This window comes from Mus musculus, chromosome 11 (genome assembly GCF_000001635.26).
Source record: "Mus musculus strain C57BL/6J chromosome 11, GRCm38.p6 C57BL/6J".
NCBI classification, from domain to species: Eukaryota; Metazoa; Chordata; class Mammalia; order Rodentia; family Muridae; genus Mus; species Mus musculus.
In genome coordinates, this window is record NC_000077.6 from 121,144,881 (window position 1) to 121,388,673 (window position 243,793).

Below are 243,793 nucleotides of genomic sequence, written 5' to 3' on the forward strand. Positions count from 1 at the left end.
CCGGGTAACTGCCAAGATCGCAACTCCACATAGCAGCTTTACTTATAAAAATCCCAGAGAGCAATGAGATACTCTTTATAAGGTGAGTGGTTAAAGGGATATATTCTTTTAATGGAGTATTACTGAACTCTGAAGTGAAACTTGCTTCCTGCTGTCCCAGAGCACCCAGGAAACCAAGCTTCATGATCCTAAGGAAGGAAACCATGGTAGTTTCTGGATGCTTGAGGCCAGACGTGACCTTCTGGACAGGGCAAAATGGTTGCAGAAGTCGAGTCCAGGGTCTGGGGAGAGCAGGGCCCTGAGGGCAGCCCCGAGGGCCTGTAGAAAGAGTGAAACTGGCCCTGTGATGACAGAGGAACGTTGCTACACCAGTATATCCAACCTGGTGGGATGTGCAGAGTGGACTGCGATGCTGCTCACTGATTTTAACAAATATATCTGTATGCTCCAAGGCTGAATTGGAGGGTGGAATACCTTCTATTTTCTGCTTGGTTTTTCTCTGAGTCCCAAACTCCTTTAAGGATAAACTCTTCAAAGAATTATTTTGGGTTTTGTTTTTTGTTGTTGTTTGTTTTTGTAAGATTTGCCTCTGCCTCCCAATTGCTGGGATTAAAGGCATGTGCCACTGCCTGGCTAAGATTTATTTATTTATTTTAAGAGTACTCTGTTGCTCTCTTCAGAGACACCAGAATAGGGCATCGGATCCCATTACAGATGGTTGTGAGCTATCAGGTGATTGCTGCGAATGAACTCGACCTTTGGAAGTGCAGTCAGTGCTCTTAACCCCTGAACCATCTCTCCAGCCCCTACAAAGAATTTCTTTAAAGAGTCTGTTTAAGAACAAAAAGACCCATAGACAGGCAACTGTGCTTAGGCTGCAGTTGAGAACTGAGCGAGCAGTTTCCCAAGTGTTAAAGAACTTTTTACTAAAGAGACAGGGAAGAAGGAATCGACTTTTCCAAACAAGATGTGCCGCGGGCCCAACTCTGAGCCCGGGCCTTCGAGTCCCTCGAAGGCACAGGGATGGGGACATCGGGCACCGCTAGAGCACACAGGAAGCACACAGGGCACTCAGGTGGCGCAAGGGAGCAGCGCATGCGCGCTGTAGGGGGCGCCAGGCCGCATGTGCGCCTTCAGAGCCAGAGTGACTCAGGGCCAGAGTGACTCAGCACCTTCGCTTCCTGCTGCTTTGGGACCTCATGGGAGATATGTAAATGAGCTGGAGCATCGCGGGACTTGGCCCTTTATAAGGCCGCGTTCGTCCTCCCTGGTGTTCAGTGCTTAGCGAGGAGAGCCTGGCTCTGGAGTCCATTAGCTGGCACCTGGGCGCTCAGTCAGGGAGGTAAGGATGGAAAGGGACTGGGCCGGGGGCTGAGCCGGGCTGGGTGCGGTGGGCCTGGGTCGGGTGGGAGCACGGTGGGCAGAGAGGAGATCCTCCTGGCGTAGGCTTCCCGGCCTCTTTGGTTGGTAGCCGGGCGCAAGTGTGAGGTCGGGGCCTTGAGCCCTGAGGACACCTCTGATGTCACCCCAGCCTGTCCAGAGTGAACAGGGAACCCCGGGGGCCAGAGCCCCAACACCCTCTCCTCAGGGGAGCCCTGCAGCGGGCCCAGCAGGGTGAGCCAAACCTCATTTTCTCTGTCTTTCTAGCTCCCCATATATTGGAGCAAGTGTGAAGCTGAAGAAGTTTCTGGAAGCTCAAGCCTGTCTACTTCTTCAGAGAGGTATTCATTGAATTCTCACCCAGTTCTGGTACCACTGCCCCGTGTCCTGGAGCCCCAAAGCCCCTAGACCTACTGTGCCCTGTTTTCTCCCGTTTCTCTCATTCTCGCCTTTCCCACTTATTTCTAGCCTCTGTGGTTCTGTTGACCTGACCTCCTCAGTCCATCGAGCAAGTCTGAATCTGTGTGTCCGCTTAGCTGCAGACAGACTTCTTGACCATGTGTCCCCCAGTCAGCGTTCGCCATGGGGCCAGGGGCATGTCCTGCCTCTATGAGGCATGGCTGTACCATCTTGTCCATGGGGAACAGACGAAGATCTGCTTTGCTTGCTTCAAGGCAGCTTTCCTATTGAATAAACTCTACCTGGAGATGGGAGACTGGCAAGAGGAGGAAGAGGAAGAGGAAGAGGAAGATGCTGATCTCCTGGAATACTTGTCAGAGTCAGAGTCAGAGTCTGAGCAGGAGCCAGGGCCTGAGCAGGATGCATGGCGGGGATTGGGGTCCCTTTATGTGCCACAGAGTGTCTCTGAAGGGTCTGGGGTCCTGCTGCCAACCCCTGTGTGGACACAGGGCATACTATTCTCCATTTTTGTGCCCACTGAGCTCTTTCCTCAGGAAGCTGTACCCCTGGATCTGGGTCCTGAGGATGCTGAGTGGACCCAGGCCCTTCCCTGGAGACTTGATGGGCTTTTTCCCTGCTCGCACCAGCTCATCCCTCCTCTGACTTGGTGGGATATTTTTGATGTGATGCCATCTCCTGGGCAACCTGTGTTGTTGGAGTTGAGATGCCACTGGCCCTTGGACCAGACAGTAGCACAATCCTGGTTGCAAGACCAGAAGTTTGTCCTCCTGTTGGATAGCGTCCAATCTAGGTGCCACCTGCTGTCAATGCGTGTCCGCTGGGTCGTAAGGACTCAGGTCCAGCACTGGCAGGTGTTGCTGGACCCTGGTGAGATGTGGGTGGCCCATTTTCGGAAAGAAGTTGGGCAGCACGGCCTGTACCATCAGAGCCTGAATCCCTGGAGGCTGAGCATCCTGACAGCTTCAGAATTAGGGATGGAGTTATTGCCTGCCACCTGCTACCTGTGGAATAAAGGCTTCTGGGTAGGTTCCTTCTTGCCCTGGCACATTAACATGCCAGAGACCTGGAGCTGGGAGCCAGGAGAGAGGCTGTTTATCACAGATGCTACTATTTGTGGTACTGACTACCACCTTGCTCAGTCTTTCCTTGATTCCCACCCCACCCCCCACCCCCTCCTGACCCTTACTCCCTGATGCACATTCCTGAGACACTAAAGCTCAGACATTCCCCAGGGCCCTGGGGACTGTGAAGAGCAAGAGGTTGCCTGTTCTGAGCAGCTCAGGGGAACAGTTGGTCCAGGACTTGAGGGGGCATCTTGAACATCCTGTGAGCTTATGAACCTCAGAGGGAAGTCTGGCATGTTCGTGTCAGTGTTCAGTGTTTGGTAGGTGAGGCCTAGCTGTATGTTTAGCTGTATGGAGTGTTGTGTGGTGGGTGTTATGGGGGCTCCGGTCACAGATCTACGTATGTATGGACTCTGAGGCACTAGTTGACCTTACTGTCATAGGGGTCATATGCTTACTGTCTTAGGGTCAAGATACCTGATTTTAGGGTTCACTGTTTTTGTTGTTTTACTTTGTTCGTTACTCGTGCTCCTTTTGAGGGCTTTTGTTGAATAAAGTTGGTGTTTTAAATTTTATTGTTTTATGTGTATGGTTTTGCCTCTACAGTACCGGCTTCACACCTGATACTTGCAGCAGCCAGTAGAGGGCATCAGACCTCCTGAAGCCAAAGTTACTGACAGTTTTGAACCACCATATGGGTGCTGGAAATTGAGTGTGGCTCCTCTAGGAGAGTAACCAGTGCTTTTAGCTGCAGAGCCATCTTTGTAGCCTCAGTTTTCAGTGTTTATTGGAGGCCTTGTGCAGTTTTCCTGAGTGGGTCTTGGTGGAGTAACCTCCCCAACTTCTGGGCTCGGGCTTGTGGGATGGTATCCCACAGAGCTGGGAACATGGTACAGTGGGTTTTGCCCTTTCCTGAGTCCTGTGGGGAGTTTGTAGTATGTCCTGTGACAGTCTACATAACCAGCAAGTGCTCAAGGGTTTAAAATGAGAAAGAGCCCTGTGTAGAAGTTGTATGTCGTCATCTAGTTGACGTAAGTATGTGCCCTAGAAGTTGGAAGGGATCTGTGGACCAATCCATGTGTCAGATCTACTACTATGAGCCAGAGTCACACCTCAGCACTTGCATAACCTGCACAGATGGTAGGAAACAAAGGCCCATGTGTCTCGTCAGTGGACACTGAGTGGCCCATCTAGAAATATCTCTGCCGTTCTGTGGGTGTCCCTGGCTGGGATCACCTTCCGGTGATTTAAGTTGTTCAGTTGATAAAGACCCACGGGTCCCAATCCTGGGGTCATCTTGCTGGTCAGTTAACCATATGATAGGATCTGATTATAGGTTTTTTTAGTTTTTTGTTTTGATACAAGATCTTACTATGTAATCCAGGCTAGCCTCCTGCATCACACTACTGAACACAGGGATTTCAGGTATTTGTCATACCCTCACCTCACTTACTTAACTTTGAGTGTCATTTTTTTTTCATATGTCTTCCAGAGGTGTCTTAGTCACTTAGGGTTCTGATGCTCATTCCTGGAGCGATGGCACCACAGTGCTGTTTAAAGAACACAGGAAAGAGGCAGCCTTGGTGGTGTGTCTCCTTCAGGGGCCTGGAGCCTGTGCTTCAATGGATAACCTAATCCTCCTAACAAAGTGGGCTTGTCCCTTCTGCCGTCCCTCCTTTCCCTCCTTCCTGGTTAAGCAGTCAATCCCAGCAAGCATTTTGATGTTGTTTTGTTTAATTATTTTTTAAAGATTTATTTATTTTTATGTATATGAGTACACTGTAGCTGTACAGATGGTTGTGAGCCTTCATGTGGTTGTTAGGAATTAAATTTTTAGGACCTTTGCTGGCTCTGGTTGGCCCCGCTCGCTCAGTCCCTGCTCGCTCTGGCCCAAAGATTTATTTATTATTATACATAAGTACACTATAGTTGTCTTCAGACGAAACAGAAGGGGGCGTCAGGTCTCATTACCGATGGTTGTGAGCTACCATGTGGTTGCTGGGAATTGAACTCCGGACCATCGGAAGAGCAGTCAGTGCTCTTACCTGCTGAGCCATCTAGCCAGCCCTTGTTTTATTATTTAACTTTACTTTTATTACTGTTTGTGTTTGAGAGTGTGGGTGGTGCACACATGCCATTGTGTACAGGTGGAGGTCAGAGGACAACTCTCTTCTGGGCACTCCAGTCATGAGCAAGGGACTTTATCTATCAAGACATCTCATTGGTTCTTAAACGATTTTTTTATACAGGCTTTTTTTTTTTTTTTTTTTTTTTTTTTGAGGGGAGGTTGAGACAAGGTTTCTCTGGTAACAGCCTTGGCTGTCCTGGAACTCACTCTGTAGACCACACTGGCCTCGAACTCACAGAAATCTGCCTGCCTCTGCCTCCCCAGTGCTGGGATTAAAGGTGTGAGACACCAGGGCCTGGCTTGCTTGTTTTCCTGATGGACTTGGCGTCTCCTCTGTCTATATGTGTGCACAAAGCCCAGAACAAGGTATCAGGTGTCCTCTTGCACTCCCTGCCTGTCCCCTAGGCAGGGTCTCTAGTACCTGGATCATGTGTTTTTTCTCAACTAGGCTGGAAGCCAAGACCCAGGCATCTGCCTGTATCCACCTATCTCCCTCAGAGCTGAGGTTGCTGGCATGAATTAGACATGTGCTTTGTTGTATGGGTGCTAGGATCCAAACCAGTGCTGATGGTTGCCCAGTAAGCTGAACCATCTCTCCAGCCTTCAGGCTTTTAATGAGTTAATTACATTTAGTTATTGTGAGGGTTCGTGGAGGGATGGGTGTGGGTATGCCATGCCACAGCCTGAAGCTGAGGTGACACTCGAACAATAATGGCACTTAACATGGAGGGCTGTTCTGTCTTTACACCATGTGAGTCTTTGAGATTGACTTCAGACCATCAGTCTTGGGAGCAAATCTTTACCCACTGAGTCATCTCATCTCACTGGCTCTTCCAGACTTCTCTTTTAGATAATCTCACCGTAGTGTGATATTCTGGGGCTGGGGGGCCGGGGTGTCAGAGGCCATCCAGAAGGTCACCAATTCTGTTCAGTGAGCTTGTAATGGCTCCTCAGTTCTTCTCATCTAAAAATAGAGAGAAAAACAAATCTGACCCAGAGTAAACTACAGAAGAATTATGCACAGGTCTGTTGATGCTCTCAGCAGCATTGCTCACAATAGTCAAAATTAGAAGCTAGATGCCCAACAAGCCGTGGGCAGATAAATTGTGGGGCTCCATGCACAGGAATATTAGTGACAAAAAGGCAGTAGGGCTCGTTCTTACAGCATGGTCAGACCCCCCCCCCATCATCATGTAAGTGAAAGGGGACTGTCAACAGCACATGCTATAGGGCTGTGTTTATGTAAGACATTCAGAGCAGACCAGTCCTTCGGGACAGCAGGTGGAGAGGTGACTGGGGGCTGGGAGGGATGGCTGAGTGGGTAAAGGCATTTTCTAGAGTGACAGGAATGTTCCGGAATCAGGTGTAGTGGGGGTTGGCTGTGCACACTGCGGACTCATTAAGTGACACATTGAATTTTTCATATCAAATCATTTTGTTGTATTAATGTCACCTCAACTTAATTGAATATTGCAGTTCTAGGATGCTGGCCAGGTAAGGAATCACCACCCTTTCCCCAGAGCACCTGTGTGGGACTCCAGACCAGCCGCACATCTAAGAGCAGCCATACATCTACTGCCTGTGGAAATGCTGGCCTCTGTGCTTCCACAGTCCTAGGACTCCTGCAGGCAAAGCCCTGCCACTCTCAGCTTGCCAGGCTCGTAAGGTCTGTTGTTCCAAACATTAAAAAATTATTTGTGGTTGACTTGAAATTCAAATCTAATTGAGCTCTATATTTTATCAGACAATGCTGCCTGGCTATGCATCCATGGGGGACTGGTGGAGCCAAACAGAAAGCAGGAAGTATAGACAGGTATTGGGGCACCAGAACAGTCTGTCCTTACCAGAGTTTCAGGAGTCAGAGCCAGGGCCCTGGTGGCCCTGGTAGCTTTGGCTGGGCCACCTGTCTTCCACAGGCCAATTAAACAAGTGATAATGAAAAGCAGAAAAAGAGTTTGTAACTTTAATTTTTTTCAAATGCCATTTTTTAATGATGGTTCTTAAATGATTTAACCTTCCTTGTAACCCACCACCCACCAGAGGTAGTGAAAAGGGAAGGATAGGGGATGGGGGAAGTGGGCCTGCTTAGAAAGGTTTTTTTGAAGCAACTCCCGTCTGTGTTGTCTGGAAATTGACGGTTCAGTTCACAGGTCAGCAGGTAGTGGCAGCTCGATCCACTCACAAACACCACACTGATACACCAGCACTCCAGGTTGGTAGTGTCTGGTTAGCAACAATGGTGACATGACCTAGCAGAGACAGGCAGGCCTCAGCCTCAGCTCGAGTCAGCAGGAGGGATCAATGGGGACACCAGGAGAAGTTCTCAGCTGTGCCTCTCTCAGGGAAGTGAAGATCATCGAAGACTCAAGACCCACAAGTGTTGCACTGCTAGCTCTACCAACAAGCCAAGCTCTGTCTCCATCACTCCATGGAGTCCTATTTATACCCTCCAAACACGCCTTGCCTCAGCACAGGTCTTGCCTCAATATGTGTCTTGTCTCAGCACATGCATCCAATCAGCCCCAGTCCTTGGAAGAGGCAAGAAACTGCAGCACATCCAGAAGGTTTTTGGTGTGTTTCTTTCTATGGTGTCCCGACAAATGCAGCTCAACTATGCAATGTAAGGAGGACCAATACATGCATGTCATTAGCAAAGAATCTTTCATCACGTGTCCTTTCACATGCTTGCTTGTCATAGCCTTTCACACCTGTGTCCACTTTCACAAAATGGTTCCTCCCCAGCAAAACACCACCCAACTGACTTTCCAAAGAACCCTTAAGTTTCCACTTCAAGAGTTATTTAATGTGGTCATATTAGATAAAGGATGATTCACATGTTAAACTCATAAGAACAGACACTATATTTGATCTTAACCAAGAGGCCCAAAAGTAATTCAATGTAATCACATTAGGAAAAATTAAAAACAAAAAAAAGAAAACAGTGATCCTCAAGTTCATCGACCAGGTTCTAACACAACGGTTGGGTTTAAATAGAAGGCAGGATGATGCATAGCTAGCTTGTCCAACCCATTATCACTCTCTCAGCTCAGATCCCTCTGTCTGCAAGGTGATCTGTCGAGTTGTCAGAGCTGTGTGGAATCTCTTTGTGGGGCACATGTTCCCCTCTGGCTGGCAGCCTTTCCTTCCCAGGAGCTTGAGATTCCTGGGGAAATACCACTTGTCTGAGTTCCATTGTTTCTACAGTAAGGTAGTCAAATAGAGAGTTACAAGTATCTCTATAATCCTAATCTCTATTCCTGCCAGGATGCAGACATCCCATTCCAGAAACATCTACTGAGAGTCTGCCATGTATGTCTAACCCAGAGCCTGACTGTGATGGACATGTGTTCCTGGGAATGGGGCAGAGGAGCCCTGGAAACCTGCTAAGGTGTACAGGGGAGGGAGGGTTCAGAGCTGGTCAGAATGACAGGTGACCTCCTATCTGTCAGCCGAGAGAAAAGAAAAGGTAGAAAATGGTAAGTGCATTATGGTGTCATTTGTGACAAAATTTAAACACATTACTGATTTCATATGGAAAAGCCACAGGTAGTATAAGACCAAAAACAAAAAAGCCAACAAAACTTGGGAGACAGAGTTGTTCCACTTAAGCATCAATCTGAAATAACTGAGAAACACCGTCACCTTGTGATCCAGATGGAGAAGGTGCCTTTTGCTCACTCCGTGAATGAACAGCAATGGTGATAGTTATGATCATACTGATGACGGTGGCAGTGATAGAGACCATGTCAATAACGGTGGTGACGGTGGTGCCGAAGACAAAGATGGTGACACATGGTGGTCATCGATGGCAATAATTGTAAGGACAGTGAAGAGAGCCCCTGAGAGGGAACCTGGAGAGACAAGGGTCCCGCCTGAGACTCTGGCTGTCATGGAGGCTCCTCAGTCAGTTTCATTGTGAAGGCACTACCACTGCTGTTAGATATGGATGAGCCTGGCCTACTTGTCAACACTCAGCAGGAAAGAGGGAATGGCCATGCTGACAGAAGAGAGGTTTTGAAGTTAGACAGTCACAGAATCAGGGGTTTTCCCTGGAGCATTTTAAGGACATGTAGCTTTGGTATACTTCTGGCACAAAGTGTACCCCACCTTGGCAACCTTTGCAGTACCCAGAAAGCCTCCCCACCCCACCCACACTGCCATGGCTCTATGTGCAGCCTGTCACCTAGGATGTCAGGTGTTTGTAGATCTTGAACTGGGACCTTTTTCCAAAGGTCACTCAGCCTTGTGGGACCAGAAGACTGAAACAAACGTTGGGGCTCTTATCATCTCTCTCTACAGCAGGAGGTCCCTGGGGCTGATTCTCAGGGAACCTAGGGTGTTAGATATTTCTTTTTGTTCCTGTGTTTCAGCTTTCAATGGCTTGCTCTTTTTCATTCAGGAAAGTGTCTGCATTTGGCCCCCCTGCCAGCCTCAGAGTGTCCATCACTTGTGATTACTGAAATGTCTGAGGCTGCCCACTAATCACTCATCCTGATCCCCAGCTGCAGGCGGTTGCAGGTTTTAATTGATTTCATTGTGGCTATCACATCTCCAGCTGTGTCTGGGTGGGGGGCGGGTCTGCCTAGAATGAAGCCTAGGCTGTCCCGCTCTCAGCCTCCCTTACCTCTCCCAACATTTTCCATAACAAATCACTGCTCTTGTGGACTAGAATGATGAAGAAAGGGCCCCATGATTTTTGAGCATCTGATGGTACACTTATACACCGTTGCTCCTCTTTAATATGTAAAAAAAAAAAAAGCACCCATATATGGGCTGGGTGTGCACCCGAGAAGAGACTCCCCCAAACTGGCTCCTAGCCTCAGATCCTCATTTTTTTGAAGAGTGCGGTAATGCAATTGGAAATTAGTTCTTTCAGAATGAAATTATCATTCTCAAATGTAATGAAGCTACTATAGGCAGAACAAAGCTTTAAAAATCACGTTTAGTGGAAATGCAGGGCTGTGTGACCAGAGTGTATGATTTAATGGTCCATGAAGCGACCTCCAGACAGGTAGTGTGCTTCTTCCCAGAGCACCACAGATGTGGGAAGCGTTGCCTTTAGACAGCCCAGCTCTCTATGAGCATCTGGGCTCCTGTGGACTCTCATGTCCCCTTTACTAGGCCAAGTCTGAGGCTATCTGTGCAGCTAAGAGAAGGGTTCTCAGGTGGCCTCTCATTTCTAGCTCTGAAGTTTCCCTTTGACCCCTTCCTGGGCTCTGACCCCTGCTGACCTCCCTTGGGATGACTCAGCAGCTCCACTGTCCAGGGTTTGCTCAGCATCTACAGTAGATCGGCATCTGCCCTTTAGAAAATGGCCCTGCTGGATCAAGAGATGAGGGCTGAGCTGGGACTTAGCTCAGTGGTGGAGTGTCTGAGGAGCTGTACTAGAAGGGGGGATGACATCACAAGACAGGGGCTCATAGCTGCTGCTAGAAGCACAGAGAACCAGGGAACAGCTGTAACTATCTTGGTCATCCATATACCTGGCCTGTGGCCCTTTGGGCTCAGTAACATGGACAGCTTTTGCTAGGTAGGTCATTGGCTTCTAGAGGCCTCTTTCTGTAGTCTGGGCTCTCGTCAGGTTAGAGCATTGGCAGAACTGAATGAAGCTCTGGTTCTACTGGAAGGAGAGTACAGATGAGAAGGCCCACCAGCCCTGTTATTTAGGACCTTCCTAACTGTCAGGGGTTCCTCTCCACCTATGACACAGACAGGGGTGAAAGTGGGGCCCAGTAGCCCAATACCCAGAAGAATGCCTACCAGAAGGCCTTGTACTTCTCCTGGCTGAGAATACTGAGCCTGAGATGGGAACCAGGATTTTAAGGGTTAAAAATCAGACTGCTTTGAAGGCAAGGTGGCACAGAGAGGAATACAACCCAAGCAGAGGTGAAGTAGCAAGTCTGAGCAGAGGGGATGGGTGGCTGGTCTCCTCCACCCTCTGAAGTGGACCCCCACAGGGTAATCTCTCTGGACTCATTTCTCTGCATTGTTTTTTTGGGACGGTCTGGTTCTCTGTCTCAGAGGCACGAGGGATCCGTTTTCATTCAGCATATGACCAACATGGACCGGTCCTTCTGAGGGCTACCCATTCAACATATCAGCTGGGATTAGCCACTTCACAGGGTGCCTTTATTGGGGTCTCTGCCACAGATAGGGGCAGAGTGAAGAGAGGTTTCCTATATCCCAAGTTTGCCTTTATGATATCTCCTAGAGGGCTGAGCCACCTGAGAAGGTGAAAGCAGTCATATCATTTGATGTCAGCAACGATAAGACATCAGGGCTGCTACTCAAACCCAGACTCCTGTTAACTTCCAGAATCATGGCTCATGGTCCCAGGGTTCTTTCCCTCTTCACACTACCTGGGCCACCAGCACAGGCCTCGTTGCTCACCTTTACAGTAAGTCATAAATAAATCTTTAAGCCTCAGTCTGACCCTGGTGGTTACAAGAGGTATGGAGGGGATGGAACCCCCAGCATAAACAGAGTCCTTCCCGCTCCCAAGCCTGGCAAACCCCTCTGTGACCGCTACCTCGGCCGGGATCTGGCGCCTATCTCAGCCGAGGAGACCTCGCCAGGGCCCGCGTGGCCGGTTATTAATACCCAGACCGGCGCATTCCCAGCTGGCAGTGGGACAGGTGGTGGCGGCAGCGCAGGAGCGGGCGCGGCGTGGGACTCTAGGGAGGCCGGCGATCCGCGACCACACCGTGTGCCCAGAGCCCAAATAGGCTCAGAACCTTGCTCCGCGCTGCCCTGGTTGGGGGAGCGCTCGGGGACGTTCCTGCAACACAGCTTTCCATACGCGACATTAGCCAACCTGTGCACGGTGATGGCCATTGGGTCTCGAGTATCTGAGTGACAGGACGCGGCGCGTCTCTTAAGCCCCGGGCTGGAAGGCAGCCAATGACTTCGTGACATAGGTGAGCGCACGTTCACGGGCTGCAAAACCTGGGACGCATGGCCCAGGGCGTGCGGAGCGTCCGGGGACCCCGAACCCAGCTCGCACCTCTTGATCTCGGAGGGTGCGGCCCTGAGGGCTTCGGGAGTGCCGGGAGCGCACGCCGCCTGGCCTGTGAGCGCGGTTTGGCCGGCTTCGCAGCAGCGCCTGGCACTGGAAACTTTCATCTTCTCTGAACTGGTGTCTTCTGCGTCCTTTCGCCTTCCTAGTGAGGCTGGAGGACCTCAGTGTCTCTGGAGCTGACCTGTGAGGTGAGACAGCAGCGGGGCGAGGGCTTCGGAGCAGATGAAGCTAGGAGCTGCAAGTGCAGGGACCTGAGGATGCTTCCTCACCTTAGACCTGCCGGGATTCTTCAGCTTTGACTAAAGGGAAAGATGACTTCTAGAGGTATCATTCATTCCTAGGCCTGGATGTTGGAGAGGCCTGTACAAAGAGGTCTTCTTTACTCCTTCTTAGAAAGTCTACCCTTTAGGGCTTCCTTTTTCTTGTGAGGCTAACCTAATCCAGTCAGCAGGAGTCGTAAGTATACGAACCTTAGAGGGGTTTTTTGTTTGTTTGTTTGGTTGGTTGGTTGGTTGGTTGGTTGGTTGGTTTGGTAGAGACAGGGTTTCTCTGTGTAGCAGCCCTGACTGTCCTGGAACTTGAGATGTAGACTAGGCCGGCCTCAAACCCAGAGATCTGCTTGCCTCTGCCTCCTGATTGCTGCCATTAAAGATGTCTGCCACCACAGCCTGGCTGAAGCTTAGAGTTTGGGGGATTGGGTGGTAGGGGGTGAGGGAGTTGTTATTGTTTTGTTTTACATGTTCACCTGTGTGACCCTGCCTAGGGCAGGGAATGGACATAACCTGCTCCAAGAGCTTTCCAGTGTTCCACATGGAGAGAATACACTCACACCATACACGTATACACATGAACACACACATATACACCACACAGTGCACACACCACCTACACACACACACACCACACACACATGAACACACACACACCACAGTGCACACACCCCACACACACTCACACTGTGTGCCTATAATATCAATGCATCTACTGTTGAGTTATGGGAGAGAGGATGGGAAGGAACTAGAATTGTCAGTTACTGCTGTTGAGTATGTGAAATGCTACAGCAGCTTTGGAAAAGCTTGGCATTGCAATGAAACAAAACAGACGTGTGTGGTTCCACCAGTGATCCCACTCACACCCCCAAGGAATGGCAGCTTTACGTTTAATGAGTTTGAAGCGACCAGAACGACCACAGATAGCAGCAGCAGAAGCAGGGATACAGTAGTAGGGAGAATGGAGGAAGAGACTGCTGCAGGCTGGGTTTGAAGGACAGAAGCAGGCAGAAGTTCAAGTGTGGCTCCCTCTGAGATGAGTTCACAAACTGATAAGGTCGCCGTTACAGGAGACCAAAGCAGTGGTGTGTGCGTGCGCGTGTGTGTGTGCGTGCGCGTGTATGCGTGCGTGTGCATGTGTGTACTTGTTACAGTTTCTTTATGGTTTTGATTCGAATTTCTCTGATGGCAAAAAGCTGTGTAACATGGTTTCACTAGTTTCTGGCCTCTGGGGTGTTTTCTTTTAGACATACCTGTTTAGTTTGCCTTTCTCTCCTGCAAATAGCTAATCACTCTTTTCTTTATTGATTTACAGTTCTTATGTGTATATCACTCCCTAGTCCATTAACCTGATGTATCTTTTCTCATAATTTCTCATCTCACTTTTATTTATTTAGTGAAGTTCTTGTTTTTGAAGTTTGGGATTTTGTGGTTTTGTTTTTGTTTTAAAAACTAGCTGGGTGTGATGGTCCATGCCTTTAATCCCATCATTTGGGAGGCAGAGGCAGGCAGATCTCTGTGAGTTCAAGGCCAGACTGGTCTATAAAGCAAATCCAGGACAGCCAGGACTATTACACAGAGAAACCCTATTTAAAAAAAAAAAACCCTTATTTTTATTTATGTGTATGAGTGTTTTTATATGAATGTATGTATTCCATATGTGTGCCTGGTGCCCAAGGTGTTCAGAGGAGAGTATCAATTCCCTGGAGCTGGAATTACAGTTGGCTTTTAGCTGCTATGTGGATGCTAGGAATTGAACCCAGTTCCCCTGCAAGAGCAGCAAGTGATCTCTCCAACGCTAAGAAGGTTTTTGTTGTTGTTTTTTTTTTGTTTGTTTGTTTTGTTTTGTTTTTTTTAGTAATCTTTACCTGGAGCTAGAGAGATCGCTCAGTGATTAAGAGCACCTGCTGCTATTGCAGAAGACCTGGGTGTGGTTTCCCGCAACCACATGGTAGCTTTCAACCATCTGTAACTCCAACTACGAGATATCTGATATTCTCTTCTGGACCCAGAGGGTACCAGGCATGTATGTGGTGTATATACATTTGTGAGGTCAAGACACTCATACATATTAAATAAATCACACACACACAGAGAGAGAGAGAGAGAGAGAGAGAGAGAGAGAGAGAGAGAGAGAGAGAGAGAACCTATACTTTCTCAAAAAAAAAAAAAAAAAAAAAAGCCAGGCATGGTGCACACTTAAGCAGAATCTTTTGGTCTACATAGAGAGTTCCCAGCCAGCTAGGGCTACATAGTGAGACTTTGTGGGTTTGGTTTTTGGTTTTTGGTTTTTTTAGTCATTTGAGGGTAAGAGGACTGGTAAGGTGGCTCAGTGGGTGAGAACACCTGCCTCCAGGACAGATGGCATGAGTTAGAGCCTGGAGACCTGCATGGGAAAGAAGGAAAGAACCAATATCCAAAGCTTGCCCTCTGACCTCCACATGATCACTGTGGCATGCACACATGTACACAATCACTCACACATGCACACCACACAACAATAACCATCTTCCTGGCATGGCACATACTGTTTTCTTCTACCTGCTTTTGATCGACTGCCCTCCACCACTGAGTACGGAATGTGAGGCAGGGGTGCAGGCCCATTTCCTTAAAAAAAAAAAAGGAAATCCAAAGGCCTTTCTTTTACCTATTTTTCTATCTGAACCTTTAAGCCCAGTCTAGCTGTTGCTTTTGTGATTGGAAGAAATCATTTTTTTAAGCATGTGCGTAACATAAAATGGGAAATGGGGCTCTATCTGAGGTTGTGAAGCCAGAACTTAGCGTCCTTAACTTTGCCTACTCTGACCTACACCTCACTGTGGTCAACTTTTTAGAAGAAGCTTTTGGGTGTGACTTGCAGTTCTGCTGGAGGAGTGTCCTGGGGACAGCGGGTCCTAATGGCTCTAGGGTCCTCCTGGGTAGTTGACACAAAAGGGATTCTTTGGAGGGTTCCAACAGGAGACAGGACTTGGTGAGCCTTTGTCTCTCTGCAGAGGGACAGTGACTCTGTCCTTCACAGAGGCTGTTAGGGCATGGAAGTAGGTTGCAGCTTTGAATCTCTGACACTAATCTTCTCCCACAGGACAAGTTCCCCACGGGTTCTCCTCACCGAGCAGTGGTCCTTCCACCAGAAGCCCAGGGTGAGGACAGAGATGGCGCTGAGCCTGGAGTCTACAAGCTTCCCCATGCTGGCCGTGTCCAGAAGCACTGCGTCTGAGCTTCCTGGTGGCTTTAATGTGTCCCACAACAGTTCCTGGACTGGCCCAACAGATCCCAGCTCCCTGCAAGACCTTGTGGCCACCGGTGTCATCGGGGCAGTGCTCTCAACCATGGGTGTGGTGGGCGTGGTGGGCAATGTGTACACTCTGGTGGTCATGTGCCGATTTCTGCGTGCCTCGGCCTCCATGTACGTCTATGTGGTCAACCTGGCCCTGGCTGACCTGCTGTATCTGCTGAGCATTCCCTTCATCGTAGCCACCTACGTCACTAAGGACTGGCACTTCGGGGACGTGGGCTGCCGAGTTCTCTTTAGCCTGGACTTCCTGACAATGCATGCCAGCATCTTCACCCTGACCATAATGAGCAGTGAACGCTATGCAGCAGTACTGAGGCCCCTGGACACCGTCCAGCGCTCCAAGGGTTACCGTAAGCTGTTGGCGCTGGGCACCTGGTTGCTGGCACTGCTGCTGACCTTACCCATGATGCTTGCCATCCGGCTGGTCCGTAGGGGCTCTAAGAGCCTCTGCCTGCCAGCCTGGGGCCCTCGTGCCCACCGTACCTACCTGACGCTGCTCTTTGGGACCAGCATTGTGGGGCCTGGCCTGGTCATTGGGCTGCTCTATATCCGTCTGGCCAGGGCCTATTGGCTATCCCAGCAAGCTTCCTTCAAGCAGACACGGCGGCTGCCCAACCCCAGGGTTCTCTACCTCATCCTTGGTATCGTCCTTCTCTTCTGGGCATGCTTTCTGCCCTTCTGGCTATGGCAGCTGCTGGCCCAGTACCACCAGGCCATGCCACTGACACCCGAGACTGCACGCATCATCAACTACCTGACTGCCTGCCTCACTTACGGCAACAGCTGCATCAATCCCTTCCTCTACACTCTGCTCACCAAGAACTACCGTGAGTACCTGCGTGGCCGCCAGCGGTCACTGGGTAGCAGTTGCCGTGGCCCAGGGAGTGCTGGCAGCTTCCTGTCCAGCCGTGTCCACCTCCAGCAGGACTCGGGCCGCTCACTGTCCTCCAACAGCCAACAGGCCACAGAGACCCTCGTGCTGTCTCCAGTTCCCCCTAATGGGGCCTTTGTGTGAGAGTGCTTTGTGTGACCCTGCGGGTAGGAAAGGACCCAAAGGCAGGCCACTCAGGAACCCATTCCCAGAATCCCCTACTCAAACCTAACTCACTTGTCTGTCTTCTTGTGGAAAGTCCCCTCTTCTCTGTTGTTCTCATCAGCTCTATCAGAGCCTTTCCTATGATGCCAATACATTCCTGCTTCAAACCAGTCTCTGAGGGGCTTCAGAAGCTGTGGCCCAGACCCTCTTCTGAAGACCCTGGTGTGCTGAGTCATGTAAGGCCTAATTACCCAGAGCAGCTAGTACCAGGCTGTAACCTGACCTTTGATGTAAGCCCTTCCAGCCTGAGGACCCTCCCCCATTGGTTGGTAAGGGGCCTGCAGGCATCTCTACCCTCTCTCTCCCCATCCATTCCACGGTAGCTTCTTGCTCCCATATGCACATGGAACAATAAACCCTGTTCTCTGAAGTGTGTCCTGCCTCAGTGTTGGGGGTGGAAGTTGGGGTGGGATGGGGGTCCTGGACTCAGGGATCCCCCAACATGAGGCACCTGAGTGCTTGGTGAGGTTTCCAAGCCTTTGCCTTCATGGAAGCCCTCCCCTGTGCTTAGGGTGGGAAGGAGGGCAGGTAGCTGAGAGATCTGAGAGGCTGGGATGGGGTGGGGTGACTGGGAGACGCCGCCCAGCTAGCACTGAAGCTCAAGTACAGGAAGGAGACCCCACAGGCTGCAGTTCTCATAGGAGGCAGCACAACCCGCATGTGGCTCGTGTTGACAGCAGTGAGGTCTGGGCTTCATTGCTCCTGGATAGACTGCTTCCTTCCTAAGTACCACCCTCTGGACACCTTTTGCCTGGCTCAGCATTTCTCCTACATGGGCAGAAGACAGCTGCGCACCCTTTTCAGGGTGACCATCAGAGGCTGGGACAGCACCTTGGTCTCTTGGTAGTACTCTTGTCGAATGTCAGGTATACTGTGGTGACAGGACACGGAGGGCAGGTCTCTGCAGTGATAAAGTGTTTCAGAAGTAGATTCTGGGGTCTGACCACAGTGCTTTGTGAGTTTTTGTCTTGCTATTTAAAAATGAGGGAAGGGGCTGGAGAGATGGCTCAGCAGTTAAGAGCACTGGCTGCTCTTCCAGAGGTCCTGAGTTCAATTCCCAGCAACCACATGGTGGCTCACAACCATCTGTAATGGGATCTGATGCCCTTTTCTGGTGTGTCTGACAGCTACATTGTGCTCATATACATATAATAAATAATTCTTAAAAAATATTAAGAGTAAAAAATGAGGGATATACATGGGATACAAACACACACACACACACACACACACACACACACACACACACACACACATTTGAAAGGGCTCAGCCTGTGATCCCAGGAGTTCGGGAGGCTTGAGGTCAGCCCTTTCTATCTATCAAAGACTTTGTCTCTAAATTAAATTTAAAAAAAAAGTTTTTGATACAGGGTCTCACTATGAAGCCTTGGCTGACCTCAAACTCACTATATAGACAAGGCTGGCCTTGAACCCATAGAGATCTACCTACTTCTATATTCAGAGTGCTGGGATTAAAGGCATGTGCTATAATGCCCAACTCTAAATAAACAAAAATGTAAAGAGCTGAGAATACAGCTCAGTGTCAGAGCACTTGCTTAGCATGGATGTGAGAGCCCTAGGTTTTACCACTAGCTCTGCAAAACAAAACAAGACAAAACAAAACCAGCAAGAGACAAGTAAATTCACTGGAGGGGTATGTGGGTAGTGGTGCGGAATATCCTTTTTTTTTTTTTTTTTTGGCCTCAAATACTGTGTGATCTTTATTCCATAACAATCTTAGACTCCAACACAAATTTCATCTTTACATAGGATGGTAATGTACAAAGTAAAATAATTTTTGTAAACTCGGATTAAAACACTGATTTTTCTAACCCCAGCCCAGCCCCACTTGAATGAAGGAGACAGGTTTGAGGGCTGGGCAATCGAGGAGAGAAGCCCTCCACTGTCCTTGCTGGCTCCCCAACAGGATCCCACAGTCAACTGGTATACTAAGGCTTTCCAAGGGAAACTCCCATTGCCCGGGAACAGAAAACTACCAACAACGAAGAACAGGTGGGACACTGTCCTTTCTGGCTGTGTTCACAGGGTACCAAATACAATTGATAGTTTAAGTCTAAAGACCTTTCAAGTTCAACAGGTCCTGAGTGTTCCTATCACACAGTAGACCCACATAGCCAGGGATGGGATTCAGGACAGCAAGAGCACTCTACAGGGCAAGTTGCCCTGTATGTATACACGTGTGTAGACGGGGGGAGGAGCGGGGGGTCGGGGAGGCACATATTCCAAGTTACTGTGGGAATATAGGCCACCATTTGGTCCAAGATAGCAAAATCTTCCCAGAAAGATAATGCCAACAGCTTTCCCAAGTGTCCTGTGAGAATCCTGGGCAAGAAGCCTCCCCTTGCCCCAATTCCAGCCAAGCCAAGTTCATTGGGAAAATGTCAGGCACAGGCCAAAGGGCAGCTCAAAATAGTACGTTTGGCAAAGGGAGCTATCTTGAAGCTAGACACATAGAGGACTTGGAATGGCCTAAGAACTCAGCAGCAGCAGCAGCATCTTGGGGGTCACTGGATGTTCTAGGGAGTCTGAGACCCAAAAGCCATATCAGATATAGGGCAGCAAGCAACCCTTGAATATGGAAACTCTGGAACCTGGGAACGGGCATAGCACCACCTCAGGGTCCTCCCAGAAGTGCATAAAGAAAAAAGGACAGGAGTTGGGCATGGTGGCGCAGGCCTTTAATCCCAGCACTTGGGAGGCAGAGGCAGGTGGATTTCTGAGTTTGAGGCCAGCCTGGTCTACAGAGTGAGTTCCAGGACAGCCAGGGCTATACAGAGAAACCCTGTCCTGAAAACAAAGTAAAAACAAAAAACAAAAAAACACTAAAATGGGGCCTTTTATGTCAGGCAGTTTTCTGGTGGGATGTTAGATTTGTGATCAAAAAAAGGGCCAGGGCCAGTTTTTAGGGAAGAAAAACAACAAAACAAAACAAACCCCAACCAAACAAAAAAACCCAGCCTACTTTGGTTTGTTCCTGGAAAGGTTTGGATGATATGGTCTATTCTTGCCTCAATAGCTGCTGTCATTATAGGAAGCTAAAGATGAGGCTGGCCGTGATGGCAACGGAACTTGGAGAGCCACTGTAGGCAGTTCACAAGTAGCCATTCCTTGCCCACTTCCCAGATCCTGACCCGGCTTGGCAGTGGGACCTAAAGTGCCTGCATGTCCCTCCCCAGCAACCTTGAAAGGTGTTTTTCTTATGTGACAAGGAGAGAAGACCAAAGAGCTTGAGGAAGTGTCCACTGGGCCACTTGTACTTTTAGTACTCTATGGGGACAATAGAGACTGAAGGAGAATTCAGGGGGCTATGTGCCAGGTAAAGCTGGTCACAGCTTCCGTCTGATCAAGCCAACCAGGGTGGCCCCACATGGGAGGTCACAATGTTCATCCTCAGAGTGAATTAGCTTTCCTGGTCTAAAGTCACTGCCAGGTCTGGAGTCTCAGAAAAAGATGGAAGGGACGAAGAGAGGAAACACATTGTGATCAGGCTTTGCAAACAGAGCAGCACCACATGTATGCATAGAGGAGGGTTATTGTCACCCTCTAGGAGATGCCACCCACCCAGAGGACCCCAGAGGACCAGGGAGGCTGGGCAGGACAGCAAGTCTTTGCACAGAGAGGCCCAGGCAGCAGGCCAGGCAGGCAGCCTTCCTGAAGGTGAGACGAGGTGTATGCTGCTGGACACGACTAATCCACCCCAGGAGATAGGCCCAGGGCTCTGAGCAATTCCATTACTTGGTGGAGTCCTGTCCCTTTCACAGAAGAAAATGGACTTAAGCTATAGCTTGCCGGGAAGGAATCTGGACTGAAGATCGTTTTATTAAGAGTCCGTGCCCAGCGATTAGGCAGGACCTGTTTCAGAGTCTTCACTGTCAGAGGAGCTAGATTCACGGGTGCTCCTCCCACTCCGAGGATGAGAAACCCTTCATCTTGGAAGAACCAGCAATCATATCAACTTTTTCAGTTTGAGGTTTCCTTTTCTTCCACAAACATGAGATGATACATCCCTCCAACTCTCGTAGCATAGATGGCTTCTGGGTCTCAAAGCCAAGCTCAGTCTCATCGGGGTTGGAGGTTTTAAGTGATGGTTCCCTCAACTGAATTATGTGCACGGCACAGCCTAGCTTCCCACCAGGAAGTTCGTTGATATCTAGACTTAGCTGCCGCTTCTCCTCATGAGACACGGGTTTACGCTTGTCCTCTTTTTCTGATTCCTATGTGGGAGGCGGCTTGTTGTTCGTGGGCACTGGTTCCTTCTTGCTCACATTCTGTTGCTGCTATTCTTTTTCTTTGTCTTTTGGGGAGGTAGTTCCTTGGTTTTGCTTTTTTTTCCCCCCTCCACTTCTTTCTTTTTGTGCTTTGGTTTGTTCTGCTGGGGGTGTGGAATATCCTAACCCAGGCTGGAGCCTCCTATCCCTGTGTTTTCCTCCTTTGCCCCCAGCCCCACTATCTCTGACACTGGGCTTCATCTTTAGAAAGCTCCCTCCTTCTTGTCAAAGCCCAATCCTGGTCTTGTCTCTAAGAACTCAGAGCTGGGCCTCTCATTAGGGGTCCAGGTTGGTACCACCCTTACTTAACATTCACGTTGTGGCTTCAGCCCTGGGAAGGAGTGGCCCTCATTCCAGACCCCCATTTCTCTGGGAAGCTTCTTTATTCTCCACAGCTCAGGTGATCCCGAGAAGGGAGTTCATGCAACATTATATACCCATGTAGGAGATTTGACCCAGAGTCAGCACACAACTCAAGGGGAGGGGTTACCATCCCCAGAGAGGTCCACATCCTCCACCCTTCGAGACTTTCCTAGACTACCGAATGGGGTGGTCATGAACTGGAAAAGCTTGAGAGACATGGAGTATAGCTTCATCTCCAGAGCCAACATCAGGGAGGTAACCTAGTGAGGCCCTCACCCAGAGAGACCTCATATCCCAGATGTCCCTACCAGCCTGGTAGGGGCAAGGTCCTAAAGCCACAACTTCTGATTCTAGGTGTGTATGGTTTCTATGAAGTACCACTGTCCTGGAAGAACCTGGGTGAATAGGCAGCAGCTCTGTAGCTCTGTGACAGTCACTGTCTTAGTCTTTGGCACCTGCTAATCTGTCCTCTTGGGACCAGCACTGACAGAAGAGGTTGGTGTCAGAACAATGATATATGCATATGTACATGTGCACACACACATACACACACCCCAAACATGCCACACGTAACAAATGCAGTAAGTACATACCACACGCATGTATTCCACCAAACATTCTACACCACACCACAATAAGTGCATAAAATATTTACCTCACACATTCACCCCCAATAAACATGCCATATCAAACATAATATCCATCAGCCACAACACATGCATGTGTACACAAACCACAGATGACACAGCACATGCATGTATGCACAAACCACAGACACAGCATGTAAGTACTCAAGACATACAACATATGGAAACACAGTAGACACACACAGCACACTCTGCCATAATCCAGAGATGCTGCCTATGACAAGCTGACAATGGAGGTGACATGTCAGCTTTCAACACGGGTGATCCCAAGCCTGGATTCCAAGTCCCTATCTCTTTGGGAATCAAGAGAGGTGAGGCTAGTGGGGTTGGTCAAAGCCACCACCACAGAGTCCCTTGGCTCTCTCCTCCTTTGTCACACAGCTACGGTTTCTGGCCTGTCCATGACCTGCCCGCCCTCAAGTCTAGCTGGGAGCTGGAACTGACCTCCACTGAGACCTTCCTGTCATCTCCAGCACAAACTGAAAGCTCTGCTCGAAAACTCCAGTAGGGCATGCAGGACTTTACTCACTGTCAGCTTGTCCATCACTGACCCGGGCCTGCTCACCCACAAGGTTTGCAGGCCAATGCCCTCCTGGAGCCATGATTGTCAGCTAACATCATAATCTTCCCTCTTCCGTCCTCAGGGAACTTTCCACTGCCTGCCCCATTTTAAATGAGGAAAGGATACATGTTCAGAGAAAGTGCAGGCAGGAAGACTTGGACAGAAGTCCTGCTGATTGGTGCCCAGGGCTCTCTAGGACATGGGCCTTCCCAGAAAAGCCTTCAAGCTATGATAGCAGAAAAGACAGGAAAGGTGGTCTGCTAAGGGCTCAAGCCTGGGCAAGGACAAGGCCATCATGTCTGGAACTTGGAATCCATGCAGGGAATGTTATGATGGCGAGAGCCCAGTGCTCCTCTGGCCAGCCAGAAGGGGAGGGGAGGATCAATGATCTCCGGGAGAGGAAGGGGTCAGGAGAAGTGGGAGGGAAACAGAGAGGTGGAGCAGCCATGCTCCTAGGGCTGGATCTGGCATCAGTAAGCTGATGGTCTCTCCATCAGAGTGTAGGTGTGGCCTCCCAGGCAAGGGTAGCCAGTGGCTGGGGAGGGGTGACTGTTGACCTGTGTGACTGATGAGCCCACAGAGGCTGAGGGACACAGGGTGATAGATCAAGTTCTTTAGCTTTTAAATGCCATCCACCCAACATTTAAAGTGTAGTCGAGAAGAAAACAAGCTGAAATGTCTGTGTGGTGCAAACTGTGCATTGTGTCGAGATGAGAGTTAGACTAAGGTGAAGCTGGCCTTTGTGTATTACCCTGGCCTCTGAGCTGTTTCAGGACGAACTGGCTTTTTGGGACACCTAAGTTCCAGGACAGTGTTCCAGGCTCATGTACCCTTGCAATATCAGGTCCTGTCACCCTGGCTTCACCTGGAGTTTGGAAAGCTCCCTACTCTGGGTTTCTACCCATCCTCCTGCCCTGGGCTCTGGCTTTGTCATACATCCAACCTGGGCAGGAGTGGCTGGGCAGTTCAGCCTGACTGTGGATGCCTGTGTTGGAGGCCATGGGATTTGGGTGGAGAGCCAGAAGCGCCTGCTTCTGATCCAGACAGTGTGGGCCATACCCAGGGGAGTGGAGGCTGAAAGGCCTTGGTGCCAATTTCCTCCAAGGTGCTAACCATCCCAACACAGTAGCCTTCCAGTGGGGCAGCCTGGCCCCAAAGACTCTGGAGACAAGAGATTTGCCTTCTTAGGTAGACGGGACACCCACCAGGCAGATGACTGTGTCCCTCAAGCACAGTAAAGCTCAGGTGGCATTTTAAACACTCAAGTCAAATATAAAATCATAAAAGAATAAAGGAGAAGGGTTAAGTGTTCATATTTCTAAAATGAGGAAAAGGAGGACTGACCCAGCAGGCAGGGGTGGTGCACACCTTTAGTCCTGGCACTTGGGAGGCAGGGGCAGCTGAATTTCTGAAAATTTGAGGCCAGCCTGGTCTACATACCAAGTTCTAGGCAGGCAGGGCTACATAGTGAGACCCTGTCTAATTAAAAAAAGAAAAAGGCAGGGGGGTGGGGGATCCTGACCCAGAACTCAGAGCTCTCCTGGAAGAGGCAAAACTCTGGTTATTATATAAGCCATTTAGAATTTGATGCAGGAAAAAAAAAATACTGCAAGCTCAAATACAGATTCTGTAGTAACAAAACAAAACAACCCCAACACAAAAACAAACAAACAAAAATTGACATGTCTTTTTTGTTTTTGTTTTTGTTTTTCGAGACAGGATTTCTCTGTATAGCCCTGGCAGTCCTGGAACTCACTTTGTAGACCAGGCTGGCCTCAAACTCAGAAATCCGCCTGCCTCTGCCTCCCGAGTGCTGGGATTAAAGACATGAGCCACCATGCCTGGCAAATTGACATTTCTTATTAAGAGCCCTTTGGTTGGTAGAAACTTTACCTAAAAGGCATGAGGGACTGTGTTCCAGCACCACAAACAAATAGGTAGGTAGATAGATATATAACGGATATGATCAAGATACATCGTTTACATGTGAACATGTCAAAGAAGAAGTGAAAGAATCTACTTTAAAATTCTAATAAATAAATAAATTGAACCACACAAATGTTTATAGCTCTTGCCTGAGCAATCAGGGTTTTATCCTGAAATCCAAATATCAGGCTTGGATAGGGATTCATGTGGGAAGCAGCATCGTTATGAAATGTCCCACATCAGTTAACTAGGTTGTGGCATGGCGTCTTCAAAGAAGAGCAACGTTCCGTGGGGTCAGAAAGGGATGAACCTCAGGTACTGTGGTCATGGGCAGAAAGCAGAGCATAAAGTTGTATAGCAAAAAGAAAACAACAGAACAAAACAAAACAAAACAAAACACCTCTACAGTAACACATTGATCAACAGCTACCTCATGGTGGGAAGACTTTAGGGTTTTAGGGTGTTTGTTTGTTTGTTTTTTGTTGTTGCTTTTTTTTTGGTGGTTTGGCTTTCTTGTTGTTGTTGGGCTTTTTGTTTGTTTGTTTAATTTTTCAAGACAGGTTTCACTGTTTTAGCCCCGGCTGTCCTAGAACTTGCTCTGTAGACCAGGCTCTTGAACTCAGAGATCTGCTTGCCTCTGCCTTCAGGGTTGTGAAGTTCAAAGCATCCATCACCACTGCCCAGCTAGTTGGGTTTTGGTGGTGGTGATAGTGGTGGGGTTTTTTGTTTTGTTTTGTTTTTAAGATTTATTTATTATATTTAAGTACACTGTAGCTGTCTTCAGACGCACTGGAAGAGTGCATCAGATCTCACTATAGATGGCTGTGAGCCACCCGGTGGTTGCTGGGAATTGAACTCAGGACCTCTGGAAGTGCAGTCAGTGCTCTTAACTGCTGAGCCATCTCTCCTGTCCCTTGTTTTGTTTTTTATCTTATACTTTTTGAAATTTTTCCCAGAGGATGTATACGACTTTAAATTTGGGAATATTATTTAGGCATTCCAGTGCCATAGACTGCCACTATCGCCCCAAGCTTAGATGGTTTAGAGCATTTCCAGAATGACAAGAATCCCATGCCTTCCCAGGTCCCCTAGATAAATACCCCTCTAGACTGGGCCATCGCCAGCCATTGCCAACCATGCCATGGAGAGGGAAATGGAGCCTAGGAGCTGGTGAGGACCAGAGTAAGCTGCCCACCCACCAGGAGGCCCCTCTGTTTGGAGGCCCTGCTTTGCCTAAGCTTTTCCTTTCTCCAGTGTCCACCCATTATTAGGTCTGTCAGCCCTGCTTCCAGCCCTGTGCACTGGGTCCTGGGCTCCTTTGCTTCGTGAATCTTCATGGTCACTGGCTGTACTCTATGATGTGTACACAGAGTGAGGGGCTGTGGGTAAGGAAAATAGTGGTTCCTACACACCAAGCAGCTTTTGAAACCTGTCTACCCCAACCAGAAGATTTCAGCAAGAGGCTTTTCTGTTCACAATAAGCAGCTGGTTCGGGCTGGAGAGATGGCTTAGCGGTTAAGAGCACTGATTGCTCTTCCAAAGGTCCTGAGTTCAATTCCCACCAACCACATGGTGTCTCACATCCATCTGCAACATGATCTGACATCCTCTTCTGATGTGTCTGAAGACAACTACAACGTACTCATATACATAAAATAAATAAATACATCTTTACAAAAATAAGCAGCTGGTTCTAGCCTGTTCATGCTCATATTGCCTACAAGACAGGACCTAGACATGTCCTATGTGTGTCCCCAGCTACTTTGCCCCAAAGGTCCAGCCATGCCCAGTCTCCTAGAGACAACGTCCCTGCTGCTCTCATCAGGTTTTGCCAGGCAAGGGTTCTCAACCTTCCTAGTGCCCCAACCCTTTAGTAAAGTTCCTCGTGTTGTGGTGACCCCCAACCATAAAATTATGTCATTGCTGCTTCATAACTGTAAGTTTGCTAGTTATGAGTCAAAATGTAAATATGTGATATGTAGGGTACCTGATATATGACTCCTAAGTGGTCTTGACCCATAGGTTGAGAACCGCTGTTCTAGAACTTCACAGTGGGATCTCTTGCCTGTGGCCCTGTGTGTCTGCATCCTTTTGGTTTTCAGACAGGTGCATACTGCACAGTGGCCATAGCTCCCTCTCTGTGGCTTTAAGTAATCTGCTAATGGATGAACCGGAACCTACAGGTCAACGTGTGGATTTATACAGTGCAGGAATCAACAAGATTGCCAGGAGCATCGTGATATTTGAAACCCACAGTGGGGCCGCCACAGAGCCAGTGCTTGTCTAGAGTACATGCCAGGTTCTGTTCCAGTGGCTGAGCCATGAGCACTCACATAGAGGCTGGGGTTTTCCTGTTCTCAGCCTTCACCACTGATCCAAGGTGTTTCGGGTATGTTTGAGAACAAATTCACTCTCAGAAAATGCTGGTGGGTGTTTCACTGGAAGACGATGACTAAATTGGGGTTGCATTTTGTAAAAAGCCCAGTTAAATGTTGAGGATCAGAAGACTTGCCAGATGTAGGACAAGAACCTCATGGCAAGACCTCAGTAAGCCCTGCAGCCAGATAGCCTGGCTAGACTGAGTGGCCATGGGCCTCAGGAGAGGGCCACGGGGATAACACATATCTGTCCATATCTGAACCCTTACTCAGCTGTCTCGGTCCAGATCAAAACCAGTGGTGATAGTATCTTGACAAGCTGTCAGGCCCACAAGCATAACGGGGGGTGGGGGGCTGGCATGATCCCATTCCCCAGCCACAAGTCTGATCTGTCTTCAGATCATGTTAATGACACATCTCCAGGCTAGATGTTTTTACAGCTCCAAGTTGGAGAAGGTAGGAGGTGCTCAGGGGCACCTACCTTCATGGGGTACATCAGTAAAGGTGTCTGTGATGATATCACGGTTCAGATCTCTCCTACACCTGTGTATGTCATTCATCAATGGAGAATTCCATGCACCAAGGTTTCCTGCATTCATAACCTTTCCAGGAATGAAGTCCTTCGGTAAGTGTCACCTACAAGCAATAGCCTCTGCTTTCCTCCTGTGGATACTATCTCAACTAAAGGAACCGCAGGAGCCCCACCTGGACTATGGGGATGTTACTAGCAGTGCTGAAACACGAGACAGTCCTGACCTGCAAGGACTTGAGCCAATGATTATCAGGGTTTGTGAAGGCCAACATACTTCCTGCCCAGATCCTGCACCCAGCTGGGGCTGGGGTCAGGGGGCGGTGATCTTGCTGAGCCACCAGAGGTGCCAGCAGGGCGAGGGTAGCTAGGTTCTCAATTACCCTTGGGAAGGTCCTCAGGAACTAGCCTCAGCCCATCCTGGCATCTCCCCTCACCACATGCATGTTTTTCCATTAGAATTCCAGACAGATGACGGATGAATGAAAGCCAGGCCGCTGGAGCCAATGGCAGGCACCACCAGTTTCAGCCATTTCTAGGCCAGTGAGAATGTTGTGCCAAGTCCCTCAGGACTGATCTGACTTCCAAGGATCCCTGTCCCTGTCCCCTAACCTGCCAAGGGCAGGTACACAGGCTGACAGTGGCCTAGGGCTTAGCAATGTATGCTGCAACTCTGTCTTGCTGGAAGCACAGATGTTGAGGCTGAGTGGGCCAGTGGTAGAGAAGGACAGGAAAGCTGCACTGGGCACTCGGTAGCCGGGGACCTTTCTGCCCAGCCTCCCCTACCTCCATGATTTCTGTCCAGCCCACGAGTCACCTTCTGGGGATGTCCCTTCCTCTCCTACCCAGCTTTTTTCTCCTGCAGTGCTCTCAGACGACACAGACTGGCTGGCCATTTGTGTCTTTCAGGTATTACACTGACCTCTCTAGCTGTCCTGAGGTTAGGCCATTTTTCTATCATGTCCTCTTAGCTAAGGGACTAGGTGCTTGAGGGGCAATGAAGCTCTGCAGGAGAGGATATATGGTCAGATGCTAAGCACCGATGCTTGATGCTTTCTCACAGGGTTCCAGCAGAGACACTGCCCAGAAGCTGTGATGGTGGGGCTTCCATCTGCCCAGGTGGCCATGAGCCGAGAACATAGCTACTCTGGCTGGCCAACAGGGACACACTGGTCCTTTCCCAGCTTCTGGCAACTCGCAGCATAATTGAAAGTCCAGATCCTGTGTCTCACTCCATAAATATGCATCAGTGTGAGATTCAAAGGCACCACAGCTGTCCAAGGTGCGTTCTGTGCATTGGTGCTCAGTGGTGGCTAGTGTGTGCCAAGAACTCTTATAGGGCTGGGACCCTGAACGGGGATGTGTGGGAACGAAAGCAGGCAGGGGAAGGAGGGGGGAGGGAGATGTTGGGCATTGGGCTATGCACAGACAGGGATGGGTCTGGGGCCTGATGGATGAATCAACATTCACATAGAGCCTGAAATACAGGCACAGATCAGGTCTTCCAAGAGGGGCCCAGAAGCATGGGGGACAGGCCCACCCTGTGTCTACCTTCATTGAGTGACAGAGATAGAGAGGGCTCATTGGTCTGGACCTACGCATTGACAAGACCCCCCACTTTGACTTCTTCAGTCTCCCCTGTAGGTAAAAAGATACTTTGCCACAGAGAGTGAAAGGCTAGGGCAGGCCTGAGCTGAGGACCTGAGCACACTGGGGAAGACAGGAGTTTGAGGCAAGATGTATGAGGTTCAAGAAACTACACAGGTGCACGGAGATCCTAGGATACCCGTCTCCTTATGTCTCTTGGGCCCTTTAAAGAGTCTATCAGCCAGAATTCTCTGTTCTTTTGTTTTGTTTTTTGAGACAGGGTTTCTCTGTATAGCCCTGGCTGTCCTAGAACTCACTTTGTAGACCAGGCTGGCCTCAAACTCAGAAATCTGCCTGCCTCTGCCTCCTGGGTGCTGGGATTCAAGGCGTGAGCTACCACGCCCGGCTTAGAACTCTCTGTTCTTATCAAAAGTCATAGAAGGGGGCACTGGAGTGGCTGTGACCTCTCAACATGGCACAGCTAGAGCTCTGTGAGCTCCTGCCAGCCTTCTCAAGAATAAGGATACAGCCCTGAGTACCTCTTGTTCTGCCTAGTCTAGGCCTCAAGAAGGGATAGCAAACTAGAAAGCCAGATGGGGCTGAGTCAGAGCTGATGTCCTCTGTGAGGCTGTAGACTCTTCCCTGCATGCAGAGAGCCACAGTGCATTGTATAGAAGGGCTACTGAGAGCCTCGGAGAGAACAAAAGGTGCTCCTTAACTCTTAATGGCCCAGACCCACTCAAAGCACAGATTGCTCTGATTAAGACCCATAGAAAGCCAGGCATGGCAGTGCACGCCTTGAATCCCAGCACTCGGGAGGCAGAAGCAGGCCGACATCTCTCAATTAGAGGTCAGTCTGGTTTACATACCCAGTTCCACACCAGTCAGAGCCACACAGTGAGACTGTGAGACAAGAGAGAGACACAGAGAGAGAGAGAGAGACAGAGACACAGAGAGAGATCCACGGAGAGAGCTAAAGAAGGCCTGGTACAAAGCAGCTCACAGGGATGAAAACAGACATCCAAGAAACGATGAAACCCTGCTATTTACAGTGTCAGGTGTCCCAGGAGAGACTGCTGGGCTGGGGCTGGATTGCAATTTATTGGAGAGCCTCTGGGGAAGTATATCTAGGTCTTCCTTCTGCTTGCTTGCTGCTTTGAACTTTGGGTGGATGTTCCCCCAGGTTATCTTGAAAGTACCGTGTCAACTGAGCCAGTGAAACACAAATAAACCTTGGCTGCTGCTTTGCTCGCCTCCTGCCTCAGAGTCAAGAGCACCGAAGAGGTGGGACATTCATGGAGTGGAGGCTTGACAGAGCTCCCAGAGATTAAAGCTGCACGGAAGCTGGATGTGTAGGGTGTGTGAGGGGACATTTCTCAGATCTCTCCAGGCTTCCTCTCCAAGTACTGGGTGTGCAAAGTCATGGGTGGGACTCACAGGGCACGTGTGAGGGTCTGGGGTTAGGGTTGTGTGACTAGAGCTTTCCTGGGTACTCAGCCCATACCTGAGCTTGCAAGGTGGCCATCACCCCTGACTCACTGCCTCCCAGACCCAGCTTTCTTTCCAGAAGCCTTTCAGTCCTTTGCAAGGAAGCACCCATGCAACTGCTGTCTTAGGTTTCATCTCCATTTCAGTGACAAGCAAAATGTCTTCATTTCTGTCCACATTAGCTAGACCCCCTGGGACAGGCCACAGTTCCAGAGTCTGTGGCTCTGGGTAAAGATCAGCTGAGGCTGATAGTGCTGTCTAGGAATCATGTAGGATGGCCAGCTCTTGCCACATCTACAGAAGTGCCAACTCTTACTGACTCTCTCCAGGCATGACAACAGGTTGATGCTGGCCCAGAAGCAGGGAATGAATGTCCTCCCTGGCTCCGTGTGATATGTCTTTGGCAGTGTCTCCATGACAACCACAGAGCTAAAAGAAAAGGGTTATGGGGCCTCCTTGGCATTGTTTAGAAGGGGCTCACACAGACTTGGCTGTGGAGTCTGAGGAAGGAAACTACACTTGGATTGCGCTTGCTCTGAAGGAAACTGTCAGGTAGTATAACGTAGGCTAGACCCATGTCTGATGTGTCACCTCATAATGGCTGTTCAGGTGATGCTTGCTAAAAACCCTGTGGCTAGTCTCCCCAACTACTGGGACCTGCAGGATTACCCTTGTTCTAGTCCTGCCCTCTGCCTATTACTGACACCCGACCCCAGCTTTGATCCGGCTGAGGAAGAGTGTTACTGGCCATGTGACCTTTCCAGAAACGTCTGGAGCTTCATTAAGACCCATGGCCTATTCCTGTTCAAGTATTGCTTTTCATACAGTGTCTGACTGGCTTGGGACACGATGGCCAGATCTCCTCACCAGGTAAGTACTGCCTAGTATTCCAAAGGCCACAGAGGATATCAGGGTTATGACTATGGAGGAAGTAGCAGACATGGCATGCCTCTCTTAACTACAACCAGAATTGCAAGAGCCAGAGACACAAGATGGCAACCGCAGTGAAGCCTGACCACTACCCTGACTGGACAGGCCCAGGAAGCAGCAGCCCTGCAAGGTCAGCCTTATCCATCAGCCAGCAGAGCTTGGTTGTCCTTCCCAACCCCACCCCTGCCCTGTGTGTTACTATTGGATGACCAATAGGGGGCAGCAGAGGGCTCAGCGCTCACAGCAGTTTTGTCCCTGGTAAAACCTGCTAGAGCAGTCTGCATGTGGAGATGTGGTACCTGCCTTGAGATGGGCACCAGAGCAAGCACTACGGTGCAGACCAGGCTCCTCTATCTGCAGCTCTCCTCACACGCCACAGCCACTCCCAGGATCACGGAGCTCCCGGGGTGTTTGTTTAAATCAGGCTCCAGGGCAGCAATGGCCAGAGCTGCCTGAGCGGCCTTGGTCCACCACTGAGGGCGTATAGGCTGTGGGGGTAATTTCAACATCAAGGCCATCTGCCTCAGAGGTGCATGGCCCTGTACCATGCTGCCTGGGCAGAAAGGGGGTGATCCCACAATCCTTCCCAGGCTGTAAGGCAAGATGGCTGGATGAGTCTGGTTTGGGGGGTGGGGGTAGCATTTTTGGGATTCCATTTTTGTGTGTGCATGGGCGGGGAGGAGGGGGGGTCAGCCTGGGGATCTGGCTTCAGGGAGCAACTGTTGTCCATGCTTGACCTGGCAGAAACTGGGCTGCCCCAGCTGGGGCTGCCCCTGAGGCCCAGGCCTCCCTATGGCACTTTTGTCCCAGTTTCTCTTCCTGTTGCTGATGGGAAGAAGACAGTACCAGGATGAGAAGCACACAAGCATACTGTGCCTCACTGGGCAGGGAATCCCAAAGGCTGGGCACAGGGACGGGCGTGGATCCCATACTTCTGGGATATTGCTGGGGACAGGCAGGGCCAAGCACAGCGAGACTGAACCAGGCTGGTTCTCAAGTGCAGAATGTCAGTCTCCTCCTAAAATGCGCAGAATTACCCTTCACCCATGAAACTTCTCAGGTTCTCAGAGACACCAACTACTGGTGTCTTTTCCAGAATGCCCCATTTCTGTTCCTATATCCCCTCCTTTCTGTGTAGTCTGTTTTAGAATGGACCATCTTCAGTGGGCTACGTGGGCTGGGGCAAGAAGTCTAGCTCCACAAACAGATGGGTGTTTCTTCCCTACAAGGGGATGCCTCCTGAGGAACGAGGCCTGCCAGCCACAATGAGCAGTGCCCGGAGCACACACCCAGAGCACACACAACTTGGAGCTATCAACGAGCAGCGCCCAGATCACACACTTGGGTTAGCTGTTACTCGGGTAACAGGCTCCTTCCTTGATTTACTCTCAGACAAAAGGATTAAAACATCAGCAGGTTGAGACTCGGGATAATTCATAAGGCACATTGAGCAGCAGCAATGGCCTGAAGTGGGAGAGATGAACACACCCTCCACCCGGCCTAGGAGTGCCTTCTCTGACAGGACATGGTACTCAGGACCTGACCTAGCTGGTCACGTGAGTACTGGGTCCTCGATGCCGTGGTCCGGGTTGCAGGTGAAAGCGATGGTGATGGCGTAGCGGGTGCCCCAGAGGACTTTCTCCACTCGGTGCAGGTTCTCAGAGCCTGAGGTAAAGAATGAGACTCGACCTGGAGAGAGAGAAGAGAGGTGATCTCTAGGTCACACTGGCAGGAGGGACACAGCAATAAACACAGCAGTGCTGGACAAGGTGGAGAAACCCTGATGAGGATCGAGAGAACCAAACCAGCAGCTCTGGGTGCGTAACGGGGGATACAGGGTACTCCTAATCTTCCTGCCTACGGGGGAGACTCTGTGGTGGGGAGGACAGAGGCTTGCTGATGGCCTTCTAGATCTGACAGGTGGGAAATAAAAAAAATAATCACAGGGGCCGGAGAAATGGTTCAGCAGTTCAGAGCGCTGGCTGCCCTTCCAGAGTCTCCTGGGTAAGATTGACAGCATCCATGTGGCAGCTCACGGATGGCTCTAACTCCAGCCCTACGGAATCTGACACCCTTTCTGACTTCCGTAGGCATGGTTTACAGACATACATGCTGACAAAACATCCATACGTGGGAAACAGAAATAAAAATTTAAAAGTAAAAGAGTCAATCATGGATGGATGATAACAATGTCCTAGCAATCCAAAGAAGGATGTCAAATTAGATGTGATGTGAAGACAGAGACAGCCCCTCCCTGCAGCTTCAGGGACGCTCCTGGTGAGATGCCCTGGACTGCCCCTCCCTGCAGCTTCAGGGACGCTCCTGGTGAGATGCCCTGGTCTGCGGAGTCCAAGAGAATGTGTACTTGTTTGAACATCTAACTGGCCTGTATGTATGTTTACTGTTTAAGTGCTTACTGCTCAGTGCTGCTGCTCAGCTTCATGAACTTCCTAGGAACACTGGAAGGGTCTAACTAACTAACTAGCTAACATGTAGCTAACTAACTAACATGCAGCTAACTAACTAAGCTAACTAACTAACATCTACCTAACTAGCATGCCACTGGGCTCACATGCCCTATGGCGGTACTGTTCCCCTTCTGGCCACCACATTTCTTCCTCCTGGGACTTGCCTCTAACCCTTCAAACAAAGAGAAAAATCCATCTGACCTGTGCCATATCCTGCTGAAAGGCTTACACAGCCCAGAGAAAGCAGAGCAGAGAAACCAAGTGTGAAGAGCCTTGGGCCCTTCCTTCCGCAGTACCCAGGAAGTACTGTGTATGAAGGACCAGGCTTTCCAGGGTAAGTAGAGGCACCACTTTCTGAGTTAATGTGTTTCTAAGGGCATTTAGTCTCTCTTTGTCAATTAACCGTGAGATGTAGAAACAAACAGCCTAACCCAGTGCACAGTAGGGCCCATGGAGAGGGCATCTGAGACCCTTAGCCCCAGTACACAGTAGGGCCCCATAGAGGGGGCATCTGTGACCCTTAGGCCCAGTGCACAGTAGGCCCATAGAGGGGGCATCTGAGACCCTTAGCCCTAGTGCACAGTAGGGCCCATGGACGGGGCATCTGAGACCCTAAGCCCCCTTGGCTGTCTGCCCTCCCTGCTCCTCCTTAATGACAGACACACTTCTGTGTGGCAATGTTCAGTGAGAGTGGAGTCCTCACAGGTCCTGACGTGCCTGCACATCTTACACACAGCCGAAGGATGGAGGACAACGGTGGATCTTGAGCTCGGCATGATAGGGACCCATATGCTAACTATCAGGTTCAGATGAGAGTCACATCGGGATTTAAAAAAAAGACTGGACGAATCAATGATCAAACTTTGCCCTCATGGAATACAAATTTTTGGCTTTATATTCCAAACCATAGAAAACTCCAAGGCAAAAAAAAAATTATAAATTAATATTTCTACACACCACAATCAAGTTGATAAAACAAGATTGCTGAAAACCTTGAAAACAGCGGGATAGAACAACATATACAAGACAGAGCAGCTGGATCTGAGATAAAAAAGTGATAATTTGCTCAGGTGTCCCACACCCTTAGCCCTTTAACTTGGGCAGCAAAGACAGGTAGATCTCTGTGTTCTAGGCCAGCCAGGGCTACATCATGAGACCTTGACTTTAAAAAGAGAAAAATGAAAAGGACATTTTACCCCATTTCTTCCCAGCCTCTCTGTCTCTTCCATGCTTCTTGTGATGCCGAGATACATGAGCACAACAGGCACGTAGGAGCTGGCTTTGCAAGAAGCTCCCACTCCTCACCTGGACCCGTGGGTAACTAAAGGCAGATGGACGTCGGGCAGCTCTGCCTCCATGTTGTGTCAGACTCTTGCTTGACTGTGTGGGCAGGTCAAGCACCGAGGGCTACCATTGCTACCCGACCACCCCATGGCTACCCTCACTACCCGATCACCCCATGCCCTTAGGCTAACAGCACAGAAGCCTGCAGTTGCCTCTTATTGCTCGAGTCTTGCAGGACTCCATCCCCCAGATGAGGACCCTCATCCCTATAGGTGAGAGTGCAATCTGTGGGTTAAAACAATTTCCTACCACTCTGGAGAACCAGCCTGGGGAATATGATTAACCAAACTTCACCTTGTCCAAGATGGCTTAATTATGCACACCTCTTACCTTCTGAGCAAGAAAGCTCATGTGAGTGCCTCAAAGAAGAACTTGAGGTCAATAATCTCATTATTTACTGGGGTTAAAACCCTCCTCCCTGCTTTAAAAAACCAAATCCCAGACATTTCACTGGGATGTGGCTCAGGTGGTGGAATGCCTGCCTAGCACTCAGGATGCCCTGGTTTGGTTTTGTCCACTCAATTAACGGGGCCTGGTGGTGCACAGCTGTAATCCTAACACTGGAAAAGGAAACAGAAACAGGAGAGTCAGTTCAAAGTCACCCTTGGCCACAGAGTGAGTGCAAGGCCAGCCTGAGGGGTTCTGAGATGTTTGAGAATCTATTTCAAAAAGAGGGTAGGATGGCTCAGCAGTTAAGAACGCTTCCGCTCCTGCAGAGGACCTGGGTACAATTTGCAGCACCCACACGGCAGGTCACAATCGTTTGTGCCTCCAGCGAATCTGGTGCCCTTTTCTGACATCTGTGGACACTGCATTCATACAGGGCACACACAACAGGAAGGCTAACACATAAAATAAAAAGAAATCGATTTTTTAAAAACATTGTAAGCACTGTGTCTAGTGGCTCATGTCTATAATCCTACAACTTTGTGAATGAGGTGAAAGGATCACAGGTCCACGGCCAGCTTCAGCAATACAGTGTGACCTGTCTCAAAATAAATAAAAAATAATAAACTTTAAAAGGAAAGGAGGGAGGGCAAGCACACAGGAAAACCCCTATCAACTCAGAATTTATTTTCTAGTGAAAATAAAATAAAATAATGAGGGGCAGCTGACAGTATGGCGCTCATTTGTAAATCTCGGCAGTCAAGAGGCTGAGGCATAGGATCTCAAGTTCCGATCCAGCCTAGGCTACAGAGTAAAACCCTGTCGCAAGCAGAACAGAACGATTAATAAACAGCAATACCCAGAGCTGTGTGTGGCTCAGGTACAGTGCCTGACTTGGATCCTTGAGAACCTGGGCTCATCCCCAGCACCACTGAGGGGCATAAAAGGTAGAGTGAGGACACTGTTAGAAACATCACCACAGCCTCCTTGCCACAGGTTGAAGGGACGGGCTGTCAGCCGGAACCCTGCACAGAGAGTAGCAGTAAGCACTGGAGACACAAAAGCTATGGAAGCTCTTGTAAATGCAAGTGTGAGGTGCCAAGTGTGGGGTGCTAGTGTGGGGTGCAAGTGTGAGGTGGAAATGTGAGGTGCATGTGTGAAGTAGAAATGTGAGGTGCAAGTGTAGGGTGCAAGTGTGAGGTGCAAGTGTGGGGTGCAAGTGTGAGGTGCAAGTGTGGGGTGCAAGTGTGAGGTGCAAGTGTGGGGTGCAAGTGTGAGGTGCAAGTGTGGGGTGCTAGTGTGGGGTGCAAGTGTGAGGTGCAAGTGTGGGGTGCAAGTGTGAGGTGCAAGTGTGGGGTGCAAGTGTGAGGTGCAAGTGTGGGGTGCAAGTGTGGGGTGCAAGTGTGAGGTGCAAGTGTGAGGTGGAAATGTGAGGTGTAAGCATGAGGTGCAAGTGTGAGGTGCAAGTGTGGGGTGCAAGTGTGGGGTGCAAGTGTGAGGTGCAAGTGTGAGGTGGAAATGTGAGGTGCATGTGTGAAGCAGAAATGTGAGGTGCAAGTGTGAGGTGCATGTGTGAAGTAGAAATGTGAGGTGCAATGTGAGGTGCAAGTGTGGGGTGCAACTGTGAGGTGCAAGTGTGAGGAGGAAATGTGAGGTGCAAGTGGGCAAGCCAAACACCTTGGTATTTTGCTTTAATTACTCCACAGTTTCAATGCAACTCAAAACAAAATTTCTGCAGAAATTAACAAGTAGAGCCTAAAATTCATTTGGAAATGAAGCAAAAAATAATTTGGCAACAAAAACAACGTTTAAAGTGAGGAACAAGGACTGCCACCACCTGTCTTCCAGATCATGGGGCTATAGTGGTGGAGACACTGCAGCAGAGAAGCACCCAGAGCCTGAAGCGGATGGACAGGGTCTACAGATCTGTGACAAGAGCTTCCAGGGTCACTTCGTGGGTAAAATGGCCTCTTCCAGAAATGATGGAGAAACATCTGGAAACCCATGCACGAGTGAGCACTGCCCTAACCTCACATCACACATCAATATTAGTTCAACATGGATCAGAAGCATGAATACAAAAGCCATAAAGTCTACATAAATAAACACAAGGAAAGCCCTTACAATCTTAGGTGGCAAATATTTCTTAGGCATTATCTTAAAGTATGAACACTAAAAGAAAAAGATCATCAAGCTGCCGGGCAGTGGTGGTGCACGCCTTTTATCCCAGCACTTGGGAGGCAGAGGCAGGCAGATTTCTGAATTCGAGGCCAGCCTGGTCTACAGAGTGAGTTCCAGGACAGCACAGTTCTCAGTCTACACAGAGAAACCCTGTCTCTAAAAAAACAAAAAACAAAAACAAAAACAAAAAATCAGCAAGCTGGACTTCTTAAGAGCTTCAGCTTCAATTTCCTTCAAGAGGAAATAAAAGCAGGTATGGCAGAGCACACCTGTCAAACCAGCTCTTGGTAGGTGCTTGGCAGAGGATCAGGAGTTCAAGGCCAGCCTCATGAGACTATCTTAAAACAAACAAACACAGAGAGATGGGTGGGAGGAAGAGGAGGACAGAGACAAGGAAGGATAGTGTAAGCCAGGGAGACAAAAAAGGTATTGAGCAGGAGCCCACGGCAATCTGGAAAGACCCTGCATACCACTATGATACCCCTAGGAGCCTGGCTCTGCCAGTCACCTGCAGTGACACTGGGCAACTGAATAACAAAGCTGGCCTCTGGGTGTCATGAACAGCAGGTTGACTTAGGCCAACCCAGAATCAAGTACAAAAGATGTAGAGTAAGTGTTCTCCAAATGTAGTATCGCTTAGAGTAAAGGCCACCTCACCCATAGCAGGGGTGCGTGCGTGTGTGTGTGTGTGTGTGTGTGTGTGTGTGTGTGTGTGTGTATGTGAACACCCTTAAATGGGCCTGTATCCCATACCCTAGGCAACCCACTACCTGTGTCTTACCAGCTCTGGGCTCCACTGTCTTGTTGGACCCTTCTTCCATGAACACAAAGCGCCCTCCACCGAAGTCCTCTAAGTAATCCGATAGGTAAAGCAGCGAAGTGTAGTCAAAAGAGCCGTAGGTCACCTGTGGGGTGGAGCATGAGGGAGCAGGTTAGACTTCTCAATTCTTAAGGGAATACGGCTCTTTTTTTAAAAAACTATATTATTACTTATGAGTATGTGTTTGTGTCCATATAAGCCATGTGTGTTACAGTGTCCAAGGAGGCCAGAAGAAGGTATAGGATCCCTTGGAACTTGCTTTATAGGTTGTTGTGAACCAGTCAATGTGGATCGCCTCTATAATATCAGCAAGTGCCCTTAACCTTTGAACCATCCCCAGAAATGAGGCTTTGGACCCAGCTCTGCTCCATGTAGCATGGACAAAACTACATGGAAGGTGGTGAATAGAAGCTGGTACAAACTGGCTCCCACCTTTGGCCATATAGCAATGTGAACAGTGTACTATCTCTAGAGAAGAGCATGCCGATTGTGGCCACCTGCAGAACCATCCCAAACTTTCTGTGAATTAAGATGGAGAGACGAGCAGGACATGGTGGCGCACGCCTTTAATCCCAGCACTAGGGAGGCAGAGACAGGCAGATTTCTGAGTTCAAGGCCAGCCTGGTCTACAGAGTGAGTTCCAGGACAGCCAGGGCTATACAGAGAAACTCTGTCTCGAAAAAAAACAAAAAAACAAAAAACAAAAACAAAAAGATGGAGAGACGGCTCAGGGGTTAAGAGCACGGACTGCTCTTCCGAAGGTCCTGAGTTAAAATCCCAACAGCCATATGGTAGGTCACAACCATCCGTAATGAGATCTGACGCCCTCTTCTGGTGCACCTGAAGACAGCTACAGTGTACTTAGACATAATAATAAATCTTTTAAAAATATTATATACACAGTATGATGTCTACTTTCAACCGTGTTTCCAGGCACTGTCGGCAGCACTGAGCACACACACCCTGCTGGACAACGGTCCCTACCTTTGCTGGCCACTGTGTCTTCCCTGACTGGACGATTGTCACAGTGACCTTTACTCCCACCCTGGTTCCTGGCACCCACGATTCTATGTTCTCTTTGGGGATGTGGCATCTCTGGGACCCTCATGGAGGCTCAGACAGTTGTCAGTGTGTGATGAACATGCTTCACTGGGTGCAGTGAAGAACTTGCTCCACTGGGTGCAGTGGTGAGCGTGCTCCACTGGGTGCAGGGGTGAGCGTGCTCCACTGGGTGCAGGGGTGAGCGTGCTCCACTGGGTGCAGGGGTGAGCGTGCTCCACTGGGTGCAGTGATGTGTGTGCTCCACTGGGTGCAGTGGTGAGTGTGCTCCACTGGGTGCAGGGGTGAGTGTGCTCCCCTGGGTGCAGGAGTGAGCGTGCTCCACTGGGTGCAGGGGTGAGTGTGCTCCACTGGGTGCAGTGATGTGTGTGCTCCACTGGGTGCAGGAGTGAGCGTGCTCCACTGGGTGCAGGGGTGAGCGTGCTCCACTGGGTGCAGGGGTGAGCGTGCTCCACTGGGTGCAGTGATGTGTGTGCTCCACTGGGTGCAGTGGTGAGCGTGCTCCACTGGGTGCAGGGGTGAGAGTGCTCCACTGAGTGCAGGGGTGATCATGCTCCCCTGGGCGCAGTGGTGAGCGTGCTCCCCTGGGTGCAGGAGTGAGCGTGCTACACTGGGTGCAGGGGTGAGTGTGCTCCACTGGGTGCAGGGGTGAGTGTGCTCCACTGGGTGCAGGGGTGAGAGTGCTACACTGGGTGCAGTGATGTGTGTGCTCCACTGGGTGCAGGGGTGATCATGCTCCCCTGGGCGCAGTGGTGAGCGTGCTCCCCTGGGTGCAGGAGTGAGCGTGCTACACTGGGTGCAGGGGTGAGTGTGCTCCACTGGGTGCAGTGATGTGCGTGCTCCACTGGGTGCAGGGGTGAGTGTGCTCCACTGGGTGTAGGGGCGAACTCCCTTGTGCTCATCCATGCTTCAGAACCTCCCATTCCCGGAGCACCCACAGCACAGAAGCTCACTCTGGGTTCCATGATACGGGTCTTGATGAGAAAGTAGCTGTGGAGGAGCACCGGGGCAGAGGGAAGCCTGCTCCCTCACTCTTTGGTTCATGTATGCTGAGTTTATGTTTCCTGAGGCCTTGGAGCCTTCTCCATAGAAGAAGGAACACTAACCCCAGAATATGGAGGTTTGTACCCAGGATCCCCACAGAGCCAGTGCTGAGGGCACAGGATGCTTCCCTTCGGTCTCATACAGTCCCACTGCAGCCCTGGAGCTCCTGGGCTGGCTCCGTACAACTGGTCTCTTCCTCTCATTCCTACTGCTCCTGCATACATCTCTACAAGAGCTCCCCACACCAGTTCTTACTTGGGCTTTGTTCTGGCGAGCCTAAACAAAGACAGGTCTCAAGAGAACAAGCAATTGAATATAGGAAAAACTTCAGCAAAGAATCTCTTAGGTTGTGTGGAAGCCTTGCCTGTCCAATAAAAAAAATGCTGTTGGCCTATTAGCTTAGGCAGGAAATAGGAGGTGGGAATTCTGGCAGGGGGAGAGGATTCTGGGATAGAGTCAGATGTGGGAGGGTGTTGATTCACCCCAACTCTGGAAGATGGGTGTATGAAACTGAGGAGAGATATTCAACCATGCGGCGGGACTTAGAATAGAATAAATGGGGTAAATGAGTTATGAACTAGGGGAAATGAGCCAGAGCTTTTGGCCTAGGCAACTATTCATAATAATTCATAATATTATTCATAATAATCCAGTTTCAGAGCTGGGGAACAAAGAGGCTAGGCAGGAAAGTCCATGGTTACAAGCAGAAACAATACTCAATAATGTATCAGAAAATACGTTTTACAGCAAAGAGGTATGAGTGTGGAAAAACCTATCACAGCGACTTGTAACACAGAATAGAGATATGTCTAACAAGAAGCACAGAATAAGCTGGGCGAGGTGATGCGTGCCTGTAATCACAGCTCGTAGAAAGCAGATGCAAAGAGATCAAGAGTTCAATGCCATCCTCGGAGACACTGCCTCAAAGAAACAAACAAAACAATGCAAACAAAACCACACACACACACACACACACACACACACACACACACACACAGAGAGAGAGAGAGAGAGAGAGAGAGAGAGAGAGAGAGATGGGCTGGAGACATGGCTCAGCGGTTAAGAGCACTGACTGCTCTTCCAGAGGTCCTGAGTTCAAATCCCAGCAACCACATGGTGGCTCACAACCATCTGTAATAAGATCTGACTCTCTTCTGGTGCATCTGAAGACAGCTACAGTGTACTTATATACATAAAATAAATAAATCTTTAAAAAGAAAACAAACCACACACACACATTGGTGTCTAGGGAGAGGGTCTGGGTAGCAATAGGGGCTATGCCAGTGTGAGAATCTGAATCTGAGTCCCTAGCAATCACATAAAATGTTGGACGTGACTGACGTATCTGAAAATGTAGAACTGTTAGGAATAGGAACAAGAGGACTTCTCAGGCTTGCTGGCTGCCAGTCTTGCTCCAGGGTGAGTGAGAGACCTTTCTTAAAGGAACAAGTAGAGAGCCATAGAACAGGGCAGCCAACATCCTCCTTTGCCCTTCACACATGAGTGTACACTATACACACACACATAGAGCACACACATAGAGCACACACATATTCACACCGGGTGTGAAAGTATATGCTATCCTGAAAAGTCCCACAACAAATGCTCTATTCTGACTTTTAGGGGCAATCGTTAGAATACACCTGCAAGGCCCACAAGATGCATTGACACAGCACTGGCAAAAAGGCAGGGCCTAGAAATCAGACAAAATTAGTTTGTTATGTGATTTGTTACCTACATAATTCACAGAACCAGAACCATCAAGACTGTTGGTTGTTGATGCAGTTGTAGCAAGCTGAGATGGGAGCTGACAAGATGGTTTGGTGGGTGAAGGCACTTGCTAGCAAGCCTGATACTGGAACCCACATGATACAAAGTGAGACCTGATTCCTTCAAGCTGTTGTCTGACCACCACACATACACCATGAGACACACACACACACACACACACACACACACACACACACACACACATGCCCCAAATAAATACAATGTAATCAGAAACAGAAAAAAAACCAGGAGGTGGATGGCTCAGTAGTTAAGAACACTACCTGATCTTCTGGAGAACCTGGGTTCAATTCCCAGCATCTATATGGTGGCTCACAGCTATTTTAAGCTCCAGTGCACCATCTTCTGGCCCTTGTGGGCACACATGTGCTGCATGGACATATATGTAGGCAAAACACCCATCCACGTGTCATAAAGTAAACATATTAGAACAGAAGAGAGAACTTAGAAACTCACATATGAATTTATGTGTAACTGGTAAATTGTGTGATTGACACCCCAGATTAGTGGGGAAACCCCAGGTGACTTTTAAAATGGTCTCTGGGCAATTGACTTTCACATGGGAAAGTGACAGATCTCTGCTATCATCAGACACCACAACATTCATTTCTCCTAGTTACAAATGTGTGGACAGCTGGAATGTAAAAAGAAAAAAATTAGTAATATTAAAATTTATAATCCCAGCACATAGGAGAAGGATCATTATAAGTTCAAGGACAGGCTGGGCTACACAGTATAGCCCAGACTAAAGAGTAAGTGTCTGAGAAACAGAAAGGAAGGGAAGAAAGGAGGGGGTGGGGGAGGGTGGTTTATAGGAGAATAGTGGGTGTGGTTGGTTGGGTTTTTGTTTTGTTTTATTTTGTTTTGTTTTGTGATTCTATTTTGGTTTGGGTTATGTTGGTTTTTGGTTTTTTGAGACAGGGTTTTTCTGCATAGCTCTGGCTATCCTGGAATTCACTTTGTAAACCAGGGTGGCCTCGAACTCATAGACGTTCATCTGCCTCTGCCTCTTGAGTGCTGGGACTAAAGGCATATGCCACTAGGAGCATGTTTTTTAAAACTTTCTTAGGCCAGTAGAATTTCTAATCTAGATTTCAGAGCAATCCCTTGTTCGTCGGTACATACATCTATACCCAAGAGACCAGTCCCTACATAGAAGATCATATCATATGCCCATGTGCTCCAAGGAGAGTGGACACAAAGGTCTGGTGTGTGAGTGAAACATGGCACAGTCATAAGTAGAATAGCCTCTACTGTTAACTAGAACATATTAAAAGCTGTGTATTAACCTAAGGTGACTGCGGCCAGTGAGAAGGGTGCTGGAAGGCCTACTAGGTAGAAGATGCTCTAGGGCCAGTAAGATGCCCCAGTGGGTAGAGGTGCTTATGTGCAAGCCTAGTGTTTGAGCTCAATTCCCTGAGCCCATGGAAAGGTGGAAGATGAGAATCAGTTTTACAGAGTTGTCTTCTGACCGCCACACATATGCCCATACCATATATACACACAAACGTGTGCGTGCACACACACATGCACACACACACACATGCAGTCACAGTAATGATACTAAATATTTTAAAAACATCATGTAAAGGATATTCAGTATCCAACTCTCTAGTTTCCTTTAGAAACAATGAAAAGGATAAGATGATGCAACAGTAAAGTTTGAGTTCAGTCCCTGAAACTTGTACAGAGACAGAAGGAAAGACCCAACTCTACAGAGTTATCTTCTGAACGCTGCACATTCACCACGGCACACACATTCCAGTAATAGTAAATTAAATTAGTTTTTTTTAAAAAGAGCACTACAGATGTAGACCTACTAATGGCAGGGTTCTATGGACGAAACCACTTACTTCAAGATCAAATTTTGCTTAATAAGATCAGTTGTTTAACAGGAAAAGAAACAACTTCAAAAAATGTGATTTTCTACAAATAACAAAACATAGTATTTTATGCCTTTGTTTTTGCATAAAAGTAGTTGGAGGGACTGGAGAGATGGCTCAGTGGTTTACAGCACTGATTGCTCTTCCAGAGGACCTGAGTTCAAATCCCAGCAACCACATGGTGGCTCACAACCATCTGTAATGGGATCTGATGCCCTCTGGTGTGTCTAAAGACAGTGACAGTGTTCTCACATAAAACAAACAAACAAACAAATAAGCATTAAAAAAAAAAAGTAGTTGGAGATCCCAGGAGGTGGTGGTGCACACCTTTGATCCCAGCACCTGGTAGGTGGATCTCTGAGTTCAAGGTTAGTCTGTTCTACAAAACAGGTTCTAGGACAGCCAGGGCTACATAGAGAAACCTTGTCTTGAAAAACCAGAGGGGGGGGGAAGTAGTTGGAGAAAAGACCCTAAAATCTGGCTGTTGTGTTGATTTGGACAAGTGAGGGATTTCTGGGAAAGGGGGTTTCTGTCTTCTTACTTCTGAACCTTGTAGGGTACATTACTATGCAACCAACCAAACATAAAATGAAGCACACTGGCTAGAAGTCATATGGCACGGAGCCCTGCAGGACACTGTGGCAGTCACCCAAATTTCCACCTAGTTCTGTTTCACTGAAGCAATTTATTTTTCCGAGACAGGGTTTCACTATGTAGCTCTGGCTGTCCTGGAACTGACTATGTAGATCAGGCTGGCCAAAGCAAACATCTAATCAGCAAAGACAAGTCTCATATGCTGTTTCGGTTCTCTGATAGACAGGTAGAATTTAGTCATGGACCACAGGGATCCTGGGAGTAATCACCGTTTGCCAGGCAGAGACAGAAACTTCACAGCTCGACAGAAACTGAAGGAAGACAGGCATGCTGGTACTAGCTTCTGATGCTAGCACCATTGTATATATGAGTGTGTGTGGGTACCGACCATGGGAGACTGCAGGTGCCCTTGGAGGCTGGAAGAGCAATTCAGTGTCAGTCTCAGCTGTTCAGAAACTTTAAGGCTAGCCTGGACTACACAAAGACCCAATCTCAAAACAAACAGACAGACAGAATTCTTCAATCTGAAAACCACACTGGATTGGATCCAGGACAGGAGAAGGCTTAGAGGAATTGAGTAGACCTGAGGGACAAAGAACTAGCAAGTGGAGCCTTGGGAACATACCTAAAGCTCTATATTCTGTCACTGAGTCCCAGGAAAAGAAGCGAACACGGATATAAAGAAATGATAGCCCCAAACTCTCCAAACACAGTAACCAAGCTCACACTCCACCACTGAGCAGTAAACAAGCACCAGGAAAATAACTTGGAAACTTTCAGAAAGCATTTAAAGCTTCACATAGAGGGGTTTGAGAGATGGCTCAGTGGTTAGGATGCTTGCTGCTCTTGTAGAAAACCTGAGTTTGGTTTCCAGCAGTATCCACATTGGGCAGCTTGCAACTACAGGTAATATAGCCCCAGGAGATGGGAAGTCCTCTTCCAGGCTCCAAGGGCACCTTCAATCTTTCATGTGTTTATACCTACACACACACACACACACACACACACACACACACACACACACAAACACACACACACAATTAAGAATAACACTTTAAAAAACTGGCCAGGTGGTGGTGGCACACACCTTTAGTCCCAGAACTCTGGAGTCCAAGTCAGTAGGATCTCTGAGTTTGAAGCTAGCCTGGTCTATAGAGCAAGTTCCAGGAAAGCCATGGCTACACAGAGAAACCCTGTTTCAAAAATACAAAACAAAACATAAACAAATAAAGACCTGCACATAGAGGATGGAGAGGTGACTCAGCAGTTAAGAGTACTGACTACTCTTCCAGAGGACCCAAATACGGTTCCCAGAACCCACATGGCAGCTAAGAACCATCTGTAACCACACTTCCAAGGAATCTGATATCTTCTTCTGACCTTCACTGGCACCAGACACACATGTGGTACATATTCACACATATAAGCAAAACACTCATATACACTTTAAAAAACTGAAAACAAAAACCAAACACTTGTACATAGAGAGGCATCACTGAGAGGCTGGGACGTAGCTCAGTGGAGTGGTGTGTTCCTAGTGTGCGTTAGAGACTGGGTTCCATCCCAGACACCGAAAGAGAAAAAAGAAAAAGAAAAAGGAACATTGGCCAAGCATGGTGATGCATGTCTGTCATACAAGCACTTGGAAGGCAGAGGCAGACAGATCTTTGTGAGTTCAAGGCTAGCCTGATCTACATAGTCAGTTTTAGGATGGATAGCCAGGGCTACATAGAGATCCTGTCTTAGAAATAAAACAAAACAAAACCACAACAACACCATCATACAGAGAGAAAGGCTGTTGCCGAGGCATGACTACAGGGGCTTGGGAATGGCTCAGCAGGTAAAGGTGTTTGCTAACAAGTCTAAAGACCTGAATTCAAGTCCTGGGACCCACATGGTGGAAGGCAAAACCAGACTCCAGCAGGTTGTCCTCCTGCTTCCACACAGGCACCATGGAATGTGCATGCACATACATATACACACTAAAAGATATTATTTAAAAAGCTTCATGAAAGACGAATTCTCCCTGTATTGTAGAGAAATATTTTTTAAAGATTTGTTTTATTTTTATTTGTGGGTACGTGCGTGCAAAAGCAGTGCTTCCGCAGAGCATTCTTACTGCGTGACACTAAGCAACTGACTTGACTTCTCTGAGCCTTAGTTCCCTCTGAAAGAACAGAGTGATACACCAGGGCTTGGTGACACACACCTTTAATCCCAGCATTTGAGAGGCAGAGACAGGTGGATCTCTCTGAGTTTGAGACTAACCTGGTCTTCATAGTGAGTTAGTTCTAGGTCAGCCAAGGCTACACAGTGAGACCTTGTCCCAAAAAAAGGAGAAAAAAAGATTGTACATGTTTTTCTTAGACTGGTTATGGTTAGTTCAGGACCTGGAGGAGCAAAGCAAGACACTGTGGGTGGGAAAGCTGGAACTCTCAAGGGAGGGTGTCACAGGTAGAGAAGGTGTGATGGTTTGCATATGCTTGACCCAGTGAGTGGTGCTACTAGAAGGTATGGCCCTGTTGGAGTAGGTGTGGCCTTGTCGGAATAGGTGTACCACTGTGGGTGTGGGTTTTAAAACCCTCATTCTAGTTGTCTGGAAATCAGTATTCTGCTAGCAGCCTTCGGATGAAGATGTGGAACTCTTAGCTCTCAGCTCTGCCTGCATCGTGCCTGCCTGGATGCTGCCATGCTCCCCCCTTGATGACAATGGACTGAACCTCTGAACCTGTAAGCCAGCCCCAAATAAATGTTGTCCTTATAAGAGTTGCCTTGGTCATAGTGTCTGTTCACAGCTGTAAAACCCTCAGTTCATATTTCTTGAAATAAGAAGCAGGAGGTTTAAGCTCCTACAAGAAGCACACCAGGTGTGGCAGGCATTTCTGCTGAGCACCTACTTGTAGGATGCTCGGAACATACTGCAGATAGCAGGTGCAATAGGGAGTTTCCAGTGCCCTGTATTGCAGGCAGAAGAGTGCATGCCTGCCACATGCAGAGCTGTTGCCAAGGGATGTCAGAGAGAACACTCACAGATCAACATTTATTTGATAAAGGTGACTAGTGAGGTGTGCCACAAAGACAGTGAGTGCTGTGTGATGTGTACGAAATTTCAATCAAATTAGAACTCTTTCCAGCCTGATGAATCATTCAATTAGCAAGTCTGGGGTAAGAGATAAGAGTAATGAGACTCCCAGGCCCAGCTGCAAACATTGAGCCACCGCCACCTCCTGTGCCATCCCCACTGCCTGCATCCTGAGTTTAAAGACAGAATCAAGTGATTGATCAGCCCTGTTGGCACTGTGGGAACAGCACAAAGCCAATTCCTCCTGAGCAAGTCCAAACCCTGCTGCTCCTGTGCCTCCACCAACCACCACCACAGTCGTTTCCTAACAAGGATGGACTGTCCGGAGGGAGCAACAAGTCCTCTAAGGTAAGCAAGCCAGTGACGCCTGGAAGAATGTTCTTGAAACGCAACAGGACACCATGCAAGACTCCTCTGTTTGTGGGTGTCTCTGCTGGTTGACCTCATGAACTGAGTGCTCCCCAATCCGGCATCCATCCTAGGCTAATACCAAAGTAACCCGAACCCTGCACGCAGGCCAACAGGGCATGACTTCAATAGTTTCTGCAGTGAAACTCAAGCCAAAGAAAGCAAACATCAAGAAATTCTGACAGGGCAAACAGTACCAGGAAATCAGGTGAGGATACAGGATCCGTGCCCTGTCCTGATGCTTAAAAACTTCAGCCCACCCTTCCATACTGCAAAGGAGCCTCCTACTCACACAGCTGCCAGTTACCAGGCTCGAAGGAAAAGGTGTGGGCAGACTATGGCACAGAAGGGGCGACATGCTACTTTCTCATAGTATCTTGGCAGCAGCTACCTGGCATCATGTTTGGCAAACTGGGAGGTGGGTAAGATCCCCCACCTGCTGTCCACAGTACAGGGGGAAGGGACCTTCACAGAGAAGGATCATGTTGGTGACTGGGTATAACTGGTCTAAGGAGCTGAGAAATCTCAGCAGGGATGAACTGACCAAGGCAAGATAACTATTTAGAAAACAGAGCCGACATGAGAGGCCAAAGGGCTCCTCACTTTCTTTGCCCTGATTTCCATTTCTCAGTAGCTGACACCCCAGGAATTTCATATTACTAATCAGGACACCTGCAAAATAACTGTACCCACTTTCCAAGAAACACAGATTGTGACTGTTAAAATGGCTAATAACACATGCCTTTGTGGTACCTGCCTACATGTGACTTACACACAAATAAGGTGTCATTTTAATAGAGTTGTTTGTCTTTTGTTGTTCTGAGACAGTATCGTGTAGCCCAGACTGGACCCAAACTCTAAATAGCTGAAGGTGATCTTGAACTCCTAGTCCTCTGCTTCTAACTCCCAAGCGCTGGGGTTACAAGTGTGAGACATCTTGCCTAGTCTGTGTGATGCTGGGGACTGAATCCAGGACCTCACACATTTTAGGCAAGTACTCTTGTCAACTCTATCTATGGGAAGACCACATGCCTAGCATAAATGTTTTATCTCTAATAGTATTTCCTTCTCCAGCAGCAAGACTGTACCTAAAATGGACTCTTCAAGAACAAAAATCTGCAACTAAGAGAAAGTATGCCAGCAGAACCTCTCCCTAATGTCTAACCCTAGCTGCAGACTGAGTGGCTCCAAAGCTCCCAAGTCACATTCACGATGAGTGCTGAGGCTCTGCCTTGTGCTCCTCTCCTAATAGCCAGACCAGCTCTCCTCTGGTGCAGCTTGTCTTCAATAAACTTTCTAACTCTACTTCCAACGCATCCTAACTTCCCTTCTGTGGAAGAGGTCAAGGACAGGAGTGGACCCTCGTGGCTATCCTGCTGCTGGTAACAAGGTCTTAGGGAGCAGATAAAGAAAAAACTAAAAACAAAAAACTGTGAGAGTGGACATCCTGTGGGGACACAGAGACCTGGGCTGGGGAAGCAATGAAAGGGACCCTCTGCTTACACAGTCCAATCAGAAAGGTTGCACATGAATTTGGGAACAAATATGACAAAGGATACCACCAGGCTAATGCTGCTCCAGCAGCCACCACACCTTCTGTTCCAGCCCTCAACACCGTGACACAAATCTATCTCCTCAATTGTATCACCTAGCTGAGAGTGCACCCAAGGACCTCAGGAAGAAGAGCTCCAAAATAGCGAACGGAAATGGAGAGCAGGTGCCTGGAGTTCCCGTCACAGACAGGAGAAAGAACCCACTCACCAGACGCTTACCTTGTCCACGTGTGCGTGCCAGTACTCATCATGAGCTGTCCGGGCTTCTGTGCTATTTATTCGCGAGAAAAATGTGGGCTTCGTCAGGTACAGCAAGGATGCACTGATGCCGAAAGCTTCCGCGATGGTGAGCTGGACCTTCTGCCGAATGTCCCTGCGGAGGACGCCACGGGTCAGTCTGGCGTTCTCATAAGTTTTAATTATTTCAGATGTTTTATAGAACATCCTTTTTCAATTTTCCTCCTAGTTACCAATCTCCACTTCACTCAAACCTAACAGAACATAGCAGACCTTTGGATAAAAATCAGTATTTAGGGTTTTCCATCTCTATCTCTTGTATACCATCTGCAAGTGGCAACATCTGTAAGGAACATTCCTGGGGCTAGCAATGGTCTTCACGCTGTCACCCAGAAACACAAGTTTCACGTTTCCTCTGGGCTGGCTCCTAGGTCACAGTTGTTCAGGTTCTATCTGTGAAAGGAAGGCACTCTCTCTGCTCTGTGTAGTAACAGGAGGTTTGTGTGTCCATGATGTCAAGAAAAATGTCCAGCTCAAAAGGTAGGGGTGTGTGTGTGTGTGTGTGTGTGTGTGTATCTTATAAATTTACAAATTGTAGAACTTCAAATGCCAAACTATCACATCACAGAACAGTTTCTTTCTCTCTCTCTCTTCTTTCCTTCTTTCTCTCTTTCTTTTTTTTAAAGAATTATTTGTTTGTTTTATGTCTGAGTACACTGTCACTGTCTTCAGACACAACAGAAGAGGGCATCAGATCTCATTACAGATGGTTGTGAGCCACCATGTGGTTGCTGGGATTTGAACTCAGGACCTCCGGAAGAGCAGTCAGTGCTAATAACCTCTGAGCCATATCTCCAGCCCCTAGAACAGTTTCTATTTAATCCAGTGTGTGCACACTAGGAATAAACATCAAGAACAAAATAACCTAGTGAGGTTTAGGAGTACAAGCGGTCAGCTGGAGACAGTCATGGGCTGGGTCTAAGTCTTAAGAATATCACAGTAGAGCTGTATGTCAGGAGGCAGTCTTGAAAGTGGCTGCAAAGCTCCTGACAGCTCCATGTCACCTACAACAGTGGACTTAAAGAACCCCACCTGTAGTGTGCTTTCAGTGACAACTCATGGCTGCCACTGCCAGACACACAGTCGAGCCCTTCACCTGCTCTCTGGACGAGAGGCTCAGCTTTGTTTAGCAGCTCTTTCCCTGGGAACATAATGAAGGTGAAATGTCAGCTACGGGTTCAGGCAACGTGACTGATCATCGTGATGGTGGGCATGGGGTGCAGAGGGCAGCAGGAACTCAGTGCTTTGATGGTGTTCAGTGTCTTGGCTGACACAACACAATTTAGTAAGTGATAAAAACCACATAAAATTCAACACGCACACGCTCACACCTGGTTACAGGTAAAGCCTGGAATTCTGAACAAGATCAGAGTGGTTGCTGGGATTTGAACTCAGGACCTCCAGAAGAGCAGTCAGTGCTTTTAACCTCTGAGCCATCTCTCCAGCCCTACACCCACAGGTCTTGACTGACACAGGAGTTATTGCCCTGGCCTGATGTATCAGGACATCATAGAACTGACCTCAGTTCCCTTTATGTATCTGGCCACACCCATCTCTTCTTACTCTCCATCTTCCTTACCTATATAACTGAAAGTCCTCCTCAGAGAAGATATTTTGTATTTTATCTCCAAAGTATCTGTGAAATAATAAATAACATTAGCAGATGTTACTAATCTTTTCCTTGCTTTTTTGTTTGTTTGTTTTTAAACAGGGTCTCACTCTAGCTCAGGCTGATCTTCAACTTAGAGCTCAGACCACAGGTATAAACTACCACACCCAGCCTCCTTGTTTCCTTTAATCAGTCTTTCCTCAAGCTAACCAACAGGTCTCCAAAAGTAGATCTATCATATCATCTGAGAGTTATTCCATTTCTATAATAATAACTATGTTACAGAGGAGGAAAAAGGGACAGAAAGTAAGGAGGGAAAGGAAGGAAGATGGAGGGAGGGAAGGAGGGAGGAAGGGAGAGAGGGAGGAAAAGAGGAAGAAAAGAAAGAGAGAGGGAGAAAGAGGAGAAAGGGAAGAAAAGAGGGAGAGAGACAGGGAGAGAGAGAAGGAAGGGAGGGAGGGAGAGAGGGAGGAAAGGAGGGAGAAAGGAAAAGAAGGAGGTGGGGGAGGGAGCCAAATCAGCAGTTGACAGAATGAGGCAAGGAGGCTGAGAACTCTCTCAGGCCTCTCTCTAGCCCTAGAGGAACCTCACAGCTCTCTGAAGCAAGCCCATGCATCTGCTGGATGCCCACCTGCACCCTACTCTCCTTCCTCCAGCCTCTCACCTATACAGGTTCACAAAGTGTTTCCCAACAGACAAGGCTCCAGAGTGCAGGTCCAGGATAGATGCCTGAAAAAGATGAATGTGCATAAAACATGGTCACTTTAGTAGCCAAAGTTGAACCCTAGTTGCCACAATCCATTGTATAAATGCTCTACCTCTGACTTTTGTTTTGTTTTGTTTTGTTTTTTGTTTTTTCAAGACAGGGTTTCTCTGTGTAGCCCTGGCTGTCCTGGAACTCACTCTGTAGACCAGGCTGGCCTCGAACTCAGAAATCCACCTGCCTCTGCCTCCCAAGTGCTGGGATTAAAGGCGTGCTTCACTACCACTCTGCTACCTCTGACTTCTTAAGACCCTGCCTTGCGCAGTGTCTGCCTGGACAAATGTGGTTCTCTCTGCTGTCCAAAGAGAAAACCAAACGCTTTGGCCTAACATTTTGAGAAACAGTCTCCAGACACATCTGAGGATGATTATGGTGAGTCACAGCCCACTCTATTGACTCAGTTTCTTTTCCTCCACTAGGTCTGTAAAGGTAAGACCCAGGTGTGCAGTGTGCAGTGTGACAAGTTCCTGCCTAAGTGCACACTTCTGCACACACACTAATTGCCACCCTTTCTGTCTTCTGTTCTCTGCTCCCATCTGCCATCCTGAGCATCTGAGGCTCCACTTTCTGTGAGAAGCTGCCTGTGTTCTACTGAGGTGGACAGACAGACAGACAGGCCCTGTGATGGGCTTCTTTCTCTGGCATAACTCATGTTGTTTCTCGCAGATAAGCACTGAGGCTATTCCCTGCATGGATGTGTCTGTCAGAGCTACTGGCCTCTCCCTGCAATAGCCCTGGGTTCTTCTGTGCATACTGGCCACAGGTGCATGTTCATGGGCTCCCGCTTAAACATTTCATATAGAACTACACACCAGTAACCTTTAAGAAACTGCCGAATGTTTTCTGACCTTAACTGTCCAACTCTGAGTCTTTCCCTGTGTCTCAGGAAGAAAGCAGGCACCAACAGGGATCATTTTACCCCATGTATGGCCAGCAGTAACAGATATCAGGCCCCTTTTCTTATTTCTACAACCACTTAGCTAAGGCATAGATACAACATAGGCCTAACGTCTACTGAACTTAAAGGTATGAAGTCTATTACACGGGGACTCTCAAGGTCGTGCTGGATAAGGAGGAGGAGACAAACCATTTACTGACAGTCCTTTAGCAAATAGCTCCCCAAACTCAAATGGACAGCATAAAAGGAATTCCATTTTCAGGACTCTAAAGAGAGAGTTATAGATGAGGTTGCACAATCACTGAAATAGTTTGAAATTATAACAAAGTCTGAAAGCCAACCTTCTGCAGACTTGATCTGGGCCCAGCACAAACCACAGTGCAAAGCAGTTGCCAAAATATGCAGGGAGAGGAAACCCATCCTCAGACGTTCCCTCACACCAAGCAGAGACCAAGGTCCCAGTGACCACTGCCCAAGTGTCTGTTTACAGAGGAGGGGCTAGCCCAGCCTGTCCCACGGTTGTGCAGAATGAGGGTTTCCAGCTGCAGACTTCATTCTCCCCCCTTGGAGGCCAGAAGTCCAGAACCAAGGAAGTCCAAGGAGCACCACCTGCATCTCCTTGGTTTCTGGCCTAAGCTCTAGGGCATGGTCCTTTCTTGTCCTCCAGTATCTGCACCCCAGGCTTTCTCTGGTTTGTGGCCATAGAACCCACTTTTCATCTCTGTCTACACACAGGCTTTCTCGTCTCTTCGGGCTTCCCTCTGGCTCTCTCTTACATAGACACCTGTCCTTGGATTTGAAGTCCCTGATAAGGACTCTCCCTCAATTACAACTACAAAGATCCCACTTCCAAATTATATCACAAGTTCCAGGTGGACCCACCATCCTACGCCTTGGATGATCTACCCTTGTGCGAAGGATGACAGACCCCTGCTGGCTGCTGCAGTGGGATCCACTTAAACATCTTAAGGGGCTTTGCCTCTTCCAGAAGTCACCTGGCCACCAGGCTCCTGAGTCCTTTGTCAGCTCCCTCCCTCTCTCCTCTTTTCACTCCTTCCCCATCCTTCCTATCTATAGCCAGTATTGTCTGAGGTGCCAGTGAAACCTGAAGCTCGGCAGCCTGAAGAGATGGCCATGTGTGACTTTATACATTCTCTTCCCAAAGAGGGATCTATTTTGTGCCTACTAGACAGAAGGAATATCAGCCACTCTCTGAGAAACACCATGGACATACCAGCCCTTGCCTCTGGTGGGTAGTAGAGGGGACCCTGTGCATCCTTCCCTTCCAAAGAGAGCAAACTTCAAATGTATAAAGAAAATGGAACCACGCCAACTCACCCCTCCATCCGATCCACCTAGGGAGAGCCCTTTCTCTGCTATTCTGTGGGGGGTAAAAAAACAACTTTAAATCAAGTTTTAGTTAACAGCATTCTCCATAAAGCATCTAGGCAAATCACCCACCAGTATAATAGTACCTTATCTATAGGCCCTGCTTGTTCAACATTTATGAAGTAAACAAACAGGGAAACTTGAAACTGAAACCCTCAAAGCTGAGGACACGTCAGCCTCCTCTCACTCCTAACACATGGCCTACTTGGAAACCACTGGCCTGATCCCAAACTATAGCAAAGGAACCTCTTAGTTTGTCTGTGGTCTGGCGGCTCCCCAATCGATGGGGATGTTGGTAATTACAGTTCAGACTGTCAAAGAGCCATCCCATCCCAGAGAGGACCACCAAGGAACACTAACCCCTCAGGAAAGCATTAATAATCCTCAGGTATCGTAGATGTATAGGATCAGGGTGGGGGGTAGGATGCAGAGGACAGGCTTCCTGCTGGGCACTTTAGCAGGAATAGCATGAGGAGAGAGAAGAATGGGGCTCATGGGCCAAATGAGGAGCCACATACTGAGTCTGAATGGCTGGCTGGTCAGAAAATGAAATCTTTCCTTTTTATTTGTTTGTTTGAAGACAGGGTTTCTCTGTATAGTCCTGGCTGTCCTGGAAATCACTTTGTAGATCAGGCTGGCTTCAGAAATCCGCCTGCCTCTGCCTCACGAGTACTGGGATTAAAGGCGTGCACCACCACACCCTGAGAAATCTTTCCTTTTTAAGATCTTGTTTTTTTAAATCCACACACAGAAAACTTCAGTATCAGCTGCTTCTGAGCTGGTATTTATGAGCCACAGAGATACTGATTGTCAGGTAGGGCCGGAGGAGCCCTTGTCTCCACAGCAGGGGAAGCTTCCTGGAGGAGGCTGGGCCTCTAGACTGCTCCATCATCAGAAACATTGCTAAGGCCACAGCATTTCCTCAGAGGAAGCAGGAAGGAGGACGCCTGCCCTCTGACCCCCCAAACCCCTGAGGATGGTTCACAGAACTGTGGGGGTTCTCTAGACTCTGTTGTTGCCCTGGCTCACCCCCCCATTCACTGCTCAACCCAACTCCTGGATGCCCTAGACAAAGTGCAGAGGTGCATGGGTACCTGCGAATCTGCTCCGCCTCCTCCCTGGTGATGACGATGTCAGTGACACCTCTGCCACACTTCCTGGGGGTACAGCCTGGAGGGTGACAGCCAAGGAGAAATGCTGACTTCTGCCCGAGGATCATGGCCAAGCTGACAAAGTCTTCTACCATGACCAGGGAGGGCCAGTTTGGTTAAAACACCTAGTTAAAAGCCAACTTCAGATAAAAAGTAACTTTTCACTGCGATTTCGCCCTATGCAGAACCTCAGCTCACATCTCCTTCCTGCCAGGTGTCCTGGGCTTCCCACATAGGCTGATCCTGTCACTGCCCCCAAGGCCCGGGGAAACAAGGAAGTCCCCAGACCTTACATTGACATTTTGGTCTTGCTCTGACTTGTTCGTTAGAAACATGGTTTCTCTACGTAGTTCAGGCTGCCTCAAATTTAGGAACTTCCTGCCTTAGCCTCCTGAGTTATAGGCCTGGGCTAACATACTAACTGGCAATGTCCTTAGCCTGCTTGCTTGCTAGAGTCCCTTTAGAAAGTTCTGACACAGCCCAAGCTGAGCCTGTCATTCTGGTCACCATCCGTCTCCAGGACCGTAGTACCTGCCTGCCATACTCATTTCTGCATCTCCTTCACCGTGGAGTCATGCAGACAGACACCCAGAGGGCAGAAGTTGGAAGCAGCTCTGACGGGAGAGTTGAGTGTGATGATGTTTAGGGTTGTTGGAGAGATGCCAGGTTGGAGTCGAGCATCTGCAGCAAGCTCGGCAAACAACCGGTCCCTGTATTCTGGCAGCTCCCCTTGCCCTGAGTGAGCTGTGTGCTCTTACATGAGACGGGACTGTAAACTCTGGGGACCTTACTACAAGATATGCTGGCTGGTAAACTGCCATTTACAATTTGTGTGTGTGTGTGTGTGTGTGTGTGTGTGTGTGTTGTAAATTAGAATATTCCAAGTAGACTCCCAGGACAGAGCATCCAACACAACAGAAACATGTTTATTTTATCGACTGCAGAAGGAGAAGAGGATGTGCCCTTTGTCCTTGGCCACCTGGTCCACAAAGTTCTTCCTCTGCAGGTTCACATGTGGCTGAAGGGCTGACTTCTTGTGCATCACAACAGCGCCCCTTTGTGGAAGAACATGGAACCTTTTCTCCATTCACATCCAAAACATTACTTTGAATGTAAAAAAATAAACCACCCTTATAGAGCTAGGCCCAGATTCTACATTTGAGGAACAGAATGCATCTGTGTGATATCGAATGTTCAGGAAAACAGCAGCCCAAGGAGGCCAACACCCCACCCCACCAATCCAGTCCAAAGGTGTGTGCTCTCTAGGCTGTCCTCACCTGGCCCTGAGACCCTGACATTGCAGCTTCCCTCTATTCCCCTGGGCCCAACCTCAGAACTCTGGCTTATAACTAGCGTGTAGAGGTCGGAGAACTACAGACAGCAGTTGGTTCTCTCCTACTGTGTAGGTTCAGGATACTGAACTCAGGTCATCCAGTTTGTGTTACGTGTTTTAACAGCTAAGCCATCTGGCTGACCCTTTCTTGGCTCCCTAATTCTGTTACCTCTCTGCAGGCAGCCTCTGGGCACAGAAGCCTGATAAGGTGCTGCCTGCATCTGAGTGGCACTGGAAGCCAACTCTGAAACATCTTTATTTTCCAACCAAGCGTGAGCTTGCCTATCTGGGAAGGGAAGGCTTGTCTCTGCCCACATATATTGTTTTAACTGTAGCAAAAGTCAATGCTGAGTTTCATTTCTGTCACGTCCTGTGTGTCTGGGTATAACTATATGCACATAACCGCAGGTGCCTGCAGGAGAAGTTGGATCTCCTGAAGGTGAAGTTACAGGCAGCTGTGAGCTGCCAGTCAAGGGTGTTAGGAACTGATATCTGGTCTTCTGGAAATTCAACAAATGTTCTTGAATGCTGAGCCATGTCTCCAGCCCCTACCAGCCACTCTAATTTACTGAGAAGCCGGTGGCACATACCTTCAAACCTTCGGTGACCATCGTAGTCCTCAGAGCAGGGAACCTCAATGAACCTGCCTTCTAGGACCTCACCACGACGGGCCACAACCTCAGCAACATCATCATCGATCCCCACACTACTCCAGAGCAGACATGTGACCAGAGCAAGGCCGACCCCAAAGGCCACAATCCTTAGCCATGTCCTCTGTGCCTCCCGAGGCAGCCGGTCCTTCTTGGTACTAAAGAAAGAGACGATAACCAGCCACTGGATGCAGCCATCATACTAAGCATGCCAATCAAACTCACAAGATGTTCACACTGGATGCCACCAGGCTTGGGCTGTGTCTACACTGATCTCTGATCAAGATGGATGCATCCCATCAATCCTGAGATATGGGAAGTACTTGTAAGCTAATTATGAGGCAGCTGGTGGGAAGTAGGGCATCTACTTCCATCCACAACTCAAGCTTATCAGGATGCCCACCATCACCACCCCTCAGAAGAGCTTCCCAGGCAGTATATGGACCTGTCTTCTCTGACCAGACAGGGCTGAATATGTGCTTCAATGGGCAAAAAAATTGTGGGCTGACCATAGGTAATTTCTGTCCAGCCCACAGAGCACCTATTTGGAGGATTGTCAGGGCATGTGAGTCTCTGATCACTCATGCATCCATATATGACTGCCCCATCCCAAGCCTGTGTTTCTACACGAACACATGTGTACGTAAACCAGCGTACATGAAGCATATCTACTTAACTCAAATCATAAACCTGGAGCCAGAAAGAGCACAGAAGAATGTCAGAAATGATATGTGTAAGTTTCCTCTACGACCCAGGTCTGTGTGGTCCGGTCCCTGATGAAGCTGTGTCTGTGTCTCTACACTTCTGTGTGTATAACTAGAGTGGCTGAGCTCTGCTGTCCAGGAAAGGTCTCAAAATACATGCAGAATTGTCAGAGTTAGGTCCCTGTCCCTAAGGACTCCGTTTCTTAGTTACCATTTCAGGTGTGGGTTTGACAGAGGCTCACAAGGCCAGTTTTGGATAGGTGAGGTGTGAAAGGCTGGGATGAGGTAACCAGCAGAGATGTGAGGAGACAGACCATGTAGTGGGTGGGGAGTCCTAAAGGCTCAAAAAGGGTCCCTAGCGAGAGAAACCTGTTCACGTGACTGAATGCAGCTCGACTCCAAGAAGAGGTTTCCTGTGGGCAGGGCCTCTGTGCAGAGCTTGGAGGTGGGCAGCCACGTGGACATTTTCACTATAGAAAGGATGCCGCAGGATACACTAACCAAGTCACGCCCCAACACATCAATCACGCCCACACTACCACGCCCTCTCTCTAAATTAAGCCTGCTCAAGTCTCAGTAGGGCTGGTCCCACCTGTCACCTCTAGCCAGGGACCAACCCAGACACGAGTCAGACCCCGCCTTGTCATGAGCACGTCCCACCCCTGTTAGGTCCCACCCCTGGGATGGCCACGCCTCACTCTGCCAAGGACACAGCAATCAAGACCACGCTCTGCCTCCCTCCGACCCCGCCCTCGGAGTGGCCACGCCCACACACACCAGTCAGGCTCCGCCCGCTGTGGCGCGCGGCCTCCCGGTCCCTAAGGATCCCGCTACCTGGTCGCGCGCCGGCGCTCTGCAGCACTACTTCCCTCGGGAATTCTGGGTGGTCCCCTCCGCTGAGGCGCCATCGGGCCCAGCCGTCGCAGAGCCAGCTACGACACGAGAGCCACCAAACTCGGGGCAATAGCTGCGACAGCGAAAGCGAGGCGGGAACGGGGTCGGGACGCGGGAGCGACGCGCTCGGTCTTCGTCCGGCTCACGGCCAGACGAGAGCAATCGGAGGCCGAGCGGTGGCGGGGGTGGGGTGGGGTGGGGGGAGGCGGAGCCTTCTCGGCCCTTGGCACTGCAACCCTGAGGCACCTGCGGAATTCTGTCTTCTCCTGTAGCTGGGCTGCGGCGGCGACGCGGGTGAGTCAAGCCCACAGCCACCGATTGTGCTGGGCCCGGATGACCTGTCTCCTACGGCCGCCGCCCTCTCCTTTCCCCGGCCCCGAGAGCTGCATTGAGAAGCCTGTCAGGGACTTTGAACTGCCTGAGAGTGGCAGGTCGGGCAGGGTTGGGGATTGAGGGCGAGCGTAGGGGGGGTGTGGTTCCTAAGGCTAGGACTTTTGAGTCCTTGCACAGGACGAGCAGGTGAAATCATGCAACTGGATGCACAACTCTGTAATTCTTTTTAATAATCGCTTGTGATTTTACAGAAGGTAGGAAAACTGTTTCTAATATCTTGACTGCTTCAGTGTCCTCCAGAAATGAACTGTAATGGAAACTATAGTCAGTTCTGATATATGTAGAGTTTATTCCCTTTTCAGGTTATTGTTGTTGTTATTTGCAGTAGCCAGGGTGGATCGCAGGGTTCCTGGCATAATGAGCAGCCGGTGCTGTATCACGGAGCTAGTCACCATCTCTCCAAATTACCACTGCCTTAATTGTTTTTCAGTACGAGGAATTGAACCTAAGGCCTTCTGCATGCTAGACAAGTGTTGTACCACTAAGCAATCCAGTCCTTATTTTACTTATTAGTCTGGAGACAGGGTCTTATTAAGTTGCAAAGTCTAGCCTTGACCTTCCTTTATAGCCCAGGCAAGTCTTAAACTTTAATCCTCCTTCCTCAGGAGGGGGTGGGGTGGTGTACTGGCTAGCTTTGTGTCAACTTGACACAGCTGGAGTTATCACAGAGAAAGGAGCTTCAGTTGAGGAAATGCCTCCATGAGATCCAACTGTAAGGCATTTTCTCAATTAGTGATCAAGGGGGAAAGGCCCCTTGTGGGTGGGACCATCTCAGGGCTGGTAGTCTTAGTTCTATAAGAGAGCAGGCTGAGCAAGCCAGGTGAGGCAAGCCAATGAAGAACATCCCTCCATGGCCTCTGCATCAGCTCCTGCTTCCTGACCTGCTTGAGTTCCAGTCCTGACTTCCTTTGGTGATGAACAGCAGTATGGAAGTGTAAGCCGAATAAACCCTTTCCTCCCCAACTTGCTTCTTGGTCATGATGTTTGTGCAGGAATAGAAACCCTGACTAAGACAAATTGGTACCAGGAGTGGGGTATTCCTGTGACAACCTGACCATGTTCTGGGGAGGACTGTGGAAGGACTTTGGAACTTTGGGCTTGAAGATCCATTCGTTGTTAAGAGCTCTGTCAGATGTTGTGTAGGAGCTTGGAAGATAATGTTGAGAACAGTGCAGAAGATGGAGGTTTGGTTTGTGAAATTTCAGAGGGAAAATTAAAGACTCTTTTCAGGGCCATTGCTGTTTTGATTGTGAAGATTCTGTAGTTCTGGTTAGCTGGGGCTGAAGAATCAGCTGTGATTAACAAGATACCAGAACTACTAAAGCAAAAACTTTGCATTACTGGGACTATTGATGCTGGTTAGCTGGAGCTAAGAAATTAGCGGTGATTAAGAAGAGACCAGCATCATTGAGGTGACATCTTCTGGGAGGTGTTTTCTGAGAGCACAGTGGCTGTGTTCCAGATATAGCCAAAGTTGTACCTTGTGCTGTGGCTGGACTTGGTAATGTGTAAGAGTCACCCAGGTGGTACTGGTTTTGAAGGCATGAAGGAGTTGAGCAGAACAGCTGAGGATTGGCACTGTGAGAGGCCATGGAAGGCCATTGGTGAAAGTGCAGCCTCAGTTGCAATTGATGGCCCAGGACTGAAGGGGTCATGCAGTGTTTTGGAGATGCCAGTACCATGAGATGACCACCAAGAGCAGCAGCAGCAGTGGAGTACAGGCATCTGGAGCCTAGAGGATGACACATGTGCTACAAAGGGCCTGGCTGGAGAAGTGACCCAAGCCCTTGGAGGAGCCCAGAAGATCGTGAGTTGGATCCCAGACATTGGACGGTTAGAGATTGACTTTTGCTTTTGATTGTGACTGTGCCCTGATATTTTCCCTCTTGAAGGAAGAAACTGTTTTAGTGGAGCCCACAGTTAAGAGACTTTTAATTGTAAAAAGACTTTGGATTTTAAAAGAGATGGATATTTTAAAGAGATTGAAATTTTAAGCATATGTAAAGACTGTGGGACTTTTAAAGTTATTTAGAATGGGGATGAATAAGATTGTAAGGGTTGAGGCTTACTAGTGATGTGTTTGTGTGTCAAGTTGACAAGGGGTCAATTGTACTGGCTAGCTTTGTGTCAACTTGACACAGCTGGAGTTATCACAGAGAAAGGAGCTTCAGTTGAGGAAATGCCTCCATGAGATCCAACTGTAAGGCATTTTCTCAATTAGTGATCAAGGGGGAAAGGCCCCTTGTGGGTGGGACCATCTCAGGGCTGGTAGTCTTAGTTCTATAAGAGAGCAGGCTGAGCAAGCCAGGTGAGGCAAGCCAATGAAGAACATCCCTCCATGGCCTCTGCATCAGCTCCTGCTTCCTGACCTGCTTGAGTTCCAGTCCTGACTTCCTTTGGTGATGAACAGCAGTATGGAAGTGTAAGCCGAATAAACCCTTTCCTCCCCAACTTGCTTCTTGGTCATGATGTTTGTGCAGGAATAGAAACCCTGACTAAGACAGGTGGGAAAGGTGTTACAGGTGTATGCCACTGCCATGCTTGCTATAAATCATCATAATCTCACAAGGAAATACAGATCATTAAATGGTTAATAAATGCCTATCTCAGGGCAGTTTATAAATATTGTATTCAAATGTGGAAATAAAGGAGAGGGCTGTGTCTGCTCCTCTTTATAACTTAAGTTCTCTCCACCAGGAAGAAGTCCCAGACAGAGACTCTGTTATAGGAGTTTACAAAAAAATACCAACATGTCATCACCCACGCCATTTAAGATGAGATTAGTTCATTTGGACCTTAAAGGAGCGCCGCCAAAGGTTTCATATCTCTCTGAGGTAAGGACTCCCTTCACCTCGAATGAGCTTTCACTCTGTGGAAGCGAGCACTGGAGAGACAGCCTCGAGGCCTTCTGGGTCCTGGTGGTGACAGAGCATGGGGTTTTCATCCTCCCAGTTCCCCTCAGAATCAGACAGGACCGTGTAAATGGCCAGTAAAACTCAGAATCTACCTGTCTTTTTTTCTTTTCTTTCTTTTCTTTCTTTCTTTTTTTTTTTTTTTCAAGAATCTGCCTGTCTTGACCCTGCCAGTGCCAGGGTTATAGGCACACACCACCATCCCTGGCTTTTATATGACTGTTAGGGATCCAAACTCCAGGAAAAGAGGAGACTTTAGACCTAAAGTTGAGAAAACACATAAACAAGGACACCCTGAGACAACAGGAGCAGAGCGATACAATCACAAATTAATGAACCAGAAGCTAGAAGAGGCAGGAAGGACTCTCCTGTGAGACCTTGTGAGAAAGCATGCCCTGCCAACTCCTCAGCTGGAACTCCTGGCCTCCGGGACAATGAATGAAATCCCGTTATTTGAAGCCATGTCATTTGTAGTCATTTCTAACAATAGACCTAGAATCCCAATACATTCTTCAACATGAACACAGTATACTCATCTGTAATCCCAGTACTTGGGATGTAGAGGCAGGCCGTTCAGAAGATCAAGGCCAGCATCAATCCCACAGCAAGTTCAAAACCATCCTGAACTACAATTCATGAGACCTTGTCTCAAAATGAGAGGTGATAGTAGGATGCTGGAAAGATAGCTCAGTAGTAAAAGTGTTTGCCACCAGGCCTAATGACCTGAGTTCAAGTTCTAGGGACTTGTCTTATGGTGGGCAAGAAGCAGCTCCTGTAGATTGTCCTCTGACCTCCACGTGTGTTTAGGACACACATTTATACACACAATTAATTAATTAATGAAAAAAAAGTAAGATTTAGGTGTCAGGTATCACCATAGATTCTAAAACCGGAATAAGTATAGTCATATCTCAATACCCTAAAGCCCGTGTGGGGTGAGCAGCCTTAGCAGAAGGTGATAAAGCAAAGAGAAGGGAAACTGTAGCAATGCTGTGACCAAAGGAAGTAGAAAATACTCCCAAATAGATTTTACCCACATCCAGAATTGGGAGGAGTTTTCAACTGGCTTGAATTTGATAATGAGTGTATAAAATGAGGTTAAAAACAAAAGTATGGGGGTTCTGGAGGACCATAAGACTCAAAGAAACCAGAGACCTATCATAAGGACAAAATATTGGAGGAAAGTAAAGAGAATGTTCAGATAACCAGGAGGAAGGAGGCAGAGACCAACGGTGGCCTCAGCAAGGACCATCCTGGGATGGAGTACCTAATGTCCATGACAACAGCAGAAGACGAGCCTGGTCAGAGGCCTGTCTCCATCCCAGCCATGTGTGCCTGTTCTTTACAATGAGCAGGACTGCTAGGTATAAGGTTTAGTAGAGTAGTGAGTGCCTGCCTAACATTTGGAAGCCGTAAGTTCAATCTGTAGTACCTCAGTGAATAATAAGTAGGTTGTGGTTAAACTCTGAGTGAGCATAGAAGGACACTGCAAAAAAAGATAGTGTCTTTTTTAAAAATTTTTTAAAATTTATTTATTATATGTAAGTACACTGTAGCTGTCCTCAGATACTCCATAAAAGGGCATCACATTTCATTATGGATGGTTGTGAGCCACCATGTGGTTGCTGGGATTTGAACTCAGGACCTTCGGAAGAGCAGTCGGTGCTCTTAACCACTGAGCCATCTCGCCAACCCGATAGTGTCTTAATAGCACAGAAACAAGCATGTCACGGGACCATGAAACAGAATAAACTGAGATAATCAGATGAGATAAATGATGAAAGCTGGGAAAGAGGTTTAAAATCAGGCAGAAGACACTGAACTGGGAGGATTAGACAAAAGGATGCAAAATTGGTGCCTGCAGAACTCAAGCCTAAAGACAGAAGTTTAATTCCCAGACCCAGCATAGTGGAAGAAGAGACTTTAATCCCACAAGTGTCCTCTTCCTCCATACCCTACACGCAAACACACACACCAAAGCATCTGATTTAAGTCATCTTAAAGAAGCAGAATCATTTCTGATATATAGTGGTCGAGTTGGCAGTATAACAGTAGTATCAATAAGTATGTCAAGGCCAAGTAGTGGGGCCAAGTCTAGGGTCAGTGACCCAAAAGGAGTACTAAATCTTTGGTGCAGGTCCTTAAAATGCAGTACAAATGCCAGGTGTTCATGGCATATTGCTTTAATTCCAGCACTCAGGAGACAGAAGTAGGTGGAGAGAGCCCTATTTTGACATATGCACACACCTCCTGCCAAAAAGGGTCAGGGAGGAGGAAGTAGGGAAGAAAAAAGGAAAGCTATCAGTAATTCTAATGAAATTCTGCCTGCTGTAACTCAGGGCTGTACAACCTTGGGAAGAATCTGAATCGGCCTCTCAAATCCTGGGGTTACATCAAGTCCTGGAATTACAGGATTTAAGAGGCTGGTACAGGAGAAGGCAAGTGGGTTCCACTGGAGTGCAGTGTCAAACCCTGTCTCAAAAGAACAGTACACAGCTGGGAAGCAGAGGCAGGCAGGTCTCTGAGTTCCAGGCCAGCCAGGTCTACAGAGTGAGACCCTGCCTCAGAATCAGCACAAGATACTGCTTTAAAAATCTGCTCAACAGCCGGGCAAAGGTGGTTAGTGGAGAAAGGTACCGCCAGCCTGATGATGTGAGTTTGTTCCCTGGATCCTACATAAAGGAAGAAGAGAACCACTTCACAATTCTCTGATGTTCATATAGGCACCCCCCCCACACACACACACACACAATAAATGTTGAAAAATTTTATTTTTTATCTGCTGGAGGGGCCGGGGAGATGGCTTTTACCTGTAATTTCAGCACTTGTGAAGTAGACCTCTGGCCTCTTCACACATGAAAATACATTAACACATACATGCAAACAAACAAACAAATCTACTTAAGATGTATAAATCGGACCCAAGCCACAGCTTTTTGAAATAGGAAAATTTGAGAATGGGGAGTGTTAAGGAGTTACTAATTGGTTTGGTTGGATTAGGTCTTTTAAGTTCAAACAGTTTGAAATATAAATCGAAGCATTTGCAAGTGGAAGGTCTGGGATTTGCTTTAAAGTATTCCAGAAAAAAAAAAAAGAAAAGTAAAAGTTAGCTTGTGATGTGATTTAAACAGCTTAACAGTGGAAACCTATGCTAGCATCCAAACTATGGGAGGCAGAGGACTCAACGGCTGTGAGGTCCCAGCCTCTCAGACAGCCCAGCCACAGCAAGAGCTGCCCAGGAGGGCACGCAGGTGTCAGGAGGCCATAGGGAGCTCAGGGAAGCCAGAGGCAGGACCCCGGGGAGTAGATGCCACCACCATTGCGTTGATCTCTGAGTAGTTGACTGAGATTACGTCTCTCCATGGTCAGGCTGCCTCTCATTTGGACTCGCTTAATATCCATTTTGTGAATCGTCCGCAGCTGATTTTCGGTCACCACCTGATTTCCTTGATTCAGCAGGCTTCACTTTGCTGCACTTTAGGAAAGAAAGCAGGTTGTACATCACAGAGAACGTTTGGAGCCTTATTTGGAGGTTGATAGTTGTATTAGCTGTAGATAGAGGCCCCTTCATTGGTGCCTACCTTCTGCTTTTGTTTTTTAATCCCTGGCTTTGATCTCAGACCAATAGATAAATCAATCCCAATTATTCTGTATAATAGGCATGAACAGGTCCTAAAAGTCCTTGAAGACAGGGAAATTCCTACACTTAACATAAAGGAAAGAAAGTGGTGAGAATGGGAGGAAGGCACTCCAAGACTTTGAGCCCTACCCCGGCATGCCTGCACACACACGCACACCACCTGCTACCTCTGCACACATACCCCCACCTGCCTTTTCTTCCTAGGAGCTGAACTCATCTCTTCAGAGCTGTTTCTGGTGTCCCTGATGCTATAGCACATGGGTTCTTGTGTGTTAGACCCCTCTGGCCTGGCTCCAACATAACTCTCCCAGCTGGCCCAAGTCCTCCCTCCTCAGCTGAGCCACCAGCGTTGTTTATTGCTATTCGATGGCACATGCCACTCCTGTGCAAGCATCAAGTTCACATTCTAGATTTAAAGTTTGCAGGAGAGAAATATGAATATCAGCCTCAGTCCCTCTCCAAAGCCTAGAAAGGAGAAGGCGCACACTTCCTCCGATTCTTGAGGTGTTCAGATTGCCCCTTTTCCAACACCCTCTGTCTCTATCCAGGTTTTTCCCTTGTTCCATGCACTTGGTGCAAATGGCCTCCTCATTGAGTACGAAGACATGTTTCCCTATGAGGGCCACCTGAGGCTGCTGAGGGCCAAGCATGCATACAGGTATCAAAGCTAGCTGAGGGTGCCAAGTAGGGGGTGGGGGAGGGGAGAAAGGCATGGGCATTACTGTGGATGGGATAATTGGAAACTAACATTTTACAGTCCTTTTTGTCTTCCTAAGTGCATGTACATATATATATATATATATATATATACACATTTGTGTGTGTGTGTGTATAAAATTTGGTTATAAAATTAAGACATGTAGCCACGTGTAGTGGATCACACCTATGATCCCAGCATTTGGGAGGCTTTTAACAACAGGATGATTATTGAAAGTCAAAGGCCATCTTGGGCTGCAGATTGAAATCCTGTCTCAAAAACAGACCTGGGTTTGGTTCCCAGTACTCACATAGTGGCTCCCAACCACCTGCAATTCCAGGTCCAGGACAGCCAGTGCCCTCGGCTGACCTCCGCAGGTTCCTGCATACACATGGTACACATACATACACATGGTACACATACATACACATGGTACACATACATATACGTGGTACACACACATACACGTGGTACACATACATACACATGGCACACATACAGATGGTACACACACATACACATGGCACACACACACATATGTAGAACATATTTTTATTTTTATTTTTAAAATTTTTTTATTTTTTTGGCTTTTTTGAGACAGGGTTTCTCTGTATAGCCCTGGCTGTCCTGGAACTCATTCTGTAGACCAGGCTGGCCTTGAACTCAGAAATCCGCCTGCCTCTGCCTCTCAAGTGCTAGGATTAAAGGTGTGCGCCACCACCGCCCGGCAGAACATATTTTAAAATAAAACATGTACATTAAAGGTAATCAGGAAACATTTAAAAGAGAAAATAAATATCTATTCTGACCCTACAAGGAAGAGTAAGTAGTCATGGGGCAGCTGGGACTGGGTTGCATTTTTTATTTTTGGCGTGGGGGTCCTTGTGGGGGGGGTGTGTGTGTGAATTCACATGTGTGTGGATGTGCATGTGTATGTGTGGGTGTGCATGTTATGAGTACATGTAGAAGCCTGCAGTTGACATCCAAGTCTTTATCACTCTCTACTTTAACTGAAGCAGCATCTTTGGTTGAATCCAGAACACAGCATTTTGGCTACCCTAGCAAGCCAGCTTCCTCTGGTATCCCCCGTCTGTGCCTTCTGAGCACTGGAAATAGAGCTAGGCTACCAGGCCCGCCCAGCATTTACCTGGGATCTGGGAATCTGAACTCTAGCTCTCTTGCTTATGCAACAGGTATTTCAACCACTGAATGATCTCCCCAGCTCCTCATAGTTTGATTTTAACCTTGGAATGCATAAGCAAGTGGGAAGATACTAAGCCTCTCATAGAAATCAAGATTAAGGGGGCTGGAGAGATGACTCAGCGGTTAAGAGCACTGACTGCTCTTGCAGAGGTCCTGAGTTCAATTCCCAGCAACCGCATGGTGGCTCACAACCATCCGTAATGAGATTTGATGCCTTCTTCTGGTGTGTCTGAAGACAGCTACAGTGTACTCATAAAAATAAATAAATCTTTTTTAAAAAAGAGAAATCGAGATTAAAACAACTATGCAGTGTCGTTTTAGCTGCTGAATCAATGAAGCTGGGGATATAGCTCAGTGGTAGAGTGCTTACCTAGCATACACAGGCAGGTCAGGGGAGTGTAGATACGGTCCTTGCTGGTTCTTTAGTTAGGCATGGTGGTAACTGCCTATAATACCAGCACATGGATGGCTCAGGCAGGAGCATGATCACCATGCTAGAAGGAGGCTTGGCTCTGGGCATTCCAGCTCTCCATCGCGCCTGCGCATGCACCAGGCTGACACAAGCCTCTGTGTACTCTTATTACCCCAGCCCGTCCGAGGTTACAGAGATCCTGCGCCTGGCCAGACTCAGTGAGCTGGAAGTTATCCCCTTGGTGCAGACATTCGGACACATGGAGGTGAGTGGGAGGGGTGACAGTTACTGGTATGAATGTGAGGTTCAGAGACTGGGCCTGGGCTCCAGTGCGGGGCAACAGGGCCTGACGGGTAGGCAGCAGCTCAGTGCTGCCTGAACTCCTGTTCTCTGCAGCATCAATCTGTAAGCAGCCAGAGAGCACTGGTCAAAGCAGCTTCATTGGGAAGGAAGGAAACCTTCCATTTTTTGTTTACCAGTATCCAAAATTATTTCTCATATGTAAGACAGACAACCAAGAGGCAAACATGGTATTGATTTAATGGCTTGTAGGATGCAGCTTCATTCACTCCTCCAAAATAAAATGTAAAGGAAAAAAACCAAAGGACTGGAGTGGCTATAGATATTAAGAGCACTGGCTGTTCTTCCAGAAAGCCCAAAATTGATTCCCAGCACCTACAAGGCAGCTCAGAAGAGCTAGTTCTACAGGATCAAATGCCCCCATTCTGGCCTCGGTGGGCACTAGATTCATGTGGTGCACAGACCCCCTAACCCTGACAAGCTGAGCACCCATATAAGTAAAAAGACGAAGCTGGAGATCAGGCTCTGGGAAACAACTCACTTGACATGTGCAAAACCCCGAGTTAGAGTACCAAGCAGCTAAACTTGGAGTGCTCGCCAAGGACACGCAAGGGACTGGGATCCTTAAGAACCTGCTTCCGTCTCTGTTCTTAGTTTGTGCTAAAGCATGCAGCATTTGCACATCTCCGTGAAGTGGCTCTCTTCCCCAACACCCTGAACCCTCACGAGGCTGAGTCCCTGGCCTTGGTACAAGCTATGATCGATCAAATTCTGGAGCTACACAGGGATGTCCGGTGGCTCCACATTGGCTGTGACGAGGTGAGTGACAAGGTGAGGGAAGAGGGCTGCCGAGGAACCAGCTAGAGGGCTCAGAGCCCAGCTAAGGCAGAGGCAGAAGCTCTTAGGCTTGGCTCAGCTGCAGACATCTGGAAGTCAGCAGTAGTCTGTGCAGGCCACCTAGCTGGCCCTTGGGCACACTGAGTGAAGCAGCTAAACTTGGAGTGCTCGCCAAGGACACGCAAGGGACTGGGATCCTTAAGAACCTGCTTCCGTCTCTGTTCTTAGTTTGTGCTAAAGCATGCAGCATTTGCACATCTCCGTGAAGTGGCTCTCTTCCCCAACACCCTGAACCCTCACGAGGCTGAGTCCCTGGCCTTGGTACAAGCTATGATCGATCAAATTCTGGAGCTACACAGGGATGTCCGGTGGCTCCACATTGGCTGTGACGAGGTGAGTGACAAGGTCTGAGGCTGCTTTTCTTCACAATTGCGTACCACATCATGGCTTCTTTCTTTTCTTTTTATATTTATTTATTTACTTACTTAGTTTATGTGTATGGGTATTTTGCCTGCATGTGTGCCTGTGTACATTTGTTGTGGGATGACAACACCCTCAGGGGTCAGAAGAGGGGGTCATGATCATGTGGGACTGCAGTTACAGGTGGTTGTGAGCTACCTAGTAAGTGCTGAGAATCAAACCTGCATCCTCTGGAAGAACTTCTAGTGCTCTTAGCCACGGAGCAATCTCTCCAGCCCTGTTTGTTTTCTTTTGATTTGGTTTGATTTAACTTAATTTAAAATTTTTTGCTCAGAAAACCACCCAAAAAAATAAAATAAAATTTGAGCTACATTGCCATTACAACCCCCAGGCTGGTTTGAACTCTTGGTCCTTCTGTCTCATCCTGCCAAACACTAGAATTATAGGCCTGTGTCACCATGGATTCTTTTATAAAGGAAATAGTCCACATACTAAAGAACAAAGGCAGAGATTGCCGAGGAGCTGGGCCTATTTAGGGAGACGCCATCTCTGGAGAGGAGCATTGAGTGGCAGAGGGCAGTCCTGCAGAGCCCAAGTAAGGTATCCTGTATACCTGATGATCCTACAGAACAGAGCCAGCCCTAGCCATGAGCAAATGCACGCCCTTTCAGACAGTTGTAGCCAAAGATGTGCAATTTGAGGTGTTGACAGGAAAAAAGTGCTGTTATACTTGGATCTTGAAGCACTATTGGGAGAAGTGTTCCTCTGGGGCATCTGTGGCATCATTCCCTCTTACCAAGCCCACCCAATGGCTAGCCTCTACTTCTCTGCTTCTCTGGCTTGATTCCAGATATGTGGGCAGGGCTGGGCTAGGCTACGAGACAAAGGCTGCTTCTGCCTGGGTTTGTAGACATTCCACCTTGAGGTTTCCAGTTTTAAAAGTAAATCAGAGTTCGATATGGTGGCTGACCCCTGTAATCGTAGCACTTGGAGGATTGTGGAGAGAAGCGTCACAAACCTGAGACCAGCTAGGCTACTACATAGTGAGTTCTAGGTCATCTTGGGCCCTGGTATCTCAAACTAAGGAAATCCGAAAGTAAGATGTGATTATACATACCTGTATCCCAGCAGACTTTATAGCATAGGGAATTACAATCCTGCCGAGGCTACATGAAATCCTGTCTCAAAGCAGGGGAGTGGGGGGGGGGGGTGGCTGCTGGAGTGATGGCTCAGCAGTTATGAGCATTGACTGCTCTTCCAGAGGACCTGGGTTCAATTCCCAGCACCCACTCCTCAGTCAGTTAACAAGGTCGTCTGCCTCTTAGTCATCTCAGCAAAGCTGCTTTGAACCCAAAGAAGCCCTAAGTGAATCCAGTCTAAGAAAGGCAGTATTCCCATGGAAAACAAGGAAGCTAAGTTCCTTTCTACTCTCCTCTGTACTTGCAGCCACCCCAAGATTCAGGACAAGTGTGAACCCTGTAGTCCTAAGGATGGCACCAGATACAATCCCATCCTGTTTCTTCCTCCTAGGTCTACTACTTGGGTGAGGGGGAAACCTCAAAACAGTGGCTACAGCAGGAACAGAACAGCCATGCGAAATTGTGCCTGAGCCACATGCAGGCAGTAGCCAGCCATGTGCTGACCCAGCACCCTGGCGTAACACCCTTGGTGTGGGATGACATGCTACGGGACATCCCTCAGGAACAGCTAAAAGGTTGGCAGGGCCTGTGTGGATGGGGGTTATATGTGGCTGCCTAAGACCTCAAGTTTCAGAGGCCTTGGAAGTGAGGTCTTAATGTATGCTCTAGTGAAAGTGCTGGGTTCTGTCCCCTTTAAATCACTGTACAGCCTTGCAGGAGTGTGAACAGAAATTGGCGTGGCTACTGACAGGCCCAGAGGGGCCATTGGCATGTCCAGCGCTTCTGATAGCTTTAGTCCTATGTGTACTCTGTGGCCAGCCTTGAAGATGCCACACTGGCCCAAAGCCTGGAGATGAAAGCTGAGAGTACCTTCCACAGCCTGGGAGATTGGCACTTAGATGCATTGCCTAGCTCCACTAAACCCTGAGGTCCAGTGCAGATATCCAGGGCCAGCTGTACCTATGTTCTGTGAGGCCAGTATATGTTTTACATTAATGAGTTAGAGATGTACTCCAGTGCCCCAAGGCAGCAAGGCAGGCAGCTTGGAGAAGAGTTTAGGAATCCCTCCTCACAAAAGCAGGCAGCTACAAACATCATTTGTAGCTCTGATGTTTCTGGCCCAAAACACAGAAACACAGCTGCAAGCTGTACTTAAAACCCACTAGACCTGATGAGATGGTTCATGTTTAACTTTAACATTAAAGGAATGTGCCAGGGAAGAGCATGATGGCACATGGTATAATCTCAGTACTTAAGAGGCTGAGATAGGCCGGGCGTGGTGGCGCACGCCTTTAATCCCAGCACTCGGGAGGCAGAGGCAGGCGGATTTCTGAGTTCGAGGCCAGCCTGGTCTACAAAGTGAGCTCCAGGACAGCCAGGGCTATACAGAGAAACCCTGTCTCGAAAAACCAAAAAACCCAAAAAAAAAAAAAAAAAAAAAAAAAAGAGGCTGAGATAGGAGGATTGGAGTTCAGGTCCAGCCTGGGTGACAAACTGAGACTCCTATATCAAAACAAATACGTCTGAGAAGCAGGAGTGTGACCTGAGTGGGCTTTACCACACTCACAGCCTTGCTCTGTTGGCAGCATCTGGGGTGCCTCAACTGGTGGAGCCTGTCCTCTGGGACTATGGAGCTGACCTGGATGTCCATGGCAAAGGTCAGTACGGGTTGCTCACAATACATTCCTCATGGTACACGTACCTGCATGACTGTTTCCCAGTCTCCCATAACCCTGTAACCTGAACTATTTAGCCTGGAAATATGGGCACCACATTAGCCTAGCTTTTCCAGCATGGAACAGAAAGGTTATGCAAAGCCCCCTGTCCTGGCATGGAATCCCCTGCTGGCTCCAGATCATCCCAGGTCCTTTCCAGCTCTTCCTGAAGTGTTTATTCGTGATGAATGATAAACCACGGGCATTGTGGGAATGGTTGGTGTCTCCTCTCTGCTAGATGAGGCGTGGCTCTCAGCTGCTCTGGTTAGGCTGTGTATGCAGGAACTCTCTGTGAGAGATGCTCATCTGCTTGCTTTCTTGCCTAGTTTTCCTCATAGGAAAGTACCAGGAGTGTGGCTTCCAGAGGCTGTGGGCTGCCAGTGCCTTCAAGGGGGCCACAGGAGCTAGTCAGGCTCTGCCCCCTGTTGAGCACCACATCAGAAACCATGAGCTGTGGCTGCAGGTGGCAGGCAGTGGACCAAAGGATGCTCTACAAGGAATCATCCTGACGGGCTGGCAGAGGTAAGCTCTCAGGGGCTGGGGTAGGAAGTGAGGAAGAGTTCCTGTCATCCAACATGGCAGCTCATCTTCCCAAATCATGTTCTCCATGCCTCTGTGTTTGCCTCATTAACTCTGCTGAGGAGACAATTGAGTGGTCGAGCCACAAGCACGCAGCCTCTGGAGTCTGCATGTTCCATGTGTGATACTGTGTGCTACACATATGTCTCATGTGTAGCAGGACGTGAAGATTAGTCCCAGTTCTTTTAGGATGTCATATGCTTTGAAAAATAGGATGAACCCAGTCTGTGGTTCTAGCCAAGTACACTAGGAAAAGCTGGAAAGATGTCCCCCTGGGGCCTTCACAGGCTCTAAAATGTGACTGCAGAGCAGGGTGCTCAGCCAACTGAGGCTGGCTAGTGTGGTTATAGGAGTTGCTCGTGCTTTCAGTGGTTGGCCTCAGAGATGATTCTAGGTGGCTCATTGAAGACTTACCAAGCATTTGCCATTCTGGTAGAGTATATTGAGGTGTGAGTTAAACCAAGACTCTCACAGAGAGTGAAACCCTTTCTATGCATTGGATCGTGACTAGTGACTCACAGAGGTAAAAGAAAACTAATGACCAGTGATGCTGGCCCATCTGTCAGCCTCCATGTACCTCAGGTGAGGAGCATCTCTCTAGCCCCTTATGACTGAAGAAACAGGCCAGGCCAGGTAGAGGCTCTCTGCCCAGACCTGGAGATCTGATGCCCACTCTAACCTGGAGCCTTGTGGAAAAGCATGAGATGGATAGATGGGATACAGGCCACAGAAGAAGCCTTTCGAGGCGGACTGTACAGGAAAAGGCTCTACAGGAGCTCCATACCAAGCATCCACTGTGGAGAGCCCAGATGCTCAGAGCTCATTTCCCCTGTACAGGCTCCTCCCCAGGGCATTATTGCCAACCTAATGCAAAATCCCCATGACTTGAAACCCACTTTGGAAATCCTGATACACCAGTTTGCCCACAGTGGTTCCTAGTCTAGGAACCCCTCAAAACATAAGAGAGGGTACCCCAAATCAGGCGTCCTCATCAGGCTGAAGCGGTTATGGGCTGTAGAGCTGAATAGTCTTCTCCTGGACATAGGTACGACCACTTCTCTGTGCTGTGTGAGCTGCTTCCGGTGGGGATCCCATCCCTGGCTGCCTGCCTACAGTCACTTGTACATGGTATGTCCCAGCCGACAGCTCTCGCCGGCCCTCATGTTTCTAGTCTGCCCACTTGCTTAAATACCAGCTGGTCCAGGATTGCCTGTACCCAGATCCCCAGCCTGAGCCTCAGGTAGTTTGGGAAGTTAGAAAGGACATGCCCCACAGATTCAGAGAACGTATATAAGAAGTTCACGCTTAGCTGGCAGTTGTGGCGCACACCTTTAATCCCAGTACTCGGGAGGCAGAGGCAGGTAGGAGGATTTCTGAGTTAAAGGCCAGCCTGGCCTACAGAGTGAGTTCCAGGACAGCCAGGGCTACACAGAGAAACCCTGCCTCAAAAAACCAAAAAAGAAAAAAAAAAAAAAAAGAGAGAGAGAGAGAGAGAGAGAAAAGAAAGAAAAAAAGAAAGAAACTAATTCATGCTTTAGGTGCAGATGCAGATTCTCTTTGCTGCTTAAGTGTTCCGAAGACTCTCCAGGACTGGGTGCCCCCACTGCTGCAGGAGCCTTTATCCCAGAGCTCCTACACCCAGATGACCTGAGGAAACAACTGGTTGCAGAAAGCAGGCATGGGCACTGCTCAGAGTGATAGCCCATGCAGCCTCACTCAAAGGACGTCCACATGTAAAGAAGGGTCCCCAAAGCAGTTAGCAGCTGTGGCCTGCAGGAGAGATGTGGAAGTGGTCTTACTTTATTTAGCTTTCTTCCCCCTGGAAGAAAAGTGTAAAGTGTAAAGTGTCTAGAGTGTGTAGAAAAACAAGGGAACAATAAGCACAGCCAGCCCTCAGCACTGAAGAGGCACTGATGTTAGTGGTTGGCTTTAGCTCTTTTTGAAGAGTGATTATGCTGGAACCCAGACCCCTCAGTGCAGAGCCAGGAACCCTCTGTCAGTGGCTTCCTGAGACAGCCTTTTGTGCTGACTGGGAGGTGTGTGTGTCCTGTCTCACATCCTGTTTCAGGTGCTCTAGACTACTCCGCCTCTGAGCCTGGACACTTGTACATGGACTGTGTGGTGAGGCCAGGGGCTCCTGCAGATTGTGCTGCTACAACCTTTCACATGTTCACTGGAAAGCAGCCACCTGGCCTGGCTGGGGCTCCCCAAGATGCTGTGCCTTTTGCCCATAGCACTCAAAGGTCAGGGGTTCTCTCTGAGCACTTCTGCCTGTGGACGGTTTCAGGAGGCTTTGCTGAGGATGTTAGGCTGAGAGCGGAACGCTTCCTTGGGGTTTCAAGCCTGGAGATAGCGGATACTGTAAGGTAATCCCACGGTCCCTGACATCCCTTCCCCCCCCCCCCCCGAGACCACTGTTCTCAGTGTGACTCTCTGGCAGTGAGGGAGCTGGCTCCTTCCCTGGCAGTGACATCCATGCCCTCGTCACACAAATTAGTCTCCACCTGCGCAGCTCTGTGGACACACTTCTGGAAAGGAACAGGTAAGTGGCTCCCACGTCTCCTGGCACTATTCTTCACAAAGGCTTTTCTAGAAAGACTTCTAAAAATTACCACCAGATTCTTAAGCCAGCCACCCCACCCCCCATGCCCCCAGTTATCTCCAAACCACACTGGCTCCACTGACACTGTCTGGATTTGCTCCAGGTATGTCACTGGCTGGTTCAGCCCCTACCATCGTAGACGGAAGCTTGTTCACCCAGTTATGATCCAGCACATACAGCCGGAGGCACTCAGGTAGCCACCATCATATCTTCCCAGGTGTTCAGCCCCTGGAACACCTTGTCCCCTTTACGGACACACACAGTAGCAATGACCATGGCTATCAGTGTTAAGGCAAGACAGGCTCTCCAGGTCCTGCAGCTATAGATCTTGGATGCACTGATAGGCTACTGCTTAGTAACACGTCCCCTAATATTAGCAAGAATCTAAGTGGTTCCTGGCCTAAGACAGTATCAACCACATGCCCAAGCTGACCTCATCTTTGGAATCAGGCCACCTGGGGTCCATGCTGGCCCTGTCATTTCCTGGTACAATCTGGTAACATGCCCTGTGGCTGGAGTCCCAGGCTGCCTGCACTGTCCTCTCTTAGTTCAAGACTCTAAGCAGGTAATAAGAGTACAATTGTACTGAGTGTAACATGCTGCCAATAGTGTGTCCCGTTCATGGTTGTGAGAAAAACTGCCAGGCAGTAGTGTGCTTTTGATTGTTGAAATGTGACCATTTATTTTTTTGTCCCAATGTTACACGGAGGCATGGAATAATACCAGCTCCAGGGACTGAGGATATGGGTGTAGCTATGTAACCTTGAGTCTCAGCAGGCACACTCAAGTCAAATCATGGCTGCTGTCTCCCCCAGCCTTCTAAGTAGGTGGAACAACCTCGTGCAGCAGTTGGAGGTGGCCCTGCAGCCGGTCTTCTACCCGGACACCATAGAGGAGTGGCTGGAGGAGAATGTGCTCCCGAGTCTGCAGCGACTGCAGGATCTGCTGCAGGACCTGGGTGAGGCGGCTGCCCGACAGCCACCACCCACCAGCCCAGGCTGGGACACAGGGCAGAACCCCTGAGAGGCTGGGGCCCTGTATATCAGCCTGGACACCACCAAGATTTCTGTTTCACTGGCCCAGCCATGTGGAGCCTGTGCTCTTCCTGCTGAGCTCCGGACACCTGTGCAGACAGGCTCTCCAACTGTATGAACAGTAACTTTGGGCAAAGCAGAAAACAGAAAGGCACATTTGCAAGTTGCATGTAGAGCTTTATTACTTCTGAAATAAAAAGACCAGTAGAAGTGGAAGTCCCACCAGCAGAAACTCTAATCAGCTTTTTACCACCATAGAGAATTGAATGCTGTCACCCAGGAGTGAGTCTATGACAGCACCTAAGACACCTTCCTCTCTTGTCTAAAGTACCTTAAGAGCCTATAGGCAACAAGCCAAAACCCAACAAGCTATACTTCACGTTTCATCTGGGGAGAGAAATCTCTAACTTATCCACTTAAAAAGCTCACTTTGGCATGTTTAAGGGACCATATTCCCCAAGTCAGAACTAGTGGCAGTCACTTCAGAAGACCTGTTCATAGTTCTTGCCTAACTACCATGCTCGGCTTAGGTACAGTGGCCTCAAGGCCTTTGTCTATGTAACTTCAATTCCCCAGTTCTGCCTGATGAGGTATGCGTATGAGGCTTCGAGGAGCTGTGTTAGGCCAGAGAGCCACAGCTTCCAGGCCTAGAGGCCAGGCTGGGAACTTAGTAAACAATGTACTTTTGAGCAACTTGAGTCCACCCAGAAGGAGACTAGAAGAGCAGAAAAGGACCATTAGTGGTTGGTACCAACTTTTCTTAGAAGAGGCCATGGCCCAGGCTGGCCTTGAACGTTCTTCCCGCTGCAGTTCTCAACACTGGGATTTATTGGGCTGTGTCTCCACATGCCTGTTTTCTTCAGGTCTTTTCAAGGCTCGAAAGGCTAAGACTGTTTCTGTAAGGGATCCCCCAGGTCTTAAAGGCTGCAGGATGCCAGGAGAGGTGATCTTTCCTCTGCTAGCACCTTCTTTCCAGGCTGGGTTGGGAGAGCCTTCCATTCCTGACAGCTGGGCTCCAACACTGCTGGGCTCTCAGACACATGGTCTAAGAAGGAACTGGGTAGTCAGCAGCACTCGGATTCCTCTGAGAGTTCTGTGGTCAGGTGTCCAGCATCCAGAGTTGCCTTCAGGGAAGCCCCTGACCACTGAGAGTGTCCATCTTGAGGGATGGTCAGAGGGAACAGACATCACTGTGCATAGGAGTGTGTCTGCCCACGTGCATATAGGTGTCTCACTCACTAGGAATGGAGTCTTGCTTACAGTAGCCTGGAGTGGCAAGGTGTCTCCAAGGCAGGCACTAGGCCTATGCTGAAGAGAGCTTGGCATTTTCTGCTTCAGATTGCCCTTGGGTGAGCTTATCCAGACCAGGCTGTGCTGCCCAACCCAGAGCTGCAGTGTAACTCTGGAGAAGGCACTCATTTCTGAGACCTTGCCCCCCCTAGATGTAGCATCCACACCCTGCATCCTGATAGATGCAACCTTTCTGGGTTGTGGCAGAGGTCTAGCCCAAGGTTCTGCAAAGTGTAGAAGCATAAACAAGCAAAAGGCAGGTGGCCCATAGTAGAACTGCCCAAGGAGCCACAGGCAGGTGCCCAAGATCTGCCTGTACCCTTACAATTGTCAAGTCGGTTGGAGATGCATCAGAAGTGGATGGCATTTACCTGCAGCCAGTCCACACTGTCAACTCTGGCCACCAGGGCCATCAGGTTCACTGTCGCTGCTCTGTGACCGTTCTGAGGGGCTCTCCAGGCGGTGCAGCTCCAAGAAGCTAGTGATGAGTTTGGCAATGGCTTCCACATCACTAGACCATCATCAAGAAAGCAGGTCACCTTGGCAAAGGGTACAGTTCCACACCACACCACAAAAGACCCACACTGTCTCACCCCCTATGATACACCTACAACACCCCCAGGGGTCCCAAATAGGCCCAGTATCTCTGACCTTGGTCCTATTCTCACCAGACTCCCTAACCCTGTTCTGATGCCTCCCCCCATAGAAGCTATGGCAAAGCTGCTCCTAAGCACAGCCCCATACCCTGTCTACAACATCTAACTTCTCTGCTGCCCTGGAAAACACTAAGGGACAGATATCCCAGTCTTGCTCCATACCACTCTTACCTGCGTCGGCCCATGACTGCACTCTGAGTGAGAGGGTGGGAGAAGCCTGTTGCAAACCGGAGCACCACCATGTAGCCCTTCCCAAAGTAACGGACCTTTTCCTCCTCCACATTCACATCCTGGATGTCTTTCAACAGAACCACCACTGGGGACAGAAGGGTTTGCTGATGAGCAGTCCACCCTATGCTCTCACCCTATGCTGTGCGCAGGACAACCCGCTGAATAGTAGGAGGAGCATTGGTGACAAAAGCATTGGCTCGTCCACATTCAGGACGATGGACCCAGAATAACTTGTGGATAAGGATGCTCAGGAGAGCCCGACAGCTGCAGTTCCAGGCAGATGCTGGCTTTCCTGAGCAGTCCTACAACAGGGATGGATCCCTAAGCCCAAGCTGCCATCTTCATGATATCCTCTTTGCCTGATTTTACCTAAGGCTGGAAAACCTGTCTGGCTCCAGTGGGATAGCTCTGCCAGTTAGTTCTGTGTACAGAAAAACCATTGCTTAACTAATGCATGGCTGATACTGCATTCCCAAGAGCCACTGGGAAACCTATCTCATCTCACTGTCACAGTGACATGAGGGATGGCCATGGGGCTTGGAGCCTGTGGGGACTGGCTCTCAGATGAGCCAGGCTTCCAACAAGCTGCCTAAGGGGAAGTTCAACTCACACCCCACAAACCAGCTCTGGTCTTCATCTATGCCACTTTCAGCTATACACTGCCAGCACTCCACATAAGCTAGAGACCTGAACGCCTCGTAGCTTAACTCTTCATGTTAAAAGCCTACTAAGAGGCCTGTGCATGCACACACAGTTTACTTCCATGTTTGTAATGCACAATAGCTGGGCTGGATACATAAGGAAGAGACCTATGAGAACCTGATACCTCACAACAAGGCTACCTTCCAAACCCAGAGGTCCAAGGGTTGCAGGGTTCCTCTGACCATCTCACTGCAGGACTAGCAAAGCTGACAACCAGGTACAGGATAATCGACAAAGGCCAAGTGGTTCCTGAAGACTAGGATGGCTCCTTGCTAGTCTACCTGGCACAGTAACCTCTTGTCACCCTCACCCAACTAGGAGCTGCCAAGGAGTTTCCATTCTTCCTGACAGGCTAAGTCCTTAAGTATGCAAAATATCTGCCTGGATCTATCCCTGCAAGCCAGGATATGTCTGAGGACCCTCATTCCTTGAGCAGTTGGACTTGAACCCAAGCCATCCAGGCCTCACCAAGCTGTAGGTCCCCACGTCTTACCTTGATCGTGGCCCGCTCTGAGAAGAGTCAGCAGCTTCTTGTAGAGGCTGAATGTTTTTAAGATGACCTTCCCAGTGTTCTTGTTGAAAATGGCCTCCTGCAAACCAATATATGCTAAGCACACAGAACTCCAGGGAGAGGACGGAGCTTATGCTGAGGTATTAGCCCCACCCACACTGGTACAAATACGCAATTTGCCCAGGTGGAAATCCAAAGTCTCCAGGACTCTTCCAGAGGTACCTTCTGTGCCTAACCTCTTGTACTCCTTGTGAGTAAGGGACACATGAGAGAAAGCAGATAGAATGGGTGCTCTTCTCTCTTCCTGAGAGCAAGACCAGCCTGGGGAATCTTGCCCAGCAGGTATGAGGCCCCAGGTTCAACCCTAAGTACTGGGTAAATAAAAGAACAAAAGGACAGGATGGTAATGAGGCCATTAAGCAAAAAGCAGAAGCCCAGGCCAGGCAGCTTCAAGAATTCTGAGAAGTCCAAGACTAAGGGAAGGGGGCATCCCCAAAAGGTACCACCTGACTTTCCCCAGGCTCAGATTCCTGTCTGCCATTGTTAGGTGTACAGTGAGGACCTGGGTGGTCAGAGGAAGCCCCAAACCCCTGAACTTCAAAATGTTCTCACAGGTCCCTGCCCTGTGGAACCAGCCCAGCCAAGGGACATACAGACTTGTTGTAACAACCCGGGGGGGGGGGGGGCGCTACTGTGCGCCAAGTGGGGTGTTTTATGCCCATCAGAAGGTTGAGGCAATTGGCTTTCTTTTGAGTTTGAGGCAAGCCTGCAACATAACAAAACACACTACATAGAACCTTAGTGAAAACTGTTGTGAGTAGCTTTTCTAGAAAAGTCCAGAGATGTTTACAAGCAAAATCAAGGGAAGGGCTGAGTCCAGGTAACTGAATGCCTCTGAGCTGGGGCAGGTGCTTCTGAACGGGAAGGGTCCTACTGTTCCATCTTACCTCCCAGTCTTCCAAGTTCTGTACAGCCACAAATAGGCAGCCTGTGACATAGAAGAGCTTCCAGCCCAGACTATCTGCAAGCAGACAGTATATCAGCTCATTAGCTCAGGAGCCAAGGTGATGTCCATAGGTGGTCCTTCCCAGCCCAACCTTTCTTTTGGCTCAGATTAGAGGCTTAGGTAATGTGCTTCTGTCACCGGAGCTACTTAAGCCCCAAACTCTGCCTAATTCCACCTAGAGGATGGGTAGATCGATACAGCCTTGCCATGGAGATGGGACACATCCTCCCTGCAAGGTGACAGGCAAATGCTAAAGAGCTTTACAAGAGGACTTTGTAACACAGTAAGAGATTTAAGATACAAGACATGGCCTGGGATCATCTCCCACACAAGGCCACCCCAAAGCCACACACACCAAGACTGCTTTTTGTTCATTTCCAAGTGCAAGGAAGCTGAAGGGGAGAACATACTTTACCTCCACTGTAATAGGCAGCAGCCAGGCCAGTGGATAATATTCCTGTAGAGAGAGGGAGAGAGTACCTTGTTAACTAGCCAAGGGAAGACCCATTTCTTCACAGTGCTATAGCTGTCTCATGGTAGCACAGCTTGTTCAGGGGCAACAGGTAGAGGCTACCTAGTACAGAGTTGGTGAGCCAGCTAAGATGTTTGTTTCAAAACGGAGGAGAAGGGGACTGGAAAAGAGGGCTTACTGATTAAGAGTATATACTACTTTTGCAGAGGACCCAGTTCAGTACTCAGCACCAGCACCCATGTCAGGCCATCGCAACCTCATGCAACTTCAGCTCCAAGAGAGCTAATGCTCTTCTGGATTCCACAGGCACCTATACGTACCTGCATAGAACCCCCATATAGATACACACATAGTTTAAAAATAAAATTAAATAAAAAGCAAGATATCCCATCATGGCATTCACCAGACTTGTCTGCAAACAAATGACAAACGCACAAATGACCCTGAGGTAGGTATTGCTTACATGGGATGAGGGATGAAGACTACTTACAGAATTATAACAACACCCGAGCATAACATGCAGAAAAGCATGTGTATATCATAAGGACAGACTGCAGAGATGCTGCTGAAGCCACAGCTAGTGCCTCACCTCAGACTGTACAGCCCAGCCAACACAAGTGCACCTGTCCCTGAGATACAAGAGCCTTCTGACAGGCAGCGATGGAGGAAGAGGCTAAGTGCGCTTATGAAGAGGTCTGAGCCAGGGAAGAGGAAAGATGGGAACCCATGATCACCTGTCACACAGAAGGAAAACTATAGTGACCTCATAAAAAGCAGATAGGCTGGGAGGGCATCTCAGTGTTAAAGAAGTGTGCCCAGCTTGCAAGGCAGGGAGGGTATCTCAGTGTTAGAGTGTGCCTAGCATGCAAGGGGGTCGGTCCTGCATGCCATCTGAAAGAAAAGGCACCCTGAGGGTTAATGAAACATGCTTTATCAAGGCCTTGTATTGAGAACCTCTAATAGAACACAAAGAAGCTGTTTACGTCGCTTTTTAGATTGGGGGTGGGGTGGGGGGTGGGAAGCCTTACCGACCAGCAGGGACCAAGACCGGATGCCTGGAGCCCTCTTCAGATGGAGGCGGGTGCTGGTGCGTGTCTCCACCTGCATATACATTCTTGGAACCTGGGCTCTACTGCACAGCCGACCAGGCTTGGAAAAACACAACTGAAGCCTGCAACCAGTGCACATAGGCAGCACCTCATTAGTCCAGTCAGGAGGCCAGGGGAAGGTCCACAGCAGACCCCGAACACCTTTCTCTTATGAGCCCACTTAACTCACAATTATGTATGGGCATCGGGGCTACACAGCTCACAAATTTGGTGTTGGTCTGAACTCACTTCCAAGCCCCCAGTCTTGTGAACCCTTTTCTTGACTGAACTCTTATCTTTAAGTTGTTCCATTAGTAAGCCCCCTCCCCCTCCCCCGCCCCGACACACACACACACAACTCAGGCTTCCGGCACCTTACCCGAATCTTCCAGAAACAACTCTTCCCACCAAGAACGGGAAGTGAAAGTACCATCGTGTATGAGTCTCTACATTCATAAGCTGTCAGATCCCTGTTATTGACGCCAGACTACCTAACAATGGCCCAAATGCGCCGAATTAATGGGACACTGCGGCAGGACGTCTGGAGATTAACACCCAAGGCCCCAGTTCTGAGTGGCTCCTTGGATTCCCAGGGGCAATCAAGCTTCATACCCTACATCCTCAAGAATCCTAGTTAGGCACATAACTTGCCTCCCTCTGGCTTCAGTTACCAACAAGCTCCACTAGCGGCCCGTTACGCTGGCTCCTCCTCCGGAGTGCACACGCCCGGCTTCCTCAATTTGCCTTGCGCCTGGTCCAGATCCGCAAGCGATGACCCGCACAGGGCTCGGCGGGTCGGAACCCGAAAAGTTGTAGGACACGCACCTATGCGGACAACGAGGGACTTGTAGGAGAATGAGTGGGAGAGAACAGCCCCTCGAACTTCCGGACTTCTGTTCCGCAGACTTCCGGGATAAGAGCTGGGTGGGAACCTCCCAGGGGTGGAGACTGAGTGATTACGCAGTCGGGGGTTGTGCCTTTGTGCTTCACACTCCTGGGGACAGGGACAGGTAGGGCACCTGAATTTAGCCCCTTGGCCAACCAAGAAAGATGTCACTCAAGGAGGTTTCCTAGTTAAGCAGGATATGGGCGTGGTTTAGAAGCCTGGGGAGTGAGTGGATCTGGATTGGGTTTTTTTGTTTGTTTGTTTTTGGGGGGTTTTTTGGGTTTTCCAGACAAGGTTTCTCTGTGTAGCTCTGGCTGGCCTGGAACTCAGAGGGATCTTCATGCTTCTGCCTCCCGAATGCTGGGATTAAAGGTGTGTGCCACCGCCTCCTGGCTAGATCTGTAATTTTCAGGAAATGATAAGAGGTCATATTCACCAGATGCCTAAGGTATAGCAAACATGATCTGACTACCCGAGGTCAATCTAACAAAAGATGCACAATAAATGAAAGTGGGGACATGGCCACTCCTAGGTATTGTTGACGAGTTTCTTATTGTAAATGTGAGGGAAAGCACATATGGAAGCGTCTGGTTGAACATGTCCAGCAGAATAGAGCCATGAGAGGAAAGAGAGAGGGGCAGAGTAAGAGATGAAGAGAGGCGAGATGGAGACAAAAGACCAAGAGGGCAGACAGCACGTAGTCACGATGTCAGATGTCAGCACGTAGTCACGATGTCTGGGTTTTATAGGCAAAGAGAAGTTGGAGGGAAGGGAAGGGAAGGGGAGGGGAGTTGAGGGGAGGGAAGGGAAGGGAAGGCAGGGGCTTGGGCAGGGTTAGAGAGGTCTAGGGTAGTGGGCAAGAGCTGAGGAGTCAGGACTCTGTAACAGGTACTTGCTGAGAGCATGGCCATCATCTACTTTGATGGTCAATAGGCACCTCAGTTAGCCATTTGTCCCCGGTTTCTTTCAGACCTAACACACAATAACTAGTGACGTAAAACCTGGATCACATGTTCCTATTTTGTAGTTTGCCTCCAACATACCTACGATGATCTGTGGGTGCTAGGACGGCATGCTGGAGCAGAGATTTCCATTACTTTACCGTTCTCTTTAGATCTACTTGTTATGGGATTCCTAATTTTATAATGACTTTATAAAAGTACACAGCATGACCCTTGAAGTTTTGTCAATTTATAGTTACAGTATATACTGAGAAAACTGGATGAGGCAGTCTCTCTCTAATATTTACTTATTTATTTTATGTATAGGAATACACTGTAGCTGTCTTCAGACACACCAGAAGAGGGCATCAGATCCCATTGCAAATGGTTGTGAGCCACCATGTGGTTGCTGGGAATTGAACCTCAGGACCTCTGGGAAAGTAGCTAGTACTCTTTACTATTGAGCCAACTCTCGATCCCTGTTTTTTGTTGTTTTTGCTTGTCTGTATGATGTGCGTGTGTGAGTGTGTGCATGTATTTCTGGTTGGCCTGGAACTCTGGGATCTGGCCCAATCTGTCTTGCGAGTGCTAGAATTAAAAGCACACGCTGCTATACTCAGTTTAAAGCTGGATTTATTCTCTTTTTTTTTCTTTTTTTCTCTTTCTCTTTATCTCTCCCTCTCCTTTTTTTTTTTTTTTTTTTCAAAACCTGGCTGTCCTGGAACTCACTCTGTAGACCAGGCTAGCTTCAAATACACAGAGATCTACCTGCCTCTGTCTCTTGAGTGCTGGGAACTGCCCAGTTTAAGAAGAGGCTTTTATTTATAGACTGGCACCAGGTCTACACCCAGGACTCGGAATTCCTGAATGCAGTCCCCAGTCACCTCAGTCAGGGGTTTATAAAGGCAAAAACCACAAGTTACATTCTGTGCTAGTACAAGCAGAAGGTCCTCTTATGCAAAACAAGCTTTATTTACCGAAGCAGAAACAGAAATTTAAAAAGTAACCTTTAACAGCCCTTAACATTTGGAAGTCTAATTTTGCTTTGCAGTTCTCAAAAAGCCCAGAGATTTTAAACTGTAAACATAACATTAGCGTTAGCCATGAACATAATGTTAGCCATGACTGTGCTGTGTGCCGAGATTACAGCTTGAATGGTACCTCCATCGTGAGTCAGTTGTGCTAAGGCCTGGGGCCCTGTTACACTAGAACTCACTATGTAGACCAGGCAGGCCTCCAACTCAGAGTCCTCCTGCCTCTGCCTCTTAGGTGCTGGGATTAAAGGTGTGTGTCACTATATCTAGCTGCTTTTAGTTAATTTTTAAAAAACACTTAACTTTGGAGATCACACAGTCTAGCAATAATTTATTTCCCCTAATAGGTTTGTTGTAGGTGACACCTCTGCCTGTACCTGTAGGCCAAAAGATCCAAGCCGACTTCTGGGTTTGAAAACTCTATCAAACCCCACCAATTCCTGAGCATGAAAACCACTAATCCCTAAACTAGAAATCCCACCAATCCCTGGGCTTGAACTGAAACCTCACCAATCCCCACCCTGGAAATCTCCACCCTGGAAAGCTCTGGCACAGCCACATCGACTGGAAACAGTGACAGTCACAAAGCCAGCACAGCTGCTTGACACAGTTCCTGCTGAGCTGAGCTGAGCTGAATGCTGTGATCACTGCCATTCTGTCACCTTTGAGGCTTGGTCTCTGTGTGCTGCATCCTTGGGGACTTTCTGCATTATGATTCACTTTGTGTCTTTTCCTGAGAAAAATTATATTCCAGTCTCTCTTAGGAAAATTCTAAAATTAACCTTATCTGGCTGTATGCGTAAGCCTTCCTTATGCTCTGGAGACCATTAAAACACAGATAAACACATAATTAGATAAGACCATTACTGCAGGAAACTTCTTGGTGTATCACCCCCTGAGCTAACTCAAACAGTGTAATTGGTGCAGGGTAAACCGAGACAACTGACAAACTCTGACTGGCCAGGAGAATAGGTTACATTCAAGGCCTCCCTTTACAGTATGCTTAGAGCTTTCTGAAAATGAAGTTTAAAGATAGGGGGTTGTACAGGATACACCCTTGGAGGAATAGAACTAACTCAGTAAGTAACATAGGTTGACTAAAATAAATTTTTCCTACTTTATAGCATAGGTGATGAAGTAATAAAAGAAGTTAGGTATTAGTATTTGTTATTAATAAAAAGACCAGTTCAGATATTTTGTTTGTCTGGAGTGCTTTAAAACTGCAAACATTGCCAGCCAAAAAGCAGGCTGTCATGTAATAAATGTGTTTGCTTTGGAGGAGACATTCTTTAGGTTCTTTAAATTGGAGTTATAGGGCTGATGATAAAAATAAAATCTGTTCTATTTGTATTTTCTGATTGTGACTGAACTTGTAACTCTGGACATAAAGTGAAAAATCAAATATAATCGATACTTCCTGAATAATCATTGTTTTGTGAAATTGTCTTTTGTTCTGTGAAACCTGTAAAATAAAGAAGCACCTGATTACCAGTCAGTCACAGGGGCAAGACTGCCTGGCCACCTCCGCACTCACTCACCTTATCTCCTCCATGGCTGGACTGCCCTGTAGAAAAACTGCCTGGGCAGGCTCCTGGCAAAACTCCTCCCCGAAGAAGCCCTATATAAGCCTGTCTCCTGCTCAACTCCAATCTACTTCTCATCCAAGCATAGGCAACCACTCTCTTTGTTCTGTCACAGCAAATCTCTTGATGAGGTTTGTTGTGTCGGGTTACTTTGTGGTAGTCCTTGGCTCCCTACTGCTAGAATGATCTCCTTTCAGAGCTGTAACACTTCCACTGTAACGACAGTTTAACAACATTGGTGGTTTCCCTCAGAGCTGTGCAACTATTGGGGAAAGCTTTCCCCCTCAGCATACAGCTGCACTGCTCTCATTGAGAAAGCCTTTCCTCTCGGAGATGTAACCCAGTACCTATGTAGTAAGCTAAAATCATTGAGCTAAGCGATAGAGCATTTGCCTGAGACTAAGCAAACCCCGTTGCTTTGAGTGTAGCTGAGAGTCTAGAAGGCAGATTGAAAGCAAGCTCTATTGGTTCAGTGTAGGTAGTTTGTTTTTCCAACACCTATGCTTAATGAAACTGAACAATTTCTGTACCTCTCAGAAACTGGTGTTGGTTATGCAAAACTTGTTTATAATTATCCACTTGCAGAGCTATAATGGCAACACAGGGCAATATAAACATCTTAAAATTTATTATATATTCATTGGCATTTGCCTGCATGCATTCTGTGTGAAGCTGTCAGAATTGCTGCAACTGGAGTACAGTTTTGAGCTGCCATGTGAGGGCTTGGAATTGAACCCATGTCCTCTGGAAGAACAGCCAGTGCTCTAAACTGCTGAGCCATCTCCCCAGCCCCCAATATAAATATTTTATCAGGAAAGTACATATAAGCAACAAAAGCTGAAAGTCTCTCTCAGACAGAAGGAAGATCAGCTGCTAAGAAAACTCTCAGACCAGACCAGCTGCCTGGAAGAGGGTTAGACCAACTGGGACACTTAGAAAAGAGACACTCTCCAACCTCTTGAGCTACCTGTAAGCTGTGGCATGTGCTCCAGGGTCCCAGATTTGTGAGCTGTCACCCAAGCTGTGGTTGGCTTTTGTGATGCACTTTGAATCACTTTGACTCTCATAACCCCTCACCCATATTCCTGCAAATAACCCAGTAGAACTCATTGTTTCCCCAGGTTAGATTCTGGTGGGATCCATACTGTGGTCTGTCATGGGCTCCCTCTTTGGGATGAGGATCATGTGTATGTTGTGACATAATGACAAATCAGGAAGTTCTGTCACACAACCCTGAAAAAATAATAAATAAGAAGTACATGCCTGAAGAGTTCAGTATGACCTAAGAAAACATCTTGCAGGCTGTGTATGTGGCTCAATATAGAATACATATTTGATCTATTTTGATTTACTTGTTTATTTTTTAGATAGGGCCTCACTTTAGTTCTGGGTTGTCCGGAACTCGCTGTGTGAACCAGGCAAGCCTTAACCTCGTGGGGATCCGCCTGTCTCCAAAGCGCTTGGATAAAAGAAGTGCAAAACCATAGCTGGCCTTTGATTTTATTTTGTGTGTGTAAATGTTTTTCCTGTGTGTAGTATGTGTACCACATGTATGTCTGGTGCTCACAGAGGTCAAAAGAGTGCGTCGCTGCCAGCCAGTCATGGTGCACGCCTTTAATCCCAGCACCTGGGAGGCAGAGTCAGGTGGATCCCAGATTTCAAGGCCAGGCTGGTCTACAGAGTGAGTTCCAGGACAGCCAGGTTACACACAGAAACCCTGTCTCAAAACCAAACCAAACCAAAACAAAACAAATCCCCCAAAACCAAAAGAACAACAAAAACCAAGCAGGGTGTCACATACCCTGGAGACAGGAGTTAATGGAAATGTTGGGAACCAATACACAGAATCAGGAATCAACCCAGGTCCTCCGCAATGGCAAATGCTCTAAACTGCTAAGCCATTCCTCCAGCCTCAAGAGACTCCATCTTAATAAAACTCCACAAGTTGGGTGTGGACGTTAATGTTTGGTTACTGCTTCTAAGCATTAAGGTGTGGGTCATAGTGTCTGACTGGCTTCCAGCAGGATAACCAAATCAGATATAATATGTCATTGAACATTTGTAGACTCTTAAGTGTAAGAGTAATCTTTACACAGCTCTCCGCAGTAGTGAAGGGTACTTGATATCAAGTTATTTCTACCAGAATTTTGAGAATAAAAACAGTTTTAGCTATATAAGCGTGCAGAACAAAAAGAATGTGTTGACAGTTCATATGAGTGTAGCTCAAAGAATGTAGAAACAAAAGAAACTCCCCAACTAGACAACTAGACAGTCTTATGATTCCTGTCTTCCCTTCTCTAGTCTTGCCTAACCTTGCAGTTAGTAATCAAGAGGATCAGCAAAATGGCTGAGCTCCTAGAGTTGGTTCTGAGTTTGATCCTTGGAACCAGGATGGTAGGAGAGAACCAACATCTGTATGTGTGCAAGTATATACACAAATGCACACACATACACATATACATATATATTTTTTCCATGTACATGGGAAAATTGCATGAAACAGGAGAGAGGAAGAGAACCAGAAGATAGCTGTGAGACAGAACAGGTTTTGGTTCTGGTGATAGGACCTGGAGCTCCTCGGGCGACTGCCCGTACTCCCGACATCACTGAGAATAATTTTAGTGAACTGAAAGTAAGGTAAACTCACAATGATGTTAACATTTTTATTTCTTTATGTTGTGTGTGCGCACATCCATAGTAGCAAGTGGAGGAGAGGACACCTTGCAGGGGTTTACCTTGCTTTACCTACTAAACCGTTTCACTGGGCCCTAAATTCATATTTCTTTTTGTTTTATGAGCGTTTTGGCAGCATGTGAGCAAATGCACTGTGTGTCTGTTGCCTCCGGTGGCCAGAAGAGGCGCTAGATCCCTCGAGTTGGAGCCCGGGAAGTTTCTAGCCAGTCAGTCACAGGTGCTAAGAACCAACTTTGATCCTCTGAAAGAAAGGCAGTGCTCTTAGCCATCATCTCCCTAGCCCCCTTATATTTCTAATGATATGTTTAAACTCAGCTTTTAGAAGGCACTGAAAAACAAACTCCATTTAACAAGCTAATTCAGAGAATTTAGGGCTGGGGATGTGACAGCCAGCTGTAACTTGGGGGCACTGTTACTGCTGGTCCAGAAACAGGCTGCTCTCAGTTATTAGAGACACTTCCCTCGGTAAACCATTATCCTATAATCTCATTCTATTATTGACATTCCAGGTCAAAGGTCAGTGGCCTTTAAGGGATGCCTGGTACTATAGTAAGTTTCTTTAGCTGTCCCAGGGGAGTTATATGTACATTATTACACAGGACGATTCTCTTGCCCAGCTGTGGATTCCATAGATAAGGTACATCTTTTGTATATTATGTAACTTGCCCTATTCTGTAGGTGGTGTGCAGCTATGATATCTACTTTATAAAGCTTTCCTTTAGCCTTCTTCCAGCATGCTGTTTGGCTCTAAAGCCGCTGTCCTTCAGGTAGGAGTAAGAATGCACTTATTTAATTTAAATTTGAATTGAGTCTGTCTTTGGTCTTTCCCAGGGGATTGGAACACAACAAAAGAATAATGCATTTAATCTGCCTTGGAGACAGGTCTCACTGTGTAGCAGTATAGGGCAGTGTTGGCTTTAATTTTATCATTTTCCTGCCTCAGCCTCCTGAGTGTTGGGTAATTGCCAATAGGCCTGCTCATCCTACCTGTCATTTTGTTTGTAGACAGGTACATGTGTAGTACTGGCCGTCCTGGAACTCAGAGATCTGCCTTGCTCTGTCTCCTGGGTTCTGGGACTAAAGGCATGCGCTAACTCGCCAAGATTCAAGGTCAGCCTACTTTGAATCTACACGCCAGACTCAGCAGCATTGCCCATAAAGCAAAGCAAGCCTGCTGCGCATGTGCACTTGTGCCGCACCGGCCTACGTGAGGCTTCGCTGGCTGGTCATGGCGGCGGTAGAGGGCGGCGCCGGCTCCGCCCTCCAGGAGACGCAGTAGAGCAGAACTTACGACGCTAACTTGATTGAGCGGGCCAGGCCGCGGCCACTGAGCAAGGCGCTCTGAGGTCGCCGCGATTCGGCCTCGTCCGCTCGGTCAGCGCACTCTTCCTGCCTCATACGCCCGCCTTTGCCAACTTTCCCCATTAGTCCTTAACCAGGCAAAAACTGACAGGAGGATATGTCCCGGCCGGGCAACTACTAGTCGAGGGACAAGCTCCACCCCCGTTCTCTGATTGGCTCCTGGGAGGGACCTGCCACTTCCTCACACTCTCATTGGCTTAAGCGGCGGAGGCGGGGTGAGCGTGCCATACCATCCTTGCACTCTTTTCATTGGCTCAGGGGTGTGGCTCATCTTGCTTAGGCTCTCTCATTGGTCTACTACAGTCCTTGGGGCGGGGCCTCCGTGCAAGAAGACAACAAAGGGTCGCAGGTCGCTAGCGGGCGGCAGGCGGCGGTGTTCCAGTCTTCCTTACTCCTCACAGCTTAGGCGCGTCGGCCTCCTGCCAGTCCCACTCCAGATGAAGTGTGAGCACTGCACACGAAAGGTGGGTGCGTCGTCCGGCGGGGCTAGGGGCGAAAGCCAAGGCTGGAATCGGTGGTGAGGGTCGGGCTCAGCCGGGTGCACCTTGCTCTGTTATGTCGGCCTCTGACAGCCATCACCTGTCTGCAGAGGACTGGGCGGCGAGCTGGCTGTTGTCCACTGCAGGCGAGTGCACCGCCGGGACTGTCCGTGGAAGCTACTGTTCTGGGGCCGGGGATTGATCTCAGTCCCGGCACCCTGTTGTGGAAGTGAACGATTAATAAAGTAATTAGAAATGATGCTTTGAGCGGCTCTTCTACTTAAACAACAACAAACTTCAATACAACGAAGTGGAGAAGGAATAAAGGGCAGGCAGGCCCTCCTGTCCTGCTCCACTAGGTGGCTGAAGTGACTGACAGCTGCCTCACTTGCCTTCACACGTGATGCATGTGCAGGAATCTCGTTTGGTTTTTTGTTTTTTTACAGGAATTGTATCATATCCAAATACTCCATACGTTGTTTTTTTTTTTTTTCAGAGAATCGCCTGTAATCTTGTGTAATAGCCACATCTAAATGTTCTTATATATATTACCGTTAGATCACTTCCTGTTCTTCATTACTACTACAAACAATACAAATGGAGGGTGTGAGTGTTTATGTGTACCCTTCTATAAGTATGGATGATTTTATTTTGTAGAAAGGGTTTCTTAGAAGTAAGATCGACTGCTCAGGATATGTTTTGGTTTTTGGCATCACACTAAATTATTCTTGACTGAGCTCGGTGGTACACACCAATGATCCCAGTGCTTGAGAGACTGAGGCAGGAGCTCAAAGTTAGACAGTGCAATTTATCAAGACCCTATCTCATTAAAAAAAAATATGGTAGCACACATCTTAATCTGAGCACTCAGGAGGCAGAGGCAGACTTTCTGTGAATTTGAGGTCAGCCTGGTCTACATGGTGAGTTCCAGGACAGCCAGGACTATGTAGAAAGACTTGATCTAAAAAGGAAAAAAATAGATAAATAAAAATAGAGAAAAGAAAAATAATTTTCCTTTCTAACATCCCCCATCCTTTTTTTTTTTTTTAAAGGAATGTAGTAAAAAATCAAAAACTGATGACCAGGAGAATGTGTCCAGTGATGGGGCCCAGCCAAGCGATGGGGCCAGCCCAGCCAAGGAGAGTGAAGAGGCAAGTAGATGCTTCGGGTTTGTGTCAGCCTAACGTGAGCGTGAGTGGATCGGGTTTGTGTCAGCCTAACGTGAGTGTGAGTGGAGTGGCTACTGTTGTTTCTTCTGTCCAGTCTTATACTACCTTGCACTTCACTGCTCTAAGAAAGACTGAAGTAAAAGTGGGAAGAGCCATGTATAGGACAGTCTTGAGTCTTCTCAAACATACCAGGCCAGGAACTGCTTGAGAAATAGGAATATTGTGGTACAGTGTTGAAACCTTATTCTATAAAATGGAAGGAACTCACATTCTGTAATGCATGCAGACTTGAGGGTCAAGTTCCATGATTCTTTAAGCTTGCTGTTTAAGTTAACTAAGCTGCTTGTTTAGTTCAGTTCTTGTTTCAGCTAGTTGTGATGCTTGTTTGTACATACTGTATCACATTGTATCACATATTGTATCACATTTGGAGCTGAGCTTCATACCTGTCTCACTTCATGCTCTGAAGAGGCTACTGCATGTGTCATGCCACACTATGGATTCACAGAGAAGGTTACAGTCACAGTTGTCTTAGAAAATATTAGGACTAGTCAGGAATGCTGGTACACCTTTGGAGGTCCAGCTCAAGGTCAACCTAGGCTGTATAATGAGACCTTATCTCAACACAAAAACTGAGGGAGGGCTAAGGATTAGTCAACTGATAGAGAGCTTAGCTAGCTAGCCTGAAATTCTGAGCTCAATCATTTCAAACAAACAAATTGATTTTAGAGCTTACTAGATAGCTCAGCCGGTAAAGACACTTGCCACCGAGTCTCAGGATGTCAGTTTGATCCCCAGAACCCATATATGACATCTGGAGACTTATGAACACAGGTGACAGGAAAAGACCAGTTTTTACAAGTCGTCTTTCTACCTTTACACCAACATATTGCACACACACACATAACATCAAACAAGAAAGCAATCAGTCAATGTAATATAAAACTTTTTTATGTAAGTGTAGAATTAATGACATTGGGGAAGTAGGTGGCAGGAATTTTTTTCCTTCGACCTAGTACTTCTGATGTACTGTTTAATCTGATGGGCATAGTTCTGGCCCTCCTGTGTGTCCAGTGCTGTCCTTTGTGAAGCAGGCCTCTGGGGAGCAGCAGTGCACCAAGAGGCAATGGTCCCTGGAGTCCTGGATCAGTTTGGGCCAATGCTTTAGACACCAGACCTGTACCCTAATGCCTACCCTGTCATATAAAATCCCATTGACATATTAGGGCATACCTTAGAAGGGGAGGCCTGCCTAGACTGCACAGTAAAGTTCCATCTCCAAAAATAAAACAACCCTTTTGAGGCCCTATTTCTTATCAGTGTTGTGAGGCGTTGAGTTTCTTCCATCCCAGGGTTCTGGTAAGGATGAGATAAGTTTGAACACAGTCTAACCAACATCTTGGCAGTTTAGTGTGGGCATAATTTTTAAAAGGCTAAGGGATGCTGGGTAAAAGTTGGTAGACTGGGCCCTGAAGGTAAGAATTGAAGGTAGGATGGACCATCGGATAGATGTCTGCACTACATAAATGCCTGGTGCCCGCTGAGATCAGAAGAGGATGTTTGATCTCCTGGAATTGGAGTTATAGATGGTTGTTAACCACTGTATGGATGCTGGGTATCTAACCTGGGTTCTCTATACTGCTGAGCTATCTCCAGCTCCTATTTATCTATTTTACTTTTTTTAAAAAAAGATTTATTTATTTATTTATTATATGTAAGTACACTGTAGCTGTCCTCAGATACTCCAGAAGAGGGCATCAGATTTCGTTACGGATGGTTGTGAGCCACCATGTGGTTGCTGGGATTTGAACTTGGGACCTTTGGAAGAGCATTCGGCGCTCTTAACCACTGAGCCATCTCTCCAGCCCCCTATTTTACTTTTTGAGATGGTCACACTTGCTATGTAGACCCTGCTGGCCTTGAGTTCAATGATCGCTTCAGAAGTCCTGAGATAAAGGCTTGTGTCATTAAGCCTAGTATCTTTTTTTTTTTTTTTTTTAAATCTGTGTATATGTGGCCTCCCCCATCCCCTCAGATGTATGCTTTAGGATAGGTTACACAAGCGCCATATAGAAGCCAGGGAGCAGGAGGAGAATGGATGGAAGTCACTTAGAAGACAGCATCAGCTTCCAGTGCCTAGCTAGACAGCCCAAGGCATAGCGAGATGCTGGGCTGACCTGGGGACCCTGGTAACAGGAACTGGAAAGCTGCTTTGGAAGTGGTAAGGACTATATCAAAAGAAGAAGGCCTCCGTAGAGTCTAGCAGTTTACAAGAACAAGGAAGGAAGGTGAGGGGGTGGCTAGGAAACTAACCTGGACCCCAAATGTTGTTTATTTGTTTGTTTACTTATTTTGGAGACAGGATCTCACTATGTAGTTCTGCTTGGCCTAGAACTTACTATGTAGACTAGGCTGGTCTTAAACTCAAGAGATCCACTTGCTTCTGTCTCTGGAGTGGTGGGAGTAAAGGCATGTGTCATGGTGCTTAGCTGAGAACATTATTTTAAAGTCTCTCACACACACACACACACACACATACACACACACACACACACACACACACACATATACTAGAAACGAAAACAAGCATATTGACACACACCTGTAATCCCATCACTCAGAGTTCTAAGATGAAACTGTTGTAAGTTCAAGGCCCTTCTGTGCTACATAGTGAATGCCAGATCAGGTCTACAGGGCAAGATCCTATCTAAAAAATATCAACAAACTATGAAAAAAAAAAAACTGCATAGACTCCTCCCTAGAGCTTCTGTAATTGACTGAAATGACTCTTGCTTACTTTAGCATCTTCCCATGTTAATTTACCAACACTAACTGGACACTTACTGTTTTTAATATGTTTCATTTTTTACTAATACCTGATTTGAACTTGAGCCTTGCACTTGCTAGGAGAGCTATGACACTCACCTAATCTCTAGCACCTAAGCACCTTCTAGGCTCTCAGAGATGCTAGGGAGCATAAGAAACATGAGGTGCTAACCCCTGTTAGGTCATTAAGGGGGACAAGCAAGTTTACACTGTGTGGTAATGGGATCTGAAAATAATTTTCAGGATGCCAGCTCTGATGGGGCCAGTAGATGGGTGAGAGCTCATTCGGAATATTTTCTGGCAGGACTCAGAATAGTCAGAGCCCATATGACTGAATGTGAGCCCCGAGGGGCAGGATAGGGCAAGGAAGAGCAGGCAAAAGCTGTGCTGTGAGCCCCGCTCTGAGAGTGCTGTCAGGGGCTTCAGGCAATGGAATGGGAGTGGGGGTTCAGAATGGGGTTAAAGGGACCAGGGTCCTAGTGTCCTAGCATCCAGGTGTTCAGTCCCCGTTTTAACTGTGTGGGTGGGGCAGTGATGAGTAAGAACAGTTCAGAGTTGGGCTCTGAGGCCTGAGTCTGTGTTACTCACAGGTGCAAGCCTCAAGTCAGTCCCGACTGTATGGAAAGTCTGCTCCTTGGTGTGGAGCTGGAGGAGCTAGGCAGGGGAGCCAGGAGCTGCCTCATGGGCACTGGAGAGGGAGGGTGAAAGAAGAGGAGGAGGAGATGGCCATCAGGCCACTTTGCAACGGGCACAGAGTATCATCTTCCCACATGACAGTGCTGGGCTAGTTCACCCTTGACTGAATCTGCATGGCTCCTTGGAGCCTGCAGCGGCCTTGGCCATGACATGTGCCTCACCTCCCTGAGTTGCTCGGAACCGAAATCATTGCCCAGTAGCTCCTGACACCTCAGCCATGACTTTGTCTCCATGTTGAATGTCAATTATTTTCTTTATTGTGCTTATGCAGTTACCATCCCTAAAGAAGCAATGCTACCAGCCGGGCAGTACCTTTAATCCCAGCACTCGGCAGGCAAAGGCAGATGGATCTCTGGGAGTTCGGGGCCAACCAGGTCTTGAAATCCTGTTACAGAAGACCGAAAAAAGAAAAGAAACAATGCTAACACCATTTTCTTTCACAGAAGGGAGAGTTCCATAAATTGGCTGATGCAAAAATATTTCTGAGTGACTGCCTGGCATGTGACAGCTGTGTGACTGTGGAGGAAGGTGTCCAGCTTTCTCAGCAGAGTGCCAAGGACTTCCTTCATGTCCTGAATCTTAATAAGGTATGGTGTCAGCTGGGACTGATGGGGCAGGCCTGTAATTCCAGCTACTGGGAAACTAGGGCAGGAGGCATGCAAGCTCACATTTTGCCTAGGCTACAAAGCGAGTTCAAGACCACCTTGGGCAACTACAACAGTAGAACATCTGTCTAGTATGGAGGGATGAATGGATGGATGGATGGGTGGGTGGGTGGGTGATAGAGTCCTAGTATTATTGTGATGAAACACAATACCAGTGTTTATGACCAGTTTATGATCAAAAGCAAATTGGGCAGGAAAGGATTTACTTGGCTTACATGTCCACCCACATATTAGTGTATCACTGAAGGGGAAGTCAGGTTAGGAACTGAAACAGGGTAGGAACCTGGAGGCAGGAGCGGTGCAGGGACCATGGGGGAGTGCTGCCACTGGCTAGTTCATCATGGCTTGTACAGCCTGCTTTCTTACAGAACCCAGGATCACCAGCATGGGGAGGACACGATCCACAATAGGCATCTTATGGAAACATGTTCTGAATTGACGTTCCCTCCTTTCAGACAACTCTAGCTTGTGTCAAATTGACATAAAACTATCCATCATGTATATATATGCATATGTACTAATCATGTATGTGTGTGTGTATGTATGTATATACGAACATAAATGAGTAGATAAATACATACAGGGTTCTTGACAACGGTGTGCCTGAGGATCTGGCCCCATCAATGTGTGTCATTGCTCCTTGATTCTTTGTATCTGCAACTTCTTGATGTGATAGGGTTTACTGATGTTTTGTGAAACACTACATTTTATTGTTACCTTCTACGATGTTGATTTTTGTAGGTGTATTAGAATTCTGTTGGTTAACATGTCTATTTTGTACGTGGTATTTTATTTTATTTTATTTTATTTTATTTTATTTTATTTTATTTTATTTTATTTTATTTTATTTTGTTTTTTCCAGACAAGATTTCTTTGTGTAGCCCTGGCTATCCTGGAACTCACTCTGTGCGGATCAGGCTGGCCTTGAACTCAAGAGATCTGCCTGCCTCTGCCTCCTGAGTGCTGGGATTAAAGGCGTGCGCCACCACCATCTGGCAGTATGTGGCATTTTATAAATTTAGTATTTGACTGGTTTGTCAAAGAATCTTAGTTTTATAAAACTAAAAAAAATCTATTTTGTACCATTACCTTTGTGTGTTGTGTGACATTGTCTGTGTATCTGAGGCTGGTTTCAATCCTTCTGTTCTCCTTTCTCAGCCTGTATAGTGCTAGGATTATAGGCAGATGCAGCATGCTGGGAGCTTTGTACCTCTTGTGTTTGGATTATATTGGCTAGAACTTTTAAAAGGGTACAGAGTAACAACAGTGGTAATTGGTGCTGGCTAGGACCTAAAAGCTTATAAATGACTTCTAAATTGGATCTTGTTGGAAATTTAGCTTTCCCTGTCACCCTGCAATTCACCTGCAGATAATGAGCCCCACCTTGGAGCCTCACAGACTCCAACACTAGAGCCAACACTGGAAGCCTAGGCATGGAGGAGATTGGTGCTAATTCTCCTGACTTCAGTCTCTGGGGTGATAAGAGGCAACAATCACTGCCACACCAAAATCCTATGCTTTGTGTGTGTGTGTGTTCAAGCCTAGTTTCTCTTCTCTTTGTAGCCCTGGCTGTCCCGGAAACCTACATATTTTTCTTGTCTGTCTGTCTGTCTCTCTCTTAAAATGCAATTTAAATTTTTTATGTTTTGCTGAGCTATGGTGAAGCATGCCTTTAATCCCAGCACTGCAGGTGCACTTCTGAGTCTGAGCCCAGCCTACTCTATAGAACGAGTTCCAGTGCAGCCAGGGCTACACAGAGAAACCCTAACACCAAAAAACAAAACCAACCAACCAAACAAACAAACAAAAAAACCTAAAAAACTATTTGCTATTTTCTATTAAACATGTGACATTATTATCTCTTCCTCTAGAGATGTGATACCTCAAAGCACAGAGTTCTGGTTGTGTCTGTGTGTCCTCAGTCTCTACCTTATTTTGCTGCTAAATTCAACCTCAGTGTCACTGATGCATCTAGAAGGCTGTGTGGCTTCCTCAAAAGTCTTGGTGAGTAAATCACCTCTTTATAATAGCACCGATGGATACTTTCAGCTCATGAAGGGCCCTTTTCATTTTTCAAGTTCAACTTTCAAGGACACAGGAGCATAGTAAGATCTTGTCTTAATATAAAATGAAAGATAGAGCACAGAGAAGTCAGATGTGATCTGTGTCCATGCTTGGTCTAAGGGAAGAATCCGTGTGCTCCTTCCCTGCAGGGGTGCACTATGTATTCGACACCACAATCGCTGCAGATTTCAGCATTCTGGAGAGTCAGAAGGAGTTTGTACGCCGGTATCACCAACACAGTGAGGAACAGCGTGAACTGCCCATGTTGACCTCTGCCTGTCCTGGTGAGCACAATGCTGGTACTATTTCACCAGAACTGTAGAAATAATCATGGGCCTAGCTTTGGCTGGAGGATGGCAGGCCCATCTCACCCAGCTTTGTAGAGCAGGACACCTTATGAATAGGAGCAGTATAGAGGAGGTATGTTGGCTCACCGTGGGGTGACATGTGACAGTCTCAGGAATTCATGGTACCTAGTGCTAGACGGCAGGAGAAAACTGTGGGAACTGACTTCATTCTCTCTCTCCCTCTCTTTCTTTCTCTCTCTCTAGGTTGGGTCAGATATGCTGAGCGGGTGCTGGGTCGCCCCATCATCCCATATCTCTGTACCGCCAAGTCCCCCCAGCAGGTCATGGGCTCCTTGGTGAAGGATTACTTTGCCAGGCAGCAGGTAAGCCAGTGTCTCCCGAGAGTAGCAGCAGAGGGGAGACTCAAGGTGAGCAAGGCCTGAGGGGAAACAGAGCACACTGTGGATAGGGAGGCCCTGGACCCCACCCATGGAGACACTGCCTGGTTGCTTCTGTTCTGGCTGCCTTAGGAAGCTAAGCTTCATCTTTAGCCTGGATATTTGTTCCAGGTCACAGATAGCATCCCTATCCTGCCTTTTTGGTTGGGTTTGTTTTGGTTTTTTTGAGACAGGGACATTCTATATAATTCTGGTGTCCTAGAACTCACTATGTAGATTGCTTGGCCCCAGACTCACAGATATCTGTCAGCCACTGCTGATATAAAAAAAAAAAAAGAAATGTGCTACTACACCCAGAACCCCCCCCACCCTTTTTTTTTTCATAATTTTACATCTTATTTTATGGATATGGATGTTTTGCCTGTCTGTCTGTCTGTCTATCTGTCTATGCACTATTTGCATGCCTGGTGCCTACAGAGGCCAGCAGACACCATCAAATTCCCTGACATTGGCGTTATATCTGTTTGTGAGCTGCTACATGGGTGCTTGGAATTGGACCCAGATCCTCTGGAAGAGCAGCCAGTTTTCTTAAGCGCTGAGCCATCTCTGCAGCCCCTGGTCCCATGGTCTTCACACTGCCTGTGGTAGATAAAGAGATCCTTTGTAACTGGGCCTCAGCCCATCCTCCTCTTCAGTTCCAAAGCATCAGGCATCCAAACATAGATTGCACCCTGCCTTTCTTCTTTCATGTGAATAACTGTTTGGGCCGCACAGTAACCAGAAACTATATCACGGGGAAGGACTTTCCAAACACTGCAGCAGCCCAAAGGCCACATCCACCTGACACAGAAAACATTTCTTCATTCATAAAGTCATCACAGTTGGCAAATTACCACTCCTACCATGCCTGTACCATATGTGTATTAAGTTGGAGGGACAGAAAATAGGCTATGGAGTGAGTGGTCTACATCCTTGGCCTCTTATACTTGCTGCGAGAGTTCTAGTGAGATTCTTAGTCTCCTCAGGCTGCCAGCCTGGTGCTGTCCAAGTGGAGCCCAAGTTACACATCCTCTTGCAGCTCCTACTAGGGACAGCTGGGCCTAGAGCTCTGGCCTCTGGCTTAAACCCCTAGAGGGTTAGGATCAAAATGTCTCCTCTTGAGCGCTACCCCTGCCCTGAGTAGGGCTTTTCTCCTCAGGCCTCCATGTAAAGTCACTGGGCAACTGCTGGCTCCGGGTTTGTCTCAGCAGAGGGGTGGTCTGGATGTTGTCACTTGAACAGTTTCCGAAAGTCTTCAGGTAGAGCAGGTGCAGCACAAACTGTTCTTGCCTGTGCAGAGCTCATGAGACAGCACCATCCATGGGTCAGGGTGGGAGCAGCAGCTGGGACTACCCATGCTCTGTTGCGGCCATCACTGCCTCCCTGATCTCTGAGCTGAGTGCTCTCCTCCACAGAATCTGTCTCCAGAGAAAATCTTCCATGTTGTCGTGGCTCCTTGCTATGATAAGAAGCTGGAAGCTCTTCGAGAGGGACTTTCCACTACTTTAAATGGTGCTCGGGGCACTGACTGTGTGCTGACATCAGGTGAGAGGGGTCCGGCTGCTCTGACAGGCCAGTGTGGCACTGAGAGCCAAGGGTTCTTGGGGTCTCAGTGGCCTAAAGTGAAGAAGAAGGTTCTTCAGAGTCTTTCTCCAGATGAGTCAGGTCTCTGGGAGAGCCACATGGACAGAGTGCCACCAACACTCTTTCCTGTAGAAGGCAAAAGTGCCTGTGCACACAGATAAGCATAGAGAAGCCAGGAAGGTTAAACAGGTTAAAGACATGTTTAGCCTGTCTTCTTCATGGGATGCTAGAATGGATGTAGTTTTTATATCAATAAGAACCCATCTTAGGGGCTGGTGAGATGGCTCAGTGGGTAAGAGCACCCGACTGCTCTTCCGAAGGTCCAAAGTTCAAATCCCAGCAACCACATGGTGGCTCACAACCACCCGTAATGAGATCTGATACCCTCTTCTGGTGTATCTGAAGACAACTACAGTGTACTTACATATAATAAATAAATAAATCTTAAAAAAAAAAAAAATTTAAAAAAAAAAAAAAAAAAAGAACCCATCTTAGGGAGGAAGCCATATGTACTTTGTAAAGAGCTTCATTGTGAACATGTCTTAAGCTGTATTTTACACACAGGGCTGAATTAATTGCAAACAACCTTTTTTTCTGAAATCGTGCTGTGCTTTGCACACACACACACAAAAAAAAAGAACTGGTGGTCAGACTCTCAAGTCTTGGCCCAGGCCTGATACCTAAACTTGGGCTGAATCAAGTTTCATTTCCCTGCCTGCTGTTCCCACATGTGAGAACACCAATATACTATTGGACACAAAGAGTGTTTTGGGTTTTTTTGTTTGTTTGTTTGTTTTTTTCGATTTTTGAAACAGGGTTTCTCTGTATAGCCCTGGCTGTCCTGGAACTCACTCTGTAGACCAGGCTGGCCTCGAACTCAGAAATCCACCTGCCTCTGCATCCCAAGTGCTGGGATTAAAGGCGTGCGCCACCACGCCTGGCACAAAGAATGTTTTTTACACTGAATAAAATGAAAAATTCAAATGTACTCTAATACTGCATTAAGTGGCCCTGTTGGTAACGCTTCTCAGATGCTATGCTTTAGAGCAGCAGTCCTCAACCTGTGGGTCATGTGTGACCCCCATAGGGGTCAAATATCAGATTTTTACCTTACGATTCACAAAAGTAGCAAAATTATGGTTATGAAGTAGCAAGGAAAGTAATGTTATGGCGGGAGGTCACCGCACCACGAGGAACTGTGTTAAAGGGTCCCAGCATCAGGAAGGGTGAGAACCGCACTGACTCAGAGACTGCGGGGGTTTTGATTGGGAATGGGAATTACTCACTAGTGTCCCGGAAGCTTTCAGACAGGGGCTTGTTAGCATCCAGGCTCAGCTACTGGAATTAGATTCTGAGAACTGATTCTTAGAGGTGTTGAGACCAGTTCACATGGCCTGGTTATCTGTCAGGATGACCTTGAAGGTCAGGAACTCTTCCTTCGCTTTGACACTTGGAAAGATCCTTCCCCCAGGTGGTAGAGTGTTGCAGGGATGGCAAGTTGTTTAAAGGTGCTGCTCTGTACCTGCTGAGCAGGGGCCCAGTGTCTCCCTACTCACATGGGTGGAATGAAAGCCTTCGAGGGGACCGTCTTAGAACCACATTGAGGATGTAAGCTGTGCTGTGTGTTCTCGGTGTCTCAGGGTACCTGGTGTCTCACTGTTCTCCAGGGAACTCTGGCAGAGGCTTTTCTGGGGAGCCCTTATGTAGGAAGAAGGTAGGGTAGCAAGTGCTTCTGGTTAAGAGCAGCGGCTGATGCAGCACAGTGCCCGTGTGTCACAACAGAGCGCCGCAGTGTGGACCACTTCAAGGCCACGGGAAGCAAGTGCAGAATGGCCTCACTTCAGGGGTCCATCTTTGTAGTGTTTTTCTGATGTTAGCATTACTTTCTCCTGCTACGTGGAATGGATTATACAGCAAGGTGGGGTCCTAGGCTCCCAGAGCAGGATCTCAGGGGGAGATAAAGCTTGACCCCCGCGACCTTGGCCACCTCGCTTCCTGTCAGTGACTAAGCCTCATGCCTCATTTTTTTTCCAGGTGAAATTGCTCAGATAATGGAGCAAAGTGACCTCTCTGTGAAAGACATTGCTGTGGATACTTTGTAAGTGGCATCTTTGTAAGTTGGGAGGGACCTTGGTGAGCCTTGCAGGCCCCAGGGCTGCCCTGATTAGATCGTGTGAGTACTGAGAAGGTTCCTGCAGCCCTACCAACCTGGCCTTTGAAATGGATTCAGGTTGAATCCTGGACTATTCTCTCATACTGCCAGGGGCTGGGGGGCTTCCTCGAGTGATGGCCGTACTGTATCCTTCAGGGAGGGAGGCAAGCATAGAAGTTATGTGGAGCAGAGCTCCACACCTAACTTGGTGGCTCCCTCTGGTCTCTCTGCATCAAGAAGACAGCTGCTGAGTTTCTTTTTCCCATGATGACTCCAATTCCCAGCCAGGACTTGGCTCTTGCTACATCCTGGATCCCATTTAAAGTATATTGCAGCTGGGCGGTGGTGGCACACGCCTTTAATCCCAGCACTTGGGAGGCAGAGGCAGGTTGATTTCTGAGTTTGAGGACAGCCTGGTCTACAAAGTGAGTTCCAGGACAGCCAGGGCTACACAGAGAAACCCTGTCTCGGAAAAAAAAAACAAAAACCAACCAAACAAACAAAAAGTATATTGCAAAGATCAAGTGCCTAGCTGATGGCCTGGGTGCTACATTTATGGGAGGTGAGACAGAGTCTATAGACTTACAGCAGCTGGAATACCTGCTGCCAGAGACTACCTGACGACCCAGGGTGACCAAGGGTCCTCACTGTGACAACCTGGACATAGTCAAGCACATACTTATGTCATTCACCACAATGCCACCCTGCCCTGAGTGCGTATGTTGCTGCGCAAAGAAACAAGGGAGCCAACCCAGTGAAGTAGCTCCATTTGCAATCTAGGGCTGGATGCAAAAGGACATTTCATGTTGTTCATTAGAACTCGTTAAGAATGTGATTTTCAGGGCGGGAGAGATGACTCAGTGGTTAAGATTGCTTACTGCTCTTTCAGAGGACCCAGATTTGGTTCTCAGCTCCCACATGGCTCCCCAGGTTTAAAAGTAACTTAGTCCTTTAAATGACTCCCTGGATTTTGTCCCTGTAAAAACTGGGTTAGCACTTGCTGCCTCTTCATCAACACAGTGGAGATTTTGTCCTCTCTGTTTGAGGTTTGGAGACATGAAGGAGGTGGCAGTCCAGCGTCATGATGGAGTGAGTTCAGATGGGCATCTGGCTCACGTTTTCAGACACGCAGCCAAGGAGCTGTTTGGCGAGCACGTGGAGGAGATCACCTACCGTGCACTCAGGTTTGAGCCAGCACCAGGAGTGTGCTGACAGATCAGGCAGGGGCAGGGTGTGAGGTCTGTGGCATACATGCAGTATGGGCGCTGTGCCTGGGGTCTATGGGATATTTAGCTGCTCTACCTGTGGCTGTTCCATGGGAAGACCAGTGCTGGTTACAGTAGACGGGCCTTTTGTGTGTTTCCATTGACATCTTGGTGACATTCAAAACTTAGATTTAAAAACTGGCAGATACGGTAAACCTAGCCTGGGCTACATAGTGAGACTGTACCTCAGACTAACAGAAGTGATCTTTAGGTCACTGGCCATTCAAATCAGCTTTATTGATTTATAGGAACAAAGACTTCCATGAGGTTACCCTTGAGAAGAACGGGGAGGTCCTACTGCGCTTTGCTGCAGCGTACGGCTTTCGCAACATTCAGAACATGATCCAGAAGCTCAAGAAGGGCAAACTCCCATACCACTTTGTGGAGGTGCTCGCGTGTCCCAGAGGTAAGGGGTTCACAGGGCCCCCGACAGCCTGTCCAACAGGAATTGTGAAGGCAGGATGTTCCCCCACGCCATGGCATGCCATCCTCAGCCATGAAGGTTCCCTTCCCTCAACTGTAGTGTGAGAAGTAGATAGTTGTATCCTTAGACCTTCCCTTGTGGGTGTCACATGAAAACCTCACCTGATTACCAGATGGGAAGCAGCTCCTGAGGTCACTCACATGGAGTCAGTACACAGGGAAGGGAACAGTGAGGTGGCAGCAGGAAAAGGCAGGTGTCACTTGCTGTCTAAGAGTTCCCCAGGCTGCAGAGGAAAATTGAACCATGCAGGTGTAAAGTCCCAGGCGGGTAAGGAAAGTTCCCACTGGGATGGGGAGACATGAGAGCAGGCCAGAGCGATGACAGGACCGAGTGCCTGGATCTCTTGCTCATACATTAGGGGTAAGTACTAGAGAATGAGGGAGCCATCTGAAGTAGTGTGTCTATGACCCTGGGTGTGAAGGAGCTGTCTCCAGATCAGGAATGTCTAGGGGTCAGTACTGGAGAATGAGGGAGCCTTCTGAAGTAGTGTGTCTATGACCCTGGGTATGAAGGAGCTGTCTCCAGATCGGGAATGTCTAGGTCATCCTGGGCTTGCGGTTCTCAAGTAGGACACAAGAATTCTCAGAAAGGCCCAGAGGGAGCCAGGCAGTTCCTAACAGTAGTCAGAAATGAAGAGCGGACCCATGAAGAGTCTCAGAGGAGAGCCTAGGTTTCCAGTCCATGTCCTCAGGGATCTCTGAGAGGAGGGACAAGGTTAGTAGCCAGCATTCAGAAGAGGGGATGAAAGCAGAGGCTGCCTGCTTTTCCTGAGTAGTAGATGCTGTGTTGGAGCTTGTGCTACAGTAGGCAAAGACAGGACAGAGCCTCTTGGAGGGCTCCTCTTGCTTTCTGGGAAAGATTGGAGAGGCCTGGAGAGGCGAGGAAGTGGGTTCATGCCCACTGAGAAGGTGCACATCAGAAGCCCAGCTCCCAGGTGGCTTGGGCCAGTGGAGGGTGAAGTTGAACCAGGTTGGAATTTGTTCCTGCTGCCACTGCTTTTTGTTTTTTGTCTGTTTTGTTTTGTTTTTTCCTGGTGCTGGAGTATGTGGTAGGTAGGTGCTCTCCCACTGAGCTCTAAGTTCCCAGCCTATCTCCTTGTTCTTTTAAATGAAAGTCTTGGTGCTAGGATTGGAAACTAGCACCTAGAACACACTAGATACACACTCTACCACCGAGCTGCTCCCACCCTATGCGCTTAGTGGCATTTTTGTCACATCAAGGTGTCATCTGCAGGTTTAAGAATGGGTTGTACTGACAGAAGGTGACACATACTCAGACCATATGACTGGGAAGTGTGGGCTTATGGAGAGCTCATATTACCCCACTCAGCCCTAATCCAGCCTTGTTGGGCCTGCACACAGACAACAGAGTGTGCAAGCAGTTGTGCTCATAGCCTGCTGGTTTGGGTAATTTTCAGAAGAAGCCAGGAATCCAGATAGCAGCCTTTGCTGTCTACTTCTTAAGGCTTTTAGGTAAGACCAGTTTACGGGTAATGTATGTGGTAAGAACACCCAGGGCTCTTCTCCTGGGCAGGCTCCATGACAATACTGTGAGCCCCAGTACAATCTTAAGCCATTTAGTACTGCCTGCTTCATGCTTTTCCTGCTTCCAGCTATGTGCCCTGAGGTAAAGCTCCCATGACAGGCCAAGAGGGAAGAAGAGGTCCACTTGTGTGTATCTTTCAGGTTGCTTAAATGGCAGAGGCCAAGCACAGACAGAGGACGGCCACACAGATCGTGCACTGCTGCAGCAAATGGAAGGGATCTACTCCGGCATCCCTGTGCGGCCCCCAGAGAGCAGTACACATGTGCAGGAGTTGTACCAGGAGTGGCTGGAGGGTACTGAATCTCCCAAAGTCCAGGAGGTGCTGCACACCAGCTACCAGAGCTTGGAGCCCTGCACAGACGGCCTGGATATCAAGTGGTGACAAAGCCTGAAGGGCAGGAGGGGACAGCTCTGAGTGGAGAGTGGTGGGTGCTTCAAGGAACAACAGGTCCCTACAGCTTTGCCAGCGCTTCAGGACACAGTTTTCATGTGGTGCTATCTTTGTAGTGTGTGAGGGAGTGGAATGTTTGCACATGGGAGAGGTATTTTCCCTCTCTGCGTAGCCTTTCATCCCAAGATTGTGAGAAAGATCCCAAAGAGGCCAGGGACAGATCCCTGATTTGCAGGTTTAAAAAAAAAAATCAAGATGTGTTTTTAGAGAACCAAGACCCAGGGGTTGTGATCCACGAGCCTAAGATTATTGCTGCAGAAATGGAGGCATCAGGAAGGCCAGGCTGCTGTACAGTGGATAACTATGGCCTTCAGAGAGGCCCAGTCTTCTGGCCCAATTTGGCTCTTTCATTTGTATACATTTTTTTAAAAATAATTTTGAATTCTAGGGCCAGCAAGATGGCTTATTGGTACCACCATTAGTTTGATCCATGGAGCCCACATGGTGGAAGGAGAGACCAACGCCTACAAGCTATCCTCTGACTTTCACACAGGCACATGGCATGCATATGTACCACCGAGACCACACCCCGAAAATAACCGTAAAGAAAATTACACTAGTTTTAAGTCATAGTAACAGTGAGCCATATTTTTTATAGTCCTTGAAGGCCGGCAGTCATTACAGCCCTGGGCCACTGGTGTGCCTGAGTCATTCTTTTACTTGACCTGCCATCAGCGTTGAGCTGGACTCACCTCAGAAGAAAGGCTGCTGAGAATGGCATGCATCACACCCTGCATTTGATGCAATGTATATTTAAAAATAAACAAGTAGAGAATTAAGAGGGTGGCCCACCTAGGCTTTGGGGTTCTAAGGGTGGTGCAGCTCATAGTTACTGCTGTGGGGCCGGAAGACAGAGCTGAGGCTCCGTGGACCCTGGAATGGGTGAACCAGCTTTGTAATGTCCAGCCTCCTCTAAACTCCTCCCCAGTGCCTTTTCATACAAATAGGCCTGGAGCACCTCCTCTCCTCCACAAAGCCCACTGGTCTGGGATAGCATCCCTTCAGCCCTCACTATGCTAATGCGAGCATGCCTTAGGGGAAACAGTATGTCCACACACAGAAATAGCTGCCCGATGGTGAAATTCACAAAATCATGTGACACATACTAGATAGAGTCCACCCAGGAGATAAAGGGGTTTGATGAAGCCCCTGAATTTTGCTCAGTGTGTGACTGCCTTGACCCTTAGTACTGTCAGCTCTATCACAGTCCCACATGCCTCATGTCTTGGTCTTCCTGTGAGTCTGTCTAGGAGTGTAACTGGATATGTTATTGTAAACCAGTGGTTCTCAACTTGTGGGCTGTGTCCCCACAAAGGGGTCACATATCAGATATTTACATTATAATTCATAACAGTAGCAATACTACAGTTATGAAGTAGCAACAGAATAATTTTATAATTGTTGGGGGGGTCACCAGAACAGAAGAAACTATTAAAGGGTCACAGCATAGGAAGGTTGAGAACCACTACTATAAATTATGATTTTTTTTTTTTTTTTGCTTTCAGTCTATATGCCTTGGGTATCCATCCCCAAAGTAACTGGTTATGGAATAAACAATGCAATGGGGTCTTGAGTGTGGCATTGAAGGAGTCAGCTGTTCTCCTGTCCTGGACTACACCCCGCAGTCCGCCTCCCTCACCAGGCCCCAGCCTGGGTGATGATACCTTTTTCCCAGTCCCTCTCTAATAGGTCAGGAGAAGGTTCAGAACACGGGGAGTCAGCGTGGGAAGGGACTGACTTCCTGCAAACTTCATGGCACCACCCATGATAGCAACATAGGCTAGGGGCTAAGATGTGAGATCTATGACCTTCTGTTTCACTGATGCTAGGCCGTGGCCCTGTGAGCTTTTCAAGACTACAGGTGCCTTTCTGTCCCAGCACTTGGAGCCAGAGGCAGGTGGATCTCTGTGAATTAGAGGCTAGTCTAGGTTACAGAGTGAGTTCCAGGACAGTCAGGAATACATAGAGCAACCCTGCCTTATCCCCCAACTCCCTCCCCCCTAAAAACAAAGCCCAAAGCAATGGAAGTATGAAGTGAGCAAGTTCTTGACAGACAGGACCCAGTCAAAGCATCACGACAGTCAGAGTGGACAACGTACGCTGGTGCAGGCATGAGGGGCATAACCCAAGCTCCTATCTGCCCAGTGCTCTGTTGTACCATGCTTCTGCTCTGCTTGGGCAGAGGCCCAATCTTAGTTTGATTCCTACCTGGCCCGAGCTGTATGGGTTTGCACTACTGTGGGTAACCGTGCTTCTACATGATGAGATTCTGTCTCAAAGACTAAATTTGGTTTCTGTTACAGGTAATTTAGAAATAGTTCTGTCAGGGCTTGTGCCATAGTTCAGGAGCAGGGCGTGTGCCTAGCATCCATGGGCACCACATTCGTTCTCAAGATCCACAGTAGCAGAAAGTGACAGGGAGGATTGCTGCATTCTTTAGTACGTTGTTTGGACTGCTGTTAAGATCTGACTCAGTGTGTGCCTTACCCATTACTGGTCGACATGTGGGCTTCCCAGGTGCATCACAGGTGAGCCAACCACAGGGTTTGGGGTTGCAGCTGGCAGCTAGGCTGCAGGCGCTGCCCTGGGTACACCACTCACCTGAGGGGCACAGCTGGCCGGAAGGGTAATCAGGAAGTGTGGCTCCTTTTCCACTTGGCATATTACATATGGGGCTCCCTCCTGCATCTAGAGATGGGAAACTGCCTGAAGAACTTACTCTGGTTTACCATTTGAGAGAGTGCAGTCATTTATGTCAGAGAAGACACCTCGCATCTCACTACTCATGAAGCACCGTCTCTTCTGTGGATTCACGGCTCAGCTTGTAAACATTGAGTTGAAATGGAAGATTTATTATGATTTTTATTTATGTGTATGTGTGTCTATTTGAGTAAGAGTCAGGTGTTTATGGGTATCCACAGAGGCCTGAGAGGACACTGGGTGCCCGGGAACTGGAGTTACAGGGACCTGTGAGTTGCATTGTGGGTGCTGGGAACTGAACTCTGGTCTTCTGGAAGAGCAGCAAGAACTCTTAACTGCTGTGCCAGCTCTCCAGACCCTGAATGTAGTTTAAAGTGTGTGTGTGCCTGTCTACTGCTGGGACTGGAACCTGGGTATGTCATACACTAGGCAAAACTACAACTGAGCTATACCTCCAGTGCACACACAAACCCTTTCTCTCACTATTTATTCTGAGACAGGGTCTCACTAAGTTACTCAGGTTTTGAGCTCACTTTGTAGCCTGTGCTGGTCTTTAAATCTCCATCTTGATCCTCCTGTGTCTACTTCCCACGTGCTAGGATTACAGACTCACCACCATACCCTCCCTGTTTTTACAGTGGTGAATTGCATGCAGAGTTTGGGGATATACTAAGCTGGCACGCTGATAAAGAAGCTATGTCCCCAGGTCTGTTTTTCCTTCTCCCTTCCCCACCCTCCCCTCTGATTTCTCTCTTCTCTTCCTTCCCATCTTTCCCTTTCTTTCCCCACCCCCAACCCCTTACAGAAACAGCCTGGTCCCTTGAACTCTGGCTCAAGGGATCCACTTGACTCAGCCAACCTAGCAGATGTGACTCTCGCCTCATATCACTGATAGGGAAGATTGAATAAAGTCTCAGAATCTTACTTTTTCAGATACGGGAGCATACAACTTTGATCACAGCATCATAAGGTAGAGACAGATGGATCTCTTATTTGGAGGCCGGCCTAGTCTACATAGTGAGTGTCAGACCAGCAAGAAATAAATGATGGAGAAAGTATCTCAAAAAACAAAACAAGAAATCCTTTTCCCTCCACCTGCCTTCCTGCTTCCTTTCTTCAAACTTGGGTGGTTTTGAGACAGTTGTAGACCACCACATCCAGCCACACTCAGGTCTCCCTCTTTCACGCCCTTTCCCTTCAACTCCCTTTCTGTTTTGTTTTGAGATTATGGTCACATTTAGCCAAAGCTTGCTTTGAACTGATTCTCCTGCCTCCATCATCTCCCAAGTGCTGGGGTTAGAGGCATGAGCCACCATGTCTAGTGATGTTACCTTTTAAATCCTGACAGTAACTTTGGGGGTGGGGTGGATATAGAGCTTGCTCAGCAGTTAAGTATGCTTGCTGCTCTTCTAGAGGACCTAAGCTTTGTTCTCAGGACCCACATCAGGTGACTTAAGCACCTTTAACTGCGGCTTTAGGGGCTATGATACATTCTTCTGGACTCTGGAGTACCCATATGCATGTGGCACACAAATAAAAAGATCTTAAATCTTAATATCAGCACTGCAGGCAGAGGCAGACAGATCTCTGAGTTCAAGACCAGCTTGTTCTACAGAGGGAGTTCTAGGATAGCCAGGGCTATACAAAGAAACCTATCCCCCCTCCCTCACAAAAGGCAAAACCTAGAGTATTCTTAAAAATTCAAGATGGAACATACATTATTCGTCTGTGAAATTCACAAGAAGTCAGATATATTTTCCTTGCCTATCACGCACAAAGTCCTGGATCTACCCTGAGCACCACACGAGCAGGCATGGTAAGTGCCTTGTATCCCACCATCTGCTGTTAGGATCTGGCACTCAAGGTCTTCCTCAGAACTCTCAGGGTTTGAGGGGAGCCTTGAAAGCAAGGAAAGGAGACAAACCATCTCTCATAGTGCCTCACCACTTTCTAGTCTCAGCTGCTTCATGTCATCGCCAGCTCTTTATAATGTCAGTCATATTAATACTTTTAGCCCTTCTAATTGGTATCATGATTTTTGTTTACATTTATTTTGGAGAAAGGCTTGCCAACTATTGAAATGATCATAAACACCCTTCTGCTATTTTGTAGCTGTGTGTTTATATAAATCAGTGTTCTTATTGATAATCATAAAATCAAAATTTGCTGGAAGCCAGGCGTGGTGGCAGCACGCCTTTAATCCCAGAACTCGGGAGGCAGAGGCAGGCGGATTTCTGAGTTCAAGACCAGCCTGGTCTACAAAGTGAGTGCCAGGACAGCCAGGGCTACACAGAGAAACCCTGTCTCAAAAAAAAAAAAAATTGCTGGAGTACACATTAAATCAAAGTACTTGATGCATAGGAAGGTAACTCTTGAGTTCCAGGCCAGCCTGGTGGTCTACATGGTGAGTTCCAGGCCATTCAGGAATACATCGTGAGACCCTATCTCAAACAAACCAACTAATAAAACATATGGATCAACTCTGAAAAACATCAGAGATGCTCTATATCCTGCAGGATCAAATATTCTGCTGGGCGGGAATGGGGCATATGTGGGAGTATGGGCAAATGGGTCCCGAGGGCTCATTAGGCAGCTGGCCTTGCCAAAACCGAGAACTCCAGGTTCATTGAAAGACCCTGTCCTTGAAGAGGACATCCTGACATCAGTCCCTGGTGCTGCATGGCCCACAGTGGGATACATACACAGGAACAGATAAGCACATATATCCTATTAGAATACAGCGGCGTTCTCATCTGTAATAAATGCTTAAGTTTACATGTACATTGAAGAAGTGCTTTAAAATAAATATCTTTATAAGTGTTTGGTTTGGCCAGATATGGTGGCTCATTCCTCTACTCCCATCCCTTGGGAGGCAGAGGTGGGTGGCTCTCTATGAGTTCGAGGTGATCTTGGCCTATATAGTAAGCTCCAGGCCAGCCAGGGTTATATATGACTGATCGTCTTTCCCTCCCCACAGAAAACACCAAAACCAGCCACAAAAGCCAAACAAAGCAACATAAGTGTTGGATTTGTATGCTTACTTTACATACCTGGATAGCTAGGTGTAAAAAGTTAGATCTAGCCATGTTATAGATAGATGCTAGAGTCACATGGCAGAGCCTCAAACCTGCCCTAGGCAGTGCGCAGGACAACACAACGGTGTCAACAGTAATGGGAGGGCATTTCTTGTTCTTGACACCCTTTGTCCTTGAACTGTGTTTGTCTAGATACTCACCTAGTTATCATTTCCATAGTTTTCTGTACATCACCTACAATGCCTCAAATTAATATTTAATGAAATGGCTCTTTGCCATATTTATAGTACAAAGCATTTTGAACCCTTAGGAATTTATCCCGTAATTACAGACACATATGTCAAATAAGATATGTAAATGTTATAAAGACTGTTTCCCATTAAATGTATTGCAAGTTTAGACATAGAATGAATTAGAACGCAAAATGTTCCCATGCCTCTAGTCTGGGGCCTCTGTTTAGAAGCTCTTGGCTAGAATGTCCACTTTATCCTATGCAGCTTAAGTCCAGACTCTCAACCTTTCCACTCTCCCTGACCTGAATGAACTCCTTTTGTGCATCAGTGAGAGAACACTGCGTCCCATCGCCTGCACCCAGGGGCCACCATATTGGTGTGACGTTCTTTATGACCACGTGCCTCTCTTACCAGAGCTAAAGCAGGTGCATCCACTGCCCTTCGTTCCTGGGGAAGAAACTAGGGGTCTCAGCTTCACCTCTATGTTGGCACCGGCTTCTGGAGCCCCTCACAGCCTGCTCGATCTGCATAGCTCTGCTCCTCCCACGGGCCCGCGTTGTGGTTTCTTTTTTAATGGGAGAGATGGGATCTCTCTATCACACATACACAGATTGGAATAAAGCTCAGATTTGCAGTCCTTGGTATGAATTACTGAGTGCAGAACTCTATGCATACTGGGGTAATTTCTGTCACATCCCTGTGACATACGGGTCGATGCGGCAGGTTCCCGAGCAGCGCGCCTGACTCTACGCAACCTAGGGCGGAGTGTGAGAGGGGCCAGCGGCTCCCGGGGCGCACTCGCGCCCGTCGTGACCTTGGACCCCCGCTCAGTCCGCGAACGCGCGCGGCCCCACGCCAACTCCTCACTCCGCCCCGGGTTTTCCGCGCCGCCGCGGCCAACCTGCGTCGCGCGACGACGCCGGACGTGCGGGCGCTCGGCGGCGCGGCTCCCCATTGGCCGGCCTCGGTAGCCCCACTGCGTGCGCCGCGCCCATTGGTCGGCGTGCCCGTCCGTCGTAGGGCCGGCGCGCGGCCGTGCGAGCTCCCGCCCTCGCAGCTCTCCTCGCCGGCCGGCGGTCTCCGCGACCGTGCTCGGCTCGCGCGGCCCACGACCGCGCCCGGGCCTCGGCCCGCTAGGGCGCCCGCGCGGATCGGCCAGGCCTCGCAGGCGATGGCGGCCGCGGCGGCGCTCTCGGGCGCGGGCGCCCCTCCCGCGGGCGGCGGGGCCGGGGGCGGCGGATCCCCGCCGGGCGGCTGGGCCGTGGCGCGGCTCGAAGGCCGCGAGTTCGAGTACCTCATGAAGAAGCGGTCGGTGACCATCGGCCGCAACTCATCGCAGGGCTCGGTAGATGTGAGCATGGGCCACTCGAGCTTCATCTCGCGGCGCCACCTGGAGATCTTCACGCCCCCGGGCGGCGGCCATAGCGCGGCCGCCCCGGAACCCGCGCAGCCCCGGCCGGACGCGGGCGGCGACTTCTACCTGCGCTGTCTCGGCAAGAACGGCGTGTTCGTGGACGGGGTGTTCCAGCGGCGGGGGGCGCCGCCGCTGCAGCTGCCGCGCGTGTGAGTGGCGGGAGGGGGGCAGTGTCCTGGACCTGACCCACGGTGGCTACCCAAGAGCAGGGAGGGACCCTGACCCACAGCAGCCACCCCCGGGGAGGGGCGGGACCCGCACTCAGACCCACTGCCCATCATCAGGCAGGACGCAGAAGACCCACGTCAGCTACCCATGAGCAGGGTCAGACCCTGGACAAGACCTGGTCCCCATCAGGGAGGGATCCTGATCCGCTATCCGGGAGCAAGGAAGGCTAGACTCACCACCAGGACCCATTCACTGCCCATAACCAAGACCTGACTGATTCTGACCTACCCTAGTTTAATGCCCACGACCATCACTGGGATCACAGCCCCCCAGCGCTCCACCCGGAGTATTTAACATGCTGGCCCACTCCTGTCTGCCCTCCTACTGCCAGGTCCCCTGCACTGGTATTCTAACCCACGGCCCTTTGTCCAGTCTGACATGGGACTCTCAGAACACAGACCATCATTTCTGCCATCAACCCTCAGCCCTCCCTGCCATCATCACCAGCGTTGGTGGGTGGAAGTTTTATGGGTGCTCTGTGCCTAACCATCAGGGAGGAGGCACCCAAGGGAGATGCTAAGATGTGTGTGGTGGAGAACTATCTAAAATGAAGGGTAGATACCTGGTACCTTTTTTTTTTTTTTTTTTTTTTTTTTAAATTCACGTTTCAGTAGCAAGATATTTTGGAGGTAGCGTCTTAAGCCTAACAATTCTCTTTCCCCAGTGTTTTTGTAGCCTAAAAACTGAAAACTCCCAAACATGAAGGATTAGAAGCCTGTCTGTCCAGAACCTTAGAAATCTGGGAAAACTGGATACTAATTTCAACCAAGTAATCTTTAAAAAGCATTTTTAGCCAGGTGGAGTGTATTCAACCTGTAATCCCAGCACCCTAGAGGCTGAGACAGTAGAAATTTGAGTTCCAGGGTAGGTTAGACTGTGGAGTAAACTCTAGAATAGTTTGGGTTGCATGCTGAGACGTCGTCTCATAAAACAACAACAACAACAACAAAAAAACAGAACAAAGGGTGTTTGGTTTTTAAGGAATTATTACAAGATTGTGTAGAATAATTACAAAATTATTACAAGGAAGCCTCATAGGGAACTGTCAATCACAGCACAAAACAATTTCAATTTGGTTCTGTGGTTGGATAAACTTACTGTTTATTGTGCTTGAAAAACAACTTTGCTTTCCAGGAAATGCTAAGTATTCCTCAGGGTCCCTCTCTAGATCAGTGCTAGTAGAGCTTTTGCCACAGACTGAAGGTTTTTTAATTGCTTTCAGTTTTTGGAGATAATAGCAAGAGCTGTGTTAACTTAGGTTTGATGTGTCTGTACTCCATATTTCTTAGCTTTGGGAGGGTGTCCCAGCATGCACCACTGTGCTTGGCTACAAAGTTCATTTATTTGTTTGTTTGTTTATTTATTTAAAAATATTAACAGTCTCTGGTTAATAGCACTTGTTGCTCTTGCAGAGGACTTAGCGTCAGTTCTTAGCATTACCACTCAAAACTATTTGTAACTATAGCTCTAGGCATCAGATACCCTCTTTGAATGCTGTGGTCACCAGTCATGCACATAGTACACAAACATATGTGTGGGCAAATACTCATACACATGAAATAGAATAAATTTAAAATGACATTTATTGCCAGGTGTAGTGGTACACACCTTTAATTCCAGTACTTAAGAGGCAGAGGCAGGTGGATCTCTGAGTTCAAGGACAGCCTGCTCTACGTAGAAAGTTCATTTTGTTTATATCTGTGCCTTGCTTGCATTTGCTACAGCACAATGGAGGCCAGAGGACAACTTGCTGGAGTCAGTTCTTTCCGCTGTGTGGGTCCTGGGTGTCAGACTCAGATCATCAGATGTGGCAGCATGGGCCCTTACCAGTAATTTGTCTTGCTGGCCTACAAGCTATTTTTTATTGTTATTTTTAAATTTCAAATTAAATTAAAAACTTAGATTAAAACTTGTGAGTATGTGTCTGTGTTGGCGTGTACACGTGAGGTAGGAGCCGTCAGAGGATCCCTCGGTAGCTAAGTTAAAGGTTGTTACGAGCCATCGGACATAGGTGCTGGGAGCCAGCTCCCAGAATACGTCTGTGCACCACGTGTGCCTGGTGCCGTCACAGGCCAGAAGAGGACTTGGCATTCCTTGGAGCTGGAATACGGTTTTGAGCCACTGTGTGGGTCCTGGGATTTGAACCTGGGTCCTTTGGAAGAACAGTCAATGCTCTTAACTGCAGAACCAACTCTGGCCACCCAAAATCTTTTTAAGTTTAAACAAATAGGTATCCGCACACACTTAAAAGAGTGTATAATGGAAGAATTGTGCTGAGGCTGACAGTCTAACTATGACAAGGTGACCTTGAACTGGGGACCTTACTGCCTCCACCTAGGAACTGGTATACCCTACAGCCGGTGTAAATACTCTTGTTATTTTGTTTTCAAATACATTGCTTCCTGGGTAGTCTAGGTAAACTTGGCCTTGAACTCTTAGTCTTCCACCCCAGCTTTTTTTTCCCTCTGGAGACAGGGTTTCTCTGTGTAGCCGTTGTCTTGGAACTTGATCTGTAGACCAGGCTTGCCTCACTCAGAGATCTTCTGCCTCTGTCTCCAAGTGCTGGGATTAAAGATGTGCACCACCACTGCCCAGCATCCACTAACCCTGAGTGCTGGGATCCATGAGCTACCATGACTGACTCACTCTGCTTGCAAGTATTCTTAATGTTTCTGTCTATGGCTGGCCTTATATCTGTTTGTTTTTGAAGTCAGGGTATCTTTGTAGCCCTGGGTGACCTGGAACTTGCTCTGACTCTATAGATCAGGCTGGCCTGGAACTCAGAGATCTGCCTACTCTGCCTCTAGAGTGCTGGGATTAAGGGTGTGCACTGCCGCCGTACTGGTTGATCTTGTATTTAAACCACCACAATTTTATCCTAGTCCAGTTCTTATGTTTGCATTTTGTAGTTTACTTTAACAATTCAGAGAGGTGCCAGCATCTTAGTGCAAGCCTTTAATCCCACCCAGCACTTGGGAAGAAGAGGCGGGAGGATCTCTCTTGAGTTCTAGGCTACCCAGGTCTACAAGTGCCACCCTGTCTAAGAAAACACAATTCAAAGGTAATTTGGAAGGATATGAAACCAGTAATTGTGGTTTAAAATGTGATTAGTTCATTGAAATAATATATACTGTATGGACTTGGCATAACAATTTGGATAGGACTATTTCTAACTATAGTTGGAAAAGTATAGATTTCTTTGCGTGGCTGGTGAGCCCAGTGCCCACTGTAGGTGTGTACTTGGGATTCGGTATGCATGACAACGACAGGTGCTTGTGTGCTTTCTTTTCTTTTCTTTTTAGATTGATTTATTCCATGTATGTGAGTACACTGTAGCTGTTATCAGACACAGCAGAAGAGGGCATCAGATCCCATTACAGATGGCTGTGAGCCACCATGTGATTGCTGGGAATTGAACTCAGGACCTCTGGAAGAGCAGTCAGTGCTCCTAACCGCTGAGCCATTTCTCCAGCCTGGCATGTATATCTTCAAAAACAAAAATCCACAAGATTCTGTAGACCCTTGTTTTTCAGCCAAGTATGCAAAGCCATGTATAAGGGAAATGTAACTTTCTGTTTGTTTTGTTTTGAGATGCTGTGACTTAGGAGAAGCCCTGGTGTTCCTAAGTTGGGATCTGTAGGGTCTCCTGAAGGTGGGTGGGTGGAGGGAACCTCCCAGCTTGGGAGAATCTGTACCCTGGAGCAGATGGAATCCAGCTGGAAGGGTGTGCAGGCACAGGTGTGGGTTTGTCTGTGTGGATTTGGTGGAACATGGCTTTCACTTTAGTGAAATGTCCCCCATCGGCTCAGACAGTTGATGATTTGGTCCCCAGTTGGTGAGGTTTAGGAAGTGTGCCTTGCAGGAATATGTCATTAAGGGCAGGCTTTTCAAATAAAAAAGCCCCGTCTAGTTTTGTATTGTTTTGTGTTTTTTTTCCACTGTGCTTTAAGCTCATGGTTCAAGATCTGATCTCTTAGCTTCTTGCTCCTGCTACCTTCCACCACAGTGAGTTTTATCCCTCTAGATAAGGATATGCCAAAATAAACTCTTCTGTACGAGTTCTTCTAGATGGTATTTCATCAGAGCAACAGAAAGGTACTAATACAGTCATGGAGTATAGGGTCCCTCGCTGTCCAATGACTAAGTTTAGTCCGAAGACTAAAGTTCTAAGAAACCAGTGTGTAGCCAGGCTGCAGTGGCACACACCTGTAATCCCAGCACAGGAGGCAGAGGCAGGCAGATCTCTGAGTTCAAGGACAGCCTGGTCTACAGAGTGAGCTCCAGGACAGCCAGGGCCATACAGAGAAATCCTTAACAGAAAAAGGAAAAGAAGTCAGTGAGACCAGGAAGTCTGGACGTGTTCCTATTGTTGTCATGGTAGCAGACTTAAATGTAACATCAAAATTGGCAACATTGTTTTGAAAAATAAGCAACTTTTAAAAATCTTTTCTCTCTAAAATACACGTGTCTGAGTATGGTGGTTGTGAACTGACATGGGGTGTTGGGAACCAAACTTAGATCTTCTCCAACCGCAGTGCATTCTCTTAACCACTGAGTTCATTCCAGCCCCCATCCCCAACCCTCAAATATGCAGCTCATATATGTATGCATGTATGTATGTATGTGAGTGAGACAGTCTTTCTACATTGGTCTGGAACTCACTGACTGCCTCCTGAGTGCTGGGATTAAAGGCATACACCACCATGCCCAGCTTCATGGTTGTTTTATACTTTGAAAATGTCAGGGGCTGGAGAGATGGCTCAGCTGGCTGCTCTTCCAGAGGTCCTGAGTTCAATTCCCAGCAACCACATGGTGGCTCACAACCATCTGTAATGGGATCGGATGCCGTCTTCTGGTGTGTGTCTAAAGACAGCTACAGTGTACTCATATACATAAAATAAATCTTGAAAAAAAAAAAGAAAATGTGAGTTATGTAATTTATTTTATCTATATGAGTGTTTTACTCTCACATGTCTGTGCACCACTGGCATACCTTCAGGGGCTGGAAGAGGGTGTGCGGTCCTCTGGAACTAAGTTACAGGCTGTATGAGCTGCTGCTCTTCAAGAACCAAACCCAGCTCCTCTGCACCCAGGACTTTTAGCTGCCAAGCTACCTCTTCAGCCCAAGTCCATAATTTAGTCAGAGTCCAGACTAGTAGCCATCATAAACAAAGAATTGATTTTATTATTGCCTAAAAGTAATTGTTTATTGAGATGGTTTCACTGTATAGCTTAGGCCAGTGTCTGACTCCATGGTTTCCCTGCCTTCTCTAGGGGTAGGATTACAGGTGTGTACCACCATGTTTTGCTGCCTGATCCACTTAATATACAAAATAGAGTACGCTTATTAAGAAGAGTGACTCCTCTTCTCATGTCCGACTGATTTAACTGACTCCTTGCAGTGCTTCATGATGCAGCCATACTCCTCACATACGTTTGACTTGAAGATCGTATTTAGTAGGGTCATATTTAGAGGCTTGTTCCCGTAAGTCAGGGAAAACTGGAGAGAGACTGCAGGCGTTCAGTTGGTGGCTCCTGCAGCTTGTCAGATGAGTGGAGGGTTCTTAGTGACTTGCCCACCCCTAATGAGTTGGACAGCACCTTGGTTCTCAGAGAATACTAGTATCAGAAAGGGACAAGTCAAAAGGGGCAGGCAGGTGGGAGTGGCTGTGAAATGGGACCATAACCTTTACAGGGTGAGGACAGAGACAGGATAGAGGATGGAGAGTAAGGGGAAGAGGGTCACGTAAGGATGGAGGGGTAAGATTAGAGTTAGAGACCTTGCAGGGTTACAGCAGAGACCCTGCTGGTCTGAAGGCAGAATGACAAGTATGAGCTGGAGGATAAATATCCCTGCTGGAAAAGACCGGAGCAGAGCTGAACAGAACACCCCACCCTACCCCCACCCCTTACAAAGCCTGCTGTCTGTCCACCAAGGGTTGTAAGGGTTTCTTGAGATGACCTTGCTTAGCAGATAGAAGCCTGGACTCAGGACCAGGGTCTTATGAAGCTACTGTCTACACTGCTCTGCTGTGCCAGTGGTTGCCTTTTGTGACTTGCCCTCAGGCTCACTCAGCACATGGGTGCTTTTATTACTGGTTGTGGACACTGGGGACAGTCACTCCCTATGTTGAGACCGCATTGCCATCTCGGGTTTGTTCGACATTTAAGTGGTGAGACACAGTTCCCTGCCATAGGAGGGCACCTCTGTCCTTGTGTCTTCTGATGATGATGTATCTGTTCTTTTGAAACAGGGTCTCAATATGTAGCCCTGGCTGCCCTGGAAACTGCTGTGTAGATCATAGACCATGTTGGCCTGAAATTTACAGAAACCTGCCTGCCTCTGCGTTTCCTGAGTACTGGCCTTCAAGGTGTGTGCTATTAAGCTCCCCGTTTCTTTAAAGTTCATTTCTGTGTGTGTGTGTGTGTGTGTCCGTCCCTGTCCATGTGCCACAGTACACACGTGGAGGCCAGAGAACTGTGGCTAGAGTCATCTCTACTCTGTGGGTCCTGACTGACCAGCCCTCTGTTCGATAGTGTGGGCTGTCTTAAATTTAAGTAATTCACATTTTTTTTTTTTTTCAAGACAGGGTTTCTCTGTATAGCTCTGGCTGTCCTGGAACTCACTTTGTAGACCAGGCTGGCCTCGAACTCAGAAATCTGCCTGCCTCTGCCTCTCGAGTGCTGGGATTAAAGGCGTGCGCCACCACGCCCGGCTAGTAATTCACATTTTTAACATCTTAAAAAATTCCCTTGTGTGTAAGTGTGGGCTCACGCATGGATGACATCACCTGTATATGGAGGTCAGAGCACAATTTCAGGAGTTGTTCTCCATTTCTTTGCCTTATTAAGGTAGAATTCTCTTGTGTCTACTTCACTGTATACTTCAGTCTGGCCTGTGAGCTTCTGGGTGATTGTTCTGCCTCCACCTCCCATCTCACCCTTAGGGATGCTAAGATTTGATATGAGATACTGTTTTGGCTTGCCGCTGTAAGTTGTTAAACTGCTAAGCCATCTCCTGGCCCCAGCTTTTAAATTTTTATTGTCCACCCGTCTGTCCATCCATTCATCTATCCATCCATCTGTCTATCTATTTCAGGACTGTGTTCCTCTGTGTAGCCTTGTTTTGGAACTCTGTAGGTCACGATGGCCCCAAACTTACAGAGATGCACTTGCCTCTGCCTCCAGAGGGCTGGGGATTAAAGATCTGTACCATCACCACCAGCCTTGCAGCAGTTTTTAAAAGAAAACATTTATTTATCTTCTGTGTGTGTGTGTCAGTGTCAGCAGGCTCTATGTCCTGCTGAAACATCAGTTTTTAGCTCTGAGGCAGCTCTATTTTGATAGTCCTTTGCATGCCTCTTGGCTGACAGCAAGGGCTGGTTCCTGGATAGGTGGTACCTACACTCCAGCACACTTAGCCCTTCTGGTTCTGGTCCCTTATGATTGGGGTAAGTGTCTGCATCACAGCACAGTTGTATTTGTGTCCCAGTTGGGACACAAACCTGAGGCCATATTTGTTTTGGTCTTAGTGCTTGGAACCTGGTCCTGAGGGGCCATGAGGCTTGATCACGCAGCGAGGTACCACTGTTGTCTCTGTCCTTTAGCTTCTGACTGTCCTATCTTCCAGCTTAGCAGCACTGTGGATCCAGAGAGCAGGGAGGTAGAGGCCTGGCCTGTGTAGCGTCAGCTTTGAGGACTGCTTGTTTGTTAGCCTCACACCTTTAACATGTTTCTCTCTTCTTTCTAAGATCTTATTTATTTTACATGTACAGGATGTTTGCATGCATAGTATACCACATGACTGCCTTGCCCACAGCGGGTAAGGGACTTTGGATTCCCTGGGATTAGAGTTAGAGAACTTTGTGAGCTGCCATGTGGATGCTAGGAATTGAACCTGGGTCCTTTGGAAGAGCAGCCAGTGCTCTTAACTGCAGTTCTCTCCAGCCCGGTTTTCTTTGTTTGTCTGTTTTTTGTTTTTTGTTTTTTTTCGAGACAGTTTCTCTGTATAGTCCTGGCTGTCCTGGAACTCACTCTGTAGACCAGGCTGGCCTCGAACTCAGAAATCTGCCTGCCTCTGTCTCCCAAGTGCTGGGATTAAAGGTATGTGCCACCATTGCCTGGCCAGCCCTGTTTTCTTTTTTAAACTTGTTTTCATTAAGTTTTACAGTTTACTCTCCTGTTAGGGGAAAAAGGAGCTACTGGTTTTTGAATTGCACTGTTCTATTTTTTTTTTTTTTTTTTTTTTTTTTGGTTTTTTGAGACAGGGTTTTTCTGTGTGGCGCTGGCTGTCCTGGAACTCAACTCGAGACCAGGCTGGCCTCGAACCTGTTCTATTCTTTAGAGAGAAAACAGCAGTTTCTGGGTGTCTTTTTGGTTGGTTGGTTGGTTTGGTTTGGTTTGGTTTGGTTTGGTTTGGTTTGACTTTTGAGATAGAATCTCTCTCTGGGTAGCTCATGCTGGCTTTGAATTTGTGGTGATCATTCTGCATCTACTTCTTGAATGCTGGGATTACAGGCATGTGCCATCCTGCCTGGTTCTGATTATCTTTCTAGAGGATAGGAATGGTCATAAGGATTTGACCTCTGCTGGCTCTCCCAGGACAATGTCAGGAAGATGCGGATTTCTTGTGGAGGGACCCTGATGCCGACAATCTTCCAGAATGACCGTTGGTGAAGAGGCACACTACTGCTCCACGGGGTGAATGGAGAATCATAATTCTGGCATTGGTTTGCTGGAGGTGGGAGACCAGCAGGATTGCCACAGAGCAGTTAGTGTCCTTGGGTCTCCTGTGAGGACAAAAAGAGCTGCGTTCTCTCCTTTGTCTTTCACTGGCCTTGGGGCTTCTGAAGTTCCTGGTTTCCTTTCCCTTCATCCAGTGCTTGGTGTTTCTCCAGCTTCAGTGTTAGGTGCTGCTGTCTCCCTTTTTACTTTGTGAGCCACTTTGCTGTCTCATAGCAGGTGCAGAATCAGGACTTATTCTTTCCTTATGAGTAGACTCTGGAATCTGGTAGGATAGTGCTGTGATTGTCCCTCTTGGCTTCTGTCAGTCTCTAAATAAATTGCATTTTATTTGTATTTTTTAAATTCATGTTTATGTTTATATATACTTGAGACCCAGGAGGAGTGTGCATTTGAAACTGAGCTCTCTAACTAGAGAGCTTTGAAAGCCATCTTGTTTTCCAGGTGGCACAGCAGCTCAAGGTACTGGAAGAGTGGTTGGTAACACACTGCTCTCAAGGATAACCTGGCAGTGGTATCTTGCATTGCCCAGTTTGGAGAGCAAGAGGGCTTCCTTGCTATCCACAGAACATTGTGATCTGTTGTCATTAGCTTCTTGTTTTAATTCCTCTTCTCACACAGCTTTTTCCCCTCTAGTCTTGCAGAGTCGGCACCAAATCCCAGACAGACTTGCAGTCCCTAGTAGTGGCCCGGCGTAGTTTCCTGGTGTTAGTTAATTTGTCTCTTTACTGCTGGTTTAACATTACTCTTAGGCAAACACGTTCAGGTGCCAATAGACTAGGATGGGGTTCTAGCTGGATGTGGCTCCTTGCTCTCCCCATGTTCTGGAAGGTTCCTTTGGATCCCCAATTGCAGAAGCACTGCACTATTACTGTCTTTTGTGAACCTAACAATTTGCACACACACACTTTCTACTGCAAGTTTTGAATTCCGTTTTCCTTTTGTGTAGGTGGAGGCCAGAGGCCAACCTCTGGTGCTGTTTTGTACATGCTGCAGCCATGTTTTCTCTCACTGGTGCTTTGGCTTTGTCTCCTCAGAGCTGGAATTGAAACTGCTTGCCACTGCATCTGGCCTTCTGCATGCACTGGGTGGGTGGCAGGCAGTGCTGCACTCGGGTCCCCGTGCGGCTCGGGCAGCTGATCCTTTACTGAACTCTGGCACCTCAAATTTTTTTAATTTTTTTTTTTAATTGCAGCTTCAATTTTCAGAAACCATATGTACCTGATAGTTTTATGTCAACTTGACACAAGTTAAAGTCATTTGAGAGGCGGTACTCTCAATTAAGAAAATGTCTCCATAAGATTGTGCTATAGGCAAGACTATAGGGCATTTTCTCAATTAGTGATTGATGGGAGAGGGTCCAACCCATTGTCGTTGGGGCAATTGCTGGGCCGGTGGTCCTGGATTCTATGAGAAAGCAGGCTGAGCAAGCCACGAGGAGAAAGCCAGTAAGCATCACCCCTCCATGGCCTCTGCATCAGCTCTTCCAGGTTCCTGCCCTGCTTGAGTGTCCTGACTTTCTTTGATGATGAACTGTGATATGGAAGCATAAGCCAAATAAACTCTTCCCTTCCCAAGTTGTTTTGGTCATGGTGTTTCATCACAGCAACAGTAACCCTGACCAGGACTTCATAAAACCTAATTATAACACCTAGCCATACTACCCAGTATTCACTCATTTCTCCCCTTCTCCCTTCTCTTTCCCCTCCCCCTCTCTGCTCACCCTTCCTCCCCTCTTTTGAGGCAGGGTCTTATTACACATAGCTTAGGTTGGCCTGTAACTCTATATAGCCGATGCTAGCCTCAGACACAGAGATCTGTCTTTAGGCCTCTACTGCCTAAGTGATGGGATTAAAGGCACGCACCACACATTACCAATATCCTCTTAAGTGTAGTAAGTTTTATCACACAGCCTAGGCTTCCTGAGACTTGTTGGTACTTCTTGGGTTAAATAAGACAGTAAACATGTACTGAAGTTCAGATTCCAGATATTTCTCAAAATTCACAAGCATTAAACTAGCAAAAGATTGTTCATACCCAAAAGAGTACTAATTAATTAAATTATAAGAAAGGCTCAGAACTCTTTGTATGCATAAATTAACCCCAAATTGTTGTGTCTTCTGCCCTAGCAGAGTAGCATGGTTCACCTATGTTAACTAACCAGCAGGAAAGAGTTGATTAAATTCAGTTGTAAACTGACTTTCATAACTCTTCTCGCTTTTGTCTTCTCCAAATGACTTCATTCACATAGTCACAACTGTAGGCACATTTGATGGTCACACTCCCCCACGGTGAACTCCCTTGATACCTTAGTTCCCTTTCAAACTGGGTTTGTATGTGGCTTACGGGAGAGAGATCTCAATTTTGCCCCCACAATAGCATCTGACTTCTGTCTGTAACAAAAACTGTCCTGGTTTCTTGCTTGATCCTCTCTTTCTGTTTGATGCATGGGGTGGGCTTTCTGGTAGAGGAAGGAACTGGGTAATAGAGCTGAGAAGAGAGCCCTGAAGATCCTTTGTCAACAAGTCTAAGCAGACTGGATGAGAGCCTGGTGCATCTTTTGGGGGAATTTTCGTAGAAAATCTGAAAAGACTCCAAGGTCGAGGTTGAGTTAAGTATTGTAGTGGTTATATTGAAGCCTCAAATGGTGGTTCCAAAGTAACTTGGAAAAAATTATTACAGTTTTGAAATAACCTAAAATCCCAATTCCAACAAGTGGTTGGGTTTTGTTGGTGAGTGTTTATATAAATGGTACCTGACCAGAGTCCTGACAGCTTTCAGCAGAACATGCCTTTTCTGAACCTGGAGAAGGAGCCTCGAAGTATCTAGGCCCTGTGTGGGACCACCAAACATTAAACTAGCAAAAGATTCTTCATATCCAAAAGAGTATAAACATTGAATTTCAAAAAAGCAGACTCCTTGGTGCAATGCCCTTCTATGCTCTGAGTGACAGATGCTCCGTCCCAAGGCTGAGTTAACTTTTGTTCGTCCACTAGGCACTTGTACTTCTGTCTGGTTGACTTTAGCTTGACATGGTCTTGTAGACACATTTAATGTGTTTAATAAGGGTTGGGTCAACACTGGTTGGGGTTTTGTTTTGTTCTTTAACCAGAGTTCTCCTTTTGGCTCCCTGGTTTACTGGAGTGGTTAGATATGCATTAGAGTCACCATAGCCATACTAAGTGATAGTTATCCAAGATACTGAGACTCACTCAGCTGCAGTACCAAAGCTTGTCTCCTGATTGTTTCTTAAATAGAATATGAACAGGTTTGCTAGCGACAGCTAGAAGAGTTGTAAAAATGCTATGTTTTGCCATTTCTAAACTGTTAGAGGGATCCTTTTCATGGCGGTCTGAGGTTACTTAGTGCAGAATTGTGTGGCTTAAAGGCTAGCTGTCCACCCTGGCTTTTAATGAGTGTGTGTGCTGTTCTTCTCTTGCACTGGAGCATAGCCTAAGTATACCTAAATAGCCATTCTGTGGCCTAGATGGCTCCTCTTCAGGCTCACAGAACTGTGACCTGTGACCTCCTGTAGCTCAAGGGACTTAATAGAGCTTAGGTATTTGCTAGTGAATTGTTCAATGTAGACTTTTTATTTAAAAAAAAAAAGTCTGTATTCAGTGCATGAGGGGGCACATACATGTATAGGTCAAGAGACAACCCATGAGAGTTCGTTCTGTCTCCTATAGGAGTTGCAGAGAGAACTCAGGTTGGCAGTGTTGACAGCCAGTGACGTCACCTGTTCACCATCTCATTGGCCCTTGATGGTAGGCTGTTTGTTTTGCTTTTTGTTTTTTTCGAGACAGGGTTTCTCTGTAGCCTCAGCTGTCCTGGAACTCACTTTGTAGACCATGCTGGCCCCTTCCTCAGATGTACTTGCCTCTGCCTCCCGAGTGCTAGAATTAAATGCTGTTTGATGTAGGCTTTTAAAATTTGACTTGGGGAATGTAGAGATAGTTCAGCACTTTAGAGCGCAGGCTGCTCTAAGAGGACTTGAGTTCGTTCACAGCACCCACACACACATTGTACATACACACAGATACATACATAAAAATCTTAGGACTGGCCATTTTGGTGCACACCTTTAATCTAAGCATTTGGGAGCAGACAGACAGATCTCTGTGAGTTAAAGGGCTGCCTGATCTACAGAGTTGCAGTCCAGCCAATGAGACCCCTGCCTCAAAAATAAATAAATAAATAAATAAATAAATAAATAATCTTAAAACAACAACAAAAGTTGGGAGGTAACTAGAGAAAATGACTTAGCAGTTACAAACATTTGTTCCTGTTGCAGCGGTCCCAGTTCAGATGTTCCAGCACCTACAACTGACTGTAATTTCAGTTCCCAGGCATGCACATGATTCACAGACACACCTACAAGCAAACCAAAACAGAAACACCAGAAAACCTTGGGGTTCGATGCAGACATGTTCAAGGCTATTCACGCTGGACTATAATTATCTTCACTCTGGGGGGATCTGGAGAGTCAAGCCCATGGCCTTACATATGTTGTATAAGTGTTCTACCATTAAGTGCCCATTAGACAGGGTCTCATTATGCAGACCAGGCTGACTCAAGAGATCTGCCTGCCTATGCCTCTCGTTTTGGGGTTGTTGATGTAGGCTGCCCAGCCACCTATTCCTGTTTTGGTTGATGATAGACTATCCAAAGTGGCTTTTGTTTTCAAACTGTGTGCTTTAAAGCAAAAGATGGCTGGTCCTGTGGAAGCCTGGGCAGATGTACATACAGTTTCTTTAAGTAAAAATGTATATCAGGGTATAAAACTCATGGTGGGACTTGAAAACCATTATTGGTCTGTTGGAGGAGCAAAGCCGTCTTGCTGTTGACCCTAATTTGATGCTAAACAGAGGGACCTGGTCTTCCCTTTGTTGCTTGCTTTTGCTTCTCCTACAGATCATGTGTGGTGTGACTGTCTCCTGTCTAACCTGGATTCCATCTTCTTGTCTTGGGCTAGGAGTAGGGTGTAGTGGTCTTTGTTTATTGTCTTACTCATTCTGGGTGATTGTCCTTGAAGAGCCCTGGGGAGACGATCCTTAGGGTATCCAAACTGGAGCATCTTCCAAACCGGGCCTTTTCCAGCTCCGCACACTATCTTAACTGGACCAAGCTGAATTTAGTGACTTGATAGCTTAACAGTTTCTACCTCCTTCCCTGTTTCTTATGTAATGCTGTCTAACTAGTTGAAATTAGCTTCTCAAAGATAAAAATACTCTTCTTTTTTGGTTTGTTTAGAAACAGTCCTAGAGTAGCCCCAGCTGATCTGGAACTTTGAAGCCCAGGCTGTCTACACACTTGCTGTGAGCCTCCTGCCTTTATCTTCTGAGTGCTAGGATCAACGAGAGTGTCCTCTACTCTTGTGGTTGTTGCTCAGGATGTATTCACCCACTCCCCTCCTTATTTATTTATTTATTTATTTATTTATTTATTTATTTATTTATTTGAGGCGGGGTCTCTCTATGTATGTATTCACCAACTCCCCTCCTTTTCTATTTATTTATTTATTCATTCATTCATTCATTCATTCATTCATTTATTCATTTATTTATGTATTTGAGACGGGGTCTCTCTGTGTAGTCCTGGGTGTTCTCATACTCTCTGTAGTTCAAGGCTGGCCTTGAACGCAGATCCAGCTGCTCCTACCTCCTGAGAGCTGGGATTAAGGAGTGAGTTACCACACTGGGGTTTCTTTTACTTGTCTGTGTGTCTGCATGTGCGTGTGAGTGCCTGTTCCCAGGGAGTCTGGACACGTACAGCTGGAGTTGTAGGGAGGTTGTGAACCTTGCACAGTTCCGTTGCTGGACCTAAATTGGATTCTGGTCCTTGTGTTTGTTAAACTTCCTTAACCACTGAGCCAGTTCTCCAGCCCCCGGATTTTATTCTGTTTGTTTTTGAGACAGGAACTCACTGTGTAGCCCAGGCTAGTCTTGACCTCTCAGTGGCCCTCCTACCTCAGCTTCCCAAGTCCTGGGACTGCAGAAATGATCCACTGTGTTTTGCTAAGAAAATTGTTTAAAGATTTTGTGTAGTAAGTCCAGCATCTAGTCTTTCTTCAGGACTGGATTCTTTTTGTTGTACTGTTCTTGTGTGTGTGTGTGTGTGTGTACGTGTACATTAGAGGTTGAACCCAGGGTCTAACGTATGTTAAGCATATGGTCTAGCACCAAGCACTGTACATAAATCTTGTTTGCTCCTTTGGTGAGTCACTTCTGTTTCTTTATGTGACTTAGGATTTTTGTTGTCGTGTTGAAAGCTGGTAGCTTTGGAAATCACGTTCACCTTGTAGTTTGTTGGTGTCATGCACCATGTGAAACTCTGATTTAGTAGCTGAGATATTTGTTCCTTAGCTAATGTAGCATGTGTCTGGATGGTCCCAGATAGAGTTCCTGAAAGCAAGGGTTCTTCTCAGTCTGACTGGGCTCTGCCTAGGCCCACCCCTGTCTTGTACTTGGCCTGGGAAGCCAGGAGTTGCTCATCTTTGTTCTAGTGCACACTGGTCCTTTGGAGGCTCTTGACTCCCAGAGAGGCTCTCACAGTCCCTGCTTGCCTCAGGGCACGTTTTGTTTTGAACTGAATGTGTTTGAGTAAAGCAGTGAGGGTTGTTGATTGGGCTGGATGGTTTTTTAGTGTTGTTTGTTTGTTGATCTGAGTTCTGAGGGTTGGAGCACATGTACACAACAGGTTTTAGAGACAGCCTCCAGCCACTGCAGGTAAGCTGTCTTTAAAGTCAGTTTTTCCCATGATAAAAAAATATTTGTTTTTAAAAATGTGGGTTCGGTGTTTGGTGGGATTATAAGGAATGAAACCAGTTTGGGCCAGTAATATGGCACAGTGGATAGCGGTGGTTACCTGTGACCCTGAGGCCTTCTGAGTTAGTCTTCTCAACCTGCATAGTAGAGGGGAGAACCAACTCTCCTACTCTGCGGTGGGCACTGCCTTCCCCAAATAAATAAATAAAAATGCAAACAAAGTTAGCCTAATAACATTTCTAGCAAAGAGCTAATTGATTACTATGAAGATTAAATTCTTTCTTTGTGTGGGCTGATACTATTCATCTGAATCTGAAGTTTGTAGACAATTTAAGACTATAGGGTGCAAATTTGTTTTTTGTTGTTTGTTTGTTTGTTTGTGTGTGTGTGTGTGTGTTTTTTAATGAGAAATTTGCTACCCAGATCTGGCTCTAGTACCTCATTTTGACAGGGTTGGTAATTTTGTTTCTCTTGGATTTAAGGAGAATGGAAAATGTTTCTTACCTTGCAGTGAGGGAGAACTTGACTTACTGTCCCATCTGCCATCATAATTGGTAGATTGTCTGTGCTAAGCAGACACTGGCTCCTTCTCTAGCTCCTTTCTTGGACCTGAATGCTGTTATGGGTCTGGATGATGAGGCACCTACTTGACTCTTAGGAGGTTGCTAGAAATCCTGCCTGCCGTATAACTAACCCTGGCCTTAGTGTCATCTCATAAAAAAGATGGTTGGGTGATACATAGGATGGGAGGATAGAAACCATAGAATCTGTTCATGAGGCTAAAGTTGGCATATAGTGGGAACAGTTGAACCTTGGGAGATAGAATTTAAATGTTGTCAAATTAATACATAAATGGTAGCTGATGAACTCCTTTTTAGATTGAAATTTTGTTTGTTCATATTGTGGAACTTGGGAAAGGAAGGGATCGAACCCAGGTCCTCATACTCCTCAGGAAAACATAGTGCATTGTGCTGTTTTAGCCCTAGAATGGATTTTTTTAAAAATATACTTATTTTTATTTTATGTACATTGGAATTTTGCCTGCGTGTGTGAGGGAGTTGGATCTCCTGGAGCAGGAGTTACAAATGGTTATGAGCTACCTACCATGTGTATGCTGAGAATTGAACCTGTGTCCTCTGGAAGAGCAGCCAAGTACTCTTAACTGCTGAGCCATCTCCCTAGCTCGAAAATGGGATTTTTAAGCAGCTTTGGGAATTGGAAATAAGAGATGATTACTTTAACTTCCCCATTGACCGGCACCATCCTCCTCCTCCTCCTTCTCCCCCTCCTCCTCCTCTTCCCCCTCCTCTTCCTCCTCTTCCTCCTCTCCTCTTTTTTCTTTTTGTTCTTGTTGTTCTGTAGCTGGCCCACTGGAAGCATTTGTGTGGAGCCGCTCCTACCTCTAAGTTACCCACACAGTGGCCTGGGTGTCCTCCTCAGTGTTACTTATCCTAGCAGCTTGGACCCTTGTCTCCTGTGTTTCTCCGTGAATGTTATTCCATCTCTCTTCTGGACCTGCTCTGCTGTGGCCTAGTGCCCACTCTTGGGCCCGAGATGGCTGTCACCCCTCTTCCTCTGCGTGCCGTTTTCTCCATTACTTGTCCACACCCTGCTGCCCTGCCGCTTCAGGGTTTCTGTTCCTGTCTGACCAAGCACCAGGGTTCTAGCCCAAGGCCTTCCCAGTTTTTCTCCTCATGCTGTTGAGGGAGGGGATCATCTGAGCAAATACATTTCGAGTTTGTATCTTTTAGATAGTTTCATGTTCACTAACTCGACTGACAGCAGAGATCACCTCTAATGAGCGTTTGCAGATTTTCAAGTGCACTGCACTTGGTTGTGTTGAGTGAGAAGAAACCCATTGTTGTAAAGAGCAGCGGTCATCTTCTAGGCTCACAGACGTGTAAGTGAACCCTGCTGGGTGTACATGGCGTGGAAGGATCTGCATGCGGTCCCTTCTGAGGTGTGCTTGAGAGATGAGAGAGAGAGAGAGAGAGAGAGAGAGAGAGAGAGAGAGAGAGAGAGAGAGAGGAAGAGAGGAAGAGAGGAAGAGAGAGTGAGTGAGAGTGTCATAACACTCTAGAGTTTGTTTCTTGTGCAACACATACGTTGTCTGTGGCTTTGTTTGCTTTGGGTCACATGTGTGTGGCAGGTAAAGCTTTTTCTAGAGAGTGGGGTTAAGTAAGAATAAAGGGCTTGTTGAAGAAATTAAAGATATAAGTGATTCTAAGAGACAGCTTAGACTTAGTCTCAAGGATAATTTACATTTCTCAATTTATGAACTTGTATTTATTATAAATTAGTAGAGATGGGTGACAATCAGATGTCACCACTCAAAGAAAATGTAAATTTTAAATGTGCACGAAGTGTTTTGCTCACATGCCTGTATTGTGTGTATTGTCTGTTTACCTGGTGCGGTGGAAACCATAAACAGAGATGCTGGAGTGGAGGGTGGGGCAGCCTCAGCAAGTGCTTTTAGCTGCTGAGCCTTCTTTTCAGCCATGTTTATTTTTTTAAGGTAGAGTCCTATGCAGCCTACGCTGTCCTTCAGCTCAAGTAGTTGAGGATGGCTTTGAACTCCTTTTCTTCCCTTCCTTCCCAGTGCTGTGATTATATAGAGTTATGCTTTGAAAACAAGTGATTCTATTAATGGACTGTATTCTGAAAGCACATGTTCCTCTCTGATCTGGATGTCAAGAACTGGGGTTGATCTGAGATCAGGAAAGGAAGCTCTAAGTGGAGGAGAGAGTTAGAATGGGGCCTGTTAGCCAGCGAAGGGCATGGTTGGCTGTCTTATTTCTTTTTTACTATTTGTTTGTTTGCTTTTGAAAATAGTTTGGCCTTGGCTGTTCTGGACTCACCCTGTAGACCAGGCTGGCCTCGAACTCAGGGATCTGTCTGTCTCTGCCTCCACAGTGCTGGGGTTAATGGTGTGCATCACCACCATCCAGCTTTTCTTTTTTCTTTTTAAAAATTTATTTTAGCCGGGCAGTGGTGGAGCACACCTTTAATCCCAGCACTTGGGAGGCAGAGGCAGGCGGATTTCTGAGTTCAAAGCCAGCCTGGTCTACAGAGTGAGTTTCAGGACAGCCAGGGCTACACAGAGAAACCCTGTTTCGAAAAAACCGCCCCCCAAAATGTATATTTTATTATTTATTCATGTATATGTGTGTGTATATATGTACACATGTGAGTGCAAGCACCTGTAGAGGCCAGAACAGGAAGTTGAGTCCCGTGTAACAGTAGATATAGCTGTAAGCCACGATGTTTGTGGGTGCTGGAATTTAAATCCAGGTCTTCTGTGTAAGAATAGCCAGTGTTCTTAATGCCGAGCCATCTTTCCATCCCCCATCATATTTATCTGTCGGGGGTGTGTGTGTGTGTCGGGGGTGTGTGTGTGTGTGTGTGTGTGTGTGTGTGTGTGTCGGGTGTGTGTGTGTGTGTGTGTGTCGGGTGTGTGTCGGGTGTGTGTGTGTGTGTGTGTGTGTGTGTCGGGTGTGTGTGTGTGTGTGTGTGTGTCTGTGTCTGTGTGTGTCTGTGTCTGTGTGTGTCTGTGTGTGTGCTGGCCGGTGAGAACTTGGCTTGTCTTCTCCCCACCTAATCCACCACTGTACTGGTATCAGGTGTGCATTGCCGTTATTTTGACATGGGTGCTAGGAATCTAAGCTCAGCTCCTCATGCTCACACAACCCTTTAATTGTCGTTGAGTGCAGGAGGAGGAGGTGGTGGTGGTGGTGGTGGAGGTGGTGGTGGTGGTGGAGGTGGAGGTGGTGGTGGTGGTGGAGGTGGTGGTGCTTCCTTCTTTTACCCAGAAAGAAGTGACATCAGCTAACCTTTAGTTTTTGGAGACAGGACTTTATCTTGTAGATCTTGTAGCTCAGGCAGTCCGTTTGCCACACAGTTGCCAAGTGTGGGGACTACAGGCCTGTGCCACCATGCTCAGCTCTCTTTGAATGGATCATTACTGTGTAGTGTGGTGTTGTGGTTGTGTGCAGTCATGTAGTCCTTAAGTCCCTGCTGGTCTGACTTCAGTGTGTTCATAGTCGCCCCCAAGTGTCAACTTCCAGATGGGTTCCCCTTGATACTTCCAAGTCTATTTCCAACTATCTGGAATTGTTAAATAAAGTTGAACATATTGTCAAAGCATTTGAAATGTCCTTTCTTGGGGCGAGAAGGGTTTTCGAGATGCGGTTCTCTGTGCAGCCTTGGCCGTCCTGGAGCTCACTCTTTAGACCAGGCTGCCCTCGAACTCACAGATCCGCCTGCTTCTTCTTCCCAGGGCTGGATTAAAGTTTGTGCCACCACCATCTGCCTGCTATCTTTCTGATAGATGGTTTTTGCACGGTTACAGGTTCAGTGTGTTAAGTAAAGGGTAAAGACATTTCCTTTAATGTCTCTCCTTGGTGACTAAGGGTCATATAAACTATGAGTCAAGATTTTGCTTAACAAGATAAGCAGCAGCTGGGTACTTTTGTCTGGTGCCATGTGAAGCTCTGCTGCTGGCTACCTAGCTGGTGCTGAGACAATGGCCAATAGAGGGTGGGCAGGAGTTCACAGCTGTGATCACTGGCACTGATTCTTGGGATACTTACTGTCTGTCAATAACGATAGAAATACTGATTAGTGGTCTAAGACAACAGCTTAGTGAACTTACTCCTTTCCACATAAACATCTGATTTTCCTTTTTAGCCAGTCAGGATATTTTAGAGACACCCTGTGAGAAGTGGTACTGTGAGGTCTGATGCTTGTGGGGTCCCACTGGAAGCCTCCAGGTCTGTCTGGTGGCCTCTGTGTGCACAGGGTGAATGTGGTGCAGCACTCCCTGCACCTTGTGATCCAGACTGTTAGACTTCTGAGGCAAAAACGCAAGGTTGTTCTCACTAAGTGGGGCAGTTGAAGGCTATAATTAACTCTTCTTCAATGCAGGTCAGAATGGGCTGCCAGGGGATTTGGGATTAGATTTTCAGGATCTTTGCTTTTAGAATTTAGAGAAGGGACTGTAGACCTCCAAAGCAAGTCGTCGACAGGAAGAACAAAAGGCTTAAGGTGACACGCTCTCTCTCGCAGCCCCACTCTTTCCCTCTTCAGGTTTCCTCCTTGGAGAGAGCCAGTGTCCTTCCACAGCCTGTGGATTGAGTCATCCTCTTCCTGCTAGCTACTTCTGAGTCCACAGAACTGCTCACCTGTGCCTTCTTTCTCACTTGAACATTTCTCCAATCCCCCTTGAATCACCAGGAGATAGTTACATGATTGTCACTGCCCTGCCTCTGCCGCTCCTGTGGCCTGTCACAGTTAGGGTACAGATGATTAGATTAGCATCCATCTTCACTGGCATTCCCCCTACACACACACACTGAGCCTTCTCAGCTCTGGAACAACTAATCTGAATTCTAAGCCATAGATTGGGCATCTTTCTTTTTGAATGCATATGAAATAAAGAATGGACCCTGAGGTGAAGAGTTTGAGTGGTATGCTTATGAAATCAATTTTTTTTTAAACAAAACTGGGTCATTTCATTTCTGTAAAGTTCTTAAGAATGTGAATTTAGTAAAATTTACTCTACAGATGGACACATAAAATAGTTTTATTTGGAACTATTATTGCTGCTATGAATATTCTCAACTGCGCTTGTTTAAGTTTGGGAGAAAAGATCTCAGGTAGCCCAGGCTGACCTAGAACCTATGTATCTGAGGATGACTTTGAACTCCTGAGCCTCCTGCTTCATTCTCAGGACTGCCGTGATTAAAGGCACATACCACCGTACCTAGACTTTGGGATGTAGATTTTTAAAATGTGTTATCTCTGTACTCATCTATTTATAGATAGAGGTTTTTACTACTCCTACCCAGACCTTTGTGGGTCTTTGTGACTTGAGGATCTTTTCATGTGCTTATTAGCTATTCCGGTGACATTGTAAAAACAGTCCTCTTGAGTTGAGGAATGGTATGAAGTCTTGCAATATAAGGAACCAAGGTGGGCTTGTGCCATTTGTCACTGCAAGTGCCTAAGAGGCGGAGGACAGCCTTGTTATCAGGAGTCCTGTTAATGAAATACTTTACCCAAAGTCAAATATGTAATTATCAGCTTTATTAGTGATTACGTAGAACACTCCTAGACATTATATTCATTTTGCTCAGACCCTGTATAGGTAAAAACAAAAGTGATACTTTGTTCAGTGTGTCACTTCTGTATTGATGTGTGTGCACCGTAAACTGCACAGAGTTATATGTGTGCACCCTAAACTGTAGTCTGATCTTTTGACATTTTAGGGGGAAAGGACACTACTGTTTGTTTGGTTTTGATTTTTGTTTTTAAGTTAATTATTATCGTTATGTTGGTAGTATGCACACTTGCCATGTAATATGTGTTGGGTCAGAGGACAACTCTCAGGCGTCTGTTTTTCCAGCCTTAGTTCTTAGGCGGTCAGACCCACACAGCAGAAAGCTATCTGTCTTGCCAGCCTCTGATCATTTCCCTGACTTGGTTGCTATTTTAAGTGAGCTTTCTTTGAAATATACTTTATATAGAACAGAACCAACCTAAGTTGAAGGAGCCCTTTAAAGAGCTTGATTGATGCCCATGTATATCCTGGCAGGCTGTATCTCAGTGTGGAGAATAGAGCACTAAATTTACCCTCAGAATCGCTGGCGGCATCTTCCTGAGGGAGCCCAGGTCGGCACACTGTGATCTCCTAGGAAGGAGATGAGCTATAGTTTTCAGGATTTCATTAAGTGCAGTCGGGTGGACCAAACTCAGAGCTTGGCTTTTATTTAATGATGTTTGTGAGCTGCATCTGTGCGTGAGTAGTTGGTTCTACAGTTGTTGAGTGGCACTCTGGTGCATGGGTGAACTTTTGTGCATCTGTGCTCCTGTTGCTGGGTATCTGTGTCACAGTGCAGCGATATCTGCTCTAGTAGTGTGGTGCTCTCTGTTCCACCATTCTCCCATTGCCTTTCTGTGTCACAGTGCAGCGATATCCACTCTTATCTGCTCCACCATTCTTCCCAATGCCTTTCCTTTGTTTCTTTCTTTCCTTCCTGGTTTGAAGCTAGAGCCCCGTACGTGCTAGACACACACTCCACCACTGAGCTGAGCCGATCCTTCCCTATCTTTGAACTCTTTATGTTGAGATAGGGTTTCACTCTCCAGCCAGGCAAGCCTTGAGCTTGTGGTCCTCTCTTGTCTCTGCTTTCTGAGTCGCTGGTATTACAGGCCTGTACCACTACTGAGCCAGCCTTTCCTACAGCAAATCGCCAGATAGAATAGTGGGTAGGCAGAGAGCTCTTTTCAGTCTTTGTTAAAAGAATTAGGGGACAATTGGGACTAAAGTTGAGACAAAATTGCCTGTATAAAGAAACTCAGATGAGTCATTCAACCTGCTATCACATTCAACCTGCTATCACAAGCCTCTAGGATCCTGCACCAGGTCATGAGAGTCCAAAATCAAGGTTCCCTGGTAGGTGTGCACAGAAACAAATCCATCTGTGGAAATGTATTACCACTAATGTTTTCATTCGTTCGTTCGTCCGTTTGTTCATTCATTCATTTATTTTATGTGTGGGCATTCTGAATAGCTGAGGGCCACTAATGTTACCAAGTTTCAATGTTTATTGACTGACTGACTGACTGACTGACTGATACAGTTGGCAGTGAAGGAAACGTGGGCTCTCTCTTTCTCTCACTCTTTCTCTCTTTTGCCTGGGAAACGAGGAATTTGTCTTTAAAAATGTATCCCTGTTTTGTTTTTTTGAAACAGGGTTTATGCAGCTAAGGCTGACTTTGAACTGGTAATCCTGCCTCCACCTCTGAAGGACTGGGATTGCAGGTGTTTATTATTACACCAGCTTCAGAATTGAAGTTTAAGAAAATGTTTTAGGGGGCTACAGAGATGACTCAACAGTTAAAAGCATTTGCAGGGGACCCAGATTGAATTCCCAGTAGCCTTGTGGTGTCCTGGGACTATCTGTAATTTCAGTTTCGGGAGATCTGGCCCCGCTTCTGACCTCCATGGGTACCAAGCACTCACTGGATACACAGACATATATGCAGCCAATACACCCATTCACGTATTAGAGAGGGAGAGTGATTTAATATAGATGCAATTATAGGGATTAGAACCAGGGAAGAAAGCCAGGAGTGGTTCCACACACCCTTAATCCCCGCATTCAGAGGTCAAGGCAGAGGCGTGGGGATCTCTGTGAGTTCAAGTGCAGCCTGGTCCACATAGGATTCCAGAACAGTGGACTGCATAGTGAGGCACTGTTTTGAAAGGGGAAAAAAAGACAGGGAGAGAAGATTCCCAGCCAAAACATTGTTAGAGGGTTTGCAAGGAATCTGAACTCATGAGACCCAAAGATTACAGGTATCAGTATGAAAGAGGTAAGAGAGAAGGAATTGGTCTCAAAACCTGGACTGCAGTGGAAAATAGAACCACTTGGGAGTCTCTGAGGAAACTCAAACAGGCGATGGTTTCTCAGAGGACAGAGAGCTGTTCCTTTACTGTAGGGAAGAGGGATTGGTTGCGAGAAATCTATTGGGAGTGCTATTTTGAAAACAGATTGATAAATCAGTTGAACTTGTTTTGTATAAAGAGACATCTCTAATTTTAAACTGCCTTTCTACTTAGAGACTGCTTAAACATGATTGATTTCCATGGGGCGGTATGTTAGTGTAAAGGTATGGTTTATATGTAAACATAGATGTTGGTGGAGCTTTTGGTCTCTCAGCTCAATGCTCTAGACTGGCCGGCTGTCAGAGGCAGCACAGGAGTAGGGTAGAGGCCAGTGGAAGGATTCTGCGGTGCTGAAGATGGTCCAAGTGTAGCTTTGCTCAAGCAGTGGAAGCTTAGTGCTTTCTTAGTCCTTGCTGGGGGCCACACCTTACCAGGTGGCAGACATTTGATTTTTTTTTTTCCTTTCTTTTTTGTCCTATAATTTTTATTTTTAATGGCTGCTCTGAGTACTCTTTCTGTGTGTCTTTCTATCTCTGTCTCTCACATTCTCTGTCACTCTCTTCTGTCTTTTTGGGGTGAAGGTAGGGTGTCTCATGTGGCCCAGGTTGCCCTTGAACTTGCTGTTTAGCTAGAGCTGGTCTTGAACTTCTACTCCTACCTCCCAAGTGGTGGGTTCACAGACGCGTGCCGTTAGGCTAATATTGTATGAAATTGCTTATTTGTGGTTTTGCTCATTAGATGCCTTGGTATACATGGCTTGTGGTTTTTGAAGTAGAGAGGGCCTCTGTCCTGTGGAGAAAGAAGCTCAGGTGTCGCTCAGGTGGTCGCAGACATGAACTGACCGTCGGGTTCTGTTTTCCAGGTGCACTTTCAGGTTTCCGAGCACAAATATCAAGATAACATTCACAGCCCTATCCAGCGAGAAGAGAGAGAAGCAGGAAGCACCTGAGTCGCCAGTGAAGCCTGTGCAGCCACACATCTCACCCCTGACCATCAACATTCCAGACACGATGGCCCACCTCATCAGCCCCCTTCCTTCCCCCACGGGAACTATCAGGTATAGCAGAGGCACAAGGTGGCACTCTACAGCTGGTTACCAAGAGTCTGCTCAGAGTTTCTGTACTGTAAATTGTGATTCTCCCACGGTGGTAGGTTATAGGATTCCTGTTTCGTCTGTGTCCCTTTGGGTTTGTTCGACTGGGACCATTCTGTGGCCTTAGAACTGGCGTTATCCTTTGGAGTCTGGTGGGTGCAGAGGTAAGGGTTAGGGTCGCATGAGCCCTCCACCACCCAAGACTGATGATTGACAGGGCTTGACTCGTGCAGACCCGGACTGAGGCACTGTGCCTGCTATGAGTCTGTGGTTACATTGTTGTGTCCTGTCTAGAGTTTGTGATTTCACTGCCATTGTCTCTGACTTCCTGCTTGTCCCCTGAGCCTCAGAGGGGATAGATGGTCTAAATGCCTTATTTTTGACCGAACTCTCATCTATCAGTGTTTAAGAACTGTGGGCATGCATGAGTTTCTCATTTGCTGATGGATAGAGCATTGAGGGAAGCTGTGGTGGGGTGGGGCTGGGCTGTGTAGGGTAGGGGTGGGGCTGGGCTGTGTGGGGTAGGGGTGGGGCTGGGCTGTGTGGGGTAGGGGTGCAGCTGGACTCAGTCTGGGCCTGTTCTTTCCTTCTTCCTTTCCCCCCCTCCTTTAAATAGTGTCTCACTGTGTCCATAATCTATGTCGATAGCTGAACGGGAACTTGCCGTGGGGACTGGTCTAGTCTGGAACTCAGAGCTCTGCCTGCTTTTGTCTCTGCTTCAGGATCTAGCTCTTAAGTTTAGCTCTGTTTCCAGGTTTTTTGTTTTGTTTTGTTTTGTTTTGTTTTTTATTAATTATATGTAAGTACACTGTAGCTGTCTTCAGACACACCTGAAGAGGGCATCAGATCTCATTACGGGTGGTTGTGAGCCACCATGTGGTTGCTGGGATTTGAACTTTGGACCTTCGGAAGAGCAGTCGGGTGCTCTTACCCACTGAGCCATCTCACCAGCCCCTGTTTCCAGTTTTTAAGTGTATTTTTTCATTGAAGAGCTGGACAGATTATCTAATTATATTTCTTCCAAAACTCCTCCTCATAGACTGAGAGTGATTGAGTCTCTAGGCACTGCATTGAAAATTGAAATCTAAAATGTTAAGGGGTAGACAGCTCATCCTTTCAGAGCACTTTCTGCTCTTGCAGAGAGACCCAGGCTCAGTTCCTAGTTCCATATGGCAGTTCATGAACATAATTCTAGGAGATCCAGCACCCTCTTCTGGCCTTCACCAGAAGTCACCAGGCTTGTGTGTAGTACACACACACACACACACACACACACACACACACACACACACACACTTACTTCAAAATGTAGCATAAATCTTTCAAAAAAGATTTTTTTAAGTTTGGGGCTGGAGAAATGGCTCAGTGGTTAAGAGCACTGGCTGCTTTTCCAGAGGATCAAGCCCCAGCACCCACATTAGCAGCTTACAGCTGTCTGTAACTCCAGCTCCAGGGGCCTCATGCCCTCACACAGGTGGCACACATGCATGCAGAACACCAATGCACATAGAATATTTTTTTAAAAACGAAGTTCCTAGCCGGGTATGGTGGTGCACACCTTTAATTCCAGCACTCGGGAGGCAGAGGCAGGCGGATTTCTGAGTTCGAGGCCAGCCTGGTCTACAAAGTGAGTTCCAGAACAGCCAGGGCTATACAGAGAAACCCTGTCTCAACAAACCAAAAAAAAAAAAAAAAATGAAGTTCCTATTGGCTGTAATGGCTCACTCTCTCCAGCAGGACACTGCCTTCCCACAGTTTGTCTTGACAGTTGTGTTTCCTTTCATGTAGGAAATATTGCTATTCTCATTTTTTTTCAGTTTAACTAGACATAGTAGCCCCCCAAAATCCCAGTACTTCAGAAAATGAGGCCAGAAAATTGCTGCACACTTAAAACCAGCCTGCAGCATAGAATGAAGGAAGTATTGTCTCAAGAAAAATAAATGGGGCTAGAGAAGTGGAGTATAGAGGAGTGGGGGATAGAGGCATGGCATATAGAGGAGTGGGGGATAGAGGCATGGCATATAGAGGAGTGGGGGATAGAGGCGTGGGGGATAGAGGAGTAGGGGATAGAGGCGTGGGGGATAGAGGCGTAGGGTAACTCCAGCTTTAGGAGATCCCACAACCTATCCTGGACTCCTTTAGACATGCACTTAGCATACATGTGGGCAAACCACATAATAAATAAATCTTTAAAGAGAAATGTTTGTTTTTCCTGACCCAGCTCGTTAAGGAAGAACAATACCATGCTTCCTTTAAAGGGCTCTTCTCTCTTCCACAGTGCTGCCAACTCCTGCCCATCCAGTCCTCGCGGAGCAGGGTCTTCAGGGTACAAAGTGGGCCGTGTGATGCCATCGGACCTCAGTTTAATGGCTGACAACTCCCAGCCAGAAAATGAAAAGGAAGCGTCAGGTGGAGACAGCCCAAAGGTAAATGTTTTATAGTCGTGGATTTGGGGGGCATTATGCAGATACTGGTAACTAGTCCTTTGGGAATAAATACCATGTTGTTTTTGCTAGGTTTCTCTTGCTGTGATAAAACACTAGCAAAAGCAGCTTGGGGAGGAAAGAGTTTGTCTTGCATTTCCATGTAATGGTTCACCATTGAGAAAAGTCAGGGCAAGAATCTGGAGGCAGAAACTGAAGCAGACACCATGGAGAGGAGTCCTGCTTGTTTGCTTGCTTACAGTCCAGAGCCACCTGCCCAGGGGTGGCACCGCATACAGGGGTTGGCCTCATTCACACCAATAATTAATCAAGGAAAAAAAAAAGCCCCACAGATATGTCCAGAGGCTGCTCAGCTCGAATGGAGGCAAGCCCTCAGTTCAGGGCCCTCTTCCCTGTTGGCCCTAGTTTTTGTCAAGGGGACAAAAGCTGTCTGGCACACTGACTTGTGCATCCTTGTGGATTTGATTCTCATGTCATTCTGAGTGTGACATAGGCATCAGGATTTGTAGTGCATTTTTAAAAAATTATTCAACACATTTGTGAGGCTCCCTGGGCAACTGTAGACTACGTGAACTTGCTAGTGACACAGAAGGGAGTTGCTGTGGTGTTAAGTGAGAAAAAGCATAATCGGTATATATTGCTACTTTCGCCTTATCATTATAAATGTGACATACTCACAAAGAACACAAAAGAGCCATGGAGTGAGCAGAACATAGCGATGTTCCTGCACACACAGCGGCAGGCTTAGGTGCAGGCTTGAAGCGTTGCAGTAGAAATATGATGGCTATAATACCAGAACCGAGAGTGGTCTGTGAGCAGCTGTGCAGACTCAGGGCCTGGCAGCAGCTGCAAAGTTTGCTTTACACGTATGGTGATATTCTGACCATTTTCTATGTTAAATTATTTAAGGAATAAAATGGTAGCATACACCTTTAATTTCAGCATTTAGGAGGGAGAGCCAGGAGGATCTCTGAGTTCAAGGCCATCTTGGTCTACATAACAAGTTTCAGTTTTTATTGGAGGCATATAGTGAGACATTGTTTCTAAAAGTGTGAGGACAGTGTTTTTTAAAGGCCAGCTTAGCAGATAAAGGCGGATGATCTAAAGTTTGATTCCTAGGGTCCACATAGCAGGAGAGGAGAATTGACTCCTAGAACAAATAAATAACATCCTTAGAAACATGTAAGAAAAAAGTGCTAGGAAATACGTTGACCTTCTGAGCAGGGATGGAGGCTTAAGGCTCCAAGTCACATGGTGGGTGCAAGGAGAGCTGCTTAGCCACTGGGGGCTCAGACTTGGGTTCTCTTCCTAGAACTTGGTGTCTTCCTGTGGGTGCTGAGGCAGAGCCTTTGTGGCCTGAGGGATAGCAAATAAGTGCTAGGAAAATGTCAGCCATTTAAGGTGGGCCATGGGGGTCTTCTGGATGCTGACTGTAGTGGGGTGTTAAGGTTTTCTATTGAGAGAATTGAAAAACATGTCTGCACCATCAGCTTCTGTCTGAGCTGTCATCAGCGCTCTTCCTTTATGCCCTCTGATTTTTCCCTTATCCCTAAGTGCATCTCTACTGAGATGGGATTCAGTGTCTTACTCTGTAGGCTGACCTTAACTCAATGTGTAGCACTAATGGTTTGCTTTAAAAACTGTAAATTCTAAAAATACAAGGCCGGGTTGGGGAAGAGTCTGGAGACATGGCTTAGCAGTTAAGAATACAAACTGCTGCTCTTCCAGAGGACCTGGGTTTAAATCTCAGCCCCCACATGGGACTAACAACTGTAACTCCAGTTCTAAGGGAGCTGCGCTCTCTTTTCTGTCCTACACGACATTACACGCACATGCTGAATAGACATCCATTCAGGTATCACACCTACACACTAAGTACATAAGTTGCATACTTTATGAGCAGTATACATCCTTACAGTGATGGTGATGAAGCCCAGGAGGCCTTATGCTGAGTGTGCTTTGAATAAGTGGCATTATTTGAATGTGCTGCCCTCTAGAGTGCTTCTTTTCATTTACATTGTTTTGATATTTCCCAGTGCTGGTATGCATTTTCTAGAAGTTCATACAGAAACTAGGCTCCTACATAGACATGTCCTCATATGCAGAAGCTTGGCAGTAGATGGGCATTTGGACAGTCCTACCTCAAGTGCTCTTGTGACTTCTGATGTGTGGAAAGATCCCTGTTAGAACCACCGTTGTGCTGTGCTTGCTCCCAGTCATACTTGGCCATGCCCCTTCCCTTCTGTGTCACAGGGCCCTCCCTTCCTGACTTGTACTGCTCTGGGCTCCCTGAAGCCCAGTGGCTTTGCTTATCTTTATTGTTTTGTTCTTATCATTTAAATTTTCTCCTTATGTGATTTGTTTGTTTGTTTTGTTTGTTTGATACAGTTTTTCTAAGTAGCACTCCTAGCTGTCCTGGAACTCTCCTTGTAGACCAGGCTGTCCTCAAAGTCAAAGAGATCTGCCTGCCTTTGCCTCTAGAGTGTTGGCCCCTTATGTGATTTTTAATCTTTCTATATATATTACAAATTTCCAACTAACTTTTCTCAACGTTTCCCATTATCTTACTTTTATAATAAAAACGCTGTTGGAAGAACACATAAAGAATCTCTTGAATCTTAGGTGCTTTTTTTTTTTTCTAACACAGGATGACTCAAAGCCACCTTACTCCTATGCACAGTTGATAGTACAAGCAATTACAATGGCTCCTGATAAACAACTTACCCTAAATGGGATTTATACACACATCACTAAAAACTATCCATACTACAGGACTGCGGACAAGGGCTGGCAGGTAAGTCCGTTTCAGCTTGCTGTAGGTGCTGCCTTTTCTAACTGGGATGTACACTAGAGAGGTCATTAAGAAGGGAGTCTCCACCGAGAGCGGAGGCCTGACAGTGTCCTGCTCTTTGGTAGAGAAGGAGCAGCAGTTCTGGAGAAAATGGAAACAGATGCTTTTACTCTCTGGGAAATAAATGTTTCCCTGGGATACATAAAGCCTAGGGGATTTTCATTTCTGTTTGTTGAAAATGTTGGGGAATTTTTTTTTTTCCATTTTTTATTAGGTATTTCGCTCATTTACATTTGCAGAAAATGTTGGGGAATTTAAACTAAAGTCTGTTCTCGCCTTTCACGTTTATCCACCTGTGCCTCTTGAAATACAGGAACTTCACATTTCACAGAGACTGGTTCTTAAGTTGTTTTACCATGGTAATCCTGACTTTGTTTTTAGAATATAGCATTTATACTTGGCCTGTATATAATACAGAGGCGGGCAGGACCAGTCTAAGTTACAGTTTCCCCTGTGAAGAGCTTCCAGCCTCTTCACAATGCCAATGTTCTGCAGCCTGGGTTCCCTGGAAGGTTGCTGGTGCTGGTAGTGGTTTTTGGGTTTTATTTGTTTGTTTTGAGGTGGGTTTTTGTTTGTTTGTTTGTTTGTTTGTTTTTGAGGAAGGGTTTCACTTTGTAGCTTTCTGGCATTCCTAAAACTCACTGTGTAGACCAGGCTAGCCTTGAACTCTTGAGAGCTCTGCTTGGCTTTGGCTCTCAGGTGCAGGGATTAAAGGTATGCACCACCACACCTGGGTATCTAGTATATATCACCATTTCCTAGACGTGTAGAAAACTTTGGGAATTGAGGTAACTTGGGAAAGGGAAAGTTGGCCATGACCAGTTTTAAACAGCAACAAAAACAAAGAAGGGAGGTGTAGTATGATTTTTTTTTTAATTCATAAAATAACCGATAACGACAGCAATGTCACTTTGAAGCTTTGATTTGATAATCATCACCTTTCAAAATGTCCAGTGGAGATTATAATGTGGATATGTGGGGTAATTTTTCTGCTTATTGTAAGGAAAAACATTTAACAGTTAATTTTTATATACCTTTTACACTTTTTAAACATCTTATACTTTTTATGAATTCTTCTGCTTGCTGGGCAGTGGTGGCGCATGCCTTTAATCCCAACACTCGGGAGGCAGAGGCAGGCGGATTTCTGAGTTCAAGGCCAGCCTGGTCTACAGAGTGAGTTCCAGGACAGCCAGGGCTGTTAAACAGAGAAACCCTGTCTAAAAAACAAAACAAACCAAACAAAGTGTTATACTCTAGAACACTCTGTCCATCAAGTTGAGATCTGTCTGCTTCTCCTGAGTGCTGGGTTAAAGGTGTGTGCTGCCATGCCCCACTGAAGCCCTTTTTACCTGCACATGTAGAAATGTGTTAAACTGGATCCTTGCTATTGACCTTTAAAGAGTCTTTAGTCACAGAAGGTGAAAAGTAAGACCGTCACCTTTCCACCTTCCCTTCCTGGGCTGCACATACTGCTGGACAATCCCCAGAACGTCACTGGATTTGGGGAACATTGCCATAGTCTGTTCTGTGTCAAGGGCCTTAACATAATGCATATTGAATTCCAGCTGTATTGACTATGTTTTAATCTGTGGAGATAGGCTACAGGCCAGAGATGTTGCTCATCAGTAGAATGCCCAGCATGTTGTAGGTTTGATCCTAGCACTTTCCTGTCCTCCATGGAATGAAGTTTGTGCTTAAAACACTCATGACTTTTAAAGGTCCCAGAGAGCATTGACTAATTTGTCCACTCTGTCCCATGGGATACTGTGGAGCACAGTCAGTGTGTGCATGTGAGGACCCTTAAGGTCTAAGGGCTTGTTTTCATTTGTTTATGTTCAGAATGCTGATGATTTGAAATACCAGTTCCCAGGGGCTTTGAGATGAGGTAGTTTTGAAATCTTGAGTAAGACTCAAGGTATGTGATTGTTTATGTCTGTGTGTTTCTGGTATATATTGTACTTTTCTTGCTAAAGAATTCTGTTAACTCTTGTTTTCACTCAGACATGTTCTTCTCTGTGCAGATCAAGGTTCATAAAGATGACTTTCTCTCACCTGAGTGTGGAATATTTATTCCTACTGGCTCCAGATAATTTAGTGTGAGAGAGACCAGCTGTCTGGAATCTGTTTTAATTCATAGACACGCACCCTTGCCTACCCACCCCACAAGGTCTCTCTATAACAGCCCTGGCTGTCCTGGAACTTGCTCTGTAGACCAGGTTGGCTTTGAACTCAGATCCGCCTGCTCCTGCCTCCCAGGTGCTGGGATTAAAGGCGTGTGCCACCACTGCCTGGCTTGATGGGTTTGCACTTGTAAATTGCTCCTGTCCTCGTTTGGTCTTGTATTGCCATGAGAGCTCAGCTGCTTTTCTAAAAGCATCTCTTAAATCTACGTCAGACCATATTTATTCTGACTGTTCTCTGGGTCAGGAGGAAGGCTTCTTAACAGAAGAAAGTTAGATTTCCAGGGCTGAAGAAATAGATCAGCTGGTTAAAAAAAAAAAAAAGAACAATGTTTGCAGGAGGACCTGACTGAGTTCCATTTTCAGAATTAATGTAAACAGTCTAGGGTGCTGGGGAGGTGAATATGGGCCTCTCCTTTGGACTTACTGGCCTATTTGGCAAGCTTTAGGCCCTGTTGGAGACCCTGTATCAAAATATCTTGGTGTGTTTGGCTCCTAAGGAATGAAGCTCAAGGTGGTTTTCTGGCCTACACACACACTTAGGCACAAGTGCACGGAGGTGGGTTTTCACCTGAGTCCTGCTCTCTAGCAGCTTGTGTGGAGGATAGAAGTCTCCCTTCTCATCTCAAATGCCCTGCATCTATAAGACTGCCTCTTGGTCTAACTTTTAGGATATTACAGGGTCTCTGTGTTGAACAGCTATTTTGTAATTTGCAGAGGAAATTTTACCACAAAATGGGGCAATTAGATTGTATAGAAAGAACAGCAGCCCTCTTTTGTTTTTGAAGAAAGACAAAGAATTATTCTTAAGATTACATTCATTTGTAAGAGCAGATTGAAGGTACATTTATCTTGACCATAGTATGTGGGCCTAAAATAATAACTAAAAATGGGTGTTTTTCTCTTTGTATCTGAACTAAGAATCATGTTGTTTCCCCCATTTGTAGAGTATTGGATAAGATATTACAGGTGCCCACTTATGGATTTGACCTCATGCTGTGTGCAGATTCTCGGGAAGGGGGTGGTTAGGAAGGCACCCAGACTGGGTGGGGCTGTTAATATTCAGACCTGTAAGGAGCAGTTCCTGACCCCCAACCACTGCAACTGCATGAGTGTCCACAGCACATGACAGGGAGAGAAGCAGCCTTCAGGGTTCCTGTTAGACAGAAAGCCCGGTTACTGCTTCCACATTCCCACTATGCTAATAACGTGCAAACTTAAGTTGTTTCCTGAGCTAGTGTAGCTGAGCTCCCTGAACGTCTTTATCCCGTGGCTTTGTGTTCTGAGTGGGACTGGAGTCTTCAGTAGAGGGACCAGCTTAACCACAGGGGCTTTTCAGGTGGTGGTTTCGAGTCGACTGACTTATCTGAATGATTCAGATTTTGGAATATTTGCCTGTCTATAACAAGATATCCTGGGGGAAAGAACCAGTTTAAACATGATGTTCATTGATTTTTTTTTTTTCCCTGTATACAGTTTTATCACATCTCTTGTGTGCCAGTGCCTAATGGCAGTGTGGCAGGCACATGGGGACAAGTGGGGACTTTCTGCTGGGAGCATCATGTTTCCTCAAAGTTTTGGATTTGGGTTTTTTAATTAGGGATGCTGAGCCTATGTTATCTTTGTTTGGGTTGCTTCTCTTGACATACAGCCTTTGACTCTGCCTCTCCTCCAAACCTGAAAGGTCTGAATGCAGCTGGTGAAGGTTTGCCTTCTGTGTTTGATGGGCACCAAGAACAGCCCCCTTTGATTTTCTGGAATTGGAAGAAAGGTTGGTTGTCAGCAGTACCTGATAACAAAACATCGAAGCACTATATGTCGGTTTATTCCAGTATGCTGAATCTCAGCGGGTCAGACACAGCCAGGCCCCTTCACGCTGCCCATGACCTGACTCAGGGCCACAGTCAGAGGCCTTGTTTCCTACCTGTGACTCACTGATTCTGGAGCAGTCTCTGGGAAAGACTGTAAAGGAATACTGGACATTTGTTAGATTTCTTAGCTGCCTCTGACAAGTTAGAACTTCGGGCCATGGCTAGTTATTATTATGTTAGAATATTAATGGGGAATAGAGAAAATGGAGGCTTTTTGTATATCCCCAGATTTTAAGTTATTACCATTTTGAAACTTTGATTTTTAAATGTACTCAAAGGTCTAAGGATATGAGACAGTAGCTGTGAATTTATGACGTTTGTCCTGTGTTTACTTCAGTGCTGTGGCCACAAGTCAGGGGGATACAAGTCAGACACTGTCTGAGACCCTTGGAAACCCAAAGCTAAACTTTTTGAAGAAGAATGATGGCTTAGGAGTTGGTTTTTCTCTCCTTCCCCAATGGAATTATTGATGAAGGTCAAATAATCACATGGATGTACTTTGGAAATACAGAGCCAAGTACTGGACTGGAAGGTGGAGTCACTTATAACTCCTGGGCTTTGCTGACTTGCTAAACAAGTACTTTATACTATACTGATGTTCTTTAAATGGCATGACAGATTCTTTCATCGAAAATACAAAGTAACAAACATTTTAAAGGGGTGGCTTATGTCTGCTGTTTGTCTCCAAACAGAAAGAATTGGCAATATAGTCTTGACTCCCGTCTGACCGAAGCCAAGGTGGTAGTGACAGGCCTGTTTCCTACCTTGAAAGGAAGAAATGGGAAATGGCAGAGCCTTAATCCTTCTCATGCTCAGGTTCCCCCTCCCCACACGAGATTCCCTGAGTTGTGGCCACAAAGGCTCCAACCCACATCAGTCTCACTCAGCTCATCACCAGGGAGGCTGGGTGTTGAGGCCTCTCTGTGTCTGCATTTGAGCACCTAGGTTTCTGCTTTACAGGGCAGTAAGGCTTGGGCACATCTTCATTTCTCAACAAAGTGAATCCTACGTATTTTTTTATGTTTCATAGAATTCAATTCGCCACAATCTCTCTCTGAACCGTTATTTCATCAAAGTGCCACGTTCCCAGGAAGAACCAGGCAAAGGCTCCTTCTGGAGGATAGACCCTGCCTCCGAGAGCAAGCTGGTAGAGCAGGCTTTTAGGAAAAGACGGCCTAGGGGCGTGCCTTGCTTTAGAACCCCCCTGGGACCTCTCTCCTCTAGGTAAGGACACAGGAACCAGAGCCTGCACTCACTGTCAGTAATACCACTTCAGCATGTTGGCAGAGATTCCTTCCAAACAGAAGATCTGCGGATGCCCGTACTGGTGTTGGGGTGGGGAACTGGGAAAAGGTTGGTTATGTTTCTATTTCCTATCGCCTTGTTCACCTGTACTGCTTGCTGTTCCCTTGAACTTAATGTATATCTTAAAAGTAATTAGACTCCAGGAGGCAAGGTCATGGAGCCACATGGTAGTTTTCATTTCTTTTGGTATGTGAACAGTTCTTTAAAGTGACTTCCAGTTTTGTAAACTCAAGATTTCTCATTTGCCTGATTTTAAAACCATATGTTTCACATTCATTAAGAATGTTTTTAACCTGAAAGAAATGAGGTTATTAGAAGCCTTAAAGCCCCACAGTCTGCTCACTGCGGAGTCCTGCTGACTGGTTCCTTAGAAACACTGCTCTAGAGGGTAGCAGCCTTCTCATGGAACTGAGCAACCTGTGTGGCATGCGTGGCCTAGCGCTGGTACTGTCCATTGAGCCTCACTGGGTCTCCACAGAGAAAGTCAGCCACACAGACCTGGGCTCAGTTGGCAGGAGACAGAGGCTTCCCTTTATAAAGATTAAATGAATGGACACATCCTTTTTAGAGCATCACTGTAAAATACCCCTGTCTTCTTTTGGTGACCCAGGAGTGCCCCAGCTTCTCCCAACCATGCCGGAGTGCTGTCTGCTCACTCCAGTGGCGCCCAGACCCCCGAGAGCCTGTCGAGGGAGGGCTCCCCAGCCCCCTTGGAGCCTGAGCCTGGCGCCTCACAGCCCAAGCTTGCCGTCATCCAGGAGGCCAGGTTTGCCCAGAGTGCACCAGGTGAGAGAGACCCCAGGAGAAGGAAGAGGGGCAAAGGGGCTGGGAGTGGGGCCAGACAGAGATGCCTGCATTTGGCACTTTGTGTAAGTACCTGAGTGTTGTGTGGATGGAAAGTTTTGGAAAAACCGGTGGCACTGGGATTTTTTTCTTTCCTTTTTTAAATCGGCATGCAGGTGTGGTAGTGAGTGACTATAGTATTACCCAAGAGGCTAAGGCAAGGATTGTTGTGAGTTTAAGGCCAGCCTGGCGTATATAGTGGAACCCTGTTCCTAAAAACAAAACTAAAAAGAATCGGTATTTCTTAATGGCTTTCTTAAAAAAAAAAAAAAAAAAAAAAAAAAAAAAAAGCCCTTTCCTCACCAAAAGAAGTTAGAGAAACTAGGCACTGATTGGAACAAAGATGTATCCCATTTAGTGAGTAGATGAATATTTCCAGTTTAGTTGCAGATCCACAATATAGAATAAAATGTGTATCTTAGTAAAGCTAGAAGATGGGCATTCTGGCGGCTAGGCTCAATGGCCCAAAGAGACCCTGCCCTGCCACCTGTCTCCAGCTGCTGATGTCCACTTGCTGAGAACCAGGAGGGCAGTGGCTCTGACTGCCTGTGGCTGTTTCTGAGTTTTGTGCCTCTGTCCTACCAGAATGAAAGTGTTGGTTTGGATTGGGGATTTAGCTCAGTGGTAGAGTGCTAGCCTAGCAAGCGCAAGGCCCTGGGTTCGGTCCTCAGCTCTGGAAAAAAAAAAAAGAAAGAAAGTGTTGGTGTTCTGGGTGCAGATGGCATGCCTTTAGGCCCTCACAGAGGGCATATTCTTGAAGGAGGAAAGAGGTATTGTCAGAAATCAGAATAAAACAGTTTGCAGTTTTTATTAATTAGATCTAGAAACTAAATGTCCCTGTGAAGACAGTACATCTGAGCAGAAGAGATAGATGCACAGTGGTTGAGAGCATCTCCTGCTCTTGCCGTGGTCCTGGGTTCAGGTTCAGGTTCAGGTTCTAGTATGCACACTGTGTTTCAGTTCTGGTAGATTCAGCGCCATCTTGAAACTTCTGTGGGTACCAGGCACACATATGGTGCACTGACACAAAAGCAAGCAAAACACTTAAGCAGATAAACAAAAATAAATCTCGAAAAAATTTAATAAAATGTTATTGTCTCTCCTTTGTTTTTTTTTTAAGATCTATTTATTATTTATATGTAAGTACACTGTAGCTGTCTTCAGACACACCAGTAGAGGGAGTCAGATGTTATTACAGATGGTTGTAAGCCACCATGTGGTTGCTGGGATTTGAACTCAGGACCTTCATAAGAACAATCAGTGCTCTTAACCGCTGAGCCATCTCTCCAGTCTCTCCTTTGTAATGTTCTGTATTTTAAAGTCTAGTGTTCATGTTAGGAAGAGCTTCGTGTGGAAACTGTAAGATTAAGGAGCCGTGCAAGCTCAATACTGCTCATGTTGTCTCCCAACAGGGTCACCTCTCTCTAGTCAGCCCGTCTTAATTACTGTCCAGCGGCAGCTACCCCCGGCCATTAAGCCTGTCACCTACACTGTTGCAACCCCAGTGACCACACCCACCTCTCAGCCACCTGTTGTGCAGACGGTCCATGTTGTTCATCAGATACCAGCAGTGTCAGTCACCAGTGTGGCTGGACTGGCCCCAGCAAACACATACACAGTTGCTGGACAAGCTGTGGTCACTCAGGCTGCGGTGCTGGCTCCTCCTAACCCTGAACCACAAGAGAATGGCGACCACAGAGAAGTCAGAGGTGAGCAAGGAAAAAAATCTCCCATTAGTTTCTCATTCCTGATTCACCCAAGACCCCTGGGATCATTTGTTCTGCCTTGGGGTTCCCTGGGGTTTGGTTCTTGTTTCTTTGCTGCCTTTTAGGGGTTAGCAGTGCTGGGAATTGAGCCTGGCTCCACATGCATCCTAGAGAAACCCTGTATTACCAGGCTACAACCCCAACCCAGTGGTATGAGTGTGTGTGTGGGTGTGTGGGCGTGCACGCACTCATGTGTGCATGTACACGCATGAGTCCAGGTGCCCTTGGAGGTTATAGGTAGTGGATCTGGAACTAGAGTTATTGACCAACATGGTGCTGGGAATCAAGCCAGGTATGCTGTGAAGAGTATGTCCTCCTGAGCATTGAGGCATCTCTCTAGTCTATGACTTGGTTTTAAACATTTCTATTTTATTTATTTATTTATTTATTTATTACAGTACTATGTGTCAAACCCAGGGCTTTATAAATGCCAGGCCAGCGCCCTTCTACTCTACTGAGCTATGTCCGTCCCCATTCTTGTCCGTTGTTCCCCCCCCCCCCCCCCCCCCGCCCTGTCCCGTTTCAAGCCTTACTGTGATCTTGTCTTAAGCTTGGCAATAGCTGCAGTGGAGGTTGGGATTAGGCTTGTGCCATCCTCACTTGTTTTTAAAACTGCTAAATCTCAGCTTTGCAACAGTATATCATCTCTCTCCCTTTTCTTTTGATTTCAGTGAAAGTAGAACCTGTCCCTGCAATTAGCCCAGCTACACTAGGCGCTGCTAGCCGAATCATCCAGACATCACAGGGCACCCCTGTTCAGACAGTGACCATAGTGCAGCAGGCGCCTTTAGGTCAACACCAGCTTCCAATAAAAACTGTAACGCAAAACGGAGCTCATGTGGTACCCATGCCTACAGCAGTGCACAGCCAGGTGAACAATGGTAAGCAGCATTCATGCATTCCCGATGCCCCTCACTGGCACGCTGGGGCTGCGACTGAGAACGCAGGCTCTTAATTCATAGAAGGGAGTTCCATGGTTGCATCTGTCCTGACTTGGCAGTTTTGAAGCCCTGGGCAGTGCAGCAGAGTGGGGGGAGTTGGCCATGGGGCTCCCACTAGAGGAGGGCCTAAAATTCTGCCACAGCCCCTAAACTTGTAGAAAGTTTTCTATTTTTATTCATTTATTTATGTTTATGGCTATTCTACCTATATGTATATGTATACACTGCATGCATCCAGTGCCCATGGAGGCCAGAAGAGGGATCAGAGCCCCCTGCACTAGAGTTACAGGCAGCTACTTTGTGGGTGCTGGGGATTGAACGTGGTTCCTCTATAAGAGCAGCCAGTGTTCTTAACCATTGAAGTATTTTTCCAGTCTCTTCCGCAGGAATTTTTAAAACATTCCAGATATAGAGGTATGCAAATAGGTACCTTCTTTGTCTCTGTGACAAAATACCTAACAGGAAGCAATCTCATGTAGGAAGGACTTGCTGTGGCTCAGGGTTTGCGGATGTAATGCACCATGGAGTTCGAGGTAGCTAGGCACAGTGTGCTCTGCTCTGCTCTGGTGGCGGGCGGAGAGAGATGAGCTCTGCTGCACAGCTTTCTCCTCCTCGCTCCGCTCAGAAGGAATGAGAACTGTGAATGTGAAGGTCAGAGAATAGCTTTGTCAGCCGAGTCTCATGTGGGTGCTCTCTCGGATCCAGCTCAGGTAGTCACAGGTCAGCGGCAAGCACCTCCCCCTGCTTAGTCATTTACATGAAGACTTAATATTTGCCTGGATATTTGATACTGTAGGGCCTAGAACAGCACCACGTTTTCAGAGTTGGTATGTTCTTTTTTTTTAAAAAAAAAAAAAACTAGTGCTAAAGAGATTGTCGAGTGCAGAGTACTTGCACTTCTTCGAGAGGTCATAAGTTCAGTTCCCAGCATTCACATCGAGTGGCTGCAAGGGATCTGACAGCATCTTCTGGCCTCTGCAGGCACCACGTACACGAGTTTTCACATGCACATACAGATTTATAAGCATGCACATAAATAAAAATTTTTTTAAAATTATAAAACTGTGTGTGGTGCAGTACACGTGTTAGTCAGTGCACACATGTGAGGGTCAGGACAGCTGTGTGGAATCTGCTCTCCTTTTCTCTCTCTTTTTTTTTTTTCCCCGAGACAGGGTTTCTCTGTGTAGCCCTGGCTGTCCTGGAACTCACTTTGTAGACCAGGCTGGCCTCCAACTCAGAAATCCGCCTGTCTCTGCCTCCCAAGTGCTGGGATTAAAGGCGTGCGCCACCACGCCCGGCTGTTCTCCTTTTCCACCTTTATGTAGGTTTCTGAACTCGAGCGGCAGTTCAGTGGGACTCCAGCAGTGCCTTTACCTGTGTCTCGCCAGCCTTATGGTTAGAATTTATAGTAGCCAATGCTGAGGGGACACGGTTTCCCATGGTACAGAATGGCAGAAGAATATGTATGGTCCTTGGTTGTTGTCTGTTCTAATCCTAATACAAATTTTCCTGAGTGAATGTTTAAATGAAAACCGTTAGCAACTGAAACAGTATTTTAATATTTCAACAGTGCAATACAAAGATAGGCTGACTTGATATTGAAATGCTGGGGAATAATGGTAGAAAAATATATTATTCCTTTTTCCCTTACAATTAAAGGACACTGTTAACATTGCATTTCTTGATAAGGATTCATGAGTCTGAGCCAGGATGTTTCCCAAAGACATCACAGGGCATAGTGGCATAAGCAGTGCAAAGTGTTTGTGTGTTCAAATCCCAGGCTGCTAAACCTCAGATTCATTATGTGTTTGATATTTTTGGGGATGGGGGAGTCATTGCCTATTCAGAAACCTTGTACTGTTGCCATTTTGTCAGGGGGACTTCCATGCTCAATGTTGTGAGCCAGAGTGTAAGAAGATGTGTGTCAGAAGACACATGGCAGAAAGAAGCGCTATCCTCAACCTTTTGTAGATGGCCAGTGTGGCCCAGCAACAGCTTGAGCTTGGAGTACTGGAATGGCTGCTACTTAAGGACCCTCAAATTCTTCTAAGGCTTTGCTGTGTGCCTTGTGAATTGTTAGAGATTGAGGAAACTGGAAGCAGAGAATGCTGCTCTTGGTACTTACTGCTTGAAATCTCTTGGGAGCTCCATCCATGGAAAAAATCTCAGGGAAAGAGACCTGGCTCGTGCACAAGATTAACAAGCAAATGGAAACTAGTGGAAGAGCCCAGGTGTCCTCATTAACCCTGCTGTAAGGAGCACCCTTTTGTAGTTATCCCTGAAACTGGAGTTAGTTATGGTTATGAGCTGATGTGAGTGATGGGAACCAGACGTAAAAAAAGATTTATTTATCTGTTTATTTATTTAGTATATGCAAGTACACTGTAGCTGTCTTCAGATACCCCAGAAGATCTTATTACGGATGGTTGTGAGCCACCATGTGGTTGCTGGAATTTGAACTTAGGACCTTCAGAAGAGAAGTCAGTGCTCTTAACCACTGAGCCATCTCTCTAGCCCAAGATTTTATTTATATGAGTACACTGTAGCTGTTTTCAGACACACCTGAAGAGGGCATTGGATCTCACTACAGATGGTCATGAGCCACCATGTGATTGCTGGGAATTGAACTCAGGACCTCTGGAAGAGCAGTCAGTGCTCTTAACCGCTGAGCCATCTCTCTAGCTCTGCATGTGCTCTTAAAGAGTGTGACTGTGGCTCGCCTATAACTCAGCCAGAACCGGAGCTCACTGAGGCTGGTACTTCTTTAAAAGAGCATTTTACGGCTGGTGTGGGGTTCTGTGACTGAATGCTTGCCTGGCATTTCCCAGGGATTTCATCTCAGCCTCCTGGGTAATCATAACTAGAGTATGTAGCATCATGCCTAAGCTCCAGGCCAAGTGAGCCACCTTTTCCCAAAGTTAAAGTAGAGAAGAAATAAGGAAAGACATCTAGTGATGGCCCCCACATATGTGCATCTACCTACATTTGTGCCCCTGCCCACACTAATTCAAGTTTTTGTATTGAAAAACCCCAGTGTGCTCTCCTGGTGTCAGATCTCCTGCCCGCCCAAGGCCCAGCACTCCCTTCCTGAGGGTAGCTGTGTCAGTAGTGACACTCACAGGTGCCTGGTGTCTGTATAGGAGGTAGATGAGGTCCTCAGCTTGCCGTCTCTTGGGGCTCGTGCTCAAAGTCAGTTGTGCACAGCCCGTGCATGGATGGACCTACTCAGTACCTTTGCTCAGTTCATGGCCTTCCTCCCTTTCTCCTTTTCTCTTCCCCTTTCTCCCTCTTCCTCTCTCTCAGTGTCTGTCTGTCTATATCTGTCATTCTTTTAGCAGTACTATGTGTTGGGTCCTTGGGGTGGTCCATCATATCAAGGTACTTGGCACCAAACCTGAGTACCTGGGTTCAATTTCTAGAATTTGTGGAAAGAGAGAACTCATTCCTACAAATTCTGACCTGTATACACTATGCCATGGTACATAAATGATTTATAATTATGTGATTATAAATATAATTAATATATAAACAGACAATAAACAGTAAATGTCTTTTAAAGAATTTTAAAGAATGCCAGGCATGGTGGCATGTACCTTAATCCCAGTATTTAGGAGCCAGAAGCAGATGCATCACAGAATCCTAAGCCATCCCTCCAAGTCTCGATAAAATATACTAAGGATTGAACCCAGGACTGGACACATAGCTGAGCATGCTAGCACTATGTACTGATGACCATCTTGTTTTTGTGTATAGGTGTTTGCCTGCGTGTACATCTGTGTGTCACTTGCCTACCTGGTACTTACAGAGGCCAGAGGTGTTGAACTGAGGAACTGGAATTACACATGGTTATGGGCAGCCATGTGGGCACTGGATCTGCAGCCAGTGCATTCTCACCAACTTTAGAAATTCAGCATGTGTTTGTTTGTTTTATGGTACTGGGGATTGAACCAGTAACCTTGCACATACATGCCAGGCAAGAACTGTATCACTGAGCTATATCTTCATCAACTTCTTTTTAAATTTTTTGAGACAGAGTCTGTGTGGCCCTGTCTGACTTAGAACTCGCTATCTAGACCAGCTGAGTTTGAACTCCTTCTGGTTCCTGAGTGCTGGGGTTAAAGATATATACCCTAAGCCCAGTGTTTATGAGCATTTTAAGATGAAGAACTAAAGTTCCCTGTGCTCTATGACTCTATGTGGACCCCATACTCCTGCCCAACATGCTGCTTTCTTGTCCCTGAAGCAGAGGGATTATTTTCAGAATGCAGTAGATGTTTCTGTGAGCTTCCCTCATAAAGGCTGGCCCAGATGGCTGACAGACACCTGATGTTTATGTTCACTAGAGCCCCGCTGTCTGAGTCTCTAGCTACCTGTGTCCAGCCTGTGTGCTCTGTACCTCCTCCAGGCTGTACTTGCACACCCTAATTATAACTTAACCCTTGTGGGATAGAGAACTGACTGACTTCCCATCGGGCTCAAACAGAATCTAACACTAGATAAGTCATAGTGAAAAAGTTACTGTCTCTTAAGGTTGTTGGCCTGGCCAATATCAAGGCACCATCTACTATTGAAGACCTTCCTGCTGTCATGAGGCAGAAGGCAGGGTTGCTGATTATTTTATAGTGCATGCAGTCCCTCATAATGGCTCTCATCTGCTGTGAGAACAGTCTTAATGCTGAAGCCACAGCAGTGACATTGTGTCCTGAGTTGGTGTTCTACCTACAATTCCCAGATATATGTATTTGAGGGTAAATGAATCTATTTCTAGTTAAGTTTCTATAGCCTCCTGTCTGTCTACACACTTTGCCAGGGGTAGGAGTGCAGTCAGGATCAGCCCGGCGGCTCTCTGCAGGCTCCCTGCTTCATAGACTTGGCTCAGGTGGGCAGGGCAGGAACTGTGTGAGAGCGTTTGTAGCTGAAGTACACAAACAGGAGCTGAGGAAGAACACTCTGGCATGAGGCTGTGGAGTTGAGATGTGAGTTTCAAGACAGACTGGAGACAGCCTGGGCCTGAGGATGTCTAAGCCACTCACCCAGGCCCTAGCACTGTCCTAGGCGGCTGGCCATGCTCAGTCAGCATCAGCCACACTGGGAAGAGCTGAGAAGGGCAGCTCGTGCCTCCCATAGCTGCTTGACGACATGACTGACAGCTTGATGATGTCCACTGACGGCTGGACATGCCCTTCCCTACCCCATGGCAGCGTGTACAGTGGAGTAGGGATGTGACAGAGCTGGCCTAGCATGCCCTGGTCTACCCCTGGGTTCTATCCCCAGCCTTAAAAAAGTAATTAAAAAAAAAATCTTTTAAGCCGGGCGTGGTGGCACACGCCTTTAATCCCAGCACTCGGGAGGCAGAGGCAGGCGGATTTCTGAGTTTGAGGCCAGCCTGGTCTACAAAGTGAGTTCCAGGACAGCCAGGGCTACACAGAGAAACCCTGTCTCAAAAAACCAAAAAAAAAGTAATAAAAAGTCAGGCTGGGTGTGGGACAAGAGCTGGGTCTTCTCCTTCAAGGGTTCACGCTGCGCTCGTGTTTGGTGGTGCCTGTGGTGCTATAGGACTCTGCTTCAGAGTCTGGCAACTTGAAGGGGCTTTGTCTACTTGGGCTGGAGGGCAGGGTTCTTTCCCTTTGTAGGCAGTGAGCTGGTGTGACGCAGCCAGTGTGTTCATCTTGCTTCTTGTTTCCCTGGTAACGTGATGACTTACATATCTCAGGAGCACCACCACCTGAGACAAGGATAGATTAAGCTTGAAAGAACGGTAGCAACCTCCCACTGGCATCTGTATTTTGGAGCTATCTAGAGAAACAGCCAGCAGAGCTAAGCATACATAAGTATATGCAGTTAGGAGAAAAGAGACCTTGGAGGTTTGTGGTGGCACATGTTGGTAATATATACAGGAGGATGACAACTTGAGAAAAATAGACCTGAAGTAGTCTGCTCATTTAGGTGTGAGGCCAATAAAAAGACAGACCTTCTGGAGAGAAGAGAGGATTGCTGCAGTAGGAGGGTTAAGTGGAAACAGGACTCTTCTTCATTGAGAGTCCTCCATCTTTTTCCTCAGTTAATGTGCTGAGGCCCATCTAGGTTGGCAGGTCATTTGCTTTGCTCAGTGTTTATCTTATGTTTTCTTTGACAGAAACCCTCAGCATCATTGTGTTAATAGTTTGGTAATAGTGGTTCCCTCAGACAAATTGACATGCAAGACTGCCCACTGCCTCAGCTGGAATTTAGCCTTTAGAATAGTCAGGGCTGCGTGTGCTATTGCACCTTTTCATTCTGGCACTCTGGAGGCAAGGGAGGTGGTTCTCCATGAGTTCCAAAGCTACACAGTGAGACTCTATTAAAACAAGGAAAGGAGGTGGGTAAGATATGGGTATCTATCTCCTGGATCTGCCCCCCCCCAAAAAAAAAAACCATTTATTGCCTGGGGGGGGCATGCACATGAAGGTCACAGAGTAATTTGTGGGTCAGTTTTCTCCTTCCACCTGTATGTTCTGAGTATAGAACTCAAGTTCTTAGGCTTGGGGGACAGTTCTAAGCTGCCTTCCTAAAGTAAGCATGTCTTCTTTGTAGATAAAGCTTTAGATAATAATGTCTTGAACAGTTGAGAAATGGCTATCTCTCAAACCAGAACAGCCTTATTTTCTATTTGGAGGGAACAGTTCTCCATCCTCCAGGTGAACAGAAGCCTCCTTGCCGTGGCAGTTCTGGGCTTTCGAGTAGCTAGCTTGTGCTTTTTGTAGAAGCTACAGAGGTTTTTCTTACTGATGGGAATTGACCTGCCGCGGCTTTGGCCATGTAGGGCTATCCCTGGGGTTTTGTGTAAGACTCAAGAGGGTTTGGCATGCCAGTGTGGACTCTGTGGTCAGGGGTTTATGCAGTAGCGTGGGGTTCTGATTCACTGTGTCCTTCAGCAGCAGCAAGTCCTCTCCATATGTTGGCCACCCATGCATCAGCATCGGCATCCCTGCCCACAAAGCGCCAGAACGGTGACCAGGCAGAGCAGCCAGAGCTCAAGCGAGTTAAAGCAGAAGATGGCGAGAGCATTGTCATTGCCCTGAGTGTGGATGCACCACCAGCAGCTGTGAGAGAAAAGGCAATCCAGAACTAGCTGTGGGAGACCTTTTCTTCAGACATCAACTTTGTGGTGCCAAAAGGAGATGCTGCCTCTCATTGAAGCAGGGAGCGCTGCCTCTCTCTCACTGAAGCAGGGAGCGCATCCTCGGTGGGTAAAGGGCCCTGCGGTTGGACTTCACCTCTCAGCACTGAAAACATGAACCCAGGTGGCCTTAAAACTCCTTAATTTAAAGACATCTTACACTTGAACAGACCCACAACAGCAACCCTGGTTCCAGAGGTGGTGTCTCCGACAGAGCACTTGCTGGGCCGTTGTCTGTGGGCTCAGCTTTTACTACAAGCAAGAAATCCAGGTCCCAAAGGACTGAGTCTCCTGGGAGGACGCAGCACCTGCTACAAGTGGATCGCGCTGGCTTTCCTTTAGGGGACAGGGCCACAGCCATCTGCTGCCCTCATAGGACCTGCTGGCTGTGGCTGAGAGACAAGACAGTGTTTTGTTGTTCACATACGGAATTAGAATACTTGGCAGTGTCCTTTCTTTACTGAATAATGGGGTCTTTGACATTTCATATCACTCCATTTCTACTCTGGAAATTTGAGATTCATTTGGGGGAAAGAGCGTCATTCTGTTTGTTTCTGTGGTTTGATTTTAGCCCGTGGGATGGTTTGCTCTAGTCTGTCCTGCCTGTGTTTGGGTGGCTCTCCCTTAGGACACCTACCTGCCCGTTTCCGTTTAGAGCAGTTACCTGATGAATTTGACCTACCTTGTGCCATTGTAGAGGGTGGGTGGGCTGAGGCTGCATGGACCCATGAGGCCAGGGGGCATTGGGACAAGAGACCCTGGGAGCCTTCCAGCCGTCAGGCTGCACGCACGTACCTGCTCTAGCTTGCTGGGTTTGTTGTTTGTTTCTTTATGTAGACTTTGTCCTTGGCGTAATTTCCCACTCTAGTAAAACAAGTCTCCTAAATATTGTGTATGCTTAAAGCAACAGATCCCTCCCTCCTGGGAAACAGATCCAGGCCTCTGTCACGCCTTTTCAGACCAAGGTCATAAATCTCTCTCTCCCAGAACCTGGGGAATCATAGAGGTCAGCTCTGGCCTCTGACTGGCTATCTGTATGGCACACTCGCAGCAAGAGCTGGTGGAGAGATGTTGCCAGTTAACTTGAGGGTCTTGGGAGTAAGACCCTGCAGCCAAGTATCAAGCATTCAGGCCATTTTATGATTCTCAAGAGGTTTCTCTGGATTTTCAGAATGACGTCCCACACTAATCCTGACTTATGTCACATAGCAAGTAAACTAAGAGGGAAGGGTGAGGAGAAGTGGGGAGGCCAGCAGCCCAGCCCACACTCAGGATCACCGCTCACCTTTCCAGAGCATTCTGGACTGAGCTGAGCAACAGGCAGAGGGCGTTAGCCTCATTGTGAGGTTTTTTTTTCCCTGATGTCATCATCATAACGTTATTTATTTAAATGTAGTTATTTTGGTATTTAATTTTTTTTAAGAGAGGGGGGGAAACCCTGTATTTTCCTGGTAGAATGAAATGGCTCAGAATGGTATATTTAGGCAATTTAAAACATTATTTACATAAAGACCAAATATGATAAGTCTGTTCTAAGTATTGCTTCACCCACAGTATGGAGCTGTCACAATGTTACTGCAGATGATGCGTGTTGACATGGAGTTACTGCACCCAAGCTGGATTTATATAACTCAGCCACTTAAACAATAAAGGTGAGACATGATGCGAGTGAGAACATGTGTGTGCCCACCGCAGTCTGCCTCCTCCATCGTTTCTGCAGGTAACCTCGGAATGTCTGTCTCGTAAAGGTTTGCAGTTTGCAGAGTACTTTAATTTGGGTTATATTGTGCCCAGCATGTGCATCCAGACTATGGGCCTCAGTTAACGTGGTACACTGGCAGGCCGCTGCCCTAGTCAAGGGTGGGCTCAGGTACCACCAACTGGACATACTGTGTATCTGGAGATGTGTGTGTATAGCATGCTTGCCCAGGACTTGTTCCCTATGAGTGAGATCTGCAAACTCGTTACCTCTGAGCCCCAAACAGACCTTATGGGTCTGTAGGAGTTTCTTTTGGGGATCATAGAAAACATTTAAAGATGGAAGGAGGATTTTTTTTTTTTCTTTAAGGCCACCTTCTCAGTCTCGCGTGAGTGAAGTGTGCCAATAGGCACACACCCATCTTTTCTCCTTGCTGCTGTATCGGCCTTGCTGCTGCTTTGGTCCATAGGAATGTAACGCTGCCAAGGAGAGGGCAGAAGCTGGACCCTTAGGTTATTAACTGAGTACTAAACCCAGGGTTTCTTCCCAGTGTTGAAGGCACTACTTTAGTTTTATGTTCATCTAAGTTCCCAGAAGCCCCTCCATACACCAGAGCTGGGCTCACGTGCTTTGGCCCTCAGCAGAGGTCTGATGTGGGAACGTACTATCCTGACACAAGGAGCTCACAGCAGTCCCCAGTGCCTGTGGCACCACTGCTAAATGCTTATGGAGTCTCACTTTGACCTTTACCAAACTTCTGAGCTCCCTCAGGAACGAGATAACTTCAGCAGCGTAGGCTTGAACCACACCGACCACAAAGGGAAGCTCACCTGTGTCCTGGGTACGGTGCATTCCAGAATGTGTGTGGCATAACATTGTATAGCTATTTCCCACACTGTAGAATGTGTTCACAGACAGCAGCTGGTCTCCGTAAATACCCCACCCCACTTCCTTGTCCTCTGCTGGGGAGCTGGTCACAGAGTAGCCGTAGTAGTTCAGAAGGGGTCGGGGAGCATCAGGACTTGGGTTTTCTATGCTGTGTGACACAAGGAGAGAAGTGACAATCGTGAAGGCCAAGCATCTGCAGCTCAGAGGAAGCAGAGTGCTGATCTGTGTGCAAAGATTTGGAATTTTTAAAAAGTACCAAGTTCCTGAAATTCAATAAAATATTTTTATTAATTTTAATGAATACAGAGTATCATTGTCTTCTGATAAGCAGATACATCTATCTTACTTTTTAGCTTGTGCTGGGGAGACTGGACCAGGAACACAGATGGGCGGCAGCACAGGCTCCCTTAGAGGTGAGGGAAGGCACAGGGTCTTCATGATGCTACGGCTGTACAGTCAACTGTGTGGCATCTTACTGACATTCCGTTGTTAGAGTTATAAAGTGTTCTAAGTTGTGATTGTCCCCCACTCCCACCCCACTCGCCCTTTGAGGTTCCCAGGCGGTAACACTCATCTTCCAGCTGCTGTCCCAGGCCACCCACATAACCAAATAATAAATCTATGGGCATGGAGTCAGTCTGAGCTACATGAGACTTGCTTTTTTAAAAAATGGGGGTCAGGGGATGGGACACTGGCAGGCTGGTGGGTCTAATTGTTTCCTGTTGCCTTTTTCTGTTATGACCCCAGTTGAGCCACTTGTAGCGTACAGGGAGGCTAAAATGTGATCCTTTTTAGAGAATGCTGGCTGGGGAGACAGAGTTAGAATTCCCTGGAATTCTGTGCCCCACATTGATCTGGAGCCATCATGGCAAAACTGACCTGGAGGAAGTGTGAATTGTCTGAGCAATGCACGCAGGGTGTGGCCTGAGTAGCTCAGAAAAGCTGGGAGAACTCCACTCACAAACATGGGTGTAGATATGTGCAGTCTGCACAGCAGTGGTGTTAGCTAAGGTAAAACTCACTGAGCAAATGGCCACAGGAAGCTCAGCCTGAGGACAGCTGTCAACTCCAGTATGACCCAGATGTAAGTAAAAGCAAACAGTGCATGCTTCCTGAAGTTGAGCAAATGCTCTTTAAATACATCAACAAGTTACAGACCTTAGACATGAACTATTCAGTGGATAGAGCCTTTAGAAATGGAAACGAGCTTCAGGGACACAAATGTCCCTTGGTTCCCTGCTAAAGGAGAAAGATGGAAGTAGCTTTTATAAAAAAACAAAATAAAGCTGGGCGGTGGTGGTGCACGCCTTTAATCACAGCACTCGGGAGGCAGAGGCCTGGTCTACAGAGTGAGTTCCAGGACAGCCAGGGCTACACAGAGAAACCCTGTCTCGGGGGGGAAAAAAAATAAAATAAAATAAGTAACTGGGTGTGCTTAGTTCTGAAAGACCCCCGAAGGGAGACCCTCACTCAAGCCTCGGGACAGCCGCGGACCCAAGAAGACACTGAGACCGAACTCAAAGTGTTGAAGGCAAGATTTAATAAAGCAACAGCATGAAAGCACATAGACCAGAGCTCTGGGGTCGAAACTCATACACCTAGTGGTGTAGAGGAGAATCGACGACCAGCCAAATTTTTCACAGGCTTATATAGGAAAACTCAAGGGGGGAGAGCGGGGTAGGGAAAGTACAAATTTACATAACTAAGGGGTTCTGCCAAGGGACAAGGGGTTCTGCCAAGGGATTCTACGTAACTAAGGGGTCATGTCCTATTATTTGGCAATGTACTCGGTTCATTCTGAGGTTGTTCCAGGAGGCCCTTATCTCAAAAATGTTCTTGGAACAGTCTTTAGTTGGGAGGGTTCGAACTCTAGGGTGAGGAGTTCAGGAATGTATTCTGGGGTGAAGAGTTCAGGAGTGTTCTGGGAACACTCTCTAGATGGGAGGGGTCGGGCTCTGGGGTGAGGAAGAGTTCAGTAATTTTTTATTCTTCATTCCCCACTCCTTTTAGGAAATAGCTCTAATCTTAGAGCGAGTTTTCAACCTCCTGAAGGACCCGATATTGTTGCCTTAGTACCATAACCTGTACTGCATTTATCCTTTCTCTAATAAAAGCTACTAACTTATTAAGGATGCAGGGGCCAAAAGTAAGCAAAAGCATAAGTGTAATTAAAGGTCCTGCTATGGTGGAGAGGAGAGTGGTGAGCCAAGGGGACTTATTAAACCAGCTTTCGAACCATCCTTGTTGGCTTTCTCTTTCTCTTTTACGTATATCTAGGCGTTCTCTAAGTTTGGCCATAGAATCTTTGATTACTCCTGAATGGTCAACATAAAAACAACACTCTTCTTTTAGGGCAGCACAGAGTCCTCCTTTAAGGAATAATAAGTCTAATCCCCTTCTATTCTGTAGCACCACTTCGGACAGGGAAGTTAAAGATTCTTCTAATTTGGTTATAGACTGTTCTATAGTTCTAAGATCAACATCCATAGCTGCACGTAGTTCTTCATAGTATTGGGGGGTCTTAATTAAGGCAGCAGTTCCTGTACCTACTCCAACCGCTACTCCCAATCCTAATAGAACTGCCAAAGTTAAGGTAACGGGTTCTCTTCTCCAGCGGACCCGATGCTCAAATTTGTCTAAAAAGGAGCTATCATCATGATACAGGAGTCTAGGAATAAGTTGAACCAAAATGCAGAAATCTTTGGAACTATTAAAAACAGACATAGACACACAAGGAGTGAGACCGGTATTGCAAGCCCACACTGTGTCTAGGGGGGGCACTAGATACTGACCACTTTTGCTAGACTGGATGTTCTGGGTCTGATTACAGAGGTGCCCTTTATCCTGAGGTACCTGGCCCAAACAAAGCCCTCTTCCTGAAACTGCTGCTAGAGTCAACTTTCTGTTTTCTCCCCAAAGACATTGAGAATGATCTGAAGTAATATTATAAGTCCTGATCTGAGCTATTCCTTCATAATAAGGGGGGCTAGAGGTATAGCATAACCAGCATGATTGAGTCATATTAGGGTTAGTTCTATTTAAAGCTAAAAAAGCTCCCTGGACTAGACTGACCAGACGGTTCTCTGTACCTAGGGGCGGTGGGGAAGCCAAGGTAGGCTTTATGAGGGGAGTATTAGTCCCTAGGGAGGGTACCACTGTGTTGGGCTGTGGAGTTGGTGGAGCTGGTACGGCCGGGACCTTTGGGGGAGCCGGTACGACTGGGGGGCCCTGTTCTATAAGGACCTTGTTGGGCCCAACGAGTGTCACCGCCAGGTCTCTCACTGTCAGCCTGATCGTGAAAATGAACCCAGGATCTCTTAGTGGAAGGTATACTCGCCAACCCCACCTATTTCCTTTAAGCCAACTTAGACGGTGTTGTTTCCCTTTCTCGGTGAACTTTATAAGTAGGGGGTTGCAGTATTTACCTTTGCATGGTCCTGGGGGGCTGTTTTTAAAAGCGCACCCATTCTCTGGATATTTATAGGGGTTTCTTTCTCCTTGGTTTGACTTATCATAGCCACTTCCTCGTTTTACCGTGATTAGGTCCCAGCCAGAGGAGGGCTTCCAGTAAGCTTCCCCTGTCGTTTCACATGTCCATTTACCACAAAAGTAATCTGATGCCCCTCCACATTCTTGTTGAAGCCTTTTGCTCTGACCCTGACCAGGGCAAACATAAAATTGTGCAGATCTAAGATTAGCTCGGTAAAACTGCCCCGAACACCCGTATGTGCTCCCTATCCCGTTTGGGACACACCGCTCTTCAGGGGGTGGGTTACTAAGATCGGTATGATCGGGGAGGTCCCAATTGGGGGATCCTGCCGCTAACTTACAGATGTCAGGAGTGAGATCAGGCCACCAAGTCCAGAGGGGATGGACTGCAGTGGTTGCCCACACAATGTTTCCCTCCTCATTAAGCACTTCCCAAGATTGTTGAATTGGAGCATGAGGATTATGGTTCCCTAGGCTCAGGGTGGCGCCTGCGGAGCAAACGAAGCTTAAGAGGATTGTCAGTGGCTGCCACTGTCCAATTGTCTTCGTGGTTTTCTTCATCTTGACTGGCGGCCCTCTTGACGTGGGAGGCGTGGATCCAGGAGGCAATCCCGTCAACTTTTACCGCAGTAGGGGTTGTCAGTAACACCAAATAGGGTCCCTTCCACCGTGGCTCGAGGCTGCCGGTTCGATGCCGTCTGACCAAGACTTTGTCTCCAACTCGGAACCCGTGGGGTACTGCGGTGGTCCCTGGGGTATAGGCTGCCTTCAGTTGGTCCCAAATCTGGGTCCTAATCACTTCTAGGGCCTTTAAATGAATAAGCAAAGAGGAGGGTAAGACAGGGTCAGAGTCGGAAACCAATGTTCCACCAGCTTCCATTAAGGGGGGAGGTCCTCCATACAGAACTTCAAAAGGAGTGAGCCCGAAACGTCCAGGGGTGTTTCGGGCTCGGAAGAGCGCAAGAGGGAGGAGAGCCACCCAGTCTTTCCCGCCGGTCTCAATGGCTAATTTAGTCAAGGTCTCTTTTAAGGTCCTATTCATCCTCTCTACCTGTCCTGAGCTTTGAGGGCGGTAAGCAGAGTGTAATTTCCAATCGATGCCCAACTGAGTGGCCAAGCCCTGACTTACCTGGGCAACAAAGGCTGGTCCATTGTCGGATCCGATTACCTTAGGGATTCCAAATCTTGGCAGGATTTCTTCAAGGATCTTCTTGGCCACAATCTGGGCAGTCTCAGTTTTAGTGGGAAACGCCTCAACCCATCCTGAAAAAGTGTCTACAAATACTAACAGATACTTGTTACCATACATTCCAGGTTTAACTTCAGTAAAATCTACCTCCCAATACACTCCAGGACGGTCTCCCCGTTGTCTCTTTCCAGGTTCTTTGTAGGCTCTAGTCGCATTAGTGAATGCACATGGTTTGCAGGAGTCTATAATCTTTTGAGCCACTGACTTCAGGTTGGGGACTTGGTATCGGGAATTTTTAATTAGTCTCATCATTTTTTTAACTCCCAGGTGAGTGAATTGGTGTAGTCCTTTCACAAATTTTATTCCTTCTTCGGGAGTCAATTCTATTTTCCCTTCAAAAAAGTATGGGAGGGGATCACTGGTCCACAATAGCTCTTTTATGTTATACCTCTCATCCTCAGGGCTTTTGGGTGGATCACCTTTTTCAGTTAAGATCATGGCCCCTTGAGCAACTTGTTTTGCCACTGAGTCTGCCATTCGGTTGCCCTTGGCCACCAAGTCTTCTCCTCTTTGGTGGCCGGGGCAGTGGATGATGGCTACCTTCTTAGGTGCATGTATGGCTTCCAACAGGGCCAGAATTTCTTCTTTGTTTTTAATGTCTTTACCAGCCGAAGTCAATAGCCCTCGCTGCCTGTAGATGGCCCCATGGATGTGTGCGGTAGCAAAAGCATAGCGGCTGTCAGTGTAGATGTTAACGATCTTACCTTTAGCCTCTCGGAGGGCTTGTATAAGCGCTATAAGTTCAGCCTTTTGTGCCGATGTTCCTTTAGGCAAAGCGCTTGCCCAAATTACCTTTTTCCCGTCCACCACCGCAGCTCCAGCCTTTCGCTTCCCCTCTATCAGGAAACTGCTGCCGTCCGTATACCAACTGGGAGCTCCAGGCCAGGGTTGGTCAGTCAAGTCCCTTCTGGTCCCAGTTTCTTCCGCGAGGATGTCTATACATTGATGTACTGGGACGGAATCATTTGTTAGAGGGAGAAGGGTAGCTGGGTTGAGGATGGCAGGGGGCGCAAAGGTTACACGCTCATTTAGCAGCAGGCTTTGATAGTGTGTCATTCGGGCATTTGTCATCCATCTGTCAGGTGGCTGCCGCACGATACTTTCCAAGGCATGAGGGGCTACAACAGTCACCTGTTGTCCCATTGTCAATTTGTCAGCATCTTTGATCAGCAGGGCTACTGCCGCAATAGCTTTCAGACATGTGGGCCATCCACTAGCAACGGGATCTAATTTTTTTGACAAATAGGCTACAGGTCTCTTCCAGGGTCCCAGTGCTTGTGTCAACACTCCTCTGGCTACACCCGCTCTCTCGTCCACATATAGGACGAAAGGCTTAGTCAAGTCTGGTAATGCTAGCGCAGGGGCAGTCATTAGAGACGACTTGATAGCCTCAAAAGCTCTTTGGTGCTCTTCTTTCCACTCAAAAGGAACCCCTTCCTTAGTCAAAGGATATAGAGGCGCCGCTAGGGTTGCAAAGCCTGGAATCCAGAGTCTACAAAAGCCAGCAGTCCCCAGAAACTCACGTACCTGCCGTGGGGTGGTTGGCGATGGGATCATCATAACAGTCTTCTTCCGGGCTTCTGTGAGCCATCTTTTACCCCCTCGGAGGGTATACCCCAGGTAGGTTACCTCAGTTTGACAGATTTGTGCCTTTTTAGCTGAAACTCGATACCCCAAGTCACTCAGTTCTGTGAGGAGCCTCTCAGTTCCCTGGTGACACAGCTCCTTCGAGGCCGCCGCGACCAAGAGATCATCCACATACTGTAGTAGGGTAAGCTGAGGGTTTCGAGCGCGAAAAGGCGCGAGATCCCGATGGAGGGCCTCGTCAAACAGGGTGGGGGAATTTTTGAACCCCTGTGGTAGCCTAGTCCAGGTTAGTTGACCAGTCTGTCCGCCCTCTGGGTCCCTCCATTCAAAGGCAAACAGGAGCTGACTCTTAGGGTGCAAACGCAGGCAAAAGAAGGCATCTTTTAAGTCCAGGACTGTATACCATGTTCTCTCGGGTGGGAGAGAGCTTAATAAATTGTACGGGTTCGGGACTGTGGGGTGAATGTCTAGGACCCTTTTGTTAACTTCCCGAAGGTCTTGCACCGGGCGATAGTCATTGGTCCCTGGTTTTCGAACCGGCAGAAGTGGTGTATTCCAGGGGGACTGACAGGCCACTAAAACTCCTTGGTCTAGCAACCTCTGGATATGAGGCCGGATGCCCTCCCTAGCTTCCTTGCTCATGGGGTATTGTCTTACCGAGATGGGGGTGGCATCAGCTTTAAGTTCTACCACAACCGGAGGCACTTGTTTAGCCAACCCCATTCCTGCTTGTTCTGCCCAGACATTGGGGAATGCAGTTAGCCAGCCTGAAGAGACTGCATTTTTGGGTTGCTCTTCATGCAACCGGTACTCTTCCTCTGTGTTGAGGACAAGGCAGGCAACGGGGGCTTTTCCCCAGCTTACTTGTGGGCCTTCTGAAGTAAATTGGACTTGAGCCTTTAGTTTGGTTAGCAGATCGCGTCCCAAGAGGGGAGCAGGACACTCAGGTATCACCAGGAAGGAGTGGGTCACTATGTTCTTGTTTATCTGTAGGGCTCGTTCGGTTGTCCAGGGGTAAAATTTACTACCAGTGGCTCCAATCACCATAGTCTTTTTAGAGCCTAGCTTGCCTAGGGGGCTAGTTGACGGGGGTCCCCTCCACGGACAAAGTTACCCTAGGCTCAGGGAGGGGGTCTGAGCCCCGACTTCCCTAATCATCTTTAGGGTCAGGACCTTGGATCGCTCCCGGTTTTTAGGGCAATCTCTAGCCCAGTGTCCTTTCTCTTTGCAATAGGCGCATTTGTCTTTTTCCAGTGGTATCTTTCTGCCACCTGGCGGTTTCACTGCCCTGTTGCCCAGGAGCCCTGTTTTACCTTTTCCTGACTGTCTATCATTTACAACTGCGGCCAAAATTTTACTCAAATTTCTTTCCTGACGGCGATCCCGTCTATTTTCCCTTTCCTCCATTTCTTTCTTTTCTCTCTCCTGCCTCTCTTCTTCTGTTTCCCTCTTATGATAGACTTTCTCTGCTTCTTTTACTAAATCTTGGAGCGTATGATCTTGGAGCCCCTCCAGCCTTTGCAGCTTTTTCTTAATGTCGGGAGCGGACTGACCAATAAAGGCCATGGCTACAGCGGCTCTCTGCCCCTCTGACGAGGGGTCAAAAGGAGTGTACCTCCTATATGCCTCCATGAGACGCTCAAGGAAGACTGAGGGTGGTTCAGTCTGCCCCTGCAAGACCTCTCTTTTTTTTTTTTTTTTTTTTTTAAATTTATTTTATTAATATATGTAAGTACACTGTAGCTGTCTTCAGACACTCCAGAAGAGGGAGTCAGATCTTGTTGCAGATGGTTGTGAGCCACCATGTGGTTGCTGGGACTTGAACTCTGGACCTTCGGAAGAGCAGTCGGGTGCTCTTACCCACTGAGCCATCTCACCAGCCCAAGACCTCTCTTACCTTAGCCAAATTGGTGGGCCATCTAGCGGCTCCTCTGAGACCTGCCACTAGAGTCCGGCGATAGACAAGGAGGTGTCCCCTACCTTCCGCGGTGTTGTAGTCCCAGTTGGGGCGGTTCAAGGGGAAAGCCTCCTCCACGAGGTTAGGGAGGGCAGTGGGTGTGCCGTCCTCTCCCAGAACATTTTTTCTCGCCTCCATCAGGATTCTTTCTCTTTCTTCTGTGGTAAAAAGAACCTGAAAAAGCTGCTGACAATCATCCCAAGTGGGTTGATGGGAGAACATAAGTGACTCAAGGAGCCCAGTAAGCCCAGAGGGGTTCTCTGAGAAGGGAGGGTGGTTAGTTTTCCAATTATATAAATCAGAAGAGGAAAAAGGCCAGTACTGTAAAGGAATGAGATCATTAGGTCCTGGCGCTGGTCCTCCCACATGTGCTCTAAGTGGCAAGGCAACTGTTGAATCCGGCCCCCCTTCCTCCCCGGGGCTTCGGCCTCGGCGGCTCCGAGTCCCCCCCGCCGGTCCCTGAGCCCCTCTCGCTATTGGTCCCTGCGGTGGGGCGGCTGCAGGTGGCTGCTGGGGCAGGGGGTAAGGGGGAGGTTGGGAGTCCATCCAGAGGAGGTCGTCAATTTCTGGATAAATCTTGGGGGGTGCTGACGGGCCGGACTTTCCGGCTGCATCAGACTGGGCAACCGAGACCGTCAGTTTCGAAGAATTTGGGGTCCAAGGCTTGACCCACGGAGGTGGGAATTGGACGAGATTCTGTCAGGTCACAATGTAGGGGATCTGATCAGGGTGACCCCCTTCCTCCTGAAAAACAATTCGCCTGACGGCGGCGATTAGTGACAAGTCAAAAGCACCTTCTGGTGGCCAGCCCACTCCAAACGTCGGCCACTCGGAGGCACAAAAGGTCTGCCACGGACCCTTTCTGACCTCCACCGACTGGTTGTGGGCTCTGACCTGCACCTCTTTCCAATGCTCCAGAGTTAGAGAAAGGGGAGTGGACACAGATTGTCCCATTTCCAGAATAATAGTAGACACAACAAGAGCGAACACGAGACTAAGACAAAAAAGAAACCAAAAGCGGCGGCGACTTCGTGTCGACCACAAGCAACTCAAAGAATCAGATGGCCTTTCTAAGGCCGGCCGATTGAGACCCTCTGCACGAGGTGGGACTTGAACCCACGATCCCGTAACCAAACATGAGGTGGGACTCGAACCCACGGTCTCGCAACAAGGCGCGAGGTGGGACTCGAACCCACGGTCTCGCAACAAAACACGAGGTGGGACTCGAACCCACGATCTCGCAACAGGGCACGAGGTGGGACTCGAACCCACGATCTCGCAACCCCAGATGGTCTCTTGGCCTCCAAAGGGGTCCACCAGGCGTCCCTGTTCCTCCCCTGTTCCTCCTGGGACGTCTCCCAGGGCAAACGGACGGTGGACACCTGGACACGTCTATCCTTATCCACCCCGCGTTCCCTCTCGGAGCGCGGTCTCACTGAGCGTCCGCAAAACCGAAACTGCGATCGCACCAAACTTAGAAACAGAACACAGACACCAGACCAAGACAGGTCAAAGAATCTTACCTTAAAGTTGGTCTAGGGTCTCTGGGTGGTCGCGCTGATCCCGGACGAGCCCCCAAATGAAAGACCCCCAAAGGGAGACCCTCACTCAAGCCTCGGGACAGCCGCGGACCCAAGAAGACACTGAGACCGAACTCAAAGTGTTGAAGGCAAGATTTAATAAAGCAACAGCATGAAAGCACATAGACCAGAGCTCTGGGGTCGAAACTCATACACCTAGTGGTGTAGAGGAGAATCGACGACCAGCCAAATTTTTCACAGGCTTATATAGGAAAACTCAAGGGGGGAGAGCGGGGTAGGGAAAGTACAAATTTACATAACTAAGGGGTTCTGCCAAGGGACAAGGGGTTCTGCCAAGGGATTCTACGTAACTAAGGGGTCATGTCCTATTATTTGGCAATGTACTCGGTTCATTCTGAGGTTGTTCCAGGAGGCCCTTATCTCAAAAATGTTCTTGGAACAGTCTTTAGTTGGGAGGGTTCGAACTCTAGGGTGAGGAGTTCAGGAATGTATTCTGGGGTGAAGAGTTCAGGAGTGTTCTGGGAACACTCTCTAGATGGGAGGGGTCGGGCTCTGGGGTGAGGAAGAGTTCAGTAATTTTTTATTCTTCAGTTCCATGGTTACAGGCTATGCTCATCGCAGAGTCACAGAAGACCACAGTTATCATAGTTCCATGGAGAGGACACTAAGCAAAACTGGAGAATTTAAGGGCCTAAAGAACAAGCGAAACAAGGTGTTCCTGGAAAGTGAAGGCAGGCTCTGTGGTGCTGCTTGTGCCTGCTGAGGAAGTCCTTGTTTTTCTGTCTGACGGATTAGAACACATAAAGACTGAGAATTTTAAGCCTCAGGAATGAAGAAAAACAAACAAAACTATCTGAGCAAATAAACTAATTTTCTGTTTTAAAAATGTCACCTTCTAATATGCCTCCTTATTAAAGTCATTCAAAGCAAAATTTTCAATTTGACATTCAGAATTGTCATTGTTAAATTGGAACATTAATGTTCTGTGAAGGAAACAGAGCTTTGAAGTGAAAAATTCATACTGGAAAGTTAGCTTTTTATACTCTACTATGTAATTGTTAATAATACTTAGTAAGAATAGCTGAAAGTTCACAGGTGAATTTTGATTTTTTTTCCTTTAAACAATTCAGGAAAATGCAGAAAAAATGGGAGGGGAGCAAACACCATATACAGTAGAAATGCCAGTGATTAGCACAAAGGGTCTAAATTACCAGGTCAAGAGGCAGGGCTGTCAGTAGACCTCATTGGTTATTTTGCAAGTACATGCAAAGCCCCAGCTTCAATTTCCCTTGAATGAAAAAGGAAAGAGAAGAAAAAGTGGGCAGGGGGTGGGGGTAGGGGTGGGGGAGGTTTTATAGAGAAAAGGGAGAGCAGAGTAAGAGGCCTAAGACTGGGACTTCTGGGAGTCCTGAAGACATGGCCAGGCTCAGCAGCTGGGTAGGGAGAGCAGGAAGGAGGGGGAGAGGGAACCAGGTCCTGCAGGCCAAAGATATAAAAGGGAAAAAACCAGAATGTCTGGGTTAAACAGGGAAAAGCCTGTGGGGTGAGGGGTGGGGGAAAGAGCAGGCCAGCCCTAGCCTCTGGGCTGGAGAGTTTAGGATAGAGGGTGAGGTATGCCAGCCACACCCTATAACAGGTAGGGACTGCGGGATGTTGGGAGAACCTGGCAGCCAGGTTTGAAACTTAACACCTAGCCCTACAGAAGCTAAAAAAAACTTTTCAGTTCAGTGACAGAGTGCCTGCCTAGAATGCAAAAGGCCCTGGGTTAAATTCCCAGCACAAACATTTCAAAAACTGCAGAGAAGATGGTAGCACATATTTGGTTGTGTTGAGTGGCTTGCCATCCTTGTGCAGGAAACCAGTGAGTGATGGATGCCAGCTGAGCTATAGGGCTGGGCTGGCTCAAAAAATAAGCTGAGTTGGCAAGATGGCCCAGCAAGTAAAGGCAGGATTGCTGCCCAAACCCTGAGAGTTACCAAGGCCACATGGTGGAGAACAGATTCCTGCAAGCTGTCCTTTAACCACATGTGCCAAATATGGTCTGACTTGATTTAAAAAATAAGAAACAAAAATTTTAAAAAACCCTAACCTGGGGCCTGGAGAGATGGCTCTGCGGTTAAGAACAGACTGCTCTTCCAGAGGTCCTGAGTTCAATTCCCAGCATCCACATGGTAGCTCAGAACCATCTGTAATGGGATCTGATGCCCTCTTCTGGTGTGTCTGAAGACAGCTACAGTGTACTCATATAAATAATAAAAACTTAAAAAAAAACAAAAAACCTAACCTGTTTGTGGTTTAAATGAGAATGGCCTATCTGCTCATATATTTGAGTGTTTGGTCTACAGATGTTGAACTGCGTGGCAAAGATTAGGAGATGTATAACTGGGTGCGGGCTCGGAGTCATCCCTCCAGCTTCTTGTCCCTCCGGCATATGGATGTGAGTCCTCAGCTGCTGCTCCAGTGCCATGCCTGCTGCCACACTCCCCATGACAGTCATAAGCTCAAACCCTCTATAAACATTTTGTAAGCTTGCTCTTCCAGAGGACAGAGGTTCAATTCCTGGCACTCTCATGGTGGCTAACAGCCACCCGCAACTCCAATGCCAGGAGAGATGCCCTCTTCTGGACTCTGCAGGCACTGTACACAAATGCATATACACAAAACACATTAAATCTTTTAAAAAAGAAGATAGATGTTATCATTTCTTTTATTTTAATTTGATATTTATTTACATTCCAAATGCTATTCCCTTTCCCGGTTTCCCCTCCAACCCCCCACCCATCACATCCCCCCTCCCTGATATAATCATTTCTATAAGCACAAAAAAAGAAAATTGGACAAAGTTCAGTATTCCCGGTGGCATGCATATTCCCTTGAGGCCTCCAAATCTTCAGTGTACCTCAGTTTCCTTCCATGCTACCTGATCCCACCACAACCATAGTGTGAGTTCAAACAGTGACTGCTAACTCAGTGGGCCATCTGCAGTGTTCATAAGCCAACAGAGACTACAGCTTTAATACATATACTATACACTAGCCAAAAATAAAAAGAAACACTTGAGTAAATTATGCTTGGCCCAGGGAGTGGCACTACTTGGAAGAAGTGTGTCACTGTGGGCACGGGCTTTAAGATCTTCCTCCTAACCACATGGAAGCCAGTCTTCCTGCTAGCTGCCTTCAGAACAAGAGGAACTCTCAGCTCTTCCAGCCCCACATCTGCCTGGACGCTGCCATGCTCCTGCCTTGATAATGGACTGAACCTCTGAACCTGTAAGCCAGCCCCAGTTAAATACCATTCTTATAAGAGTTGCCTTGGTCATGGTTTCTGTTCACAGCAGTAAAACCCTAAGACAGTCAAGAACCAGAGACTGATGAACCTACCTGAAGTTAAAATATATGACACAAGTCAGAAATCCTTGCAGTCCCCAGCATTTGGAAAACTGCAGAGAAGGCTAGCCTGGACTGTGCAGTGAGTTTTGAGGGCACCCAAACCATAGCAGCAAAAGTCTATCAAAATACACACACACACACACACACACACGAGAGAGACAGGCAGGAAAGAAAAAACTGAGAAAAGAAAATAGTGCAGCCACGTGCTTAGACAGAATGAACCACACTAGTGACAGTATTGAGACAATGACAATGACGGATAAATATATGTATTGAAAGAAACGGGAAAAGCATTTTAACATATGGCCTATTTCAATAAACAGGAAAATAAAGAAAAGTGTTATTTTATGACTTTCATGTCCTAAAAAACAACTGGCAGAAAAATAAATGATTTTTCAGACTTGATGAAATCAAATTAGATTCCCAATCAGGAAACTCCATATCACAAATACAAAAACGGCCCATCGGTGGTGATGCACACCTTTAGCCCAGAACTTTAGAGGTAGAGGCAAGTTGATCTCTGAGTTGGAAGCCAGCCTGGCCTACAGATCAAGTTCCAGGACAGCCATGAGACCTTGTCTGGAAAAAAAACCCGAAAAAAAAGATATAATACAAAGATCTTGCCTTGTTACCGTTGTAAAATACAGTTTGAAAGAAAGGCACCTCGGAAGCACAGAAACACGTGGATTCATTGCACACAGGCTACTGAGCTGTGTTTAAATGCTCCTGCCATACATAATACACCCAACCAGGTCAGAGCCTCTTACCAATGCTGCCACTTTACCCTGCCCTGCCTACCCACAAAGCACTGGAGAGCCTTTTAGTATAGATTAAAATTCATTCAGACGAACATAGTTTATGAACGCGTAATGTCAGCAGAGTCATGTGCACTGGCGTTTTCGCTGCATGTATGTCTACGATTGCCAGATCTCCCAGAAGTGGAGTTATATACAGTGATCTGCCATGTGGGTGCTGGGGATCGAACCTGGGTCTTTGTTAGAGCAGCCACCTGTGGGCCCAGTCTGCCTGAGTCAGTTGTTTTCTATGCAGCAGTGTTCTGGGTTAACAGGAGAACAGTGAGGAGGTAAATGACAACTGGGTCACTCACTGGGTCAGGAGTTGAGGGAGTTGTTTTGGTTTCATTTATTTTTGGTTTTTTGTTTGAGGCAGGGTCTCATAGCCTAGGCAGTTCTTTTTTTTTTTTATTTTAATTTTTTTTTTTTTTTTTTGGGTTTTTAGAGACAGGGTTTCTCTGTGTAGCCCTGGCTGTCCTGGAACTCACTCTGTAGACCAGGCTGGCCTCCAACTCAGAAATCCGCCTGCCTCTGCCTCCCGAGTGCTGGGATTAAAGGCGTGCACCACCACTGCCTAGCTTAGGCAGTTCTTTTACTTCCCCAAGATTATAGTCGTCTACCATGCCTGTAACCCAGGGTACCACCAAATAATCTGTACAACACTAGGACTTGAACTCAGTGCCTCCTGTGGGATGTGCTAGCCATTCAACCAATCAGCTACATCTCTAGCCCACAGCAGAACTTTTTTTTTTTATAGTTTTGTTTTGTTTTTGTTTTTTTAAGATTTATTTATTATATGTAAATACACTGTGGCTATCTTCAGACACACCAGAAGAGGGCGTCAGATCTTGTTACGGGTGGTTGTGAGCCACCATATGGTTTGCTGGGATTTGAACTCATGACCTTCAGAAGAGCAGTCGGTGCTTTTACCCGTTGAGCCATCTCACCAGCCCACAGCAGAACTTTTAAGAGTGAGAAAATGAGCACAGCAGTAGTACACTCTTGTGATCTCGGTATTCTGGAAACTGAGGCAGACTGCTGAAAGGACAAGATCAGTTTAAGCCAGAGATCAAGAGCCTGTCTCAGAAGACTGAGTGGCTATGGAAGGAAGGTGGGTAATGGTGGTGCACATCTGTAATTCCAGCACTGAGGAGGACTTGGAAGGTCAACCTCTGCTATGTAACAGCCTATGCTACAGGAGACAAAAAATAAAGCCAGACCAGTAAAAATTAAAAGCTATACAGTTAAGAAACAAACACCCAAATCTATTTAACACAAGTCTTATAAAACAGGCACAAAAAGCAATACGCACTTAAAATTACAGATGACTAGCATACATGTTCAGACAATTCAACCAACTTGCACATAAAGATCTTATTCTTCAAAGACTGGAAGTGGGCTGGGCTAAGAGCAGAGCCTGTGATTCCAGGAAAGGCAAGAGGGAATACTGGTTCTGAGGCTGGACTACATAGGAATAAAATTTTTAAAAATATGTCTGTCCACAGTCTGGTCCTACTGTTGAGGTTTAAAGAAACAGGTGAACGAGCATCAAATCTAAAACCCTCCCTGGAGCCCGCTGTGGTGCACACACCCTTAATCCTATTAATTCCAGCACTCAAGAGTCAGAAGCCGAAGGTTCTGAGATGGAGATCAGCTTAGTCTACACAGCAAGTTCCAGACAGCTTGCCATAAATAATAAAAACAAATGTGTAAATAATGTATAGATGGGTATTGAGAACCTTCAGACCCAGCAATTACAGATTCCTGATTACAAAAACAAAACAAAAACAAAGCCAAGTCTGTAAGTCTTTGTGCACAAGTATTTTCATTTTAACATTGGTCATGCTAGCAAAAAGTGCAAATATCTTTGCGCACTCACAGTATTTCTAATGACCTTGATTTCTTTATTTAAGCAGCATTTGGAATGTGAAGGCTCAAGGAATTCATGGCCATCTTTAGTTTAAGCCCAACCTGGGCTACACAAGACCATGTTCTCAAAAAAAAAAAAAAAAAAAAAAAAAAAAAAAGCAACTAGACAAACACATCTAAAAAAACTAAAAAAATCAGTACCTAATTAAAATTCTTATATCAAGGTCTAGGGTGTTTTCTGGTGGTGGAAGGATAGGGCAATTCTACAACATTGTATTTGTTCCTCTCTAGTTTGAAAGACTTCATGTAGCCAGGTATGGTGGTGCGCACCTTTAATCAAAGGAGGCTGAGAAGGGTGGATCTCTTGAGTTTGAAGCTAGCCTGGTCTACAGAATAAGTTCCAGGACAGCCAGGGTTACACAGAGAAACCCTGTCTCGAAAAACCAAACCAAACCAAAACACAGCAAAAACCTACATACTTTTTTAAAAAAATTATTAAGTACTTTCCAATCCATCTTGAAGAGAAAAACTCTGGCAGAATAACAGTTCCAAAATGTGAGCATTAATCAAATGTCTCTTACAGGCAGCTGCTTGGACTGTATTATGGACCATGACTATAACCACCAGGCTATAAACCAAGCTTCCACTTAGAGGCAGCCTTTGCCCTGCAGGAAGAAAACATTAAACAAGAACCTTTGGTCCACACAGAGATGTTGGCCAAAAGGGCAGGAGAAATGACCCAAGATACCCCCAGGGCCAGTGCCATTATGGGGAGGTTTACTCAAGCACACGAGCCTGTGGTTTCTCAGAAAGGTGAATGAAGGGGAACCACTTGGCAGTTGCAGGGAAAAGGTGATATCTCAGCTTGCTACCAGGGCTATCCATGTCCTGGAGGATCTCAGATACTGAGCCACACCTAGGAAAACAGCCAATGGGAGCTTCTGGAAGGGCATTCACACTTTTGTCCCTTCTTGGGTCAAGGCCCACACAACAGTGGATCCCTGAAAACCTACAGAGCTTGGCAGTCCACCATTTTTTGTCTTTACCCAGAGACAAGCTCAAATCTGGGGAGCAGGCAATTAAGATCCCCTTTCAACACTTGCTCTGCCATCCACAGGGAGCAATGTGCACTCATAGTCCCTACAAAAGGAGGAGCAGGAGCCTGGAAGATCCCTTGCAAGGTATGTCAAAGCTGATACCAACTTCAGATGTTGAGGGAGTCCCAAATGTGGGACGATCACGTGCTTGCTTCTCCACCCCACCCCCCAGTTCTGAAGCATCAAGTCATACTGTGGGAAGACCCACTCTTCTGTATGGATTCTCTTAGGGTACCTTCAGGAACACAAGCTAGAAAAACACCGCCTGCCCCCCAACATTGCAAAAATATTACGCAAACCAGTGACACCAGCCAACATCCACAGATGACGGTCTATTAGTGTCTTCTACCAGGGCAGCATGCTGACTTCTATGAAACCAGGGCACACAGCACTGGCAGGGCACAGGGCAGAGATGCCCAAAACTAAACATTCATGATTTATTTCATCTGTACCTGCTCCCTGGCTAACCCTAAACCTTACAAACTCAGCTTCTCTGTTCAGTGGCTATGCTGGTAAGGTCCCACATAACAGGCACCCTACTATCAGGTCAACAGCCTACAAGTCTGTCCTGCAGCAGGTACAGGAACACCAATACCATTACATAAACAGGAGGAAGAGAGAATTTGTGGGTACATTACATATGGCTCTGCTCTTTACAGATAGAGTACGACAAAATTAGTCACTTTTATTTCAAAGAAAACAGTACAAACAAGTGTGCAAAAATTAAGTTTCATGATTAAATACACATAAGGTAACATGCATACTTGACATCAAATCCACAGTTAGCCGATTACAGGAGCATAAAGGAACTGGCAGAACTGAGAACCTGTTGCTGTGCACAATTTAAATGTTTGCAACCTGAAATCAAAACCGCAAAACTGAGCTTCTTAGAAGATACGTAAAAAAACTAAACATATACCTCAAGTGGTACAGAAACACAGACTCTTCAGTCTGTGCCAGTACCAGGATGTGCCTGCCATCCCAATGTTAGTGTGTTCCTATGGATGCTGGGAGAGATGAGACAGGACAAACGCCACAGGCCAAGGCAGTACCCTCCACACCAACGGGAGCTAGAGGCACATGGACACTGCACTGAGAAGGCCCCTCAGTAAAGCAATGCTCTCTTCTGGGACTGATTTTTAAAGACTATGCGTTACTCTGTTCCCTACAGATAATGGGAAAGTTCTGTTTTAACCCAAACAAAACCAGAAGACCCAGCACCCTGCATCCTGAGGGCTGTGCCTCAAATGGGTGCCACAAGCATTCTGCTCTCTGGTAGGTCTGGGATGTGACTCACTCTAATGGCCAAAGTCAGAACTCCCCAGTGTGTGCTCTGAACAGTGCTCCCCATGTGAGGCAGGGGGTGCTCTACCAGACAAGCTGATAGTGTTATCTCATTGGAACTGTCTAGTATTTAAGCCCCGACACACTCATCCTACAAGCTTCTGCTGATTCGTGCTTGGATAGTTCCCAAGGACTGCAGGGAGCCTACTGGCATGAATATGGTGGTGCCATTAATGCTAGCATCACAGGTGAATTGAAGGGTAGTGGCTAGCAAGGGCACGAACCGCCCAGAGCCACGGAGTGTCTGCAGAACCATGATGATGATCCTTTAATATGGGATGAGAAGCCTTGCTCAGGAAGGCAGACAACCACGTATGGCTTCGAGACCAAGGTCCTCCAGGGGGGCCTTGAGCCCCTCACCCACAGGCCTGGGGCACTGGCACCAGCCCCAGGAGTCCACAGGGCGGCTGGGTGGTGGCATCACCTGCGCTCACAGGCACAGTCACAGCTTGTCATCGGTCATCTCCAGGAACTGTGCACACACGTCCCGGACACACTCGCCCTTCGGACTGAACAGGAACTTGTAGTAGCTGCCATCTGCACAGATAGCTGGGAAAGGAGACCAGATTGATTCATGGTTACTTCCCAGAATCAAAGCAAACATGACTCAACCTGAGCACAGCTAGCCACACCAAGCCAAGGCTCATGCTTATCCAATGAGGGTTGACTTTGCAAATAGTCTTTGGGTCATCTTCACAATGCCCACATCTGCTCTCAAAGCATCCCTGGGAACCTGGCAGGCAGGTACTAATAGTGCCCTGAACACTTGGAGGCTGTGAGTAGGACCCAGCCCAGTTAAAGAAGGAAGAAAGGGAATCTGGGAAGTTGGTACAGCCTGGACCACATGCTGAGGCCTCCCACAAGATGGGGCACTTACCAATGACTGCATTGGGCTCTGTTCCAAAGGCACAGATGCATGGTGAGCCTGAAGGAACCTGAAACTTGGAAAAACTCCACTTGGAGCTGAAGTATTTTGGAAGGAAACTGGCTGATGCCAAACTATAAGAACAAGAAGAAAAGAAAGGGTTAACACTCACAAAGATAATAACACAGAAGTCAATGACTTAATTCCAGAGTGCTGATGAAAATTCTAAAGAGTCTTTACACTTTAGGACCATTTTTTTCCAACTAATTTACTTTATGTGTATGGGTGTTGTGTCTGCACATATATCTGTGCCTAGTGCCCAGAGAGGCCAGAAGAGGGTATCTGATCCCTGACAGTAGAATTACACTTGTGAGCTATAATATGGGTACTGAGATCAATTTAAATTCAGTTTCAAACCCCACAAACATCAAATTAATGAGATATAATAGACTTCAACCTTAACTGACATTAGATTTGTCTGTGTAAGAAGCCCAGGTAACCCTGATTTGGGACTGTCCCCTGCTTACAGCTCTTCTAAAACCCACCTAGACTGTTTATTCCTTTTTGGATCTTCGGCTGCAAAAATGTGCACAGTGCCATGATCACTGGACACACAGATGAGAGAAGCGTCCTGATTGAAGTTGATGCTGCAGAGAAACCAGACAGGGCTTGGGTCAGATACAGAGGACCAGACATCTAACTCTCTTGTCCTCAACATACACAATGCACTAGCCTTCATCCCTGGTCTCACGACTTTAAGCATCTGTTGTGGAGCCAGGATCCAAGCCAAAAGTCCAGGCAACAATCTGTTCACCAGGACCCCATAGGCACAATGGCTAATGCCTATATGCCAGTGAAAGGGGTGGGGGTTTCCTGAGATGACGTCCATGCCAGTTTCAGGAGGTTCAGGTGAGAAAGGCATACACTGAGGAAGTGGCTATCAAGTGTGTTACATACACACAAGGGCCGGGGCACACAGGTTAGTCTCCCAAATTTGGCTCAATACCCACAGGCCTGGGATGGCCAGGGTGGTGTCAGGCTCTTGCTATAGACATTGTGGGACCTCACAGACGAAGCATTCACTCTTGAAACCAACAGTATACAATAATTACAGATAAATTAGCAAGGCCTCTACCATAAAATACCACAGAAAGCAAACAGGAACAGGGGAGAGATGGACAGAATGTGGCAAACACATCCATGCTGCAACAGGAAAGGGAGAGCCCACGGTGTTCCGTCTTTGTGTACACTTCCCAAAACAAAGTAAAGTGACTAAAGAGATAAGACCCAACAGCCCAACAGCCCCACTGCATCCTCTCGCCCCGCCATCGCCCTGGGGTTACTCATCCCAGAGTGGAGTCCTTACCAATAGATATTGGCTGCTTGAGATCCTCTTCGTAGCTCCTGGATTAAATGCCCTGATGAAGTATCAAATATTCTTATAAGGGTCCCCTTTGAAAAACAGTGAAGTGTTTCATTATCAACGATTTATAACTCTTTCATTAGTCTGAAATGATTTATATTATAACCCACTGGCCCCAACAGCCCTTTCTTTTTTTTTTTGTTTTGTTTTATTTTGTTTTGAGACAGGGTTTCTCTGTTGTAGCCCTGGCTGTCCTAGAACTCACTCTGTAGACCAGGCTGGCCTCAAACTCAGAAATCCGTCTGCCTCTGCCTCCCAAGTGCTGGGATTAAAGGCGTGAGCCACCACCGCCCAGCCCAACAGCCCTGTCTTGACTTACCCACATCACCTAAAATTCATTAAGCTTCTTGTCTGCTACCTCAGGTACAGCAGAGGCACACAGAGAGAGGAGTTATAAGACATCTCCTTGTAGGCAGGTCTTGACCCATCCCTGCTCCAGTTCCTTAACTCAAAGACCTGTTGTTATTTGCTGGAGCAATGTTATCTCAGACAAGAATAAAGTATTCCCCCTCTCAAGAAATTAGGCAGCACAGAATAAACGGCCAGAATACAAACGCATTAAGCTCCCCAAGAAAAAGATTATACTCAACTCAAAACTTTTTTTAAAAGTTTCACTAAAAGTGAAGACTCCTTAGTCAATTCTGGTATTGGGATAAACATGAGTGGTCACATTTCTTGTGGGAAGTGACCTGGCAACCCTATATGACAATAAGCTCATCTCCAGCCCTGCTCCTGGAGATGCAGCAGCTTCCCTGTGCATAGCCAGAAGGGAACTCCCCTGCTCTCAAGCTGACCAAACTGCCAGAGTGTCCTAAAGAAGCCGTAACCCTGAAATTCACTTGATGCACCCGGCCACCACACTGCTCAGCCTTGACACCGACATGGCTGTAAGGACCAAGTAAACACGATGAGGCCGACGTAAACTCTGGGGAAGAAAACATTATTTCAGAAGCCAATGTCAAAACAGTATTTGTTTAAAATAAACTTATTTTTAAAAAAAGCCAGGTGTGCTACAGCGTGTTATTATTTTTTGGAAAGCAGAGGCTGGTAGATTTCTAAGTTTAAGGCCAGCCTAGTTTATATAGTGAGCTCCTGTCTCAAACAAAAATAGCAGCAAAACCCCCAGACAACAACAATTTCCACTCCAGAGAAATCATAATAACAACACCACCCTTGTAGTTACTAGTTTGTTTTATCTTCTACTTTCTAAATTTCTTTAAAAATGTTTTTTTGATCATTTCACACTGGAGCTAAGGCTGGTCCCAGCTGGCCCTGAGGCAATGAATGTTCCTGCTTTGACTTTCCCACCTCAGCTTCCAGGGGCTACCATTACAGATGTACATATTAATTACAGATATACATACAGAGGTACATAATTAATTAATATACATATTAGATTAACGGAGTGACAAGGTAGAATATAAAAAGGTTTGTAACTGACAAAATGAAACAGCCTGATATTGGTAAAATGCTTTTTTACACAGAGCATATTTTATAACAAATAGGTGAACATCTCCTGTATTCACTGACTATTTGTATCCATGAAAAGGTTGGAGCTAAGCACAACAGTACAGAAGACAAGTTCATGGCATGCCAGGGTTATACTTAGTAAGACTCTCAAAACCAAACAACATGCTCCCCCACACTACTGACTTGTAGACACAGTAGAGACACAGTGAGCTGCAGGAAGGCCTGAAGCACACACTGATCCCCGTCTCTTGATAAAAAGACTCGGTCAACATGGTTCAAGTGTGGGACATGTTCAGTGAGGCTTGCTGCTGCCTAATCATCTATCATTACAATTAGGAAAAGACCAAAATTCAAGTCACGTTTGTAATGAACATGTTGTTTTATCATCACTGTAAAGTTGGAAAGGAATTACAAGTTACATCATCCTAAGCTGGCACAGGGAGTTCAGCTCAATGGTTGAGTGCTTGCCTAGTCTGCATAAGGCCTAAGTTCTATCTGTATCACTGAGGAAGAAAATATTTAAGTTACACTGGGAATCTGCAGAGCACTGCTGAGTTGAAAAACACTGAGAAAAAAAACCACATATATCCCATATTTTTAATGAGATTCTGACTTGTGTCACTCTTGTGGTCGCGCTGAGTAGGTGGCTGTCCACACCCGTGTGTACAGTTGGAGGCCCGAGGTCAATGCTAGGTACCTTTCTCTACTATCCTCAACCTTAGTATTTTTATTTCATGTTACTGTGTTTTGCTCACATGTCTGTCTGTACCAGGGTGTCAGATCTCTGGAACAGGAGCTACAGACAGTTATGAGCTGTCATGTGGTTGCTGGGAATTGAACCTGGGTCTTCTGGAAGAACAGTCAGTGCTCTTAAGCACTGAGCCATCTCTCCAGCCCCTTCAACCCCATTTTTTAAAAAATTTTATTTATTATATATAAGTACACTGTAGCTGTTTTCAGATGCGCCAGAAGAGGGCATCAGATCCTATTACAGATGGTTGTGAGCCACCATGTGGTTGCTGGGATTTGAACTCATGACCTCTGGAAGAGCAGTCAGTGCTCCTAACCACTGAGCCATCTCTCCAGCCCCCAAGCCAACTCTTATAAAGAAAAAACATTTAATTGGGGCTGGCTTACAGTTTCAGAGTTCAGTCCATTATCACCATGGCAGGGACCGTGGCAACATGTAGGCAGACAGGGGGCTGGAGAAGGAGCTGAGAGTTGTACATCTTGATCTGCAGGCAGCAGAAGGGGAACTGTCTTCCATAGGCAAATAGGAAGCTCTGATTCCACACTGAGGGGAGCTTGACCATAGGAGACCTCAAAGCCTGCCTACACAATGACACTCTTCCTCCAACAAGGCCACACCTACTCCAAGAAGACCACACCTGCTAATGGTACCACTCTATGGCCAAGCACTGAAACCCATGAATCTGTGGGGGCCATACCTATTCAATCACAACAAGGTGACCTCAAGAACATCTAAACTCATCTGTATTCCCCACACATGCATGTGCACAGGGTCACCTATACATGCACAAACAGTTGAAAATGGAGAATCTAAGGAAAAAAAGGAAATGAAAAAAATTCTTTGCCTGATGAACCATCCCATCAACATCAGTTTTGTTTACCCCTTTAAAAAAAAAAAAAGACAGGGTCTTCTACACATCAGACTAGTCAAGAATTGATCCTCTTATTTCTATCTCCTAAGAACTGAATTACAGGTATGCATCATTATGTCCCACGTTTGTTTGTTTGTTTGTTTGTTTGTTTGCTTGTTTTGAGAAAGGGTGTTACTATGTAGCTCTGCCTGGCCAGCTTAGAACTCACTAGTACACCAAACTAACCTCAAACTCATTCACCAAATGCTGAGATTAAAGTGTGTGCTACCACACTAGCATTTAAAAAAAAAAAAAAAAAAAAAAACTTATTGTATAGCTCAGGCTAGCCTAGAACTTTTTATAATCTTACTGCCTCAACCTTGTTTAACTGTGTGATGAGAAATAATGGGGTTTATAAACCTACAAACTTGGCATTTTTCTTCTCTCTCCTTTGCTATTTATTTCTTTTGTTATGTTTTGGAGACAGGGTCTCACTATGTCCTGAGACTTGCTATACAGAGAGCAGGCTGACCCTGACCTTCAGATCTATCTGCCTCTGCCGCTAAGTGGTGGGACTAAAGGTGTGCATGTGCTACCATAGCTAATACAGTTCTGGAGAGCACAATCAGGGACCTGTATATGTCAGACAAGCATTCTATTAGCTGTGCTATATCCCCAGCTTGAAAAATCCTATTTCTAAATTTAGATAAAATTGTACCTTGTCACCAGGTGGTGGTGGTGCACACCTCTAATCCCAGTACTAGAAAAGCAGAGGCAGGCAGATGTCTGTGAGTTTGAGGCCAGCCTATTCTACAGAGTTAGTTCCAGGACAGTCAAGCCTACACAGAGAAAAGAGAAACTCTGTCTCAAAAACAACATAAAACAAAACCCCAAACTGTCCTTGTGTGGTCAGTGTGTGGTTCTAGGAGGCCGCGAAGCGCAGAACTTCAGAGTCTGGGCCACCACAGGCTCTCCAGCACCTGAGCTGCACTTGCAGCAGTAGCATTCGCAGAAGCCTACCCAGGCCTCCTGGTAACCAGGACAAGAAGCAGGCCTGGCTTTTTCTCTCCTCCCGACCACTGCTGTCTGTGACAGCTCAGGAAACAACTAGACAGGGCAGACCACAACTGTGACCTGTTCTCCCAGGAGGCTGAACCCACTAATAGATATATTCCAATTAATAGTTTCAGACAAAGTGATACTAGACGTATTATCAAATGGAAACCACGGTATAAAGATGCAATTTTCAGAGATGTGTGCAATCGTCAGCAGGTAAAGGTACTTGCATCACAAACCTGGCAACTACAGTTTAATTCCTGGAAACCACACAAATGTATAAAGAGACCAACTTCACAAAGTTATCCCTGAGCTGCCCCCAACCCCTACCACTGAATCTAAACCAGGTATAAATGATCAGTTTTCACTTTAGACAAAATGAGGATGACATAGTTATAGGGGCTTAGATAAGCAATGTTTCCCCACAGGCTTGAGTGGGAACACTTGGCCCCCAGCTGCTGTTACTATGTGGGGAGATTATGGAACCTTGAGGAGACAGAATCTTCCTTGAGGAAGTACTACTGGGGGTAGCCCGAAACTCTGCTGGCTTGGGGGTAGCCTTGAAACTTCCGCTGGCTAGCCTCATTTACCCTTTGTTCTCTCTGCTTTCTGGTCTAGCCGTCTGCTGCCATGCTCCCCCAGTTATTAAGGATTGCCCCTCTGGAAGTGTAAGTAAAAAGAAGCACTTCCAGGGTTGCTTTTGCTTATGGTGTTTTATCACAGCAACAAAAAGTAACTAATATAACGGCCAATACTTCAAATTTTAAGATTGTGATAATTCAATGAGGAAATATTCTTCGGCAGGTGTGAAAGATACTTCTGACGTGTCATCAGACAACCAAGACTAAGGTACTAAGTGGTCTTGAACTTAATATCCTTTCTGTCTGGTATTATAGACCTGTGTCACTATACCTAGGTTAGCGTTCGTTCTATCTTTATCATGCTTTAACAACAAACTGGTTTGTAAAGAACAGGAGATAAAGCAGACGATGTCTGAAGGCCTGGCCTAGTTCCCGTCCTGTAATTAGACTCACATAGATGGCCTGAACTTACTTTTTCAGATGCAGTTGCAATTCTTGTTCCCTGCAGGTTGAGAGCAATACAGCTCAGGACACCCTCATGTGCGGGAATGTCCACGGGTGGCTTTTCAGTGCTGGCCAGGTCCACAAGCTGTACGTGGCCAGTGTGAGTGCCAGGGAAGGCAAGAAGGGAGTTGTTACTGTTGGGACACAGGACACAGAGGCCTATGCAGAGACAAAGAAAACTGGTTGGGAGATGACAATGGTCAAAGCCTGATTCCCGCAACCCAAATGTCCTTCCTGCCCGCAATCCTCAGTCACAACTTAACCACTCGTGGAGCAAATTTACCTTCGAATTGCTGTCACTGGAAAGAATATCAGGGCTGACACAGCTGCTGCCCATGAGACCTGTTTTTAACTGGGAACACTTGCTGAACAATTTACTACCCAAATTATTTATCAAGTGCCTGTCTTTCTTAATATTAGCTACTGAGAGTACAACAAGAACAAAATTGCATTTAAAAACTATTCCACTAGCAATAGCAAAAACCCTCAAATACTTAGAATCAATCTAGAAACAGATGTACCACAAAATGCAGAGACCCAGACACACCTCTCAAGGCCATGGCTAGAAAAGCCTTCTTTGTCTATATCCATCTCATCCACAGTGTTCAAAGGCACAGCTAAAACCTCAACACACAGGCTGATAGGGAAATTCATGAAGAATAAAAGTACTAAAAGATCAAACTTTTTGTAAAGAGTGGAAGGCTGACATGAGATAATTTCAAGATAACTTTAAACCTTTCAGCAGAAAGGTACTGGCATAGGGATCACTGGAAAATGGAAAGGCCAAAAGACTTTTGACTTTTACTGAACAAAACAAAAGTAAGTAATGTAACACCAAACAAAAACAACACAGTATCACAAACAATGGTTCTCAGCAGGGTAGAGCGCAGCATTTGTAACAATCCCACCACTCAGAAGGCAGAGGCAGAAGGAATGTGAGTTGAGGCCAGTCTGAGCTGTGAGACCCTGTCTCAAGAAACAAAAGTATCCAGAGAGTTGAATATATGCTTTCTGACTAGTGTGCCAGCTACTCTGGAGTAGCTACTTTGAATCCCAAAGTTCAAAACTGGCCTGAGCCTTCATTCAAAAGAAAAAAAAAAGGTGGGGTGGGGTGGAGTGGTGGGAGGAAGAGACAACAGAGAAAAGAGAAAAATACAGGGAACAACCAGTGCGGTGAGCAATGTCATTTCTAACACAACACAGCTGAGAGAGAAAAACACTCACAATTTTTACAACAGTATGAGGATGACAACTGAATACACAACTCAAGTATAGACTATTCCAAAGAAAGGAAGAAAAGGCCAAAGCTCAGTGGCTCCCAGTGTGGCTAGTGATGCTCGAGACTGCTGGGGAGGAAAGGAACAGAGGAAGAACCCCTCAGCCTGTGGCAAGGTGGTAGCTTCCCAACTCTCACCCAGGCAGGCAGGGAAGAAAACGTTAGCACTCTAAAGTGTGTGCAGGACAGAGCCAGAGCTGCTCACAAAGGACACGCTGGGGACAGGTCTCCATGCATACGGACCCATCTCCCCATGACGGTTGCTCATCCTCTCCAGACCTCACCTTTAGGGTTGTAGCAGGTTTCAAAGACGTGCAACTGGTGGGGATTGTGTGTGAACGTGAACACCTTAATCATGGAGTCCAGAACCACCACAATTCTGCAAAGGAAATGTAATCAGAGTTCCTCTTCTCAAAAGTAAAATAAGCAAATAAGCGTGTCTGTGAGTTCTGTTCCCACACCAAAACCCAGGAAAAAACCAAACACAGGAAGTACCTCATACAACAAGAGCTCAGCTTTTTATCTTTTTTTTTTTTGGTCAGGGTCTAACTTTGTAGCTCAGCTACCTTTAGCCCCAAACTTGCAATGAATGGTCCTCTTGCCTCTGATTCCTAAGCACTGGGATTATATTATTATTATATGCTAACCCATCTGCTTTACTTTTTGAGATAGGGTCTCACATAGCTCAAACTGGCTAACTGCAAAACAAGCAGTTGAGGCTGGCCTTTAACTCCTTATCATTTGGCCCTTATTTCCCAAGTGTTAGAATTATAGATGTGTTATCATCACTCCTGTTAGAAACGAGTTCTAAATATGGCCAAGAAGAACAAAGCATGAGGGTTGTGCATAGCCAAGGGCATAGCCATCACCTTGCAGAGGTCAGCGTCAAAGAAACTTGTGAGCTTAGGGAAACATCATGACCAGACATCTCACTGAGAGCTTAGCATGGTGAGACACCTCTCAGAACTACCCTCGCTCTTATTCTTAACATGTCTACTGTTAAGAAAACTGTGCCGGAGACTGGAGAGATGGCTCAGTGGGTAAGAGCACCCGACTGCTCTTCCGAAGGTCCGGAGTTCAAATCCCAGCAACCACATGGTGGCTCACAACCATCCGTAATGAGATCTGACTCCCTCTTCTGAAGTGTCTGAAGACAGCTACAGTTTACTTACATATAATTAATTAATTAATTTTTAAAAAACCAAACAAGCTGTGCCGGGAGTAATGGCATATGCCTGAATCCCTCCTGACACTTGGGAGGCTGAGGCAGAACAGCGAGGCCAGCTTGGGCTACCTAGTAAAACCCTGATTCAACAAAATAAACAAAGAGAACAAAATACCACCCACAAAGTTTTCAAATACAAGAACATTAGTTTGGGTCAATTACTTTGGGCTTGTAAGCACCACCCTAATGAACCTACTCTACAGCTGATAGAAATCTAAAGAATATGATGCATAAATCACATCAAATTAAAACCCAAGTAATGAACCTCTGCTTTCTCATGGTCAACAAGCAAACAGGGCAAGCTCTATACCGCACTGCTGTATACTTTCACCAGGTAAGAATCAATAATAAGATCAGTTTCCAAGTTCTCCTCTCCTTTTAGCATGGGAACACCCAGCATTTGACAAGGCCTGCCTGACCCCTGAGGTGGAGGCTTCCTAAGCAGACCTGTGGACATCCCCTGCCCACCTAGACTGTCCCTCTGAGGAGTCCAGAAGCCAGCCTGACTTCCAGCCTCCCCGGGACAGAAGAGAAAACTCTTTTTCCCTGCTCTGGGTCACAAGCTACAGTTACTGACATTTTAATACACTCTATTTTTTAGAGAAATAAAACTGCATTTAGAAAGTAACACCAAACCCACCTATCTCTCCGCAACTTGACAGCCTTGACCTCTGTGGAGAATTCTATCTCGATGACTGTCTTCTTCTTCAGATCATCCCAGATCATCACTGAAACACCAGAAGAGTGCACGTGGTGTCATAAGTGGCCCACAGACTGAGCTGTAGATAGCACTACCACCTTATTGATGAGGCCAAGCAAACTCAGATGTACCCAGCAATGGTGGGTACCACTGGCTAGGTGGGCTTACCCCGAGAACCCACTCCTACTTAAGCCCCACTCCTAATGCAACAGGCACAAGCATAACCAAGATCTTAGGAAACCAACCTGTCTTACACACTCAAGCACAGCTTCACCTGATTGAGCTAAAAGCAAACCTGACTATAGTTACTAAGTGTTTAAATGCCAGAGAGAAACCTGTGTCAAAATATGAGGGGCTGAAGAGATGGTTTATTGTTAAGAATGTTTCTGCTCGGTTATTTCTCCAGCAGTCCAAAGATGTAAGTTATCCTACACGTAAGATGTTTTATTTTGTTACTTGGTTATGGAAATGGAATCTTGTTCTTGCACAACTGTAAATGTTTTGTTGCTAGATAATATGATTTTGAGACCTAAATTAGTCTCTGGTTTTTCAGTCTATCACATTTTGTAAAAATCTCTACTGCACTTGAGCATGAATGGGTAGTAGCCAAACTCACAACTTGGAGTGACAGACCTGCTTCTACAAGGGTAAGATACAAGCCCCACAATGCAGCTGCATGGATTTCCGTGCCTATGAATTATATATACACATAGATATAGAAACCAAAAGTAGTTGGAAATTTATTTGAAATGACTAATTTGTGCTCTTTCTGAAGTATGTTAAATGTAGCTTTTGAAACAGAAGCCTTGAATTGAAATTTAATACTTGAACATTTTTGTATATATTTCTTTGTATATAATTTTGTGCAGAACCAATGACAAACATATGGTGTCATAATAAAATCAGGTTTGTTGATCTTTCAAAAAAAAAAAAAAAGAATCTTTCTGCTCTTCCAGAGGACTCAAGTTCAGTTCTGGGCACTCATGTCTGGCAGCTCATAATCACTTATAACTCCAGTTCCAGGAACTCCAAATGCTCTGTTCTGGCCTTCTCTGATGCCCACAAACATGTGGTGTACACTCAAACACATATACATAAATAGATTTTGAAAAACTGGCTGGAAATATATATTGCTGAGTATTGTCTAGCATGCTTCTTGAGGCCCTAGGTTCACTGCCCAGCACCATAAAGAAAGGGGAAGTGTAGGGGAGAAAATGAATAGGCAGGTGGAAAGGCAAGGCTCGGCCAGTAACTGCCACTAAGTCTGATAACCTGAGTTCAATACCTGGAACCCACATGGTGAAAAGGGAACCAGTCCTGAAACTTCTCTCTTCCCACTCCATGCATAAATAACTAATAATTTTTAAAGCCTTTAAAATAATGATAGGTAGTTGAGAATACAGGAGGTTCAATTTCCAGTACTACAAAGAAAAGGGAGTAGGCAAGATCTCCAACTCTTAGCCACTCATAGCTACTTTTCTGTTTCATTTCTCTGCTCCTGATTCTAAAGGCAGAACTGCAGGGTCAACCTCACTTGAGTGCTGACATTTCCATATTCACAGAGCTCCACCAAGAATGGTTAGCACCAGACCCAGAGTCACCTCTGTCTTGGTACGTGGTCCACTTTCTTTTCTTTTTGGGTGCTTGGTAATAGGACCAGAGCTTCAAGAATGCCAGGCTTGCATGACTCCTGTGAGCTACCCTGACAGACTCACAATCCTTTTCATTGCTTTTACATCAGGCTTGAGCTATTCCACTTCTTTACCAGACACTACTTTACCCTCCCCGTACCCCCTCAATTGACACTGAAGTCTCCACCATACCCATGGTCTGTCCCACTTCCTTCTCAAGTGACCTTCCACCTTCCCTGTGCTTCCCCCTCCTCCTAGGCCCCTTTCCCCTCAAGCTTTCTTCCTTTAAAAGAGATCAGTTATGTCCACTTCCTCCTTCAAACAAAAGTTAGAGAAAACCCAACTAAGGGCATGATGCCTGCAGGGGAGGGGAAAGGAAGGGAAGGGAAGGGAAGGGAAGGGATGGGAAGGGATGGGGAGGGGAGGGAAGAAGGGAGAAACACCACTTAAGCATACTCCCCTCCCCCTCCCCCATAGACAATGACAGACCCACACCAACACCGCAATCCATGCACCCACAGCCAACGCTGCTCCTTCTTCTATGTGAACTGTGAGTTAATCTCACGAAGTTCATAGCTTCCAGCAGGGGAAACACCATTCCTAAACCTTGCTTTAGCCTCAATCTTGACTCCCTGCCTACAGGTGAAGCACACCCACAACATGTTCAATAACAGCTGACATCCAGTCTTCCCATCCATCCATCCATCCATCCACACACTTTCTGGAAGCTTCTTTCCCAGTGGTTAACCCTCAATACCTCAAAGGACTAGTAGGGAGGCTCTGCATGACTGCAGACATGGGATGTCCTACAAAGTTCAGGATACCACTACATACATGATGAGGTTTTGAAAGACGAACTACTGTACCTTTGTTGGGAGGGTATTTCGGTTTTTTTCCACCACCAACTAAAGCTAAATAGTTACAGCGAAATAACATTTCCACATGGCCAACTCCTCCTTCTAAAAATTCTGAAATGACAGTTTTAAAAAAGATAATTGAACAAGTTAAAATGTTATCAAATAGAAAAAAATGAATACAATATTCAGCATTTCCTTATCTTATCTTTATTATTTACTTATTTTCAAGACAGAGTCTCACTATAGTAGCCCTGGCTGGCTGGAATTCACCAAGTAAATCAGGCTTGCTTAGAACTTAGTGATCTGGCTGTCTCTGCCTTCTGAGTGCTAAGATTAAATATATGTATCACCACACCTGACCTAGCAAGTATTTCATTCTTAAATTATTTTATGTGTCTAGGTGCTTTGCCTGCATGAGTATCTGAGTACCATGTGTGTACCCACTGCCCACAAAGGCTAGAAGACATAAGAAACCCTGGAACTGGAGTCAGACTGTTGTACGCTGCCATGTAGTGCCAAGAATTGATCCTGAGTCCTTTGGAAGGGTAGCAAATGTTCTTGACTGCTTAGCCATTCCTCTAGACCCATTTTAGTCTTTCCTGGATTTTCAGTACAGGGTTCTCTGTGTAACACCACTGGCTATCCTTGAACTCAGAGACCAGCCTAACTCTGCACCTTGAGTGCTAGAATTAAAGGCATGCATCACCACTCCTGGCACGATTTATTCTTTTTTTTTTTCTTCGAGACAGGGTTTCTCTGTATAGCCCTGGCTGTCCTAGAACTCACTCTGTAGATCAGACTGGCCTCAAACTCAGAAATCCGCCTGCCTCTGCCTCCCAAGTGCTGGGATTAAAGGCGTGCACCACCATGCCCGGTGCGATTTATTCTTAATCACCAACTTGTAACCAAATATCATCTGGAGTAGAAATGGTGGCTACAGTAGAAAACAAAGTAGGCTGAAGTAGCTTTTCTGACTTCTCTCAGCTTTTGTCAGTGTGACCATTAGTCTCTTGAGAGTTAAACAGAAATTCCCTGAGAAACTAAATCAGTAAAAGTTGAGCATGTGTGTGTGGCTCAAAAAAAAAAAAAAAAAAAAAAAGGACGGGTGTCACCCCAGTGTCCCAGCTATCCTGACCCTCACTCTGTAGACCAGACTGGCCTTAGAACTCAGCGATCCATCTGCCTCTGCCTCCTGAGTGCTGGGATTAAAAGCACATATCACCACCATACCCAACTCCCAAATTCATATTTTAAGATGCAGCAAGATCTATAAATGAAGAAGCAAGCCCACTAGGCAGTGGTGGCACATGCCTTTCTTTAATCCCAGCACTTGGGAGGCAGAGGCAGGTGGATTTCTGAGTTTGAGGTCAGCCTGGTCTACAGAGTGAGTTTCAGGACAGCCAGGGCTATACAGAGAAACCCTGTCTCGAAAAACCAAAAAAAAAAAAAAAAAAAAAAAAAAAAGGGGGGGGGAAGAAGCCCATAGTCCCTTTATCTTGGCAACACAAGAGGCCATCACTCATTTCCTTAAGCCTACTCATCAAGATACTGCCTTAAACAAACAAGCAAGAAAAACCTAATCCATCAATCCTGCTTTGTAGTATACAGACAAAAGAACTGACACAAAAAAGCATTTGAATGCCCATGTTCACAAATACAGCAACACTGTTCACAAAAGCCAAATATTAACTCAAACATCCACTAATGGACACACCCACAATGGGATTGTGTTTTGACATAGCTGCAGCACAAATGGACTCTGAGGGCATTTTACTAAGTGATAAATCAGGAACAACGCTAGTACTCCAATTGCAGGAGTGCCTACAGGAAGCCTCTATGGAAGTCAAGTTAGAGACTTGTTAGTTACCAGGAAGGAGGAAGTAAGAATTCTGCTCCTTCTAGATGAAAATGTTAAATGGATCTCTAGAACACTGATATGCACACTTAAAAAAGACTAATTTAGTAAATTTTAGAATCTTCACCCATGATACAAACAATAAGATGTTCTACTTCGTCATCCGGGCAGTGGTGGGGCACGCCTTTAATCCCAGAGTTTGAGAGGAAGAGGCAGGCAGATTTCTGAGTTTGAGGCCAGCCTGGTCTACAGAGTGAGTTCCAGGACAGCCAAGGCTACACAGAGAAACCCTGACTCAAATAAAAAAACAAAAAACAGAAACAAAAAAACAAAAACACCTCCCAGGGCATCAGAGTGACTCTCTCCTCAATGCTGGTTTAACCAGTTTTAGAAACGAAGCAAGTATCAGCAATCTGAGAATTATATCAAGATATAGCCAGTGTATTCTTCAGTCTCTGTTCCAATGGAAGAGAAGTTTAATGTTGTGTGACCTTAAACTCGCTAGTAACCTTACTACTGCACTTCTCAGCATAAATCTGTCCAAGTCTAACAATTCCAAGGGATCTGGTAAGGCGTGACTCCATCTGATGATGAAATGCAGAACTGCTGGTGGGTGCAGAACTTCAGAGCAGGGACTCAGAGACAGCGCCCCAGACTGCAGCCTCAAATGCACAACACCTGAGCGCTTAAAGAAAGTGTGGAAGATCTGCACTAAGAGCTTGGAAGGAGTTCTTTTTAAACACTGTAAAAGTATCTTTTATTTGCCTGTATTAAATGTCATCTATGAGGCTTATTGCCTCCTTCTGCTATCGGAAGCCTAGTCCTGGAAGCTTCTAGCCTCCGTATAATCCTATCTGGGTCTAGAGTGTTTTCAGCTTCAGACTTACTGATGAATAAACTCAAGCTCACTCTTTCCAGCTCTCTCTGAGCGCTGGCTGGGCAGCTCAAGCTGCTCTGTCTCAAACTCCTCTCCAAGCTGACTTCTCTCAGCTTCTGAATTGCTCTGCTTGGCCTCAAACTACAACCTGCTCTAATCTTCTGGCTCCTTCTCCGGCTTGTCTGTCTTCATCTGTGTCTAGCTTGTTCTCTCTGCAGCCTCTACAACTGTCTCAGTAAAACCGTCTCCCTTCTTCTCTGTGCTGCTTGCTGTTAAGTAGCCTGTTTTCTTCTCTTCTTGTGAGAGTTGGGCATATCCTATTCTTTCAAATCTTTCTCCAATTTGTCACTTTGTCTGCCCCTCAATTAGAAATCATTTTATTAGATACTTCCCTCTACAAACTAACTTCACCTTCATTGTTTGGGACTAAAGATACTGTGCTAAGAACTAAGCCACACCACAACTACAGTTTTTTGTTTTTTGTTTTTTTTTGTTTTTTAACAAACAGCACAATCTTGAGGTTCTCAATGTGATCAAATGTCCTGCAACAAGACACATTTTTATTTATCTGCAGGTGCTCATACTATAGCCCAGGCTGGCCTGGAATTTACTATGTATTGCACGCTATCTCAAACCATCACAAGCAATGTAAAAGTATTTTTACTTTTTGTAGATCAATCTTGACATTTCTACTGCAGGCACACACAGCTGCAAGGTGGGCCAAACCAAGGTAATTAACGTTTTAATGAAGGTCATTTAGCACCTACCTGCCTATCTTGTATTTGTTTTTTTTTTTTTTTTTTAAAGATTTATTTATTATTATATGTAAGTACACTGTAGCTGTCTTCAGACACTCCAGAAGAGGGCGTCAGATCTCGTTACGGATGGTTGTGAGCCACCATGTGGTTGCTGGGATTTGAACTCTGGACCTTCGGAAGAGCAATCGGGTGCTCTTACCCACTGAGCCATCTCACCAGCCCTTGTATTTGTTTTACAGCCCATTTTACCATGACCACTGCACTGTGAACCGCCTCATATCATTCCCAGCTAAGCATTCAGCCCTTGCCTCCAAACTTCCAACTTCTCTACTGCCTTCCTAAAACACTGGTGAGCTTAAGGTATGAAGATATTAAGGCCCAAGGTGAGGGCAAGTGCACTGGGTACTATGGTCAGCACAAGGTCTGGTAACAGTTAAGTGAGTCGGGCCTTTTCTGCCTCTCTTCCACGTAAGTCCAGCCCCTAGCATCCAAAGACCAACAGGTACCAACAGAATTGGTAGTCCTCACCTGTATAAACAGAGACAGTGACAGCAGCATGCCTCTGACTGCTTTAGCTAGGTGAGGCATGTGTCACCCCAATTCCCTTCAACTTTGTACAGTGCTAGACAAAGAACTGTCCTTGCTTGCTTCCTTTCTTCCTTCATTTACTTGGTTTTTCAAGACAGGGGTTCTATGTGGCAGTCCAGACTGTTTTGGAACTCACTTTGTAGACAAGGTTTGGCCAGAGATCTGCCTACCTCTGCCTCTAACCCTGAGTGCTAAGATTAAAGGCATGTGCCACCACACCTGGCAAGAATTGTGTTTCTGAACATTTTTTTTTGTTGTTTTTTTGTTTTGTTTTGTTTTTCAAGACAGGGTTTCTCTGTGTATCTCTGGCTGTCCTGGAACTCACTTTGTAGACCAGGCTGGCCTCGAACTCAGAAATCCGCCTGCCTCTGCCTCCCAAGTGCTGGGATTAAAGGCGTGCGCCATCACGGCCAGCACAAAGACTTTTTTGTTCTACAGCTAATGGACACAGTACTTCACTCACATGTATCGTCCTTAGGTGTCTTTTTTGAATGTCTTCAGTGCCAATGTGATCCTACAGTGGGACCAGCACAGGATCTGTTAATTAACCCACGTAGCCCTTTCCTGCGCTTTTCAGCCTTCCTAAATCAGCCATCTTGCTCAGATGGCTGAGCGAGCAGCACTGAATAAAGCCTGGGAATAACATGGAAAGCATTGTCCCCAATGGAAGAGTTGGGGTTTTCAAAAGGGGCTTCTCTTGTCCCTGGCCTCCCATGTGTGCAGTGGGTCCCTTCATCTGACAGCCCATCTCACAGGCTCCTTAACTAGGAAAGAGTTGCACTTCGAGACAACACGGGGCTCATATAGAGGATGGTACTGTACCAGTGCACAACGCCCACATCACTATTCAGGAGAGTGAGCTACTCACTGAAATAAAGCAGTTATAAGAATTAAAGGCAGATGAGCCACCAAGGCACTGTAGGAGCTGAAGAGATGGCACAGCAGACAAGAGCACTGGCTGCTCTTTCAGAGAACCCACATTTGATCCCCAACAGGCATGTGGCAGCTTACAACTATCTATAACTCCAGTTGCAGGGTCTCCAACAACCTCCTCTGGCCCTTGCAAGCACCAAACACACATATGGTACATACACACATATAAAAAGAAAACAGTAGTGTGTGAATGCACAAATATGATGCACACCACACGACAGTGGCATTACTGTTGGATCAAACTGATCTTATTTTTAGTTCTGGTGTCTATGTCGCTAGTTTTATGTCAACTCGACAGAAGCTAGATCACCTAAGAGGAGGACACCCCAGTAGAGAAAATAACTCCATAAGATTGGGCTGTAGGTAGGCCTGTAGGTCATTTTCTTAATTAGTGATTGGTGAGATGGGGAGAGGGGTCCAGGTCCAGCCCGTGGGTGGTGCCTCTCCTGGGCTCTATAAGAAAGCAGGCTGATCGCTTTCTCCGCCTTTTGGCTAAGATCAAGTGTAAGAAAGCAGGCTGAGCAAGCCATGGAGAGCAAAGCAGTAAGCAGCACATAGCCTCTGCGTCAGCTCCTGCCTGCAGCTTCCTGCCCTACGTGACGTTCTGCCTTGGCTTCACTCAATGGGCTGTGCCTGGGGTACGTAAGCCTTTCCTCCCCAAGTGCTCTGGTTATGGTGTTCATCACAGAATAGAAGACAGTGGGTTTTCAAAAAATTATTTACTTTATTTATTTAATGTATATGAGTATACTGCAGCTGTCTTCAGACACACCAGAAGATCCCATTACAGATGGTAGTGAGCCACCATGTAGTTGCTGGGATTTGAACTCAGGACCTCTGGAAGAGCAGTCAGTGCTTTTAACCACTGAGCCATCTCTCCAGCCCAACAATGGGTTTTTTTTTTTTTATTTGTGCATTTTTGAGACAGGGTCTTATAACTAACTTTTTCAGAGGTAATGGAAAGGAAAGAATATGGGGAAGTGGACCTGTTTAGACAGGGCTCTTTGGAGCAAATCCTATCTGTGTTGTCAGGAATCAACAATCCAGTTCACAGGAGTTGGCAGCTACACAGCTCAGTTTGGTAGTCGGGAGAGCAAACACCAATCAGCAGCTGTGGCACTGCCTAGCAGAGATAGCCAGGCCTCAGCCTTGGCACAAGTGAGCACGAGGGACCAAAGCCAACAGGAACACCAAGAAAAGTTCTCAGCTGTGCCTCTCTCAGTGAAGCAAAGATCAGTGAGGACCTGAGACCAAGCATTATGTAGCTAGCTCTATAAGCAAGCCTAGCTCAGCTTCCTCCACTGTCCATGGAATCCTATTTATATCCCTCCAAACATCATACGTCCTCCACAGGTCTTGCCTCAGCATGTGTGTCTATCTCAGCTGGTATCACTGACAATCAACCTGAGTCCACAGAAGTGGCAAGAAACTGCAGCACACCACAAGTTTTTTGGGTGCGTTTCTCTATAGAGTCCTGACAACGGAGCACAATTAGGCAATGTAAGGCAGACCAAAACATTCATGTTGTTAGAAGAACCCTTCATCACATGTCCTTTCACATGTCTGCCTTAGCAGAACAGCCTTTCCCTCCTGTCTGCTTTAGTGAAACGTTCCTTCACGAGTCTGCCTTAGCCTTTCACCTGTGTCAACTTCAGGAAAATACTCCTTAATGTGTTTGCCCCAGCAAAACAGCATCCAACACAACTGACTTTACAAAGAACCCTTAAGTTTCCACTTCCGGGTTTCACTACATATCCTCACCTGGCCTGCAATTCACTATGTAACAGGCTGGCCTCAAACTCTTTAAGAGACCTGCCTGCTTCTGCCTTCAGGATGCTAGAATTACAGATATGCCCAACCTCAGCTTTTAGAGTTAAAATAGTTTTGGAATTAAAAATTTTAAAACCCAACTGTGGGGAGAAAGGGATTGTTTCTGTTCACTTTCAACGGCTTATCTGAAAATCATTCACTTATTAAGAGTGTTTTACTATCCCAACAGGCGAGAACCAGAAACTGCCAAGTGTTAAAGGAAAATAAGTGGAACTACACCAAAAAACTCTACTTGTAAATACTAATCATAAAATTGAAAAGCACAATTATTTTACTTACACAATTTTTGATTCCAGTTTCAAAACTTTTATTTTATGAAAACACAGGTTAAGGAGGTTACACAGGTTAACTGATAAGATGGCTTATCAGTTAAGAGCACTGGCTGTTCTTCCTAAAGACCCAGGGTTAATCCCTAGCATACACGTGGCTCACAACTGTCTACGATTCCAGTTCCAGGGGAACTAACACCCTCCTGGCTTCTTGGGCACCAGGCAAGCATGAAATACACAGACATATACATGCAGGCAAAACACTTTTTTTGTTTTCTTTTTGAGGCAGGTTTTCTCTGTAATGAGAAATTTTCTTTTTTCAGACTGTTTTGTTATGAAGCCTGTTTGGCCTTGAACTCAAAATCCTATCTCAGCTTCCTGTGTGCTAAGATCAGAATGCCAGGGTTACAGATATGTGCCATTATATCCAGCTATCAATGCTTCGTAAGTACTACACATTTTAAATGGAGCTTAGGAGTCCCAGACACTGCAATGAAACCCATGATCTGATTTTTCTATAGTTTTACATTCAGCAAGAGAAGCATGAAAGAAAGTGCCCAGCGGGCTGGGGAGATGGCTCAGTGGGTAAGAGCACCCGACTGCTCTTCCAAAGGTCCAGAGTTCAAATCCCAGCAACCACATGGTGGCTCACAACCATCTGTAATAAGATCTGGCGCCCTCTTCTGGAGTGTCTGAAGACAGCTACAGTATACATATAATAAATAAATAAATCTTAAAAAAAAAAAAAAAAGTGCCCAGCATTAAATACATCACATTCTTCCACACAGAGGTAGCAGGGGCTGAAGATGTAAAAGAGGAAAAACATGAAAATGTACTGAAGAATACAGGCTGGCCACCCTTGTCTCCTAATACAGCTAGCAAGCAAAACTCCTATAAAGCCCCACAGTTCTGTCCCGGTTTACAAAGTGCCAAACCTTCCTTCCTCCTTAGTTAAGGCCCTCTCTCTAGACTGAAGGCTAATACAGAGAACCCAGGAGATGACCACCATTCCCTTACCTTGTTTCTCTTTTTCTTTGAGTGGATCGGTATTATAGACTCGGAATCCATTTTCCATTCCACATGCAAAACACCCTAAAGCAAGAAATATGAAAGAACATGTCAATCCCCACACTGCTGCCAGCAAAAGGGATCCAGGGAAGCTCCTATCACAGGTTCTGCTTAAACACTGCACATATTACCTACTTCACACTAATGACAGACTCTCACCAGACTCCCCTTTTCGGCTTGAGAATTGTGTCAAGTATAATGGGTCCTGAAGAGGCAGTGACAAAGTTCATGTATAGAGGCTCACAATAAACGCACAGTCCTGGTCATTGTGGACACAGCTTAGTTAGGGACATGCAGTATTCTGGGAGAAAGCACAGGGGTCATGGGCTCTAAACTGTGGAAGGAGACACAAGGCTGCTCTTCCCCACCTCCAGAGTGATCTCCTGGAAGGCAGTCATGAAGTCCCTCCCGTGACTTCACTCTGGGTTAAAGGATGGAAAGGTCGTCCATCTGAGGCTCCCTTCTGCCGCTCTGCTCTACATCTATGCCCAGATTGTATACATTCTCACTCTCCCAAACGGGAAAAACACATCCAACTCATCCCACGAATTGCTCAGATTCCTCAAACTTCTGTCCTGGTCACAAGCAGTGACTGACTTAGACATCCCAGTCACTGTCCCCAATCACATACTCAGACTGTCAAGGTCCAAAAATCACCCAGCTTTCAAGATGATATGGTGGTTTTTATAATCATAGAGACATAAACCTACATTAATTACTTCAAATACAATGCCCAACTTCTGTTCATAACAAGCTTTGGCTAAGAGTAGAAAAACCAAATCCTGCATTTTTCGTTTTGTTTCAGTTCAATGTTTACAAAGTTTGGTTCCTTACAGCAGCTGTATAATGGGTTTAAAGGAACACAAAGGCTCTGCTCCATCTCTTCAACTCTACAGCCAGATTTTTGTATTTCCAGTCACTTATAAAACAACAGTTAGAGATCCAAAGACTTTGACAGTTAGTTGTGAACTGGAGACTAATTTTTAAATCAACTCTTGTGCTCTAAAACGTAATTTATCCAGCCCAGAATCTGAAACTCTCAAGTGCTAGGTAATCAAATTGTGCTAGCTTATAATATCCTCTTTATGTTACTGGGTCATATAGCCCAGGAAGATGAAAAAGGAAATAGAAGAAAGGAGGAAAAAGTGAGAACAGAAGAGAATGTGGACATCTAGATGTCCAGTAATTTACAGAACCAAGAAAACAGACACACACAACAGCACAGTAAGTCCTACTGCACAGCAGTCAAAATCATAGAAACATAAAGCGCACTGGGGTGTGGACCTGAGAACTCCTCAGTGGGAGGCAAAAAGGAAGGAATACAACAAGCACCTCAGAAACTGAACACACGCTCACCAAACACATGGTCTAGTAAGTGCTGCAGGGACCACTATAGTCATGGGAGAAGAGGGGAACCCCACAAATGGTAAAACAGCTAATTGTGACACATCCTGACAAAGAAACACTATACATTGGTGAAAACGATTTACCACCAAACTAACCAATCCAAAAAACCAAACCTAAACAAAAATCCTCATTGAAAATACTAAAACAAAACCCAAAAATGAGTCTGGAGAGATACCTCAAAAGTAAAGTAATTTCAACAATTTAAAATTACATAGGCAAAAAAAATGTTTTAATGTGTCTGTGTGTCTGTCTGTATATACATCATGTGCATGCAGTGCCTGGAGCAGCTGGACGAGGGCATCAGATCCCCTGGAAACGGAGTTTCAGAGGGTTGTAAACTACCTGACACAGGTGCTGGGAACCAAAACCCCATTCTCTGAAAGAGCAGCAAGTGCTCTGAACAACTAAGTCCTCTCTCCAGTCCTTGCAAAGGTACTTAACAGTGATTTCTGAGGCTAGAGAGGTATCAATAGTAAGAGTGCTTCTGGGCAGGCTTGAGAAACTCAGCTCATATCCCCTGCACCGACATTAAAACCAATACAGTCCCATGTACCTAAAACCCCATCATTGAGGGCAGAGATAAGGGCATTCCAGAAGCCTCAGAAACTCACTAGCCAGATTGATTAACTGAAAGAGCAAGTTTCAGGTACAGTGAGAGACCCTGTCTCAAGAGGTCAAGTGGTACAGGAAGACACCCACTGCCCACCTCTGGCCTTAACATGATTGTGCTTGCATATGTACCTATACATACATTATCATATATAAGGACACGCGCGCACACACACAAAGTGATTTCTAAACTCAATTTTTAATAGGTGTTTTAACACCAATGGCAGCCAGTCAGTGGTGGCACATGCCTTTAATCCTAGCACTTGGAAGGCAGAGGCAGGAGGATCTTTGTGAGTTTGAGGAAATCCTGGTCTACAGATTGAGTTCTAGGACAGCCAGAGCTACAGAGAAACCCTGTCTCAAAAAACAAAAACAATCAAATCTAGAAATCAGTATATACAAAACCAAATTGTGACTGACTCAACTGTTTGATGCGAGTTCATACTATAAGGCTTAACTGCAGCCAGAAACTGCATTAAAGTCTGTCTCGTTGAAACAGGGCTTCATGTAGTCCACGATGACCTTGAACTCTGGATCCTCTTGCCTCCACTTCCCCAAGGCTGAGATTACAGGACTATATCACCACTCCAGTTAAGGGAAGTACTGGAGCCCAAACCTATATGACCTCATGAAAGCTCCATAAACTGGGCTACATTCCTGTGAATGTCTGAGTTAGAATGGCCCCAATCAGCTCATGGTTTTGAATACCTGTTGCCTAGTTGAAGAAACTATTTAGGAAAGATTAAGAGATACGGTCTTGATAGAAAAGGTGTGTCGCTTGGAGCATGCTTTGAGGCTCCAAAAAGTTCACACCATTCCCAGTCTCAGTCTCTGTTTCTTGCTTGTGGAACAGGTGTAAGCTCTCGGCCACTGCTGCAGTGACATGCCTGCTTCCCCGTTGACATCACGGTCATGGACCCTAACCCTCTGAAACTCTAAGTTCACAATGAACTCCTGTATAAGTTGACTTGGGTCATGGTGTCTCATCACACAGAAAAGTAACTTAGACAATTTGCTAGCTCAAGAGCTATTTTCTTTTTCTCTGTCTGTCTGTCTGTCTGTCTCTCTTTCTTTTTGGAAACAGGATTTCTCTATGTAGCTCTGGCTGTCTTGGAACTTATTCTGTAGACATGGCTAGCTTCAAACTCAAAAGAGATCTGCTTGCTTCTGCCTCCCCACATGCTAGGACTAAAGGTATGTGCCACCACACCTGGATAAAAGCTAATCTCTCTCTCTCTCCTCTCTCTCCCTCTGGTTTTACAAGACAGAGTTTCTCTGTGTAGCCCTAACTGTCCTGGAACTCATATGATGTCCATGAGCCTCTCAGCCCCCACGTGCTGATGCTACATGCGCTTGCTCCTTCACAGTTCCACAATGGGACCAACCCTAACACTGCAACCAGGCCTGGAATCCCGTACTGCTCAAGGCCACCACACTGGAGTCTAACTGCTCTCTTCCCAGAACTGTCTGTGCTTCCACAGGACAATAATACTTTTGCCTATCTCTGTCCGATCTAAAGGAAGGCTTTCCACACTTGTAATGGGCTATGCACATTCTCTCCCTCTTACCTTGGTTTACCTTGGAAATGTTATAGCTTATAGCTATCCTACAGGTTCTGATTATAGTGAACGCATCCCTCAAACTTCTTCAAATGCCTAGCACATGGACTCTAAGAGAATATATGCAAATGGGATGCACAATAGCACTACCTACTTAAAGCACTACCTAACTATAGTCTGTAATAGTAAGATCCCCACCTCAAAAATAAAAACAGCCAGGTGGTGAACATTTTTAAGGAGGTTTAGGGAGTTCCAGGACAGCCAGAGATACACAGTGCCAATTGTCTCAAAAATAAAAATAAACATAAAAATCAAAAAAACTCATCTTCTTAGCCAGGGGCAATAGAGTGAGCATGCAATCCCACTTGCTCCAGGGACTGTGAAGGGAAGATTCCTGGAGCACAGCTTAAGATAAGCTTGAACAGGAGAGCAAGATCCAGTCCCAACAATAACAAAAATCAAGTTAAGTTCACTTTCCAAGACAGTAAGTCATACATTTGCTACAGCACCTCGAAATTTTACATACGGAAAGCTAAGATGTTATAACTCTTAGAAGCCCAGAGTATCAGCCTTTACCCTTTTCCCTTGAGGAGATTTAGAAAAGGGAAGTTAGCTGACATAGTGGCACACTCCTTTAATCTCAGCACCCCGGGAGGCAGAGACAGGGTCAACAGAGTGAGTTCCAGGACAGTGAGGGTTACGCAGAAAAAGCGTCTCGGGGATATAATCCCCACTAAGAGGGGTTCCCGCCCATTATCTTGGAAGCAAGAATACCTTCTCCAAGACCCCAAACTCAAGAGGCAAGAGGCAGTCACGGGAACGCAAATCATGTAAGTCCTTTCATCCTACAGAACAGAAGAAAATACCAGAGGGGAGGGAGAGGCGTACAGCTAAGACATCAAGGCGAAGAACCTACACTCCACGAAGGTGCCAGCCGCAAGAACCACGACAAACTGCCGCCCCGCGACGGGCAGGTCCCGCTACGCCACCCGCTGGCAACGTAAGCGCTGGAGACCCTGACGCCCAGCAGTAAGCCTGCGGGTTCTTAGGTACCCGGTAAAAAAGTGGCACTGCCCGCCGACCCGGGCGGCGGCAGCGCGCGGAGGGGTGGGGTGGGGTGGGTGTTTCTCCCCGCTATGGGTGCCCGGGCTGGAAAGGACCGCGGGGGGGGGGGGTCCTCCCTACAGAGCGGTTCGGAGATTTCCTGAAAGAGCCGCCAGAGTCTGAGCTCTCAGGGCGCGACCGAGTCTCCGGTTAGGGTCCGGGGGACGCTCGCGACAGCTCCGGGGCCCTGCGGTCGCGGTAGCGTTGGGTCGGGGTCTCCCGGAAGGGCTGGGGTGTTACCACGGAGCTGGGCCCGGGGTCTCACCGTGGTCCTGGTTGAAGCCGGCGTACAGCAGCCCGTTGCCGTGAGGGTTACACGGCAGGAGGTTCATGGCGCCGTCGTAGGGACTGTGGCTCCTCAGCACCGCATACCGCTCGCAACCAGGCGATCTCTCCGGTCGCGCGGCGCTAGGGCCGCCGCGGCCGGAAGCCAGGGTCCTGGGGACTTGCGTCGTGCGTGTGTCGTCAGTGCTGCGTCATCAGTGCGCGCGGATCTGTGGGCGCGCGTGCGCGCAACCAGCAAGCGCCGAGGGACAGACGCGTCCACTGCAGGGAAGTAGGTGGCGGGAAGTAGGTGGCGAGGGCTCGCCGGGCGCGTCCATAAGGGGCGGGGCAGGACGCAGCCGAGGGGAAGCTGCGGAGAGAGCTGGGTGCCCCGCACTCACACAAGCAGGGCAGGACTGATGGGACCAAGGACAGGGCAGAGAAGAGACTGCGCCAACGCTCCTGCCCACAACACAGTCTCCTGAAACCCTCACCGCGTTCCCACGATACACATCGTGTTCGACCAGAAGCAGCCTTCGTGTAATGGTACCTGCATTTTCCCCGAGAGACAAACACAGACAGACTATCCCCTATTTCTTCCCGAGCTTTCCCAACCATCTGACACGTCCTCTCACAGACACAAATTTCCAAAGAGACATAATAGGACATAACCTCACAGAAAAGATCCCCAGACCTCGCGACTGTTGTTTGGGGTGCTCTGTTTACAGGGGTCTGGGATGGCTCTGGAAGCTGGTGCTTTCTCCTCTCTACTACAATTCATTCTCTGGTTCCCTCTCTCCTCACTGGCTTCTCCCCTTACCTGTTTACCATCCTTTCCCCCAAATGAAGACTTGTAGCGTCTTAGGATTCAAGAAGCTTAAGCAGAAGGACCCTAGTCCCACACAGCCCACCATTCATCCCATCAGCACTGAAGAGGGGAGGGGAAACCACTTCAGGGACTGTCCTTTCATCTCTCTAGTTATGAACCTAAGAAAGGGCAGCTGAGGCATGAATGTTCAAGCCCTAAACGGTCTCACCATCTGTGAGAACATTTGCACAACAATAAGGTGGCTGTGAAGGTCCTGGCAGGATGTCTTGATAGTTGGCCACTGTCAAGGAGGCCTTGTTCCTTCGGGTTTCACTGGCTTACACACTCACCTGCCTCTCTGGATATCTATTCACCTCATCTCCACAGGGCTGGATGACCCCAGCTTCAGGCCTTCAGTGGCTCAGATGGCTACACTCCTGCTTCTCTAAGGACATTGTTATTATGTATCTGGAGACTCAAAAAATGTTAAGACATTGTAAATCACTAATAAAAACTTAGGGTATCCAAGCTTTATCTTATTTCAGTTTTCCTGTTGTTTAATCTCTCATAGGGTCTAGCTTCCTAAGCAGCAGGACCAGAAGAGAGACCTATACTTGAGCCTTTATAACGCCAGAATGTTGTGGTGGCTTTGTTTTGGTTTTTGGTTTTTGTTTTTTTGTTGGCAAGGAGTGACAAGGGCTTCATCTCTAGGGAAATGTCTGGCCACAGCTCTAACAAACCTCTGACACTTACCAGGAGCCACATGAGAGCGTGTTTCTTTCAGTACTTCCACTTTATCTTGTTGAGACAAGGTCTCATTCTCTAACCCTGGAACTCACGATGTAGCTCCAAGTTGGTCAAAGTATCACAGTAATATTGCTTCAAGCTCCCAAGAACCGGGATACTAGGCATTCGTCATGACATACAGCACTACGTGTTTTCTCTGCATTTCTTCTCTGGGAAGAAATCCTTTCCAAAGATGACATAGGACAAAACTAAGCTTTGGGGTAAACATCATGAAACAGGCAAGGAGACAAGTGCAGAAGAGAGCTGTGCTGTACCTGGATCTAGAAAGAGATACCACGACTCTGTCAAGAGAGGAGCAAGTATCCACTTTATTGAGAAACATAGTCCTTAAATAACTGTTTTTACTTCTCCTTTACTGAAATACCTCTCTCCTTGCTAATCTGTTGAAACAATGCTGGCTTTGTTCAACATAATTGGAGATATCTTTGGCATTTTCTTCCCATAGTTTCAGAACTTGTAGGATACTTTGTACAAAATATGTAGGTTTACAGAAAAATATGAATATAGATTACTTATTAATCTCAAAATGTAGTAAACAACATAGCAAAAACTTTATCAAATCCATGTCCTACCCAAATGGGACAGACCTGTTGTACACAACCTGTGAAACTGCAGCATTTTTTATAAGTTGGGGCTTTGACATTAAAATGTTTACAAAAGGCCCCTCTTGTAGTATCAGTAATGCTAGATTATCTGATTATCATTGCTTCTGAAATTTCCTTGAACATGTATTCACTACACACATTTTATCAGCCATATAAAAGCAGTTACAGAAAAAGTTGCACAACAATCATGATAAAAAGTCACATCCATAATTTCATATTATCAAGAGTAGAGAAGAATACTAATTTTTTTCCCTTTGCACACACAAGTCTAGAACAAGAGCTTCATGCACATCCACACAAAAGTGTCAGTCACAGCGCACTGGGCATTCCTACCACGGCAGTGGCATTCCAAAGGAAGCAGCATCGTTACCGTTAATAAATGCAGAACATGTTCCTCGAGTCTGGAAAGGTCTCTGTCTTCAGACTCTCCCAGAGAGCCAGCTCACTTTTTAATTTTGAGGTGGAGTCTCAAAATTGCCCACGCTGGCCTTGAACTCACTCTGTAGCTTAGATGGGCCTTGAGCTTGTGATCCTCCTGCCTCAGCCTCTTGAGTAGCTGAGATTACAGGCCACTGCCACCAATTCCAGCCTCTAAGAAATTTTGCAGCTGTTCCTGGCACAGTTCCTGGGCGGGCTCTGGGGTGGGCGGATGGTCCTGACTTTCCGGAAGCTGTTCCTCTTGTGGCTGGAGTTGGCAGTGAGGGAGTAGGAGCGGCCATGCATCATCCTGGTGTTCAGGCCACTGGCCATCGAGAAAGACTTAAGGTGGCTTCTTAAGGCGACAGGGAGGGGGAGCTTGTCTACCAGGTGCCCAGGCGTGCAGGACACCACAGCACGGCAGCAGAGCTCTTGCAAACTCAGTACTTGGGAAAAGAAAAGAGAACTGCTTATCTTATGTGTTCTATGATTAGGGATGGCTACAAGGAGGAAGAAGCCCCACATCTGATTGCTCCCTCCAGGAACTAGGAATCTCAAATGGGATGGCTATGTCACTGATGACTATAGCAGACCCTGTTCTGCCTCCACCTCTGCCCATGTACAGACCACAGAAAAATCTCATCGTGAGCTTTCTTCCAAAGCTGTAATAATTATTCCCTTCAAATATATTTGATTTTTAAAATGAACATTTATATAGTGCAAACACACACCCATTCACTCACACATGTGCTATAACCCTACATGTGGAGATCCAAAGCCCACCATGGTTTCAGAGATCAGACTCAGATTAGAGCTTGACAGCAAGTACCCTTTCCCACTGAGCCATCTCCTAACCCCTAAATGCATTTGATTTCTGAGAATGGCCACAGAAGCCTTGAGGTGGGGGCCTAGGAGGCAGACAATTATGCAAGGAGCTATAGAGCCACTTCACATCTGATGGAGCTAAAGGAGACTTAAACTGGCCCTCCTAACATACCCTTGCTCGGCCTCCAGAGACGGTCCATCCCATGCCGCAGCAGCACGATCCTAGCCAGCTCTGTGAAGGACTCTGTAATGTTGAAGTTGCACAGAGGGCTAACCTCAAAGAAGGTCACACCCAGGCGCTCGGCGTAGGCCTGGGCCTGTTCAGTGGGCACCTGTCGCTTGAATGCCAGGTGCAGCCGATTTCCCACCAAGATTTTAGGAACCCCAGGGGCATGCTAGAGCATGAGAAAGACAAGAAAAATGGTTGAGTGGTATGGCCCCGCAAATTCATGTCCTCACAGAACCTCAGAACAGTACTTTATTAGAAAATAGGGTCTTTGTGTAATGTAATAACTTAAAATGAAGTCTTATTGAATTGGAGGGGGGGATTATTCTAATGACTGGTGTCTTCATAAGGCGAGGAGAGGACACAGAGGGGACACAGGGAAATGCCACATGATGATGATGGCATAGGATGAAGTGACTGTCAAAGATGGCTACCACTATCAGAAGCTGGGACAGGCAGGAAGAGCACTGTCCTGGAGCTTTGGAAGAATCTGGCCCTACCAATTTCTGTCCTCCAGAACCTGAAGAAAATCACTGTTGTTTTTAAACACTCAACCTGTAGCCCTTTATTAGGAAAGCCACAAGACCCTGATCAGCGGGCTTGATGCTCACCCACTAGGCTCCCACTAGTAGCTGGGCAAGCAGCAGTCCCATCCCTGCCCACCCACCATCCCACCAAATGGGAGTGGGGCAAGCAGAACCCACACGCCCAGTCAGGGGCACAGCAGAGCCCAGTTTCCCGAGCCATAAGGTCCTTTGGTCAAGCTGCTGGGTCTATCTGTGAGGCGAAGCATTCTCCCTATTGCTGAACCTCTGGCCAACAGCCACGTTGGCAATCCCTGGCCAATATCATGTATCATACCTCATCAATCTCCTTAATCCATCGATTAATGCCATCAAAGGACCATCGGTTGGCAATGTCATAGACCAGGACCACACCCTGGGGGAGAAGTCACAACGGTCAGCACACAGAGGAACATAGCAGCAAGCTTGGTCCAGAGACTTGAAGAGACATAACTAACCAATCGTTATTTTTTAAAAATCAAAACAGTGCGATGAGGCTGGCCTGGAACTCATTGAGATCCATCTGCCTTTGTCTCCCAAGTACTGGGGTTAAAGTCTTGCACCACTATGTCTGGTTCCTAAGTAATCATTTTACCTACTTCAACAAAAGCATGTAATTTTGATTTAACCATTCTTTATAGGCATTACATTATTATTTCCAATGATGTTTCATGCACTTACTGATAGATGCTCAACTATCAAATTGAGCTGGAGGCTGGAACTCATCCACAAGCTGCTCTGGGGCACAGGATGTGGGGACATTGTCACCTAGAGCAGAGCAAGTCTCCCTCCCCATAGAGTGGACACATATACAAGAAGCTCAAGTACATATGTGCACATGCTTGCACACACACACACACACCCATGTAGGCAGGCACTCATGAGAATGCATGCCCACATACACCATCCAGGATGCTGAGAAAACACAAGCCACCAGGTTACAGTGGATGATTACACCCACATCAGTTTATATACATGCGTAATCGCCTCACCCTCCAGTTAGCTATAAAGGAGATTGCTAAGTAAAAACTTGTAAAGTTATTCTTCAAAATCAACTTGCTCCCAGGTTGGAGTGCTGTTTACCTGTGCACCTCTGGAGTATGAGCGGAATATGGTACAAAATCTCCCCTGCCCCGAGGTGTCCCTGAAAAAGATGTTGGAGACTGTTAAGAGGAAATTGATGTTTCTTCCTAATAACTACCATCTCACTTTGGAGCCATGACTATCTTTTACAGTGTCAGTGTTGGTGGACATCACCCGCCGGTCCAAGACAAAGCCACAAAGCCTGAATCTTCTGGAGTGATCTTGGCATCAACATCTTCTGGGCTCATTCCCTTTCTCATTGTTGTTGTTGTTGGTGGTGGTGTGTGTGTGTGTGTGTGTGTGTGTGTGTGTGTGTGTGTGTGTGGTGTCGTCGTGCCTACATGTTGCATGTATGTATATATGTGTGTTCATATGTCTGTGTGTACATGCATAAGCTAGGATACATGTGTAGAAGTTAGAGGACAATTTGTGGGAGCCTCTCCTACCATCGTGTGTCCTGAGGCTCAAATTCATGTCATCAGGCTTGGTGGCAAGCACCATTACCCACTGAGCCATCTTGATTTGTTTTGTTTTGTTTTTGTTTTTTGTTTTTTATTTTTTGTTTTTTTTGAGACAGGGTTTCTCTGTATAGCCCTGGCTGTCCTGGAACTCACTTTGTAGATCAGGCTGGCCTTGAACTCAGAAATCCGCCTGCCTCTGCCTCCCGAGTGCTGGGATTAAAGGTGTGCACCACCACACCCGGCTTGATTTGTTTGTTTTTTGTTTTTGTTTGTTTTTGTTTTTGTTTTCGAGACAGGGTTTCTCTGTATAGCCCTGGCTGTCCTGGAACTCACTTTGTAGACCAGGCTGGCCTTGAACTCAGAAATCCGCCTGCCTCTGCCTCCCGAGAGCTGGGATTAAAGGTGTGTGCCACCACACCCGGCTTGATTTGTTTTTTTAAGAAAGGGTATTACTCTGTAGCCTCAGCTTCCTGAGCACTGACAGTAATGGTGTTTGCCACCATGCTTGACTTGTTCTGAGACAGGTTTTCTTTGTGTAACTCAGCTTTGAATTAAACTTGCTTCCTCTTCCCAAGTTCTGAGATTATGGGCATATGCTACCAACCCTAAATTTTTTTGTTATTGTTTTTGTTTTTTTTTGTTTTGTTATTTTCGAGACAGGATTTCTCTGTGTAGCCCTGGCTGTCCTGGAACTCACTCTGTAGACCAAGCTAGCCTTGAACTCAGAAATCCACCTGCCTCTGCCTCCTGAGTGCTGGGAATAAAGGCATACACTAACTACCACACCTGGCTCCCAAGCCTGGCTTTAATGTTTACTTACAAAAATATTCGTTTGTTTTTATTTATGTGCATCTGTGTGTCTGTGTGAGTTTTTGTGCACTCTGTGCATGCTGCAGAGGCCAAAAGAGGATGTCGGGTTCTCTGGAACTGGAGTTACTGGTACCCTTGAGCCATGTATGGTGCTGGGGACCAAACCCAGGTTCTCCGGAAGAGCATCAGTACTCTTAATACTAACCTATCTCTCCAGCCCCTAATATTTAAAAGTCAAACTAGAGCCAGGCAGTGGTGGCACATGCCTTTAATCCCAGCACTCAGGAGGCAGAAGCAGGAGGATCTCTGAGTTTGAAGGCTGCCTGGTCAACAGGGTCAGTTCCAGGACAGCCAAGGCTTGAAACCCTGTCTCAAAACAAAAGCAAACAACCAACAAATAAACAAAAAAACAAAGCAAAAAGAAAAAGTCAAACTAGAACCAGGCATTGGATTTGGGAGCACATGCCTTTAATCCTAGAACTTTGGAGACAGAGGCAGGCAGATCTCTCTGAGTTCAAGACCAGCCTTGTCTATACAGCAAGTTCTCACTACTCAGGGATACATTGTGATACCCTGTCTCAAAGTCAGACTAGAAACCTAATAGTGGGGCTGGAGAGATGGATCAGCAGTTAAGAGCACTGACTGAGGTTCTGAGTTCAACTCCCAACATCCACATGGTGACTCACAACCATCTGTAATGGGGATCCGATGCCCTCTTCTGGTGTGTCTGAAGACAGGGACTGTACTCACATACATTAAATAAATAAATAAATATTTAGAAGCCTAACAGTGGGTTTTAACATGATTCTCAGAGATTAAATTAAATCTAGTACAATTTCTCAGTTATTCTAAGGTGGGGGAATGCAGCTTGCTGGTTGTATACTTCCCTCATGAGAGAAAGGCACTGAGTTCCGTCCCTAGCACAGGATAAACATTTTTTTCAATGATAGGGAAGATCCTTTCTTGACATCCAGTTGTACCATGAGCAGATCCTCCAGATATGCCCCTAAGTTCATCAACACAAGGAACCACAGGACTTCTGCTTTGCAGGTGATGACACACAGGTACTCAGAAGGCAAGATCAGCATGCCAAGAGACTACCAGGGAAAAGGAATGTTCCCAGAGTGGGGCCCTGGTATTGTGCGTTCATGGTAGCAACTCTCTGGAGAGGGTACAATGATTCTTCAATCTTTTTTTTAAAAGCTATGCAGATACACAATCTGCACATACTGTTAACATACCCACTCCAGCACTACTCTTGGGAATGAAGAGTTTCCCGGCCATGTATACCAGGCGTGTCTTCACAATGCCCATGGAACGACTGCTGGTGACTAACCCAACACATGAGAGGAGTGCTGCAGCTCAGGATGGACGTGAGCAGGAGGCACTGACTTTTGTCAAAGACAGGGGAAGAACCATCTCACTGCTCTGAGAAGTGAAGTAGTAATCAAGGATTTCAGAACCAGCCTCAACAGAATCCACGGGAAGCCATTAGAAAGTCTGTGGCAAGACAGTAAAATGGAGTTGTATCTGATGATGACCCTGCGTGATGCTGGTAATCACATAGGCCTATGAGAGCCCTGCACAACGCCACAGCGCCCTCTACAGACATGGGAGGAGAAACAGGCTGGAGGCTGACAGAAGGCCTGGCCTTGGACGTCAGGAAACTAGCTAGAGTGGTTGTGTTGTCTGTGCAGAAGAGTCAGTGTGGACACAGCAACAGACACCACCTGAGAGAGGCTTCAGGTCATACAGGGACTGGGTTTTGGTTTTGTTTGAAATTTTACTTATTTTTATTTTACGTGTATGGATGTTTTGCCTGCAATCATGTCTGTGCACCACATATGTGCAGCACTCATTGAGGCCAGAAGAAGGCATCAGATCTTCCGGAATTCATGGTCCCACCATGTAGGTTCTGCGAATGAAACCCAGGTCTTCTGGAAGAGTAGCCAGTGTTCCTAACCATTGGACTACCTCTCCAGCTTCTGGGATTGATTGTTTTTGAGCATGGTACGAGTCCCTGAAGCCTCTGGAAGAGTGCAGTAAAATAGGCCTGGCTTCCTGAAAAAAAAAAAAAAAAAAAGCCATCGGGAGCTGGAGACTCAGAAGAGACCAATTCCACTGTGATGTTAGGCCATGCACACAGCTGCAGATTCAGCATCTTTGTGCAGAGCCATCAGAGCTAGAGGTACAACCTCAGATGTGTCTCCCCACAGGTCAGGGAGGCTCAGGAAGGAGAATGAGCCCCTAGTTCCCAGGCTTAGGGCTGGCGTAGTACCTTAGAAGCCAGAGCAGAGGGAGCTATCGTCTAGGTGGTCGACAAGTCCTCTGCCCTTGGCACTAGGGCACTCTGAGCTCCATGTGGTACAATCAGAACCAGGAATGGGAGAACTGGGCTGTCCTGGTCACTCTACTTCTATCCCTGATGACACCAGGTGAAGTGAAACAGGAAGCAGGTAACAATGAGGTGCCTTCTATCAACAAAGGCTCTTTCTTGGACACAGCTTAGCCCTTGGTACACACATCCTCTTGAACAATGGGGTAATGAGATTCAGTGGACCCAGACAACTGCGTCAGCACCTTCCGAGGAAAGCCACCAGCTCAAGCTGGCACTAAGGGCCATGGCTCTAGGACTATGACTGGACATCCCGACTAGAATAGCCCCCAACTCACCAAAGCTGCAGTTTCACCCTTCGGCCATCTAGCAGGATGGTGGTCGTCTTGTGATCAATTCCTGCAAAAGGGTTGAGGACACCTTAGGTTTTTGGCTGGATGTATCACCCATAACAGAACTATGAAGCATGTGAAACTGTTGCACTGAAAGAGAAACAGGTTCCACATTGTATAGCTACAAGTTCACAAGCAGTTGTTGTGAGACCCTGAATATGTATCTCTGAAGATTCTCTCACACCCCAGGGGATAACCACTCAGATGCAAGCACCACAGCATCTATGTTGGCTGCCATCAGCTCAGTGTTTCCCAGCTGGGTCCGTTGGGCCTTGCTAATCCCCTGCTGCTGTCTTGTGGATGGGCCCTGAGTCAGTGGGCTCAGGCTGATCCCATGATGCCGACTTGAACCTTCTCAAGAACTACTCTAAGTCCTCCCAGAGCCATGTGTGGCCTGGTGGCTGCTGGATTTGCTGAGGTGCTGTAGTCCATTGGGTTTTGTATTCTTTCTCTGTCCTTCCTTAACTCTGCCCTCTGTTGTAGCCACCCCACACTGCACATGAAAGCTCGTCTCAGCTGTATCCAAGGGGACAAAGTCAAAATAGCAGCTCTGGCAGCAGGAGTGTGTCCTCAGGTGTCAAACTAGAAATGTGAAGGAAACGCAGTGTGGGAGCAGAGAGGGAGATGCCACCTCTGAGATTGTGGCACTGGAAGGTGAGCCTGGGGGACAGCCTTGAGCCAGATGACCTCTAGACTAGACATTATGGGTCTTTTTTCTAAACTCTCCCCTCTTTTCGAGGTTTGTGGGTGTGGGTGTGGTGTATGTACATGTCTATGTTTGTGCATGTGTGCCCAGCATGTGTGAAGGTCAGAGGTTAACCTCAGGTCTGTCTTTTCGCCTTATTTTAAGATTTTATTTTTAATATGTGTGTGTGTTTGTGCATGCATATGTGTGTGCACGCGCACACACACACACACACATACACACACGGGAGAGTGTACTCATGACCTGGAGTTACAGGCAACTGTGAGCAGGCACGGAGGTGCTAGGAACCAAACCACAAGAGCAACAAAGTGCTCTTAACCACTCAACCATTTCTTCAGTACTCATTTTATTGTTTAAAAATATATTTAGGGCTGGAGAGATGGCGCAGTGGTTAAGAGCACTGACTGCTCTTCCAGAGGTCCTGAGTTCAAATCCCAGCAACCACATGGTGGCTCACAACCATCCATAATGAGATCTGACTCCCTCTTCTGGTGTGTCTGAAGACAGCTACTTACATATAACAATAAATAAATCTTAAATATATATATATATATATTTTTTTTTTTTTAATTTAGCCAGGCATGTGGATCTCTTTGAATTCCAGGCCAGCTTGGTTTAATAGCAAGTCCCAGGCAGGCAGGGATACATAGTAAGACCGTCTCAAATTCAAATTATTTGATTTATTATTATTACTACTGTTATTTTATTAGTGTGTGGGGTGTGTGGATAGGCTGTGTGCTGCGGTACTCATGGGGGTTAGAGACAATATCCAGGAATCTCTACTCCCACCTCTGTATGAGTATGAAAGTTCAAACTCAGGTTGTCATTGTCACCCCCTGTCAACCCCACAGTCCCTAGTGCCAGGGTTACAGATAGGCCTCGGAATTCTGCCGTGGGTGCCGTGGGTAAGGGCAGTGTCTATCCATGGGCCAACACACTTTCATGGCAAGCTCTGTACTGGCTGGGCCATGCCAGCAGTCCTGCAAGTTTTGTGTTTTATTCTTATTACATCATGGTCAAGAATGCATGCCACAACACTTGTGCATGTATGTGTACTCAGAAGACAACCTCTCCTTCTGCTTTGTGGGTCCCAGGGACCAAAGTCAGGGCAGTATACACAGTGGCAAGGGCATTTACGTGCTGTCCCATCTCACTAGTCTCTTCAAGCTTTTATTTTATTTGCTTTGGTCTTTGTTGTTTGAGACAGGGTTTCTCTGTGAGGCTTGGCAGTCCTGAAACTTACTCTGTGGACCAGGCTTGCCTCTAACTCAGAGATCCACTTGCATCTGTCTCCCTAATGCTGGGATTAAAGGAATGTACCACTAAGCCTACATCAAGCTTTTATTTTAATAAATATGCCTTTTTTCTAAGATAAAAGATGAAAAAATGTTTTTGAACATGTGTAGGTATATATGTGTGTGCACATGTGTGTGCGTTTTCTGGGGATGGACAAATGCTAGGTAAAAGCTCTACCAAAGGGCTGCATCCCAGATTCCCCCAAGCTTTTGTTTTGGTATACTTTTTGAGACAAGGTCTCATGTAGTCTAGGCTGGCCTCAAATCAACTATTTAGCTAAAGAAGACCTTCTTCTTGCTTCCCACCTTCCATGTATTGGGATGACAGGTATGTACTATCATGTCTAGCCTCCAAAAGCTGTCTTTAAAAACAAAAAAATATATCCTCCTTCATCCCCTCAGAAATCATTTTTCTGCTTCTAAAAAACAAAACAAACAAGAAAATCCAAACACCTAGTAGGGCTGGAGATTAAGGGCACTGACTGCTCTTCTAGAAAGGACCCAGGGCCCAGAAACTGAGGTCAGTAAAGACACCAGCAGGGCCACACCCTTTGTATCACAAATGCCACCAAGTTTGTAACCTGCTCCACCATTTGGCTTTTTTTTTTTTAAAGACAGGGTCTCACTGTGTAACCTTGGTTAGCCTAGAACTTGCTCTATAAACCAGGCTGGGCACAAACTCACAGATAGCCTCCTTCATCCTAGTACTTTGTTTTTGTACTGCATTTCTAGTGCTAAGATTGAAGGACACCCAGCCTGAGAATTAGATCATGTATGGGTCAGGCATACAACGTCACCATGCTTCTTTGTCACCATCATCAACACTAAAGGACTAGCCTCAGTGCAGTCCCCTGGAGACATCTAGAGGTCTGGGTTTCAACTCTAGGTCCCCAGCCCCAGGAGTAGTGTTGCAGCTCCGAGTGCCCAGTGCAAGGCACAGGAAGGCAGGCAGGAGCCATTGGATGAGCCAGTAGCTCCTCCCCAGGTTGGCAGTGGAGCCGATGCCCTGGGAGCTGAGATCTATGCACTCTGGCTCTAGGTGAACAGAGCTGAAGTCTTCCTGAACCCACCCATCAGTTACCCCACAAAGCCTTTCCCCAGTGTCGAGGACACATCCCCTACCCCAGCCTCGTGCGACACACTCCCTAACCGAGGCCCCAGCCCATCGGTTCTCTAACAGACCATATCTTAGTAAGGTTCTGAGTCCCCATTTGTCTCCTGTTAAAGTGACATTCTGTCCACAGGAGAGGCTCCATCATGCCAGTGGACAGGCAAATCAGTGGGAAAATGAAATACTGCCCCTTAGAGAGGAATAACTGCTGTTCTTTTTAAGAAACTCAGAGTCAGGAGCACAGTACCTCCTATCCCATTAGTGAGAACACAGAAAGATGCTGGCATGTCTGTGGTTTGGATGTTCCCTGACCTGGGCCTGTCTCACCTCGACACCCCTCCCCCACTTCTCTCTCTACCTGTGTGTTCTTTTGCCTCTCTTGCTCAGTGTTCCTTGCCTTTGTCTCTTTCCTAGCCTGGAGGATGGCAGGGAATTTTCAGCATCAGAACTGACTTCACTCACACTCGAATGGATACGGCTCTTATTGACTGCCCGGGAGGCTTCCTCATGGAACCACAGGAGAGAATTCCCTCTCCTGGGTCCCAGAGGAGCCCAATCTGTCATCGCAGCACAGTAGCCTCCTCACAGACCTTCAAATCTACGGAGTTTGATAGCACAGGACTATCAAACACAGATGTTCTGCGGTGATCAGCACAGAGGCACACAGCATGGCATGCATACAATAAACAGAATATGTGAGGTTAACTTTGAAAACCTTGCTTCCCTCTGGATTGCTAAAGACTTTTCATTCTCTCCATGAGGCAATGAATAAACACATTTGCACATCTGTTTTGAATGTGGAAGCAATAATTCTGACCTCAGCATGTCAATCTCTAGACGGGCAGAGTACCAAGCCTGCACAGGCTGGAGGCCATTTCATTTTGTTTTCTGAGGAGGTTAACTCCTGCCTAGGCAGGCTGGCTCTTCCAGCCTCTAAACATCCCGTTTCTCAGTCATCCTTACAATCCTGTTTGACCCATAAGTGGCTAAGTGCACATATGATGGAGGTCCCATGAGATTACTTCTCCTGGAAACATTGTAGCCGTCTTTGAGTGGGTATGCCGTATGATGCTCCCACAATGAAAACTGGCTAGCGCTGCATTCTTTAGAATGTGTCAGGATTACTAAACTACACTATCCTGTACTATAACAAACATAACAGAATGGAATGAAGTTTTAAGTACTTACAAGTTTAAAATTATATATGAGGGGCTGGTGAGATGGCTCAGTGGGTAAGAGCACCCGACTGCTCTTCCGAAGGTCCGAAGTTCAAATCCCAGCAACCACATGGTGGCTCACAACCACCCGTAATGAGATCTGATACCCTCTTCTGGTGTGTCTGAAGACAGCTACAGTGTACTTACATATAGTAAATAAATAAATAAATAAATCTTTAAAAAAAAATAAAATTATATATGAGAAGACAGTGTGTTTTGTCCCACACATGTGCTATAGCCTGTGTGGAGGCCAGAGGAAAAAAAAAGCAAACTTGCAGAAAACCATTCTTTCCTTCTACCATGTGGGACCTAGAAAAGAACTCAGGTTATCAAGCTTTACCCACTGAGCGATCTCACTGGCCTACCTATGATTCCCCACCCCACCCCAGCCCCATCCTCACTTATAAATTTTGTAAAACAAAGAACTAGGGGCTGGAGAGATGACTCAGTGGTTAAGAGCACTGACTGCTCTTCCAAAGGTCCTGAGTTCAAATCCCAGCAACCACATGGTGGCTCACAACCATCTGTAATGAGATCTGATGCCAGCTTCCAGAGTGTCTGAAGACAGCTGCAGTGTACTTACATATAATAAATAAATAAATAAATAAATAAATAAATAAATAAATAAATCTTTAAAGACAAACAAACAAAAACAAAGAACTAGATTTGTCTTTTGTTTTCATCAAAGTTGTGGGTCTCTGGTTTCAAGTTTTAATTCAGTCTGAGACCCCGTAGAAGCACAGCAGGCCATCCTACCATACCCTACCCATGTCCCACTCTCCCCACCAGTAGCCATTATTTTGCCTTTTTTTTTTTTTTTTTTTTGCTTTTTGAGGTAGGATCTCAGGTAGTCCAGGTTAGCTTTGAACCTGATATGTACCTTAGCTTGCCTTGAACATCTGATCTTCTTGCCTCTCAATTGTTGAAGTTATAGATGTTTCTCATCATACCCATAAAATTGTTTTGGTTTTTTGTTCATTCATTTTTTTCAGACAGAGTCTTAGGGTGTTTCCCAGGCTAGCTTCAAATTTATGGTAACTGCTGCCTCTGCTTCCTGTGACTATAAGCATGTGCTATCATGCCTGCCCACATTTTTAATCTTTATGAGTGCCTGCTTGCCCACAGAGACCAGAAAAGGATGTAGACGGTTGAGAGCAGCCTAACATGGGTGTAGGAACTGAACATGGATTCTTTAGAAGTCTCCTGAAAGAACACCAAGTATTCTTAGCCATGTTGTCTCTTCAGCCCCAAACCTTTGTCTGACCGAGAGTTAAATAATGCCTCTGGATCAGTGAGATGGCTCACTGGGCGAGCGCAAGCCACACATGCCCTGAGTTTAATACCTGCATGGATAAGACATTATCTATATAGTGTGTGTGTGTGTGTTTATGTGTGTGTGTGTGTTTGTGTATGTGTGTGTGTTTGTGTATGTGTGTGTGTTTGTGTATGTGTGTATATATGTGTGTGTGTGTTTGTGTATGTGTGTGTATATGTGTATGTTTGTGTATGTGTGTGTGTATATGTGTGTGTGTATGTGTTTGTGTATGTGTGTATATATGTGTGTGTGTGTGTGTGTATGTGTGTATGTACGTGTGGGGGGGGGCGCCTGGTCAGAGGAGCTATGGTATTGGAGCTCTTTAGGATTTCCTTGGTTCTTCCTTGAGAAGGATGTGTGAAAGGTGGATTGGGGAATGTCCTTAGTTTGTCTTTTTTTTTTTTTCTGAGACAGGGTTGCTCTGTGTAGCCCTGTCTGTCCTGGAACTCACTCTGTAGACCAGGCTGGCCTTGAACTCAGAAATCCACCTGCCTCTGCCTCCCAAGTGCTGGGATTAAAGGCGTGCGCCACCACCGCCCGACTGCATTCTGGGTATTTCTTTTTAATTTTTTTACTTTATGTGTATGTGTGTTTTGCCTGTGCACCACACACATGCAGTACCCATGAAGGCCAGAAGAGGGCATTAGATCCTCTGAACCCAGGTTCTCTGGAAAAGCAGCCAGTTTTCATAATCGCCCCAGAAACATTCTGTTTTTGAATCATTGTTTTTTGAGACAGGGTCTGATGTTGCCCTGGCTAAACTCAAACTCAAAATGTCGTCAAGGGTAATCTTCAACTCCCAATCCTCCTGCCTCTGTCTCCCCAGTGCTGGGATTACAGACTTCTGTCATGCTTGAATTGAGCTTTCTTGAACTGGGTATATATCTGTTTTCCCCTTCTGGAATATCATCAATAAGATGTTAAGTACCGTGAACTTGTCCCACAATATTCTTTTCTTATTTTTCGTTTCTTTTCATCCCCTCTTTCATTCTCAGTCTCTTTCAAAATGTTGTATCATCTATCTTTCCTTTGAGATAGTTTTCATTCCAGTTACTATTGTTTTCAGTTTCCAGTACCTGTCTTGATTTTTACTGAATCGGTCCTTTCTGAGGTTCTGCTCTGGCATGGGCCGGTCATCTTGCAAACAATGTTGGACACAAGAGAAAAGCCAGAAACCTAAGAGTTCTGGGGAATGGCCAAACAGAGGGACAGACTACTACAGGTCTATGTGCCACCATCACTGACAACATCCACCCACTTTAGAGGTCCTGGACCAGCTTCTTCCTAACGAGGGACACGGGAAACATGAGAAGCAGCGCAACACACAGGCTTGAGCATAGAGCTGTCTAGAAAATCCTGGTAGCCCTGGGATCCAGCCACTCCTGGAATAAGACCTGACCTGATTGACAGATACATGGTGTAGGAATATCTTTTTCTGATTAAGCTTCTTTAGAGTTAGCCTTTCTGTTTACCAAAAATGTTCAGGGCACAATGCCTGGAAGGAGGAAAGGAAACAGGAGGATATGGGGAGAGAAAGAAGGGGAGGAGCATGGAAAGGAGGGCATGGGAGGAAACTCCTAAGCTGGGAAAGCCACCAAAGATACACTCGATTCCTTACATAAAGTCCACTGACCTACATCTGTCCTATAAGGGAAAATATACAAGAATTTAGAAGAAAATTCATCTATGGGGCCGGCAGATGGCTCAGCATTTCCGAGTGCCTGTTATAACTCTGGCTCTAGGATATCCAACAATCTCTTTGTTTCTGTTTCTTTGTTTGCTTGTTTGCTTGTTTTGTGGTTTTGTTTTGAGACTGGGTAGTTCTGGATGGCATAGAACTTGCAGACCAGGTTGGCCTTGGACTCACAAAGAATCACCTGCCCCTGACTCCTGAGTGCTGTGATTAAAGGTGTGTGCCACCACACTTAGCCTCTGACACCCTCTTCTGGTTTCTGTGGGCACCCACACTTGTGTACATATCCACACACATACACATAAATAAAATTTAAAAAGAAAATCTAGAACAACAACAAAAACCATTTAACTCAGACTTCCATTATTAGGGTGTTGTCTGAACGACCTGCTCCCAAATGACCAGTTCTCCAAGGGCAGGAAAGAGCAGGCCTGACCCCAGCGCTCTGAGGACTGTGTGGCTTTCCCAGCATCTGTGCTCTGGTGAGGAGAGCCTTGTCCTATGGACACTTTACTTCCTTTAAGGCCATGAGAGATTTGGTCTTTCTTCAGAGTTACGTTATCGCCACTCTCAATGCTGTTTCCCCCACTCTCTCCGTAGCCCTATAAGTGAGGATTTAGGACAGGGCTAGGTAGTGCTTTCTCAGACTATTGTGGTTACTTGTAACAAAAACACCATAATGTTGCTTCAAAACAATAACTCTGGAGAAGGGACAGGGTGACTCAAGCACCAGGAGACTCAGGTCTGGAAAGTGTGGCCTCCTGGCTCCCAATGACGCTGTCTCTCAGCCCAGTAGGTGAGGGAGCTTTTCAGGCTCTGCTTGTAATTCATCAGCAAGACTCCACTCCTATCACCTAACCTCCCCACATCCTACAACCATCATGATTTTAACATATACATTTGGAGAAGGGACACACTCAGTTTGCCACATGCAGGATTGGGAGACAGAGCTTTCACCCCCACTTCTACTGCATAGAGTAGCGGCTCAAGCCAGGCGATCAGTAAGCATAACCCTCCAGGGTTTGTAGATCCTGCTGTACTTCCACGATGATCAAGACACTAATGTACCCAGACCCTGACACCAGCAGCTTCTTCACCTTCTCCTGGGTCCAGTTTTCCTGGCCGGAAGTAAAGATACACCTACCACAACTCAAAGGTCCTTGTCTGGGGTGGGTACAGCCATGTCTTTCCAGTGCCTTGGATCCCACCTAATAGAGGTGGCCTTTGGTGGTCTCCATATGCCACCCATGTGCAATCATGTCTCTTCCTAGGGGCATCCATTATCCCTTGTGCTCTGTTTGGCTCTCCCTCATCATCTCTGTGGGCTTGTCACCACACCCTTGGCTCTGAAGCACTTAAAAGTGAATGCCAGCTAACTTTTTCTCTGACTAGGAAGTGCTATGAAAGGCAAAGTCACTAGGATGAATCACAACTTTTATTTTGGACATAGAAGATGCCCTTTTAATGTTTACATCACCAGTTTTGGCACCTGTGCCTTCTTGCATGCTTTTTAGCCTGTATGTGACCTATTTTCTTTAAAAAAAAAAAAAAAGAAAGAAAAGAAAAGGAAAAGAAAAAAGGAGAAAAATTAACATAGTTAGGTCTTTGAACTAACACCTGAAGTGAAGTGGACTCTGCATTTGGCATCAGCCTTGGTTAACAGACCTAACTCTTTTGAGTTGATCACAATGAGAGTTTTACAAAAAAGAGCTCAAACCAGTAACTGTTGCCATCCCAAACTAACTGGAAGGCAAAAGGCCCTTAACCAAGGCCAGGGAGGGAAGCCCTGGTACCAAATGGGGGCTGCTCAGGTGCTACTATTTGGATCAAGTTAGCCTATTCTGGCACTTTCCTGATACTCCATCACGCTGTAGACCTGTGTCCTGTGGGACCAATGGGACTTGGCCTAGGAACATTCTACCAGCACTCCACAGCCCTGTACCCAGGGCCTCACCCACATGCAGGGAAGAGGCAGAGGAAACCCAGGCTTCAAGTGTTCACCTTCTCCTGCCCAATCACGCATCACCTGAGTCAATCATACAGGTATTCCAGACTTCTAGGGTTAGAGGCCTGGCTCCTAAGGGAGCCTGAAACCCTTTTGCATAGGACACATCTGCCTCTTTCAGGATCCCTGATGCTTTGATGAATCCTTTGCCTTGCTGTGGCGCTATGCCTGCTAGGACCTGGCACCTGACCAGGGTCTCCCCCAGCACCTCCTCAGAGTATGGATGTCAGGCCCTGGGAGAAGCTACCAGTCCTCTGTTATGTCTGTCTGTCTGTCTGTCTCTCTCTCATTAAAGATAAATATCTAATATAGCCATATGACCACATAGCACACAGACAAAGAAGCCAAAGGCTCACACAGCTAGATTTAAGCTCACCTACACAAGAATCTTCCATAAACTTAGTTTCTGATGTATTTTGCTTTATTCTCTCCAGTTTTTTTCTTGGTATCAGCTCCTCATTTGTTGTCTTACCATTTCTTTTCCTTTGTTACCATTTGATCCTTGAGACACTATTTCTGACACTGATGCTGTTGGCGGTACCACACACACACACACACACACAAATAACTCAAATGTGCTGAACGTGACTAATGTACCCACCTATCACAACGTGATGACTCAGTGGGTAAAGATGCTTGCCAGCTGTACTCGATCCTGGGACACCATTGGTGGGAGGAAAGAACCAACTCCTGCAAGTTTTCGTCTTATCTCCACAGGTGTGACATGGTGACAAGGCACACAAGAACGTGTGTGTGTGTGTGTGTGTGTGTGTGTATGTGTGTGTGTGTATACATATATAATAAATAATGAAAAATAATGTGATTAAAGTACCAGGGAGCTTCTAAAACAGAGTCTGTCAGAGTGTTCACTCAATGAGTCAGAATACAGGGTTACTAAGAGAAAGATAATGTTAACCTTAAAAGAAACCCCCCCAACACACACATACACACCAGACTATTCTCTAACACACTTAGATGAATAAGTGATATAGTAATCTATTTCAACTCCTCTGCCAGCTGCTTCCTTCTGTTTCTGGACGTGAGCTGCCAGGAATGTGACCCTTCATACAAGAAGATCACTTTTGGTGAAAATATTGATTAAATGTAATTTATAACATGTTTATTTCTGAGCACCTGACTTTTTTTTTTAATGGTTTTTGGAGACAGGGTTTCTCTGTATAGCCCCAGTTTTCTTGGAATTCGATCTGTAAACCAAACTGGTCTCAAACTTACAGAGACCCGCCTACCTCTGCCTCCTATAACCAAGTACTGGGATTAAAGGCATGCCTTGTTGGAACCTAGCTCAGAGGATGTAAAGGAGGCTCCGGTGGTTGTGACTACACTCAGCCCAAGGACAGCAAGTCACTGTCAGGAAGGCCTGAACAGGGAGCCACCTTCCCCATTAACCTAGAAGATGCTGGGATCTGACTTTAGAGAATTATGATGTCAGGACACTGAAATTCAAAAAGATCCTGGACAGGGACTGGACAGGAAGGGCAGGTGACTGCCAGTATAAGGGCCTGTCTCTGTCTTGCCTTTACCCTTGCAGATAACTAGAAAACATGAAGGAACTGGGCTCCCATAGAGCACACAGGGGCAGTTGTCCTGGTGTTTGTGAGCTACTGACCCTAATGGGCCTTAGCTGTGTGATCCAGAGAACAAACATGACCGTGAGACCCAGGGAGGCACACCATCTCAGGAGAAGATTTCTACCAGGTACAGAGCACCTCCTTCTCTCGTATTCTGCTGGCCTTAGGGTACACTAGTTCAGTGCACATCCAGAGTCTCTGTGCTGAGATGGACATCTTGAAGGAAGAAAGATTTGTTTTGTCCCACAGTGTCAGAAGCTTCAGGCCACAGTCAGCTGACTCCTGTGCTTTGGCTCTGCAGTGAGATGATAAACAGAGCTGCTGGCCTCAAGACACCAGAGAAGCAGAGAAGACAAGGGTCCCAGGAGAATGTGTGTCTCCAAGGACATGTCCCCATGTACCTACCTTCTTCAACAAGGCCCCAAAGTTTCTACCACCTCCTAATCATGCCATCAAGTTATGAACCCATCAAGGAGTTAATCAATCCGTTGATGAGGTCCGACCCTTCATAATCCAGTGACCTCCCCAAAGCCCACCAGCAGGCAAGCAAGTCTTTCTCACATGATCTTTATAGGACATTTCACAACTAAACCCTAACAAGGATTTGAGCTCAGTCTTGTCCAGCATCTTAGTTAGGGAGGAACCCACTCCTAGAGCTGGGTGCTCATGAGGACCTGCATGGCCTCTAGCCCTGGCTTTCCTCTATGCTCTACCACAACCAGGAACACACTCTCTAGACAGGGTAAAATGCTTCTTTATAACCATTTTGCCACTAGGCCCTGAGCTCCCACATCAAGTAGAAACTTCATTTCCACTGACTGTCATCTCCTCGGGGATAGGCTCTGAGGCTTGGCTGTGTGGGGGACCAGACTGCAAGGCTCCCTCCCCGCTTACTCCGGCTCCTTGCATGTTTCCACTAGTGTCTACCAAGTAAGCAGAGCCGAGCAGGCACGGGAGCAGGGGAGAGTCCTGCAGCTGCTTCCAGCCACACAGCCGTCTTCTGGAAGTGAACATACAATGAATGTGGATATCAATATGGTGGTGCGCATCTGTAACCACAGCAATTGTGAGACTGAAGCAGAAGGATTGTGAGCTGGGGATTAGACACTGGTCTGTACAGTGAGACAATGCTACATCCCACAGACCAACCACGGGGCCGCCTAGACATTTCCTTGGATTTTCACCCCATTACCTCTCTATATGATATCCCTGCCACAAAGTAATATTATAGGAGATGCATTTTTAATATTACTTGTAAGAAACTGATACAACTTGTAGTTCTAAAATATACTTTCTTTTGTTTCATTATTTTCGAGACAAGGTTTCTCCGCTTAGCCCTGGCTGTCCTGGAACTCACTCTGTAGACCAGGCTGGCCTCCAACTCAGAGCCTGCCTCAGACTCCCAGGTGCTGGGATTAAAGGTGTGTGACAACTCTGCTCAGTTAAAAATATACTTTCTTATAGTTTGGTTAATATTCTTCAATTTTTCAAGGCAACAGTAACTTTATAATGCGATTAAAATATGTGTTTATATGTATACATGTGGGTATATCTATATATATTTTATTTTTTAAAGATTTATGTCTTTATACAGCTTATGTATGAGGTCTTTGTCTGCATGTATACTTGGCCACCAGCAGTGTACATCAGCTCCTGTTGTAGATGGTTGGAAGCCACCATGTGGATGTTGGGAATTGAACTCAGGACTTCTAGAAGAGCAGAACACCCAGTGTTTTTAATTGGTAAGCCACCTCTCCAGCTCCTCTCTATATAATCTGAATTTCTTCTAATGTGGTGAAGAATGGTGAATGGATAATGTCAATTATTAGAAAGAAAAGGCCATTAGAGATAGTAGGTAAAAATTACTATCATATGGGGCTGGAGAAATAGCTCAATGCTTAAGAGCCTTGGCTGCTCCTGTGGAGGACTTGGGTCCAGCTCCCAGAACCCAAGTGGTGGCTAAAATATGACTGTAACTCTAGTTCAAAAGGCTTCACACCCACTTCTAATCTACATGGTCACTGGATACGCATAGTGGAGGCAAAACACCCATTCCCATAAAATAAATATAAATAAATCTTTTTTAAAAAGTTATTTGCACATCTATCTTCCTCCTTTGCGATTTAGAAAATGTTACTGGAGAGACTGGATAAAGGAGATGAAAAGAGATGACTGTGGCAAAGCCCCTGTGTCACCTGCAAGCTTGTTGGCTGGGGTACCCTGGTCACCATACAACCAGGAGAACCTAGCAGGAGCACTCCAGTGGTGAGGGCCCTAAGCATGATGCTTACTCTGGGGAGATCCTGGGAGAAGAAGACCCCTTGATAAGGTTCTAGTCAACAGAGACCACCATGGGCAAGGAGTCCTAGTATTAAGCTGCAAGAAGAGATCTTTTGGGGATCCAGGTTCTCAGATCTGCTTTCATGAGAAGGGTAACACCAGGCTGAGGGTGTAGCTCAGTTGGCAAAGTACTTGTCCGAGCATGCACTGTACAGCGCTGAGTCTGATGCTCAGCTCTGCATGAACCAGGAATGGTAATGTATGTCTTATGAATCCCAACACTCAGGAGGCAGAAGCTAGCCTGTCTACATAGAGTTAAAAAAAAAAAAGAATCCAAGATCATCCTTGGCTACATAGTAAGTTCCTGGCCTGCCTTGCAAAATTGTGCCTTTAAAATGGGGACCATACCTATTTTCAGGTATTGAAAATGTGAATGTTTCCACTCGAAATTTCCTGTCTTCCTGTATTCCCAGAATGTAATCTTATCTGGAAACAGGAAATAGGGCTGTTTTAGATGTAGCCAAGGTAAGGCCATGATGATTAATGTGGGCCCTAAATCCAGTGCCTGATATGCTTAGGAGGACAGGAGATGTAGAGATCTGGGAAATCCTATGACAATGCAGGCAGAGACTAGAGCCAGCCTACCTTATGCCAAAGAACCAAGGACTAATGATACTAAGAAGTAGGATGGCAAGGAAGGGTCCCCGAGCCCTGTCAGCAGGGCTGACTGAAGGATGGCAAGGAAGGGTTCTCCCTGAGCCCTGTCAGCAGGGCTGGCTGACACCTTGACTCTAGGCTCTGCTGTTAGCTCTAGGAGAGAATCACTGCTGTATTGTGAGGCCTCGTTAATGTCACTTGTCACAGCTGCTCAGGAGTCCTTCTTCCACTGGCAGCATGTGAAAGCCCACCTCCCACCTCCCTTCAGCAGCCTCAGGCTCCAGGGAAGACACTGCAGGCGAAGGATGTTGAAAACACTCCTTTGCAGGTTCCTCCCACACCAGCCACTCGGTCCCCACATGTCGTATTTTGGTATTAATTTTTGTACCATGCTAAGCTGACTCTACCCAAACCCCACAGTCAGTCAGTGACCTCCCCAAAACACACAACATTCTGACTGGAAGAAACCAATTTCATCTATGGTTAGATATTATTAATCTAGAGAGAACTGTGTACTATTCATAGTAGTCAATGAATATTTTACTGTTAAGATAACCTTTTGTATTAATAATTTACACTCCACATGTCAAGGCCAATTACTACTTAATACGGATAGTTATGAGTCTTTCTCTCTAAACCTGCTTTTTAATTAAGCCAATCAAACCAATCCTGTCACAAGCTACACTGTAAATAACACACTGTTAATTCAAATGTCATGTTTAGAGGAGGGTAATTAACCAGTAACTGTAAGATGTTGGAACACACAATCCTTATACAATGTAGCAACCATGTGAGGCTCATTTTACCCTAGGCCCAAAGCTGGAGCATTTGTGAGGGCCTATGTTATTCTTTACCAACAACATTATAGGATTCTTCCTAAGACATGACCAACAGCATCTAGAACCAGGGAAACCCCGCTGAGACCACAGCATCCTGGACTTTAGCTCTGGCACTAACACAGAGGGAACATCTCTCTACCTGGGCTCCTGATGGTGCACATGTACTGCTGTCACCCTCTCAGCTGAGTCTAGCGACAAGAATCATATGGTAGTTCCCCTGTTAGTAATGAGTTCGGGACTCAACTGTGACCTGGTGGAGGTCTGGATTCTATACAATATGTTAAGAGTTTAAAATCAGTGTGCTGGAGAGATGGCTCTGTGGTTAAGAGCACAGGTTGGTTGCAGCCTGGCAGTGGTGGTGAGTACCTGTGATTCCAGCACTTGGGAGGCAGAGGCAGGCAGATCTCTAAGTTTGATGTCAGCCTGGTCTACAGAGTGAGTTCCAGGACAGCCAAGGTTACCACAGAGAAACCCTGTCTCAGAAAACCAAAAACCACTGCAGAGGATCTGGGTTCAATTCCCAGCCAATCATATGGCAACTCACAACCATCTGTAATTCCAGCTTCAGGGGACTCAATGCCCTCTTCTGGCCTCAGCAAGTACTGCACACTTGTGGTGTACAGACATGCATTTGATGTCAAACACACTTACCCACTGAGCCATCTAGACAGCCCAAAAGTCCAAATTCTTACTTCATAGATGCAAAATGTCTAAGATATCAGGAGATTACCATAGTTTTGGTCATGTTTAAACAGTGGTTCTTTGTGTAGATTGTTCCAGCATATAGGAAGAAAAGCCAGACTCACAGAAGGCTGTTCATTTAGAAAAAAGCAACACTAGTGATACATACAAACATGTCTGTACTCTCACAGAAAGCCCCAATTCAAGTTCAATTATTCTCCCAAGACATTTTGTAAGGTACACAGTATTGGTTTCCACTGTAACTCCAGTTCACGGAGATCCAGTGCCCTCTTGTGATCTCTGGGCACTGCATGAATGTGGTACACAGACATACATGCAGGCAAAACACCCATGTGCATTTCTTTAAAGAAAAGAAACCTTCTGTTCACTCTACAGGGGTCAACAGTATACCAGATACTAGACACACTGCTGCTTACAAAACAAGGGGAAATGCTCCACTCTATCCCTGCCACTGTCCACCCATGGAGCAGTGTAGGCCAGGTGGAGATGAGATGGTGTAATGCCAATACCCAGAGATGGTTTCCTAGATTCTCTGCACTGATGTTTTGCCCACACCACTTGTGGGTAGGAAGCCGCCTCTGAGTGATAAAGAAAGGGCCTATGGGCGAAGCCCAAAGCTCATCACAAATTCTAAAAATCCGAAAAGGGTGAGACCAACTGGATTGAGGTCAGACTGAGACAACAGGAAACATGAAGACATTCCTGTGAACTGTGCTTTTATGTCATAAACATTTTTTTCAAAATAAGACAGTTACTAATTTTTTCAAAATAAGACAGACACTATCTCAGCCTAGCCTTGAACTTCTGATCTCCCTGCCTGTACCACTGGAGTGACAGAAAGATAACTGTGTATTACTATGTCTAGCATACGTAGTGTTGAGGATCGAACCCATGACTTCATGCATGCTAGGCAAGCATTCTATCTACACAGCCAGTGCACACACCAAGTCCCATATAAACTCTTTCGACATTTATTTTGAGGCGGGAGTGATGGCTCAGATAAAGGTGTCAAAGCCTGAGTTCCACCCCCAGGACTCACATAGTGGAAGGAGAGAACTGACTGCTGAAAGCTGTTCTATACATGTGAGATGTAGCACATGTGCACACACACACACACACACACACACACACACACACACACACACACACGGGGGCGGGGGTGTGTGTGGCTATGTTTGAGCATTGCCTAGCACCCAGGAGGCCCCATGTTTAATACCAGTACCACAGAAAAGATGCAAAGTGCAGCTTTACCATTTTCAAACACACAGAAGCATTTCTGAACGTTAAAAAATTGCATTTAACAAGATTCATTGTGTGCTTATAAGTGGTAGCACCGTCTGTAAAGCAGTAGGGAGTCAGCCTCTCCTTAGGGAGCTTCTGCAAAGGGCACGGGCTCAGGTTAGGACCCTTGAGTTCACACTGGAAGGCAATGACTTTGTACAACATGTTTTAAGTCTCAGAGAGGTTGCCATGGGAAACCAGCAGGGTAGCTTTTTAAGTGAGCAAATGTACGGGTCGTAGGCAGAACAGAGAGATGAGGAAACACACAGGTCTGGGAGGAACATCTGTCAGGAGCACAAAGAGAGGGGAAAAGATCACGACTGAGTCACTGAGCATAGAAACCTAGTGCTCTTTGTGTGGGAGAGAGAGGACTTTCTTGAACATTATCTCTTGGAGATAGACTTCTAAAGGTGGCGGGAATCTAGCACAGCCTCCTAGGCCAGCCTGCCTGCCCACATCCTAGCTCTTCCACAGGACATGCCACCTTAAGGGTGATATTCATCCTCTGATAATATAACTTTGTCTTGAGAAATGGCTCTTGCGCACTTTCCATACACGGAAATTATTATTACCTCTGTATTATTACACAGAAATCCTTCTGTGTGCTTGAAAACAATAAAGCTGCATTTTGCATCTTTGTCTGTGGTACTGGTATTAAACATAGGGCCTTCGGGATGCTAGGCAGTGCTCAAACATATACATGAGAAAAAGGAGCTGGCGATGTCGCCAGGAAGGGAAGTAGTCAGAGAACATGACATGCCTGGTTTCCTGGAAACATTTGGGAAGCAGCAGATGTAGTATTTGGGGTCTGTTCAATTTACCAACCTTATTCACCACTAATGAAATTCACAAAGTGCAAAAAAGCCTTCAGAGGGTCACATGCTAGTATGGGAAGTGTCACCAGTTGAGGCAAAGAAGAAACCTGTTGGTGGTGGGATGGGTATGAGAAGAAATGTGCTATGGCTACTGACCCTCTTCATAGTAAGGGTTCTCACAGGCTGTAGGACAAAGGATTGTAAAATGTCTAAGATGACACATGGGAAGGTTTATCTACACATGGTTTGGATAAAGAGAATATGCATCTCACAAGAATCCCTCAACAACACAGGAAGAGACTGAGTGACTGACGTATGCTCAGGGGGTGACAAACCAACTGCTGTCATCTGAATGGATGTCCACAGCAGCCTACATGCTTAGGGTTTGCTCTTAGGGTAATGGTTTGGGAAATGGTGGAACCTTTGAGAGGGCTGGTGTGAAGGTCTAGGTCACAATGGGACCTCAGCCCTCTCTTTGCTCTCTGAAGAGATACAGGGCTTCCCTCTTTCACATGCTCACACCATGGTGTACCTGATGCCTTGCACCAGGCCCCAAAGCATGAGTACAACCTCCAACATCATGAACTAAATAAGCCTTTTTTCTTTCCTAAAGTGAATACCTCAGATATTTGTCAAAGAAACCGGAAGCTGGCTGACATACAGACCAACTGCTTACACGCAGAGGGTACGCCAAGCATGCTGTCAAAGACGTGGCACAAAGAAAGAGAGACATCTCTTCAACTGTATAGTTAACTGTCAGAAAATTTAAAAATGGATATTGATTCCCATGTTCACTGTTCTGGGTTGTCTTGTTTGTTTTGTCAGCTTGACACAAGCTTGAGTCGTCCGAGAAGAGGAAGTCTCAATGGAAGGAATACTTCCACTAGACTGGCCTGTAGGCAAGCCTGTGGGGGTGGGCATTCTCTTGATTGATGATTGATGATTGATGATTGATGATTGATATGGAAGGGCCCAGTCCACTATGGGTAGTGCCATCCCTGGGCAGGTGGCCTCTGTATATATAGAAATCAAACTGAGCAAGCCAGTCAACAGTGTTCCTCCATGGCGTCTGCCCTTATTCCTGCCCTGATCTCCCTTCATGGTGGACTGTAAACTGTAAAGTGAAATTAACCTTTCTCAAATTGTTTTTGGTTGTGATGGTTATCATAGCAATAGAAAACAAACAAACCATACGATATTTCAGGGGAAGGCAGCCATCAGTGTCAAGGGTAGAACAACAGAACTTAGGGGACATATCCATTGTTCGGCAATAGGAAGACACTTGTTACATGAAACTCTGTTCTAACTATGAGACCCTGGCAATTTGGGTTATGTTAAAATTAGAGTCTCCTGTTTGTCCAAAATCATTACTAAAAGACTGACAAACTGATGCACAGAGGAGAGTTACTATGCACAACTGACACAAAGATACACAGACAGCCAGAATAATATTTTTAAACATGTCTACCAACACTAAAAATAGTCAAACTACAAGAAAAAGACAAAGACTTGAATATTTTATTAAAGAAGAAATTTAAAAATAAAAATGTGCTTAATCTCACTAGCCATCAGATAAATTAAGAATCCTTTTGTTTGTTTTTTAAGGTCTGATTTCATGCGGTTCAGGCTGCCCTTGAGCTTGCTGCATAATCAAGGTTAGTCTTGAACTACTAATCCTCTGTTTCAATCTGTTCTCTCAAATGCTGAGATTACTGATATCTAGTTTTTTAAAAAGATTAATCTTTTTATGTGTCTGGGTATTTTGTCTGCATATATATACACACATGTACACACACACACACACACACACACACACACACACTACGTGCATGCTTGGTGCTACAGATTCCCTGGACCTGGAGCCACAGACAGTTGTCTGTTGCCATGTGGGTACTGGGAATTGAACCCAGAACCTCTAGAGGAGCAGCCAGTGCTCCTAACCACTGAGCCATCTCTCCAGTCCCTTGCTCTGTTTTTTTTTAAATATGGTTTTGAGGAGCAAATCTTCATGTGTGTTAGGAAAACACTCTGCCAAATGAGCAACATCCCCAGACCTTCCAAAATAAATAACAAGAGGGGCTAGAGAGATGGCTCAGCACTTAACAGCCCACATGCTCTTGCAAAAAAACCTGGGTTCAGTTCCCAGTACCTACATATAGCTCACAACCTTCCATAATTCCATTCCCAGGGGATCCAACATCCTCTTCTGATATCTATGGGCACCGGGCATGTATGTGGAGTACCTACAAACAAGAAGGCAAAATATAAAAATTTTTTAAAAATTTAAAAACTAAACAAATGGAAATAGCTAAAACGTCAAAGGAAAGTACTAGGTGTTGGTGAGGGTACAAGCCACCACAGCTCTTATCATTTAGAGGTAGAAACGTAAATTACAAAATATTTAGGAGTATGTACCAATGCCAAATGTATGTGTAAGTATCCATATTTGTTATTTTGTGTGTGTGTGTGCTTATGGGAACTGGGTCCCTTGCCACACATACGGCAGGCACATTCTGTATGGCTAGCCTACACACTCAGCCCTATAGACATGTCTCAAACTCAACACTGGTAACAGAAATGAAAAAGACGTGGATTATGTGGGTACAGCAAAGAAATCCACTGTAGTCAGTAACTGGAAACCACACAATTCCCATAACCAGGAGGATCAGCAAGCCATAGTACGGCCAGCCATGCAAGGGACTTACAGACAAAGAGAACAAACAGCCCTGGCCACATACACAGGGCAAGAGCCTCCCATGCACAGAGGAGCAGGAGAGGCCCTCAGAGAGCATTCTCTTTTCCACAGGGTAAATTCAGGCAAGAGAGATCTATTCCGTCAAAATCCAGGAGTGTGACCATGCTGAGGGTATGCTGTGGCTGGCAGAGGGAACATGGGCTTCAGGAGCCTGGCAGTGTCATGTCTTAGTCTGGACTCTGATGACATGATATGCTAGGTTTGTGGAAATCCATTGAACTATGTAATAACAGAATGTGCACCATTCTATACATATGTTTCACCTCAAAAAGTTAAGAGGAAAGAAAACATGACAAAGGACCCAAGGAACAACAACAACAAAAGAGTCCACTCTGGCCACTTTGACAACACAGCAACTTAACAGAACATTAAGTCAGAAAAGTATGAATTCAAAGAGGATTTGTTTTGGAGCATTTCTTCTTTTCTGGTTTTTGAAAATACTTTATTTTATCTACATGTATGTCTGTGTGAAAGTGTCAGATCTTGGAGTTACAAACAGTTGTGAGCTGCCATGTGGGTGCTGGGAATTGAACTCAGGTCCTCTGGATGAATAGTCAGCGCTCTCAAGCACTAAGCTATCTCCCTCTCCCCCGTTTTTCCTTTATTTTACTCATTTATTTTTACTTTCTGTTTATGAATGGTTTGTCTGCATGCATGTATGTGCAGCATGTACATGTATGATGCTTACAGAGGCCAGAAGAAGGCACCAGGTTCCCTGGAACTAAAGTTATAGGCGGTTGTGAGTTCCAGCACCAAGTGGATGCTGGAAATAGAAGCCAGGTCCTCTGAAGAGCTTCAAGTGCTCTTTACTGAATCATCTCTCCAGTACCTTAGGAGATTTATAATAAAATGTAAAAACTAAAGCTAGGAGGTTGAAGAGATGGCTCAGTGGTTAAAAACATTGTCTGTTCTTCCAGAGGTCCATCCAGAGTTCAATTCCCAGCAACCACATGGTAGCTCACAATCATCTGTAATGGGATCTGATGCCCTCTTCGTATGTGTTTGAAGACAGCTACTGTGTACTCATATGCATAAAATAAATAAATAAATCTTTAAAAAAACTAAATCAAAAGAAAGAAAAAAATTGAAACGACATCATTCCTGAATTAACAACTACAGAAACAGCTGTAAACAATTCACTAAAATCAAAATGCTCAACAAAGACAGACAAGACATTCATAGAAAGTCAGATGAAGGAGACAAAAAAAATAACTAAGGCAAGTAGAAAGTGGTGACCGCTCATGGAAAACACAGCATGATGTCCAGCATAAGCACAGGGCAGAACAGAAGACCTGTAGTCAGTGCTCATGTTGACTACATGATGTGTGAATGTTAGGGTACTTGGCAAGGAATCCTAACATTGCAATGGAATGAAAGGTGGTCATAGACAGCATTGACACAGAGATACTGTCTTAGATTGTCAACACGAACAAAAAATTATCCCTGTGTCCTCTGAAGTGAAAAAAAAAGTAGGCGGGGTGGGGGGGCTAGAGAGATGGCTCAGTGGATAAGAGCACTGACTGCTCTTCCAAAGGTCATGAGTTCAATTTCCAGCAACCACATGGTGGCCCACAACCATCTGTAAAGAGATCTGATGCCCTTTTCTGGTGTGTCTGGAAACAGCTACAGTGTACTCATATACATAAAATAAATCTTCAAAAAAAAAAAAAAGTAGGCAGGAGAGTTCATGTTAGAGAGAAGGCCTGAGAAAGATCACAGGCCAATGTCTCTGAAGACCAAGAAAGGGGCCAAGAACCCCAGAGTGCAGGAAGGTTCTGAAAGCTGAAAAAGATAAGAAGACATTTTCCCTGTGCTCCATGTAGAAATGTTCTACTGATGCCAAACTGCGTAGAGGATAAACTCTTGCTGCTTTAAGCCAGCTTGTAGTCATTTTTCGTAACAGCAAATGAGAAATCAACACAAAAGCAATGGGAGATATTTTACGGACACAAATCAAATTCCTCTGAAATTAAGAAAGGAATTTTTTTTATCTAGAATTCAAAATACACACATATCAAAAATTTTGAGTCATGGCCTGATTAAGCAAGGTAAGGCAAAGAAAAACGGTCTTCAAAAATTCCTAAAGAAAGGCAAATCTCCCATTTAGAAAATCAGTTGGCATGATGTTTTCACCATAACAACATCAGATACCAGAAAGACTGTGAACAAGTTACCAGGTATTGAGGGGAAAGAGCAGGACAGTCTAAGAACACTGTGTGCAGCCAAAGACAGACAACATAGTCTCAGCACAAGCAACTCAGAAGGTTTTAAACTCAGGAGTAGCTATAGTTAAGAGTTAGCCAACACTGAACTCATTTTTTTTTTTCTGAGACAGGGTTTCTCTGTGTAGCCCTGGCTGTCCTGGAACTCAATCTGTAGACCAGACTGGCCTTGAACTCAGAGATCCGCCTGCCTCTGCCTCCCGAGTGCTGGGATTAAAGGCGTGCTGCCACCAATGCCTGGCTCTGAATTCATTTAAATACTGCATGAATACTGAGCACCGGTATTAGATCTACAAAATGAAACTGAGCGTTCCAAACCTCTGAAGTATGGAAATTGCAAAGTGGGCTACAAAACCCGGACATGGAAGAAGAGAGTGGAGCATGAAACCGAGAGTGGAGCATGAAGCCGGGAAGACCGCATCTTCCACTGCCAGAGCACTGAGAGAGACACTCAGAGACTGAGAGAATGTCTTTATAACAAAATAATGACCCAAGCTTCATAACGTTTACCTCACCCCTACTTGTTTATTTTCCTGCTTTTTTTTTTATCTCCCCTCCCTAATTTACTCCCTCCCATTTTGTTTTGTTTTTTTTTCCCCAGACAGGGTCTCATACTGTAGCACAGACTGGCCTCAAACTCATGGCAATTCCCCACCCCCACCCCCCTGCTTCTTGAATGCTGGGATTACAGGTGTGAGCTGCCATACCTGGCTTGCTCTTCCCATGCTCTTTTCTTAGCCCTAAGAGAAATATGTAGTAAATCAAAAAGCCACAATGGCCACAACTACGGCATCAATTCTCCTCAATCTCTTAGACCATGTTGACAACAGAAAACAGACAAAAGCAACAGAAGTGCAGTGGGCCTTGCTCAAGCCAACCAGCAGCAAGTCTGCTCACATGTCATCCACATCTTTCTCTCTGCCCACATCAGTCATTTACTGTGGGACTCACGTCCCCTTTGGGGGCTTGTTAAACGTTTTACTCTTTTGCCTCTGCTGAAGCCTGGGTGTTTCATTGAGCACCAGGACCTGAAGACAGCCCTGTCTTCAGTCACGCCCTTGTTCTCGCAGTAATGCTGTCCAACAGAGCTTTGTCCTAAAGGAAAGGTCTAAATCTGTGCGGTCCAACCTGGTAGTTAAATGGCATTGGACCACACAGTTTTAGGGCCTTGCCTTGTGGCATTGCCAGGGGGCTGGAGATGCAGGAAGCAGTCTGCAAGCCCAAAGAACAGAGGGTGGCAGGCCTCAGGGCAGGGTCTGTATTAGAAAGGTGTGTTGAAACCCCCACAACAACACAATAGGCATTCACTGAAGTCTGTGCACAGCCACAGTCAAAGGGATGGATCACTACGTGACTATTCTTGGATGTTCTGCTCAGGATTCTGCCACTCTGTCTCCTTCCTCTGGGGTGCAAGATCTTAAACTTCAGGCTTCTAGGACACTCACTGCTCACTGCCCTGGAGCCTGAGACGCTCTGGTCTCACCCGTGTCCAGTCTCCTGGACTCCAGTCTCTTAGTTGGGTTCCTTCCTACACCCTAGCCAATTCTACAGGGTCACTTAGATTCCTCTTCCTCCTCTTGGAAGTCCTGTCCACTAGGACACAGAGCTTAGTGCTTGGAATCAAAGGCTGGAGTCTAGTCTTGCTACTCTCTGCTTGCAGTTCCACGCACCAAAAGGTCATAGCCTCAGAGACTGTGGTCTCAGACCTCAGCTCCGTGGACCGCTGTCTCTCTGCCCACGCCTCCTGTAATCCCACACACTTCTCCGAACACGTAGCTAGCACCTGCGATGTCCCTCGACGACCACCCTGAGCTGCTTTGCGGACTCCGTCCACAGAGCGCAGTCTTCCCCAGCATGCGGTTCCTAGCCCTGCCCAGCCGCTCCCGGGACCCACGCTGGAGAGGCCGCTCGCACCGACACCCCAGCGCTGCGCCTCCGGGTGCTGCAGCCGCGCTCACCCGCCGGGTGGCCGTAAGGAGACTCGGCTGCTCCGTCCTGCAAGCTGGCCAGGATCTCTCCCTTGCCCACGTCGCTGTCGCCCACCAACAGGAACTTAAGTAGAAAATCGTAGGCCCGCACCGGGCTGCCCAGGGAGCTCATCATGCCGGCCCAGCCACCCCGCCCATACCGGCCCAAGGCTGCGCGCAGGCGGCGGAGGGTCCCCGAGCGCCGCGGGCCCCTCGAACGCTCCACCGGTCGGGGGAGCTTGACAGCTGAAGAGCCCCGCCCACCTTACCTTGCCATTGGCGAGCCTCAGTTGCTGAGGTATATACACATGCTCATTGGTTAGCAAGCTCGCCCATCTATTTCTTTACGCCTCCGCACCACGCCCACCGCCTCTCCTGGGAGGACTTGTTGCCTAAGCCAATGGAGGTCCGAAGGCCGAGCCAGAAGAAACCGAAGGGGGGGGGAGAGGTTTGCTCCTGCAAACCAATGGAAGAATGGCATAGAGAGGAGGGGCGTGGTCAGTGTTTACTCCCTCCCCTGTATCAGTGCGTAACAGGAGTTGGCTCCAGATTGGTGTGGGAAGTGTTGAATCCCTGCCTGGAAACGAGAATTTGTCCCACAGCTCCACAGAGCTTTGAATGCTAGCGTGAGAGCTTAGCATGTTCATGTGTTCATGTAGGCATCAGA

At 46.8% G+C, this 243,793-nt stretch overlaps 9 protein-coding genes, 1 non-coding gene and 1 pseudogene across 42 annotated transcripts; 5 read left to right on the forward strand and 6 right to left on the reverse strand.

Annotated features, from left to right (window-relative positions):
* Positions 1-1,262: 1,262 nt before the first annotated feature.
* Tex19.1 (testis expressed gene 19.1) lies at positions 1,263-3,434 on the forward strand. Its single transcript, NM_028602.3, has 3 exons — positions 1,263-1,342; positions 1,648-1,721; positions 1,849-3,434. The coding sequence occupies exon 3, from the start codon at positions 1,938-1,940 to the stop codon at positions 2,991-2,993; it is 1,056 nt and encodes a 351-aa protein (NP_082878.2). The 5' UTR covers positions 1,263-1,342; positions 1,648-1,721; positions 1,849-1,937; the 3' UTR covers positions 2,994-3,434.
* Positions 3,435-15,390: 11,956 nt separating this feature from the next.
* On the forward strand, positions 15,391-17,093 carry Uts2r (urotensin 2 receptor). Its single transcript, NM_145440.1, has one exon. It carries the CDS (start codon positions 15,432-15,434, stop codon positions 16,587-16,589), a length of 1,158 nt encoding a protein of 385 aa, NP_663415.1. The 5' UTR covers positions 15,391-15,431; the 3' UTR covers positions 16,590-17,093.
* Positions 17,094-20,335: 3,242 nt separating this feature from the next.
* On the reverse strand, positions 20,336-21,074 carry Gm11790 (predicted gene 11790; annotated as a pseudogene).
* On the reverse strand, positions 32,713-59,768 carry Ogfod3 (2-oxoglutarate and iron-dependent oxygenase domain containing 3). The gene is made up of 9 exons (NM_025402.2): positions 59,609-59,768; positions 58,011-58,228; positions 56,031-56,106; positions 54,886-54,928; positions 52,551-52,615; positions 51,857-51,913; positions 50,200-50,353; positions 38,531-38,654; positions 32,713-33,058 (listed from the first exon to the last, which is right to left on the reverse strand). The coding sequence occupies exons 1-9, from the start codon at positions 59,680-59,682 to the stop codon at positions 32,922-32,924; spliced, it is 948 nt and encodes a 315-aa protein (NP_079678.1). The 5' UTR covers positions 59,683-59,768; the 3' UTR covers positions 32,713-32,921.
* On the forward strand, positions 59,473-77,777 carry Hexdc (hexosaminidase (glycosyl hydrolase family 20, catalytic domain) containing). 18 transcript variants are annotated; one of them, XM_006533264.3, is made up of 13 exons: positions 59,476-59,962; positions 62,759-62,895; positions 67,162-67,271; positions 69,103-69,190; positions 69,880-70,044; positions 72,013-72,196; positions 73,208-73,279; positions 73,663-73,858; positions 74,961-75,043; positions 75,984-76,281; positions 76,356-76,457; positions 76,621-76,710; positions 77,333-77,777. In XM_006533264.3, the coding sequence occupies exons 2-13, from the start codon at positions 62,812-62,814 to the stop codon at positions 77,538-77,540; spliced, it is 1,680 nt and encodes a 559-aa protein (XP_006533327.1). In that variant the 5' UTR covers positions 59,476-59,962; positions 62,759-62,811; the 3' UTR covers positions 77,541-77,777. The 18 variants fall into 18 exon arrangements, 13 of the variants coding, with proteins under 13 accessions (XP_006533327.1, XP_030101843.1, XP_006533332.1 ...); XM_006533269.3 differs by having other exon boundaries at positions 59,479-59,962; positions 62,763-62,895; NM_001001333.2 differs by having other exon boundaries at positions 59,553-59,962; positions 76,203-76,281; positions 77,333-77,776.
* Positions 77,708-84,429, reverse strand: Cybc1 (cytochrome b 245 chaperone 1). Of its 5 annotated transcripts, none has more exons than NM_001252549.1 (7): positions 84,333-84,429; positions 83,448-83,590; positions 82,363-82,404; positions 81,889-81,962; positions 80,924-81,020; positions 79,669-79,813; positions 77,708-79,352 (listed from the first exon to the last, which is right to left on the reverse strand). In NM_001252549.1, the coding sequence occupies exons 2-7, from the start codon at positions 83,530-83,532 to the stop codon at positions 79,232-79,234; spliced, it is 564 nt and encodes a 187-aa protein (NP_001239478.1). In that variant the 5' UTR covers positions 83,533-83,590; positions 84,333-84,429; the 3' UTR covers positions 77,708-79,231. The 5 variants fall into 5 exon arrangements, with proteins under 5 accessions (NP_001239478.1, NP_001239477.1, NP_659081.1 ...); NM_001252548.1 differs by having other exon boundaries at positions 84,179-84,429; NM_144832.2 differs by having other exon boundaries at positions 84,159-84,429.
* Positions 84,430-92,355: 7,926 nt separating this feature from the next.
* On the forward strand, positions 92,356-110,976 carry Narf (nuclear prelamin A recognition factor). The gene is made up of 11 exons (NM_026272.3): positions 92,356-92,471; positions 93,539-93,637; positions 97,621-97,764; positions 99,714-99,846; positions 100,056-100,190; positions 100,458-100,576; positions 102,046-102,175; positions 104,249-104,312; positions 105,413-105,550; positions 105,880-106,037; positions 107,801-110,976. The coding sequence occupies exons 1-11, from the start codon at positions 92,445-92,447 to the stop codon at positions 108,040-108,042; spliced, it is 1,389 nt and encodes a 462-aa protein (NP_080548.3). The 5' UTR covers positions 92,356-92,444; the 3' UTR covers positions 108,043-110,976.
* Positions 110,977-115,106: 4,130 nt separating this feature from the next.
* Positions 115,107-165,020, forward strand: Foxk2 (forkhead box K2). Of its 10 annotated transcripts, none has more exons than XR_003949498.1 (10): positions 115,112-115,642; positions 121,976-122,092; positions 140,542-140,736; positions 143,051-143,198; positions 145,864-146,010; positions 149,932-150,018; positions 151,149-151,342; positions 152,034-152,209; positions 153,679-153,975; positions 161,888-165,016. XR_003949498.1 is itself a non-coding variant. In XM_011249218.1 (10 exons), exons 1-10 carry the CDS (start codon positions 115,251-115,253, stop codon positions 162,082-162,084), a joined length of 2,073 nt encoding a protein of 690 aa, XP_011247520.1. In that variant the 5' UTR covers positions 115,112-115,250; the 3' UTR covers positions 162,085-165,016. The 10 variants fall into 10 exon arrangements, 6 of the variants coding, with proteins under 6 accessions (NP_001074401.2, NP_001349962.1, XP_011247520.1 ...); XR_003949496.1 differs by lacking the exons at positions 149,932-150,018; positions 151,149-151,342 and adding exons at positions 151,343-151,471; positions 154,704-154,913; XM_011249218.1 differs by lacking the exon at positions 149,932-150,018 and adding an exon at positions 154,704-154,913.
* Positions 165,021-182,322: 17,302 nt separating this feature from the next.
* Wdr45b (WD repeat domain 45B) lies at positions 182,323-209,567 on the reverse strand. 3 transcript variants are annotated; one of them, NM_025793.3, is made up of 10 exons: positions 209,347-209,567; positions 204,352-204,426; positions 196,234-196,335; positions 193,677-193,764; positions 192,096-192,190; positions 190,504-190,694; positions 185,267-185,352; positions 184,446-184,547; positions 183,913-184,034; positions 182,323-183,584 (listed from the first exon to the last, which is right to left on the reverse strand). In NM_025793.3, the coding sequence occupies exons 1-10, from the start codon at positions 209,411-209,413 to the stop codon at positions 183,478-183,480; spliced, it is 1,035 nt and encodes a 344-aa protein (NP_080069.2). In that variant the 5' UTR covers positions 209,414-209,567; the 3' UTR covers positions 182,323-183,477. The 3 variants fall into 3 exon arrangements, 2 of the variants coding, with proteins under 2 accessions (NP_080069.2, XP_006534027.1); XR_001780040.1 differs by having other exon boundaries at positions 182,352-183,584; positions 185,267-185,318; positions 209,347-209,560; XM_006533964.3 differs by lacking the exons at positions 182,323-183,584; positions 183,913-184,034; positions 184,446-184,547; positions 185,267-185,352 and adding an exon at positions 185,378-186,248 and having other exon boundaries at positions 209,347-209,560.
* A 1,673-nt stretch (positions 209,568-211,240) lies between these two features.
* Positions 211,241-243,371, reverse strand: Rab40b (Rab40B, member RAS oncogene family). The gene is made up of 6 exons (NM_139147.3): positions 243,118-243,371; positions 218,624-218,684; positions 214,680-214,740; positions 213,895-213,972; positions 212,980-213,202; positions 211,241-212,428 (listed from the first exon to the last, which is right to left on the reverse strand). Exons 1-6 carry the CDS (start codon positions 243,260-243,262, stop codon positions 212,157-212,159), a joined length of 840 nt encoding a protein of 279 aa, NP_631886.2. The 5' UTR covers positions 243,263-243,371; the 3' UTR covers positions 211,241-212,156.
* On the reverse strand, positions 242,265-242,324 carry Mir7236 (microRNA 7236). The gene has a single exon (NR_106095.1). It is a non-coding gene; the product is annotated as a microRNA 7236 (primary transcript).
* Positions 243,372-243,793: the final 422 nt, after the last annotated feature.

What these genes read in the sequence shown, in the direction of transcription:
- Rab40b (NM_139147.3), bottom strand. Translation starts at nt 243,262, where the DNA reads ATGATGAGCTCCCTGGGCAGCCCGGTGCGGGCCTACGATTTTCTACTT. An exon ending in TCCTTACGGCCACCCGGCGG is followed by an intron (nt 218,685 to 243,117) that starts GTGAGCGCGGCT and finishes ACCCTTTTGCAG; the next exon opens with GAATTGATCACAAGACGACC. An exon ending in GGATTAAGGAGATTGATGAG is followed by an intron (nt 213,203 to 213,894) that starts GTATGATACATG and finishes CTCATGCTCTAG; the next exon opens with CATGCCCCTGGGGTTCCTAA.
- Narf (NM_026272.3), top strand. Translation starts at nt 92,445, where the DNA reads ATGAAGTGTGAGCACTGCACACGAAAG. An exon ending in ATGTCCTGAATCTTAATAAG is followed by an intron (nt 97,765 to 99,713) that starts GTATGGTGTCAG and finishes CTCTTCCTCTAG; the next exon opens with AGATGTGATACCTCAAAGCA. An exon ending in ATTACTTTGCCAGGCAGCAG is followed by an intron (nt 100,577 to 102,045) that starts GTAAGCCAGTGT and finishes TCTCCTCCACAG; the next exon opens with AATCTGTCTCCAGAGAAAAT.
- Tex19.1 (NM_028602.3), top strand. Translation starts at nt 1,938, where the DNA reads ATGTGTCCCCCAGTCAGCGTTCGCCATGGGGCCAGGGGCATGTCCTGC.
- Foxk2 (XM_011249218.1), top strand. Translation starts at nt 115,251, where the DNA reads ATGGCGGCCGCGGCGGCGCTCTCGGGCGCGGGCGCCCCTCCCGCGGGC. An exon ending in CCTGAGTACTGGCCTTCAAG is followed by an intron (nt 122,093 to 140,541) that starts GTGTGTGCTATT and finishes TCTGTTTTCCAG; the next exon opens with GTGCACTTTCAGGTTTCCGA. An exon ending in CTGCGGACAAGGGCTGGCAG is followed by an intron (nt 146,011 to 151,148) that starts GTAAGTCCGTTT and finishes TATGTTTCATAG; the next exon opens with AATTCAATTCGCCACAATCT.
- Cybc1 (NM_001254735.1), bottom strand. Translation starts at nt 83,963, where the DNA reads ATGAATGTAGAGACTCATACACGATGGTACTTTCACTTCCCGTTCTTG. An exon ending in GTTGTTTCTGGAAGATTCGG is followed by an intron (nt 83,591 to 83,886) that starts GTAAGGTGCCGG and finishes CACTGGTTGCAG; the next exon opens with GCTTCAGTTGTGTTTTTCCA. An exon ending in AGAACTTGGAAGACTGGGAG is followed by an intron (nt 81,021 to 81,888) that starts GTAAGATGGAAC and finishes ATTGGTTTGCAG; the next exon opens with GAGGCCATTTTCAACAAGAA.
- Ogfod3 (NM_025402.2), bottom strand. Translation starts at nt 59,682, where the DNA reads ATGGCGCCTCAGCGGAGGGGACCACCCAGAATTCCCGAGGGAAGTAGT. An exon ending in GAGCGCCGGCGCGCGACCAG is followed by an intron (nt 58,229 to 59,608) that starts GTAGCGGGATCC and finishes CTCTTTCTTTAG; the next exon opens with TACCAAGAAGGACCGGCTGC. An exon ending in GAGGCGGAGCAGATTCGCAG is followed by an intron (nt 54,929 to 56,030) that starts GTACCCATGCAC and finishes TACCCCCCACAG; the next exon opens with AATAGCAGAGAAAGGGCTCT.
- Hexdc (XM_030245982.1), top strand. Translation starts at nt 62,464, where the DNA reads ATGAACAGCAGTATGGAAGT. An exon ending in AGACATTCGGACACATGGAG is followed by an intron (nt 69,191 to 69,879) that starts GTGAGTGGGAGG and finishes CTCTGTTCTTAG; the next exon opens with TTTGTGCTAAAGCATGCAGC. An exon ending in CCTGGATGTCCATGGCAAAG is followed by an intron (nt 73,280 to 73,662) that starts GTCAGTACGGGT and finishes TTTCTTGCCTAG; the next exon opens with TTTTCCTCATAGGAAAGTAC.
- Wdr45b (NM_025793.3), bottom strand. Translation starts at nt 209,413, where the DNA reads ATGAACCTCCTGCCGTGTAACCCTCACGGCAACGGGCTGCTGTACGCC. An exon ending in GTCAAGTTGCGGAGAGATAG is followed by an intron (nt 192,191 to 193,676) that starts GTGGGTTTGGTG and finishes TTTCCTTTGCAG; the next exon opens with AATTGTGGTGGTTCTGGACT. An exon ending in AACCTGCTACAACCCTAAAG is followed by an intron (nt 190,695 to 192,095) that starts GTGAGGTCTGGA and finishes GTCTCTGCATAG; the next exon opens with GCCTCTGTGTCCTGTGTCCC.
- Uts2r (NM_145440.1), top strand. Translation starts at nt 15,432, where the DNA reads ATGGCGCTGAGCCTGGAGTCTACAAGCTTCCCCATGCTGGCCGTGTCC.